Source organism: Dermacentor andersoni, chromosome 1 (assembly GCF_023375885.2).
Source record: "Dermacentor andersoni chromosome 1, qqDerAnde1_hic_scaffold, whole genome shotgun sequence".
Taxonomy (NCBI): domain Eukaryota; kingdom Metazoa; phylum Arthropoda; class Arachnida; order Ixodida; family Ixodidae; genus Dermacentor; species Dermacentor andersoni.
The window spans coordinates 60,216,256-60,461,080 of NC_092814.1; the positions used below are offsets into that span (position 1 = coordinate 60,216,256).

Consider the following 244,825-nt stretch of genomic DNA (forward strand, 5'->3'; position numbering starts at 1 on the left):
TGTAACTGTGCGGGGAAGCATTCCTCGGTGGCTGGCCCCGTCCTCACTTCCCAATTCCCCAATTCCATTGCCCTTAAAAGGCCGATGAGTCATCGCTCTTTTAATAAAGCTGTGCCACATGAGCGCACTGTATATGCAATCCAATTTTAGTCTTTTGGGAAATGGATTTCGACGAACAGACGGAACAAATGACCAATAGCAATTCTTCTTTTTGTGGAATAGGGCAAGAACGATGCCGAAATTCATTAAATGTTGCACAAGGCCTATGGGAAGGATGCCCTGAAGGAAAGAAGTGTGTCCAGTGTTTTAAGGAAGACCATAAGAACGCAAAGGGCGATGCAAGGTCGGGACGCCCCTCCACCTCGTGCGAAGAAGAAAACATCGATAATTTGCGCTTTCTTGGGCTTTGCCACCGAATGACTGTTAAAATGACAGAAAAAACACTTTGGGAAAGTCATCCGCTAACAGAATTTTGAGTGAAAATCTGGAAATTAAAATAAAGCGTTTGCCCCAAGATGGCGTCGAAATTGCTGACTCCTGAAGAAAAGTTTTGATGAAAAAAAATGTTTCATTGATTGAAAAGCTTCAGATGACAGCGATGAATTCTTGCAAAGGCTCTTCATGGGCGACGAAACGTGAATTTACAAATACGACATCGAGCTGAAGTCGCAGAGCAGGGAGTGGAGAAAGAAAGATGAGCCAGTGCAAAAAGAAAGAAAAAAAAAGCATGGAAGAGCATACCAAAAATCACTCATGTTAATCGTACTTCTTTACTGTTATGAAATCGCGCACCAGGAATTTATACTTGAAGGTCAAGTTGCCAATGCAGCCTTCTACGTGGAGGTCCTGAAGCGTCTGAAAGATAGCGCCAGAAGTGCGACCAAATTTGTCAGGAGAAGGGTGGTGGATCCTGCACCACGATAATGCCTCTGCGAACTGTGCATTCATAAGTGCGTGAATTTTTGGCACGCAATTCCATCACTGAGCCCGAACACCCTCCCTACTCAACGGGTTTAGCCCCTGCGGCTTCTTTTCTTTTTTTTTTAACCCGAAATGCAAACTGATGCACCGGGGGCGGCATTTTGGAGATGTCGCGACAATTCATAAGGAAACGACATCGTTGCTGAAGCGGCTATGAGTATTTACAATTGTGTGCTTCCAGCAATGGCAGAAGAGGTATAAATTTTGGGAAATTATCTTTTTAAACGTATACTGCACGAAATTTTGGGACAGACCTCATATGCATAAAAATAAAGTTTAACCGCGCTTAACAATTTACCAGCAAGCCGATGAGTATGGTAAGAAATAAGATGTACACCTTCTTCGGGTACCACCGTACTGTCATCAAATAGAAATCGCCTTTCCTTCCCAAGTCTGTCGCCTGCTACACGAAGCTTCTCCAAACTTTCTGATTTCCTGTCCTGCTAAGTCAATGTTTCCAGCCACACACACAGATCTCTCAGGTTTCCCCCAGGCTTCAGAAAACGGCTAAAGTAGAGTGGGCGTAACTATTTTTTGTGCGGCAAAGCCTGTTTCGCACTCTGCAGGCGGGTTAACGAATCGGTTAACAGATTGCCGGAGCAATGTAATTCATGGGCTCCGACTAAGGTGTGTTAGATCGTACGTGGTCGAAACAGCTGGGTGTGAACGATCATGTGAGCATGTGTGAACGATCGCTTCAGTGAGCAGTGCAAAGTTGAGAAAAACAAAACTGCAGTGGTGGTAATCTGGCTTCACAGTGTGGCAACCCTGCACTCTATTCAATGGAGTCGCAGTTGTCAGGATGGGTTAGGAGGGCTGTCGTCGCCGTTTGCCGCTTCTCGCCGCTTCTTGTGGCGCCCGTAGTATAGCATTACCGACTGTCTCGAGTTCGTCGGGACAGTGCCGACTTTTGAGCAAAAGACCCGAGTCCCGACTTGACCCTGTCGGGACAGCCAAATTCATCAACTTTTGCTTTTGCATACTACTGAACAACAATTAGTAGAGCAGCGCCCACATACACAAAGTAAAATTCCGGTAGAACTCATTTCACGACGAATGTCGACGTTCATGCAGTTAGCACTGAATATCGTAATATACTTCTGGGGCACAGCAGATGAATGCGATTACGTGTAACGCTAATCGCATTAACATCGACAGTCACTAGGACGGGAACAAACAGAGCTTGGACGGGACGAAGTGCGGACGACAGACAAATTCACTGATCAGCGCCTTGGCGGTCGTCGTCACTTCTTCCCGTCCAAGCGCTGTTTGTTCACGTCCTAATGAAGCGCAGAACAGCACACTCCGGCATGTCGACAGCCATCATCTTCTTCGAGCTTCCACTGCACCTTGCGGATGCAAGCAGCGGTGACCTATAGTTTTGCGTCAAGGAGGTTCATTGAAAAGCGGCACACACCCAGTGTTGCATATCCAGCGACCCACATTGGTCCAACGGTTGGTTTCGAACCCGGTTCACTAACACAGCAGTCTGATGCTCTATGCCCATTAGCTCATGGACTACCCAATGACTCAAGCTAGAAAGAAAATGGTTAAGCGTGGACAAATGGATAAACAGACATACCGTAAACTGGGTGAAGTTCCCGAATAATACTAATAGCATTAAAAATTCTTACACTACAATTATTTGTAAGAACAAACGCTATCCAAAAGTGGTGCCGAACATATCATTAGCGAAAGCAGCACTTACGAACGAAAATTGTGAATTTGGCCCCTTATTTCCTTTTGATAATGTATGACCGCTCGGTTACACATTCTTCTCTTTTGTCTTCTGTTGCGCTGTCGTAAACATAAAGGTGGTTTTGTTTTTGTCATGGTTCTAATTCTGTTGTAGGCCGTAACCGTCCACAGTACCTTTTTTTCTGTATTGGTAGTTGTGTTAACCAGGCAACTAAAGCCCCTTTCTTGGTGCAAATCGCGGTATAGTAGAAATAATTTTTTAAAAACTTGTAACATTGTTACACGTACTTCTAGTTCACCAGCCCCCTCCCACACTCCTACTCATTAAGATTGCCTGCCATTGCCCATGTTTTGTCCTGTCCTCCATGGAGTCCCGTCTTCGCTATTTGAGCTTTAAATTTGTCTTTGAAGAAAGCCATACAAGTGCTGTCTTCCTGCAGACGATGTGGCAGAGGCTGCTCAAGCCGCATTCATGGCGCCTGAGGTTTTCGTCAACATAGCTGCCACCGGCGTTCGTAACATGGGATTGCGTGGAGCTTGAACTGCGCTTTCGCGTGTTCCCGCTAAGCTTGTCGCACTTGCCCCAATTTGTACAACTTGTTCAAGGCAGATAGACGGCGTCTCACCTGCAGCAGACACATGCATAGGCCACGTGTGAAGCGGCAAAATTAAGAGAGCCTATAAGAGATGGTGTCAGCCACTGTTGAATGTTCCTTCTTTATATATACAGGGTGTCCCAATATCATGCACTAAAATAAAAAAAAGCTAATGTGAGGCAGCTGGATAGAAGCACGGTAATGTTGTTTGCCGTCGCTTGGAGTTACTCAGATAATTTTTTTGCATTCCGCCTAAATACATAATTATTCCTAATTAATTATTCAACCTCTCAAATATTATAATCAGGTAAAAAGTGTCGCAGCAATTCTCCGTGTATTTGCGGGCTTCACACACACACACACACACACACACACACACACACACACACACACACACACACACACACACACACACACACACACACACATATATATATATATATATATATATATATATATATATATATATATATATATATATATATATATATATATATATATATATATATATATAATTCTTTGCGATCCCATCGAATTTACGGATGACCAGATCTCACTTCAGATTACTGGTGTAATTTAATTTGAAACAGCAAACACGACATCATCATGGTGTACTGACTGAGCAGCGCGAACGACAGTGGTCCTTGAATATGTAGGACAGTTGAGATCTGGACAACTGATCGACAAGAGCCGCACGCACAACTCAAGCGCCTCATTTCATTATTCGAATTTTCTTTGTTATTTGCAACGCTGTACGCAATAGTGTTTAAGTATGCAAAAGTTTGTTCGTGGGCGAAGCCGGCATTGTTTCCGCTGGCTATATGACCCGACTGAGGAAACAGGCCCTGCTTCCAAAGAACGTGCCCAAGATAATAATCTGCAGATTTCGCACGCTGGAAGGCTAAAAAGCAAGTGACTCATGTGGCATGATTTAACGTCCGATACGACGTGCGACATGTCCGAAAAGTGAAGTGAGATGGTATCTGTTGGAACGTATTAAAGAAATTCCCCGACGCGGCGGTTAGTATAGCGACTAGTCGCGTATATATGTCGGATCATACTCCTAATCCTACCGTGTGTATACCCTGCTTAACACTAGACCATGGTTCTTAGCATTTATGAAACTGTCGGCAAGTTGAGACATCCTTTTAGACAATTGAGCACTGAATAAAAAAAACGGAGAAGCATGCTTGTATAGCATGGTATGGCTCCAAAGACCGCACCCGTGACTGCGAAAGACTGCATGAGCGTTCATAGAGCGTCTCATGCGGAAAGGGCGAATAACGCAGAAAGCGACAAGGGGCGCAGGGACACGTGTATTCGAATGATCCCGCTCTTGAATGTCTGACGCCAGCTGTATAAAGTATATAAATTATAAACCTACGCCACATCATTGTGCAACAGCCGTATTTCTTCTTGCTCCTGAAAGGTATGACTGTTAAGCCAACAGAGAGAAGCGTTCTACGACGTCCATTTATAAGCTGCGGGCGTTGCAGTGACTTAGAGTTTGTATTACCTGACGAAGTAAAACCAAAGCCTTGTTCCACTTCGCTTCAACAGTCAAAGCTGTCTAACTTGACGCCTGTTGAACATGACATGACCACTATGACATCGTTCGCCCCTTGGCATCCAAAATTTTGACATTTGTGAGCATTCATCTTCAAAAAACCACTGAAACAAGAAATTCACTAATCCTTCTCGTATTTTATTTCAGACTCGTGTTGTTTAACCTGCGTCAAGACATGACTGCTTACACTCTACTACAGTTTGACGGCTCGCGCACATTGCTTTACGAAGCCGGCGTTTTCCCAAGTATGGTGATCTCGCCTAAACGACATTCAGGTTTGTCGCCTCTCACACGCTAAAAGTGACATCACTCCACCCGCAACTCATAGTTGTATTGCTCGTCTATGTCGGATACTCGCTAGACAACAAGGTATAGCCTGCATCTCTAAGCTATTTTGATAATGATGGAAGGATTTTTATGGCCCAATGACAAGGCGCAGCCAAAGAGCGCCAAGAAAGTCAAAAGCGTTTACCGTGTCGCCAAATACGTCAGCATTAGAACAGCACTTAAGATGATGGCTGTGGAAGACCGCCACCATTTTAAGTGCTGGTGATGACTGCAAAGCAGCTGTCTATATCGAGCTTTGGAACACAATGCAATGTTAAGGCGAGTAGATGGCTTCAAGTCAGTCTTGCGAAGTAGACTCGGGTCGCGTCCCACTTGCGCGCGATCCCAAGTTGCGGTGACAAGTGTGGGCATAACGACGCGGAACTATACGGAGCCTGCAGCTCGTTGTTGCCGCTTTTGCGGCAGGTTTCGCACCAACGGCGAGTGAGCCGGAAAAGCCAACTTCACCGCGAGGTGCTGGGAACTCGCGCGAGAAGTGAAACGAGAGTCGCCGTTGCGTGAACTTGAGAGAGCACCGGAGGAGAAACGCGGCATTGGAGTGGTGCGATGAGGCGCTGCAGGAAAACAGGAGAGCATCGCGAGGGGGTAATACGCCGAGGACCTAATGGTCCGCAGCGCGGCCCATTAGCAATATAATAGTGGCGCGGGGGGGGGGGGGGGGGGGGGGGGGGGGAGCCGTGTCGGGCGCGCTACGTGGTGCGGTTTCTGCAACGCGGCCGCCTTTCCCCGAGACGTGTTCCTCGCGAGGAAGCGGCGGCGGACAAGGATCGGGACGCCGGAAAGCGGAACGCGAGGTCCCGGGAGGAGCCGCCACTTGTTGGGCACCTGCAAGAAGAAGACGGAAGCGGCCTTTGTTTCCGCCGGCCGCGGCGCGTGGGACAAGTCCTTCCGCGCCTTGTCGCCGCCGCCGCTTTTGAAAAGCGACAAGGGCCGCGCGCGGAATGTTCCCAGGTCCGAGTGAAAATGGCCCCAAGCCCGACCCTCCGGGTCGGCCCCCGAGCGTCCCAGATACTGCGCCGCGAGACAAAAGCGCGATTAAAAGCAGCAGGAGTGCGCGATTACGTTTGATCTCGGGAGCTGGCAAATTAACCGCGGGCTCCCGTGCGCGCGCGGAGACAATGGAGGCTCGCTCGCTCATCGGGGCGCGGAGGCCAGCCTTCGCCGCCGGGGAGCACGGGCACTGCGCCGTCAAGGCCGGCGCGAACGAGGCCGCACCAGTGACCTCTGCAACCCCTTGCAACGGTGCTGCCCACGGCGCGGTCAGCCGCCCCGAGGCGGGGCCATTGTTTATAACAGCTGCCTGTCAGATGTGCCACACTCGCGCCGATGCAGGTGCCCGCCGCGCTCACTTCTGCTGTCAAGTGCTCCTCGGCTGCTGCTGCGGCAAATATAGACTTTATGCGCCTCCGTGATGGCCGCTTCTATACGCCGCACACTCCCTATTTCTCGAGAACCGAGAACCTGTAGATCATTCAGCAGTTCAGGTAATGTTTACAGTGTTGATCTCACGATGGATAGGTGTCACTGACACGGCATGTGCGTTGAACGCAGTCAGGACCGAGTCTTAAAGATAACTGCACCGACAGAACAGGCAGTGCCGTTTACAGCCTTGTTACGCTTTTATGATCGGTAAAAGTTAAACAATAGTTTTCACGCATGCACTGAATTTTAAATATCAAAAGTAGGAACCGGGGTTCTAATTTCCAAAGGAGCGCTAGCCATATTAAGAAAAAATAAATAAAAATGAACCTATAAACCTATACACCTATAAACATGCAACCTGAAGTCACCTTGCAAAGCTGATAACGATTACATTGTAACAATCATACACAGTACACAGTACCCCAGGACCCGTAGTTACACGGTACCCTGCAAGTCAGACTTGCAGGGTAATGTGTAATCATGCTTTCGCTTATTTACGTGAATAGCAAATATATTAATCGCTCATAGGTTTCCGTCCCAAGATACGCGGAAGTCAACTTCGACATGCAGGGGAATAAATACCTCCTGAAAGCACACAGACCTCCGACAATTGCTATCTGGAGCGAAAACCGAAAGGACTGTTTTGCGTCCATTCAGTGGTGTGTTCCGCAAGGTCACCGCGGGAAACAAACGGGGGGACCACCCATTGTTTCAGTGCATGGTGCGCGCTGTACCGATGATCACCGAGTTTGTCGATCGTGAGAGTTTTGCCGACGATCTTGAAATGACTTTCAAAAAAGAAAGAGAGAGAAACGGCTGAAACCACAAAGCAGTTTGCGCAAGTTTCCGGCGTTGAGCTCTCAGAAAAAAAAAAGGAAGGGGGGGGGGGGGGGCAGAACCAAATTAGCTGCCACCACCGCACTATGTCTGCTCAGCGAAACAATGACTTTCGCGCCATTTTTCGCGCCCCGTTCGCGACACTGAGAGCGCTGTTTGAGTCAAGGTTGTTTGCAGAGTTAGAAAAGAAAATGCGTAGAAAGGCGCAAGGAGACGAGCTCAGTCGAACGTGCCTTCACGTTCTATATTCTTTTTTTCCGTACGCTCAAACTGAGAAATCCGTTGCATTAGTTCTTTGTATCGTGGTCAGAAGAAAAAAAAAGTACATGTGTAGAAGTAAAGAAAGCGCTAAGTGCGGCGGCGTGTTTCGTTTTCCCGATGAGGCTTTCGTTCACCCTCTTGGCGAACTGCGAGAACTTGGAATGCGGTCACGTGCAAAAAAAAGAAGTGCATATTGTGTGCACGAAATATTTCTTTGTGCTTTACACTGTTGTTAGAATGCCAAGCACTTAAATAGGATGAGTACCTTGTTCAGATGTACGCGTGTATAGAACATGATGGTATGTATCGTGTCGTAATGCTCATTATGATCTGTTACGTTTTGTAGATCTCGAAAACGTAACCGTTTATACTGCACGGAATGGGAAAAGAAGAAAAGAAGAATAAGAGAACAAGAAAAAAAAACGGTAGCGGACCTCATCTTGAGTATCGAGCTGCTGCGTAGACTCGAACGGGTCTCACCATCTATAAGCAAACTAGATGTCCGTACAAAGAAGGCAAAAGGCGATGCGAAATGGTCACGTCTGTGACACACAGTCCACATATTCGAAAAGCGACCTGACTTACGGCGATTCCCACATTGCCACCGTTCGGCATATCCGTAGGCGATTAGAAACTATAAAAACTCGTTACGAATGAAACAAGATGATGCAGACACCGACCGACCGACCGACCGACCGAGCGACCGACCGACCGACCGACCGACCGACCGACCGACCGACCGACTGACTTATTGATTGATTGATTGATTGATTGATTTTAATCTGCTATTGTTATCGAGGAAAGGTATATGTGAAGATGATGTTCTAGTTGTATTTATCAAGACTAAAGACAGTAAACTGCTTCTTAAGAAATGCTTAAGAGGCTCCAAGGCTTGACATAGTCCAAGTGGATGAAGAACGGGTATCTGTTGTACTGCCTCAACCTCTTATGCGCAGGAAAACAGAGCGGACAAGTTCAAAGAATTTCAAACCTGCCAAGTTTAACCCTGAAGAGCCCCCAAGTTGTTCTAGGACACTTCTAGAGTTCTAGCTATAGTCGGATACAACTTTAGAAAAAAGGGGAGGCCCCGCTGGCCCCGCCCAGACGACCGAAGCGCGACAGCCGATTGCCTCCGCGACTAAAATAATCGCGCTAAAAAATAAAACAGACATGGAACAAACAAGCAGGATGTGTGTTTGCAGCGGTGGCCGTGGGATCCTGTTTTCAGGCAAAGCGTAGTGCAGTGTCAGCGATGCTCGCTTCAATGTTTCTTCGCCGGATCATGGCTTGGAATAAACGCACGCGGCACAAATGCCGCATCGTAAGCTCGCAGTAATATTTCCGGCATGATAGACAATCACAAACAGTTTGGGAATTCACTGTGACGAGGCGTTGACGCGCACAGCTGACGCGACTTCGCCCAGTTCGAAGCCCGGGCGGCCATCTTCTCCGACGGCGGGGTCACCGGCCGTCTGGCGCATGACGTCGGTCCAGAGTGCGCGCCCATTGGTGGATGTTCGTGTGCATCCGCCTCGGAGGAGTAAACGCCCCCTTTTTTCTAAGGTTGTATCCGACTATAGGTTCTTCTAGCACTTGTCCCACCTGTTTGCTTTTCATACCCGTGTTTTTCCGCGCTGTGTACTGTGACACAAATCTTAAACAACTGAAAAAATAGTTTTCTGAGCTTTTCTTGTCTTTTTTTTTTTTTTTGCCACAATACATGCAAACCTAGGGCCGAATCCACAAAGTCTTCCGTTCCGAAGTGTTTGTTGCCATTGGCCAGTCGCCTTCGCTAATAATATGTCCTATATCAGGATTGGCCGGAATTTTTTCTTACGAACAGTTTTAGCTTAAGAGCTTTTTGGGAACATTTGCCCTACTTATTTTCCGCGCACGGCAGCATCTAAAAAGACGACGTCGCTCACACGCTGTGGTATCTTTGTGAAACGTCTTTTCAAAAAGCTGGTGTGAGTGTCCCGTTCCTCGTAAAAAGTTCGAACGAAGTTGTGCAAGAACTTAGTGCGCCTTTTGGAAGTGCCATTACTGAGAGAGAGGGGGAGGGATATTGAAGAAAAAGAAGGAGAGGTCAGTCAGAAGAACATGCATCTGGCCTGCTACGCCTCTCCAGGGTTAGGGGAAAGAGCAGGGAGGGAAAATGGCGAAGAATATTGCAAGTGGGAAGTGACAATAAAACAGCACAATGAGATATATATGGACAGCGTCCAATACACGCGGCATATGCAGTGCACTCGCGCAGCACGCAGAAGCGACAGCTTTTCAGATTTCAGTATACTTTGAAAATCTGTATTACTCTTTTACCACTGGTGGGCGTTCGTGAATAAATAGTGAGTATAGAATGAATAGGAAAGCGAGATTTTCAGTACTCGGCAGGCATCTGCTCTGACAATTTCATGACTCCTTTAGAATTTTCCCTTCAGCCAAGAGCCATTAGTCACGGCGGCCACTTCTACACCCAACGGTCTGGCATTTACATTAGTCCTTGCATAGCTCCCGTGTTCTGCGGCCCAAATGCGAATGTTCCAAATGTGTTCGCGAGAAATCTTCTCGTGTGGATTAATCACTACGTCTGCGTGCAGTGGGCGTATAGTGCACATACCGCGGTATTGGACAATATGCATGTAATGCATTGTAGTATAGCTTCGTTACCTGCCGTCTACCTCGCCCTTTTCCCTGTCTCTCCTCTTACCCTGGTGAGGAGCAGCAGGCGATAAGGACGGGTGCTTCCAGCTGATCTCCTCTCCTTTCTCTTCATCAAAACTTCCTTCTCCTTACGTCATTCTCCTCCCATTTTATCCCAATGTTTTATTCTTAGTTCACAGCCGAATCAGCGAAAGTTTGCCTTACCAAATGTTCGTACTTACCGGCACATAAATGACTACTGGCTAAGACAGGATCAAACATTTTTTACTCCTTAGTGGGTAATGAACTGGCAAACTTCACTAGCCTTTCCTGGGGTCTTTAAGTACGCTCACTAAATGCGGTAGAATAATAGCATTCCGTTTCTAGTCCATCTATCTTTCTCTCTTTGTAGACACCTGAGTTAGGTATATAAATCCAGAATTAAATGACTATTATACTACCCCGTAACAGCGCCCATTCCAAGTCGATTAAATTATGCACAAGAAAAAGAAGTACACGTCTGAGCACCAACTTGAACGCAGTTCCGTGACAAGTGTAAGGTGAGTGAGTGAGTGAGTGAGTGAGTGAGTGAGTGAGTGAGTGAGTGAGTGAGTGAGTGAGTGAGTGAGTGAGTGAGTGAGTGAGTGAGTGAGTGAGTGAGTGAGTGAGTGAGTGAGTGAGTGAGTGAGTGAGTGAGCAAACCTTTATTGGGTCCAGCAAAACGCGATGAAACGCGCACCAGGCTAACCCCACGAAGGGACCGACAGGCCTAGCCTGCCGGCCCGATCGCGGGTGCGCTGGACGGCCAGGATTTGGTCTTCAAAGACGGGACTTCGCAGGAGCGCGTCCCACTCTTCCTTGGAGAACTTGGGGCCCAATGACCCGCACTCCCAGAGCATGTGAGAGAAAGTAGCACCTCACCACAGGCCACGCAAGAACAATTCAGGTAAATCTCAGGATATATGCTGTTAAGGGACGCCGGATTTGGGTAGGAGTTAGTTTGCAAGAGTCTGAGCGTGACCGCCTGCGGCCTGCTTAGCTTGGAATGAAGCGGCAGGAAAACCCTTCTCTCTAAGTAAAAGAATTTTGTGATTTCGTTGTGCGTGATAGAAGAGTCTGTGTTCGGGGAGAGAGTCGCCCGATCTGAGGGCAGCGCGGTCGGTATAACGCCACGCGCAGCCTCGTGGGCACACTCGTTGAGGTTCAGAGGAACCCCCTCAATCGACCCGACGTGGGCAGGGAACCAAATGATGGAGTGTATGGAGCTGTCGCCGTGCTTGGCGCCTTTCAGCATTTGCACTGCCTGCTGGCCGGCAGGCAGTTCAAATTTTGGTCTACCCGGTCTTTCTGGAATGCCCTGACGGCCGCTTTGGAATCGCTATACGCCCTGTATTTCCGACCGTCTTGCATGGCGAGTGCAATGCCCACTTGCTCGGCCACCTCGGGGTCCGTCGTCCGGACCGAGGCACAGTTGACGACTTTGCCCAGCCTGTCCACGACGGAAACCGCAAAAGCCTTGCCGTCTCGGTATACGCGGAGGCGTCCACGAAGCTTGCTTCAATCTTGTCCTTGTACATTTGCTTCAGTATATTCGATGCTCTTGCCTTGCGACGACCTGCGTTGTGAACGGGATGAACGTTGCGGGGCAACGGGGCGACGACGATCTTCCCCCCTATTTCTCTGGGAATTAGGGTGTTGTCAGCCAAGTTCTTGGTGGGGGCGAGTCCGATCTCCTCGAGGATACGCCTGCCGGCCGGCGTGGTGGACAGCCGAGTTAGCTGGGCCCGTTCCTGAGCCTCGGCTATCTCCTCCATGGTGTTGTGTATGCCGAGCCGAAGGAGGTCCTCGTTATGCGTTCTGGCCGGCAGCCCGAGGGCTCTCTTGACGAATTTTCTAATGAGGGCATTGAGCTTGTCCCGCTCGGCTCTGAGCCAGTTGTGCATGGCCACCGTGTAGGTGAAGTGACACAGCACAAAGGCGTTGATGAGCCGAAGCAGGTTCTCCTCCTTGAGGTCACGATGGCTGTTCGTGACCCTTCGGACGAGGCGAAAAATTTTGTCGGTTTTCGCAATGATCTTGAGCAACGCAGTGCCGTTGCCGTTGCCGCCACCCGATTCGATGAACATACCTAGGACTCTGATGGTGTCGACCTTGGGTATCGGGTCGCCGCTCCTAGTGAACAGGTGAACGTCACTTTCCGAGATGGGTTTCCAGCCCTTGGGTCTGCCCCCTCTTTCTTTTCTGTAAAGTGGAAGCTCGGATTTGGTCGGGGAGCACCTAAGTCCGGTGGGTATAGCAAGTACTGCTCCGTGACGTCTACGGCTTCTTGCATGGCGCTTTCCACTTGCCCTTCGCTACCGCCGGTGCACCAGATCGTGATGTCGTCGGCGTAGATGGTGTGTTTAATACGTTCAACTTGGGCCAGCTTCCTCGAGAGGCCGACTATGCAGATGTTGAAGAGAGTAGGCGAAATGACCGAGCCTTGCGGCGTGCCCCGTGCGACAGTTAGACGCTGGGTATATGAATTCTGATATCACATCCGTGTACGTGCGATACAAAAATTTAATCACTAAGCAATAATACAAACAAAGAAGAAAAATGTAAGAGCGCATGAATGTAAGTATAAATAGGACGGCATATAAATTACATTGTTACTAACCTTTCTCAGTTTGTTCTCGAGATGCCAGTCTGATTTTCCTAGGTGTCTCAAACTATTTACGACGCGCTGTTTCACTCTTACTTAACTCACTATTGCCCGTTTAGGACACAACATGAGAAACAAACCTGAATAAACTACTTGCACGTCAAACGAAAGCAATCAAGCATATCGCTGGAATTACCTATACACTGCACGTACACATGAGTTATTTCTTCAATATGAGATCATCTCTAATCTGAATCTATCATCATAGGTTATAGGGGCCGGCTACTTCAATTCTGTTGCAAGACTTAAACGTTAAGACTTAAAAGTTAAGGCTTGTTTTAAGAACAAAAAACGCGGAGGAATGGGTAGTCCCTCGTAACAGAACCAATTATGGTGAGCAAACTTGACAGTCTCTCACTCCAGTTCTCATAAATAAATACTGCAGAAGTAAATCCAACGCGCTTACTTTACAACTAACTGAACTTAAGAATCACTTTGTAAACGCTAGTCTGTAGACATCGCGCTTTATCTGCAATTTCTGTTTTCTATCATATTGTTCATTAGAAGTGTATATTAGAAGTGTATTTGTGGAGGAGTTGGGGGGGCTGCTTCATTTTATGATTGAAACTGTGCAGTGTTATGTTTGATTGCATGTATACTGTCGCGCCGAGTTTATGTATGTGGCCAGCACTCAAGGTACAATACTGTAGTATTTTGCCTGTAATCCCCTTACTCTTTGTGTAAGGAATATTTAGGTTATTAATTCATTAATTAACTACTTCATTCATTCCTAAGCTGTCTCACAATTTAAGGAAAGCTGCCAGAAGACATGAAGGTCGTCTAGTTTTTTTCTGCCCCTTGTAAGCATTTCAAAGTGTGCAATTTTTTGAGCGACGAAAAACGGCCAGCGTGTTCCTGTAACTACGAAAAAATATATACGAACTGCATATCAGAAGTAGGACGTGAAACATCTCTAAGCTGTACAAAAGTTTCCAAGGGCAATGTTTCGTCGGCTCCCACGAGCTCTAGGGAGGTTTTTTTTTTTTTTTTCGAATTCAGGCGCAACTCCAAGCCTGAAAAAAATATATATTGGCTGGGGAGGGCTTTGGAGTGAGGACCTTGAGTACGGGAACACCTTGCTCTATACACCTATACTCCGCGCCGCCAAATCATTAATTCGGCGAGCAGTTGATTTCACTTCGAACTCTATTCATGCAGTTACGTCGACTGACGTATGGAGGAGTGCACGGATCAGTCATTCAGTTATGTGGACAGGTTTCCCGATTTTTTTGTCAAACGTTGCGACACTGTCCCAACAGAGCGGCGTCATATACGTTGGCTGACGCCAGCCATCTGTTCATTCGCGCCAACAATGCGAAGGACTGCGCAACGTATTTTCTTTCTTATCTGTTTTCCTACTCAGTGTTCGCTTATTATTACTCATGTAGGGGGAGCAGCCGGCACTTTGGTGAACTTTGCCCCTTGTGCTTCTCTCGCTGAATAAACAACAGCAAAACTCAGTGATGTTTTCGCACCCTCATTTCTAGTCGTGATCCCTTCTACACCATCATTCTCTGCATTTGAGCGGCTGAAATGTCATCACCTACGGCAATGTTTCCGCAACGTGCAGTCCTCTTTCGCGTCAACTGCCGTTTCAATGAAGAGCCACAATCCGCGCGCTCGGACTTGACGGGTTGTGGCTCACTAGCTGCCGTTGCGTCGCCGTCTTCTGAGAGGCATTGCTGCGCGTCTTTCTCTTTTTCTTCATCTTTATTTTTTTTCTCGCAAAAACGGAGGTTTTGTCACAACTTGATGGCAATGGCAGAAGTAAAAGAATAAAAGTCATGAGCCATTCCACTCTGTTAAGGCGGATGACCGGCGAAGCTGTTTAGCACACGGCACAGAGGTGACACAGAATTTTGAACAAATGTACGAATGCATTTATTGTCATAATCTGGGGTCATCGTGACGATAAGTGTGTACACACATTCTCGTATGACCTCTGTTATTAAATACTTCCGTCACGTAAGACAATGAATGGCTCATACCTCCTTAAAGGGACACTAAAGGTTAATATTAAGTCAACGTGGACTGTTGAAATACCATCCCAGAAACCTCGAAACGCTTGTTTCGTGCGAAGAAGAGACTTATTTTAAGAGAAAATGCGTTCTGAAGCGTCCGCGTACCTCTAGCGCAGTTCAAATCGCCCGCCCTCCTATCAAGGAGTGTTGACGTCATGGTCTCATAGTGACGTTGCGCCGTCGGTGAGTAAAACTGCTCCCGCCACCGTGGCTCCCGCAGACGGCGCTACGGCTTTTCTGCACAAAACGCAAACGCGCGGCCAGAAACAGAGCCAAGACAGAGCCGACAGCAGCGCGAAAGCGGAACTATGGTGGCTAGCGGAAGGGAAAGCGCACGACGATAAGCTGGTTCTTTATTTCATGACGCCAACTTCTATGCTCGTTGCAATGGATGACCCTGACAACGACACATTAGCTCGCGATGCTGGGCTCGAGTTCAGCGATTTAAGCACTGATGAACGTCACCTGCTGTTGAGGGCTCGCGCTGCCGGCGTCGTTGCGTACTACTAGGACGACGGCCTGCTTTGAAAGGCACTTCACGCGACTTCAGTAAGTCGGTGTTGAACTCGTAATCCTCTGGACGAAAGTCCAGCGAGCACACTACGTGATTCTTCGGCGCTTTGCCAGCGCGCTGTGGCAGAGGTACGGCACTTAACCACTTCGAACGGAGAGGTTCACTCGTTGACACAGTGATAAGTAACGTTGGATTCGCCGCTGCAACTGCCCTTGGCCAAGTTCCGCGGACCGTTCGCGCATCCAACGACATCACATGGACGTGGCATTCTCGCTGCTTGTTCCAAATGCAAGTTTCGCGAGCCAGCAGGACCACCGCAGCACGACGCGATAAAGAAACAACTGAAACTACAAAGCGCGCGCGGCGCAAAGTCGAGCGCGCAGAGTCGAGCGAAAACGAAACCTTTCGATCACCCATACTACTCAAGGGTAACGTCAAAATGTTATTTTTTTTTTAGTAGAATCGAATAGAAATAGACAAGTAGCATTTTCTTCCGTCTTATAATCTAATGAAATTATCTTTTTAATACAAGTAGTTGAGTACTAGTGAGAAATTATGACGAGGACTGCTTTCGTCATCGGGCTAGTACCGGAATGTCGCTGGGGGGTCTCAAATCGTGTCGTGCATTTACCTCAATTTCTCGGTAACTAAAGCTCTGTTCGCGATTATATGTACGTCTTAGACGTTCTAGAGCATTGCTTTATCGCTTTAACTTGACTTTCTGGTAACCTTTAGTGTCCCTTTAAGCAATAGTTCATACCACCATAAATAAAAATAAATTTAACGCGCCCTCCCCATTACAACGACAGAAGAGAAAGGAAATTCTGCGCTGGAATGATGAGCGGCAACGGAGCCAGCTGTGGAAGAAGACGAAGATGCTCGAGCCATTCATTGCATGATAGTTGTTAATGATAATGATGATGATGATGATGATGATGATGATGATGGTGGTGGTGGTGGTGGTGGTGGTAATAATAATGATAGTCTACTGTTGCCAATGAATGGCTCATACCCTGTCTAGCAATGAGCGGCAACGGAGCAGCAGTGGAAGGAGACGACGATGCTCGAGCCATTGCATGATAGTTGCGGTTAATAATGATTATGATGATGATGATGATGATGATGGGGGTGGTGATGGTGGTTGTGATGATAATAATAATGATAGTCTACTCTTGTCTATGACTGGCTCATACCCCCTCTAGCAATGAGCGGCAACGGAGCCAGCTGTGGAAGAAGACGACGATGTTCGAGCCATTGCATGATAGTTGTTGTTAATAATGATGATGATGATGGTGTTGGTGGTGATGATAATAATAATGATAGTCTACTCTTGTCAATGAATGGCTCATACCCCTTCTAGCAATGAGCGGCAACGGAGCCAGCGGTGGAAGGCGACGACGACGACGAACGCGTGAGCAGTGGCACGAGCGTTCGCGCGGTTGCGCCGAGGGGCGCCAACGAGCTAGCGCGCGGGTTGTTCGCGGACGACGGAAATGCCCCAGCCATATACAGCTTGGCTGTAAAAAATAAAGAAAGTACACCGTTAGACACATTACGACACGTAGTAGCTATATTTCGGAAAAAGAAGACCACGACTCCCAGCGCCTATATGGGTCACGGGCGGTTTAGGCAAAGTATTCAGGCTCCGGTACAGAAATAGGTCCCTTGGTAGTCTTAAGTCTACAAATACGTAAAATCCAATGGTGGCCACACGCACGCGCCATATTATAAGATTTGGGGCAAGCGCTCTCCTTGGGCTTGGAGATAATTCCGAGTAAAATTAGAGAGGCCCCGTGACAGGGTTCCCCGGTTCGTTAGACAAACTCTGCTTCTAACGAAAGGCTCTCCTGCAACGAAAGGGTAGAATAACACATCTTGTTACAGCAACCTAATTTTACCAATCCCTTTCGTCGGCCGTGAATGAGTCAAGGTCGATCGACGTAACGCGATCGACTTGTTACAACGCCGTAGAACTCTCGCTGATAATCTTCCTCTTTGTACCCGCTATTTCATTAAATGGATGCCACTGTTCTCCCACACGGACTGCCTAGTTTGCCTCAATCTGATCGCGAGTTCGCCCGGTGGCACTTTTATTTCTTTCATCCCCGCTCGCTTACGAGAGATCCGCCGCGCATGCCTTCTCTATCGACGTCCCATATCGGCCCCGCGCGCAGGCAGGCCTCCCCAAGGCTACTTCATTCCGGCCATGGCATCGCGGCGGAATTCTCTGAAACAGGCCAGCACTCCGGAATCGCCGAGCCGTGCGAAGAGGAGCCGCGCGGATTAGTCGCCGACGGCAACCAAGCGCGAAACCCTCGTGGCCGCGGGCGCCGCGCGTTGGCCGCGCTCGACGCAAAACTTTCGCTCTCGGCACAGGGAAATTGGGTGGCTTGCGCGGCGGCTCCTGGTACGTTCGCTCTCCCCTGAGCGCGCGGCTGGAAGCTAGACGCGTGCGCTGCCTCCGATATGAACGGCGATCGCGTAATGCAGCCTAATACTGTCGCCGTTACATCGGGATCCGGTAACTCTGCGACTTCCGACGAAATGCGCGTCGGCGCTGCACAGCTCTATCGGCCTCGGTTACTGAGCTTGAAATGCCACTGCCGCTTCATTCCTGTGGCGTGGAGTCATCACAGGCGCAAGCAAGCCGAGTTCATTGAGACTACTTGGTCCTTTGCCAGCAAATATCAGCTCGACACGATCTGCATCTTTTCCGACTGCGTTCAGCCCATGCTATACTTGGCGGAGAGGTACCACAAAACGCCCAGTCATACATAAACGGCCACCAGAATTTGTAATTGGCCGTGCGGCACAGAAGGAAGGAGCAAAGTTAATTGTGGGGGGTGAAGCCCTCTGAATAAAGCCTATAGTTGGTAGTTATTGCCGTTTAATGTGGACGGTGTAAGCACGTTTAAAGGCGTCCGAAACGCGGATAAATAGATGGAGTGCTCAGTATGGCAGGTTATCACCTGGCCCGGCAATGGTGTCGACCTCACGGGGGAAAACCGCTCTTTGTATGTCCGGTTTTACTCGTCTTCAACGCTGTCGCAGTGCACCCTGTATGAGATACTCCTTCGTCACGTCACGTCTGAAGTCGGGGTTCTTTTCCTCTTTAAACAAGTCGGACCAACTGGCCCAAACCTCCCCCCTGTAAAACCTGTATGGGATACTTCACGCATGGAGGATCCAGGGGGGGTGTCCGAATGCCCTGACCCCCGACCCCCTTAAAAATTTTGAGCGCAGCGCCAGCGTACGGCATTTCACAAACTCACAAATTCCTTCATCTCTTCTGCTACTGTTCTTTTGCCGTGAAGAGGCAAGAAAGGTTTAATGACTATTGAGGAGAACCCGCCAGCACATAGAAAACTCGCCGTAAAGAAAACAGATTCGTCTGGCGGCCAGCACAGAAGTGGCATATTTGAGTGCCAATGCTTCTTGTTTGAAAAAGAAATGTGTCATTATAGCGCTCTCTGGGAGTCGAGTAAATTTATTATTATTATTATTCATGCCTAATTTTAATATTTTCCTGAAAGGAGTTGCAGAGGAATTTCAATAACTGAACTTTAAACTATCATATCTGTTTTGCTTGGCATTCTCTTCGTGTGCACATTTTATGCTCTGTTAAAATCTGTATTCGCGAAATTATTATTATTTTTTATGTGTGCGGGCGTGTGTATGTTTGTGTGTGTGTCTGTGGGCGTGCACTGTTTCTTCTGCGCATTGTTTTGCCGAGTGCGCCAGCACCAAGCCCCTCGAGGTTGTTCCTGCGCACTTTAATAAACACATTTCATTGATTGATTGATTGATTGATTGATTGATTGATTGATTGATTGATTGATCCTGCCAACCTTTAAAAGCGGAACTCTGTGGTGAGGCTTATGGTGAGGCCGAATTGGTTCGTCTTATACATTCCTAAATAACGGCCATGTCCTCTGCTATAGAGGTCTCCCTGATAAGAAGCAATACGGGGGAGGATTCCTACACTCTTAGGCAAAGTTACACCCTTTGGGGCGTATCTCTGCCAAACAACAATAATCGTCATCTGCCTTGCTTGCGCTTCCTTTCTTGAAAACACCGCGCCCGCTACTTTCCTGTCGGGAATGCTACGTCACGCTGATAACGCGCATGCCGTTCGTTACTGAGAAGTACCGGGCTCGCCGCGTTAAAGAAAGGAAATGCGGACAAGACAGATGACGATTATTGTTGTTTGGCAAAAGGGTGTAATTTTGCTTAAGAGTGTAATTGATAAGGACATAGCGGGCAACATTGACGAATTCTACAGCATTAATGAGAGGGTAGCAGTAGTCGTAATCAAACTTAACAAGAGGTATATATTAAAGGTAGTACAAGCCTACGCTCCAACATCCAGTCACGACGATGAGGAAGTAGATAAGTTTTATGAAGATGTTAAATTAGCGATGAGAAAAGTGCGAACTCAGCATACTGTAGTAATGGGCGACTTCAATGCAAAAGTGGGGGAAAAGCAGGCGGGTGAACAGGCAATTTGCGAATACGGCGTCGATTCTAGAAACTCTAGAGGAGAGATGCTGGTAGAATTCGCAGAAAAGAATAAGCTGAGAACAAAGAACACCTTTTTCAGGAAACGTAGCAACAGAAAATGGACCTGGAAAAGCCCTAATGGTGAAACAAGAAATGGAATTGATTTCATACTTTCTGCCGATCCCAGCGTAATGCAGGATGTACAAGTGATAGGTAGGGTAAAGCGCAGTGATCATAGGTTAGTGATGGCTAGGATTTACTTCAATTTGAACAGAGAAAGAGTAAAATTGGTCAAGAAGAAACAGGTCAACTTAGAGGCAGTAAGGGTAAAGCAGACAAATTTAGGCTGGTACTTGCAAACAAATATGCAGCCTTAGAACAGAGAGATGATGATGATGACATAGAGGTAATGAATGAAACCGTAACGAGGCTGGCTTCAGAGGCAGCAATTGAAGTGGGAGGCAAGGCACCAAGGCAACCAGTAGGCAAGCTCTCCCAAGTAACAAAGGACCTACTAAAGAAAGGACAAAGAAAGAAAGTCTCGAACTCAAGAGATAAGAAGGATTCGCGGAACTGTCAAAGCTGATCAACAAGGCGAAAATAAATGATATTCGAAATTATAACGTGAGAAAGACTGAAGAAGCCGTAAGGAAATGGACGCAGCCTGAAATCAGTGACAAGGAGACATGGCATAGGACAATCCAAGATGTATGCACTGAAAGATAAGCAGGGTAATATCATCAGCAATCTCGAAGGTATAATAAAAAGCAGCGGAAGAATTCTATACTGACCTGTGCAGTACCCAGAAGACTCAGGAGTACTCCATTCGAAACAATATAATGAACAGGATACAGAAACTCCTCCTATAGAGATGAGGTCAGAAGGGCCTTGCAAGACATGAAACGGGGAAAAGCGGCAGGAGAAGATGGAATAACAGCCAATGTAATCAAAGATGGAGGAGACATAATGCTAGAAAAACTGGCGGCTCTCTATACAAAGTGTCTATCGACTGCAAGGGTTCCAGAAAACTGGAACAATGCAAACATTATACTATTCCACAAAAAGGGAGACGTTAGAGAACTGAAAAAAAATAGGCCCGGGCCATTAGCTTATTCCCAGTATTATATAGAATATTCACCAAAATAATCTCCAATAGAATAAGGCCAACACTGGACTTTAGTCAAACAAGGGAACAGACTGGCTTCAGGAAGGGATACTATACAATGGTTCATATCCATGTCATTAATCAAGTAATTGAGAAATCTGCTGAATACAATCAGCCCCTGCATACGGATTTCATTGATAACGAAAAGGCATTTGATTCAGTAGAGACACCAGCAGCCTTAGAGGCATTACGTAATCAAGGAGTACAGACCGCTTACGTAAATATCTTGGAAAATATCTATAGAGATTCCACAGCCACCTTATTTCTACACAAGAAAAGCAGGAATATACCTATAAAGAAAGGGGTCAGACAAGGAGACACAACCTCTCCAATGCTATTCACTGCGTGCTTGGAAGTATTCAAGCTATTAAACTGGGAAGGTTTAGGAGTAAGGATCGACGGCGAATACCTCAGCAACCTTCGGTTTGCCGATGATTGTTCTATTCAGCAACACTGCAGACGAGTTACAACAAACGATTGAGAACCTTAACAGGGAGAGTGTAAGAGTGTGATTGAAGATTGATATGCAGAAGACAAAGATAATGATGAACCACTGGGCAAGGGAACAAGAGTTCAGAATCGCAAGTCAGCCTCTAGAGCCTGTGAAGGAATACGTTTACCTAGGTCAACTAATCACAGGGAACCCTGAACATGAGAAGGAAATTCACAGAAGAATACAAATTGGTTGGATCGCATACGGCAGACATCGTGAGCTCCTGACTAGAAGCTTACCGTTATCATTGAAAAGGAAGGTATACAATCAGTGCATTTTACCTGTGCCGACATATGAGCCGAGACTTGGAGACTGACAAAGAAGCTTGAGAGCAAGTTAAGGACCGCGCAAAGAGCGATGGAACGAAGAATGCTAGGCATAACTTTAAGAGACAGAAAGAGAGCGATTTGGATCAGAGAGCAAACGGGTATAGACGGTATTTTAATTGACATTAAAAGAAAGAAATGGCGCTGTGCAGGTCATCTAATGCGCAGATTAGATAACCGTTGGAAGATTAGGGTGGCAGAATGGGTACCAAGGGAAGAAATTGCGAAATTTGTATGTGGTAGTTGGAATCGGTTGGCGCAGGACAGGGGTAATTGGAAATCACAGGGAGAGGGCTTCGTCCTGCAGTGGACATAAAATCGGCTGATGATGATGATGATGATTGATTGATTGATTGATTGATTGATTGATTGATTGATTGATTGATTGATTGATTGATTGATTGATTGATTGATTGATTGATTGATTGATTGATTGATTGATTGATTGATTGATTGATTGATTGTGCAAAGATAATAACTCCACCTTGTATGCTTGTATGCTGCTAATTAGACCAAAATCAATACTTTCACTCGCAAAACAGCAAGCATTTCTTTTTATTCTGTAGATCCTGTACCTTTATGTAAAGTCACTGAGATCAGTGACGTCGGTATACTTTTTATTTCGATAGGAATTATATGGACACTTCCAGAAGCATTTCCGTCGTCGGCGTGGCCGTGATGTTCCGTTCAAATTCCAAGTGCGATAACATCGTGGCCGCGCGCTTTATGTTGTAGGTGCGAGTGAAGGCTTGCTAGGCTAAGCCGATCGATGTGACTCGATCTCGCGCGCGCAAGGGAGGAAAGGGGGAGGAGGCGCGCCGGGTGGCGGGGGGTTGGGGTTCTAATTCGACGGAATTTTCGTATGGCGCAGCTGAGAGCAGCTGCACGGGCCCTATCTTGAAAGCGATCTGCAATGGGCACACAGTCTTGCGCCGAGGAGTGCTGGTTTCGTGTGTGCTGTGTTCTCGCCGCTTAGTTCGCGTTGAAGCGAGAGGCAACGCAAAGGTGAATTCACTCGCAGCTGCTGCCGCTCTTCCTCACGCCAGCGTTTTTACAGCGAATGTCCGCGGTCATCGAGTGAGATGTGTTCATGTTTGCATGTGTGCGCGTGACACCTTGCTGGTTAATTTAGTTTAGTTAGTAAGCGAATATATAAAAGTTCATACGGCCGATAAAACTGCTATCCTTACTTGGTATAGCTGTCTAATAATTTGCTATAGCAACCGATGCTTCGCCTTTCGGGCGAATTCTGCGACATCTTTGATACAACCTAACACTTTTCTGCTCACACTAAACGCGTTGCAATGCGCGGTATGCATTCTCTTAGCTCTGTGTGCAGACTATCGAGTGAATGCAATCCCCCTACACCGTTCCGCAAGTTGTACACAACTATCTGTCTTCCTGAACTCGAATACGCGTCGGTCATCTGGAATGACATTTCTAGATCCAACAGTAGCATTATAGATCGGGTCCATGAAATGTTTCGAAGCATTTATCATCCCCGCTTTGCTAACGACGACACTGGACCTTGTTCTTGCACTGTCGGATTATTGTCATTGTCCTTACTTCGCTGGCGATGTAATCGCGCTGACCTTTTGTTTCTTGTTAAACTCCTTCACGGTACCCTCACCCGCCTCGAACTGCTGAGTTGTATCATGTTTCGTATTCCGCGCAATATCACCAGAGAACGCAGACCTTTCCATGTTGCTGCCTGTCATCGCCAACACCCAACCATCCACGGAATACTAAGTCCTTATAATTATTATTTTCATGATCTCGAAGTTTTTCATAACTCGCTGTCATTGTTCTTTTCCGAGCCTTACGTTGTTCTGTCATAGTTTCACACATTGTAAAGCTGCCCTTATCCTCTTTCTGTTGTATTCACCTTGTGCCTTGTTGTATGTACACTCTTCTTTCCGAAATTGTTCTTTTTTTATTTATTGTTCTTTTACTTATATTCCCCTGAAGTTTTTTTTTTTATGTATGCGTGCGTCAGTACTCAGACCTTGTAGTTCTTCCTGGGGACGGTAAAAATGATTTATTATTATTATTGTTGTTGTTGTCGTCGTAGTCGTCATTGTTGTTGTTTTTGTTTTTGTTGTTGTTGTTCGTAAGCACCCGTGGGGTCATCATCATCGTAAAATAATCCCCACCTGAAAGTCGTAACTCTCCTTGAAAAAAGCCTGGATCCGAGCTTGGCCTCCGCTGCGCCTTCGGCCGGCAGTGTGAACCTGTTGGGTCAACGAGACATGGATGACGACAAGTTACAGACGCGGGACGATTATACCGGCTTAACCAACGGGCAGCCTGCGACAACGGGGAAGTGGCAGAAGTGCACGGACAATAACTGAGAGCTCGACACCAGTCTCTAAACCACGACATCTCGTCGGTTAGAATAATCAAGTGAATTGTGTTTCAATTAAGTGCGTGAAACAGATTTAAATGGGCTCCAGTTAAAGGCCTAGACCAACAGCCAAATGTTCCTCAGTTGACGTGGGGACACTACGGGGGCTTCTATATACATCCTTCGTGATATGCGTGACCGCGGGGGACAGGAGGTTCGCGATGGACTCAACCGATGCAGGACTTGCAGATATAAGAACCCATCAACGACTTCGGGAGGAAAATTATCTATTCGAGTTGTCACATGAAATTTGTTACAAGCACCGACGGTACCCGTATACATACATCTGCGCAGGCATGACGAGGTGCAGGGCAGCGAGCCTCCCTCCCTGGCCCCGTGCACTTCGGTACATTCTCGGCCACCTCATTTTGCTCCATACCATGCTAGCTGCAAAGGCTTCAAATATCACAAACTGTCAATTTGTATTACTTGAACAAGTGTGAAGCAGAGCGAGCTGGTTTCACTATTCGACGCTCTGCTTCCCTAAGCCATTTGATACTTGTCACCAGTCTCTTACAGTCAGCTGAGCTGAACTGAATACCAAAAGCAGTGAAGAAAGCTAGCACTCACTCGGCGTTCTAGAACTTATGAAGCAAGAGGAGGAATTGCCCCAGTTTTCCTTACCTGTGCTCACGCGTCTATGATGCTTTCTGTGGCAATTCCAAGTCAAAAACATCGGCGCTAATACCCCGTGGGATTTGTAACTTTCCTCGGCGCGCATCGGATATGATTTTTGAATCGTCGTTGAAGAAGCCTTGTACGGATAAAAAAGCGCTTGACAAGTATATAAACAGAACATTTAGACAGAAGTGCCTGTTCAGTTCACTAGGAACTCAACATTGTCACCAACCGAAAGTGGGCCAGTATTCACAAAAATAATCTTGCAATAGAATTGTTCGTAAGAGCAGATGCCAGCCTATCGTGACGCTCGACGTATTATTGGCGAAGCCGGCTGGCCAATAGCAAAGAGCACTTACTAATTGCGACAGTTGCGAATTCAGCCCCTGGCTTAATTCACACGAGGTATCACAGAGGCTGTGCTCTTCCAGGCCGTCGTCAATCGCCACGGATGGGTGGAGTCGACTGGGCTCGGAAAAGCTGTGTGAAATAGATCCAATTTTGGTCGGAGAAAATGTCCAGTTCTGGACTCTCAATTACGGCTTGCCAGTGATGATGCACGGTGGCCAACTCGATCAAGAAGTCGGGCTTAACTATATGAAATGAAGTGTTTGTAGTAGAGATACGGAACAATTTGCGATTCCACTTGAAACGAAAGAGACATCAAGGGACGAGCTGAAGTTTGCAAAAAACACGGAGGTGCCCCGACGATTTTCTCAGAGAAACGTATACATATCCTCCTAAAGTTTTAGACGACACTTTTGCCATTAATGGCCATCGGACGTGTTGTTCTGGGCTGGGATAATGTAACGATTCAATTTCGACGCTATTCCTTTCCGGGCATCGTCAGTAATCCGAGCGGCGCTCCACCAACATTATCACCGGGATCGGCCGGCCATGAACGGTGATGATGATACGAAAAGAATACAGTCGATCGAACGGAATCGTTAGATTATACGGCCCTCGACGGTTCTCGTCAAATTACAGAAGCTATGCAGCATTTAGCTCGGACGTTACGTGAGAAAGAGACCACCTGGGATATGTTTCAGTACTCGCCATGACTGTAAGTAGTCAGCTTCGCGAAGACAGCACTGAAGTCGAGGACAATGCAAGCTTTGCAAAGAAACCCTTTGCAAATAAGATGGCGAGGCTGAGCAAGTCCGACTAGCTCTAGCCACCCTAGCCCGGTGAAAAGATCGCGCTTGCGCTCAAGAAAATGCAGTCGCGTTTCCTTCTGTGCTTAAATTAAGCCATGTTGTTTTTCTAAGGTTTTCACATGCAAATGTTAAAATGTAGCTATATTTTTTTTGTCGGTGCGAGGGGGTCGTCAAGTGGCAGGGATGCATTCCAACTTGTGCTCGAAGATGTACCAGCACCACCCAGGGCGTCAACACCACAGACGTCAATGGCTCTCCATTTTCCGTGGACGCCTAACAGTTCAGAGCTCGTATTCACAAAAAGTGCTTATTCTAGGATTGTACATGAGAGAAAATTTCAGCAACTTCTGATGCTGTACGTAATTTTACCGAAGGTTACCGGCCAATGCCAAAGAGAACTTGAGAAAGGAAAATCAAGTGAATGTGACCCCTTTTGTACGGCTTCAGCGAGCCTGGTGCGGTGTCTGGAGCAGATGTTCTGCGCACCTTTGTCAAGCGCGTCGTGCTCGCCCATACTATAGTCCTAGACTGCGACTGATTTACAGAGCTTTAGGAGCGCACTCTCTGCACCTAGCGTGTGGCGTCCACTCCAACGACATATTGAAAGAAATGCACAAGAAATCAACCATGTGGCAGGAACAGTTACAACACTGAAATGAAAAGCCTCGTCTGACAAGGCAAGGAAAGGAAAAACAAAAAGAAACAAGAAAGAATGATGGGACGAGAGGTATAAAGAGCTCGAAGCAGTGCCCGGGAAGAACGTCAAGCTTATATAGAAGGCACATTGAATCAGCTTAAAGGGACGAAGACAAAAACATAGACGACAGGACGGCGCGAATCAGAGATAATAGGTGACTGTAAAGAGGGACGAGGCGCATAGTTGAGTATCAAGTGGGAGGTCCGTCCGAAGCGAAGGTTGTTTACAGCGCCTGATTTGACTGGGAATGGTTGCGAATAACCTTGTAAAGAGTTACGGCCTTTATTACGTCCGTAAGGTTCGCTTTATCCTCTTCTGCCCTCAAAAATTTATGTAGCTGTGATAATAAGAAAGCCAGCTGTTCGGCAGCAATTGGTTACAATGTGCGTGTTCTCAAACTTCGGCGCAGGTTCAACACCGTGTAGTCTCAGTTGAGTTGACCTTCACTACAGCATCAACTATACAGGGCGTCCCAGCTATTATGCGCCAAGATTTAAAAATATGCAAATGCCGCGTAGCTGAACAGAACTAAGGTAATGTTGTTTGCCGTCACTTGGAGTTACTCAGATTATTACTCAGACAAACGGATAGACGGACGGACAGACCGAAGACAGACAGGCAAACAGGCAGACAGACACGCACACACACTTGCGGGCAGGCGCGTATATATTGTGTAGACGTCTTTACTCATACGAACAAATAAACTAGGTTTCTAAACACACACACACACACACACACACACACACACGCACACACACACACACACACACACACACACACACGCACGCACACACACACGCACGCACACACGCGCACACACGCACACACACACACACACACGCACGCACGCACGCACACACGCACACACACGCACGCACACGCACACACGCACGCACGCACGCACACACACACACACACACACACACACACGCGCGCGCGCGCACGAAAGGCCGACAAAAGTAGTGGAACAGACAAAAATCTAGTGGAACACATTCCAGGTGTACTGAAATCACAGCGGCTTGTTCACGTGAGGAGTTCAAAATTCTTGCTCAGGCATTTTCTTTTTTCTTAATTCCTTCAAGCCTATTATGCATCCCTTAAGAGTTGACACGAGTTCTGTTCCAAATGTTTTCCCCTGTATTTCGTCTTAACTGCTTCCGCGTTCAGGACCCGCCCTATTTTGTACAGCACTCAGAGTGGGCGCCTAAGGTCAACGCGAACAATCCGGGCCATTCAAAGACACCGCAGAGCGACAGCGGCGTCTGATCCAGCCTACTGTTGTCCCTGACGTCGCCTCACACGAGAGAAGAAAAGGCAGACCTTGACGTAGACGCCAGCTTCTAGTTGACGGTCTCGAGATCAAATGGTGTTTTCGGTGAGCAGCGATTCTGGGCTCCTTAAGTTGCTACTGTCTGGCTGAATCAAGCGAGGGCAGAGCAAGTCCGAGACGACTGCTAAATCAAAAACCACGCAGTGGCTCCCGTTGCCAAGTACACAAGTGCTCAAAACACTTGTACCGCACCCCCCCCCCCCCCCCCCCCGAATAAAAGAAAGAAAAGGAAAGTCACAGCCAGAGCGGGCTTCACCACGCAATACTTGGCCGAAGAAGTCGAGGAAAACAGTTAACATCGCAGTAGGTATACGCTAGTAGAGGATTTTATTTGTTGCTTTTTTTATTTGGTTTATTTATTCCTCGTGCAATCGAGAGGAGACAAGGACTAAATGCCCGACGAAGGTCCCTGCCGTTCGATGTTGGTAACACAAGAACGCTGAACGTAATCAACATAACAAACAAAAACTGCAACACCTCGGCTTACATTTGTCGAAAGCACTTCACTATACAGAGGGTTAAACGTAACTTGAACCAAGGATTTAAAATAAATCGCTAACCGACGCTTGAATGAAACCAGCGACATATGGTTTGCAGTCATGTGGCGCTCCTTAGAATATTTTCTTTATATCCCCCTTAATTATTTAATGAACTAAGATCAATTATGCAAAATTTTTATTACCCACTTCAGGGCCAAATGCGTTTCGTTGCATTGTAGAGGAGAATCAGGAACGACCGATCCGATTTCTCGTGGCAACGTACATGCTACGTGGTGATTTTTTTTTCGGCGTTTAAAGAAAGCCCGCGAAATATGAAATACAATCACGTGACCGCGCTCATGCGCTATCGTATTGCAGCACTCTCAACCGCGCTTCGTACAAAACAACCGTGCGCGCGGACCGTGGCGAAGTGAGAGGGCGCGGCTCTATAGGCATCGGTTTCACAGTGCGTCATCATCTTTGACGGTTAGGCACGCAAGGGACGTGCCGTCGTCCCTGATAAGCGATAGGCTCGGAGCACGGTTGAGAGCGCTGCAATACGATAGCGCACGAGCGCAGTCACGTTGTTTTATTTCATATTTCGCGGGCTTTCTTCAAACGCCGAAAAAATCACCCCGCAGCATGTACTTTGCCACAAAAAAATTAGATCGATTCTTTCTGAACCCCCTCTAAGGCAACAAAATGCATTTGGCCCTAAAAATTTTGAATAACTGATCTCAGTTAACTAATTCAGCGAAATACTAAGAGCGAGTGTGTGTGAGACAACTTCATTGAATTTCCTGCGAATTGATGGCCTGGATTGACAGGTGACAAGGTGACAGGTGACAGGTGATATAAAAAATACTTTGAGGAGTGCCACATGACGGCAAGCCATATGTCGTTGGTGTCACCCAGTTGCGATTAACCACTTTATTATTAAATCCTTAGTTCCAGCTATACGTGAAACACCCTGTATAATATACAAGATGACAATACAAGATCACAGATTTATTTTCAGGCGATAATATGCGCCAAATATCTCGGTTACAAAGCATGTGTTGGTGTATTGTGTAATCTCATATACTCAAACGCTTGCATGTACAAAACGAATCAAAAAAGGAAACCACTGATTATCGCCGTTCCCACAGGACAAAGAAAATTCGGACACTGTTTATACCTACGAAACAAAAGCCCCATATCCAGGGTGTCCCATCTAACTTTAGCCAGAGTTTAAAAATGTGCCGATGCACTCTAAGACGACGTGACGAAATGCATGTCGCTGACTATTGTATCCAGTAAGTCACACAATTTCTTGTATTCTGATTAATTGCATAATTACTCAAGATTAATTAAACAACTTCGGAAGCAACGAAGTTAGGCAAAAAATTCTGATTAGAAAGTTGTAGAGCGCTTTGCAAAACGTCCGATTAGACAGTTTCCAACTTTCTATCTATTAAGCATTAGTGTTTTCCCGCTTACTGCAGATGCCCGCGAAATGCAAAAAAATAAATAAATAAATAAATACCACCTCACATGTCCGCTTGCCACCGTGATTGCAGCGCTACCAAACGCTCCGCGTACAAACGAGCATAGCATTTAGCCAGGTGTGCTGCCGCTGCGTCTGCTTATCGCTATCATGAACCGCCGCGAGGGAAGCACATCGCGGGCGTAAATGGCACAGCCAACGCGTACGTCGCTGCCCTGCCGCCTTTTAGGCGGCAGCACACCCTGCTAGATGCTAAGTTCGTTCGTACGAGAAATGTTTTGGAGCGCTGCAATCACTACGCGCAAGCGAGCATATGTCACGCGGTATTTTTTTTTTCTGTAGTTGGCTTTCTTTTTTTGCAACTCCGCAAAAAGCTGTGCAGAAGGTGCGCCCTTGGTGACTGATGCAATGATCTTTACAGTGCGTTTCTGAATTTTTACAAAAGAAAGTGTAGCACGTACATGCAGTAATGTGCTAGTAATCGCAGCTCCCTTGATGCCCACAGACTAACGGCTTTTTTCTTTGTAACTCTGAAGAAAGCTGTGAAAAGGTGCGCCCTTGGTGACTGATGCAATCATCTTTACAGTGCGTTTCTGAATTTTTACAAAAGAAAGTGTAGCACGTACATGCAGTAATGTGCTAGTAATCGCAGCTCCCTTGATGCCCACAGACTAACGGCTTTTTTCTTTGTAACTCTGAAGAAAGCTGTGCAGAAGGTGCGCCCTTGGTGACTGATGCAATCATCTTTACAGTGCGTTTCTGAATTTTTACCAAAAAAAGTGTAGCAAGTACATGCAGTAATGTGCTAGTAATCGCAGCTCCCTTGATGCCCACAGACTAACCCCACAGACTGACCCCACAGACTACAGTCTGAATATGCTCTAGTCGGTGTGTTCGTCCAGAAGGCGAGGAACCATTAGGGGAAGATGTGGGTCCCAGATTGAATAATTTTAAATCTTTATTCTTTGAGCTATGGGGCTAAAAACTTGTACATGCATGTAATGTTATGTGCTGATTTCGAATATAGATCCATTTTGTTTACCTTCATTGGTTCTAATTTTATGCAAGCTTCCCTTAATTATATTCTGCAAGGATTTGCAAAGTAAGTGTTCCTCATATTTCATTAAATATGGCGTAAATGGCTTCTGTATGATTCAAGAAATGCCGTAAAACCATTCTTATCACTCTACCTAGAACACGAGTTGCGAGGTTTTGAAGTTGAAAGTCGGAATAGAAAAAAAAAAAATTATGCTCTACCTCATATGCTCTGGCAGTGTCCTGCGTTACGGGATACGTCCCTCACCAGCGAACGGGACTGGGACGAGGCCATATCTAGTACGGAACTCAGGCTCCAGTCCATGGCCGTCCAGAGGGCCCGTGAAAGAGCGGAGAGGCTTGGCCTCCCGATTCCGACATGGGAGCAGCCAGCGGCGAGCCGGGGGCCCCAACGGGTCTCCACCGGCTAGTCCCTCAGGACCTCAATAAAAGTTCATTGTCTGTCTGTCTATGGGGTTTTACGTGCCAAAACCACTTTCTGATTATGAGGCACGCTGTAGTGGAGGACTCCGGAAATTTCGACCACCTGGGGTTCTTTAACGTGCACCTAAATCTAAGTACACGGGTGTTTTCGCATTTCACCCCCATCGAAATGCGGCCGCCGTGGCCGGGATTCGATCCCGCGACCTCGTGCTCAGCAACCCAACACCATAGCCACTGAGCAACCATGGCGGGTAAAGTCGGAATTGTACTTTTCTAGTGCTTAGCTTTGAAATATCGTAACTCTTGTTCTAGGTGAGGTAGGGCGATAAAGTTGGTCTTACGGCATTCCTTCAATCATCCAGAAGCCACTGATACCCTGTTTAGCGAAATTGCAGGAACTGATATTTTGCAAATCTTTTGAAAGCATGATTTAAGGGAAGCTCGCATAAAATTAGAAGCAGTGGAGATAAAAAAAACAACAGTGAACTGCATATTCAAGATAAGTACATAACATTACATTTGTGTACAAGATTTCAAGACCATATCTCGAAGAATACTTTATGTTTTTCTAAAACCTCCTTATCCTCTTAGATCAACGAAAGGCGGATGGGTTAAATGTGAAGCTTCAATGGATCCCATCGTGCGTATGCTGTTCAGAAAATTTAGCTGCCGACCGCTCACTGAGGGATCGTGGACGGATCGCCATAATGTAAGCACCGAACCTTTTACTCTAGAAGCACTCAAGGGTTAGCTTATTGCGTAAATCTCTGGTTCAGAGGCACGTCTCATCAATGTGACTGGCTTCAAGACAACCGTGCTTCGTCGCCGAATCGTACTGCATGCTTATTGAATAAAGAGAAAATCAGACATCCACCCGTTCGCAGCAATTGCTACAAAGGAAACCCATACGGTTTCCTCGAAAGAAAAGCCTCATAGTTGAAGAACTCGGACTCGGACGCGGACTCATAGTCCGAGTCCCGGACCAGGACGAATTTTTCTTCAACTATGAGGCTTTTCTTTCGAGGAACCCGTATGGGTTTCCTTTGTAGCAATTGCTGCGAACGGGTGGATGTCTGATTTTCTCTTTATTCATTACTTCTCTCCACCTTGCGGGTTTCCGCAGAACTACTACGTCAATGCATGCTTATTATGTCGTGGGTGACATGTCCCTCTGATGGACTGCTTACTGATAACAATCTTGAAGGAGACGCGCCCGAGATCATATACTCTTTGATAAGAACTGTGCCACTGCATGGTCAGCCGTCTTCGCTAAAGGAACGTTACTTGCGAAAATTTCGCCACTTGCACGGAACTCGGAAAACTTTCGGTGTGCACGCAGTTGCTCCAGAACGCAGTCGTTGCCGCCACTGTTTAAAATTAGATTTTTAAAATTATAACTATTATTTAAAAGCTCGAGAAAGCGGTGCACATTTGCGTTCGTTGAACAATCACGCGCTCGGCTGCGCTGCACGTTACATGAATTATTTTGCCATGTCTGTCGCTTGCACTGCAACGTATCCCGGTGACCGCTGCCACGTTTCGCTGGGGTGGATCTTCCAAACACCCATTTCGACAACGCCACGCAGATTGTCAAAACTGGGCCCGTATTGCCAAAAAGATCTTACGCTAGAATTGACTGTAAGAGCAAATTCCAAGCAATCTCTATGCTGGGCGGCCGGCCCCAACGGCAAATACCACTTTCGAACGAAAAGCTTCATTCACAAGAAAGTTCTTGCGCTAACACTGTTCGTAAGAGCAGATCTCAGCCAATGGTGACGCTGGACATAATTAGTAGCGAATGCGGCCGGCCACTGGCGAAGAGCACTTACGAACAAAAACCATCGTGAATTCGGCCCCTGATCCGGAGTTCAGGACCGAATTCCCAAAGCTTTTGACTAGTGAGAACTGTCCGCCATTGGTTGGCAGCCTTGTTTGGGTGCAAGGTCCCATATTAACAAAAAAAGAACTTCCGCTATAAATGTTCGATAGATTCCAGCCAATCGTCATGCTGGATATATCATTAGTGAAGGCGGCCAGCCAGTGGCGAAACAGCACTCAGGATCGAAAAGCCTTTGAAAATTCGGTTTCGCTGAACATTCCCCCATTTCCCACTACGTAAAAATAAAACCATAATGCCCGCTACGCTATTGCTTGTAGAAAAATTAAATTATGGGGTTTTACGTGCCAAAACACTTTCTGATTATGAGGCACGCCGTAGTGGAGGACTCCGGAAATTAGGACCGCCTTGGGTTAATTCTTTAACGTGCACCTAAATCTAAGTACACGGGAGTTTTCACATTTCGCCTTCATCGAGATGCGGCTGCCGTGGCCGGAATTCAAAACCTTGACCTCGTGCTTAGCAGCCCAACACCATAGCTACAAGCAATCACGACGGGTCATAGCTTTTAGAATGCACACATAATGCAGACTCGTATTTGTGTGAAAACAACGTCAATTAATTACGTCCTTGTACATTACTATAGAGCGTACTTTACTTCGATTGGAGTTGTTAGCGCATTTCTGGCACCTTTAGGAGCATTGGAAACAAGCAGTGTTGTGGCACATTACTGAACTGGTAAAAATTGTGGCGCGATATTTCAAACATGGCACATGTTCACACAGGGGAAACACTACAGAACTATAAGTCGCTTGATTTATAGAAGGGAGAGTGGGTGTCAGTTCGCGGTGAATTACTAATATTGCTCCTGTTGTTTCGCTGTTTAACTTTTGCTCCTGACAATGGCGAACTTCTAAAAAGGAATAGCAAGCGCATACACTGCTAATTAATGCAATATTGATATCAGCTGTGTCCACTCCTTATATATACTTGTATGACGTCACTATTCTTCATTAGCTTCTTTCTTTTCTTTTTTTTTTTTTTTTTTGTCCAGTCATTTACTGATTTCTTTCGTCTTCAGCATCTTGGCTTCGATGTAATCGTCCATGCCGTTACACTGTAAAAATTTATATTTCTTTTTTAATTTACAAATACTGCAGGCAGCAGTGCTGCCCAAGCAGGAGAGGGTTAAAAAAGGTGAGCTCGCAAAGAACGTTCAAAGTTATTAACATTAGTACATTCAACAACACAAGCAGGCAGGCGGTTCCGTTGTTCGATTGCGTAGGGAAAAACATGAATTTTGGAATTGTTCAGTTCTGGCATAATATGGCCTTATTACTTTTGTGTGGTTTAATCTTGATGATCTTTGTGGTGCAGAAAGTAAGTAGGATTCACGTGGCAATCCTGTTTTGTTGTGATAAAGTAAGTACAAGAATTTCAACCTGGCGATCTGACTGCGTAACTGGAGCGGCACTAACCTATGCTGCCTTAGCATATCAGTAAGAGATGAATGTTTTCGATAATCAGATTAGTTGAACTTGGCAGCATGACGTTGGATGCGCTCCACCTCTTCGATGTTTTTAGCATGGTAGGGATCCCACACCACCAGTACTCTAGGACTGGTCGAACCATAGTGCGATATGCTTCAAGTTTTACGCTTGACGGAGACCCTTTTAATTTCCTGCGTAGGTAGCATTATTTCTTAAATGCTTTTGGGCATATATCGTCTATATGCATATTCCATTTAAAATTGGTAGTAATTGTTATTGTAATTGTCCTTGATGCTGTTTTTTAAAAATTAATTTCATCGCCCTTTGTTCGCACCAGTCCGCGAGTTTACATAAATAAGTATTCAGTACTTGCTGGCAACACCCTTACCTCCTTAAGCAGGTTTTCTTGTAGCACTCATAGCACTCTTACCGTTAGTGTCTTATAAAATTTACAGAGGACGACAGCGGAGCTCTAACTAGACGTGCGATGACAAAAGACGTCGTTGAAGAAAACTATATAAATAGTTTATCCGACAGGAGAGTTTCATATATCTCCCTCTGGAATTCTCTTGTCGGATATTTTTCTGTGCGCCCAAGGCTGTCAGAGTGATTACATAGTTTTCAACTACGTCTTTTTTCATGCACGTCTACTTAGAGTTCCGTTGTATATAATTAATATTTTCCCATTAACTTACTTCCAGTATTGTTTAACATAGTCATCAAGATAACTTCCAATAGAATAAGGTGAACACTTGACTTCAGTCAACCAAGAGAACAGGCTGGCTTCAGGAAGGGATACTCTACAATGGATCACATCCATTCATCAATCTGGTAATCAAGAAATCTGCGTAGTACAGTCAACCTCTCTATACCGCTTTCATATTTTATGAAAGGCATTTGATTCAGTAGAGATCCCATCAGTCGTAGAGGCATTACGTAATCAAGAAATACAGGAGGCGCACGTTAATATCTTGGAAAATATTTACAAATGTTCCACAGCTACCTTGTTTCTCCACAAGAAAAGTAGAAAGATACCTATAAAGAAAGGGGTCAGGCAAGGAGACACAATCTCTCCAATGCGATTCACTGCGTGCTTGGAAGAAGTATTCAAGCTATTAAACTTGAAAGGCTTAGAAGTAAGGATCAACGGCGAATATCTCAACAACCTTCGGTTTGCAGATGATATTGTCCTGTCCAGCAACACTGAGGACGAGTTACAACAAATGATTGAGGACTTTAACAGAGAAAGTGTAAGAGTGGAGTTGACGATTAATACGCAGAAGACAAAGATAATGATGAACAGCCTGGCAAGGGAACAAGAGTTCAGGATCGCCAGTCAGCCTTTAGAGTCTGCGAAGGAGTACTTTAACCTAGGTCGATTACTCACAGGGGACCCGGATCATGAGAAGGAAATTTAGAGAAGAATAAAAATAGGCTGGAGTGAATACGGCAGACATTGTCAGATCCTGACTGGAAGCTTACCACTATCATTGAAAATAAAGGTGTACAATCAATGCATTCTACCTGTGCTAACATATGGGGCAGAAACTTGGAGGTTGACAATGGAGCTCGAGAACAAGTTAAGGACCGCGCAAAGAGCGATGGAACGAAGATGTTAGATGTAACGTTAGGAGACAGGAAGAGAGTGGTGTGCATCAGAGAGCAAATAGGGATAGCGTATATTCTAATTGACATATCATAAGAAGCCAACAAACACTGACACCAAGGACAACATAGGGGAAATTACTTGTGCTTAATAAATGAAACGAAGAAACGATAAATTAATGGAAATTAAAGTGGATGAAAAAACAACTTGCCGCAGGTGGGAACCGAACCCACAACCTTCGGTTCCCACCTGCGGCAAGTTGTTTTTTCATCCACTTTAATTTCCATTAATTTATCGTTTCTTCATTTCATTTATTAAGCACAAGTAATTTCCCCTATGTTGTCCTTGGTGTCAGTGTTTGTTGGCTTCTTATGATATGACTAATAAAAGTCGGGCCCCTCGGTTAACCCCCTTTCTTCTCGTTTATTCTAATTGACAGTAAGAAAAAAAAAATAGAGCTGGGCAGGCCATGTAATGCGTAGGTTATATAACCGGTAGACCATTAGGGTTACAGAATATGTGCCAAGAGATGGGAAGCGCAGTCGATGGATGGATGGATGAAAAACTTTATTAGGGTCCTTTAGGGCGCGCACTAGCGCGCAGCGGGCCGCTCCCACGTCGGGACAGAGAGGCCGAGTCTCTCCGCCGCGTCGCGGGCCCGTTGGACAGCCCATAACTGTTCTTCGAGGTTGGGGCTGCGTAGGACCGCATCCCAACGTGAAGAAGTGTTGTTTTCATCGCTGTGTAACGCGGGACATCGCCAGAGCATGTGAGGTAAATTCGCTAAATCATTGCATAGTGCACATGCATTTGTTGTCTGAATTTCGGGGTACACCTGGTGAAGAAGTAGGGGGTTTGGGTAAGCCCCCGTCTGTAGAAGCCTTAGTGTCAAAGCCTGAGGTCTATTGAGTTTGCAATGTGGGAGGGGGTAGATCCTCCGAGCCAAGTAAAAGTGCTTAGTAATTTCGGTGTACGTGGAAGGAGAGTCCCGATTGTCAGTACCCCCAGCGTCACGCTGCCCGGTAGCTACGCGGTTGATGATCCCTCGCGCAGCTCCGTGTGCCGAGCGCAGTCGAGGACGGCGGAAAACTAGGTGGGGTGATGACATTTGGAAATTCGCAGGAGAAAGCTGTAATCGCGGTTGGCGCAGGACAGGGGTAATTGGGGATCGCAGGGAGAGGCCTTCGTCCTGCATTGGACATAAAATAGGCTGATGATGATAATATTCTGACCTCAGTACTGCGTATAACATACTGAAAAATTCCATACGGGCTTGAAGTTACAGAAGTAATTGGAGTTCACAGTTAATATATTGCATGATTATGTTGGACTGTGTCTTGAAAATTTAGATCTGTATAGCGGATCGAAAAGCTGCCGCTTATAGTATGTGTATATATATTCTTCGGCCTCCTAGTCAGCTACACATCTCTGCCACTGAGCCAAGAAACAAAGTGAGTAATCAGTTGGCCGATTTCTGAGTTGCCGTTCTAGACAGCTTCATATTAATGTCGATCCTTTGGATTTTGTTATCATCTGCTGAAGTCTTCAGAGAACGTCGGTACTCTTGCGCTCAGCTCCCAGCGAATCTAAACGCAGTTAATGCATTCGAAGCTGCCAGAGGCTCGTCACTCGCCACAGCAGTACGGAGCCAACGCAACAGGTCCTGGCACAAGTCGACCGCGCGCAGAGCCCGAGGGGGTCTCCTCTTTATTGCGCGGGCTTCTCTGGTGACTGAAAGTGGTCCACAAACCCCCGGACTGAAGGAGCCAAGTTTTCTTAGCGGCACCGTGCTGCCTACGACAGTCCTCGGCTGCGCAGCTTCAAAGCGGTAAACAAGGAGTGTCCGCCGCAGCCACAGGCGGCCGCTTCTCGGAATGGCCGTGAGTGAGCTGAGGCGTGGGACAGCGTGCGCGGGAGGAGCGCAGGGCGGCCGCTCGAGCACGGGGCCCGCGGCCATTTCACGGCGGAGGAGCGGGCAGGGCTGAGCCGCGGTGCACGACGTGTCGGGTTTCCGGGGGCGGCCTGAGATCATGCCTGTTCCTCGCCGGAAAGCCGCGCCTTGGCGGCCGCACACGCTTTTCGGCGTTGGTGTTTCGCTCCCAAAGAACCCTGAAAATGACAGCGCTTTCAAGTTATGGGCTCGTCGGTGCGAGATTGTGCTCCATGCGCAGGCTCTGACCAGGCACTTTCTAGAGACCGATCTGCCCAGGCCGAACGAGCTGTGGGCCCACCAGAACCGCCTGCATGCGATGTCGGGCAGGCGTCAGCCACTCGGGCACTAGATTCGTGCAAGTTTTACTGCGTAAGAGCGATTTGTAGTCGGTCGGCGGCTGTGCGCTGGCGTATACCGTGATCGCAGGAAATGCGATAGCCAAGACTCGCAGTCCATTCACTACCCTTTCTTACGTGATAACGCTTTTTCAAATTCAGTACGTGATTAGTCGACGCCGGCTGCAGCTTACAAGTTGAACTGTTTTAGTGAGTCAGAGCGTGAAGTGAGGTGGCCAACATGAGGCCTGCGATCCGAGCCTCTGGCTCTTGCTCATCGAGCGTCCCCGTTGGCCACCCGGTTGCATGTATTCGTCTAATCCGACCTCGTACGAAAAACATCGCAACGGTTTCTGGCGACCTACAGCGATGGCGGCCCGCATTAAAGAATAAATAAATAAATAAATAAATAAATAAATAAATAAATAAATAAATAAATAACCTGTTCTACGTAGGTGAGTGAGAAAAAAAAAAGTAGTGATGAGGAGTAACCGTGTTACCAGCGTTACTAGACCTTGAAAGACTCGTCCCCTGAAGAGGATGAACTGTTCATCCACCAACAATTAGTCCTGATGAGAGGAACATTTGCTGCTTTCACATACTACACTGGGGACTAAGTGTTGTGGGACTGCGGCCGCTAGGCGCGCTAAGGCCCAATCGCAGTGACATCGTGACCAAGGAAGAGGCGGAGCACAGGATCAGCCGGGGCCAGCAAGCCGGAATTCCGACCCAGGTCAACTCCACAATGTTTACCCCTTCATATGCTCCCCTATACAGATCAACTGTTTAACTTCCAAGGCCAACCCCCACAAGTGTTCCATGGGGGAGTAACTCTACAGCTCCTTTTCTGTTTTGAGGCGATGGGCCGGCCGTAGAGCTCAAGATTGTTTCTATTTCTGTATCCCTCGAATGTATAGCTTGTCACTCAACATAATCAAAACATTCAAAGAAACTTCGAGCAGCTTTCAAGAGGGGGGAGGTATGGGCAGAAAGAGATGCCACAATCTGGATGCACAGTCATTTCGTGCTCAAGAGAGTCTTTCCCATGCCCTACACTGTAAACATATTTGCACCCTTAAGGGTGTAAGGGTGTAAATAAGTTTACAGAGTATACCGCTTTACGATCGAGAGAATTTGAGTATATTCAGTTGTTCGTAGAACATGGTTTCTGAAGAAATTATGATCGTATATTCAATTATGGGGCTCAAGGGCCCAAAGCAACGCAGTGGCGGCCCCGGATTCGTTTTTGCCTCCCGCGGAGACCCACCCAAAGCTCGGTACCAAGCGTCCTTGCATTCGACTCCATCGGAAGCTGCGGCTGGGGATTAAACCCGGGACTCGGGTCAGCTCTGCACCAGTCACTTAACCACCTGGGCGGGACTAATGATTGTAGGTTAACTTTAGCTGAATAACACGATCTTTATGGGTTGTGCTCAGCTACACTGTTGCATTCACAAGGTATTTCGGTGAATAATAATAATAATAATAATAATAATAATAATAGAGTGATGATGACTATTGCCTGCATCATGGTTTGCGTTATATCTGACGCACCGAATAACGGTTCTTACGTTGCTTCAGACTGTTTCGATACCTCTTGAGGCTACAAAAGTTCGAGATAATTATGGAGCTATTTGGCGTGAGATCTCTTCACATGTTTTGGATAGAGACCGTGTTTAAGAAGCAGAACAGATAAACTGACCCCTCGCTGTTGCACTGGACAGTCGCTAAAAGAAAATAAATAATACTCTCATGGAAAATGGATTTGTCTGCGCCTAATTTGACGTTTCGAATAACAGCTATCATGTTCTCTGAAACGCTTTGCGTTCCATCAAAGGTTATATGAAAATTCACGCTAATTGTGACGCCGAAGGTTGACGTGAGCCAGTTTCATTCGCTTGTGGGCGCGTCCGTGTCAGGCAAGTTAATCCCATAGCACACGCAATGGCAGGTTATTAATCATTCATACATACGCGGGTTGATAAAATTGCTGGCGAACATCCAGGTGTGTAAAAGTAACAAAATAATAATTACGAATAATACGCAAGGTCACTTTTCTTGGGATTGTATACGTAAAGTTGAATGCACAGAAGGCAGACACGGGACGTTGTATCAATCCATTATTCTCAGAGAGACACGCGGAATGACGAGATACCTCAAATAAAACCTCATTCTGCCGTGCGAGCTCACTTCCACACCACTGAATTTCATTGGTTAATAGAATTTTGGCTGGCTAGAAGTGGGCGAAACGCGAAGAGTGTTATTTTTCCTTTTCTTTCTTTCTTTTTTATTTTCCAAGGCAGAAAGTTTTCCACTTATAACGTCGAGAAACTTGTTTCATATTGCCGCTGGCTTTAGTAATACGAATGAAGGTCCTCAAAAAGCGCCTTGCTAGTTTTTCCTCGAAGCTGTGTCGCAAATAATGTGAAATAACTTCGTCTTATATGTAACTAACGCTTCTCGCTTGAACTCGCTGGCGAGAGACAAGTTGCCTAAACATTCGTTTTTTTTTTTTTTTTTGGCTGCAGTGGCACGGATGACACGGCGAACACTGCAAGGGACGACGACGCAATACGATATAGCAAGCTTTGAGTAGTCCTTATGTATTGCAGCGCAACAAGTTTTGAAATGATCGTGAATACTTCCCGTAAGCGGTAGGACGGCGTCGGTAAAAGATGTATGTAAATTGCATTAGTATTGAAAACTGAAAATTTTGGAGCGGATTCAGCTTTTGGTTTGTGTGAGCGGCTGTACGAGCCACAATATGTATGTAAATAATTTAATACGTGGTTCTTTAATATTGGCACCAAAAACGGACTAATTAATTATGATCGATTAGTTAATAAACCAACCGCGTGTACACTTCACCGGCTGTATAATGTGTGAGCACGACCAAAGCGACCCATTTCTTGAGCAGGAATAATATGTATACACTGGACAAGCTCCACTGATTGCCTCGCAATGACGAACACACAGGCAACGGCTTAGCAGAATGTGTATCGTACGCTATGTTGAAAATCAATATTTGCTTAAACTTTGCTCGTCGTTGATTTTAACAGTTACAGGATAACGAAAGAGCATTGTACAATTTCGCATCATTGGCTCTAACCTCGTACATTTTCCAACGTTATCAGCCGGGTATTTTAAAAAAAAGCGGCATTAAATTTCTGCACTCGGCGTTAATTGGCCATCTTCGTTGAAAAGAGTTCACGACTCGATGTGGGGGCAACGAGGTGCTCTACGTCACGAACTATCGTAAATAGAAAAACAAGAACAATGAAGCAACACAGAAGAACTGCAGCGACCTCGGCTTGCTGATTGGAATATTTATGGGCTTGGGCTCTAGAAAAGACCCGCCGAGGTTGAGCGTCTCGCGCTCCACGTAACGATCGCAGCGAGGAGAAGCGAGAAATGGATCGAGACATCGCCGGGCCATCGAGTTTTCCTGGTCACTCCTGAGTCATCCTTCTCCACTGGCGATGACAGCACGCTCAGTGTCGGTGCTTCCCGGCAGAAGTGAGAGCGATGCGTGGAGTCCGCGCGACCGACGCATCTGGCAGAGGCGAGCGAGCGCTCGTAGACGTCACCGGCACGCGCCGTCTCCTTGCCCAATGGGAAAAGTTACCAGCCGTGACGTCACGCCGCGACGCGGCTCCCCTGTGGGCCGGGCCGGCCTCCGAGCGAGCGCCGATCGGCGTGCGTCCGGCAGTCGTAGTGAGATCTGGCGCTGGTGGGAGGTCGGTTCGCGCGCTGTCGCCTCGTCAGTGCCGCGGTACTGGTGGGAGGATAACCGCGTCGTGACTGCACCATGCTCAAGCACGTGCATTCGTCCACAACCACCCTGTCTCCGTTCCGCTGCATCAAGCCGCAAGCCAACGATGCGCTGAGCCTCAACAGCAGCGTGAGCTTCGGCAGCGGAGGCGCCGAGCAGCTGTCTTCGCGGTCATCGAGCACGAGCAGCCTGCACGAGGCGCTGCCGCCTAGGAAGGTCAGTTTGCCGCACCCCACTTGGTGTCCAGTGCACGTCATTTTTGCCGTGGTGGTGCGCGAACACACACCGGGATTCCCTGCGGCTTGATAGCTTCGGCGCACGTGCTTTCGGACTGCGTTTGAGCTGTCAGTGCCGAGCGCTCTGGAGGCGCAACGATGCGCCTCCGGGGCAGAATCTCGTGTGCTTTTCTGTTCAACCCCCGTGTGTGTGCATGCTGCAGTTTTCTCATGACGGTCTAGTTCGTACGCTTGCAAGCTCGCATTCGTTTCATATTTTGGTGCAAATGCTGCAGCACAGCTCTCGCCGGTCAGTGTTCCGTCTAAGCACAAAGCAAATAGTGTTCAAAATATCTAAATTAATTCGCATCCGTGCAAGTTTATTTTGTAGCACTCAAAAAGACACGAAGCATGCGCCATCGGTATATTTTCCGAAGGGCAAAAGCGAAGAAATGAAAAGAAGCAGCGGTCTCTCAACCGGCGCTGATGGCAGCAGCAAAGAGCTGCGTGGTTGCTGCTTTCTTTATCTCCGAAAAGGCAGCGTCGACTGACTTCTCCAACTGTCTAGAGCTGCTAGTCTCGCACTGGGAGCCGTGTTTGCTTTGGCGCGATCACCTCCTTTGCTTCTGCCCGTCCCCACAATTCCCCCTAATGTTCGGGAGGGGACGACAGGCAGGCGCCGCGGAGGAGTTTCACCTTTCACGCCGGCGGCTGGGAAGGTTTCCCCAAGCGAGAATGCCTCAGTGGGAGGGGAGGTGGCACTCCAAGGACGGAGGCTGCCACTTGTTGCTTCAACGTTTGTTGCCCTCAGTACGAAATCGCTGTTGGCCCCGTAGTTTCCGTTGGAAAATTTTCTTGAAAGAGTAGGATGCAGCTCTTATCTTGTTTCCGTCGCTTCACGATCGCTGTTTCTTTTTTTGCGATGAAGTGATTGTTCTCGTTTATTACGCTCCGAAGTCTGGAAAGTTGAGTCACTAAATAGACGTCTACCCTAAAATTTTATAACTAAGGCGAACGTGCAGCTTAGTCCATGCCACTTCAAGCATCTGCGAAACGAAAACCTACTCGACCACCATTGTCGAGTGTACGTCGCAGATTCGGTAAACGGGCAACCACATTTGTATCTCTATTCCGCCAAAAGGGTAAAGTAAAACAATTGTAACTTCTTTTCCATTATATTTATTTATTTGGTTTGTTCATTTATTTATTTATTATTACTCCTGACGCTATCGTTTAAGGTAGAGTGTAGTCTATAGCTTAAAGATCAGTCATCGAATACGTAGAGTGGCGCCGTGCGTTTTCACCTGTAGCTCCAGGTCTATTGAATCCTTCCTTCCGAGCTTTGCAAGCTGGCGGTGAGACCTATATCTTCCTGCGAAAAATTGCCACTGTGTCGTTCGCTCATCGCATATCGACGTCTGCAGTCAGATGTGAATTTCCACGACTTGACTAATGGGTTTCCACGTCCGAAAATTCGCTGTTGGAGCGATCGCAAGAAACAAAAACAACACTGGTGTTGTATTCTTGTGTGTACGTAGGCATTCTTCTCTTCTTTTTTTTTTTTTTTTTTTTTTGTAATGGGTGGGTGGGGAGGGGGGGTGTTTTAGTGCTGAATTAATTGAATGTTCAGAAAATTGATCGCGGTTCATACAGAGGACATTCGTAGCTGGCTGGCTTCTTCCAGTGGCACTTCCTTACGCTGGGTGATTGCTAATTCGAGCCATCGTATTTTGTTTTTTTCTCGGGAGGCGCTACAAGTTTCTGTATGGTTATGTTAGCGTGGGTACACTTGTGAGTGCAGCCGAATGCTGGCGCTGCCAGTGCGTCTGACCTCAACGACCTGGTATTGTCAGTGAAGCTGCATCGGACGTGATTACTTGACCCTTGACGAACAAAGACACAGGTACCGGTGGCTCGTGTTTTAATATTATCATGCCACTTCTGCAAGAGTCAGTCCTCCTCCCTTCGCCCACAGACACACACACACACCTGTTTTTCTTTATCCCTGCGTCAATTGTCTCTTGGTTGGCCCCGTTAGGCGAGTGCATAAACATATCCGACAAAGCACAACTTCTTTGTATCAACCTTTGTACTGCAAACTTATCGCCATTGGGTGTCGTCACTGTTCCCCCCCCCAGTGAACCCCGGTGCAGTCTACCATTTTGCCTGGCACGCCGCGGGCGGTTTCGTAGAGGCGGTCCCCGAGCAACTTGATGGCGCTTTCAACACGCTGTTTCCCCGCGGCGTTAAAGTCTTTCACGCTCGGCGGGAGCCGTCCGGATAAAACAAAGCAAAAGGGACAATGAGGATACCCGTCGTTTATTCAGTGAGGGGCTCCGTTCGGCAGCTCAGTTACGCACTTTGCGGCTACCGCGCGCGCGCGACCCCGTTTGTCCGAGGCGTTGCAGTCGTTTGTGTGCATCGGACCGCCCGGCGAACGCGCGTACACATCATTGTGAGCGCACGCGATGCCGGCCCGCTAATGTCTCGCGCGCCTTGTTTTCGCAAACTGTGTTTGCCGGCCAGCCCGCGCGGAAGAGATTGTTTCGAATCATTGAGGATATGGGCTTCCGCGCGCCTTGTGCCGCATTGCCCGCATGCTGGATGGCACGGCTGCCCTTTCGCAACCCCCCTTGCGGAGCTCGCGACGGCGCGCGTTTTATGCAGCGCGGATCGTGTGGTCCGCACGTCCACAAGGCGTGTCTCGGTGGCCCGTTCGCCTGCGACCGTGGGGATGCTATTCAAAAGATCAGATCAACATAACCTTGGACGCGCACGAGACGTTTTGCACAGAAACGAGCATTTCGGGCGATCTGCTCTTTTAGCTTGGCGATGTTAGCGAGAAATACCCGTTAGGGCTAAGGAAATGTCTAGACTGAAGAATACTGTCGGGAGAGATTAAAGCAAAACGATTTTATTAATGTACAGATCAGGAGCCATGCCCTGCTGGAGACCTTCCGTGGCTTGGAGCATAGTTGGGAATGCTGTATGGACGCGTCGATTTCGGCACATTATTTATTTATTTTTATTTATTTCTTTACCTGGAAGGAGAAATTAGATTTAACCTATAGGGGACGAGACCTTGAGGAATGTTTGTATAACTTTAGCACAAACGTCGGTGTTGTGGGATGCCAGTGTAAATTGCCTCGCCGGCCGTTCTTGCTGTGCCTTTGTTGACAGCTAATCGCACGCTGCGTCTATAGTGCAGGGGCAAGAACCCATCACAGCGCGTACTTCCTGTGGATCTCTTGGCACGTGTGTTATCAGCCGCCTTGAAGTCGCCGGTCGCGCCTTTCGGCGCCTCGTTTATCTGTCGTCGCCATGTGCGTGCGGACAGCTCGGGAATAAAAAAGGGAGATAGATAAGGCAACTGCCACCGTCCTGGATGGACGGAGACAGCAGTTATGGTTGCTGAGGTTACGCTCTCTCTCTTCGGGAGACTCCATGAACTTCAGCGGGGCAGCACTAGTAGGAAACTCTAATGCTATTGTGTGCGTATATCAGCGATTCGCAGCTGCGCAATCCTTGAATCGAATCCAGGAGAGAAGATATATTAGGATTGGCTGTTTAAACGACATGGTGAGGTCATTTGCCCGCTGAACATGTAGTCCAAAAGATCATCAGAGGCTGGTCAATGATATGTGCGGGAAACATCTTGTACATATAGGCAAATATTTCGTAACAGGAATTGGTCAGTGTGTATGAAGCGACGGCGAACGAGCAATGAATCGTTATCTTCCAGAAGCGCTTATCGTTTTGCATTCGGCGCATTCAAGCGGCGGACGCTTGTACAAGAGCACGCTATAGCTGTTTCCGTCTCTTAGCGCAACAACGAGAAGTCGGCGGAACTGGTTGCGGGAGGCGCCCGTACGTGCCGGCGTGACTCACGCTTATTTTTTTGCCGGTGTCGCACTTAAATTTCCCCCATGTGCAGATAGCGCGCAATCGCCGTGCTTTGTGCTGGAAGTTCCTGAGAGTTCAGCAAGATGCGGAACTCTGGGTGCATATATATTCTCGGAGCATTAGGCGCGCTAGATCGGTTTTCAAAGAATAGGCGCTGGCCAATCGTGATGGCAAACATACCATATTTGCACGATTCTAGCGCCCACCTTTTCTTTAAAATAAAAAGTGCGTTGATATAGTCGCATGTGCGTTACAATTGTAACTATTTCTATTCACAATCACGAAAAAAACGGATACTTACTTAGAAAAAAAAAAGCTCATTGCAATGTAGCTAGCCATACTGCCATCGAGCGGACGTTGTTCTTTTACCGTTTTACGCCTTGGTTTTCGGTCACCATTTTTCAGTTTGCTGTACGCCTGTCGTAGTACGTGCTTCTGCTCAACCACCTTTTGTGGAGGTAGTCCAGTGGCAGGATGAAAAAAAGAAAAGACGTTTCCTAGTCCCTCAGGACCTCAACAAAAGTTCATTGTCTGTCTGCCTGTCTGTCCATTACCAGGCAGCCTTAAGGGTAAGGTGATTATTCTGAAAGGAGAACAGGGCAACCGGGCAGGGTCGCGTGTGTTAGGCGTTCCCAAGACAAGTGTCCGCAACTGGCGGCGACAAAGGAATTTCTAATGCATTAGCTATAACTGAAGATAACTCTCTGTGGTCGGTAGACAGCGAAAACGAGGTGTCGTCGAACTTCGACAGGGGCTATCCTCCAAGATTCAGCTGTGTGTGGGTCTGTGTGCCTTGGTGAGCTCCATAACATAGTTTCAACACGGTACGCATCGACTCAGGTTTCGTTAGTTGATGTGCCGGGAAGAATCGGTACCAAGTATATATATATATATATATCGACTGTAATATAACTGCACGTTACAATCGGGGGCGCGGTAGAATCGTGCAAATACGTACTTTCGAAGACGTAGTGTGCGCGCTCGAGCGGTTCGTATAAAAACAAGCTTCGGCCATCGCTGTAGTGAGCATAGCTTAGCGAACGCGGCGAGCCAGTGACCGTACAACAAATCTTACGAACAAAAACTTCTGTGAATACGGCTCCTTATTCACCGTAGCGGTGCCCATGGATGCTTGTATTTGGGTTTAATATAATGCACTGAATATTCAAGGGCCAAATTCACAAAGCTTTTCGCTCGTAAAGTACTGTTTGCCATTGGTCGGCCGCCTGCGCTAATAATAATAAGGCCAACGTCACGATTGGCTGATATCTTATACGAACAGTTCTATAGCGCGTGAACTTTGTTTTGGAAATTCGAGCCCAGATGCCCCCTCCCCCGATTTACAGAGCATTTCGTTCGCAAGGAATGTTTTCTTGGTCTGTGCGTACATATATATATATATATATATATATATATATATATATATATATATATATATATATATATATATATATATATTATCGCGACTGACTGGTTCATTTTTACGAAATCGTTCTTGTGTTCGTGCGTATACGAAGGTGTTTGCGAATGCGGACCGTGAGAAGGACACGAAAACATATGACCCATGTAGTTTTCAGGAGCCGGATTCGCAGCGCTTTTCTTTTATATTGCAATTATATACGGACACTCCAGGCGCGTTTCTGCCGTCGCCGTGAGGTTCCGTATGAAGTCCAAGAGCGATAAAATAGTCGTATGCAGTATGTGCGGGTGAAAGCGTGCGAGGGTCGGCGATCGCGGCTCAATCTCGCGCACGCAAGGGAGGAAAGCGGGGGAGAAAGCGCGCTGTCTTCCGTCACGCGCAAGGCTCCGGGGAAGGGGGAGGGGCTGGTGTTCTCCACTGGGCGTCCGCGCCCGCCCGACGGGTACAGAGTCCGCCGTGCACTGTGTTTTCGCGGCTTACTTCGAGTTTATGTGGGAGGAAAGCGCGAAGGTCAGTTTGCTCGCTGCTGCTGCCGCACTTCCTCGCTTCAGGGTTTTGGTAGCGAGTTTCCGCGGTCATCGAGTGAAACGTGTTCATGTTTGCTTGTGCGCGCGTGACACCATACTTGTTAACTTAGTTAGTATTATGTTTACAAGTTTATACGGCCGGTAAATCTACTATACTTGCTTCGTATAGCTGTCCACTAATTTGCTATCGCAATCGATGCTTCGCCTCTCGGGCGAAATTGCGACTTTTTTCTCGTAACTGATCTCGTGCCTCCGGCCGCCTTCGCGAATAATTTGCAAACTTGGCAGAAATCTGCTGTTACGAGCATTTCTAGCGTAAGTAATAACTTCTTTTGTGGATGCGGGCCCACTTCACTACGCCTTTCTAACGCGACCTGCAGCGGTATGACGCGCTCTCAGCAGATCGCCTAATCGGCGGGGAAACGTGTGTCTTTTCCTCGAAATGTGCAACTGTATGATAAACACGTACACAGCACCTATTATGTATACTCTGGGCGCTGTGGAATAAATCGCTGCAGGCGTTGCGGGTAGCTGACGCGTGACGTAGTAACAGTTGCAAGAAAAAAAAAAGAAAAAGTTATATGTTTTACGCACTCAGCGATGCGTTAATCTCCGAGAGCGACGACTCCCTTTCTTCGCAAATGCGCCTTCGACTGTTTTATATCTGAGCGGCGATGCTGTTCCAGTCGACTTCACCGGGCAGAATCAAATAGTTTCTGGGCTCTCCCGCTTCTCGAGATCGCGATCTGCTCTGGGAAAAAAAGAAAAAGGTGTGGGCCCGCGCTGGCGACCCTGAAAGTGGCGCTACTCTGGAAAACGCCCGAGGTGTACACCGGGCGCTGGTTTTAATTGCGACCACTACTGTCCGATCCCCGCGTCACACTATACATATAACGCGTTCACCGACGCGGTGAAGTCCCGAGTACGTACAAACACCTCGGAGGGCATAAAAAAGAAAAAAAAAAGGAAATGTCTCGTGGGAAAAGCCACCGCGAGACGCCTGCGCGGGCGGCCTGAGGGTGGCCGAGCCGGCCCAATTGCGAACGAGCCCTTTTTTTTCACCGCGTCTTGGACGAGTTCCATGTCTCATTCGCTTGTCACTAGCTCGCACGCATGTAGACGCGCAAGGAGATTTGGGCGCAACCAATGCGCAGCCCAGTTGCGGTGCGCGAGCAGCCGCGGCGGCGTTTGTTTGCGGCGACAGCGGGACTTGGAGGCCGTCTTGTCGCGCCGCCCGCGGAGCGCCCCCCCCCCCCCCCCCCCCCTCACTTCTAGTTTCAACTGAAAGCGCCATTTGCGGACCGAGCGTGCCTCACTCATCGAGGAGCCCTTGGAAGCTCCGTGGGCACGACTCGCGGATGAATGCCACCTCGTAATGAGTCGAGGGAATGGGGAAATGTTCTTTCCTTTGATGCTGCGAAGGGCGAACTGAGGTGCATGGTGTAGGCCGCTGCGAAGCCTACGCGTTTTGAATGTAATACCTGTTCGAGGCAGAAGCGGTGAATGGTACAGTGCGTGGGAGGATCGGAGGGCTGACCGCGGTCATTCCTTTCTTGAGCGTAGGAGACGTACGCACCGGTCCTTTTATTTTGTCGCGCCCAAGCTTGTACCTGATTTTACGTTATTTTACTTTCAGAACTGCGGTTAGACCCTTGGTCGCAACTGACATCGTTTACGACGCGCTTGTTGTGGCACCGAGGTTGGCGCTGTAACAACGAACAGCTTTTTCTGACTTCATGCTACGCTAATCATGTCCCGTTTCGAGATGAACTCATGGAAGCGCTCGCATTCGCTGAGAACAGCAAGATATTTGTTGAGCATCTTGTTTCGTTCATAACCGGCGGCTCAAGTATAGAAATTGATACGCTCTGTTCCAGCTTCCGGAGGTCCATAACACGACCTCTCGCGCGGACTGACCTCGTCGCGCTCCTATTACCCCAGGCGTGTTTAATTTGCCCCGAAATTGTGCGCTACGGAAGCTGTCGCTGCGTGTTGTCTCCCGAAACGGCTATCCCTGCTTTGACTGTACCGGTGTATCTCGCGCGTCGCCATAGACATTATGGCTGTGGTACAACTCCGCGGGGCGTGCTTGCCGTGACGAACCTTCGTGAGTGCTGCTGACCAGGCAGGCACACGGACACGCACACATTATCCGACCCGCGGCGCTGAATGTCGTTAGGTGCGCGAGCCGCCTTGTATTATTACTTACTTTATTTACAGTTTTCATTCGCAACAAAGTTCGCGCACCGTACTGCATGGCCTCTGCTTCTTTTCCCTCTGTGCCCTACTTTAACGCATGTCACGGCTGTACAACACACACACACACACACACACACACACACACACACACACACACACACACACACACACACACACACACACATATATATATATATATATATATATATATATATATATATATATATATATATATAATACAACGCGTGGCAGCCTTCCCTTTGAGATATATATGAAAAGAACGCTCAGATTTTTTTACCCCTTCCTAATCTGCGCTTGCCGAGCACTTTATGGTTGTAGCACTTCAAACTCGCTCTACAGCAGTTTCGGAAGTTATCACGTGTGTAAATTCCAGTAGTTGTCCGGGTTTATACGGCCTAAAACTGCGAAATAGAGGTGCTGGTTTGCTCAGCGGGTTGGGACACTCGGCGTTCTTCCCTCTGCATGCGTCTGCCTGACATCACTATTGAACGAGAGGCAGCCAGAAGCCGCATGACCTCGAAGCGGCAGCATGTTTGTCTTCCAGCAGCCTGGATCGACGACAACTGGACGCACCTGTCCGTCGGTCGGCGGGGCAGGGGACCGTTTCATTGCTGCGCGCTAGCGTCGGTGGGCCGCGAGGAGGCGCGGATCCGCAAGAGCAACAGCGCGGGACGGAGCCTGCGGAGATTCTCTCGCTGCGGATCTATTGTGGGATCATTCACGACCGTTGTACTATATTTGTGTTCGCAACTGACCCAGTCTTTGAGTGTTCGAACCTATTTATGCTCTGTTCATGGCGTCGTCGGCGAGGGGACGCAGGACGGTGCACGGTGCATATCACGCTGTGCAGCCTCTCTCTCCCCTTCCCTCCCTCACTTTATCCCTCTCTCTCTCTCTCTCATCTATAGCTGATCCTGGCGCCTTCAGGTGTTTCCGTTCGCGCAGTGTGCGCAGATCATGTTAGCACTAAAAATGGTGTTTACCACACGGGAAAGCCATCAGTTTTGGTAATTGGTTCGCACAGCCATCGCTGCAGGCAAGGCAATGGGTAGAGCTTGTCACAGGCGCGGTGGTTAATTCTTTCCTCCTGCGATCCGTCGCATGACAACAGCGAAAGACGATCTCGCTGCGTTCCTTAATTCGCATTTCTCCGCCATGCTTAGCCGATTCGTTTCGCTTTTGTCTGACCGCCTGGCCAAATATTTTCTCTCGGTCGACGCGCGACTCTGGGTGACGCCTTGGAAGGACGCAGCCCCGCGGTGCACCGCGTCCTCCGCTCTGGTGCGGGGTGGGGGAGTGGAAGGAAGAGGGCAATTTGGGGCCCTTGTGTTTCGTGCCGTCTGCTCGTAATTGAGGCAGCGGCGGCACGCTTGACACTCGGCAAAGAGTGGCCGTGCTCGGCGCTTCTGCACCAGCAGGGGCAGGACATTGGCCCTGGGACGGCGCGCGATACGCGGCCGCCGACAAGAGGAGCGGCCACCCCTCCGGATGAGTTTTTGTTCCTCCTTGATGCTCGCTCGTTTCCCCTCGCCCAAGGCTTTGTCTCTTCCCGGCGTTGTTGATGTGCGCCAGTATATATATATATATATATATATATATATATATATATATATATATATATATATATATATATATATATATATAACGGCGCAATATACTCGCGCTGCGCGTCTTCCTGCCTTCACGCAACTCGGCGTTGCACGGCTCGAACCGACGTCCTGCGTCATGCTTCCTTGCCTCTCTTTTAGCGCCCGTTCTCGTCGTTGCCAGCAACAAGGATTAGTCGCACCCCGTTGACAGGAAGCGAGAGCCGAGTTTCTCATGCGAAAACAACAAAAATAGACTTGTTTTATTTCCTACGGTCAACGCCTTTCTTTCAAACAAGCGGTGCCATATAGTGGGAAGTAGTAAGCCATGAGCTTGCCAATGCTCAGGCGCAGCACTGTATACAAAGGATCCCGTTAGATAGATAGATAGATAGATAGATAGATAGATAGATAGATAGATAGATAGATAGATAGATAGATAGATAGATAGATAGATAGATAGATAGATAGATAGATAGATAGATAGATAGATAGATATACATACATACAGATAGATAGATATATAGATAGATAGATAGATAGATAGATAGATAGATAGATAGATAGATAGATAGATAGATAGATAGATAGATAGATAGATAGATAGATAGATAGATAGATAGATAGATAGATAGATAGATACCCGGGTTTTATGCCAACAGACAAGCTGTGCACAGTTGGTTAGACGTGCTGAGTTTCTGTCGTTAGCTTAGCTTTACTTCAAACGTTCGTTATCCATGTCGTAAATGAGTTTGAGAGGTTTAAAAGAAATCGTTCGCTTTTGGTATTGGTGCCATCGGCAACAACTTAGAGGTTTGCTGTATTAGGCTGTCCATGTTGAAAAAGAGTGCAGTTTATTTGGACCGCGGACATCGAAATTGTATACAGAACCGGCCTGCAAAATTACTGCACATACATTATCTACGTGGATGAATAAGTCTACGTAGCTTGCCATTTACATCATGAATTTTGGTACCGTGGCAGACAGAAGAGTATAGCAAGTGGGGGAGAAGCGACGCTGGTGGTAAAGACTGCCTGCTTTCACGTCATGTGCGAGATCGAACGGGAATGACAAAACCAGGCTGCTTCATGACTATTAATTCATGATTATTACTTCTCTGCTAATTTTTGAACTGCGATTGCGTATCACCTGATGCCGACGTAGTTGTTCTTTGTCATGTATGAATGTATACGTATATATGTATACAGGGTGTTCTTTTTTTTTTTTAGCTGCACCAAATTTTTTTTATTGCTTATGGCAGATAGCACAGTTCTAACCCTTGATCTAAATAGCTCGATGAAGCGGCCATTACTTCTACGAGAAATCAAAATGTTCAATTGAATAATTAACATAATTACGCTAATTAGCTTCTGAATTAGTTTACGCCACATATTTCAATCTAAGAATTATAGCCGCTGAGTTCGTAACGCGTCTTCACTTGGAACGAATTCTCTAGACAGCACCAGTTCCGAGATATTAATTATCAAAGTGTCGATCCAAATGCATCGAGTAATTACTCATCGAGTAATTTAGATAAAGAGTTAGAATTGTGCTACCTGCTATAGGTAATCTTTAAAAAATTTGGTGGAGCTAAAAGCAAACACCCATATCTCTTCCTAAACAACTCGTCGTTTAGGAGAAGATGGCCTCGAAACCGTTGGTCGGGGTCAGTTGTCATTGCACGAGCGGCTATTTGACTTGGCTTGTTTTGAGATGACGACAAGTTCTGTTGACCTGGTGGCAATGAATCTGTGCTGTGTGACCTCTGTAGTCTGGTTCACGTATATAAACAAACGCGGCGAGAGTACACGGACGCGCATGCAGGGCATGAACTGCGTCGCTCTATGAAACTTTCGTGACACTTGAATGACACTGCAGCGTTCAATAATATCGGGACGAAAAAATAAAAAGCCGAAGCGCGAATGCAATGATATCTGATATATTCCTGCGACATTTGCGGCCTTGCATGTATGGAAAACTGCGCTGGCGTGCGTGCATCGCACTCTTGCTTTCCTGCCTCGTTGGCCTTGAAAACAAGTGCATTATGCCATCTCCATCGTGTGCCGAGCTCTGAAGACGTTTGCGTGCGCAGTGCATAATGTAGCGAGAAAGGCTACTCAAAACTGTAGCCCTTGTTTGCCTTTGGCGCAGGCGGGATGTGGTGCATACGAGCAAGTAAGCATGGCGCCTCCTATTATAGAAGTCGTATATAGTTCGTTCATGAAAGCACGCAGGTCTTGCAGGCGTGGCTTGCTCAATGCTGTAGTGTTCTAACGTCTCTTGGCATCTTGGTTCCCGTTCTGTTACGCGCAGTGGACTGACATTAATTTTAGCTAGTGGGAATTGCGTAACGCGCAGCCGTCGTTTGCAGAGCACAAATGATTAAGAAACCGAAACAAAAGCTGATCAACGCGACGCTTATTGCCTCTCCGTGCTTGTCAGCACGCCGTTTGTGCTGAACGACCAGAGTCGTTACGCGCACAACGCGCCGATCACGGGGTGCAGATACGCCGGCGAAGTGTAGCGATTCCGGTGCGTAATTGCCGCCAAGCCGTTAGCGGGCGCTTTCGCGGCCGACGGCGCTACAGCGCGCCTCCCCACCGCCGCCCATTGAGAGCGGAGAGTTGCCTCGTTGCTCTCTGACGGCTGCCGAAGTATGATCGCGGGCACTAGGGGAGGGGAACGCGGAGTGTACTTTCGTCGGCCGCTGCTCCGAGACAAGCGGCGCCGGGAGCGCGTAGTATAGTAGTACAGCGATGCTCGATTATAGGACGATCGTAGCCGGCAGCGCCACGTGGGGTCTCGTCGCGGCAGTGAAGCGCGCGCCTGGCCTGCGAAACGCGATGAGGCTGCTGCATGCACATGGTCGTATCGTTGCCTGTCGCGAAAGGCAGACGCCGCGTCGCCTCGATGACCGAGTTGCGGTGCGACGTCTCCATCGAAGGAGGGTGTGGAACTCTGAGCCGTCGCGCTGTCACCTGGTACGGTTCTGGTCTAGATCGCGCGCGTGTCGCGAAGACGGCCTCCTTCGCCTCGTTTTTAGTGACCGGTCCAGGAAGGACAGATGCACGGCTGTGCGGATTCGAACGCCGGATGTGGGACACGAAAACTACCGAGTCCGGCGTCATCTTTGCCTCCCGCCCCCTCTGGGCACCGTGTGATTGCTGCGGTCGGCAAGATTGAGACGAGCGCCGATTTTCACGTATACGTATACTACACCCGCGCCGCCACGCGCGCGGTTGAGCGGTCCCTCGTGGGCGTTCCCGCGGCCAGTGCGCGTGCAGCGCTCCTTGTATGGGGGACGCGCGAAAGCGCTCGTGATTTGCCTGCATGCCGAGCGAAAAGTGGCGGCCGTGCGCAGCTTGGGTCAGCGGCCCATCGCGCCTTGTTTCCGTCACGACGTGGTCGCCCCCGTCTGACTGCCGTCTACAGCGGCGCGATCGGCAGCGCGCGCTTATATGAGGTCACGCTCGCGGCCGACCTTCGGAGCGGAGAGCCTGATCGGCGGCTACCGCAGCGCAGCTAATGTGCGTACGCACTGGGCGGCAGGCCCTCGCCGTCATTAATTACGGCGGCACCGGTTTTCGTGGCGCGACGCCCGCCAGGAGCTGATCGGCCACCGCTCCTCGTCGGCGAACCCTCCCTTCCTTTCCGCCGGTGTCATCGATCACGCGACCGCAGTGTCGGAACAGGAGGAACGTCCTGCAAGCTGCACACGCACCCTCTTGACAGGTGCATGGTCATGATTTCACCCCCCGAGTTTCCTCTCTGCTGCGTTACGCAATAACGCGATAAGAGCGCGACGGCGAAGACGTCTTGCTGAATCCCGGTCAGTCCTGGAAGTTTAGCACATGTGTTGCCTGTGACAAACGGTTACAAGTGGCTTACAAGTCATTACAAGCACACCTGAGATTGCTTTTGTTAGCACTGCCTCCCCTGAGCCCGCTGCGTGCGCTTGTGGCAATTTGTACGCGAATGTCACTCGGTTATCACGAAAGACAGGAGTAAAGGAGGGAAAGGTAACTGTGGGAATCGACTATGAGCAGCACATTCGAAGTGGAGTCGCACGAAGCGCGGTGCCACTCGCATTTAGCACCCGGCTCGTTAGGGCAATTAAAAGCGTTCACGTGGCATAGATCGCTTTGGTATGCCGTGTAACTATTCATGGAGGACCGCTTGTCCGCGCTTTCCGCGTGCCGGTTCACCAACCACATATATGTGTCAGTTCAGACACGGCTGTCAGCAGTGCGTTTGGTGACGGGACTGCTGGAGGCGACCTCTCAGCAGTTTATTGGCCTGCGGTTAACCACTCAGCGACGCGTGAAAAGCAGAACAAGAAACCCGTCAATGCTTACCACCCGGTCACTTTGGCTGCTCGAGGTAATTAAATGGAAAGAGGAATGTCTTTAAACGGGAGTGCTCGTGTTTTCCTTCGTTGTTGCCTCGCGCGACTGTGCGCTCTCACGGCCCAACGCAGTTATGTTGCAGCCTGATTGCGCAGCCCTCCCGCGTTTCCGCGCTGCACCCCGGGCATGTTTATCACGGGGCGACGAAAATTTCCCATGGCCGGGAGCGGAGGCTGAGGGAGGAGGCCCACTTAATTCTCTTTTCCGATGTTGACTCGGCAGCGCTGCAGCAGACCGGCGTAATCTCCCCTGGACGTCGGTCTAGCCATGGCCGGAGCAATTCCTGTCGCGGGGACCCGTTTCCGCCTGATGCGGCGGTTTCCCGGGCATACCTTCCCTTTTATCGTCTCGTCTATATCAGTTGTACGCGCCCTCTGTTACGGCGGAACCACATTAAGTAGCGCCGCGTTCAGAAAACACGAATAATTTCAATATCGATAACGCCTCAAGGCAACGAGTTTATTGGCAGCATGGGAATGAATATTGCATTGTACTCATCGGCAACGACGTAGCAGTAAAATTACCTTTAACACGTTCAATTGCGTGGCTACTTTTTGTGACGACAATGTTTCGAGCTCAAGGACTTCTTGTGTTTGTGGCAGCCTGTGCCAGCGCATCGACAGCATCAGAATTTACTATTATAGCGCATTTGGGATTTATTTGTCTCGATAGTTCAACATTTCAGTGTACAGTTCAACTTTGCGAAGGACCGCGAGAAGTGATTATATTCAATTGTTCGCGAACTTATGTGGAACACCATCGACGCTGAAAGATAATTTCTCGTGCGTTAAAATGTTATGTCGCGCTTGCGAAACTGCAGAACTGTAACGTTCAGGCTCCAAAGTGTAGCGGGAACGTGAAAGTGTGAAAAGGTGACGATTTATAAGGTCACACGCACACGCCGATGAAAGGAAACCTTTGTCTAAATGCACAGCCCCTTCACAAACGTTCCCAGGTCAACGCTCTCGATAGCAAAGCTACCGGTGGGGCCTGCAGTTCGTCATCCCTGGCGCTGCGATACTGCGGAAGACGAAGGGTTACACGCACATTGCCGCAGGGTTGGAGCGCTTGGAAGATTAACTGCGGTGGCCTGCCGCGCAGTGTAGCCTGGGAGTCTTTGAAACGGACTGCACAGGTTGAAAGCTGCGCATATCCAACAGTAATGGCGGTCATGCATGGCGTCAACTTCAGAAACGACAAGCCGTTTTGAGGAGAGATTCTTTGGAGTGTGTAACTCGGAGGATGATGCTTCATGAAGCGCAGCGCGTAGGAGGGGCGCAGCGCGTCCGTTTCCAGGGTGGAGTGCGCGCTGTAGAAGCCGAACGCTGTGGTCGGGGGAAGCGAGCGAAGGAGATTCACGACCGGAAATGCGCCGTGTAGCTGAATAAAAGAGAGGGGCAAAAAGGGGGGAACGGGAAGGGGGGGGGGGATTGGAGACTCGCGGTGGTCCACCGAGGATCCTCGCTCTTTCTCGAGTGGAGGCAAAAACGCCCGGGGGCCAGGCATCCATGCGTCTCGCGGCGAAAGAGCACGTATGCATTGGTAATGACGCCTCGTGAAAAAAAAAGAGAGAGAGAGAGAGAGAGGAAAAAGAAAAGTGGGGGAAATGCCAAAAGGGAGACGCAACGAGAGGACGCTCTTCGGGCGACGGCGCTCGCGGAAAGAACGATTTCTCGTCCTTGTCGTCGTCTTTCGTCATCACACATAATGTCGCGCGTGGTTTTTCGCGACGTAATTGCGGCAGTGGCATTAGAATGCGGCTGCATTAATTTCACGTATAGAACATCACCACGCGTCTTTCCAGACGTTGAATGAGCGGCGCCGTATAGCGATTGACCTCACTTCACGCATGAACTTCTCCCGAGCTCCGATCAGTGTTTTCCAGTGGTAGAGTTGTATACAACATCTAGGAAGGCCATAAATAGAAAGGAACGACGCACTTGTCGCAATGTTCTTTTTTTTTTTTTTTTTTTGAGTGTTATTGGGCCAGATTATCATTGATCTATTCTTGCGATTCGGTCACGAATTCTTTTATTTACCTTTGGCGTCTGTGTCAGATTAGCGGTAACCACTATGACGCAAATTCACAAACAGAAAGGCCCAAGGGCGTTTTGCCACTTATTGCCTTTGTTTTGCCGAGCGATAGCGCGACAACCAAACGAGTTCTTGCGTCCTCCGTGCGACCCCGTGACCCGCGCGCGGATGCATGCCACCCCTCACTCCCCGATCTCATCGACACGCACACACGTATGCTGAACGAGCGCGTCGGAGCGGCGCCGGTTTGCGGGGCCCGTTTCCCAGGCGGGAGTCTTGAGCACGGTGTTCAAAGGCTTGCACGCAAATGCAGGCAGCAGCTGCTCCCGAAACTGGTTTCCCAATCCCGGCTGCGTCGGCTGCTGTCGCCGGCGAAAGTGACACGCGATTTTCTAAATATTTTTATTGTATTTTTTTGCTTGCTGTCTTCACCCAACTCGGTGCGTCCCGTCCCTCCTCCCTTCGTGTTGCGCGAGTCGCTTGTTTTTGTCCGCTTGTGTTGTTATTTTCGGTAATGGGGTTCCGCCGCCAAGGACGTCGCCCTCCTCCTCTCGTGAGGCGAGCGCCCTCTCCCTCTCCACCTGGCCGATCTCACGGGAACGAACGCCGCGCCCCTCGGAGAGCTCGCCGCCGGCGCGAGCAGGATCTGGGGAGGAAGCTGGCGTATCCGCCTGGCGTCTATGTACGCCGCGCGCTCTTCTCTAATCGCTCCGGTAGTGCAGCGGCTCTCTTCTCCCACCGCTCCTTCTTTCTTTTTTCTTTTCTTCCCTTTCTTCTTCTACCGACACCGTATGGGAGAACACCAGGAATAAAGGCGGCCCATCTCTCATTGAAGGTGCGCCGGCCCCGCACTTTTACCGTCATCTGATCGAGCCGCTAATAGGTCTCACGCTGCTACGCCGGATTGTTTCGTGTGCTCGCGTACCGCGCCAGCCACCCCGAACGCGGGCCCTCCGCGCTTGTTGCGTCACGGGCGCGCCCCTCTGGGAGCGGAATTTTGGGCCAGTGTGTTTGCCGAAGCTATAGTAGGCCACCGGCGCCCGCAGGAGAAAAAGTGTTGCGTTCGACCGAGCCTCCCGGGGCAGCGTGTGCGAGGCTCCATTCATGGGCTCGGGTCTCTTGCGCAGGGGCCGAATGAAATGCGTGGCAGCGGTGGCTTTCTGGTTCGATGGAATCCGGCTGTGGCACTTCGGCCTTTGTCGGGTCGACGTTCGTCTGCGTGTTATGGTTTAACGTCGACACTACGGTGGACAAATTTTATCTAGCTACGCGTTGTTGGTCGTATTCATAAAAGCCACATTTTTTGGCCGCGCTGTAAAGCGCCAATATCATTCATTCAACCTTCGTCATATAAACTGACAAGGACCCATATTCGCAAAAAAATTTTTTTTTTCTAATTTTTACGCTAGAATTGTTCGTAAGCGCAAATTTTCGCTAATCTTGATGCTGGGCGTATTATTAGCGAAGGCAACCGGCGAACGGCAGAGATAACTTATGAGCGAGGAGCTTTCTGGCTGCACTGCCATTACTCAGTGCAGGCAAAATCAATTCATGAATTTGACGTCCAGCTCTGGAACAATTGACTAAATATATAGGACAGGAAGAGGGGGGGGGGGGGGGGGGACTGTTACAGCGAAATCTATCGTCGCTAGCTGCTTGTGTGCGCTTGGCTCGCTCACTATACTATGAATATGTGCGCATTTTTCTATTTCTCCTCTGGGTACTTGTGTGTATGCGCGCAGAACATTAGATTTAGTGTCATGTCCGATGGGACGCGAGTGCGAATATCCAGAGCTCGTGATTAAATATATACGTAAACATGCACTAAGAGTACCTGCCGCTATACTCCTATATACGACGGTGAAAGTGGGACTACAGACATCGACCTTACCTAGCGTATTGAAATAACCAACGGTTTTAAGCGCGAAGCCGAGAAAAATTCCCGAGATATCTCTGGGCATTGCGAGACCTTCGGAGACAGCGGCGGCGGCGGCAGATGGGTCACGAACCGCGCTGTCGGCCGTGCGAGGCAGCGTCGTGACGCTTTCACGGGGAAGCCCCCGACGATTCGCGGCGCGTGGGGACCGTTTGGGACGCTCCTGCCTTCGAATGGAGGACGACCTTGGGCCGCCTTGCTTCTTGCCGCTTTTATTTTTCACGCCGCGGTTATTCCCAGCGGGGCATATATCTTCACCCTCGTCCCCGAGAACTTCCGCGTCCATCTTCCCGCCGATGACTTCCGCGACTTTGCGCGGTTTTCATATTTCGTATACAGTGCCTCAGGCCATCCGTGCTGGCCTGATGGTAATGGTGTGAGGCTTAGCTGCGTTACCCTGTAGAATCCTAACACTGTTAATTAATTCCTGCAATGGTTATGACTTGCGTTGCTACTTTGTCAAGCACAATAGTTGCGCTTACTTTAACGGAACATCTGGGTATTTCAGGAAATTAACGACGCCAAACAGACGCGAACAAAGAATACGTACGACAGGATAGGAGCAATCTGCGTTCCTTCGGATGGGTCGTTCACGAGCAGCGATGGCACATAACTTCCAGCACTCTGTCTCTATCGGACGCAAAGTTGGTGACTCCATGTACCCCTCTACTGTCACGCTCTTTTAGTCTTTTAACTTGTAAGACCTTCTTGTGCATTTATATGGTACACGCCACAAACACCTGACGGTTTTGAGAACGAAATCATATGTGCTGACACGCACATAAACCTGCTACTTGGACACCCCTTTTTAAATATTGCACCTCGTGCTGCAACATGTTAATGAAGTCTGAAAAGAGTCGGCGGCGTCCACGCAGACGACAGCTCCGCGATCTGCCGTCAAAGCAGGTGATTGTCGCAATCATATAGCTTCATTGTTGCACAACATACTGTCGTGCTGCACAGATCCCCCTGCACGTGACTTGCCCTGAATCCACCTGAAATGGATTATGTACGCCCTTCATAGACTATATACGGCCTCCACGACCGCAGTGCGATGTTCCACAGTCTAGTGCGCTATCTGAAAGTCAGAGGACAAGGAGTAAAATGACAGAACATTAACGTCGCGTGTCGGATGACCTCGCTGTTACATTTACGAAACCCCGACGAGTTTATGACGCACCCTTTATGCTTTCTGCACAGCGTTTTTTTTTTTGTGTTGTGCGTGTAGCAAAACTGAATTGGAACTTGTGAGTGGTAATCTTATTAGTGCAGCGACCAACAAAGCGAGACATTTTTCATCGCACAACCGAGGGCAAGGTTGTGCGCACTTCCTCTTGCAGGTGGTGTGCAATTCGTGTCTGTGACGCAATTCTTCGTCACATGCACCACGTCCCCGTTTGCCGAGAATCTGTCGCCGTTCCCTCTTCCCAGGCGCGCATAGCAGCGCGCGTGGAGAGGGGGCGCGACATTTCTAAGCAAATGGAATCGTCTCCGCGCCAGCGACCTCGCTCGCCGTGTTAACCGTCGTCGGCTGCGGAAAGGAAAGAAAGAACGTGTTGCCTTCTTCCGCAAAGTGGCCGCTGAGCAAATCGATTCGCCCCTCGGCGGGGGGACAGCCCGAGAAAGTAGGTTTTCGAAGAGCAGGCCGCGAGAGAGAATATACTGTGATGTGGCGCCGGCGGAAGCCGACGCGAAATCGTCTCGCTTTCGCGCGGCTCCGCCAAAGCGTCGCTCGATGTCCTCTTTATTTTTTGTTTTTCTCTCCCCCACTTCTCCGCCGCCACCACTTTTTTTTATCCGTTTCTTTTGTCCAAGCAGGCCTGACTCGGGTGTGACGTAACGAGAGGAGTGTCAAATGTGTGCTAATATCCCTGCTAGATGGAGGGACGGCTAGTCGTTGACCCGGTCGGCGCGGCTGAATGGTCTCGGCTCGTTCTGGTGCCGTATACACACACGCCGCGGCACTCCCATTGTCGTGCCAGCTTTTTGTCCCTCGGCGCCCACTAATTGGTTGTTTCGGCTACGCGCCGTACCGCACGCGCCCACTCCGCGATCTTGCCGGACGTCTCGCCCTCTGTGCGCGCGCCGCTTGACCCGTGTCTCTGAAAAGGACTCTTCCGGTTCGCCAAGTCAAGTCAGCGTCCCGACTCTTTTTTATTTATTTTTTTCTTCCTCGGGGTATCTGGGTTTCTCCGTAACGACAGAGGAATATCTCGCGGGCTCTGCAAGCTTTGAGACGCAGCGCTAAATTCCTCTGAAGAAATTTCGTTTAAACTGCACTACCAGGGTATGTTCCTTTAGATTTTTCTTGGCTGCTGTATAGTTACCAGTATTGTTTCCCGAAATCTATTCTTATGGACTCCTTGCGCTAAAGCTTTCCTCAGTGAGAGCAACGTCAGAACACAGAGCCTGTAGTGAATGTTATTCAGAGCCAAAATGGGAGGAACCAGATGCACGTTTGTGGTGGCTTCTCTGCGACTACACAATTGGGCTTCTCTATAGAGTGGCTCAGTGAATACAAGAAGAGCGAGTGATGGGAAGGAAGAGGAGGAGGAGGCGGGGCTATCCCACCTCCGCTCCGTGCATTTAAAGTTGAACACACACATTTGTGTATTAGGTACCTAATTCGTACACGCAAAAAAAAAGAAAGAAAGAAAATGCTTTGGTAGCGTCATTAACAACCCAGCGGTAATAGTGGCTTTTCCCGCGCGAAATAGCGCGTTTTCGTTTACGCTCCAGCTCCAACCCTACAGATAAGATGCAATAGATGACACCTATAGGATGCTGCGACGCTGCTGTTCCAAGTTTCTGTCAGCGTCTGTGAGATTGTCGTAACCTTCGAGTGACGTGTGTATATGGGATTGTTCGTCAAATGAGCCCTGTCAGAAGTTTTGCCAAATGGCGACATGTCCAGCCCGCGGCAAATTATCAAATATTTTTTGTGCCACTGATATCGTTGGAAGCGAAGAGGGTTGTCGACAGTCGCTCTATGTGCGTCTATTTGTTCTGCCCTAAACTGGTACGCCCTGCGTTACACCACTCCTATTGTTTCGAAACATGGCAGACAACTTGTATGTATTCACGTGAAACAACAGCTGTTACGCGAAACAATGAAATTTAAGTCGATGCGGTACGAAAGAGACAACATAGTACGTATCTCTCGCTTGTTTCTCGCTTCTATATCCGAGAACCGCTTTTGCGGCCCAGCGTCCTTTCAGTGGAAACTTTCGACCTCACCCCCTCAACAAAATAAATAAATAAAATAAATTCTGCTGTTGTAAAAGCCAAAAGCATGGTCTGATTATGTGCCATGCCATAGTGGCGACTCTGGATTCATTTTGAACACCTCAAATTCCTTTAACGTGCACTTACAACTGAGTTACACGAGTGTTTTGGCATTTCGATCCCACCGAAACGGCTCTCCCACGGCTGGAATCGAACCCGAGACCTCGAGCTCAGCAGCTACCGCGGTGGGTACCTCACACCAAAATATAAGCGCCTCCTACCCTTCGGAAATAAAGCACGCCAGACTGGCTGCTTGCTGGACCAGGCTTCTTTTAAGGCGAACGTCTTGGTGGCTCATGGGTCGAAAAATCCATTGTCCGGCGTTAGGGCACCACAATTCAAGCGAATCAACTCGGAGATATGGGCGAACCGGCCATATCTTCAAGTTGGATGCCAACTGACGTCGTGAAGAGCGATAGTCGAACCCACTACTTTTAGTGGGAGCCGAACCCACGACCTTTGTTGCTAATTAAGGAGAAGTTAATTAGGGCACTCGAACCCACGACCCAACTTGGAGATATGGGCGAACCGGGCATACCTCTCAAGTTGGATTCCAACTGATATCGTGAAGGTCCATCGAGAGTCGAACCCCACTAACTTCGGTGTTAATCAGGGCGAAGTTAATTAAGGTACATTTAATTAAGGTGGAGTTAATTAAGGCACTCGCACCCACTACCTTTGGTGGGCGAAAAACAAGTAATATGAAGTAACGCATTCGAATGGAAATGTCAAGTCAATGAACGTCTCGTGAGCTCGCAGGCTTTCGCCTACATTCTCTTTAGTGTATCCTCAAGTGGATGTCGACTTTTTGTTTCGCCCTTCACAAACAGCCTGCACAGGCTCAACTTAGCGTGCCGGCACGGCGCACGCTCGCAGGAAACGAACCAGTCGCGCGTCCATCCAGCGAGCGCCCTTGTGCGCGCTGTCCGAGGTCGTGGTCGCTCAGGCGCGGCTTTTTCGTGTTCTTCCGTCCGGCGCACCCTCGCTGGTGCGTGCGCCGGGGGTCCTTGTTCTGGGGTCTCCGCAGCAAATTCGGACGCAGTATACTTCCCCTCCGCCGCCAGGCGTCAGCAGCGAGCGGCGTTCTGCAGTGCAGGACTGCCGAAGTGTCGTCTCGCAGCAGCACCCGTTAATAATGCGTCGGTAATGGCTGCGGTGCCGTCAGAAGGACCCAACCTGACGGTTCCGCGCGCCGGCAGGAGCACGCATCGCTGGCGCTGTCCGTCCGTCGGCCATGCCGCGGCGTAGGGTCGTTAGCGGTTATACCGAGGTCGCTGGTGCGGCTGGGGCTCCCACCGCGCCGATGATGGATGGGCATCGCCGAACCACCCGCGGGGGCGTCTCTTGTTCTTGTCCGCGCGACACGCCCCTCGTCTCGTTCTCGTTTTCATCGACGAGTCGGAGGAAGCTGAGCACGCGATGCACTCGCCAGCCTCGGCTTCGAACTGTGCACCACTTTGTTCCGGCACCCCACCCTGAAACCAGTGTGTGCCTACGCGCGCCTGTGTCGCACGCGGCTTCTCTTGGCCTGATTACGCCCCTCGCCGTCCAGTGTGGCCCGGTCGGGCTTGCGGTTTCCCGAAGACTTGCAGACCTCACTTTCACTTTTATATCGCGCGAGGCGTTCGTATCCTGCGAAGCCGGGAAGCCCCGCCAGGACACGACTGCAAGAGTAGCTGAGACGGAGGATATTTAACGATATCCCGGGAGGTTTACGTGGCGGCTCGCCTATATGGCTGCTAGTGATTAAAGCGATCACGTATGGAATCACGCACAGTGCATGTCACGCTGGCGCTACACATACGTAGTCCACGCAACCAAAGCTGTAGAATTACCGTATAATATTTATGGGTAGTTGATGTCAATGTCCCGCAAGAAACTTAGAACCGCCCTCGTAGTTCGTAGCGCTGGACGCGCACGCGGCGCTGCTCCATGGTTCAAGTACGCCTTGTAGCTTAAGGCATGATCTCGGACGGATATTCGAAACGCACATTAGTGCGTCTCTGGAGGATGTAAAGCAGCTGAAAGAGCGGGTCAAGTAATGTATTGGTCCTTCCGTATTGATTGCGTGCATGGCACAGTGCGATCATGCCAGTTGTTTATTGTCACCTTAGCGAGGCAAAAAACGTAGCAAAGTTTCACACTCTCCCCTTCAGTCGGACGACCAGGAGCGGCCTCTTGTGGGAAGAAGAGGAGGAAAACGTTGTCACAGCCGATCGTCAGCATTGGCGTCGGGGAAGGAAAGTGGATGCCGCTTGTTTGGGAGGCTGCACCTATGAAATGAGCCCCGACGTCATTGTCGCTTTGGCTTCGCTTAGTCAGCTGTGACGACTGCCTAGGGCAATGAACTGGAGAGCCAGCTCGTTAGCCAAGGCCTCTCCATGGCGCCCGCTCTGGTGGCCGCGGCACCCCACGGTCAGCATCTTGCACCGTAACGATAGCACGAGACATAGGAAGTCGTTTTTTTTTTTTTCTTCTTTCTTTCTGTCTCTTCAGGGACAGAGATCGCGAGAGAGAGAAAAAGAAAAGCAGTTGTTCGGGTATCGTACCCGGAAATGTAAAACATGCGGCCATCTTTTCAGTCGCACGTGATCTCGATCGGCTTTTGTGCTACTTTTCCAATCGGACAGTTTACGTTGAACGCGCCATTGGAAGGGGGGAGCGGGGACTCGCGACCCCAAGCGTCATTCGATCTATTCCAGTTACATCCAGGTCTCTTTTCAGGAGCAGTAATGGAGACGTTTCATCTGCGGTGCTTGCCACAGAACATTGGCGCTCCGTCAACACCTTTGTTAGATGATAAACACAGCCGTTTAACGAGTATGGGGCTGCTGTCAGCTACACGAATAGATGAGCGAACAGGAGGAAAACTCAACAAACGAGAAGACCAGCGAAATTTGTTGCAGCTACACCGTCGCGCCTCCAGTCGCAGGTCTCGAAAAACGGTGAGCGGGCGCTGGGACGAGTTATCGAACGCTGTGCCATCCATCGCTGTGGGGCAACTGCGCGCCAGGCGTTTTAGCATATATATTTATACGGGCACGATGGGCTGACCCCTGGCATGGGTGTCGCCGCGGCTCTTTTTCCGCGTCCTCTAGCAGCGTGCATCGGCGGTGTCCCTAGTCGTGCGAAACTCGTGATCCGTTGCCGAAACAGCTGCAGCACTGGCGCCGTGCGAAACTCCCCTCTTCCGGCGTCTTCGTGAGCACTCCTCGTCACGCTCTTGATGGCGGCGGCCTTCGTTAGTTCGTGGGCTGCGTATTTCCTCTTTACTTTACGTCCCCCCCCCCCCTCCGCTATTTTTTTATTTATTTCTTCGCTTAGCGATAAAGACCAGTGATGTGGCGAGAAATAAATTATCTTCCGACTAGAAAGGTTTACGTTGAAAACGTCCTAGGAGCAGTCTTTTCTTTTCTATTGGGACGGTAAGGAAAATGTCCCGAGGTCGCGGACGTGACTCCCAGCGGCCGCGCATTCCAGCAGAGGCAGAATGGAAAAACGCGCCCGTGCATGCACTGAGAGTTCGATGCACGTCCGAGGGACAAAGAATTAATCCGGGACCCTGCACTATATACGATGTCTCTCATATAGCTCCCCGGTGTGTCTCATATCAATTGTTAAGAACTTGTTTCGCCGTGCGTGCTGCGTGCTATGCATCTACGATTTCGCGGCTGTTCGATATTCCGTTTTCGAGAAAGAAAAATCTTGCGCGCTCGTGCGCTGGGGCGATCAAGCGGTCATTTACTATACTTTCCATTCTCCGTAGGATGCGTCATATTATGTGGCGCAAGAAGTTATAAACGCTTGGCAAATGTCTATACGTCGGTGAAGATTCCTTGCTCGCTGCGTTGCCAGAACGGCCAGAGCTTATAGCTGCTTTCGTGCAATCGTGTTGGCGTATAAACCTTGAAATCGGTTCCAGAAAGTAAACTTGTTTTTCTTTTCCCAAAGGTCGCGTATTACATGGGCTCGGAGGTGAAATCTCTGCTCATACAAAATGGCGCGAACTTTTGTCTGATTTCCTCCAACCCTGCCTCCTACAGTGTGGTAGTATCGATTAGGAGTTTCTGTATAGAGAGTGCGAATGCATGTATATATACGCTATAGATTCAGATACTGGCTCGACGGCTCGCAGCGGTGCCATCATCCAGGTTGTTCCTGGATGCCGGCCACGACGCGTTCGCGAGACGCGATGCGACCAAGGCCGCGTGTACTACTGCGTTGCGGCGGCCACTGCAACGCGCTTTCGCGGTAATCACGTCTGGCGCGGGCATCGTTTTTACTGGAAATAGCGGCAACAGAGACTCGTCTTTCGCCGCGAAAGCATGAGCAGCCTCCTGTATAGGCGCCAGCGTATGACGTCGCCGGAGCGAGCACAAGCGGTTTGCCACGTAAGTGGGTTTGTCTTATGCTCAGGAATGTTGAGTATATAGCGTTAGCGATAACTCTTGAAACTACTTGAGTATAGTATAGTTTTGCGCCAAGAAAGAAGAAAACGAATCGCACTATCGAGTTGGGTTCCCGGTACGATCCTTTTCTGTGCAAAGAAACAATGAGGAATGAAGGGATATTTTACAAAAAGAGCAAGAAACAAGTATGAAAGCGGGAGTGAAGAAGGTGGTGTCAAATACAGACATCCGTTGTTACTTCAGCTGTTTCTCCGCCTATTATTATTATTATTATTATTATTATTATTATTATTATTATTAGTAGTAGTAGTAGTAGTAGTAGTAGTAGTAGTAGTAGTAGTAGTAGTAGTATTTCTGCAAAGTACCACTCGAATGATCGTCCTTTGGTGATGACGCTCGCATTCGTGTGCGTTTCGCTGTACACCTGAAAATGAGTTCACGCACAGGAAAGAAAGAGAGAGAGGGAGAGAGAAAAATAAGCACTGCTCCGCTCGCGGATGGCAGCGCGCTAGCTTTGTGCGGCACAGACTCGACCGCAGCATTTGACAAGGCCCGCTCCCCGTGCTTGCGTAAGCGACTTCTGTTTGATTTGTGGCGCAAACAAAGGCCGCGCACTAAGTGGGTCATGTGCGGTCGCCCTGGTGTTGTCCGCTGCTGGAAAGAAAACCTTCGGGCTCGCTTATTTATTACTGAAGAGCGCGCACTGCTCTAAAGCGGGCAGCAAACAAAGGGGCAGACCGTCCGCTGGCGTCGGCCCGTCCGTTTCCACTGCTGGAGCGAGTGACACGCGCACAAAGGACGCCGCTGGCCGCTACAACGTTCTCTGTGTGTTTTACGCGCTGGTTTTTCGGGGAGTTATACATCGTGTATATGTCGACGAACGCTGATCGCCCGACATTGTCACTAAATGTCGTCGAACTGGTGTGCTGAACAGTCTAGCATTGTACTATACGGCAGTACATAGGTTTAGCTGACAAATGACCGTTGCTTCTACTGACCGACGTCTTCGGATGCGTTCCGCGACATTGGCAACACTTTACAGCGCCGCAGTTATAATCATTATTTGCGCACATTAGTCCGTTGCTTATACGACAGACCAGCGATTTTTTTTCTTTTCTTGCATGTTGCTAATACGCACATTTAGAGACGGCTCGCGCTTCCAGCCACGTCAAGCTTGCAAGCTCGCAGTATTTACCCGATCGGGTGTGCTGTCGTAGTTTTCACTCTTATTTTTGTTGATAAATATTTGTACATTTGAAATATTTTATTATTCGTGCGCGGGCGCAACGACATAGCGAAGCAAGCAGGTATATGGCAACAGTTCTATAACGGGAACCCCCAAGTTGCGGGTTCGAAGCGCGCCACCATAACATCGGTTGAGAACGCCAAACCAACCACCACCGCTGCACGGCAGGTTCGAACGGTAGCGGCGACCTTTCTGCTCAAGCCGTCGAAGTTCAAAGCGGTTCGCCACAGCTCTCACCCGCCGCGACGAGCCGTAACACGTGCCAACTAAGAAAGCCGTGCGTTCGGTCCCCCCCCCTTCCTTTCTTTTTTCCTCAGCCCGGCGCCTAGCTCCGGCAAAAGACTGGGGTCGCGCGGGCCAGAGAAGCATCCCCGTCGGCTGGCCCCTGCAAACAACAACTGCACGCATGGCTGCGACGCAGCAGGTGCCCACCCTCGGCCGATCCGACAATGGGGCGTATTCCCTGCTCGTTCTGGAATGCGGTGGGGAGGGGGGCAGGCCCACGCGCAGAAAGGGAGCCGGCGGCCAGCGGCCACATCGCGGGGCGAAGCGGGCTCGGCCCGAGTTCCCGAGGCGGCCTATTTGAAAAAGCGCCGCGTGGCACTCTGGGATGGATCGCGACTCTTCTCCCCGCTGCCGCCCTCCCAACCCCGGGGTCTTCCGCGCTCCAACGGTCCGAGTCTTCGGTGGGCTCCCGCTCGCCTTCCCTACCGCCGCCATCACCGGCATCTACTGGATCCCAGGCCCGTTTTGAGCGGCAATGCGTGATAGTAAAGATAGCTGCTCTGAGAAACGACAGATAACGTCGTCCTTCCTCCTTTTTCTCCCGAGGGGAGGGGGCAGACAGCTGCACCGGGACTCGGCGATATCGCCAGATGGCTATCTTTATTGACCCGGCATGTTTCTTGCCTACCACTTTTTCGCCGAAAATGTGCTGTGCTCGTCAATGAAGCGACAAGCTTGGAACTGCGCTATATACTGACATCGAGGGGGGGGGGGGGGGGGGGGTGGGGGGGGGGTTTACAGGCGACGGGCGGAGAGGCGTGGTTGCGTCAAACTCGGATTTCGCCGAATCTTGAAGCTTTCCATTTTGAAAGCCATTCACCCGCGTGTAATCTGCGCACCTTCCGTCGTACAGCGCTCGCAAGCGCAGTCCAAGAAGAGGTTCCATTAGCGACGCTCGCTTACGCCCGTCTGCGGCATTTTTCTGTCCTGTTTTCAAGCATATATGAAGCGATTTTCCTCGACAGCGGTGACTCCTTGTTAATTCGTATGTCCGAGTGTTCCACGTGGCGTAATTATGCAGGAAGTACGACGAAGACGCGGCGTAATTCTGGAACCGCTTGGCTACACGGATCTCGAAGGTTGATCTATAAAGAAAAAGAAAAGCAGGCTTACATACCTCTGCATTTTTACTAGGCGCGCGTATAGCCCTGAAAATTGATCTGGTTTGTACGTTCTTAAACTGCGAGCGACCGCCTCGAAAGAAAGCAATGAATACAAGTAGACGCGGGAAGGCGCTGCAACTAACTGCCGACGTTGTTAGCTCGCCACCAGCTCGTTAGCCAAGGACGTTGGCGCCCGCGGCATCTCACGACCAGCATCTTGTCCCACAGCGATAACGCGGGCCTTGGGAAGCCGTTTCTTTCCGCATTATTTTTTTCCGGCGATCGAGAGAGAGAGAGAGAGAAAAAGGGTAAAGATGCAGTATCGTCCCCGGAAATACAAGGACTCTCGGTGAGCTGCTGGAAGCAGCCGGCGTTCCGCAGCGTTGGAAACGGAGGCAGTTGAGACATCTTCCGTGGTGAAAGCCAAGGCCGCTGCTTGTAAGCAAGTTGTCGAGCAGGCAAGGAACAGACGCAGGTGCGTCGGCCTATAAAAACGGGCGTTGCTCGGCGCTGGCAGTCCTACTGGTCGTCGCGCCCTTTGTCCTTTTATTCGCTCTTATAATGCTGCTGCGCTTCGTTCACCGAGAAGCTGGAATCTGTATACTTTGCGAAAGAGCTGCGCTAGGTGCGTCAGTGGCCGCCCGGCCTGTTCGTTCAAATCGGCTTCCTCGCCGTTGCGCGTTCGGGGTTACGTGTGTTCGGTAACGCGAAGAAAGCGCAGCGAAACGATCGGTACGGCGCTATAGGGACTGGAAGCACCGCCATTTCTCATCCGGCATTCGCCCGTGAAAACGGAGAAGTATCTCTCTCGGATCGGGCGCTGTTCCTTTCCGCCGTGCTGCGTCGGGGTTGGAGAAGCGCGCGTGTCAGTGATGGATTCGACTCTTTGCCGGCCGCGAGCGTCGTCCTGCCTGAAATCGCGGTGTCCTCCGCGTCGCGATCGTCGGAGCGGGATTCCGGCCCCTCCTCGCGTCGCCCGCGCACCGCGGCGGCGGCGCGTCGGGTTCCATGCTGATCAGGGAGACGGGGGCCCTTTCCGTGGGAAACACGCCCTGGGAAAGCGGGTCCTCGGATAAGTGCGACGTGTCGCTATGCCGGCGGCGCCTGCGGTGCCGGCCGTGCGAACAGGTGTCCGACAACCGCCGACGGTGGCAGCGGCCTCTCCCGCGGCGCGCCCGCCGCGCGCCCGCCGCTCATTCGCCGATTGCTGATGCACCCCTTTCCAAGATTGGGAATGCCCGGGAGATTTTTGCCCCCAAAGCTGCTCGCTCGCGACATGCACGATTTATGCAATATGCTTTTTTTTTTTTTTGAGTGCGTTGGCATTTTACGAGTGTCAAAGTGGAAAACAGTGCATGGAGAGAGAGAGAGAGAGTAACTGACGGTAATCTGCTCCGAACCACCATCAATTGCACTTCGCTCCTCTAAAAGGCAGAACGTGTGTCGGATGAGCTCCTGAAAAAACACTTTGGAATGTGATTAACGCGGCTTAAATCATGCATGCAGGACTTCAAAGAGGTGCGACGTAATGCCAACGCATTTCTATTGAATTTACCGCTGAATTCCCACTGAATTTCTTTTTCCGCATTGATTTGTCATATGCCTACCTGGTTGTCGACCGCTCTTTCAAGGTGGTGTTTGACCACTCGTCCCCCATCCGGACCTAAATTGTCGCGTTGTGCCCTGGCCTGAACTGCTCACGAACCCCCCCCCCCCCCCCGCCGCCCCCCTTTCCCGGTACTCTCGGACCACCTTGTTGTATAATTACGGAGACAGAATAGCGAGCTTTGGAAATAGCGTAAGCAAGCAGCTTAATGTACATCAACCCCCCCCCCCCCCCCCCCCCCCATATTCACAAAAATCTCTTACGCCAGAACTGTTCCTAACAGCAAATCCCTGCCACTCCGTTTGCTGCGAACATTACTGTATTGGCGAACTGTAACTGCCAATGGCAAAGACACTTACGAACGAAGAGCTTTGCGACTGTGGCCCCTGAGACACTGCGCAATGCGCAAAACATTTAGCTCGGCTTCGGTTTTCTTTTCTTTATTGTTAATCCAAACGGCGAGTATGTGTGTGTGTGGGGGGGGGGGGTAGTATATAATGCATAAGCGAATTCTAGGTCCGCTACTTCTAAAGAAGGAAAGAAAGGAAACATTCTCGTCACACGAGTTAGTTGATCATCGACCCTCACGAAACGCGTTATCATGGATAGCTGCACCCGGCCTGTCTGCTCCGAGTATGAAACCATTTCGACAATTCCTGTCCCCCGTAAAATTTACATGGCTATAAACGTTAACGGAGTTCGGAAAAGAAAAACTAAAACAAAGCTTTGCTTTAAAAACGCAGACCTCCCTCATCCTAGGCACGCAAAACCACCTCCCTTTATTTACCTCGTCGAGCTTTTCTGTCCGCGAACTATACGCAGCGCACCTCTCAACGACGGGCTACTCCTGCGGTATTTTTCGTTGATCGGGCGCCTTGCATCTGTACGCCGACAGCAACTTAGCGCACTCGTCTACAGGCACGGTCCGATTCTGAGCGCAGCCAAGTTTCGTCGTGGCTGGACTCGTTTTTTGTTTGTGCGTGTTATTTGGAGGCCAGCGCCGCTTAGGATTACATGCAGCCGCGCTGCCCAGTCGCCCGTGAGAACGAGCGCGCGGCGGTCGCCAGATAAAGCGACGCGCAAGTAACCCTGCTCCTCCCGGACCGCGCGCGGCACCCGAAATCTCTCGTCTCGTTCCTCCTCCCCATCCTCCGCCTCCTGTTTTTTTTTCTTTCTTTCTTTTTTCGAGCCACTTAATTTCCAGCTGCCTCCCTTCGCTGTCCGTGTTACCGCACGACGTTGCGGGGTCCTTGCAAGGCCACCGGGCCGTGCGTCCTGAACTAGCGCGACTCCCCGCCACGTGCGACAGGCAGCCATGGCCGCGAACGTGTTCGAGGTGCATGCGGCTCGCAGACAGCGCCTCGTTGCCGCGCCTGAATCCCGTGTGTCGAGATTACTCAAGGGCCATTGTTTCGCGTGCCCCCCCCCCCCCCCCCCCCCCCCCGCCGAGATTTGTTTTCCAGCCCCCTCCCCTGAAGGGAGGAGGCAGAAAGAACGCATGACCAAGCCGCCGCAGTCTGCTTTTTACCAGGACACGTTAGCGCGTGCGTGTTGTTTGCATCTTCCTCTCGAGTGTGTCCCGAGATAGCCTTTACGGATCACCTGGCGTGTCCCGTGCGAGAAATTGGAGCGTACGCCCGTCGCCCCGTCATCACCACGTCCTCCCCCCCCCCCCCCCCCCCCAACCCCTGCTGGCGAGTTAGCGAACATGCGTCTCACGTCACGCGTTGCATGGCCTCGTTCCTCTGTGGACGTCGTCACCGCGTGTAGAATTCGCGAACTTGTGCCGCGACCGCGCCGAAGGAACGCGACACGCGCACACACGCACACTCAGCAAGAAAGTAGGTTCTGGAAAGTTTTGGTTTACCCTGGGTGCGATCTTGTACGCGTTCCAAAATAGAACGGAGGCGGTTCGTTCCACCGAGCCAAATACGATTCGCCAATTTGAACCGTGCCGAACGCCATGACGTCAATTGTGACGTGATATCTGCTGTCAATCATTCCGTGTCGTCTGCTATCGGACGAACGGAACGGAACATACCGCCTATTTCGTGGCGTAAAGAACGAACCGCCTCCGTTCTATTTTGGAACGCGTACAAGATCGCACCCCCTATCTCCAACGAAGCTGAAAACAATTGCGTCCGATGGGCGTGATTATTTCTTTTTTTTTTCTTCTTAGTTTCGAGGCTCTGAGACTCCTGGTTGTATTTCAGTTTCCAACGAAATTAGCGAGTTGATATAAGCTTATTTCATATTCATTTTAGTGCCATAAACAAAGAGTGCTACGCCTCCCTCACTTACTCTTTGTTCATGGCTTTTATTGTTCCGGTGACTACATTCATTTGAAAAGAAATAAACCAAGACTGCTTATCATGAATTGTCAGCACACAATGTGTTGCCAGTGGCCGGAAGGAAAGAACACCGCGCTTTCTTTGTGTTGAGTCAGGGCTGCCCTACTGAGATACTATGGATTTTGGAACAATGTTGAAGTAAATAAATAAAGAATTACTTTCTCTTTCCTCCTCCTTCCGCTTGTTTCCATTTCAAGTCCTCAAAATTGCATTTCCTTGTCGTGGACATTTCCGCCGCCGAAGGCTCCTCGTCTATGCTTTGTTCTCCTCCGTCACCTAACGACACTTTAATCGCGTTCATTTGTTATGCGATCATTGCAGTATATAGAGGCACTTTTATGCGCGTCAGCCCTAACGACTGGGAATGACTGGAGTGCTCAGGCGGCTAACGTCCTATTGTCTTCGTATAACTTCAAGCGTGGCAATCTTGTCACGGATATGGGCGGGAATTCCAAGGGGCGCGCACTTTTTTTATTCCTCTTTTCTTTTCCACGTTTACCTGCGCCGAACACTTCGGTTCCAAAACAGCAGGGCCCGCATCGTCGCCTGCAGATCGCTCGAAAGAATGCCGAGCCGCCGCCTCGGTGTCAAACCCATTGTTCGCCGGCTCACAGGCGGCTTCATCATTTTGGGGGAGGCAATAAATTTATCGCCGCCGTGCGTGCGTACACACACCAGCGGCGGCGGGCCCCAAACGGTGCGTTGCGTGCGGAGGGCGCCTTTACGTAGGCGCCGAAGCAGCCGTGCGCTCAGGGAGATCGCACTTTTTGGCCAGGAATGCGGCTCCTCTTGTTGCCGGCTGACCGCGGCCGGCCTTCGAGGGAGCCGCCAACGGGGGAAGCGGCGAGGGGTTCCTGTGCTGCGCGCGGGGTTCGCCGCCGAGGAGACGGGGCGACTCTATCGCCGCCGCCGCCTCACGAACTCGCCAAGTTCGTGCTCGTCGCGTGCGGGACTGGGCAACATCGCTGTCGCTAGCGGTTGAGTCGAGTGCAGCGCGCCGAGAGCCGAAAGAAAGCCGCAGAGGAGGAAAGGCGGTTTTGTGGGGAGAGGTGTGAGCGAGAACGCAGGGTGGAGACGAGAAAATTACACGTATTACGGCTGTCCGTTCGAATTCCAGGCCAGTTGATCCGCCTGCGTGCTGCTGCTGCTGCTAGCGGCGGAGTCGAGAAATGCGTCGGAAGGTGGGGGAGTGAAGTTGGGGCGCCGGATGTCCCTTTGCGTCTCGAGAAGAGAAACACGCTTGAATGGGAGTAGCGCGCTTCGTGGCGACGCTGGTATTCTTTACGGAGCTACCGAAAGAAAACGTCTCGCGAGGGAATCCGTAAACGGCAATGAACCTTGGTGGCTACTGTGGAATGCGCCCTCCGTCGGCGCGATAGCTCTCTCGTATACCTTGTCCAGCCGGGGCTGCGTGCCGTGCGCTGAAGCCGACCGGCGCGGCTGTTTGAGGATCGCTACTTGCCCGAAACCGTTACTTCTAAATCCCCACGGTAATTATTGGCGGGAAGTGACTATGTTTTCCGTATCTGCTTGTAGTAGAAGGCATTGACGCTTCAGGTGATAAAATGTGGATTGCGAGAGAAATGTTCTCTTTCTTCTTTTCTTTTTTCGTGGTCAGAAAGTTTTGCTTACCCAGTCCTTTGTGTCTTGTCTCTTATTGTTTCCAAGAAGCACTGCGCGAGTCGCTAGATGCGCCTGTTAACAGCCGCTGCGGTGCGCTAGTGAACTTGGGCGTTTTCCTCGCGGCCGCCTTTCCACACGGCGGCGGCCCTTTGCCGCTTATAGCTCACCAGGCATCGTTCTATGTACACACGCGCCACGCGTGGTTAGGCGCTTTGGCTATTGTCTTTGGCAGCCCGTTTTCTCCTCGCGCGCGCTGTTTCCTTTCGAGGCAAAAACAATCGACTGCGAAAAAGACGAGCGCGGCGCCGTGGCCGCGCTGGATCCCTTTCAACGGCCGCCATTTCTATTTAGCTTGAAGAGTTGGACCGACTGGGCTGTTTTTTGTCGCCCGGAATCACTTTCCGGCTTTTCAACGTGGTCTCCTCGGGCCGCGGAATGTGGGTCAAACAGTGGTGTGTTCGGCGCGCGAGTTTTTCGACTGGTCCAACGAGCCTCATGTCCCGTCGCCTATAAATACGGACACATGTCGCATGCGCCACGTCATTGCTGCCCGAGGCCGACGGAGGAAAGGCGCACGCTGGAGTGCTAAGGGTCCGCCGGCGGCTCGCCGAAAGCCGTCTCGTATTTATAGCGGAGAGCGCTCGTGCGAACATCTGCAACGCATCGCTGGGGCGTCGAGCGCGCCGAGGGGCCTCCGGAGTCGACGAGAGGGGAGCACGCGACAATGGGACGTCGCTGACGAAGAGCGGCCGTCTTGTATACGACGAGCGGTGGTCCCTGGCTCCGAGGAGGGCCTCCTTGCGCGTGGCGCATGTCGGGCGCAGATGGTGCGACGAGATGGCCCGCGGCTGTGGCCCGGCCGGCTGCGACCAATTGCTCGCCGGAGGCAAGGCTGCGCAGCGCGGCCCGCGTTAATTAGGCCGCCGCGGGAAGCTCGCGCGCCGCTTCTGCGATTGCCGTCGCGAAGGCGAGCGCCGATCTTGGCGTTCTCTCCGATCCAGGGAGCAGCGCACTCCTCTCGCACTCCGTTGGCTCCATTTCGGAGGACGTGTGACACTTTCTGACAGCAGCCATTGTCTAACGACACGGCCTTGTCGCGAAGATGGCTCGGAAAGGAAAGAAAGAAAAAAAAAAGAATTCCGAATGCTCTCCTTGACATCTCACTAGAGGGCTTGGCTTGCGCGTTCTTTTGCGTCAGTGACGAGACGAACGTGACCTTCCCAGCGCTCTTCTACAGACGTTTCAAAATGCGTCCACGGCGCGCAGATGCACGCTAAAATGTCATTTGTTTTAGCATATTAGGATCGTCAGCATTCCGTACGAGCTTCAACAGATTGGCAATGTTCTAAAGAACACAAAATTGGCCATTACTTATAGCGAAATTGGCGCTCGTGTCAATGTACGGACGTCACACGAATTCGCAGTCTATACTTGAGTTCATGAGTTCAGCGAGAGCACTTTATTTCTGCGCACGCACACACACACACACACACACACACACACACACACACACACACACACACACACACACACACACACACACACACACACACACACACACACACACACACACACACACACACACACACACACACACACACGCACGCACGCACGCACGCACACACGCACACACACACACACACACAACACACACACGAGCGTGTTTTGGTGAAACAAAACAGCCAGCCGTTGCTTCCTTCGTATGAGGACGCCTATAGTGACGAATTACTTATGATGATACCTGAAGTACTGGCCAAAGCGTTAAATCGTTTCGCGAATAGAAAGATGCATGAGATAAAATAATTGCATACAGCAATTGGGAGAATGCTTTTGCTGCCTGTCTAGAATGATTGATTAAGTTAAACTTACCAAATCCACACGGGGGCTATAGGAGACGCCGTATAGCCGAGGGTCATGGGATCACTGTCACCACCTGGGGGTTATTTAACGAGGCGCGGCACACGATGTTCGCGCGTTCCACCCAACCAGAATTTGGCCGCCGCAGCTGAGAACCGAACCCGCGACCTCGTGCTCAGCAGCAGAACGCCATAGCCACTGCGGCAAGACCTCTTCGTTCAGTAGACACACGTGAAATGCAGAAGTGCTCTCATTATGCTGTATAAACCGCTGGAACAAACTAACTTGCTGAAATTCGGTGCAGTTGAAAGCGGGAGAAAAAAAAATGTCATTCCAGTGGCTCTGGAAAGTTCGTTCTGTTATTGTCAATTTTTTTTATCCTCGTTTTTCCGCAAAAATATTTAAAAATCTCAAAATATCAAGAAAAATGAGCATTAAGTTCACAATCTATAGCTCTACGGCAAAAACATATCCGTAATTCTGTAAAGTGCACTTGGTAGAGTGTTGAAAACGTTCAATATGAGCAAGTCTGTTTTCAGCTTACCTGAATCTGTTTACCGGAGACTTCTGTTTCCCTCGGTTGCGTAAGCTTTGGTAATTTTTCTATGCACCCACCCACAGAGAGAGAGAGATGAGAGAGGCCGTATTTAAAAGAAATTAAAGAAATTTAAAAGAAATAATCTTTATATACGATTAACAAAATTGAGAAATCTATTTTTTGTTGAGCTACAGAGCTAAAACGTGACGTTGCTTTTCCTGATGTCTTTCTTGTTCGTTTGTTTTCTTTTGCAGTAATCGGTTAGTTTTGCAAAAAAAAGATTGCGGATCGCGGCCTAAGTGGAGCGCTTTATCAGGATAGTTCCTAGGATTTCTCTATTTCTACTTCAGGTGAAAAACGCTTAATTTCACTCTGTTCAGCCGGTTGCCTCGCGAGATGCTTTGTGCGTTTCGTGTGCGCTCGAATCGGGGAGTGTCCGAGCCAATGAGCTTCCTCTACGCGCGCGGTGCCGTGTCGTGCATTGCACTCGAGATATCACGTCCGCCCTCCGCGCCACAACGAAAACACCCGGCTGCTCACTCAGACGCGCTTCGACGTTGCCGGGGTAATCCCTCGAAATGCGCGGCCCAAACGTATACCGGCTGCTCCAAATCAGCGGAAGGGGGCTCCTCGCGGGCCAACCGCCCTTGGATCCGAATCGAGACCTACTGACGAAAACAGGAAAGCTAGCTTGATTGAAAAAATAGCCGGCCGGGGAATACCGAGCTGGCGGTGGGGATCGCTGGCGCTGACGCATTGGGGGCTGCAATGCGGGCCTGCCCCCCTTGAGTCGCTGCAGGCGGCCGTCCAAGGCTGCGAGCTATTCGTCTTCATTGGGGCCTCGCCGGCGGCTGCCTGTTCGTGGAGACGCCGACTGGCATCGCGGGGGAGCGCGCCGAGGCCGACCCAGTTCGCGCGCACAACCGTATAGCGACGCCGCTGGACCCTGACGGCGTCATGAAACGTGTCAGATGTTGAATAGCTTAACTTGAGAACTTCGCTGTTACATCTGCAAACATTTGACTCATTCTGAAATCGCCCTGCAGTTTTGCGCATGTACGAGACAAGCTTGCAGTATACACATCGTTTGACGTGGTTGTAGCATCGAGAAAAAAGTTGGATGCGAGAATGTAAGAAATAAAATTAAAGTAAAAGAAAAATGCAACAGTTGTAAGCGTAAAACCCCGTGAAATTAAAGGGTAGTTGTTTGTTACATTTGTTCCCATGACAAGTGATCTCGCATTCCTGTGACTTCGCCATAGACCGTTTTCCCTACTTTATATTTGTATAAGAAGAAAGGAAGTAAAATAAGAGGTGAAAGGCAGAGAGGGTAGTTAACCAGATCAACTGTCTGGTTGGCTAAGTTCAGCACTGAAGTGCTCTTAGAAGGAGACCGCATAACTGTTCAAGCTTCTTTCAGCACAGCGCAGATACGTACTGCCATTCGGGATGAACTGCTCAAATGTTTATCGCGCGCTGATCCGTATACGTGTCTGTGAGAGGACAGATGTCCGGGAGCCAGACTGCTGGACGGAAATGTCTTTTGTTTACATAAGGGCGCACTCTAGATCCCGGGCGCGCGCCTGTGTTTACGCTTCCACTCTTGTGTTTCCCTGCGCGTTTCGACGCGTGCAATCCCAGACGCGGTTTCGACGACTCCGGCTGAGGACCTCCGTCGTCGCAGACACGGCGCACGCGGTTGTCGTCGTCGCGTATGGCACCCGCTTGTGCACTGGAAAGCATGTCGCTCGTCTCTGTGGGTCCAGCTGGACGCCGCGCCACTGTGTGGCAGTCGAAGCGTGTGTGGCTCGTAGGCGCTATCGCTTGAGTGCCGTTGACGCGCTGCGCTCTCGCAAAATCCCGCGCGGGACCCCAGACTCGGAAACGGGGTGATAGCGGGCGCCGCAGGCGGCAGCTGTGCGCCTACTTTACGGAGGGGAGGGTGGGTCGCGATACGCGGCTGTCTTGGAACATCCATCTGTTGAGGCGCGCAAGGCCGTGTCCTGCGATGAGCTTCTATGGTGCAGCAGATATCTTATCTTAGAACAAGGCGTGTGTGCATGGCGAAACCGGTCCTGCCTCGATCTTTTGTTTTTTTCTTCCCCACAGTGCTTGTTTTTGAGAGAAAGTTCTGCTCGTAGCCGAAAAAGCACTGTCACAAAACGTATGTATACTTACATAGAGAAGACGCCGGGATTAACGAGGAACCAGGCGGCGCGTGAAGAGAGACACAGAAATAAAGGAAAAGGGCACTGAGCTTAACCAGGAGGTAATAGTCTGGTTTGCTGCCCTGCAAGGCTGCGAGTGAAGGGGACTTATGGGGGGGGGGGGATTTATTGATGGAGATTTAACGTCCAAACGCAGCACAGGTGCTATGGGAGGCGCCGTAGCAAAGGGCTCCGGATTAATTCGGACCAAAGCACGATGCACGGGGTCGACGATAAGAGGTAAATAAGAGAGAGCACGTCGTCACTGTGGGTATATAAGAACAACACTAGGACGAAACTCAAACATGCCAAAGTGCTGTATAGACGCACAGGGCAGATTGTTTGTATAGAAGGCGCACCGCACCGCCCTCCGTTTTTCCAATCGGTGAAGGATCTTTTCTGATGCCTGTGTTTTGTTGCACAGTGACCAACACAAGCCGGTTACATCTCACCGAGTGTTATGTTCAAGCTCGATAGGAGTGGTGCATCGCCGTGCCCGTCGATGGTGTCGTGGTGACGTGCTGCATTGTGCTCTCGTATTGTGTTATACATGTGTGACATGCCAGTTTGCAAGCGTGATGTAGTCTGTTTTGGTCTCGTATAGTCCCTTGCTCGCTCGTCCGTCGACGTGCGTGACTTTTTCTGGGGGGAGAGGAAAAGATGACTGTCTTTCGCGCTACACATTCGTTTTCTGTTTCCTCAACAGAGGTCGCCTATCCGATCCGGAGAAGATGAGCTGGTGAGTCGCTCGTCCTTTAGTCACTCTTATTTTGCCGTCGCAGTTGCGAAAGGAAAGGAAAGGTGTATATATATATATATATATATATATATATATATATATATATATATATATATATATATATATATATATATATATATAATTTCAGAGAGCAAGATGAAATTGCATCATCCTCTGTGGTATTGAAGCCAAATTTCGGGTGTACGAAAAGTTTCAAAAAGTTTCAATTTGTTGTAAACTTTCTCAAAGCCAACGCTGCTCGTGCAAGTTAAAGTTTGTGTGAATCAATCTTAGTCTTCTCGTTTTAATCTTAGCACGAGCAGTGTAGATTGTTTGACCATTTGTATCTCATTTGTTTTCCTGACGATTTAATTAGTGCTGCACTCGAGTCAGCATCAGTTTCTCTCAGACGTGACCATTTGGCTGGCATAATCATCAAATGCTAATAGCGCAGTTATGTCGCGTTCCTATTACCGCGCGCATACGTGACAGGTGAAGCCAAACGATAAGTAGAGCATGAAGAACACAACGCACTCGGAATGTGATGTCGCCTAACGAAAGGAAGCGCCCAACTGTTGCGATGCATCCGCATCTCGCATATAAATACGGCAGGCGCCGACGGACAGACGTCCACCGCGGGCGGTCCCGACATTCCTGGAATCTTGGCACTGACTCAGCTGCGCAGGTTTCGCGCCGCCATTGTTTCCATCGCTGCCCCTGGCCGCGAGTTTTCGTTTGCACCGTGTTTATTTCCAGTCTCGGAAGAAGAATTCTCGGGAGGGCGACTTGCGTCAAGCTAGCAATCACCGATGCGTGTCGACGACAGTCGCGGGATGACAAAGACGATGACGAACGTGCGAAAGATGAAACCTTGCGCGGTGGGGGCTGGCGGAGCAGTGAGCGCGCGGCGGTCCCTTGCATAACGAACCGTTGGCCCAAGCGCTCGATCGAGGGCATTGTTCCCCCCACACAGCGCGCACCCCGGAGACCTTGTGGCGACTCGCGCGCACCTCTTTAACGATCGTTTTGCGCGCGAGTGTCTTTATTGTTTTTTTCTTCTTCTTCTTGGGCTGCGAGGCCTCCGCGTCGAGAGCCCGAAGACGAGTCGTCACCCAGCGTTGCGCATTACACGGCCTAGGCGTTTTGGCAGCAATGATGCACCAGCTTGAGCGGCACCGTCAGTGTGTCGCCCGCGACTGGACGCACGTGCCTATGCGCTGCTTGTGTTGCGCATACTGGTTATGCGAGCGGCGGCCCCTTGAGCAACGCGCCAGTTGGTGGTTGAAAAAAACCTGCAGCAGCCGCGCAGATTTCACTGCGCGTAACCGCTTGACCCGACTCAACTTTTACTGTCGTTTTATTTATTTATTATCCCTCCGATTTTACCGGGGAAACGGAAGAATCTTTCGGAAATGTAGATCGCAGTTAGGACGCCACATGGAGCGTCACTGTACAGCCTGAAATTTGGCAGTCATCCCAATTCCGCATGCGGGGAACGCACGAGTGCACTGAGCGGACGAAATATGTCTTTCTGGCTGAGGCCATTTCAAAAGCAGAAAGAGAAGCAGCAGCAGCAAGCCCCATATATAGCAGTCCCGATTGATGCCAAGTTTTCATCAAGGCATTAACTTTTACGGATATTGAGACTTGTACATGTCCTCCATGCACATATAAGCAGGGGAGCGGACTGTCTAGTATTATCGATAATTTGGGGCTCTAAGTAAACACGAAGGATAAAAATTAAATTATGGGGTTTTACGTGCCAAAACCACTTTCTGATTATGAGGCACGCCGTAGTGGGGGACTCCGGAAATTTTGACCACCTGGGGATCTTTAACGTGCACCTAAATCTAAGTACACGGGTGTTTTCGCATTTCGCCCCCATCGAAATGCGGCCGCCGTGGCCGGGATTCGATCCCGCGACCTCGTGCACAGCAGCCTAACACCATAGCCACTGAGCAACCACGGCGGGTTTAACACGAAGGATAGACGTACGCGCAGCATTTAGTGCCGCACCGAGTATTTCTGCTCTTCGCGGGCGGCGTGTTTGTCCTGGCGGCTTTCCTTAGCAAGCTCGTCGTGTTGGACAGTGCCACCTTGTGATGCGCAGATACCTTTGCTTAAGTTCACATTACTTTTTACAAAGTTGCTGATAGGCACACTCGGATGTTGAGGCGCCGCTTACTTGTCCGCATGATCTCGATGCTCGATACGGCGACCACCAGTATGTTCGACAGAAATTGGGAGTCGCTGGAAGCTTTCCCGAAAACAAATTTTCGTCAGCTCCAGTCTCCTGTCCGTTACTCAACAGTCGGGTCTATGTAAATGCAATAAGGCGCTGATTAAAAAGCGCCAGGGGCTAAATTCACAAAGCGTCACTTTCGTAAGTAAAATTTGCAATTGGCCGACCGCCTTCTCTGATATTTCCAGCATCAGGATTGATTGGACTTAGGAAGAATTCTAGCGTAGGATGTTTTTGTAAATACGGGCCCGGATTAGTAGGAGGGACTTGCTCTTTGTTAGCGCGAGAGCACAAGGATAGCAAACAGAACACATTTCTGGTTCACCTCCCAGCCTCTCTTCTTTTTCTGTCATGGAGAAGTGTTTCTGCAAAAAGCCTGAACTACGTGATCTTCGCATTCGAGCTAATATCATACTTCTTAAACTGTTATCCCTGTCTGGCAAAAAATAACGCAACTATGTATATGTGAAACCTGCGCAGAGGTCTATAACAACGACTCTCGCGCGCAAGTGCGTGACAGCCCTCGTCCGCTGGCAAGAGGGTTTATTTTAATGAAGCCTCGCAGTTAGCCCATTTTTCAACTTCGAGTCGAAGAAGCGCTCTTTGAAAGTTACTGCGTTCGCAAAGTAATCCGAGCGAAAGAGTATTCACAATAGGTTCTTGCGCCAAAACTTTTCGCGAGAGAAAATTCCAGCCAAACGTGGTGTTGGACATATTATTATAGCGAAGGCGGCGGCGCCGGCAGTGGCGAACAACACTCACGAACGAAAAGCTTTAAGAACTCGACCCCTGTTACCGATGGGGGGAAATACGGACGACCACGTTGCGTTCTGAAACGGCGATGAAACGTATTGCTTCGGCGCTGTTGTGTTGTGACGAGGATGCGCCGACACCGCATCCTTGATGTGAAGCGCTTGTGTCTTCGTCGCAAGAGAGATCACTTTCTACCTGTCGGGTCTCTCTCCCTTTTCTTATTTTTCTACTTTGATTCAGTCGTTTAGAAAGAGCCGTAGCACGAAAAAAGAAAGAAAGAAAAGAAGAATGAAAGAAAGACCTAAGGCTTTCAAGCAAATCTGGATTTAGTCTTGCGGTCCTGATAACGAAGAGCCAGGTCCCCAAGCGCCGACTTTGTCGACGAGCAGAGCTCGTAGCGATTACTAATGACCGTCTTAATTGCCAACGGGTGCGCATGCGATGCCGTTTGGCGCAGCGCGTTCGTGATCGGAGAGCGAGCCCTCTAAATCTCTCCCTCGGCGACCGTCGCCGCTGGGTCAATATCGTTACCGATGCAGCCCCGCCGCGTACGCTATGTACGTACGCGCGTCCCGAGCGGTCGATGAGGAAGGAGAAAGCGAAACGCGCCCACGTGTTGGGGAAGACGCCAAAGCGCGCCCTCGACTTCTCCGCGCGGCGCGTGAGCTTTCTCCGCGCTCCTCGACTGCTCCGAATTTGCGTCTTTCTCTGTTTCTCGCCCTCTCTTTCTTTTTCTTTCTTTCTCTTTTTTGACAAAGCCTCAGCTGAGACTGCCACCTTCGAGGGGGGAGATGCGACGACAAAAATAAATCGGCTCGCTTTCGCACATAACTGGAGGCGGCCATCAGATGGATTGCGTTTCTTCGCCTATTCTATTCCCCCCCCCCCTCTCTCTCGCGCGCTCACGCGCAAGGTTAACGCGCCTCGCGCATGACGCAGTCTCCTCGGCCAACTTCGCAGCCGTGTTCCTGGTCGCGCCGTTGCTTTGTTGCCAGCGGCGGCGCCCGGAGAGCGGGCCCAAAAAGTGGCCATGAAAAAAAGATCCGCAGAGCGACGAAATTCATTGCGGGCGTCTGCGGTCGGCGTGGGCGCCCGTTTGTTTCCCCGTGTTGCGGTGCCGTTTCGCCCCAAAATACACGCCACGATTCTCCTATTACGCCGTCGAGCGGCACCGAAAAAAAAGAAAAAGGAAATCTGCGAGGCGAAGTGCGGGCACATGGTTGCCCGTCCAATTCTGTCGCTGAGTGCCTTCGCGCAGGTCGTCGCCGCGCTGCTCTCAGGTTCGCGCGAAATTTTGAGAACCCGGAAACAGATGCGTGGGGGATTGGGGGGGGGGGGGGGGGGGGGGGTATTTGGGAGTAACTTCTCGAGTGCACTTGAAAAGCCACCGAAGGGTGGACCGACCCTTCGAAAGACCCTTGAATTCTGCTGAGCAGGGATAACATAACGACTCTGTTCCAATGCTGTTCCTTTTCGCGCTTTATCAGCGCGTGTCCGGGCTCGGCTCAAGCCTACGCGTTATCACCGGGACCGACGGATCGTGAACAGTAGAATCCTTACATTACTATACCCGCCCCTGAAGCTCGTGTTTTGTAAGGAATCTTTTCCACCGATACATTTCTTATCCTTCCTGCCGAGTGGCTGATTCCGGCGATAGCGCGGGGCTGCGGCTTCGAGTGTGCCAATGACGAAAGGGCGAGAAAAAAATGGAAAGTGAGATGAATCGTTACAAAACATTGCCTTAACTGATCATCGTGGCGTCAGGGCGTCCTGCGCGCTCCGGTGCATGCAAAACGGACGCAGCGCCATAGTTTTCACAAAACTTGTCCTCGGTATAAATGCGGGTATGGGCCACTGCAGACTCCATCCATTGTGCCATACATCCAAGCATATGGGAAGCGCCCTGCGATTTTACTAAAAGTTCAATTTACGTGCTTGAGCTACCGCGGCGCCATTTTCCTACCCACTTTCTTATTTATCTATGTTTCCTAGTAGAACCCTGGGAGTGTTAGCCAGCGCCGCCACTCACAGACCGAAATGCGAAGGTTGTGGGTTCGGTCTCCACCTGCGGCAAGTCCTTTTTTCATCCACTTTCATTTCCATTAATTTATCGTTTCTTTATTTCATTTATTAAGCACATGTAATTTCCCCTATGTTGTCCTTGGTGTCAGCGTTTGTTGGCTTCTTAAGATGTGACTAATAAAAAAATCGGGCCCCTCGGTGAATCCCCTTCCTTCTGGTTTATATATATATATATATATATATATATATATAACAAAACGTTAAGAATCTTGACTATGCGCAGATTTTTTTTTTTCGCAGTATATATACCGATACTAAAAAGCGCCAAGCTATCACACTGTTTTCTATCGCGCTTTCTTTTTTTCGGCCGTTTATTGTGTGAGCGCATCAGGAGCCCCGCAAAGCCATTCTCCGCGAAGCCGGGCGATCGGGCAGACGGCGCCTCGCGGGGCCGTGCGTGGCGTTCGGGAGAGGCGGCACGGGAAAGGGACCCCCTGCACCGCGACAGGGCGAAGAAGGAGCCGCCTCTGTTCTGGCGAACTTGGCCCCGTCGCGCAGACGTTTCTGGTCGACCTCGCGCAGCTGTGAGAGGAGCCTTTTGTTTCAGCTGCTCCACTTCTGCAGGCGGCGCGATTTCTGTTATCCAGGACGCGCCGCGGGCTCGTTCAACGCCGCTTAAGTGGCCCAGAATTACGAGCCACCCCCTGCTGGACCTGGAGGCGAAGCCTTTCTTCTTTAGAGCTCGTCGCCTGTCCTGGCGTGTAACCTCTTAGCCTGAGCTGAGGCGAGAAACAACACCGCAGGAGTAACACCGAGGCTAATCGCGGTCGCCGAGCGAGGTAATTATTGCTCCGCTTCCAGGTGCTGGTGTGTAAACTCTCAGTCGACTCGAGATTGTCGTGTACGATGGCACCTGACCACTGTGTCTTTCGCAGAACCGAGACCGCTGAAGAATCGCCGTGGAGGTTCGCGCGTGCATCCACTCCGTGCACCCCATCTTACCGGCTCGCTGCCCCCTTTCGTGCGGTGTAATCTTTACTACCGAAGCTCTTGAATGTTTTGAGCGCATAATATTGAGTGCGCTATCGCCGGGTGTTTGCAGCTCACCTTGAACAGCTATCAAAATCGTACAATCTCGGCGCCGCCGATGGAGGCAAGAGGCAAGGCAAGAGCCACACTAGCAGCCCCTGTAAATTAACATGGTTCGGTTTGGAACGGTGTCGTTCATTTTGTTACACGTATATTTCTTTCTTTTTTATACATATATGATTGGCGCGGTCCTTCTTCCTTTTCCAGTTTAGCTATAGTGGAGAAAAATGTCTCGATAATTTCACAATCTGTATTATTTGTTTATTTATTTATTTATTAAACCCTATCGGGGGTCATTACAGAGAGGGCAGGAAAATAGCAGTATGAAAAAGCACAGCTAAAGAAACACTAATCAAAACAAAACAGTCAATGCATCAAAAAGAAGCATCGCATTCGTGGAAATACGTCCACAGCGTGTTCGAAAGCACGGACATCATCTGAAGCAACGACAGACCTGGCCAAGCTTTCTGAATTCGGCCCATGGTTCGCAAAGCTTTCGTTTTTAAGTGATCGACGTCATCGGTCGGTCCCCGTCACTAATAATACGTCCAGCATCATGAGTGGCTCGAATTTGCTCTGTATACGAACAGTTCTTGGGTATGAGAGGTTTTAGTGAATAGGGACCACGGTGTGTTGCCTACTCCCGCGTGTGGCCTTGTACTTAGCCACTGAGTAGATGACCGGCGATAATTTTTCTGGTCGTATACACCCCAGCGAGTCTCTTCAGTCAGCTAAACAGCGACCAGCCACCGGAATCGGCATCTCCTTCCCAGTGGGTGAAAATAGGAGCGCAGTTTTATAAGCAGCACGTGTCCTGTGCCGCGCATTCGCTGCGGCTTGAGCAACGGTGGCTTGCGCCGCGTGAGCACAACGCCACACCGGCAGCAACCCTTGCCGCGGCCCAGAATGGGAGCCCGCGTCGACCGAGTCACGCCTCGCGCTCCACGGCGCGTCTCATTCGAGCCGGGATGCGCAGATTCGGCAACCGCTCGAGTCGGTGGCGTTGCCGGGGCCGCTTCCTCGTGAGGGCGCTCATCGAATCTAATCGGCGATGGCGTTCAGGAGCCCGGAAGCAGCGTCTTCATTGAAAGTGCGGCCGGAGTGGCCGCGACCTCGCGCCGATGGCGGAGCCTCAATGACCCTGATCTCTGGACCGGAGAAGCCCGGTAGCGGGCCGCCAACGGCGCCGGCCCAGGCTCGCCGTGGTCCTCTCGAGGAACCCCATAGAAAGTTGCGCCGGGCGCAACAGGCGCAACAAAAGACGCTGCTCCGCAGTGCGCCTTGGATGCGAGCCCGTCCTTTCCCGGAGGCGCATCGCGGAGATACGTTGCTCGGCCAATTGGTCTCGTTGAGCGTGACCCAGCGTCGGCTTCCTAGTGCCGGGCTGCGCGCCGGCGCAGCGGTGGGCCCTTCCGGCCGTGACTGCGAGTTCAATGGGTGACGAGAATGATTGACGAATGACGCGCGGCCCGCATGCAAAAGCAGCCAACCAAGTGCAGTCTCCGAAAGCTGCGCGCCCCTTATTCGGGCCGACGTGTGCGGCGCAGCTGCAGGCGACGATGAGCTCCGCCTGCGGCTGGTGCGCCGCGATGTGGACACGGATGTTTGTTGCTCGAATGGCAGCGACCCGCCGAGCGGTCCATTATAAGCCAGGAAACGGCGCGACGGAAATGCAGTTTGGTGTGCGGGTCCATCTCCTTACAGGCAGATTTTTTCGTTTTTCGCAGTCGGCGCTCGCCAACAGCAGGCGCCCGATTGACGCGCACCCGTGCAGTGCTCGTAGGCCTCTCTTTATGGCTTTGGTTACTTCGAGCTTGATCTTTTGCAGGCGCCTTGGGAGTCGCGACACGGGTCATAAATAAGGCCAAAACTGTGCAAAGACTAATTTTCGTTTGAAAAGTTCAGATAGATATCTGGATATTGACAATGTCATTCCGCAGCTGCAGCGGAGATTCGTCGCTCCCTCGCACACCGATCATACGAGGAATTACGCGTACAAGATCTTCACTCACTCGTTTGTGCAGATGCCAGTCGTTCCGAGGCATGCTAAATACTCGCGAAGAAAGCCAGGAGCAGCCTGCCTGTAAGCATCGCGTGAGTTGCGCGTACGTGCATGCTGGTAGAAACGCGGGTCATCTAGGCGGTCATGTAGGCTCCCTACGGTCATCCTTCGCAAGCCTCCACCTGCCGCCCGTCTGGTAGCGGGCACCTGCTACTGAAGACGTCGTTGCGGGTGCCCTGCAAACCATAGTTACCAGGACCTAAGAGCAACCCGGCGCACCTGGCGGCGACGACAGCGTCGGCGCGCGCCACATTTTATTATTGTCATTTCTTCTGATTGTCATGTTTTTCTTTCATTAACGTGCTGCGCGCCTGCTGGTCGCGACGGCAAGTTAGAAAGGCTTAGAAGTTCCGCCAGCCGCCTGTAGTCATTGCGGTAATTCACTCTTAATTGCGCAGCCGGCCGCGCGCGCAGTGTACAATGGGAGATTTGAAGCCCTCGGAAGCAATCCGCGCAGCCTTGCGAAACTCGCCGTACGCTGCTCCGTCGCGTGTGCATTCAGTACACGCGCAGACCTGCAGCGCGGCTGTTTTTCTTTTTAATATAATTGTTCTCTCTCTCTCTCTCTCTCTCTCTCTATCGCGCACACACACACACACAGACGCCGGGAATGAGGATGCATGCGCAATCCGTAAAAAAATCAATGAAAATAAAATAAATGTAGAAAGAAAACTATGAATCCGAGAGAAACGTTGTTTTCTCTGCCGGTTTGTATTGGCAGCGAGTCAAAGCAGTCTCTTTTGTCTTTCTTGGGTTTGGAAGACACCGCCGCGCGAATCTGGCCCGGCGCGTTGCGCGCAGCATACTCGTTTGCCGTGGCGAGCGGCCACGGGAGGTTGCATCCTTGCGCCCCTCGGACGCCCTTGGAACAGGAACTGGCGCTGCTGCGTGGGCGTAGCGCGGCGCCGCGGATCCTGCTCGCGTGCCCCGATGACAGGCCGCGGCAGGGAAAGTGGCGGCGGCTGCGGCCTGCACGCGTTTCACGCGCCCCGAGCTCGCGATCAGCATGCACCGCGGCAGCTGCGCGTAGTTCTTACGGCAGCGCCGGACCGCCTCCCGCGACGCGCGCCGAAGCGCCGCTTCACTCATTCCGGTTGTAAGCCTCCGCCCACTGTGCCTAACGCAGTGATGGGACGCTTGCAGTTGGCGGCATTTGGGGCGATGCTCCTGCGTCCTCCCTCGGTGCACGTCATGGAGCGAGTGGGGGAAAAAAAAAGGAGTGCGACACTTACGATTTCTGTTGCGTGCAGTATTCTAATGGCGCGCGATATTTATTTAGTCCTTCACGTCGCCTTCGGGCGGCTGCCTTGTTCACAGCTGAACTGCTGTGGATTCCGCAAGTAAATCTCCTGGGCCCGATAAAAAAAAAATCTTCTGACGCCAGAACATTTTGTGAACGCAGCTTCCAGTCAGTTGGGGTGTTTCATGCTTTAGAGGAGGCAGCGGGCCAACCTTTGTAATTTCGTCCTGAGGTGAACTGTGCGCTTCATTATTTATGCTCACATACAAGGGTGCAAACTAGATGGGGCCCAAAGTATGCGGTTAACGTGTGTATGTTAAATTGAAAGAGATCTATAAGAACCACGCAAGGAACGATGGAAGGAACATGATATATGTAACGTTAGAGGCAGCAGGATGGAGTAAGGGCGCAAAACAAGTGCGATATTCTGGATGAGATTAAGCGGCGGAAGTGAGCGTGGAATAGATAGTACGCGAAATAGATAGCCGGTGGTCTATTGGAACAACTGGTGCGAAGGAAGGGGAAACGGAGTAGAAGGCGATGAGAAAGAGATGGAATGGTGAGATTTCTGGTTTATGGCTGGACGATATGTTTCATGCGAGCTCGGTCGACGTGTTGGACAAACGCAACTTGAGAAGTCTGCAATCGGCTTGTGCTCCGCAGTGGTCTTAATTAGGCTGACGAAGATTGTGATGCATGTGTATCTTGGCCCAAGGTGTAGGCTAGGAAATTCCATCATTGAGTTGCGTAGGAAGGGAAATTGTCCTCATCCCCCTCCCCTACCCCTCTTTAAATTTTTTTCCTCTTTACTCTTTCTTTCTGTCTTTGTTTCTTTTTGTTTTGTTTTTACGTGGGGGCCACTGCGTCGCGAAGCCCAGCTTTGGTTACGGACAGCGCGCGCTGGCCCCTTGAATCGCACAGCTCTACGGGTGACGGTACGGAAACGAGGATGGCGCCTGGGAATGCTCTCACGCGAAGCGCGTAAAACTCTCCCTGACGCCTTCCGGCGGAGGGTGAGGCAGTTCCGCTGGCATTATTAAAACCCTTGGTCGGCGCTGAGCGTTACGGATGTCAAACCGAGAGCCCCTTTTATTTCGGGCGCGATCGGGCGGATGTCAGCCGCGGACCGTCCGACGATGCGAGGGCGAGAGCGGGTCGACTGCTGCGTGGATTTCCGGTGGAAATTCGCCAAGGTCCACCCATTGTCTGGCCGGCCCGCACGTGCACGCGGAGAGGGCAGGCTTGGATCTTTGAATGCCGGAAGCCCGACCGGCTTCCGGCCGGCGGCTGTGCACAGAACCGTGGCGCGTGGCTGGAGCTCCGGAACCGCGCGATCGCACCGCGCCGACGCACGCTTGCGTCCGACGAGCAATGATGACGGCGATGCGCGTCGCTGAGGTCGCTTGGCCCTTCGCAGCCAACGTTATAAATATAGCCTATACGTGAGAGGTGCCTTGGTGGTGCTCGGTTGTCGACAAGGAACGGTACTATGTCTTGCCGTGGATGTCCTGGATTTCCACGTGGATCTTTCGCTCATGGGAGTCAATGCTTCACTCTAAAATGGTGTTTATTACAAGTCCATGAAGTCTTGTCTCTATGTGGCATCATTTTATCGACATTGTTAATCACGTCTTGTGAGAATTACGTCGTGAGTGAAATCGGTGTGACTTGCGAAATGAACGCGCTAACTGGAGGATGAAAAGAGAGAGAGAGAGAGAATGCTCATCACTTGATCACAGCGTAAAACAGTTTTGTTAACACTTAGGAACGCGATCTTTCGGGGCACGCCAGAGTCTGGAGAACAAGGAATGTAGCTATGCCTGCCTATCGCCGTAGAGCTTCTAAACATCGTCTTTACGTCTGCAGTCAAACCAGTGCATGGCTGTGTTAGGTGTTAGGCCGGTTCTCTTGCGCTCCCAACTTGGAGATGACACAGTGGGCATGACACAGTGTTGAGCGAGGAAAACCAGAATGCAGAACTAGTTACTGCATTGAATTCTGATCTTCCCGCGTGGCTATTGCGTATGTGGGCTTGTGTTTACGCTACTCGATCTGAAACTATTGTTAGAAGTGCCCGCGCAATGGATATTTTTGCAAAATGTAGTTTATATCGTTACATAATGCACTTTTCTTTTGGCAGCACACTGTAAAAATGTTTACATCCTTAAGGGTGTTTTCTTGTCGCACTGGTAACAACCTTACCGTTACGACCTTACAAAAATTTAAAGACGACAACGGAGCTCTAACTAGACGTACAACGACAAAAGACGTAATTCAGAACTACGTAATCACTCTGGCAGCCTTGGGCACACAAAAATATCGGACAAAATAATTTCACAGGGAGAGATATGAAACTCTCCTGTCGGATATTTCTGTGCGCCCAAGGTTGTCAGAATGATTACATAGTTTTCAACTACGTCTTGTGTCATCGCACGTCTAGTTAGAGCTTCGTTGTCGTCCTCTATAAATTTTGCAAAGCCCTAACGGTAAGGATGTTACCAGTGCGACAACAAAACACCCTGAAGGGTGCAAACATTTTTACAGCGCCCATGCGCATTTTCAACCCCCATATCTGAAACACTGATGAGCAGTTCTTCGCCATTTCTAAATCGCGACTGCACTCGCATTTGGGTCCCCTGATTGGCGGCGCCCCAACGAGGCGACGTGCTGGCCCAGATAGTGCTGCTCGCCGCTCGAGGCACCTCTCGGGTCGAGGAGGCTGCAGTATACCCGCGGCGCCGTTGTGGAGTGAGTAATGTGTCCATGGGTCCTCAGGTATACACGGAGTGCGTAAGCGCTGACGCACGCGCCTTTGCCTCTGCGCGGCTACAATCCGGCTCATTGTGGCCGCTATTGTAGAAGTCTTCACAAGACCAGCTACACCTCTTAGCGTGTTTCTCTTCTCTCGCTGGCGTGCCAGCGCGAGCGCTTTAATGATAGCGCTCGTACAATGGGCAGTCGTGTTGCGTGCGGTTGGGGGCGTTCGACGTGAGAGTCCTCATTGGGGATCGTCATAAACTTGGCCTTGCGCCCGCATTTGGCTCTCGCGCCTTCTTTCTGCGCTTGTCCGCCTTTGTTGCTGCTTCTCAAGCTCTTCTTGTCGCCGAGTTCTCCTTTTCTTATTCCGTCTTTTCTGCAACCCAGGAAAAGAAGTGAGAAGCAGCTCACGCTGTCTTGTTTGGCGGCGCGCGAATATATTAGCGCGCTCGGCAATTCGGCACTCTTACTGCGGGCGAAACGTGGATGGTGTTCCGAGCCGCCAACGACCGCATTCAATCCCGTAGCAAGTGCGACACCACGGAACAATGGTGTCACATCGCGAGCAGTTAAGTGACACGAAGGACTCCCGACAGCGAAGTGGAGCGGCAAGGGCGACTCGCCTTGTTATGAGCCGGGATTGTCTTTGTACGTGCCTCGCATGCATGTTCAGCGCAGTTGGTCAGCTGCAAAGTGAACGCAGTATGCCTGTCTCTGCGATGCACAAACTCCTCTGCGTCCTCGGCAAGTGCGTGCTGTCGTAACCCGGTAGTTCAAATATACATACGCGCCGTTTCAGATTGCCCTTCCTCTGGTTCGGCTTTCTTTCGTCCTGGCCCGGCCACACCAGCCGCTCAGCTCCGGACCGGTTGTTTAGCATATGCGCGGTGAAACAGCCCCCTTTGACGCCGCGTTGAGCCACTTCTGTCCGGTGCGTGCGTGATGTCGACCGGCTGTATTATTGCCATTGATAGGTTACGAGGAACTGCCTACCAAAGGAATTTAGCAGCTTCCTTCGTGACAGCTTTGCGCCCTGCATGCTGACATCTTGTACACACTTGTGCTCGACAGCTGGCGCATAATACACGTGGCCGCTCTTCATCGCTGCGTGGGAAACAGCGCGCTCGGCTCGTTTGCGGCGCTCGCTCGCACCGCGGGCTTCTCGCGTGTAACGCCGCGGTCTTCTGCGGTGTTGCAGGGCCCCGGCGAGCCTGGCGTGCAGCCCTTTGCGACGTTCTTTATTGACCACAGCGGGCAGTGATCCAAGCCCGCGTGCTCGCGCGCGTGTTCTCATTCACGCGACAACGAGGAACTTGGCTTGAGAATTGGCACTGCGGCGACCACCCGGCGCTGCATAGTGCTGTTCCATTCTGCATGCATACACTACGCAGTTTGCGTGCAGCCGCCGCGTAATTTCGAGTCTGGCTCGGGCGGCGTCCTGCTCGACCCACATCGAACTGCGGCGCCAGAAGAGCCGCAAGGCGGGACCACGAGCTTCGCCCTTGACACGAGCCGCAGGGGGCGCAGTCGCTGCAGCCGCGCTACGCGCACGCTGAATCGGTGCCCTTCATCCGGCGCCAGGCCGGGGTTCGGAACCTGCCCTTCGTGTTTGGAGTCTCGGTTCCCCCGACCGTGAAGCGTTCTTGGGCTGGGCCGCATTTCTGCGGTGTTTACACTGCACGCGCAGGGCGCCGCACTTTCGTTATGTATTCGAGCGCACGTCCAGCCCCTGCAGTTCCGGGGCGAGGGGGTGGGAGTGGCTCGCCGCTCGGCCCGTGCATTCCTCGGCCCCGTCCATCTGGGAAGGTTACGTTAGCACAGCCGGGCGACCGAGGGTCACGTTTGCGTGTGGCACTTGTGATCAATCGCTGTTTGGCGCCCCGCGCGCCCTCTCGTGCTGAAGGCACGAGCAGCCGCTACTGTTACTTGCGCAGCTGCGAATTCCCTTTTCTTTATTTATTCTTGCTCTTTGTTCTGCGCGCGAGTCTGTGTACATCTATCTCCATGTGTGTGCGTTCGGACGCGCTGCGTGCACGTGTGCGCGTGCTTTTCGCTCCACTTGGTGTCGTTAATATTATGCTCCAAGTAGGAGCATTCCTTTCGCGTCTCGCACTGTGCAATACGCTAAACTGCTGTACTTTTCACTGACATTTCACTGACATTTCACTGACGCTGTGCTTTTCACTGACAGTTGTAAGAGCATTTACTGTGCAGTCATCGCAGCTCTCTGATTTACGTTATGCTTTTCGTGCGCTCATTCACTTGACCATTCACAACAAGAATGAGCCCGGCAAACGGCCCACGCTAATTGCCTTTGTATACGGCGGAAACAAGGCTCACTCCGCAGAAGGTCCGTTTGGGCGGTAAAGGGCCGCGATTTCACGCACAACAGTGACCGCGCGCTGGCGAACTCCGTGGGCGCATGAATCGTGGCGGGGAATGTCGAACGAGCCGCTGCAACGTGGTTCCCTCACGGCGGCCAGCCAGCTGCGCAGTCCGCCCAAGCTACTCGCTACGCAACGCCCAGCAGCGTTTTCTCCTCCTCAACGAGGGGCGTGCGGGCGTGTGCTCTTCTTGCGCGGCCACGTATATCGGACGGATCCCGGCGTGGGCCGTGCCGTTTCTGGCGCCGTGTCGCGGTCGGGTCCGCTTATCGGCCGAAACCCAGCGTGGTCATGTGCGCGCCGTTTCCGTCCACGCAGCGGCCCTGCCGCCGGCGACCGCGGGGCGATCGGGCCGCGCGATTCGGTTTCCTGGGCACGCGATGGTTCGATGCTATGTTGGGCCCCGCGGGGGAAGCGTCGGAGAGAGAGAGCTCGCCTGCGGCCACGGCGTCGCAATTCCGGCCCTGCGGTCGGCGCGCCGCGGTGCGTGCCGCTGTGTAGCGGGGCTCACCCACGCCGTTGTTTTCTGTGCCAGGGGTGTCCGCTGCACGCGCGGCTCCCACGCTGGCTTCCCTTTTGTTTACTCGTTTGCCCTCAGCCAGTGCGCCACGGAGTGCGACGCCCGTCACGCTACGGCCGGACGGTCGTGCGGGGATGTCTCTGCCGGGGTATCGTAGTGCGCGGCGTGCCACCTGTCCTTGTTGGGCAATGCATGCGCGATACCATGGTGGGCGTTGAGGGCGTGCTGATTTCACAGAGTCTCTTCAGGGGCAGTTCCCTGAAACGAGTCGTTCTGTTCGCTGTGCGGTATACTGCGTGGCCATTTACGGATGCCGCGCAAGTCTGTGCCAACGCCAGGTGTTCTCCGTTTCCGCTTGTGAACCGCAACGGGCGGAACTAGTAGAGCGTGGGTTTGTGTCCAGTTGAAGATACTTGAATCCGGCAATCTCTACCGCCGATAATGCTTTTCTTTTTCTCTCCTATATAGCCCTCTCATAAGACAGTGTATCGTGTCACCATATGTCTAACGTCGGTGCTATATATATATATATATTAAAGATAAGGAGAAAGAAGTAGTATGAGCAAATGAGTAATAACATGGCGTTCTCGCTGTGCTTTATGTATACTCTCTTAACCAAATGTATACCCTTTGTGTTGTATCTTGCCACACAACGATAATCGTCATCTGTCTTGCTTGCGTTTCGTTTCTTGAACACGCTGCGCTCGCTACTTTCCTGTCGAGGATGTTCTGTCATGCTGATAACGCTCAAAGCCGCTCGTGACTTAGAAGTACCGGGCTCGCAGCGTTAAAGAAAGGAAATATTCTCCCTTTTTACGCAAATTTGTTTCCTTTGCCAAGTGACAAGGAGTAGCCGGTGCCACCATAAAGGCGCCAACCTCTCCTAATATTCATTTCAATAAAAAAAAGAAGGAAATGCCGACAAGACAGATGAGGATTATTGTTGTGTGGCAAGATACGACCCAAAGGGCGCAATTTTGGTTTAAGAGTGGACATGAAGCAATCGGAGGGGACGAAAGGTTTTGAAACAGAGGGTGGCAGCGAAAGATCCGGCTGCAATAACCCCTCGCTGACATGCCGCATCAGATGTGCAGTCCGTTGCCTCAAGTGAGACGTCACGTGTGCAATACACCTTCATGCATCTCCTGGCGACAGCGATAACGGCAAACGGGCCAGGCATGCGTGCACGTTGAGGCGGTGGTCAATTCACCGAAGTGGCGATGCCGGTTTTCTTTGATGTATCCGGTGCGTTGGCTGAGCTTATCTCGAACGATCAGTCGCGGTTTGAAACTTCGCCAGCCATTGCGGCCTCGGCCTATAGGGAATGTCATCTCATGCAGCGCGTGAATCTGACATTACGCAAGTGATGCCGGTTACATCAGGTCCCTTCGAGTAAATATTCTCGCTAGGTCTTCTGCACGAGATATATCGTTCAATGGAACGAATTGGGAACAACGCAAATCTTGCTGCCCTTTAGTACATTCTCCCCCAGAAATTAAATCGCGAAACACGTCGCATACATTTTCATTCAAGGGCTTGAGTCCTCTATTATCTTCCTTCCCTTTCTGTCTTCCTTGTATATATATATATATATATATATATATATATATATATATATATATATATATATATATATATATATATATGCCGTAACTCAACGTTACCAATTTCCGTCCGTGCGATACACGTTCAAAGGAGCTCTGGATACTTCCGCGCGGGATAAGAGAGGGAGCGGACCCATTGTTGACGCCGGAGGTTGGGCTCCGAGTTTTATGGTGGGAAAGCACACGACGGGCGCAGCCATAGCGGAACGGGCTCCACCCGTGAGCCCTTTCTCACGGTGTGTAGCTGTACTCGCGTCTTGACGACGCACCTCAACTGCACACGTCCCGGACCGCAGAGCAAATTCAACGTGCGACTTTCCGAGTTGGGCCTCCGTTACAGCACCAGACTGTCATCTACACATATAGGAAAAATAATCCGGTTGTGATTTCTTAAAGTCTGAATCGTCGAGGCCATTTCATTAGTTGCGAAATGCATGGGCACATTAACAGCTTGGACTGAGCGCTCTTTCTTTCATTTATTCAGAGCAATTGCGGTCTAGCCTGTGGCATCAGTCACTGCTACAATCGGTATGAAAGACGGGAGTGCGTTTTACCAAGAGCATTCACCTTCTTTTCAGAGAACGGCCTCTCGCAGTTTAGGAGAATTGCGTTCTCGTTCTTCCTGAGCACATTTTTAGAACGAATTCGCATACTTCGTTAAGTCGTGGCGATCTTCGTTGAAGCCTGCGAGCCAGCTATAGAATGTGCTGTCGCTTTCAGGTTTGAGCGTCTCGTGGATGGCCGCTCGGCAGTAGCACGTATGCAAGGAGGTACTGATATATAAGTTTCCCCACGTAGTGGCAAAGCGTCCGAGCCCCGACTCATCTTGACCGCGGCGCCAAATATAGAGAGCTGCAGTGCGGCATTGGATTCGGCGGCCAGGACGCGATAAGCGCGACACTGCACCATTCACCGCGGGCGCCGCATGGCGGCCGTGTCCGGCGTCGCTGGGAACTGGCGCCGCAGCCCCGGTTTCCCCCCCTTTAAACAGTTTAAAGGGAGCGCAGGAAACGAACCGCCTGAAAGGAGAGCAGCTTCCTGCCCGGAAGTTCTCCGCATGTACGCCAGCTGCATACGGCGGGGAGGAACGGCGCTCCTCAATGGGGGAGAAAAAAAAAGCGGGCTGCCGCTCCCTCCGTTCCGAGGCCGAGCCGCGGCCCTGCGTCTTCACTGACAGCTGGGCACAGGTGCCACCAGCGCGGCTAGACCGCCGTGACGCGCACTCTCGGGTCCTGGGGGATCGGTTAATTGGAGGCTCTATAATTAGATCATCCGCTAGGGGGCACACCCGTGCACACCACATGTGGGTCGTGTGCCGCGGCTCTTCCCCGCAAACGGGAACAGGAACGGCAACTTTTCTTTTACGCAATGCGTCCTGAAGTTCGTGCATAGCTGAGGCAGCACAAAAAGTAGCACTCGCGCGGCGTCCCGAATGTCCCGATTTGCCAGCTTCCACAACGCTGCTGGACATAAGCCCCCCCCCCCCCCCCCCCCCCCATACCGATATAACTTTTTGTTTATTCGTATACGGGCTATTCATCTCGCAGGTAATGACTGGTATACGGCTGAAAAAGCGTGAATCGACGACCGAAACGATGGTTCACGCATGGAGGTGCATACAAAAACATTCGAATTACAAGGCAAAATTAAAGTGCTACTTGTAAACTACAACACCGATAAGAATAATCAACGTAGAACCGAAGCGCAAATGAAACACACACACACACACACACACACACACACACACACACACACACACACACACACACACACACACACACACACACACACGCACACACACACACACACACACACACACACACACACACACACACACACACACACACACACACGCACACGCACGCACGCACGCACACACACACACACACACACGCACGCGCGCACACACACACATTGCGTCTAGTCTGTCGAACAGGTATCCGATGTATGTACCTTAGTTGTCGTGCAGTGCCAGCAAATCTGGTATCCCCTGCGTCTCTAGTGCTGAAGCCGGAAGTATATAGGCTGCTTATGAGTGAGATAACCGAGAACGCAAAGAACGCACGTTTGCTTAGTGGGTACTGCTATGATTGTTCCTTCTTTGATTTAGTTCACATGACCCCATTTGTTTGTTCGGCATTCCTCAGGTACAGTATAGAGAACGAAAGATTACGACAGCCCCAGACCTCGCGTGAAGCAGGCTTATTAGCATATGTCCGTCGGTGCTTCCTCCTCAACTGGAAAGACAACGAGAGTAGCTAGCAGTGCCGGCCTTGCATGATTTGTTTACTTTATCATCATACCACATGTACCCGGGGACGCTTTTCTGGGTTGCTGCAGTAGACGAGAAGTACGGTGCAGGAATAATAGAAAATTTAAATTTTCAGTGAACGCAAAGGCGCCAGAACCGACAGGGCTTTAGAAATGTTCCCACAGGCTTTGGCTTATGTATACCAGTGAGGGCGCTGATTAAACAACAGATCGTACTTCGTCTTTTGTACCTTTCAGGGTGCACGGCTGCTAAAAAGAAATCTGAGAGACGAAACCGCTGACGGTATAGTATACGTATATGCCGCGCGGGAAGGAAAAAGAAAAAGGAGAAAATAAACTGGAATTAAGGCGCGTATTTCCCGTTCCACATGCGCTTTTGTCTGACGCTGCTGCGATTCATTCACCGATTACGGCGCCCGGTGGCGCGAGATCGTACTTTCAGGTAATTAAGCGTAAGATAGAGTTGCTCTACTTTTTATTCCTTTCCCGCTCGCGCGCTTCACATTCCGGCGCGAGAGTATACGTCGCCGTGGCAGAACACACACAGGGGGTCGGTAAAATCTAGCCTGCTGAATGCGTGCGCATTTCTGGCGCGGGGCGTGGAGATATCGCTGCCCCATTTCTCTTTTCTTAATTTTTTCCCCCAAAGTTTGTATTTCCGAGCATTCCGGCGGGCGCGCTCGAATGTCTCCACCCGAGGCAGTGCGCGACTGCGCCCCTGGAATCTCCCTGGCGAGACTCGTGCGTCGAGGTGATGCTTTTTTCTATTCAATCGCTCTCGGAGGGAGTTCGTGTAACCGTATTATTTATACCAGATTCCACGGGAGAAACGTAAGCAATGAAGCGAAGCGGCAGGCGCTCGCAGGTATTAGTCAAGTAGGGATTTCTGCCGTTTAACCTCGATCCGGTGATATCTTCAAACTTGACAGAAAACTTTGTCTACATAGATTGGCACATGCGAGTCCTAATAAAGGCGCGTGAGAATTTATTTATTTATTTATTTATTTATTTATTTATTTATTTATTTGCACTATATAGCTATGCTCAGCGAAACATTTCTCACGGGAAGCGTCCATGATCAATTATAATGCCTCGCGATTCGCTATCCCAACAAATGGAACCGCTCAAATGCGCTCAGGTGGCCTCTTCTACACATTTCTTTTTTATTCTTTTCACGCTTGAGCACGAACTTTGAATGATGGAAAAGCGAGTGAAACGCGGATATTCCGCAGAAAAGGGGGAGTCGCAGCAGCAGTCGGAGTTGCGCGCTGCAGGTTGGGCGACACGTTTCGGTGCACCACCACCACGTGCGGTGAAGACGGTGCGCGTTGCGCCACGTGCGCCGTTCGCACCACGCGTCGCTTGCTTTTGCGGAATGGAAGATGCCGCGGCGGGGGCATCTCCCAAGACGCACCATCTGTCGCCGCCGGTGCTGGTCGCGGCGCGAGCGACCTGTCCTCCTCGCCCGCCTTGAGGGAGGCCCGAGAACATCCGGTGGCTGCACCAAGAGGGGAGCGGCAGATGCACGCGCGGCGGTCGCCATCTTTAAAGGTCCGCCTTACCGTTCCGGGACCCGGCTTTGTGCTCGCCAGCTGCTTGCCGGGTCCCATGGCGCGCCGCACCTCGGGGCGCTGACGCAGCGGAGGCCCAGACCGAGACGCCCATGTCCGCGGCCGCTGCTCGCATGATCCGAACTTCCAGGAAACTTGTTTTCGCTTTCCCAAACATTACCGCCGCTTCAAGAGAAGTGCATCTTGGCCTGTAGTTGGTATGCTCGCCAAAGGACATATTTGCCGCTGTAGAGGTCGCGCACGCGAACACAACACCTTGTCGTCACCGCCTCGTCGTCAGTGTTTGTCCTGCTTCACTCTCCGTGGACGTCCTCTTGGTTGCAGTTGTGTCCCTCGTCGGTGTCACTGATATTCTTGTTTGCTCCTTTCTGTTGTGAACTGCCTGCCGCGGAGAAACCGGCCACTATATGAGATTGGACAAGTGGTCCGCCGACAATTCCTTTCTCCTGACGGTTTTCTTTGTTTTTCTTGCTGTCGATTCATGATGTGATGTTATCATGAGTCCGCTTGTTTTCATTGTAAATGAACGCTGTAGCCGGAAACGCGCAGCAAAAGGCGTTGCCGTTCTGCGATTGTAATTGTGCTCTTCGTTCCTTGAATAAACAGTTCCCGAAGTGCATCTCGCTATAATTGCAGCTTACGTAAATTGTGCCTGTTCTGAGTAGTATAGATTTACGCAGCTCCTCGAACCCACTCGAGAACCGTTTCTTGGACACGAAATGTAACACAGCTACCATATGAAAGATACTGAGTTGCTTCAGTTCTGTCTCAATCAGTCAGGAGGCCTGCTGAGACGGCTTGTTATATATGTGTGTTCTGCTCATCTTTCGTTCGTGGCGTAAATGCAACTCGCTAAAGTAACACGCGCTTCAGTGTTTGCATGGTGCCGCGAGCAGTATACCATCGTCGCTCGAGCTTCATTCCCATGAAGTCGCGCTAGACGCTTACGCGCATACATCGTGTAGCAAGGCAGTAAGCCCGGCATAGTAGCGGGTTCATTGCACCGGCTGATCTGCTCAGCGGTGGCGAAGGGCGCAGCCTCTGCGCTGGGAATGGAGCGGTCGCCTTTTGCAGCTCGTAAATAGTGCTGTTGTCTCTCGGAACGCGCCTCGAGATGCTAGGCGTATAGAGTTGCGCGACTCAAGCTGAGACGACGAGTGATAAGTACACTGACGATCTGCCTCCGGCTAAGCGTTCTGTGAAACATTTTTGTCGGAACGGAAAGGAAATGGTATAGAGCGCCTCTGCTCTCCATGTCGTCTGATTTAAGTCGCCCTGGCTTTCTGAGCATCACACTGTAGTACGAAATTAAGCGGCTGTCGAGCAAATTGTGTAGGCGATTGGACAATTTGCGCTGCGTGGTATAGCCCTGCCGCACTGAACTCGTGGTCACTGGTTCGCAATACAATGGGGGCGTACACTTAAGTGCACGGTTAAGAACCCCATGTCGTCCAACTTTATCCAGAGTCCCGTAACTACGGCATGCGTCATAATCAGATCGTGGTTTTGTAAGGCACATAAAACCGTGGAATTTCATTTTAAATAAATTGGAGAATTGTTCACACAGCATCTTCGGGCTTTCGGTGCCGTGGATGACGTCATGTAACTCTCTGGTCTTACTTAGGTCTTACAAACGCCATGCATGGATCGGACAGCGCAAATGGAGACCAGAAAGCCGAAGAAGGAAACTGCGACACGAGCGCTTTATGCGCAGTCGGCAACGAAACAAAACGCAATAAATCTGAGCGCGCGTCCTTCAGTGCATATACTCGCGCTGCTTGCTCCGTGACGTTTCGGAGCACGCCATCAGACACTGGCAGAATGCGCTGAAAGCTGCACGCTGTCACGTTTTGTCGGTTGCCCGCTGTACGTGGTGCTTGTACACTGTCCAACGCGTCGTCTGCTGAATGCAGTGGCGAGAGGTGGTGAGAGAGAACGAAGAGGCCGGCCCAGCTAGCCAAAGGTAATATGTAGACGCGTTTCTTTGAAACGCGTCCTGTGTCTCGTTGCTCGCGACTGGCATTAAAAGTGGCGCTTGGGAAACGAGTCATCTGCTTGCGACAACAGGCGCGTCCTTGCGACGAAGGGTTAAAGAGCACCAAGGTCGGCCTTTCTTGAACGGCTGGAGTGGGAGAGGGGGGGAGGAGCGCGAGGAGAGGACATCTCTCCACCGGACCTGCGACGTCCGTGACGTCGGGAGTGCAGAGCCCGCGGAGGATTATCATGGCGTCACGGCTGAGCGCGTGCGGTGCAATTACAAAAGCTCGCAACAAAGGGAAGAAGCGTCGTCGTCCTCTGGCTGGGACTGGCGAGAGCGCGCGCATGCCAACGGCCAGTTTGGGGGGGGGGGGGGCTTTCCGACGGAGCCGAGCGGCGACGAGCCCTCGGCACCTGTGTAACGTCGCCGTCGCAACGCCGCTCTTTTGTCGTTGGCGGCACGAATAATCGCCGCCGTCGGACTTTAGCCCCCCCCCCCCTCTCTCGCCGCCGTCTTTCTGTCTTCAACGGTCGTCTCGGACACGGTGTGCCTTAATGCGCTCCAGCGACGGCGCTCGGAGCCTGCGGTCGCGTATCGTCAGCGCCGCGGCTGCCTGGAATGCGGCAATTATTTCTGTCCTTAATGAAAAATTTGCGTGCTAGCGTGCTTGCATGCGTGTCCTAACCGCGTGCGCTGGCGTGGCAGTCACGATGGGTCTTTTTTGCTTCTCACGTAACGTTTCCTTAAATGTGCCCTTTTCTCCCCCCTTCTTGTTGCGCTCATGTTCGCTAATCGTGTGATATACTGTTGCGAGCTGGATACGTCTACTCAACGTCGTGTTGAAAGGTAGGACCAGTGCAGTTGGAATACTGCTCCTGCAGCTACAGAAAATAACGCATAATACGGGGATGAAAGTTTATAAACCGAGCCTATAATCGGGCTGTGTTTGCGTGAGGTGGAGAGAGGAGGCAGATAGAGCATGCACTAATATCGCCTCGAAACATGCCAGGCAAAGTTGGTTCACGAAAGTCGTTTTCTGATCCCTTGAAGCGCTTGGTTGCCTCTGACACATGGCAGCTGGAGTTTCTCTGGAAGGTGCACGCCACGGGGTTCACGGGATCGTTCACCACCACCACCGTGTGCGCGACCCCCTCCTCCTTGTGAGCAGCCGCTTCCGTCGCCCTTTCGCGGAGGCGTCTCAAAAAAGGCCGGCGAGAGGGCATTCCGTCGCTCGACGTGCTCCCAGGAACCGCGAGCAGGCCGGGGAATTCCTCCGCACGGCTCATTAGCGGCCGTGGCTTGGGACAATGGTCGCCGTGGATGCACGCTTTCCCGGAGGAACGGGGGCCCGACGTGTCGTCGTCGCCGACCCTATCTGGAGCCCCGATCTGGCGCCGTTTGCGAAGACGCGGAAGCCGCGGACGACTGACCGGCGCTCGTCCACCGCGCACCATTGTAGGCTCGTCTTGTCGCGGAGCGACAGTCGCGCTTTGCAAATGCGCGATTGTCTTCGTTAGCTGGTGCGGCAAGAACAGGTCATCGAGAACGTGTCTTATGAATTTGCAAGTGCCGCCGACGGCGACCCACATTGCGGGCACGCGCCGCCGCCTGCATGGGGCGGCACGGCCTCCGCTGTGTCTATATTGGACGTTGGCAGTCGGTGCGTAGCCGGAGGCTGGACGCGCGCGGTCGCCCGAGCCCGACGGGATCGACGCGCACAGTCGAACGAGCGGCGCGCGCTGCTCTCGAAAAGCCGCTTCGAAATTTCACAACCTCCGGGCACGATCCATTCGCCCATCGGGAGAAGCACAGTGCGCTCTTCGCTGGTGCCCTTTGTAAGTGGCGCGGCCGGTCATTATGCAGTGGCGTTACATAATGTCGCGGCTTAACCAAGGCGCCACAAAAGCTGCTCCGCAGTGCTTACGCCGCCGCGAGGACTGCGCGGTCTGTTCTCGTCGGTGCGCATCGTAACAATTTCTCACACGTAATGAATGCGTCGGCCCTGTTCTCGCTGAAGGGGTCGCCAGCGAAAGTTTTCAGTGTTTCAAAACGCCGCTTCTACGCGCTAAGTAGCCCGGACCGTTTTCGCCTCTCTGTTTTGTGCGCGAACGAGAAGTATCGTTTGGCTTTTACAGAGCTCGTGTGCAGTATATGCGAGCAACGCGGATTGAGAGAAAGCCGCAAGCTGGCCAATTGTTGCAGCACGGGGCTTGGTACAGCACATTAGAAGACTGACAGAATGCAGCGCCTCCCATGGCTGGCTGTTGATTCATGATTGTGGCTACGTGATGAAACGCGTGAAACATTTTGAACAAAACATTTCGTGCCATTCATTTCTTTCTTTTTTATCAATGTACAACGGTCTCGATTTCGAGCAGGAATTCTTACTTCATACCCGAAGTTCGTGCTAAAGTGTCATGCCACATTGCGTAATGTACACAAGAACGTGAATCCATTTCGAAATATGTGTATCCGTTTCATTCGGCGACCTGCCATTTACAACCTCCAAAATGAGCGGTTAAAGCATTGCCGTACGCACGAGACTGCTGAAGACGCGTAGACAGCTATAGCTTCTGCTATCACTGACCGTGGTTTTCCATTCACTGAGTCACGCTTTGTTCCGTAGACAATACGATTTTTGCGCGTACCGTCCATGGCTGTGTAGCAAGGAGCGAGACTAGTGCTGTCGTGGCGTGGTGGAGGCCGCGTGTATACTTTCACTTGCGGCTGCGTCTTCCTGCTCTTTCGAGGAGAACTGTATAGGAAGGTCGTCAAGCAGGGACTCCTCGATCGATTTAGGCCCGGGAGGGAGGGGGGCAAGCCCACATCCGCTAAGGCGTTTCTCCTCAGAAAACACGACCGGGGGCAACGCTTCCTTGACGGCGGGGGCTTCGCTCGCAGCCAGCCGACGCTGCCGTGGGGGGCGGCGCACTCCGCGAGCGGCCCATCGCTGAAAGATTCATCTCCAGCGGGTGCGTCCGCCTCGAAGCAGTGGGTGCGGTATTCTGCGCGGACCAGCGGAACGCGCACGGCCGCCGCCGAGATGCGTATGCGCGCTTTCGTTCGCTCCTTCGAATGCCGACCGCGCGCGGATTCCCCATTTCCGCCTATTGTCCCTCTAGTTTCCACATATATCTAAATGTTTCATTTCGCAAATCTCTCTGCGACGCGCACTACTTGCGCTGCAACTCTTCTACAGTCGACGTTCGGGGGCGTGGTGCCTTTCTTTCGTCCCACTGTGCGCTGGTTGGAACTGCTGGTGGCACGTATACTGCTGAACGAATATCCGCCGCTATTCACCGAACGCCGCGCACTAACGTATAGGCGGTATCGTCCGCGTGGCAGTGCATGTTTTCTATGACCATACGTAATCATGTGAATGCAAAGGTTCTTTTATTTTCTCGTCGCAACGCACTCTTCAGTGTCTTCAGCTTTTACGGATGCAAAAGTGCCGTGCTTCGTGCGGGTCTTCTGCGCTAAAGACGCGCGAAGGCGGGCGGCGGAAAGTCTGCCTAAACGTCCAACTCCTTTCATCCTTCTATTCAACGCACCTCAAACCTGCTCTTGTGCGCTGCGTTCGAGGAAAACCCGTGTCTCTCCGTCATAATATCTGCGCGCGCACTTTTCATTACGAGCCACATGCTGTTGCATTAGTCCGAGCACTGCAAAGAGCGGGCGTCACACCGCGGTGACTACACTTGCGTGCGAGCCGCGGAGAAGAGCGTCTCTGGTTGGCTGATTCCTTAACTTCACGCGGTGGAACAGTGGCTGCTGTCTCTCCACGCGCAAGCTGGAGAGCGGGTCGCCGCCGCGCGTCCTTGTGCCGTCGGTCTGGACACGGACCACGGCGTCTGGTCCGTGCTCGCACGCCTGTTCACCCGTTCGCTGTCCGGAAGCGACTGGCGTGCGAAGGGCTCCCCCCGACGCAGCTGTGGCGCGTCTCCCCGCGTCGATGGTGCGCGCCCTTCCGTGACCACCACAGCCAAAGTGCCGCGAGCGATGGGACGCCCGGACTCTATAGCGCCCCGGCCAGTCGTGGAAACTCCGTGCTCGCGTGTTTTGCCCCGGCCCCTTCGTTCGAGTGCGGCTCGCCCTTCGCGTTTATTTGCGGCGCCGCGCGCGAGCTTGTGGCGTCAGACTTCACCCTTGGCTGAGAACAGGCAGCTGTTCTCGGAGGCATGCGCGACTGTTGCTTCACAAGGGCAAGCACAGTGACCAAGTTCAAGGTTGCGATATTGCGCTGACTGCGAGGCGGTGTATAAATATCCAAGGTCGTTCACTTTTAATGGAAACAGCTGAGTACTACCAGCGTTTCTTCTACATCACTAAAAGTGACCGATATGGCGCTTTAGGAAGATGTCTACCTGCAGGCCATCCTTGATAATTTAACTTGCTACGAGCGCTTGATCTTGAAGAGTAATAAGGTGTTTCCTCTAAAATCGAACAACACCTTGTACATAGCCCGCAGCCGCTTTTGCACACACGCCGGGATTACGCTCACAGACACGCTTAATTACACATGCTTGGTCTCTCTATACACGTCATTAGGGATTAAAAAAATGATGTCCTGCGCGAATAAAACCAGTCTTATGCTGTTACTCTGAAAGCGGACATTTGAAGGAAAGAAGAAACAAGAATTAAAAAAATAAACAAGAAGCGATCGCCTTGGCCCGCCTTATTCTGCTTACTTTGCTGGAAGTAACTATATATATACGCGAATGCTAGATCGCCAGAAACGCGATACTTTCTCAACGCGCTCTACAAGTTCCTAACACCTGAGTTCTTTTGTCCATTAATTCGAAATTGGTTCATTTCTTTCAGTTCACAAATAACTAGGCCAACAAAAAAGATACTGATGCTACAGGCTGCAGGTAGCATTACTATACATTCCGGTCGAGCCAGCTTCCCGTTACTTTTTCAATCATATGTGGACGTATTGGGATAATTTATACAAAACAACGGGTGTTCACTCGCATCGTTACGATCACAGTGAATTATACCAAAAGCGGTGAAAAGCTGCCCTTTTGGCCTGTTCTATAATAATAATAATAATAATAATAATAATAATAATAATAATAATAATAATAACCTCTAGCAGTGCTGTGGAAAACGTAAAGAGAGCTCCATGCGGTGCTCATGACGTGTGAATACTTCCCGCGACAGTCACTACACTATTGACGTAAAACTCTTCTGACGACGCAAACAGGCTCAGCATATAGTGGGTCGCTTGCTAAAACCGCATGTAACAAAAACATGTAATACTATTATCGTTTATATCTTTGCAACCGTACTATACCCACGCGGCTAACTTTAACATTGCTGTGTAGAGAAAATAAGCTATTACGCGATCGTGCATGGGTTGCGTGCACAGGTGGCGCCCTTGTCGCGCCGCGCATGACGCAATAGGGGCTGAATTTCGCCTTTTTATCCTCTCGCTCGGCGTTCAAAGGCACAACTCTGCAGTACGTTTGTCGATCCGAGCAGGATCGCGTTTGAGAGAGCTCAGTCGGCCATAGTATATAGGTATAATCCATCGAACTCAAACGTGTGCTCATCAGGAAAGGCTTACAATTAACTGTGCATTAGTTGCAGAAATTTGACGGTTGCTCGGGTATGGCGCCTCCGCGTTCGACACATAGGATTCAGAAAGGGCCTGGACAGACTCGGGCAGCAAGACAAAGGGATGCCGGTTCGCGCCCACCACCTTTGATCACGTACTCCGGGCCCACTATATACGAATAGGGAACGAGCAATATTGCAAGATAAGGCCGTAGTACCCCCACTAGCTGTATCATATATAAGTTAAGCGCGTAAGCTTTGTAATGCGCGAACAAATATCCACTTGCGTATTTGGTGACGTCATTTCTGTACCCTATAGTGCCCCATACGTGCACTCAGCAGCACGCACAAGACGTTTCACGTACCCCACTGCGGCTGCGTCCCCGACACAGCCTACCCGATAATTTTATTTATATCGGGACCGTTTACTTGCCGACGCATTGTAGTAGCCAGGCAATAAAGACGAGCATGCCTGAAAGTCCTGATACATCGGTCAGGAACGTCCTTTCTTTTGTTCACATACTTGTGCGAAGGTTGGTAATATACCACGACTTATGTCAGAGCTTTTTCGCTGTACAAAAGACAGTGCATTTTCTTCGAAATTTTCATAGAGGTGCAATATTTTGTGGTTTTGTAATTCAGTTCATCGGCCTGCTTCGAAATGTTGGAGGTGCAATACTCTATTGTTTTGTAGTTGTGTTCATCGGCCCGCGTGCCAGTCTGTAACAGGAGAAAAATGCTTCTTTCAGGATATGTAGCCTTTATAAGGCTACATGCCATGTAGGCTAGGTATATATACAGGAAATGTCTACATACCTAGCCTGTATATTCGAGCTCCTGTCACCAGGAGCACAAGTACGCTGTTCGCAGGAGCAGATGATGCACAAAGAAAACTTGAAGACAATTAAAAAAAAAAGCCCATAGTGATGACGTCGATATCGTCGCGCAGTCGGTTAACTGTCATTTGTAGAGCCTAGAGTGCACTATAGAGTGAGACCACTACAGCTTTAAGCATTACCGCTTGCGCCGAATCACGAAATCAGGCCGACTTCTAGAGTGCGACAGAACGCAACGGACTGGATGTATTGGCGTTTCATTGTTGCCCATGGCCCTCTGTGACGTCCTCCGTTGTGCTCTCCTTGTATGCGCAGACAATGGTGAAGGTGTATGCGCGCGTACTGTGCGCTGACATGGAGTACAAGACGCTGTGCATCGACGCGAACGCCTCCAGCTCCGACGTGGTGCGCCTGCTGCTGAGCAAGTTCAAGATGAAGCACCGGGACCCGAATCTCTTCTACCTCACCATGGAGGTGTGGGTGCGCAAAACTGGCATCCCCATCCGAACTATCATGGTTTTGGACGACGAGGCGCGGCCTGTGGAGCTCCAGTCGTGCCATCCGAAGGGCGATTCCAAGTAAGTGCTCGTTGGAGTATCTGCCAAGACGTGCCGCATACCGCGTATTACGCACGAGAATGGCGAGGACACCCATTGAACTGATTACGCCATAGATGAAATTTACTGTAGAGTAGCATTCGCTTGGCTTATTCTACTGGTCTTAGTTAAAGTACAATTGCTTGCACAATTGCGCATGGTTACGCAGCGTTTGAGCGTGCAATGTGTCACACTCACTTTCGGATTTGCGCAGCCATGACAGCCCGACGTTGAAGGCTTAGGCTTGCCAAGGGATTATAGTTAATCTCCATGAGGACAGTGCCATAAAGCCCTGTTTCATTCTTTCAGTGCTTTCTTCTCCGACTATAATAATGAAGCACTGCGAAATTTTGAGCACATACACTACTGAATGTGTGCTGATACTTTGTTCCTACTAGTGTCTCGATTAATGGCGTAAACCCATTCAGAATATAGGGGGCTACTCTTCTGCTGAAAGGTCGCTTTATGCGGACTGACATAAGACACCAAACGAACTACCATGCCAGTCGTTGCAAGGGCCGGCTTAGTCGCGCTTTGTTGCGAAAAAAAAAATTATATAGGTTCGTAAGCGTGACTGATTGTTGTTTCAAGATTGAAAAAAAAAGAAAAGACTGTAGTGGCGAATTTGAATGCCAGAATGCAGTCGAGTCACTATTGCAGTTCCCCCAAATGGCGTAGGAGATCAAAAGAGTCAGTTGAATCATATTTAACATAACCACCGTTAAGTTGGCAGCAATGCTGATGTGCAGCATTGAAAATATTTCAAAGTTGTTGCTGACTATTGTGTGCCTGCGTTTTATGCATTCAAAACAATTCCTGGTTGCCTCTCTTTCTTCCTTTAAACCTGTTTCAGATTTCTCCTTCAGATGAGACGAGGAGGTCTGGTCAAAGTTTACGACAGCTGTTTAATGGCAGGTGTAAGTATCTCCTTATACTTATTTTCTGACGCGAAGGTAACGTGATCCGTGTTGGTGTAACGTTTTTCGCAAAAATGAAGACGATTCAGCGCGTGGCGTTTTAAGTATAGGTATGCTAGCGCTCAAACTGGATCGAGTATCTTGAGATAGCAATAAATTTAAGCGTGACGCAAGCCGATAAGGGCAGGACGACGTGTTGATGCCGCCGTCATGAGCCGCAAGCGCGGGCGCTGTTTGGCGGTATAACCAGTTAATGACCTAATCGTTATTCTTGCGACCGATTTGTAAGCATCAAAAACGGTCGCATCTACGCGATCGGAGTCTCACAAGGGCGTTAACATCGTGTCACGTACCACGCGCTGCGTGTTTCGTTTCGAAGGCGCCTCTAAGGAGCGAAACGAAACTAAAATGACGCATGTGTCGTACGTGTAGCGTGTTTCGTGTTTCGGCTGCTAGCCTTATATGAGACGCCGTGTGTTTTAAACTTCGTTAAAAACGCAAACGCGCGTCTCGTGTTGCGCGTGCGTCGGCAGCGCGTGGCGAAGGGCGCACGCCTGGCCGACTCATTTCCCATTTCCCCATGGTGCAATGGACCCATTTGTTTTGTTTATCTATGTTAAGAGTTCTACTCCACTTGGGGCGCTAATACAAAGAGTCATCTTGTTATTAGACTGATGCGACAGGCGTATAGGTAACGGCACAAGGTAGATAGAGAAGTTTTGAGGAAGAGAGAAAAGAAAGATTGAGGATATGTATACAAAAAGGCTAGAATGAAAAGCGTGTATAGCATACCGATTAACTCAAGCAGGCTAGGTGACTATTTGTGACCGCCCCGTTTAAAAGGAGGTGCAAATAAATCACCATCATCTAGGGTGGCTCAATAGCCGGGCTTGTTATCGAGGCACCCCAAAGCCATCTTTAGAACATTGTCCTTGCTTGCGATGCGCTGTGGAAGGACGTATGCAAAATTAAGTTTCGTTTACCCAAATTACCAACGTATGACACGTCGGTAGGTCAACCTTGTGCGCTTCAGCATTGGCCGGTATATATCTACACGATGTAGAGCGTGCTTAAATTGGGCACGCACAATGTTTGAAATTTATTATCTTATTTGTCCGGAAATGCTGTAAGAACAGCTTTACAAAACGTACCTCTTCTTCATTGGCACCTCTGTGAGTGAGCATATCATATACACATGGATCTGCTGCACTTCAAATGCATGCACACATGTGGTGTCACAAGTCGGGGTACTGGGAAGGTGACCTCTTTCTGGCCACTGCACACCATCCAAGCCCCTTGTCCGTTTCAACGAATACTTCTGCTGCCCTTATTGTATAGTTTAGTCGCTAAGACAAACTTTGGTCAAAATTAGTTTTGTTCCATCTTAGTTTGTTATTCAGAATACCAATTTTATGTAGAATTGGACGAACGCGTTTCTTGAACATGGTGCATGTGAATGTGTCTGCATGTGTGAGGGTTCTCATGAAGTTGTTTTCTCTCTCGTTCACTTCCCACCTGCCTTAGTCTCTGTACAAGAGCCTGCTGGTATCAGAACGGACAACAGCGGAAGAAGTGGTTCAGCTTGTCCTTCACTGCTACAACTCCAGTGACCGAGGATCCAAGTACTCTCTGTACGAAGTGTGCCCCATAAAAAATTGTAAGCATTCGACGATTTTACCTTACTTGTCGGCCAGCGTGCTTCAGCGTTCTTTCCTTCTTCTTTTTCTTCCTTTTTTTTGAATTTCGCATATCACGCTCGGCACTGTTCTGCATAGACATGTCCGAATAAATTTATTTTCGGAAAATACGGAACTTTTGCGGCTTTTGAAGGAACCTTTGCGATCGCATGGGCTCTGTGGTGGGTTCACCTTTAGTTTGTCACATCACTTAAGACATTAATCAAATTTTACAGAGAAGCGCTGTTAAGGGGAGCTCCACAACCGTTTTGGTGCGGCGGCGAAGGCCGGTGTGTGACGGCGTGAGCGGTATCAACTGTTAACCAATGAACAGCCAGAGTCACGAATTTTTGCTTTGAAAATTATTATTGCGATAGTAACTATATGGACACTCTAGTCGAATTTCCGTCGTCGGCGTCGGTGTCGCCGTGAGGTGCAGTAAAAACCCAAAAGCGATAAGATCGCGGCCGCGTGCCGTCTGCTGCATGTGCGAGGGAAAGCATGCGAGGGTGAGTCGAGAAGGATGGCGGTGGTGCGGCGGCGTCTTCTAGCGTGCGCAGCGGAGGAAGGCAGGGAGCCGCGGCCGGAGTGGAGCGGATACTCGCTCTACCCTGCCGTGCGCGCGCTAGGAGGTAAAGGCAAGGGGGGCAAGGTAGAGCGAGTATCTGCTCCACTCCGGCCGCGGCTGCGCATGGCATGGCTGAGTGCAGCCGTGCGCCTCTTACCTTGGAGGTAATCTGCGCTGGGTTCTAAGGCTCGCCAACCCGAGATAGCTGATGGCGTCGTGTGCGCTAGTGTTCTCGCGCGATTGGTTCGCGTTGAAGCGAGAGACAGCACAAAGGCGAATTCGCTCGCCGCTGCTACCGCTCTTCACGCCAGCGTTCTGATAGCGAGTGTCCACGGTCATCGAGAAAGATGGGTTTATGTTTCCCTGTGCGCGTGTGACACCGTGCTTGTTAATTTAGTTCGTAAGCGAATGTTTACAGCACTTTATACAGCTAATAAAACTACTAACCTTACTGCATATAGCTGTCCAATAATTTGCTATCGCAATCAGTGCTTCGCCTTTCGGACGAAACTGCGACTTTATCAGTTATTATAAAGTAAAGGTTGCCTTACGCAAACTTCCACTGGAATAGACTACTTATTTGTGCGGTGTTTAGCCAGTATTTTTTTTTTCTCAAGTCGCGTTTACTGGTTGGAGGTCAGCTTGGAGTTTTCGTATGGCTGCGGCGGTGAAATCTACCGGATTGGTGCTGCAACGCAGCTTTTCTGCTGCGTTCGAGCATGGTCGTGGCTGGCTGTTCTTTGTGACAACTCCGACGAGGGCTGCGTAGTGAAATCTGACAGCGTGGTGGTACGACGGAGCCTGTGTAGCAGCCGCCACTAGAACAGTCAGCCACGACCACGGTCGGAACACAACAGTAACGCAGCCCTGCAGCAGACAGCTGATATTTACGAAGGGCGTGAGCAGTTGCTTATACAGCTTCGCCCCTGGCTTTGATGTATCAGACTGACATACTCTTGCGAATAATTTTTTATTGACAAATTCTGAGACCACGATACTTGTACAAACTGTACGGGGTCACCCCCCTTAAGTACAATACTTTCCGTAAATCGTAAAACATCTGTTATGTTAAGCACGCAGCGGCAAATGCACTTTCATTAAAATAATTGCTTTCTCTCCTTCCTTCTTACAATCCTAATTGCCTTTGCTGAGCAGCGAGATGGTGCTGGATAGGCCTTAAGTCTTGGAGCGAAGATGAGGACGTTCTTATGCAATGTCAAAGTCCCCCGACTGTGTAGGTCTGTTTGTGCTGCGTAAAGCCCCTCAAACTTAGTAAAGTACTTGGGAGCAAGATCTCCTCCTTTGCTCCCCCCTCGTCTCCTTCCTTTCGCACTCTCTTCTGAATGGTGGCACTGCCAACTTCGTTGACGGCGAAACAAACGATTTGTCGCTTTTAACTACCAGTAATCTGCACATCACCAATGTTGTATTGTTAAATATTGTATTGCCACTAAAAGTCCATAATTGCGTACATCAGCAGCTAAGCATAATTAGTGTAATCAGACACTCTTTAAGAATTTACCTGCACTGCCAACGTATATATGTGCTTCAATTTGTGACCTCCAAATTATATCACTTTACATTGAAGGAACATGTCATATTGTATTATTCAAGTCATGTGATATCAAGCACTTTTGTTTATTCTCCTCACTTGTGCTTTTCTTATATGTGCTGAATCAAATTTATGTGTCTATTTAAATGCAGATGAAAGAGCGCTCCATTCTAATGAGCTGCCCCTGAGGATCCAACAGAGCTGGCCATCTCCAGAGCATTTTGCCTTCCACCTCAGAAGGAATCAGGAGGGCACACATCAAAAACGCCAGGTTAGTTCCACCGTTATTTTCAAGCCGTATGACAGAAACCAACATAGTTTATTTTCTTACTTTTTGTTACACTGCATGTGAAGCCTTTTTTTGGACTTATTTCATGGCTACTAATAATCACAACAATTAGAAAAAGAGAGAGATTGAAACGAAGGACAAGTATTCAATTACAAATACTCATAGAGAGACTGCAACTGCACCTGCTTTATGACTGTGACAAAAGCCACGTCACTTTTTTCTTCCTCCATTTTGCGACTTACATTTTCTTGGCATGCTTATAACACTTCAGCATTCGCAGTCATAAAACCAGATCTTGCTGTTCTGTTGGAAGTAAATCTCTAACTTTCTTATGATACATGTATATGTTATTTCTTGGCAAATTTTATCTGTATATAATGTATGTTGAAATAGAGAATGGATAAATGAGAAGGGACGGCTTCAGGAAACTACCATCTACATTTCACTGGTCTTATTTAATAAAAATATGTGTAAATGTCTTTGTTTGGATTCATTGCAGCTACCTTGGACATGCCAAACAGACATGACTGGTCATCTCAACTTCCGCCTGAACGTCTCAAGGAACGAGTTAAGTCCAGCAGCTATTCATTCACCCACATTGAAGCCATCGTACAACAATTACGAGAACTGCTTTTACATCTGAAATGCAGTAGTGTGATGTGTGGTTATGAAAAAAAATGCACGCTCCTTCAATTCGGTGCCCTACATAAGATGTGTGCAAGCAGCAAATGTCCAATCATGTGCTTTTTCACCAAATGTGTGCTTGGCCAGCATTGTTGATCTTGTTGAAAGAGGCACAAGAAATTGTTTCATGTAGTCTATGGCACCTGTTCACAAGTCCAAAAGCCATGACAGACATTATTTCTGTACCAATGTGTGTCCATCATGCTGCAGAAAGAGCATTGGATATTCTCATTTTCCACACCTTTAACAAGTGCACATGCTCTGAGGTGCCAGATTTTCATACCGATATCTATGTGTAGGCACAAGGGCTGTCTCACATATAAATTGGTTTTCAAACTTAAACTCCGCTTCCTGAATATGTTTAGTGACAGAAGGGGACCGCTATTGTCTGAAAGGATGTAGCGGTATTCTTCATCTGAGCAATGCAGCTTTATTTTGCATTGAACAGCTTGAAATGTAGATGTGTGCAATTAATTCCCTGACAGCATGGTCTGCTGTTTAAAGGATATGTTCATTTTGCTTGTATAATATCATTGACCAAAGACATGCGCAAAGCATTCTGGTAAAAGGTTACATTCAACGATTCACTGGCACATTGCTCAGTGTAGCACTGAAAAGAATTGTCATTTGAACTTTTACGAATTTTTATTAACAAGTTGTACATAGGAGTCTTCCTGCTACAACATGGTCACATTGACATATATGCCAGTGAATGATGCATCCATAGAAATATTTGCTCACTGTTGCCAGAGCATTTATATAGTTTTTATCACATTCATGTAATATATCACACAGTGTCTTGATTGCTTTGTAGATAAATGAAAATTGCAAATAAGGGCTACACATTACTCAACCCACAGGTCATCATGTATGTCATCAGCGCCTAACATACTAGTCATGCAAGAAAGCGATAATAATGAAGGCTCGACACAGTGTGAAATTTCAACACTTTGTAACATGCTGTTGTATTCGCTTTCCAATAGTTTTTGTTCCAACAGATGCCAGAATGTGGCTCTCAAAAAAGATTTGGATATGTGTATTCCGTTTTGCTGTGGTCGTTCAGTTGCAGATTTTGTGTGATTGCAAGCTACATTTGTCAAACCTTTAATACAGAACCTGAAAACATTAAAAACAAGGAATTAGAAGGCTGTGTGCTTTCGTACAGATCAGCTTTTAATGCAAAGTAGTTGTGTGTTCTACTTTCCTTTTCTCATTTTTATTTGGCATGGTCATTGGCAGAGCACACAAAAAAAAAATGAAGCCCATGACAATTTCCTGTGTAAATTGGCATCCCAAGTACTGACATGGCAATGCTTCACTGGTCAGTGCTTCATTTGATGGCATTACTTTCCCCTCCCTAAACAAGTAGCAAACTCAGAAACTTTACCACATTTTTTCTCACCACAAAGTCTCCAAAGCTATGTACTTGACAGTGCAAAATGGGACACCTTTTTCATAATTTTTATGGATGATAACTGCCATGGCACTCTCCATCCAGTGGGGGTGAAGAGCAATGTGCCATCATCAACATAACCAGCACAGCTTCACTGTAAAATGTATGACTGAATTGGTACTTCTGCACATGCATGCAGCTTTCATGTTAATTGGCTATGAAGCTCAAGACAACTATTCCGGTGTTACTCATATTCATTTTCGCTACCCCTGTGAGTTTGAAGCCAAAAGTACACTAAGCATGGTTCAATTATTGAGTAGTCAGACCTCACTCAAGCCTGAGAATATGGGCATACTGGCCCTTCGAACTTTTCCCTCTTGCATATCACTGCAGTTTGGCCACACAAAACTTGCCTGCTTAATTTTGGCTCAGTTTGCATATTTTGTTGCAGCAGTTGTCTGCCTATTCACTGTTAAAAAAGAATGCACCTCTCCAGATAAGACACAGGAAGAACAAAGGTGCAGCCTCCGATATTTATAGGGTATCTCCATACGTGTGCAGGGTCGATTGGTGTGCACTATGTTCACACTTGAGTGATGGACCTCCTGGCACTGTGCCTCAACTATGAGAGAAAAAAAATCCTTTTATTGCATGTGACCGATTGAAATAGCATGTGCAGCCACTCTATGGCGTCACAGTCTCTCATGTGGTGTACTGCCTGCTACCAGAAAGATTTGTAATCTGCTCGAAGTGGCCTGTGCATGTGTGGACGATACGCAATACCATGAATATTGCTGTGTATTGTGTTTACATTTCACATGCAAGGATGCCATATCGGTGACCTTTACAGCACTTTGAAGAGCCACTTCTCGATGTTGTCCTGCAATCGCAGCAGCCATGTCACATGTTATCAGGACAATGTTCTTCGTATTTGCCACCTTAAAATCCAGCCCTGTACTCAGGGGCCAAAGTGGTCTTGATTTGTTTGTTGCATTGATGGCATTTTGGTATTGACTGTGTTTTCAGTGTCGTTACACGAACCTTACTCATCTGATGCTGTACAGGACAGGAATGTGAAGTATGAAGTTGAATATATATTGCAATGTTCTATTTAATTCTATTTTTGAGGCACATTACAATGACCAAAGCAGAGTATAGACTATTTTATTTCTGTACATACATATTATTGTAAAATACAGCAACAATAAAATTATTGTTTCTATGAAACTTGTATGACTTCTGTTTTCTGTACTCATGTGCTACATTTAAATGAAAACTAATGCTAGATCAAAGAAAGCTTCAGAAGTTTGTATTATATTTAAGTGTAAAATAAAAAGCAGAGTATGCATAAATTTTGTTCAAGTTGTAGGGCACAGAAAGAGATCACAGGGATCTGTGGAAATCTGGTAAGTTCCTGCAGAATATAGCATTTCATTGCTTGAAGAAGTGAAATGACTAAGCAAAGCTTACTCTCATTTTTTTAAATGTCACCCGCATTAATTTTTGTTACCAATTTCAATCGCTGTCGCTTGTTTCAATATTCCTAGGCATGCTCTGTTACAGTCGGTTGGAATTCCCAGAGCTAGAAAATAGGCAAACCCGTACTCGAGCGTTCATCCGCATAGAAGATTGAAATTTGGATGAGCTGGTATTTCTTCGTAGTGAAACAATTGCCGTCCGGGTTCCTGTGCGCCGTCTCACAATGTAGTCACCAACCAGTGGTATTGATCGTGCTAAGAGCCTCTAGCTTTCCCATGCACCGGGGAAAAAAAAAGGAGAACCATTCGGCTTCCTTGATGCTGAGGGCCATCCTAACCTGCAGGTAGCGTTACCAAAAGCAGCCGAGCGCCTAACGCTTTCCACGGCGCCCGCTCGCATCTCGGGCTAATGATACCACCTTACGGAGGCGACTGAGAGGAGATGGAGGAACAGAACGAGGACATGGCTGGACACGTAGAGCGACAGCACAGAGGACCTTATTCCTTCCACCAGAGCCTGCAGGCATAGTCGGCAGGTGGCATCACGAATGCCGTCACACCAAAGGCCCCTCCAGACGTTTCCGCGGCCATGGCACATGGATGGTAGGGCTTAGTCGCATCAAGCCGATAGCTTCGTTTTTGTACACAGGTATACAAACTCGTTAATTTATGCTGGAAATCCTACCCGACAAGGTTCCTTATTAGCGTCATGCCTTTGGTGACTGCGGTTTTGGCAGTCGGTGATGCCCGTATTACATATACTTACAGCGCCATAGGCCTGGATTGCTGGCGACAGGTCATGCACCCCAGCTCCGTCTTAAACATCGAAGAAGACCCGCCGTGGTTGCTCGGTGGCTATGGTGTTGGGCTGCTGAGCACGAGGTCGCGGGATCGAATCCCGGCCACGGCGGCCGCATTTCCATGGGGGCGATATGCGAAAACACCCGTGTACATAGATTTAGGTGCACGTTAAAGAACCTTAGGTGGTCGAAATTTCCGGAGTCCTCCACTACGGCGTGCCTCATAATCAGAAACTGGTTTTGGCACGGAAAACCCCATAATTTTTTTTAAAACATCGAGGAAGGAAATAAACACGGTCCTAAAGCATTTTCTAAACGATTCTGCACAGGACCACAACTTTGCTAGAAGAGGGAACTCCAAGTACTGCAAGTTTTATTGAAATAAAGAGCAACAACTGCACGGCACACCACGCTGTCATATCTTGATTTCACCAGCCGAGAGAGGAAGGGGAACAGTTATCATCTTTGCCTATGCCTCCGCCCTGTTGTCAGACTAAACTTCGCACGCAACAGCCGGGTCACATCAGGGAGGAGCTGTGCGCCGATCTTCCAAGTTACAATTCTTCCAAGTGAGAGTTTGTAGAAACACGACTGCCTCTAACTTTTGAATACAAACATACACACTGCAGTCAATGAAAATTTAATTATTCAATTTTAGTTAATTGGGCTGCTGACAGCAATAATTATCATCTCACTTTGTGTCCCCCTGGCTATATACCTTATTTGCACAGGTGGCCTTCACGTGCCTCCCAGTGCCTAACTTTAAGAGAACCATAAAGCTTATAATTTTGAACAGCCGATAGAATGGGACACTGCACCAGGAGCACAAATATTCAAATCTCTACAGTCACTGTAGCGCAGTCCTAAAGCATGGTCAAGTGGATTAGAAGGACTGGAAGTCGGGCGAGTTGGTAGGAATTCATGTTTCTACTGCGCGAAGAAAAACGGGTGCAACGGAAGATTGAAGCACACAACACATGCGCAGTTATTCGCAGTTTATTCTGGAAGGTGCTACAAATAAACACTTGACCGAGGTACGCGTTTCTTCATAAATATTTTTCGGCGGAACGAATGGGAAAAAATGGCATGTGTGACAAAATATTTTCCATACGTCGGCATTCAATGTATCGTGCTGCACAGATACAAAAACTGATATGCGAGTGCTATTGACGGTTGGCTTATGCATTCTTCTTTTAGTTTTCTAATACAAAACGTTTCCGCTATCCCACGCTTCAGTTGTTCCCTTACCCTTGTGAGGGTCCGAGCGCTGGGAAACCTTGAGGTGCATCCGCACTCTCGGCAGTGTACCGCCAGGTGTGACATAGGTGCGTTTTACAGCGAAAGCTATATATGATTGACCTTCCGTAGTTTTTTCGGCATCCGGCAACAGAACCGGACTTAGCGATTCCTAACAAACCCATATGGGTGCAGTGCGGCGGCGCAGATGTCAAAGGCGGAACAGATTAGAACGCTCGCCGTGAACAATAGCGTGACTTCAAGGTTATCCCAGTATATAAGCAGGAGAGGTATCGGCGCTAAAAACAGCTGCGTTATCGGTGGGGAGGAGACATATGGTTCGTACACCCGAAGAACAACATGCGTACGAGGAGCGCCGGAGGGAACTGCAACGAGAATGTAAACGGCGCCGGCGCGAAACGACCACCGACAAAGAACTTTCCCGCGATGCTGAACGAAAACGACAATCGCGAACCCGGGCACCTCCGAACGAGCAACTACGGCAGACTCGCAAAAAATCACAACCATTCCACTCTGTGAGGATGGAATGGCAGCGAAAGCACTTTGCTTTTCGTTTGAGAGTTTTGACTATCGCCAGCTTTCGCTGCCATTCCATCTTCACAAAGCGGAATGGTTGTCAATTTTTCAGGGACAGTTCATGTTCTAGAAGGCATGTCTTGACGCACCTTCCACATTACCCTACGCAAGATTTTCGGCACGACAAGGGTACCTGGTAAACGATACCAAATACGGTAACGATAACGGCACGACCAGGGTATCTGCATTACAAGAAACGTAGGAACAAGTGTGCTTCACTGGCATACGCCTTGACGTGCGGAATAAGTATTTCCGCTCCTTTGTCCTACCTGCGTGCAGGCTTTTGAAAGTTTTTCGGAGACGAGAGTGCAGTTTACACTCCGTATCGCTAGCCTACATTCTTTTGTCCATGCGATAATGGGTGCACCTCTGGAAAGTTGCTTTTCCCTAGCCTGATAATCTGCTCAGAGAACGTCCCCTACAGTCTTGTTATTATCAGCGTTTGTAACATACTAATAGCAAGCGTCAAGGTTAATAAGTTGCGCAAACCATCGAACAACACACGAAAAAGATCGCTTACATTATGTGCACCTGTTATTACAGGGGCTAAATGATATAGCCTTGCGGTACGGGCTGCAAACTGTATTTTCGGCCCCAGAAAAACTTTCAAAAGCCTGCACCCAGGCGTGAAAAAGGGGCGAAACTGCTTCTTCCGCACGTCAAGGTGTATGCCAAGTGAAGCACGCTTATGTTCTTCCGTTCCTTGTAATGCAGGCATAGCTTGACGGATACCCTTGTCCTGCCGGAAATATTACGTGTGGCAAAGTATAACGTGCGTCAATGCCTCCGAGAACATCAACTGTCCCTGAAAAACGCAGCTCTGTCCCAAATTGCTGTACATTTTCCGAGAGTGCGGATGCACCCCCAACGTTTTAGGGAGCACGGACCCTAACAAGAAGAGAACAATTGAACTGCAAGATAACAGAAGCGTTTTATATTAGAGAATTAGAAAGAATCCATAAGCCAACCGTCAATAGCCCTCACAGATTAGGAGTTTCCGTGACTCTGTAGCACGGTATCTTGACTGCCGATACATGAAAAATATTGTTTTTTGACGTATAGTAATTTCTTGTTAGCCCGTCCCTTCCGCCTTAGATATGATGGTGCATGTACCTTTGTCAAATATTTGTTTGTAGCAACTTTCAAAATAAAACAGTGTGAATCTGAGCATGTGGTGTGTGCTTACTCCGTTGTCCCCGTTTTCTTTTTCGCGCAGTAAAAACATGGTCAAGTGGACAGGACCTGGTCTTTCCGGGGACAAACGCACGTCTTTTTTATTGAACTAAAAGGGTCACTTGATACTGTAAGAGTTGGGGTCGGGCATGAATAAGTGGTACCTGGCCCATGCCGTCGTCCGACTCATCCACACTAAGGACGTTGTTGAAGGGAGGGGCTTGTTCTCATCGAAAACGAGTAATATGCGATTTATTTACAAAATCTACATGAAAGGTGGAGAACGTTACATTTCATCAGTCTAGCATGACTGAAAAAGAAAGCACACCGAACAGCCGGAAACGGCTGCTCAAAAACCCTCTGTCCTCCCTAGATCCCTAGGTGAGGGAAAACTACCGTTCAACCTGCGTCCAATGGGAGCGTCCAAGTCATCGTAGTCGACCAGCCTTTGAGGGGGAGGATTCACACACTCACTTCCGAACTTTGGTTTCACTGAACACACCGAGGTGAGAGGGTTCTCGTAGACGGGTTGATACGCTTGACCCAAGCAGGCGCCTCTTGATGTCAGAGCTGACCGCGCAGTTAGACGCCGCGTCGGTCCGTTGACTGTGACGATTTCTGGGGCCCGTGAGAAAGCACCGCAAAACACCCTTTTCGAGGAGTTCCCTTGCTCCAAGTAGACCGTGAAGGCGAACGAACTAACTAACAATACTCGGTCCACCGAACGTGGCTAGACTTGCCGGCACCGTTGGGCTGTTGAGGCGGCGCATTGTTGTCCTTACAAAGCGAATCGCCGCAGCGGGCTGGGAAGGGTTCGGAGGTCGCTTCTCCGAAGATCGCCAGCGCCCTCAGGCCGATTGTAACAGTGCCAATGGACGAAGTCAGCTACTACTTCGTGCAGGCATATTAAAGTTATTATTGTGATAGAAATTATATTGAAACTCCAGGTGCATCTCTACCGTCGTCTTCACCGTCGTCGTGATGTTCTGTATAAAGTCCAAGGGCGATAACATCGTCGCTGCGCGCAGCATACTGTATGTGCGAGTGAAAGCGTGCGAGGGTGAGCCGACGATGACGGCTCAATCAGGCGCGCAAGGGAGGAAAGCGAGGAGGAAGCATGCCGTCTTCCGTCGCGCGCAAAGGCACCAGGAAGGGAGGCGAGGGAGAAGGGACGTTCTACTCCGGCGGCTGCTGCGTAATCTGCGGTCGCGCGGGCCCTATCTTGAAAGCAATCTGCAGTGGGGGCAGAGTGCACCGAGTGCTGATAGCTTCGTGGGCACTGTGTTTTCGCCACTTCTCCTTTAAGCGAGAGGCAGCACGAAGGTCAATTCGCTCGCTTCTGCTGCCGCGCTTCCTAATTCCATGCGTTCTGACAGCGAGTTTCCGCGGTCACCGAGTGAGATGAATTCATGTTAGCGTGTGCGCAAGTGATACTATGCTTGTTAATTTAGTTAGTAAGCGAATGTGCGCAAGTTTATACGGCCGATAATCTACTATCCTTACTAGCTGTCTACCAATTTGCTATCACAATCGATGCTCCGTCTTTCGGGCGAAACTGCAACTTTTTCTGTTCAAATGTGTTCTAAGAGTATCATAGTAGTATCATGGCGTATCATATCATTGTGTCGTAGTTGACCAGGGACGTATTATGAAAACAGTACGTGCCGACTAAGAAAAGGAAGGTGTTCTTTTTCGTTCTGTACCCATAGCCATGCTTACGGTGTGCCGGCCACCCCTAGTTCACATGGTCTCTCCCGTGCATCTGAATCTAGCCGGCAAGCCATCTGGGCGGCGTCACGCATTGCGCGCTGTATTACTTACAATAAAATTGCTGTTAAATAGAGAAGTTCGTTTCTTTTACCTCTCTTGAGTCAGTGAGGTGCCCTTGCACAAGCACCACTCGACACAAATGAGTGCGCATATTCTTTCTTTATTCTGTATTCAGACATATCTCCGCCTAGCCCGAAAGCGTTACAGCATGGGGGTTACAAAAATGAAAAGAATACATCTTGATTCACACTGCACACCTGTTCACATGACAGTCGATTCCACTAAGCGATAGTTTTAACAAAAAGAATTGGCATACAGGCTCGTCCTAGCCCGGCATTCTCTAATTTTGCACTGGTGGTCAGTGCGTGCCGATATATAGTTTGGCGGTTTTAAGTACAGTCGTGCTCATAAATTTGGAGACCATGCGAGCCCTTGGCCGTGTAAATGGCCGTGTGCATGCGCGCGCCGTCTAGCGGCTCGATGCCTGCTGTCGAGAGTGTCGCAGCGCGCTGCGCGTCCATCCTATCTCGCTGGCCTGCTCGTTCCCTTGCTGCGCACCCGCGAGCGCGCCGTTCACAGGAATTTACGACTGCCGCCGCCAGTAGTGTTGTTCGCGAAACAGCGGCGCGGCATCTTCGATCACCTTGGTCCGATCTCGGCGCGGTTGTCGATGCGCTCAATCTCGGTGCCGTTTTCGACGGTCTCGACGCGCTCTCTTCAGTTGCTGCAACGTCACAAAGTGGTAGTATGCAAAATTTGTGAGAACGGGTGTGAGAGTGCAGCCAAACAGCAGGCGGTGAACCATTCGTGCCATGCGAAGCCGGTCTCGTAGCGAGCGGATTACCGCTCGAACTTCACATCTCTAGTCGCGTTCTGCTCATAGCAGACGACGTGCTCGTAATAAAAATGATGGACAAGAACCTGTCGTCATTTTGACGTCACCAAAAACAACGACAACATCCCCGGACGTTTGTCGTCCGGGGAGTTCACTGCTTGCCGATTGGCAGCTCTCTCCCTCCCTTGTCAGAAATTTTACACACTGCAACTTTGTGACGTTGCAGCAGCTGGACACAACGCGAAACGAACAAAGATTTCCGATCGCGCCCCTGGTGGCAACGAACGCAAATTACGATAATCCATGGAGGAAGGAAACTGAGGAGAGGCCCTACCCCCTCCGCGCGCCAGGAGAAAAGTGTGGAGGAAGTGACGTAGTAGGTTCTCCTCTTTTTTGCTGATTTTTTATACCTCTGCCGTAGCGGCCACGCCTTTCGGGCCTTGATGGCGGCTCTGTTTTGGTTCTGTGCGCTCACACGTGTTGCTCCATAGGTTTCGTACCGTGGCAAAGGCGCCGTGCGGGCAGGTTTGCGTTGGTCTCCGTGTTTTGTTGCGCTGCGTTATCTGGACCGTGCTCTCCCGGATGTTGCTGTGGCCAGGTGGGACAGGAGGAACTAAAGTTCGTGAAATGAACGCGCATGCAACGCTGTACGCAATGTACCGCGCCACGGCAACGGACGAAGGAATATCCGCGGGAAATTTTGCCCTCTTTGGCGGTATCATGCTAACGTGCTAACGATTGTTTAGTATTGCTGCGGAGCGCGCGGGCCCTAGCAGCACGGTTGCGCGCAGCGCGGCGTGGTTTCGCGAGAAATGTAAACGAGAGGAGAGCTGGCCCGATAGGCGGAGAAACGCCATGAGCAACGCCAACTTCCAGCTTCACTTTAGCTTCACAAAGAGTGACGTCAGGGCCTCTCCTGAGTTTCCTTCCTCCGTGTGCCTGCGCGCCGGTGCGCAGCGAGCGAGCACGCAGGCCAGCGAGATAGGATGGACGCGCATGCGCACTACGATACTCTCGACAGCAGGCACCGACCCGCCAGACGGCGCGCGCATGCACGCCGCCACGGGCTCGCATGGTCTCCAAATTTATGAACGCGACTGTACATTTCCCTATCAATTCCAGTTTTGTTATGATAGAGAGATAATTTAATTGAAAGAAGGCAGAGAGGTCGGCCTGAGCTAAGGCGCTCTAGCCTGCTACTCTGCACAGGGGGAGGGAGAACGGGGACATAAACGTGTGATGAGGGATGATGATGACATAGCAAGAGGGATGCGCAAAGGTGAAAACAAGTTCAACACTCTGATGATAAACATTCACAAATGTCATCCATGAAGCCACTATCAGGTTTCGTATCAAGTCTGTAGTCACCAATTCAAGTGAACTTAAAAATAGAGACGCTAGGACGAAGCTGGTGTGTGGGCCTCCCCTGCGTGAACAGCACCAGCGCCAAACAAAATCTTTATAGCATATAAAGAGCTGCGATAAGCGGCTCTAGCACGGCGAGCACTTGTAGGGCACTTTAGCGGCCGGAGTCTCGAGACCACCGAGAATCACGCGCATTGACTCTACTAGGTGCATCAGCATTTTTTGTACTCTCCTTCTCATTGTGTTCATCTCCTTGCTTGCCCGTAGTGTCACGGTTTCATTGGCCCTATAATTCTTGGCTTCATGGCGCAGAGGACCACTAGTGCCCGCTGGCATGACCGTGGGCCTAGAGGGAAGCAAAGGCCATTGCGTGTCTGTATCAGCCGGTGGAGGTGAATGTTTGCCGCGTGCTCTCGTCGACCTTGAATTATCAGTAGACGCCGTTACCGTCCTCGATGCACGCACAGGCAGAGGTGGTCGTGGTACCTGTGCCAAGCTAGGTAGTTCTCCTGAAATGGTTTTGTGATCTTCTGTCGCGAGCGTTGGTCACTTTGGCGAACAGATTGAGCAGCCTCTTTACGTGAAGATTGGCCTCTTGTCATGTTTCGAAGAATACGAACCTCTTGTTTCATCTTCGGGCATTCCTTCGAAGTCGCTTCGTGAGAGCCAGTACAGTTGGGACATTTAAATGAGGACGCCTTACAGTCGGTGGTATCATGCTCTCCGCCGCAACGCGAGCAGGTGGCTTTGCTTCTACAAACAGCGCTCACGTGTCCTATCTTGTGACATTACCGGCACTGAATAGGCCTCGGAACGAATGGTCGTACTCGGTGTATAACGTAGCCCACTTTGACAGACGCTGGTAATGTCGAAGAAGCAAATATTAACTTGATACATCGGGAGTGCTCCAAGCAGTGAATCTCAAGAATGCGCACCGATGACCTCAAAAGACTCTTGAGGTCCGCATGCTCGATTTCAAGCTCCCCGTCGGAAATCACTCCAGCTGTTGTCTCCTTCCCGTAAGTAATAAAGGAGCGGACGGGGATTGCGCTTAACTGTGGAATGGTCTTTAACTTCTCAAGTATTGCGGAATTTGGCACATCTATTGTCAGGATGTTCTTGCGAGCGTTTATCCTGATCTCGTTAATTTGCCCAGGGGCCACACTTTCAAAATATTCGGTTAGAAACTGCCTGCTGAGGGAGTTCATTGCTGTGTGACGTCGAGAGCGGCACTTAAGAAACCATGAAGGATTCTTGCTCACTCTGATGCGATGAAGTCGCCTCAGTGGACATACGGCGAATCGTCTTCACACGGCGGCCCATGACTACGGTGTACTCGCTGTCAGAGTCCATGGCTTCTGGCGTTGGGCTCTCCCAGGAAGCGAGCTGGTCCGAGCTTCCAAAGGCACGTCGTCCAAAAATGGGCGATGAAGTAGACGACTGACCTTGTTCAGGTGGTCGTGGGAACATCTTCTTGCTCATCCTTGATGAAATGACTATCACGAAAATGGCAAGAACGTAAAAAAATGCATAACAGCGAGAGGCCCAGAGCACCAGTGAGCTCTGGGCACTTTCTCTTTCTGCTATGATAGATTTCATACAGAAGCTTTAGCCGCAGTTTCTTTCGGCGAGACGATAGGGATTCCAAGTTGAGCTCTTTTTTCATTGCTGTGCAACTGTACTTCCTCCCGTACCTACCCGAGACGAACCTGGCTGCTCTGTGTTGTATTTTTTCTAGTTTATTTATAAGACATATCTGTGACGGGTCCCAAAGGGTACAAGCATGTTCCAAAATAGGTCGTATACAAGTTAGGTACGCCGTGCTTCTAAGGTTAGAATTTGCACATTTTAAATTTCTTTGAATGTAATTCAAAGCAACTGCCGCTTTGCCAACCACGTAGTCCACATGTTCCCGCCAAGAGCAGTCGCCCGACAGCATCATGCCCAAATATTTAGTCGTGAATTTCATACTTAAAATATTCATTATGCAGTAGCTGGCATCGATTACATTTTTCTTCTTAGTAAACCGCATATGGACGCACTTCCCCGTATTCAAATTCATTTTCCACTTAGAGCACCATTCGCAAATACGTTCTAGGTCGGCCTGCAGTTTGAGAACATCATGTTCATTATCAATGTTTCTATACACAATACAGTAATCCGCGAAGAGCCGCATGTTAGAGTCGATACCTAAGTTAATGTCATTAATATATATAAGAAAAAGAAGAGGCCCCAGAACAGATCCTTGCGGGACGCCTTATGTGACCTCAAGATAATCTGAATTAGTACCATTCAGGACAACACGTTGACGGTGACTTGACAAATAGCTTTTTATCTAGCTAAAAACACTAGAATCTATATTTAACATTCGAAGTTTATGAAGTAGGAAAGAATGGCAAACAGTATCAAATGTTTTGCGGAAGTCCAGAAATATGCAGTCTATTTGCCCATCCAAATCAACTACAGACGCTAGGTCATCATAAAATTCAATCAGTTGTGTCGTAGATGAAAACCCCTTGCGAAATCCGTGTTGTCTGTTCGTAAGCAACGCGTTGTCCATTAGATGTTTCATGATAGTCTTATATATTATGTATTCCATGATCTTGCACGAAATCGAAGTAAGTGAGATAGATCTATAATTAGTAACTTCTTTTTGAGAGCCTCCTTTGTGAACTGGGACTACATTTGCTATTTTCCAGTCCTGTGGCATCTGACCAGTAGTTAATGACTTGTGAAAAATTAAGTAAAGGTAAAGCGAGACTGCGTGAGCACGCTGTTTTAAAATTATTGGAGAGATACCATCAGGACCGATATCCTTACTTTCATCAAGGTTCTTTAGCAAAGATTAAGTGCCGCTAACGCTAATTAAGTTTGATTGGTTGCATAAGAGGAACGTTGCTATTGGATGATTGTGGGCTGCATGCAGATTGAGAAAGAAAGACTGATTGGAAGTATCTGTTTAGGCGTGTCACCTTTTCTGCATCGTCAGACAGAGTGCGTTCATTGTAAATAATTTCATTTATTCCAACAGGATCAGACCCACATCCCTTCAAATATTGCCAAAATGGTTTAGGATTTGTTTTCATTTTGTCATTTAATCGTTTAAGATACTGTTGTTTTGCTTTTTTCAACAGGCCTTTGTATTCGCCTGTTAATTCTTGTAGACTTTTAAAACACGTGTGTGTTTTTGTTCTTTTATATCTTCGAAACACATGCCTTGGTTTTTTTAACTAGCCTCAATACACGAAAGGTGATCCATGGTTTTTTACGCTTTTGGAGTCTAGCCGATTCAATACCTGGTATGAACTTCTCTGTAAGGTCAAACAGCTTTTTTCTAAATGTTCTCCACAAATATTCTACTTCGTGATCCTCCTGCAAGGCATTCAAAAACAGGAAGAAAATGAAGAAGTTTATCAGAAATTGATGAATAATCGCCCCTTTTGCAAAGAAGAAAACTCTTCTACTGATGCACCTTTTCGTGCGCTGTACTTTCGTTTTAATCCCTGCAACCACAACCCGATGATCACTATTACCTGGAATGATATCAACATTACCAACTAAATTTGGTGAATTACGAAGGAGAAGCTCTAGGGTACTATTAATTCGAGTGGGTTCGAGGACATACTAAAAAAAACTATCAACCAGGTTTCTCGTTTCTAGATTAGCCCGGTTTGCATTCATTAACTCTCATGTGCCGTTTTCCCACTTTAGGTCTGGCAAGTTAAAATCACCCACAAGCAATATTATTTGGCCAGATGCCCCCGAAACGATATCGTACAGCATTTCCATAACACGGAAATCCGTGCTTGGTGATCGATAAAACGCTCCAGTGACAAAAGAAAGATTGTTAGCCAGTGTAACTGTGCACCAAACCGACTCGACCGAGTCATAACCGATGTTCAGCATCGAAGACGAAAAGGACGAATGAACTCATAGAAAAACACCACCGCCATGACCCGGCCCGTCGTTGCGATAAGCAGTATAGCTGTAGGGGAACACCTCGCTATCAGTGATGGATGGGTTAAGCCAGGATTCAGTACCAAACACTATATCTGCCATTATTGACTCAACCAATCCAGCAAACTCATCTATCTTGTTGACTATAATACGGCAATTTACCGCCGCAATAACTAAATCACGATAAACACTGCAAATATCATTTGTATGACACCGTTTTGACAGGGCAGCAACTTCTTCATTCTCATCGTTCCATGTAAACGCTCTGCCATTTATGATCAGTTTATCGGCCTTCAACTTAACTTGGTTTTTCTTATCCGCCTTCTTTACTTTTCCGTATTCCCAAGGTTTCTTTCGCACTGCTCGAGTTTCAAATGAAAAGTCCTGCTCTACACTGTAAGAGGAGCCCTTAAACTTGCTTACATTTTTCAAAACGGCCATTTTTTCTTTATCGGATGAAAAATTTGCATTTATGGGTCTTTTCTTCCGTTCATAAAAGCGACCAACCCGATGTTCCCTTTGAACCGACTGCAGTTCGATTCCCAAATTAGTAGCGCAGATACCCTTAACCAAGGCTTCAGCTTGTTCCCACGTTTCGGATCGATCACTGTCATCTATCCAGTAAAACACTAGGTTCAATCTACGGCTTCTGTTTTCAAGGTCTACATTTTTCTTTTGCAAAATTCTTACTTGATGACTTAGATCCCTAATTACAGCTGTTTGTTCTTGTACTAGCTTCATAACGTTACCTATCTGGTCTTGGGTGTTGTCAAGCTTGCTGTCCATTTCAGCCATTTTGGCATCATGACTAGTTATCCTGGCATCAATGTTATTTAACTTATTTATAATAGTATCCTGTAATTTCTTCAAGAATCCATTTCGCCTTTATGAAAAGGCCCAGGGCTCAATGTCGCCGGAAAGTAGCAAGAGCAGAACGAGCCATAATACTCAGTTCACAACGAAACGAAAACGTCTATTACGTCTAGTGCACTGTACTCGCGCTGTACGTGCAACACTCGCCCGCGTGGGAGGAGCCGGCAACGCCATGACTGCTTTAGAAGTTTCAATTAGGTGAACAGTACTAACCTGCAGAAACAACAGTGGCGTGAGGTGCATGTCCGCAAGCGTGCCAGCTCTAAATCCCACGAAGCCAAGGTGACGCGCAGCTATATAAGCTAGTCCCGGGTCACGTGGTTCACAACGCTCGACGAGCCTGCCATCGACGTCATGGTCGAAGAAACCGTCCCCGTGAGCCCTGCAGCGTTCTTCGTACAGAGATGAGTTTGCGTCGATTGTCGATATGTGCCATGATGGGTCAAAAGACTGCTCGGGGTAGCACGGATTAACCGCACGCCCACCAAGCGGTCGATGTGCGATCACCGCCCAGGAAGCATGCACCGAAAACCTGCAGAAACAACAGTGGCGTGAGCTGCCTGTCGGCAAGCGTGCCGGCTCTAAAGCGTGCGCCTGGTTGCGTGATCGTGGCATATTCGCGACCACTGCAAGCTTGATGCCCGTGTGCCAGGTAAACAATGCTTAGAAAATCGTACCGCGAACATTTTAGGAGCACGAAAGCTAGCAAAACGCGTTTCCTCGGAGCTTCGCTAGTTACCTGGGTTGGGATTAATAAAGGGAATATGAGACATCCACCCAAACGTAGCAATTGCTACAAAAGGAACCCAGACGGATTCCTCGAAAGAAAAGCCGTTGCAGTTGAAGAAAAATTCGTCCTCGTCCGGGACTCGAACCCAGGACCACCGCCTTTCCGGAGCAGCCGCTGTACATCTGAGCTAACCATTACTGCTCCCCACCTTGCGGGTTTCTGCAGAACTATTACGTCAAACTGGACTGGGATGCACGCCGCATGGTACAAGGGGAGACCTCTGATTGTTGTCACCTGATTGATACCTTAATAGAGTTCAAGACTAGACATACAATATTAACACGTTGCAAGTATGTTACGTATCGACAATGAGCAAAGGAAAAATCAGACATCCACCTACACTGCCTTTGCTTCGTGTTGTCGACAAATTCGACTTCGCCCTGCCCTCTGGTAGCCGCCTGGCTAGCTCAGATGGTAGAGCGGCTGCCCCGGAAAGGCGGTGGTCCCGGGTTCGAGTCCCGGACCAGGACGAATTTTTCTTCAACTCTGAGGCTTTTCTTTAGAGGAACCCGTTCGGGTTTCCTTTGTAGCAGTTGCTACGAATAGGTGGATGTCTAATTTTTCCTTTGCTCATTTTTCCTTTTTCCTTTGCTCATTACTTCTCTCCACCTTGCGGGTTTCCACAGAACTACTACGTCAAGCGTATCGACAATGTTCGGATTTGACTCGCCATATATGTTGAACGCGGGCAGAGCTGTGGAAACGCCTCTAGGCCCGTCGCCGTTCGGTATCGCGGCTATATCGAAGCTCAAAGCTTAGTAACGACATGCTAAGTTTCCCAATCCCAAAAACTTGTTGACACCTCTCAGGAAAATGCGAAAACTTGCCACTCATTGTCAACAGCACGTTGGCCATGCCCCCTCCAGCGCGATCCCACATTCCAGCATGGCGCCGTAGGATAGACGACGCTGTGATCGCAAAATGGCGGCGCTCTCAAATTTTCGCCGTCGTCATCGCCATCGCCGAGATGTTCCGTGAAAAGTCCAAGCGCGATAAGATCATATCGCGCCCCACGGCGCCGTATGCTGTAGCTACGAAGGAAAGCTTGAGAGGGTGAGCTAAGAGTAGTGGCTTGATGCGCGTTATCTTCCCGCTCGCTTGTGCGCGCGAAAGGCGGTGGGGTTGGGGGAATCGCGCAGGCTAAGGGGAGGGGGAAGGAAGGCAGGGGAGTGGGCGTAGCGCGGCGGTTGCTGCGCGTGGCGCGGATGAGCGCGGCCGCGTGCGCCCTATCTTGGAGGTAATCTGCGGAGGGTACAAAGTTTACGCGAGTCGAGATGGCTTCGTGTACGCTGTGTTCTCGCGCGCATAGATTTGGAGGTCGCGTAATCTCAAGTTTCAGAGGTACGTTGAAGCTAGAGGCAGCGTTCGCTAGCAGATCTGTTCGTATTTAGACGGTCGATAAAGCTGCTACAACTTTCCTACGTGTAGCTGTCTAATAATTTGCTATCGCTATCGATGTTTCGCCTTTCGGGCGAAACTGCGACTTCTTTTTATGGGGCCCCTGGGAGGTGGGGACCCGGGGCTGACCCTTTAGCCCATAGGTTAATTCGGCCCTGCACACGCGGGTGCATTGGCTGCAGGCCCTTCTCTCCGGCTTCGCTTCCTACCAGGACGATCCAGAACCGAGACAACTGTTCGTTGTCGATTTTCTTGGTGCAGGTATTGCAATCTCTTTTGCTCGCGGGATCGAAATGACCGTCAGTGCCGCCCCTGACGATAGAGTGACGCAAAGGAAACCATCGAGCCCGTTCTTTGCTGTTATCGCTACAGCCACAGAGGTGGTGCTCGAGACTGCACTAGCACCTCTAGACGACCGGCCGCTTTCAGACCACACGATCCTGGAATTCGCACCATATTGACACGTGTACTTATCTGGCGACCACGTTTCGCCACCTAACAAATGTAATCGCACAGCGCGGGACGCGCTTGCATGTATCCGAAGTTTCTGGAATGTTATCGATGCTTCTACCCGGCTGTCTGTTGTCGCCGAACGTTGTGTTATCTGATTTCATCGTGTGACGCGAATGGTGTAGAACATTGTGGAAGGCGCGCGGGTCCGAACGATTAGTCTGGAACATTCGACGCCTGCTGTATAAAAGCCGACGCGCTTGCCTCGCTGATCAGATTTCCGACGATCGCCGACTGTGTTCGCCGCTTTCGTTGTGCTATAAGTGTAGCCTGTTTTGTGGGCACAAGTTCGCCCAATAAAAGTTACTTTTCTCGTTCACAGTATTGCTACTGTGTTCTTCTACGTCACCACCACGTGACATCTGGTGGAGGTGCTTGTGCGTTCATGTACCGAACGCCCCCGCAAAACCGCGATCCAAGCCCGAAGCCCGAGGACAAAACCAACGTCGCCCAAGACCAGCGTGCTAGCCGCAGACTTCAAGGACTGCCCCCAGAGCACGGACTTCTACCTGAGTCGACAAAGAAGATCGTGGTCAAAACAACCCCAATGGCTGCCCCAGCGTCCCCCGTTATCCTACAACAACCTCGGGACCCACCAACCTTCCATGGAGCAGCGACTGAAGACCCGGAATCATGGCTGGAGACCTACGAACGCATCGCGACGTTCAACAACTGGGACTCCGACGACAAGCTGCGGCATGTCTACTTCGCTTTAGAAGACGCCGCCAGAACTTGGTTTGAGAACAGGGAATCGACCTTGACAACGTGGGACCTGTTCCGTAGCGGCTTCCTGCGCACCTTTACAAGCGTCGTGCGCAAGGAAAGGGCTGAAGCTATGCTGGACGCCCGAGTGCAGCTACCAAACGAGAACGTTACCATCTTTACGGAAGAAATGAGCCGCCTATTCCGCCACGCCGACCCGGAAAAGAAAGTCCGGCTACTGATGCGTGGTGTAAAGGAGGAGCTTTTCGCCGGTATGGTACGAAGCCCACCGAAGACCGTCGACGAGTTTCTTCGCGAGGCCACTAGCATCGAGAAGACACTCGAGATGCGCAACCGGCAATTCGACCGCCGCACCAACTCTACAAACTATGCCGGCGTTCAATCGCTGGCCTCCGACGACCTGCGCAAGGCTATCAGGGCAGTCGTACGAGAGGAGCTCCAGAAGATCTTCCCGTCGTCGCAGCCTCAAGTGGCCTCGATCGCTGACATCGTCAAAGATGAGGTTCAGCGGTCGCTTGGGGTTCCGGAGGTGCAACCTCAATTACCGCAACCCCAGCCAGAAGCGATGACCTACGCCGCCGTCGCACGCCGTCAAGGTCCTCCTCCGCGACCGCGACAGCGCCCTGTAACGCCGCAATTCCGTCGACCACCCCCGCCGCCAGCACGCCCACCCGTCGCCCAGCGCAGCTACCCGAGGAAGACAGACGTATGGCGCGCTCCTGACCACCGCCCGCTCTGCTACCACTGCGGGGAAGCGGGTCACGTCTACCGACGATGTCCATACCGGGAAATGGGACTGCGAGGTTTCGCCGTCAACGCTCCGCGCCCGCAGCAAGGTGAACGCCCTCGCGATATCGCTGACTACCTCGCGGCTACTCAGTGGAGTTCTCGACGACCGTCGCGTTCACCATCACCAGGCCGCTACCTGTCGCCGCAGCGCCGACCATACACTGGCCCAGCTCGGGGCCGGTCAGCAAGCCCATATCCGGAAAACTAAAAGCAGCAACCGATGGAGGTGCGGTTGCTGTCCGTCGAACTGACGAAGACCCTCCGCCGCCGACGAAGACGCCGAAGAAACTACCTCGACAACATAACGACACGCCGCCGTCCCGACGAAGTCTGGAAAGAAAGAATGCGACGACGAAAGACGACCTGACGACGTCACATACCAGCCACAGGTCAACGCGACGCAGCCGTGATCCGACGCCAAGACCTAACTGCAACGCCAGACAAAGAACCACCGACCTCGAGGTGCTTCTGGACGGCCACGCAGTTACCGCCTTAGTGGACACAGGGGCTGATTACTCCGTAATGAGTGGACACATCGCCGCCCAGTTGAAGAAAGTTAAGACCGCATGGGAAGGCCCTCAAATTCGGACCGCTGGAGGACACCTCATCACGCCGACTGGAATCTGCACGGCAAGAATAACCATTCATGACCGGACTTATCCTGCCACCTTCGTTATCCTGCAACAGTGTTCACGAGACGTCATTCTCGGCATGGACTTCCTGAACCAACACGGCGCAATCATCGACCTGAAGTCGCAGTCAGTAACGCTGTCGGAAGATCAAGCGATACCGTCGGAGAGCCCTCGTAGTCACCACGCCTTGAGTGTGCTCGAAGATCAAGTGAGCATCCCGCCTCGCTGCAGCATCGTTATTTCGGTCGGCACCGAAACACCCGCTGACGTAGAAGGCGTCATCGAAGGCGACCAACATCTACTGCTCGACCGTGAAATTTGCGTCGCAAGAGGGATCGCTCGACTCCACGGAGGAAACACGAAAGTGTTGCTGACAAACTTCAGCAAGGAGTTCAAGCACATCAACAAGGGCACGACGATCGCATACATCGAGGAAATTCAGGAAACCAGCGATGCCTTTGTCCTCTCGGATTCTGTTGCATCTACCCCGACGACCGTAGTTCCCGAGCCAGAGTTCGACATAAATCCAAGTCTCCCTGTGATTAAGCAGCAACAGCTCAGAAGTCTGCTTCGACGATACAAAGACTGCTTTTCGACGTCATCGAGGATTCGACAAACACCAGTCGCAAAGCATCGCATAATAACCGAAGAGTGCGCTCGACCACTACGCCAGAGCCCTTACCGAGTTTCGACGCGAGAACGCGAAGCTATAAGACAACAAGTCGACGAAATGCTGCGCGACGACATCATCCAGCCGTCGAAAAGCCCGTGGGCCTCTCCTGTAGTCCTGGTAAAGAAAAAGGACGGAACCCTACGCTTCTGCGTCGATTATCGTCGACTGAACAAGATCACGAAGAAGGATGTGTACCCCCTTCCACGGATAGACGACGCATTGGATCGGCTCTGCAACGCTAAATACTTCTCGTCGATGGACCTCAAGTCTGGCTACTGGCAAATAGAAGTCGACGAGAGAGATCGCGAAAAGACTGCCTTCATCACGCCAGACGGCCTCTACGAGTTCAAGGTCATGCCATTCGGACTGTGCTCGGCGCCTGCAACGTTTCAGCGCGTCATGGACACGGTGTTAGCCGGACTGAAGTGGCAGACGTGCCTTGTTTACCTGGATGACGTCGTTGTCTTCGCCGGAAATTTCGACGATCACCTTAGGCGGCTCTCGACAGTGTTAGAAGCCATCAAGTTATCAGGGCTCACTCTGAAGCCGGAAAAGTGCCGTTTCGCTTACGATGAGCTTTTGTTCCTAGGCCACGTGATCAGCAAATCAGGAGTACGCCCCGACCCACAGAAGACGGCTGCCATCGCAAAGTTCCCGCAGCCAACCGACAAGAAGGCAGTGCGCAGATTCCTTGGCATGTGTGCCTACTATAGGCGCTTTGTCAAGGACTTTTCACGCATCGCTGAGCCGCTGACAAAGCTAACTAAATGTGACGTCGAGTTCAAGTGGGGAAACGCCGCAGGCCGGCGCATTTCAAGAACTCAAACGACACATGCAGTCGCCGCCCGTACTTGCGCACTTCGACGAGCACGCCGATACCGAAATACACACTGACGCCAGTAGCCTAGGCCTCGGTGCCGTCCTAGTCCAGAGAAAAGATGGACATGAACACGTGATAGCTTACGCTAGCCGGTCGTTGTCAAAAGCGGAAGGCAATTATTCTACAACCGAAAAGGAATGCCTCGCCATCGTTTGGGCTACAGCGAAATTTCGCCCTTACCTCTATGGCAGGCCATGCAAAGTGGTCAGCGACCATCACGCGTTGTGTTGGCTAGCTAACTTAAAGGACCCTTCAGGACGGCTGGCGCGGTGGAGCCTCAGACTACAAGAATACCACATCACTGTAACATACAAGTCCGGAAGAAAACACTCAGATGCCGATTGCCTATCCCGCGCCCCCATTGACCCACCGCCGCAAGATGACGAGGATGACGACGCCTTCCTTGGCATAATAAGCGCGGAAGACTTCGCCGAACAACAACGAGGGGACCCGGAGCTAAAAGCCCTAGTCAAGTATTTGGAAGGGCACACCGACGTTGTCCCTAGGGCATTTAAGCGTGGATTATCTTCGTTCACGCTTCAAAACAACCTACTCGTGAAGAAGAACTTCTCACCAGTCCGCGCCAGCTACCTCCTTCTTGTACCGTCAGCGCTGCGTCCAGAGATACTGCACGCCCTACACGACGATCCAACCGCTGGGCACCTCGGATTCTCCCGTACGCTGTCGAGAATACAGGAAAGGTATTACTGGCCGCGTCTGACCGCCGACGTCGCCCGTTACGTCAAGACATGCCGAGATTGTCAACGACGCAAGACACCACCGACAAGGCCAGCTGGATTACTACAGCCGATCGAACCTCCTCGCCGACCATTCCAGCAGATTGGGATGGATTTGTTGGGGCCGTTTCCGATGTCAACATCCGGGAATAAGTGGATCGTCGTGGCGACGGACTATCTCACCCGCTTTGCTGAAACTAAAGCTCTACCAAAAGGCAGCGCAGCCGAAGTGGCGAAATTTTTCGTCGAAAACATCCTGCTGCGACATGGTGCCCCAGAAGTCCTCATCACCGACAGAGGAACGGCTTTTACAGCAGAGCTCACCCAAGCCATTCTGCAGTACAGCCAGACAAGCCACAGGAGGACAACTGCCTACCATCCGCAGACGAATGGTCTCACGGAGCGCCTGAACAAGACCCTCGCCGACATGCTAGCAATGTACGTCGACGTCGAACACAAGACGTGGGACGCGGTCCTGCCGTACGTAACCTTTGCGTACAACACGGCGGTGCAAGAAACAACACAGATCACGCCGTTCAAGCTGGTCTACGGCAGGAACCCGACGACGACGCTTGACGCCATGCTGCCGCACGTAACTGACGAAGAGAATGTTGACGTCGCTAGCTATCTCCAGCGCGCCGAAGAAGCCCGACAGCTCGCCCGCCTGCGAATCAAGAGCCAGCAGAGGACCGACAGCCGACACTACAACCTCCGACGACGCTTCGTCGAGTACCAGCCTGGCGACCGTGTTTGGGTCTGGACCCCGATACGCCGACGAGGACTCAGTGAGAAGCTACTCCGACGCTATTTCGGACCCTACAAGGTCATCCGACGTATTGGCGCTCTGGATTATGAGGTCATGCCAGACGGCATTTCGCATTCACAGCGGCGCCGCGCACGATCTGAAGTGGTCCACGTGGTGCGCCTTAAACCCTTTTACGGACGCTGACGAACTTCGTCATTTTTGTTCTTTTCTTTGCTACGAGTGCTTTTGTTTATTAACTTCGTTTGTTTGCAGCATCGGGTCGATGCTTTTTAAGAGGGGGGTATTGACACGTGTACTTATCTGGCGACCACGTTTCGCCACCTAACAAATGTAATCGCACAGCGCGGGACGCGCTTGCATGTATCAGAAGTTTCTGGAATGTTATCGATGCTTCTACCCGGCTGTCTGTTGTCGCCGAACGTTGTGTTATCTGATTTCATCGTGTGACGCGAATGGTGTAGAACATTGTGGAAGGCGCGCGGGTCCGAACGATTAGTCTGGAACATTCGACGCCTGCTGTATAAAAGCCGACGCGCTTGCCTCGCTGATCAGATTTCCGACGATCGCCGACTGTGTTCGCCGCTTTCGTTGTGCTATAAGTGTAGCCTGTTTTGTGGGCACAAGTTCGCCCAATAAAAGTTACTTTTCTCGTTCACAGTATTGCTACTGTGTTCTTCTACGTCACCACCACGTGACAATATTACTACCACGATGGAGGTATTACTGAGCTTCCTATACCGAAGCGAGTTAAGTGACTGCAATACTCCCGCACTTCCTCCCGCGAATGTGCTTCCCTTTTCCAGTTTTCTTTCCATCTTTTTGTCTCCTCATACCTCTCCCAGTCCCACAGTGTAGGGTAGCAACTCGGAAGAACCTTGAAATGAGATAATTCACCAGGAAAAATACGCGTGAAAGCCGAAACCGACAGAGTACAACTAAATGGTCGTGCTTATAGCGCGACGTTCAAACGTCGGTTACTGTGCTGTCATGTCATATCTCTCCACACAGCATTTGACCGTAGTTGCATAATCTTTAAATTGCTCCGTCCGTAAAAGCATACCGCGCTACGACTGTGGCGTTTTCGTATATCGCGAGTAGCTTGTACGCAACGTAACAGAAAAATGGGACAGCATCGGAAGGCCATGCCTTCTCGTGAGAGACACCTCGTATATATAGTATATTTACAACTCGCAGCGCATATGAATGACGGAAAGGCGTGCAAATGTACTATCAGCAGCCGAAACCAACGTAAAAAAAAAAAGAAATAAGAAGCGTTGCTTGATTAGCAACGTAGCGTGACAGCAAACGCATAGAAATCACAGAACCGAATATGACCTGCAACTGCGATTTCCGTCGCATGCGACAGAAATCGCACTTCCGGTGCGATGAAAATCGCATCATGTGAACCAGGCCTAATGCGAACGCATTAACAAACCATAGTGTACACTTTCTTTATTTTTATTACTTCAGGGCACTAGTAGCAATTCAGAAACTGAAACCGGTCAATGCTCGAGGCATGTCCATATACGAGACATGTATATCGGCAAGTACTACATTTAGAAGAAACCTTGAAACTGCCAAATTAAGTTTCTAAGGTAGAGATGTCAGGACTCGAAAAAACAACATTTTGAAAAAATATTTTTCCGGTATTTTTTTAGGGCATAAAAAGTTAAAAAAGAAGAGAAGACTAACGGTTCATATTTACTCCGAATGCATCGATTTAAATGATGCAAGAGTTACGTTGGTGTCACATTGTGAGTAAAACGTTCAGACGATATATTCTTTCACCAGTTTGTGCAACATTTTTGATGACGTGTTGGTCCTATAGGTGTATTACCCGCTTCCGTGTAGTAACACTTGCACTTGATGGACAAAGCCGTCCCGTTCACTCCTCTTTCGTCGTCCTGTTTTCGCGCTCTGTTTCCCATACGAAGTGAATTTTCGAGCTTGCGACACAGGTCCAAGGCGTAGCGTTTGCGGCACGGTCTTCGACTGTATATCGACTCCAGAATCAGCAAGAGGACAAAAACGGGTGGATCCTACTGCAGGTTGTCTCACACGTTTCGAGGCCCAAGCACTGGCTCCTCGCGCGTATATTCCAAACTACACAGTGCTGTGCTGAACCTCCATCGTTTGTTGCTCTCTCTCTCTCTCTCTCTCTCTCTCTCTCTCTCTCTCTTAAAAAACCGAACCTCGATATGCGTCACTTGGACACAGGGTCCGACCTTTTACAGATGAAATACAAGAGGAAGGATAGTCCTGGTAGCACTCTCATTCATAGTGATCAAGAAAAACCAGCCTTGAAAGCCACATACGTCGGGTATACCTTGCCGAGAGTCTGTCAACGAACGCCTGAGTCCGTACGCAGTACAGAATTTGCCGTTGTCTTAACCTAGTGCCGATGTACACCTGAACCGAGAGGCTGGTAATTAAGTGTAGCATTTTTTATTAGCTACTATGCGCTTGTGTTTATTGGCGTCAAACTAAGCGAACCATCCTACAACAGTTCCATCCGATTGTCAGTGTGGCGGCACAAAAGCGCACCCCCTCCCTCCGTTGTATTTCTTAAATTAATCCTCCAGTAGCTTTTCTCTGCAAAGGAACAGCTTGATTTGGCTGTCTAATTCTAAACACCAAAGCCTCCACAAAATTTATTTTTCCTTGGCTCTATATTTCAGTACAAGCATTTATGCTGTTGTCATATTTCAACGTGGTTAGCTGTCTGGCTGCACAACTCGAACTGCCGCAGTTCTAAAGAAAGAATTTGGAGGTGTTACATCTGACAAATAAATTCATTCCCTAGATCTTATGTCAGGTGGAGAATTTTGACTCTGAACTAAAGTGAAATGTTAAGCAGTATTAGTACATTGGGCTTTGCAATAGCAAAAAAACCCTGAGATGTAAGGCAAGAAAGTCGAAACGATATCCGGGTTGCAATGCTGTCTGGAGTTCCCCGAACTGGGAAGTCAAGACGTCATACAATTAGAAAGCGTTGGAATTGATATATATTTAACTGTTTTTCAAGAACGACTACTGTCTACACTACATTTCAAATAAACCAAGGTATTGTGCACTTATCTCGCAGCAAAACGCCTCAAATACGAAATAAAATTTGAAATTTTTGACGTCACATTTACGGGATGCCTCTAAGACATCGAAGAAAACTTCGGAAAAGAAAGTTTGATTCTGATTTCTCCAATAATTTAGCAAAATTTTTCTCAGAGAGTTTGAATAGCAAGTTTTGGGTGAATGCTTTACCATTATTAATTAACTGGTTTCAAGCGGGTTGCAGAAGAGAATCTACCTATGACTACTGCTCTTGCACTGTACCGCCCGTACGTCTAAGGTCGCCCACACGTTCCCTCAATAGTTTTCGTCATGGTGAACCCGCATCATGTAATTGACCGCGTGACATCCGCAGTCCGAAAAAATAAACTTCCAGAAGTGAGAAGACCGTATACACCAGACACCCCTCGTTAATAGAGTAAAAGAGTGCAGCTTTCATGATCGGTAGATGAGAATTCCGAGAACAACCAAGATCTCCCAGCGAATAAAAATAATGTTATTCGTATAAAATGTTCATATCTTGCCATAAGTTTTGAAAAACCTCTCCTTGCATGTTGCATACAACCTCACTTGCTCTTACTTTTACTTCCGTGTGCTCAGAAAGGTTAGGATATTTTTCCAGACTCTCCAAAATTTCCGGAAAAAAACTGCATTTTTCAGGATTTTCTCACGCTGTCAAAATTTCCGGAAATTTTACATCTCTATTCAAAGGGAAGGGGAGGGTGTGGGGGGAGGTGGATGACCATTGTTACTGTTAATTTCCCGAAAAACACTTCCTTTAGAATCGGGGATAAAGCTACAGGGAACGCCATTATATTTTGGGGCACATCTGTAGACTTGGAGCAGGGATTCTGAGGCTGCTCAGTGCACAGTAAAGTTTTTGCACCTTGAAAATAAAAGTGTTAGCCATGGGACATACCAAAAGCGCGTCCAAGGGTGTAAAAAAAATTTAACGCAACCGTACGGGTGCTTTTTGAGTGCTTTTTGTGTTCAAGGGTGTTTTAGCTAACAACCTTACTATTAATGGTGCAATATATTTACTGTGCAGGTCTTGGTCACCGCTGGTTATTGACATCTAACCGGTTCGAGATTGCGAGGTCCTTGCGCAATATGGTATATCCGTCCTCGACCGCTCCTATATGTGTGCAATCTCCTGAATCACTGCTAGCACATGAGAATTCCTCGTAAGGCCAGAAGCGGGCTGTGGCGTGCAAGTCGAACTGGGGGCTTGGGCTTCTCGCGAATGCACGACGATGGGCAGACTCCTTCGCCTTCCCGCCCCCATGACTGCATATTTGACCCTTGCTTACCTAATTTATGCCTGTCTACATAGGCGCACGCAGGAATTTTTTATTAGGGGGACCAAACTAAATTGCAGTGCCCCCCACCAGCCCACCAGTATGCCACCACCTGCCCCCCTCCCCCTTCAAATTTTCAAAGCGGGCACAGTGTCAAATCCAACAAAGCAACAGCTAGCTCACGACATTGATTGACTGATTGAAAACATATTTATTTGCTGAATATTCGTAGAGCTCGTAGGTGAGCCGCCTAGTCCGGTAGTCCACTGGTTATTGCTGCTGCGCTGGCCCTCCCCACCAGACAGTGTGGGCATTGCGGAGAGTATAGTACAGGGTACCACTGGTGTAACTTAGATGGCGTTGGGTATGCATTGGTTTGTCTCCTAAGTCTCCTAAGGGTGTTCTATTCTAACTTATTGGGGGATTTATGTGGTGTTGGGTACTCCTTCCTAGCTGTTCTCTATGGTGCGAGATTGTCAGCATACACTGCTAAAACAGTTAGGTCGCAGCACCCTTCAAGGTCATTAGGGGGAGACGCCCGGTACAGAAGAGCCCGGGCATGCCTGTGAGCGGCTTCGTTTCCTCCTGGTAGTTCCAGGTGACCGGGAAACCAGATGACTGAGGCTTGGCTGGGTAGATGCTTAATCAGCAATGACAACCCTGACCTGTGAATTAATCCATTATTGAAGTTGCGACAGGCGTTCTGGGAATCAGTGAGCACATCGGGGTTGGGGTTAGATACTATAGCTAATGCAACAGCTGCTTCCTCTGCGTGAGTGGGGTTGGATGTTTTCATCGAGACGCAGTTCACCATCGATCCTGAAGGCGTTGAGACCACGATAGTCATAACTCAATTCTTTGGTCCTGCGGCGTCCGCGTGAAGGGTGTTAGGTTGCTCGTCCCATTTCTTCTGCAGGGCTTCCCCTCTTGCTTTTCTCCTTTCGATGTCATAGGCGGGATGCATGTTCCGCGGAATGGGGTACGCATTGATGCGTCGCCTAACATCACGTGGTACCTCTTCCCTTTGGTCTATCGTATAGGGCAGATTAATATGGATCTTTTCGAGCAGATCTCTACCTGGTTTTGTGAGTGCGAGCCTATTGAGTTGTGAGAGGCATTGTGCTTCCCACCACTCTTTGAGAGTATTATGTACTCCTAGAGCCATGAGCTTTGCCGTTGGCGTGGAGTTGGTAGCCCCAGTGCCGTTTTGTAGACTTTCCTGATCAGTGTCTCCAACTTTTCAATTTCCGACTTGGAGAGGTTAAGCAATGCCGTTCCGTTCATTATCCGAGAGATCACGAAAGCTTGCACTAGGTGGATGGCGTCCCTTTCCATCATGCCATGGTGCTTATTTCTGGTACGATGTATCATCCGGAGGATTTGCTCGGTGAATGTTGTAAGCTTCTTCATAGTGGTGGTGTTCTGTCGCCCCTGCGGGATATAGCCAAGATTTCTTTCAGAAGAGCGGCCACGTAAGTAATGTTTCAATAAAAAAATACTGATACCGCGCTTCTGGAGCGATAATCGTCATCCTTGCTTCGTTGCGATAGGATTGGCATTTTACGGAAAAAAAAATGAATTGTCGAATGAATTTGTCGAAAGTGCGAATTCCTCGGGGCAGTCTAACCATTTTTCTAACCTAAAAAAAAGTTTGACTAAAGCCTCATTACTTTACAGGTCCCTAATGGTTCACCATCTATAAGTTGAAAAAAATATATTCCGGTATTTTATGAGCAAGAACAACGGTATCATTATAAGTCACACCGTATAGTGAGGGACTCCGGATTAATTGTGACCACACAGGGTGTTTAACGTGCACCTCAGTTTACTACACGAGCGTTTTATCGCGACAGCAATTGTATGGACGTTCGAGCCGCCGCCGTTGTCCTGCTGACCAGTGGACTACGCACGCACGGAGGTTTAGGGAGTTACTAGAGACGCAAAGTGTGTTTGGCTGCAAAAACGGCCAATACATGAAGTGGACGCACCGTCAACGCCATATACGCTCAATCACCTCACAGTGTTCTGCCTTCCGCTGTTGGTATGAGCGTTGTGCACATGCTAGCGTTTCTAGTGGGTTTCTGTGTGTATTGTTAGTGGTGCTCCGTCCCATGAAAAAGAATTCTCATTCCTGTGCACGAAAATTCCCTATTTGCGACACCTTTTGATCCCTGCATTATTCTAAAATATCACCGCCCAAGCACGCCGTACAGACAGTTAATCCGCGAAGCTCAAACGTACCGCCCCGGTGTTCTTCACTGGGTTAATCTGACGGTTCATTGTACGACGGCTTGATAGGCTGCCGGATTCTCGGTACGCAGTTTGCTGCTTGCGCTCGGCTGCACGAGCCTGTTCTTGTGCCCGGGCTGCAGCATCGGCACGGCGTAGACGAGTTCGTTCTTGGTTCTACTCGCGGCGTTGCTGATCTAAAGCTGCCTGCTCCTGAAGAGTACGTATTACGCGTGGCCTACCCATTTCCGAGCTGGAGAGAAACTGCTGTGCACGCGCTCGGCTGCTACGGAGAGCGCGACGTTGTTACTGGCGCAGCTAATCCGACACCACCTATATACAGCACAAGGCCTTCCCTTTCACCCTGATACATGACGTCATGTTACCTGGCCAGACTGCTATAAAATCTAATGGAGATGCTCCCGAGTAGGCAACAGTGGTTTTGACGTCACCGCTTTCATCCCGCCAACCTTGTCAATGGAAATTTCGGGTCAGATAGCGTGACGTCACGGTTCGGAGTGAACTGGCCTTGTGCTGTTATAAGCGGTGTTGGCCTAATCGCGCGCTTATCTTTCTCTCTTCTTTTGTTTTTCGTTTCGCGCATGCGCATGGGGTTGCGCCGGAGGATTTTTCGGCGTACAGGCGACCGACGCACGGACGGACCGACGGACGAATCCGCAAATCATATACATCATCATCTTCTTCTTCTTCTTCTTCTCCTCTTCTTCTTCTTCTTTTATGTCCACTGCAGGACGAAGGCCTCTCCCTGCGATCTCCAATTACCCCTGTCCTGCGCCAACCAATTCCAACTATTACCCACGAATATCCTAATTTCACCGCACCACCTAGCCTTCTGCCGTCCTCTACTGCGCTTCCCTTCTCTTGCTACCCACTCTATAACCCTAATGGTCCAACGTTACCTAACCTGCGCATTAGATGACCTGCCCAGCGCCATTTTTTCCTCTTAATGTCAATTAGAATATTGGCTATACCCGTTTGCTTTTGAATCCAAACCGCTCTCTTTCTGTCTCTTAACGTTATGCCTAGCATTCATCGTTCCATCTCTCTTTGTGCAGCCCTTAACTTGTTCTCAAGCTTCTTTGTCAGTCTCCAAATCTCTGCCCCATATGTCAGCACCGGTAAAATGCCCTGATTGTATACCTTCCTTTTCAATGATAATGGTAAGCTTCCAGTCAGGAGCTGACAATGGCTGCCGTATGCGATCCAACTCATTTTTATTCTTCAATGAATTTCCTTCTCATGATCAGGGTTCCCTGTGATTAATTGACGTAGGTACTCCTTCACAGACTCTAGAGACTGACTGGCGATCCTGAACTCTTGTTCCATTGCCCGGTTATTCATCATTATCTTTGTCTTCTGCATATTAATCTTCAAACCCACTCTTACACTCTCTCTGTTGACGTCCTCAATCCCTTGTTGTAACTCGTCAGCAGTGTTGCGGAATAGAACAATGTCATCGGCAAACCGAAGGTTGCTGAGATATTCGCCGTCGATCCTTACTCCTAATCCTTCCCAGTTTAATAGCTGGAATACTTCTTTCAAGCCCGCAGTGAATAGCATTGAAGAGATTGTGTCTCCTTGTCAGACCTATTTCCTTATAGGTATCTTCCTATTCTTCTTGTGTAGAATTAAGGTAGCTGTGGAATCTCTGTACATATTTTCCAAGATATTTACGTAAGCGGTCTGCATTCCTTGATTACGTAATGCCTCTATGACTGTTGGTACTTCTACTGAATCAAATGCCTTTTCGTAATCTATGAAAGCCATATAGAGAGGCTGATATTACTCTGCGGATTTCTCAATTACCTGATTGATGACATGGATGTGATCAATTGTAGAGTATCCCTTCCTGAAACCTGCCTGTTCCCTTGGTTGACTTAAGTCCAGTGTTGCCCTTATTCTATTGGAGATTATCTTGGTGAATATTTTATATAATACTGGGAGTAAGCTAAGGAGAGAACTTACCTAACATATGTCTTTGATGTCACCTAGTAGCGTAAGAGCCCTCTACAATTCCAGTGGATAATAAAAGCCATTTTGAAACTGAAAGGTAAAAATTGGCGTTAAAAGTCAATGAGAATAAGAAAGATGTTAGATGACACAGATCTAGAGAAAGCTAATATAAAGGAGCGATAACCTTTCATATAGGAGGTTATATAATATAAAGGAGCGATAACCTTTAGGTTACCGCTTTCTTATTTAACGTGGTTATTGGGACTTTGTTTAACGTGGTTATTTGGACACCGCGGTTTTCGGGCGGACCTCCATCGCTCTCCACGAGGCGCTAGAGGGCCGAGGGTTGGGCGCCGAGACACGTGTTTCGGGTCTTGGGATTCATTTAATTTTAGGGCCCTGCGGGTCTAGTGTCTGCAGGGCCTGTGAAGAGGATGGAGCAGCATTGGCTGCTTCCACCATGGGGGCGGGAGGGGTCACTGCGGGACCACTGTGCTTGGGCTGGGAGGACTCCTGAGGCCTCTGTGACGCCCCCCCCCCCCCCCCCGTCACATTTGCAAAACTTCCTCGCGAAAGGTATGACACTCGCTTGCGTGCTTCAACGAACGCGATTTTTTCTTTAACAGTTAGTGCAATTACTTCTTTTTCTTTTTTCCAGCAAGGGCAAGACCGCGAGTAAGCAGGATGGTCTCCTTTGCAGTTAACGCAATGTGGGGAAGAAGTGCAATGGTCAGATTGATCATCGTTTGAGCTGCATTTAGTACAGGCTGTTTGTACTCGGCATGCATGTGAATCATGTCCAAAACTTTGGCATTTGAAACATCGTCTGGGGTTAGGGATATATGGTCTGACAATTACTTTTACATAACCTGCGTCCAGCGAGGTAGGCATTGCGTTTGTTCCAAAGGTGAGTATAACGTGCTTTGTCGGGATTTCTTGGTCATTTCTTTCTTGAGTTTGTCAGATTTCTTGGACAATTCTTTGTACTTTGACAACGTTTCGTTCCTGTAAACCTTCCAGAAGTTCCTCATCGCTCAAGCCAAGAAAGTCCTCCTCTGATATCACCCCCCTGCTTGTATTTAGTGTTCTGTGGGCTCAAATTGTCAGTGTCGCGTCGCCAATACTGGTAAGTTCCGAGCGCTTTTGTGCTTGATATTTGTCATTTAGTTCTAGGAGGAGGTCACCGTTATAGACATTTCTTTAGGCTTTGTATGTCGGTCCGATTTTGTCTTTCAGACACTTGGCTACCAGTAATGGAGAGAGCTTTCTTACTGGTATGTTGTTTTCACTGTGGACTACATAGTACTTGGGAAATGATGGAACGTTACTCCGAAAGGAGAAATGGAACGGTGCTTCGGTGTGGCATCTTTTCAGACGCCGATTATAGACAACAGAATTTGCGCTGCCACAATAAAATGTGTATGTTTGGCAACAGCGCCGACCGCCCACCACGGAGCCCAACGAGGGGACGCGGCAGAGCTTGTGTACAAGTCTGCACGACGCCAGTCGTACGCCGTCACTGTAGCCAAATATGGGGTACCGAAGGTAGGATAGCCACACAGGGTTAACCCTTGCTGCCAAGGATAAAGGAAGTAAATGGAAGAGACAATACAGGAAAGGCCAAAAAGAGAGAGATAGACGAAAATTTTAGGAGAGAGACAGGAAAAGGCGACCGCAGTTTTCCTCCCGCGGAGGGACAGTCTGGAGGTGCCGTCCGCGTGAAGCAGAGGCCAAAGTGGTGTGTTGCCTCCGCCAGGGCGCCTTAAAAGTCCGAACACCCGGCATCGGTTCAATCCCCAGGATCCCCCTTTCTCCAGACACGGCTAAGCCGCGGACGACTACACGTGGGAGGATCCAACCCTCATGTGCTCGGGTACGTGGTGTCGCAACACACCAAAGGCCTGCTCACGCAGACGCCCCCGCTGGGAGTAGCAGGCTAGAGCGCGTTAGCTCAGGCCGACCTCTCTGCCTTCTTTCAGATAATTTATGTGCCTCTTCCTTCGACTTTCCCGCTGCTGCTGCTGCTGTTGCTGCTGCTGTCTGGCACACCGTGTCGAAGGGTGGTTCAGAGCGTGTGTATACATGACAAAAGCGAGGCAGAGGGGAAAGGCGACGCGAGGAACACGTTTGGATCCCACCGCGTCTAATGTGCTCAATGTTCTCTGCAGCTCCCTGGGCGTCACCACATTAGCCTATTGACAGCTGTCATTATTCATGACCCCCCTAAAAAGCACTGCAGAAACTGCAGCGCTTACCTTTCTACTAACGTGCGAGTCCAGAGGGGACGTAGAGAGGAGGCGGAGAAGAGGCAGTTCCCATATAAGGGATGAAGGGGAAAAGGTGACGTGAGAAGGCAAGGAAAGGATACTGCGGTTGCGGGGAAACTGGATAAACTTCAGCTCAAGGTACGTTTCTGTTACTGCTGAAAAATAAACGCCATGCAAATATGGCAAGCGGACAACTTACCCAGGACGTGCAGAAGCAGAACCGCACTAATTAAAGCGCACGCAGGGTCCAGGCGACACTACGGAAGCGACCACATGTCAAATCAACACCCCTGTGCCCGCCGTGGTAGCTGTGCGGCAATGGCATTGCTCGGGGTCACGGGTTTGATCCCTACCGCGGCAGCCGCATTTCAACGGGGGCGAAATAGACAACGCACCTGCATTTAGATTTTGGGACGCGTTAAAGAACACCACGGTGTCAAAATTAATCCGGAGTCCGCCACCACGGCGTGCCTCATAATCCGATTGTGATTTTGGCACGTACAGCCCTATAATCCAATTCAAGTTTAATACTTCTGCCACGATGCGATGTGCCATGTGAGGCAACGACAATGCTCAACCCTCTCAGAGGTTATGAAATATGGCGCACAACAACGCCTCAGGCAAGCCCCTCTTCCTGTGTGTCCTGTGTAGTACGCAGACAAACAGAAGTCGTGCTCGCAAGGTAACGTTTAACGTGTTAGACTAAACGTTGAAAAAATTAAGTTTTCGCTGTCAATATCACCGCTAATTATCGTCAATCAAAGCAACCAGCACAGAAAGCTTCGTTTACATCGATTCCCACAGTGCGTGGAATCTGCATAACTTTTTTTTTACCCTTTCGCCATAGCAGGGTAATATCATCAGCAATCTCAAAGATATTGTAAAAGCGGTAGAAGAAGTGTACTGGCTCGTACTGACCTGTACAGTAACCAAAGCAGCCACGATACCTCCATTCGAAGTTGTAATGAACAGGTTACAGAGGCTACTTCTATAACTAGCGATGAAGTTAGAAGGGCCTTGCAAGACATGAAACGGCAGGAGAAGATGGACTACCAGTCGATTTAATCAAAGATGGAGGAGACATAATGCTTGAAAAACTAGTGGCCCTTTATACGAACTGTCTATCGACTTCAAGGGTCCCAGAGAACCGGAAGAATGCTAACATTATACTAATCCACAAAAAGGAAGACGTTAAGGAATTGAAAAATTATAGTCTCATTAGCTTACTTCCAGTATTATATAAAATATTCACCAAGATAATCTCCAATAGACTAAGGGCAACACTGGACTTTAGTCAACCAAGGGAACAGGCAGGTTTGAGGAAGGGACGCTCTACAATGGATCACATCCATGTCATCAATCAGGTAATCGAGAAATACGCAGAGTACAACCAGCCTCTATATATGGCTTTCTTAGATTACGAAAAGGCATTTTATTCAGTAGGGATACCAGCAGTCATAGAGGCATTACGTAATCAAGGAGTACAGGACGCTTACGTAAATACCTTGGAAAGTATCTACAGAGATTCCACAGCTACCCTAATTCTCCACAAGAAAAGTAGGAAAATACCTGTAAAGAGAGGGGTCAGACAAGGAGGGTCAGACAACGTCGGACAATCTCTCCAATGCTATTCACTGCGTGCTTGGAAGAAGTATTCAAGCTATTAAACTGGGAAGGCTTAGGAGTAAGGGTCAACGGCGAATATCTCAGCAACCTTCGATTTGCAGATGACATTGTCCCGAGGATGAGTTACAACAAATGATTGAGGGCCTTAACAGAGAGAGTATAAGAGTGGGGTTGAAGATTTTAAACTCAAAGAATTGTTACTTCGGTGAGCGCCAGACTCTCGTGCTCGGTTTTCTCGTCGACAAAGATGGTATTCGACCTGACCCTGAGAACATTGCTGCAGTGCGCGAGTTTAGACAAACGAAGACAGCGAAAGACCTCCCTAGTTTCCTTGGTCTGTGTTCGTACTTCCGCCGGTTTATTAAGAACTTCGCCCAACTTGCTCACCCATTCACGTGCCTCCTTCACAAAGACAATCCCTACCAGTGGCGTAGCCAGAAATTTCGTTCGGAAGGGGGGGGGGGCTCACGTTCCAGCTCGGCCTCCTTCTTATAGAATTTGTCGAAACATCAAATACATGAAATAATAACTGCATTGCCGTTACTAAACATGCTGCAAACGAATTCTTGAACGCCACGCAATGTCAAGACAAGTAAAATATGTATTTTTTCATAAAAGAATATACTCGTATGTCTCAAAAATTGGGCCCGAAATAACTGACATATAGCTTCCATGTTTTCTCTCTATTTAATAAGTAAAGAAAACATCCCACGAACCTTAGAACTATAACAGATTGAAACCAGCAAAGCAGTGCATGCCGCTGATATGAAAAATGTAAAGGCCATGAAATGAACAAGTTGAGGACAAATATTTTAACGAAACTTTGTCATTCAAGAACCTTGTTTACATTTTTGTACATATGCAACGGCCAGGGAAGAATCTCAGTGATGCTGTCCTTTGTTCAAATGTATTGTCACCAATATTGTCAATGCTAGTGTATTGTAATTGCACCGATGTTACAGTCGCAACAGAGAGCACATATAAAAAGCCGTTATGCAAATTATACGAGGGCGAGTCAAATGAAAATGTGCGAATGCGAATACATGGCAAACGGGATACCTTTATATTTAAATGTAGTCTCCATGAGCATTTAGACATTAGTCCCACTGACTAACGAGTCGTATGATTCCCGTCTCATAAAACTCCTTGGTTTGCTGCTTCAAAAAAATCTGTAACTGACTCTTTCACGTCATCGTCCGACACGAATCTGGTTCCCTTGAGCTGTTTCTTCAATTGCCCCAAAATATAGAAGTCGCAAGGCGACAGGTCTGGACTGTATGGCGAATGTTGCAGCGTTTCCCACTTGAACTTTGCCAGTTTTGAATTAACCACATCAGCGACGTCGGGACCGCCATTGTCGTGGAGCAAGATGACGCCATTCGTCAATTTTCCACTTCGTTTGTTCTTGATTGCGACACGCAGCCGATCCGGCGTTCCAGAATATCGGAAACAATTGATAGTCTCTCCAGGTTTAGTAAATTCGATCAATGATGGCACCTGACGATCGAAAAAGAAAAGTCAACAACACCTTTCCGGCAGAAATGACGGCCTTTGCTTTCTTTGGGGCTGGTGAATTCAAATGTTTCCACTGTAAGCTTTGCCATCGTGTTTCAGGCTCGTAGTAGTGACACCATGCTTCGTCCCCGGTCACAACTGCAGACAAAAAGTCGTCACCCTCATTGTGCTACCGGATTAAATGAGTCAAGGCAGCGCCGAACCTCTCCGTCTTCTGGCGGTGGTTTAACATCTTGGGCATTCATTGCGCACACAAGAGCCGATAACGGAGGTGTTCATGAATTATGGTGTGACGCGAACCGTGACTGATGTTCACACGCCCTACCAATTCATCGGTGCTTATCCTCCGTTCTTCTCTAATCAGCTCATCATCCTTTGCAATTGTGTTGGGGCTGATTGCATGGTGGCTTTGGCCCGGTCTTGTATCGTCTTTGCGTCTTTCACGTCCTTCTTTTAACCATTTGCTCCAACGCTTCACAGTGTCCAATAAAATGCAATCTTCAACGTACACGACCGCCATACGGCGACTAATTTCTTTTTGGGAAACAGCTTTAGCTGTCAAAGACCTCACGACACCACGCTGTTCAACTTTTAGAGTGTCCATTATGTCACGCAACCATGTTCAACCCAGTGTATGAGAGCATTAAAGAACATTTATTACCCGCCGTGGTTGTTCAGTGGCTATGGTGTTGAGCTGCTGAGCACGAGGTTGCGGGATCGAATCCCGGCCACGGCGGCCACATTTCGATGGAGGCGAAATGCGAAAACGCCCGTGTACTTAGATTTAGGTGCACGTTAAAGAACCCCAGGTGGTCAAAATTTCCGGAGTCCTCCACTACGGCGTGCCTCATAATCAGAAAGTGGTTTTGGCACGTAAAGCCCCATAATTTAAGTTAATTTTTTAAGAACATTTATCCTCACACCTGCATGTTACTTGTAAATGAGAGATGCCTGTGTGCTACGCGCATGTCTCGCAGATAAGGAAAAGAACCATTATTGATCCGGGTTGGTTGGCTCACTTTCATTTGACTCGCCTTCGTACATTACAAATGCGATGATACAATGGGATATACAAATTCGAAGATACAGCTTGATAAAGGTAAAAAAAGTGTCACTGGAAACAAAGTTCACTGCACGTATACACAAAACCTCGCAACAAGATATTTAAATATACGTATACCTCTCCAATAAATCTACATATCTAAGAAAAAGTCAATGTATATAATGCGACAAACAAGGCAAATAAACATATTGCGCAACCACAGATTCAGAAATCACAGCACCCCATCCTTCCACCCTCCCCGTCCCGATGTATCGCGCGCGACGGAAGACGGCGCTCTTCCTGCCCGCTTTTCTCCCTTGCGCACACAATACTGAGCCACCATCGTCGGCTCACCCATGCCACCCCCACCAGCCTACGCTTTCACTTGCACATACAACACGCGGCGCGTGGTCACAATGTTATCGCTGTTACGTTTCGCCTACAACGCGCGGTAATGCCGGCGCGGATGCAACGGACGCCGGGGCTTCGTTCAAAGCGGCGGACATTTTGGCCCGTTCGACGCCGCCGCAACGCCTCCCCGCCAAGCGTGTCCAAGCGTGTTTCAGTGCCACGTGTCTTCGTGTGTGCGTGTGTGTGTGTGTGCCCACGCTTGTCAAAGCGCGGCAGCCGGGGAGCGGAGCTCCCCAAGTGAGGAGCCAGCAGGTCTGTCCGTCGGCGGGTTGGCGATGCGTCACTACACTCGGCTCAACATGTCTCTCGGCTCGACCGTGCGCGCCGTCGTGGGCTCATGCTCCGCCGTGTCGTGGGCTCATCCCGTGACCTTCCTTCTGGCCCGCGACGCCGAGAGTATAAGAGCAGCTGCCCCCGGACGCCAGGAGAGAGGCTCCGATTTCTTCTGTTGAGTTACGTGCTCTCCCGTCTCTCCACTTCGGTCGACCTGACCGGCCGCTCTTTTGCTATGTTAGAATAAACAAGTTGTTCTGTTACCAGTCTTCTCTTGCTTTGCCGGGACCTTCGGATGCTTCCAGTGCCCCAGGCCGCCAGGCCAACGCTACCCTTGGGGCTTGCGACCCATTGGCAATAACGGGCGTCAGCACCGAGACCCCAACAGCTGGTTGCCAGCGGTGAGATCGCGACAACGGAGGCCAGCAGCGAAGAGATGCGGTTGAATGTATGCTGAGCAGCACAACGACCATCCGGGAGCAGTGCAACGAGCCCTGTGTGATGACTGGTTGCCTGCAGCGGAACGACTGCGCTGAATTCTTGGCTGCGAGGTTTGGTGAGTGCGGGACTTTCTTTTTCTGAGTTTTGCCAGGCTTTTGTTAGTGTCAGAAACAGAGCTGGTAATTGTGGTTGTCGTTGCTGCCGGGTTAGTTTGCGGCAAGACAATAGTAAGCAGTAGAGAAAGCAGCATTCAGAGCAGCCATGGATTTGAAGTCGTTGCGCAAACCGAAATTGCTGGAGCTTGCAAGAGAGTTGGGTCTGGATGTCTCAGACAAACTCAGAAAACCAGAACTGCTAAGGGCTATTTTTGAGTTAGAAGCTGAGGATGACGAGCTGTCGGAATGCCTTGAGACCATTGAGGAGAGGGAGACGGCAAAAAGACAGGAGCGTGAACTTAAAGAACAGAAAGAGAAAGATGAGCGCGAACGTAAAGAACAGATAGAACGAGAGCAACAAGAGAAAGAAAGAGAGCGCGACCGTCAACACGCTTTGGAAATGAAGCGTCTCGAGTTAGAGATGGAACGCGCTCGTAATGGAAGTCAGGCACACGGTGCAGGAGAACGAGTATTGTTCAAAATGACTGACCTGATGCGGCCGTTTAAGCTTGGAGAGGACATTGGTTTGTTCCTGGTTAACTTTGAGCGAACGTGCGAGAAGCAGGGGTTCTCTCGGGAAACGTGGCCACAGCGCTTGCTCACTTTGCTACCCGGCGAAGCGGCCGACGTAGTCACTCGCTTGGAGAGAGAGGAGGCAGAGGATTTCGACAAAGTGAAATCGAGTCTGCTAAAAAAGTACCGGCTGTCAGCGGAGGCGTTCCGTCGGAAGTTTCGGGAAAACGAGAAAGGCAGAAGTGAGTCATATACAGAGTTTGCGTACAGGCTTATGTCAAACATGCAGGAGTGGCTCAAAGAAGAGAAAGCGTTTGGTGACCACGAGAAAGTTCTGCAGTGTTTCGGGCTAGAACAGTTTTATAGTCGGTTACCTGAGAACGTGCGGTACTGGGTCTTGGATAGGCCAGACGTTAGTACGGTGGCTAGAGCCGCTGAGTTAGCCGAGGAGTTTGTGACGCGTCGGGCTCGCGGAGCTAAGGACGGTCAAAAGGGTGAATTTGGCTCCAAGTTTGAGAGGCCGAAGTTCACACCCATGAGAGCAAAGGGGGATACACGTAATTCGGATGCAAGTGAAAGCAGTCCGACCGAACGTACGGAGACGGCGGCAACCGAAGCCGAACGCAGAAAGCGGTTCGAGACGAGGCAAGCGCGCGTTTGTTATACGTGCCAGAAGCCGGGTCACTTTTCGGCGCAGTGTCCAGAAACAAAAACAAAAGTCGTGTTTTTGTCTTTATGTAGCACTGACGAGAACATGAAGCTTCTCGAGCCCTACATGCGAGACCTCCTCGTGAACGGGAAAGAGTGCCGAGTGCTTCGCGATTCCGCAGCTACAATGGATGTAGTTCACCCCTCTTACGTAGAACCCGATATGTTCACGGGCGAGTGCGCATGGATCAAGCAAGCAGTGGAAGCTCATAGCGTGTGTCTGCCGGTAGCAAAAGTGCTTATTGAAGGACCTTTCGGAGCACTTGAGACGGAGGCCGCAGTGTCATCTATGCTGCCCCCCCAGTACCCGTACTTATTTTCGAACAGGTCCGATCACCTCCTGCGCGAGAAGGGGCTTTTGTTTGGTGAGGCTAGCGTTCAGGCCTTAACCAGATCGAAGGTTCGGGAGCTCGCTGCAAAGGCGGTAGTTGCGGGGCCGACGTTGTTGAACGATGAGAAAGGGTCAGAGGCGCAGCAAGCTGATATTCAGAGCACGCCCGAACTGAATAAAATTGAGCCTGTAGCGTTAAAGGCACCAGATACTGGAGAGGAAAATCCCGATGCGGGAAAGTTAGAAGAGCTTCCGGTCGAGCTTCCGGGACTAGGCTCAGTGACGAACAGGAAAGACACCGATCAAGTCATTAGTGACTTAATAAGTAAAGCATCGCTGTCGCCTGAGCAGAAAACCGAACTACACCAGCTCTTACAAGAGTTTCAAGGTCTGTTCTCTGAGAGGCCTGGTAGGACTTCTGTCCTTACTCATGACATAGAACTTACCTCCCCAGAGCCAGTACGATCCAAGGCGTACCGGGTGTCACCCCGCCAGAGCGATATTATGGAGGCTGAGGTAAAGAAAATGCTACAGCTCGGTGTTATTGAGGCGGGTGAGAGTGATTATACCTCCCCTTTGATTTTAGTTGAGGTACCGGGCAAGGAACCTCGTCCTTGCGTCGACTACCGCAGGCTTAATTCCATCACTAAGGATCAAATTTATCCGATCCCTAACATCGAGGAGCGCCTTGAGAGAGTGAGTAGCGCTCAGTTTATTTCCACCCTAGATCTTGTCAGGGGTTATTGGCAGGTTCCACTTACAGGAGAGGCTAGTAGGTATGCGGCGTTCATTTCACCAATGGGGACATTCCGTCCTAAAGTTTTGAGTTTTGGTTTGAAGAACGCGCCATACTGCTTTTCAAGCCTCATGGACAAAGTGTTGCGGGGACAGCAAGAATTCGCTTTACCGTATCTAGACGATGTAGCGATATTCTCCGCATCCTGGCCTGAGCATATGGCGCACTTGCGGGCAGTGCTAACCCGCCTGCGCGATGCGGGCTTGACAGTCAAGGCTCCCAAGTGCCAGTTAGCACAGGCCGAGGTTGTCTACCTCGGACACGTGATTGGTCGGGGTCGTCGCCGCCCCTCTGAAATAAAGGTGGCCGCTGTGCGAGACTTCCCGCAACCGCGCACGAAGACCGATATTCGGTCGTTCTTAGGTGTCGCCGGCTACTATCAGAGGTACATCCCCAGGTACTCTGATATCGCGTCTCCCCTAACGGATGCTCTAAGAAAGACAGAGCCGCAAACAGTCGTCTGGGATGAGACAAAGGAAAGAGCTTTTAGCGCCCTAAAGAGCGCCCTAACAAGCCAGCCTGTGCTACGATCGCCCGACTACACGAAAGGGTTCGTTGTTCAGTGTGATGCTAGTGAGCGAGGCATGGGCGTTGTACTGTGCCAACGGGAAAATGGAGAAGTAGAACACCCCGTCCTGTATGCTAGTCGTAAGCTGACGAGTCGTGAGCAGGCGTATAGCGCCACCGAGAAAGAGTGTGCGTGTATCGTGTGGGCCGTTCAGAAATTGTCATGTTACCTAGCTGGCTCGAGGTTTATCATTGAGACGGATCACTGCCCTCTCCAATGGCTGCAGACCATCTCTCCCAAAAATGGCCGCCTCCTGCGCTGGAGCCTCGCTTTGCAACAATATTCCTTTGAGGTGCGTTACAAAAAGGGGAGTCTCAACGGTAACGCCGATGGCTTAAGTCGAAGCCCCTAACGTGGGAATCAGCCTCAAAATTGCTTGTTACTGATGTTTTTCTTCCTGAGGCAGGATTTTTAACTTATTGCTTTTGTGTAGTGTTTCAAAGTGATGATGTGCTTTCTAGTGCAATTTTCCGATTTGTGGACGCGTTCTGAGTGCTGCTAAACTACTGTAAGGAACTAGGCAGCAGTATAAAAGGGGAAAGAGCCTGGCAGGGCTTAGTGAGGGTTGTGCCGTGCTTACTGACTGAGCGGTTGACTTTCGGCGTAGTTCTAACGCTTGCCGGAAACGAGAACAAAAATGTCAACTCTCCCGAAGTCACTTTGCAGTGTCCTGTGTGAACCTGAACGTGAGAACGAGGCCTTCTCTGTGCGCTGCGCTCAAGAAACGCCAAAGGACGCCCGACTTCGGTTATGAGCATCATCGAGCAACATCCCTCCGGACAGCGGATGCAGTCCCCTGACCATCGGGATCTCCTTCCCCCGGCGGGGCGGTCTGTTACGTTTCGCCTACAACGCGCGGTAATGCCGGCGCGGATGCAACGGACGCCGGGGCTTCGTTCAAAGCGGCGGACATTTTGGCCCGTTCGACGCCGCCGCAACGCCTCCCCGCCAAGCGTGTCCAAGCGTGTTTCAGTGCCACGTGTCTTCGTGTGTGCGTGTGTGTGTGTGTGCCCACGCTTGTCAAAGCGCGGCAGCCGGGGAGCGGAGCTCCCCAAGTGAGGAGCCAGCAGGTCTGTCCGTCGGCGGGTTGGCGATGCGTCACTACACTCGGCTCAACATGTCTCTCGGCTCGACCGTGCGCGCCGTCGTGGGCTCATGCTCCGCCGTGTCGTGGGCTCATCCCGTGACCTTCCTTCTGGCCCGCGACGCCGAGAGTATAAGAGCAGCTGCCCCCGGACGCCAGGAGAGAGGCTCCGATTTCTTCTGTTGAGTTACGTGCTCTCCCGTCTCTCCACTTCGGTCGACCTGACCGGCCGCTCTTTTGCTATGTTAGAATAAACAAGTTGTTCTGTTACCAGTCTTCTCTTGCTTTGCCGGGACCTTCGGATGCTTCCAGTGCCCCAGGCCGCCAGGCCAACGCTACCCTTGGGGCTTGCGACCCATTGGCAATAACGGGCGTCAGCACCGAGACCCCAACATCGCCCTTGGACTTTATGCGGAACGTGAGGGCGACGGCGATGGCAGTAATGCGCCTGGAGTGTCCATATAATTGCTGCCGCAATAATATAATAAGAGTATCCGGCAACTGTAGCGTCCCATGGCCCATTACTTTCCGCAAAAGAAGAAGTAACGAAATCGAACTTTCACCATGTGACAATTTGCTGCCCCGCAACAATGTCTTTTCTTTTCTTTTGTGGGGCGGGGTCACGGAAATGAAAAAAAAAACGCAAAGGAAAGTATGTTGGCCACAATCGAATATCTACTTTGGGCACCTAATGTGGTTACCGAAACAATATCGAAGAAAACGTGAGACGCTTGGTCCACAAAGAACCATACGCATACTGCTCGTTACCCTACACCGGCGAGACAAAATTTTCCAGAGAGGTTGCGCATAACCGAACACGTTGCAATCCGTCGAGTCCCCGCAGCAGGATTGCCAGGTCATCGGAAGAAAAAGTAAGCGAAAAATTCCGAAATGTAGCCAAAAAGTCGCCAACTGCGGCAAAAGCTTTAATTGCTAGCCTAAAATCTAGCCATGGTGGGACAAAGGAACATTTGCCTATATTTAACGCGAAAATAAAGAACAGGCGAGAAAGACCTGTAGTTTCCTGCTGCGCTGATGACAAACAAAAATAACAGAACAAAACGGTAGTTATCACATAATATTGTATCTGTAACTTAACATAATGTCTGACCAACTGATGTTCTTCGATAATTCCTGCCGCACACTTGCGTGCTTTCTCATAGCCGAACTGGTATCGCCAGTATCAGTAGAATAACCTTGCTGAACGCGGTCCTTGCGCAGATGGTTATATTAACTCTATGCCACTATGACTTCATTTTAAACGTTCCCGTGCGAACTGTATGACGTCACACACGTTCTCCGCTCCCTGGTACGCAGTCGCATAGTCAGATAGACATTGCCACCTGTAATGTCATGGCTGCGATGACGTATTTTTGGTTGTTGCAGTCATATCTGACGCGAAGAACCATGGTCTTCGAGATTCTCTATAGAGGTCATCGTTGTTGGGGTGATATTAGGACACCACCTATTGCTTCCGTCCTTCGGAGGACGCAAAAGCATTGCCTATAAGATTGGTTAATTCTTTTTACTTGGGGAGAGCTGCTTGGGCCTCTTCAATTATCCGTCAGTGAGACTGTCCGAGACGTTGATTTCAGCCAATGAGCGTTGCATATGATGCATCTCGGGCAGTCCTGGGGAGCCCAGGGTGACAAGTCGAAGAGGCCTACCGAACATGTGGTGGCTATAATATATTTTCAGTTGCTGAATTTGCTTCCGGAGCTTGCAAGACACAAAAGCGTGGCCTTGAAGATCTCACGTTTGGGGTTGTTGCTTAAAGGAGGCCGTCGGGGGGAGTGTGATTCGGCCACTACCTATACCAATTACCGCCTCCAAAAGGAGTCATAAAGTAGCCAAGTCCCTAAAAACGATTTTCGCTTGCCAGGAGCTTCTAAAAGTAGCCAATTTGGCGAGAAATCGCCAAATCTGTTAACCCTGCCCACAGCGATGACGGTGAGCGACCATGCATTGTTTCTTTTTCTCGTCTGCTAGCCAGAAAGCGTCCAAAACATTGCCAGGCGAAAATCCACTCGGGCAGAGAAAAACGAACGCGCATCGAAGTGCGCCGCGTGATGGTCGGAGGAACACGAGAAAAACGCATGCGCTCTGGCGGGCTCCGGCAGCCCGTGGGTAAGGAGAACAAAAAAAAAAAAAATGTCGATCTTAGCAGCCGAGAAGCGATGAAAAAAAATTGAAGAGGCTCTAGTGTCCTCGCGAATAAAAGTAAAAGTAGAAAAATAAATATGAATGTAGTTACTTTCGCTGGCTTTAGTGTCTTGACATTGGTTTTTTTTTTTTGGCACAGGTGAAAAAAAAATGGTGATATTTTCTGTGACATGACGGCAAAAACGAACCACCACAAAGCTTTGTTTCATTGGATCTTGCTGCGTGCTTTGTCAACTTGTCTGATAGTGTGTTGATTTGGTTTGTCTCGTCGTATGGTCCGATGTGCTACCTTAGAAAAGTCAATGCACCTTTGGCGTCAAACGTTTATAACAATGTTAAACCCACAATGTTCCGGAATTGAAAATCTAAAGCATGACTTTGGAAATATCAATGCACCTTTCGCACCAAAAGTTTATGAGAATGTTATACCGATAAAGTGCCAGAATTAAGATCCATGCGTTCCGTAGATGCCGCGGCCTCCACGAGATGCCGCGACGAGCCCGCTCGCTATCAAAACGCCCCAGGAAACTGTGCTCAGATGGGGCTCCTTGGCGTTATGTGACTTATGTACATGGCATTATGTACATGGCGTTATGTACATGGGCGTTGCCGCGAAATCCAGCCCGATTTCGCAGTGTTCGCGCTGAAATGTCTTTTCGAACGTGAAAAGGACATTCTAGACAAAATCTAGAATGATTTCCAGCGCCGGGGGTTGTTTTGGTCGGCGGTGCATGACAGTACGAAAAGATTTCGGGGGGGGGGGGGGTCTGAAGCCCCATAAGCACCCCCCCCCCCTGGCTACGCCCCTGATTCCTACGTATGGACTACAGGGTGCGAGGACGCGTTCCGTCAGCTCAGGCACGTACCCAGTGGGGTGCCCGAGGGGGCCCGCCCCCCACCCCCCGCCCCCAGAATTAAGCGGCATACCTCCCCGCCCTCCCCGCCCGCACCACCACTCTTCACACACATTCCTAAAGCGCTGACAAATCAATCTATTCGGCAGTAAACATTTTGATGCCTTTTACAGCGAGAGCTGTATATGACTAACATTACATAGTTTTTTCGTCATACGTCCACAGAACAAATCATCATGTGGGCCGATCCTGGTGATAGTGCAAAAAGGGTCCAAGCTCAATGGCACATACCCCTGTGGGCTCGGGAACCTGTAACGTGCCTTTCGAAATCTTCGGGATGGGCCCACATATGGGGAGTGCTTAACGCCCGCTTCACCTCCACCGCGTGTCGGCCCGGCATTGCACTATACCTTTGGATGGGCCCACGTATGTGGAGCGCTCAACGCCTGCTTCACCTCCGCCGCGGGTGGGCCCAGTATTGCACTAACTTAGGGATCGGCTCACGTATGGGGAGTGCTTAACGCCTGCTTCACCTCCACCGCGTGTCGGCCCGGCATTGCACTACCTTTGGATGGAGCCACGTATGCGGAGCGCTCAACGCCTGCTTCACCTCCGCCGCGGGTGGGCCCAGTATTGCACTATCTTAGGGATCGGCCCACGTATGGGGAGTGCTTAACGCCTGCTTCACCTCCACCGCGTGTCGGCCCGGCATTGCACTACCTTTGGATGGAGCCACGTATGCGGAGCGCTCAACGCCTGCTTCACCTCCGCCGCGGGTGGGCCCAGTATTGCACTAACTTAGGGATCGGCTCACGTATGGGGAGTGCTTAACGCCTGCTTCACCTCCACCGCGTGTCGGTCCGGCATTGCACTACCTTTGGATGGAGCCAGGTATGCGGAGCGCTCAACGCCTGCTTCACCTCCGCCGCGGGTCGGCCCGACGGTAGTGCAATGCCGGGCCGACCCGCGGCGGAGGTGAACCAGGCGTTGAACGCTCCGCATATACGTGGGTGAAGCACTTTGCTTTTCATTTGAGAGCTTTGACTGTCGTCAGCTCTCGCTGCCATTCCATCTTCACAGAGTGGAATGCTTGTCAATGTTTTCACTCCTTTTAGATGGCGGTAGTTATCGGCATCTCCTGGGGCATGAAGGCCAGTTTTCTCATCGATTCGGTGCCCGCGCGATTAACTCGAGATGAGTTCAGTTGTCACCATCTATTCAACGATCACGCGCATCGCTGTTGCTTCCTTTTTTGTTTAGACTGATCCAGGGACCAGGAAAGTGATTCGGTTTCTAGTAAGCTGGTCTGTATGCTCGTGGAACGAGTTGCGGCCGGAGAAAACGCCAGGTGCGTTAAACTTTCCCTTTTGCTTCATTATTTGCTCGAGCGACGGCTCGCCGCGGCGCTGGCAGATCCTCGAAAGCATATACCCGCGATATGGGTTAGATAAGGTGGAAAATAAAATAATGCCAAACAGCGTCCATCATCAGACCCTGGAATAACCGGTAAAACCATAAAGAATATGATTGTCACCCGTTACCTCGTCGGGCTTTTCCCTAATTGTACAGCACTTTTCTTGAAAAATTGGCAACTGGAAATAAGTGTCGCAAAGAGTTGAGAAATTAAGCGATCTACTATGGGAGAGAGCCAAGGAAACAGCCAAACAGGAAGGAAAAGCGAAAATTAACAAATTTAACTGTTGTTTGTGAAAATATTTATGGATCAACATCTCTTTATTTAAAAAGGCAGTATAGAAAAGGCCGCCGGAAGTGGAGAATAATTCCGTGTGTTTTGAATCACGCTTCCACAGTTATCAGTGGAGCCACCTGACGTAGTCAGTTCTCTGTTGTGCTAATGTGAGTGTTTTTATACCTTCCCCGGTGGGCGCAGTATGTCTAGAACTGCAGCGTCCTGCGCTCTACGCGGTTGTACGGGAGTGGTGACCACACATCGTTACGCAACTTCTCAAATAGCAACACGGGTCGGGTTTGGCACTTTAATTGGTGGAGCAGTAAACGAGGGATCCAAAATAACTGTGATTGTTCCGAAAACATATATATTTCTCTATAATTCTTCCAGGGCTAATTCAGAAAACACTACTAGAAATCTTTATTTTTTACTTTCGCTTGTTTACTTGTTCTTGGCAGCGTTCTTCCTGCGCTTCTGTCATGCGCGAGTCCATTTGATGTGCTTCCTTGTTTGCCAAGTAAAGGAGTGGTGTATCTCACAGGTGTACCTGTGAGGTACACCTTATTTCAATTCTCTTTTGCGGATTTACGCGTCTTTATTGTCAATGGTGGGCATTATTCACATTAGTGCTAGTAAAGCTACCTCCCCCCCCCTCATTTGCATAGGAAGAGTTACATTGGGTTGCCCCCCCCCCCCCCCTCCGAAAAAAAAAAAATCCTGCGTACGTGCCTGCGTCAGCTGAAGTATCTACTAACTTCTGGGCCTGCCTTGCGCCATTTCGATCCCGACACCATGACTGGGCTACACACTGACGCTAGCGGTGTGGGCGTTGGCGCCGTCCTCGTTCAACTCCATATGGGCGCCAGCACGTCGTTGCGTACGCAAGTCGGACAGTGCAGACGAGAGCGGAGCGAGGTCACACTGTCACCGAATTGGAATGCCTGGCAGTATAGTCTTCGCCATCCTGAAGTTTCGGCCATAGTTGTACGGTCGTCATTTCAAGATAGTGATGGATCATCATTCCCTTTGCTGGCTTGTTGGACAGCAGGGAATGACGGCTGGCACGTTGGGCGTGACGCCTTCAAGAATATACCTTTTCTGTTGGCTACAGGAGCGGTCGGTGTCACACCGATGCAGACTGCTTGTCTCGTCTCCCCTCGCCAAACTCCACCGCTAACGATGACGACTTCGACGACTATGTTGCCAGCATTACTGAGTTTCCTGACCTCAGCACCTTTAAATGTGAACAACGTCGTGATCCTACACTCATACCCCTCTTGGATGCTGCCCACACGTCGGGTCACACAACGCCCTTCACGCTGTGTGACGGCCTGCGTTGCGAAAAGAATTACTCTGCCGAAAGCGCTTCCTTGCTCCTAGTCGTTCCCGAACGCCTACGCACTGCTATTCTTCGCGACATGCATGATGACATCACATCTGGTCACCTAGGCTTTACTCGCACGCATCATCGATTACGCCAGCGCTTTTATTGGCCGAAGCTGTGGAAGAGCACAAGATAGTTCGTTGCAAGTTCAGGTTGCCAATGTCATAAAAAGCCGGCGGCGCCTCCTGCAGGCGTTTTGCAACCAGTGAAACCACCTACCTTACCATTTGAAAAAGTTGGTATCGATTTGCTCGGACCCCTTCCCAATCGCTCTACCGGCCGTCGCTGGATTATTGTGTGCGTCGAGTACTTGACACGCTATACTGCGACTGCGGCGTTACCTCTACTACCGCCACCGATGTGTCGTGCATTCTGCTTCATTCTGTCATCCTGCATCACGGCCTCACGTGTTGTTATAAGAGGCCGTGGACGGCTATTCACCACTGACGTTGTTGAAGAACTGCTGCGTCTTTGCGGTTCTACTTATCGCCATTCAACGCCGTACCACTCACAAACAAATGGCCTCACCGAACGCACGAATCATACGCTTACCAACATGTTGTCCCTGTATGTCTCAGCTGATCACAGGAATTGGGATGCTGTGTTGTCCATTGTCACGTACGCACACAATACAGCCAAGCACGAAGTAACCGGGTATGCGCCTTTCTATCTGTTGTACACCCGCAGTCCCCAAACGTTCTTGGACACAATTTTGCCATTGACACTGAACGAAGACACATCCATTCCGCAGACATTGTGTCGTGCTGGAGAAGTGCGTCGGCTAGGTCGTTTAAGAACGCTGCCTTCGCAAATTTCAACCAATTGAGGCACGCTATGACGCCCGGCATATACATGTCACTTTCGCTTCTGGCGATCGTGTGTTTGCGTGGACACCTCTACGGAAGAAAGGCTTGTATCGCAAGTTCATCTCAACGTACAGCGGTCCATTCGTGATACTCAGCCGATTAAGTGACGTCATCTACGTCATCGCAAAAGTGACCGCCAATAATCGCCGGTCGAGGAAGACTCAAGTGGTTCATGTGGCCCGCCTGAGGCACTACCCTCATAGGGTTCCCGAATCAAGAACTACCAATTATGTGGTTCCCTAACTCGCTCGGCGAGCTTCGTCTGTACCGGAAGAAGATGTTACGCTGCGCGGCGGAAGCGAAGAGGAGATAGAAGAACTGCGCGCGGCGCAGAAAATGCCCGTTTGCCTGCGATCGCGTCTCAAGGTCCCCTCGATAATCTTGTAAATAAATCCATCTCATCCGTAACAATATGTAAAAGACAAAGACAATTATCAATAGCCAGGCAAGGGAACAAGAGTTCAGGATCGTCAGTCAGCCTCTAGAGTCTGTGAAAGAGTATCCTAGGTCAATTACTCATAGGGAGCCCTGATCATGAGAAGGAAATTCACAGAAAAATAAAAAATGGGTTGGAGCGCATTCGGCAGACATTGTCGGATCCTGACTGGAAGGTTACCATTATCATTAAAAAGAAAAGGGTACAATCAATGCATTCTACCGGTCCTGTCATATATGGGGCGGAAACTTCGAGGTTAATAAAGAAGCTCAAGAACAAGTTAAGGACTGCACAATGAGCGATGGAAGGAAAGAAATGTTAGGCGTAACGTTAAGAGACAGGAAGAGAGCGGTGTGGATCAGAGAGCAAACAGGGATGACCGATATTCTAATTGACATTAAGAGAAAGAAATGGAGCTGGGCAGGTCATGTAATGCATAGGTTAGATAACCGGCGGACCATTAGGGTTACAGAATGGGTGCCAAGAGAAGGGAAGCACAGTCGAGGACGGCAGAAGACTAGATGGGGTGATGAAATTAAGAAATTCGCAGGTGCTAGCTGGAATCGGTTCTCGCAGGACAGGGGTAATTGGAGAACGCAGGGAGAGGCCTTCTTCCTGCAGTGGACATAAAATAGGATAAAGGTGATGATGATGATGATGAATAAGGTGTTTATGTTTTCTCTTCCCCAGCTTAAACTAACGTGGATGAAAACACAGGACCCAGCGTGAGAAGCCTGCCTTGGTTGTAAATGTTCTGAGCTCAGTGCCCCTTCTCAGTAGAACCTACCTCTGCACAGTGTCCGACAGTTTTATCCGCGTTGCCAATGCGTGGCGCCATTATGTGTGTGTCTGTCGGCTCTTATAAGGAGACGATAGTGAATATTCGCTGCAAGGACGATAGCGAAGTGCTGGTGTGACCATGTGTCAAAGAGGAAGGTGAGCTAATCTTCCGAGAATATAAGATTAGAGAGTTTTAGAATAGGGGCCCCAAACGTTTTGGGGCCCCAAAGAAATAGCGTCGAAGCCACTGCGCATGCGCGAGACGCAAACTGCGTTTGGGTTTTGCGTTGGGAACGCTATTTCACCGATTTAGCGGGAGCTCAAATAGCGTTCCCAAAAGCTTTGCGTCAACAAACATGGCGGCACCCATCGAAGCGACGGCGCTAACCTAGCACAAAACTGGGTTCGATTCGCGGTAATGCGTGAAGTTCGCAAGCTAGGAGAAGTGACTGCAGTTATCGCTTTCTCTCAACTAGCGTATGTTATGAAGATTGATTCATTAGATGCCGCTGATTCCGAATTCGAGTGTGGATTTTATGGCTCGTAGGCCTAACACGGCTAAGCTTGGCTGGTGAAGGCCCGTAAAGTTGGTTTTGTTGCTCCAAACTAAGCACAAATAATTGTTTGCTGCTTGAAGAATAACCTCTAAATTGTAATTAAACGCGAATACACGCAAGTCAAAATTACTATTCATATCTTAAGATGGGATATTTTATTTAATTATTTTTAATCGTTTTTCTTGGACGCCGTAGTGGCGCTGTCAGCGCAAGACGCTACCTGCAAACGCAAAGCCCTATTCTAAAACTCTTCACTCCTGCGTGCCCCAACGCTAACACCCGCAAAGCTCTTTGGGGCCCCAAAATATTGGGGCCCCTATTCTAAAACTCTCTATTATCTTACTCACGGATGTTTCGGGCTGTTTCAGACTCCGCGCTGTATTATACGCATTGAGAAGTTGTCTTCGTGCACGGTGCATTCGCGATGTATTTCGCTGCATTTTTTCTAGATTTTCAATGGAATGAAGCTCGTACATTGGCGTTTAGTTTTAGGCAAGGGCATATACGCAGCCAGTAAGTGCGAAGTCAGGCGATGGGCGGAGTCACGCTTTTCGTCTGCTGATGCCGAACACGACGCGGTGTCTGCTCTGATTGGCCACAGCGAGCCAAGTGCCGCCAATGCAGCACACGACGTCGTAGCCTCTGCCCGACACTCTTCTCATCTACAGGAGCCCATAGAATAAGGAGCCTGCACGAAGTGTACGTAAAAAAAAAAAAAAAAAAAAAAAAGCCCTACTATAGAGGCTAGAAAGTTTCTCTTTCTAGCCTCTATAGCCCTACTGTTTCATACTGTGAATGTGCCGCCATCTATCAAAACTGGTAGAAAAAAACGTGCCTAACACAGTGTTGCTAGGATGTGTTTGCTAGTACCACCATGCATGGAGTTTCCTACGCCACCCACCACCCCCGCCACCACTGACTACTGGGGTGCGTAAGCTTCTCGACGCCACTAGCGGTTATCCCAGTATGTGCTGGTCGCGATGTAAACCGTGAACACTTCTTCACGAACTGCGCTTCCTTTCGTTGTATTGTGGAATGCCATATCCGTGGTTATGCGCTCTTCCCAGCGATTACCGGAACTGTACTACGGTTTCTGCAAGAGTGGTAGAATTTGACGACGATTGACTTCGGCCACTACTCTTCACTGGGAAAACAATGGTGATGAAATAATCACTGACGGCACTATGGACCGCCGTGTTTCGTGTTGCATGTTATACGATCGTCTGAGTCACCGGAAAGAACGATGCAAAACTGAAAAGTCTCGTTATTTTTAGACCGCAGTGGTTTTTTTGCGATGTAAGCAAGCTAGCGCAAAGCGCGCGGTTCCTCAGCGCCATCATCTGGCTTGCAGCATCTCTTTGTACTACGAAAACGCGGTCATGGAAACCCGCGTATTCATAAACATCGATGTTGAGCCGTTTTGTACAAAACTTATTTTTCCCGTTGGTGTCCCAGCAGCTGGCTATGTTCGGATTATTTTTGGAGATTTTGCTAAAACTTGCTCGAAGTACAGAGTTGCGAATGATGGTGCAGCCAATTGTGAAAGTGACGGTGCGACAGCTGTCAATGACAAAGTATTCGTACGATCACCATCTGTTGACGGGGAACCTTTATGCACATTAAAGACGGCAGCTTTGCCCGATGACTTGAATGACGATTGCGTTGCGGCGGAGGAGCCGGAGGAACCGAAGGAAGTCTGCGAGGAGCTTGCACCTCAGGTACCTGATCCGGAGGAGCCGAATGAACTCTCAGAAGCCCAGTCGCATGCCGTGTCAGCAAATGAGCTTTCCAGTGACCGGCGGAAACAAAAGAATCCTATGAAAATACGGTTAAGGACCGTACCTCTTTCACCGTTACCCGATGCCACACGAAGGTCGAGCCGCACACGCAATGCAGCTACCGTTCGTTACGTAAGCAGTAGTTCAGATGATGATTTTAATCGTGACAGTGGGGACTCGGATTGGAGCGGGTCTGATGAATCGTTCGAAAAAGCTCCAAAACTCAAACGGACTAGGAGGGCCTCGGCACCAGTAAGACGGGTGTCAACTGTTGGGAGAAAAGCGACGTCATCAAGAAAATCGTTGCCGGCCAAGAAAGTATCAACACCTGCAAAAAAATCGTCCGCGCCTATGCGGAAATCTACAGCTCCGTTAAAAAAGGCCGCTGCTGTTGCAAAGGTTTCAAGTCTTGTGACAGAGACCCCAACACCCAAAATTGCACCTTTAAACATAAAGGCACTGAAACAACAGTCTAAGGAGAGGCAGGCCCTGAAAGCAAGCATCAAAGCAAAATCAGATGAAACGTTTACATGCGAGGAATGTGGTCAAACCTTCAGTTCAAGGCTAAAGTATAAAAAGCATTCATGGACACACAAGCCAAAGAGTGAGCATCCACACAGATGTGATGTGTGTGACAAGCTCTTTGCAACCGCATTCACACTTGAGCGACATCAGGCTGCTCACTGCAAAGGCATGCCTAACTGCTGTGAAAAATGCAGAAAAGGATTTGCAACCCCAGAGGATTTGGCCAAACATGAAGAGACTCACAAGGACTATAGATGTGAATGTTGCTCCCAGCTCTACTTGAGCTATCGAGGGCTTCGAAAACATTACACACAGTTTCACAAAAACGAGATGTTACAGAAACAGCAAAGCAGTGGCACTGCAAGGGAAGATGGGGCGACAGGCAAGGGCGAGGCTGAAAATGGTGCTGGTCAGAAGGAACACAAGTGTGTTACATGTGACCTTGGGTGTGACAGTGAGGACACATTAGCAGCGCACTATATGGAATCTCATCCAGATCAGCAAGTCTTTCCCTGTGAAACTTGCCGCAAGGTGTTCACAGACCGTGACATGCTTCAGACACATTTGCGCAAGCACATGCAGATTAAAACTGGAGAAAACTCAAGTGAGCAGACTTATCTTTGTAACATCTGTGACAAGGAGCTGAAGTCCCTGTCAACTCTTCGTGTTCATGTACAGTCTCACAACAAGGTTAGTACTGACATCCAAGTTCTTTCTTGCAGTTATCTTTTCTTGCTTGCCATGCTTATGCTGTGTACTGGCATGAGTAAAATTAATTACTTGTATTTGCTTAGATGTCTTCACAAATGAATGATGTTATTTCAAGGTAAAACAAAGCATTTGCATAATGGGGCACAACCAGAGATGTAAATGCTAAAATAAATAGAAATTGTTTTTGTAACAAAAGAACAAAACTCGAAATTTTTTGATACACTGTTTATCCCCAACGTATTTCTTGTGGCAGTTGTTTTGAAAAGTATCAAAAACATATACGTGACTGCCCAAGATTTTTAAGCAAAAAAGCTGAAAATTATTGCCCTTGTAGCAAACTTCTATACCCGAACTGAAAAGTGCAGTCTGTGTGCAGCTACCACACTGCACTTCGCAATTCCAGACTGCATATAAAGATGCTATGAGATTTTACTTTTTGATGCCCACTGTGCTGTTTAATTTGCACAATTAATTGTGCCTTACTGAAACACTGGCTAATCTTCATCAATGTCATTATCATACAGCAACTTTCACGCATTTGCGTATGACTGCTGCATGATAATATTTCAGAGATTCTAAGACTGCTTACTCTGTAGTCAAACATAGGCAGACATTGCTGTGTGTTATGTGCTGTGTTATAGACTATGTTTGCTGTTTTTTCATGCTTTTGTTCAGAGGTGTTATAACTTATCAGATATCTACAAGCAGTGCATCCTAAACGTGGAGACAGCTTCAAATGATGTATAGCTCTTTATTATTGGTATTGCTTTGGCCACTGATGGTTACCCTTGACACCAATGACCATTTTTTGCATGTAAAATAGGACAAACATTTTGCTAAATTAACTTTATTCTTATTGTCATCTACTACAGTTCAGTGCATAAGTTTTCTCACATTCAGAAAAATGAATGTGGGATTTTTACAACTAATTTATTTTTGTCTAAAGCTTCAAAATGTTTTGAAGAAACAAGTCATTTTTCCAGGCATGTAAGATTTCCCGAAATTTTGCATCATTACATCTACTTGAACAGGCTTCTTAAATAATTGAAGTCCAAGGAAGTCCTTCTTTTCAGTAATACAAATGAGGAATGTCATTGTCAGTATTTGGCACAAGGCACATGTGTTTGTGTATCAAGAAAAGTTGATCTTGTGCGTGTAATGTAGGGTTTCTGCAATGGTGAGGTAATTAGAGGGATGGTTCTTAGGCACCATGCATGTCACCCTGGCAAATTGTAAACCTAGCGGAATGGGAAGACAAGTGTGAAACCCTTCAGAACTAAGGATGAATTGTGGCCTGCTTGCTTACCGGATATGTTGTGCAGGTAATGCATTGTCGAACCATCCTCACAAAGCAAACAGCCATCATAGAACTTACAGCCATATCATCTGCCATGTGCAGCTATCATGGCCAAGTATAAAGAGCACTGCAGATATCAGCACTCCAATAACTGACAGTGTGCACAGATATAAAGCGACAGCATTGCAGATGCTTTCTGCTTGGTTGCATCGCATGTCACTTTTCACTACATGCACTGGTTTTTAATTTCGGTAATGAAATATAATAACTGTAACCAGAGAAAACAATGAACAGAGGGAAGCCTCACCTGCCTGTGATCCTTGTAACTAAGGTAGAAAGCCTTTCCGACTCTTCTAAGCAAGGGTTTTTTGTTGCTGGTTCCAGCTAAGGAACATGAAATGCCTAGTACTTTCTTGGGTGCTGACAAAGAAATTGCAAAGTTGTTGCAGCCCACTACAATTTTACTATGATACAGTAAGCTCTGCATATTGATTTTGTATATTGAACATATTTATAAAGTTTAACACTTCTCTGTGTAAAGGCAGAAAAACATTTGCTATATCAACAAAAAAAAAAGGCATGCAATATTTTGAATACACACTATTGCCAGTGTACTAGGAGTTATTTTTTTCTGAATATAGTGCAGCTGCAGACTATATGCCTGTTTTTGTAATGCAACCACAATGAGCCGATAAAATGCCCTATGACTACCGTAGCAAGAAATAGTGCCACTGCAACTACTGGGTGAACTGTCATTGAACAACAATGTTGACTATGAGAAAGCTCTGTTATACCCTACTTTGCTTGCTCATTCTTAGAGCAAGGGATATTTGGCTAATAAGAAGCCTTCGTCAACCAGACCATACTTTGTCATCCAAATGTTTCTAATTTGGACTTATCTGAATTGTGGGATATGTTTAAACATTTTTGTACTTTTTTCTACAAGTATAACAATAGTTGACTGGAGTATGTGCTTGCACATAGTACAGTGAGCTGCCATGGCCATTATATTAGTTGCTAACATAAACTGAATGCATTTTTATATTCTGGAAATGGAAACCAGCATTCCATGAGAGGATTAGAAGCAGAGTGTCAAATTGACTTTTGTTCTGGCTCAGTTAGGATGGTTCAGGTCCCATTTAACTCTGTAGTGAAAAGGAAAAAGAAGGTTGAAACCAGGTTTAACTTGTTTTTAGGTTCGTTTGCATAACCTAACAATAATTACAGGAAAACAACATAAATTTATTTTGCACAAAACTCGACAATGCTCCTGCTCCTGAACTGCACAGAAAGACTGAAAAAAGAAGTACACATTCTATTCTTCAGGCCACGAGTAGTTAAAAAAATTATACTGTGGATGCACGTCGCAAGCACTGTGTCACTTCTATTGCACCTACTTCACTTCACATACCAGTTCGATAAAAATTGACCACTCAGCTAAGAAGTGCTTTTTTATTTCAGTAGTTATACAGTGTTTGTCAGAAAAGTTCCAGGACTATATTAACTTACAAACTAAAGACTCTAGGTCTTTTCAAAGTAGTCCTCTCTGCTATTTATGCACAGCTGCCACCATTTCTGGATGTCATAGAACCAACTAGAAAAAGCTTCATCCAGGACACTTTTGAGGGCATTAGCCACAGCAGCTTATATTGCTATATCTTCATCACACTTCACTTTCAGAGGCAATTCCATGAGGGGGAAAAAAAGGTAATCGCACGGCGACAGGTAGGGTGAATATGGGGGATGTGGCAGAACACGGATATGGTGTTTGGCTAGGCCTTCCTGGAATAATACAGCAGTGTGGGGCCTCGAGTTGCCATGCAACAAGTACCGCTGTCCAGACAATGATAAATCAGGCCGCCACCAACGAATCGCTTCACAAAAGAAAAGCATTTTAGCATGCCAATGTAGAAGTTTTGTTTTATTTCTTGTGCTTCAGGCAGATGGGAATTCATGGTGCACCAAGCCTCTGGCATCAAAAATGGGATCAACATTGTTTTAATGCGATAGTATTAAGGAGCCCATGTCACAGAAAATCCGGTGTCGGTGTCAGACGTTCCGGCAAAAAGATTTTTGAACCACACATACCCAGGCCCTCCATGTGATGCAAGAAATTTACTGAATTAATTGAATTTCTCAAGCTAAAATACGTGGAAAAATCGTAAGCTATAACTTACACACAACCTACAGACATGATAGCTCTCGTATTGTAATTTGACTGTACAAGAAAACATAATTCTGTTACGCGAAAATTCGAAGAAACCCCTTTTCCAGCGTTTCTACAATTCACAGACCAGCCACCGCGTCTGCCATTTGCGCGCACTGGCGTGCGGGTGGGTCTTTTGGGGGCCATGCAGTGGCACGCCTGGTTCCTTGCAATACCTGCAGCTGGCGCTTGCCTCCGCCGCATCCCCCACCCCCTCCCCATGTGAGGCCCCATTTCTACCACAAAACCCACCTTCATGCACAGTGTTCGCAGCCAGCGTTTCCCACTAAACATTACCGTTACATACATTCCAGTTGCCGGGAAGTGTGAGAAGCAGTCAGGGACCTTTGAATGCTATCGCGTTCCACTGTTAAAGGCAAAGCTTAAGCACCCTCCAAATTTTTTTTTTCAAAGGTTGTCGCTTAGCTTATTTAAAGAAAAGTGAGCAGTGACCTTGTCATTTAGTGCTTCGTCGCTTCATTTGAGGGTTGTACTGGTAGCACTAACTTTCATCTCCAGTAGTGATGTTAAACTAAATATGCAATCACTTTTGGCCCTTTCCAAAAAAAAAGTTCAGCAGCAATTGTTCGTCTGGTTTCTATCTGTTTGTCTGTCAGTATTCGAGAGACGATTGTTGCAGTCAGTTTCTGTTTCCCTGTATCATTGCAAAAGATCTAGTGACATACATCCCTGTTCGATTTCAGATCTTCTGATATCATTTGCACAGCAACATGGTGATTTTCATGCAGTAATTGCGTCACACATTTCATATTCGCCGCAGTGTATGACATTGATGAGTGGCTGATTCTGGAGTCATCTTGGATCGAATTCTGGCCCTCCCAAAACCTTTGGTGCCATTCAAAGACACAGCTTCTCGATGATGCTCCATCACCATATACGTGACGAGTCATGTTCCATGTCTCTTTAGGGGATTTCAATCATTTGCCTAGCCTAATGCAGAACTTGATGCCAACTTTTTGCTTTGAATTTGCATTCCTAATGTCACCTGTTAATGTGGAAGCCCTTCCAAGGCTATGTCTGCTCTGAACACAAGCAAAGTGACTCAATAACACCTATTTCTTGTGTTTTAATATCATAGAAAAAGAAATAAAAAGCCAGTCCTGGAAATTTTATGTCAAAGGGTAATATAGGTCTTCCACCAGAGAGCTATATGATGGTCACTAATTTCAAGCACTCATATGAGTGTATTATATATTGTGAAAGAAGGTAAGGTGTTAACGTTACCTGTGGTAAGGTAACACATAGGCGGTATCTTCCCTGGTTCTCTTCTCTTGTGTCCATGTCTGCACACCCACACCTTCATTCACGATGAATCCCTACCAACCATAGCTCTACTTTCCATGGTTCTAAGTGTATTATACTATCATGCCTGCCTCTTATGCACCATGTTGAAAACCATGATAACAGTGCGACCGCATCTAAATTGACAGCAAACTCGTGTGCATTTACAAATGAGGTATCATGGTTGAGCACTAAGTGCAGGCGATGCATGGATGAAAATCTTCAGAGAAGGGCAGAGATAAGATAAAACGGTTCCAGTCTGTTTTTATTCCAAATCTGCTGTTTGCCCTCTGGATAAGTGAAAATGGCTCGGGTCCAGTCCTGGACCCGAGCAGATACATGAACGTCTAGAAGTTTGAGCCAAGCAGATGGTACTTTTTATTTCGATAGCAATTATATGGACACTTCAGGCGAATTTCCATCGTCATTGTCGCTGTGATGTTCCGTATAAAGTCCAAGTGCGATAACATCGCCGCCACGCGGCGTATGCTGTAGGTGCGAGTGAAGGCGTGCAAGGGTAAGCTGATTAATAGTGGTTTGATCTAGCACGCACAAGGGAGGAAGCGCGCCGTCTTCCGTTGCACGTGAGGCACCAAGTGAGGGGGGTCTACTCCGGCGGCGGCTGCTGCATGTGGCGCGGCCGTGCGAGCCCTACTTTGAAAGCGACCTGCGATGGGGGCAGAGTGCACCGAGTGCTGATAGCTTTGTGTACGCTGTGTTCTTGTCGCTTAGTTTGCATTTGCATAAAGTGAGAGGCAGCACGAACGTCAATTCGCTGGCTGCTGCAGCACTTCCTCACGCCAGCATTTTGACAGCGACTGTCCACAATGATCGAGTGAGATGTGTTCATGTTTGCTTGTGCGTGCATGATACCATGCTTGTTAAATTAGTTCGTAACTTGTAAGCGAATGCTTACAAGTTTATATGGCCAATAAAACCATTATGCTTACATCGTATAGCTGCCTAATAATTTGCTGTCTGGTGTTGGGTTGCTAAGCACGAGGTCGAGGGATCAAATCCCGGCCACGGCGGCCGCATTTCGATGGGGGCAAAATGCGAAAGCACCCTTGTACTTAGATTTAGGTGTACGTTAAAGATCCCCAGGTGGTATAAATTTCCGGAGTCCCCCACTACAGCGTGCCTCATAATCAGAAAGTGGTTTTGGCTCCTAAAACCCCACAATGTTTAATTTGCTATCAAATCAATGCTTTGCCTTTAGGGCAAAACTCCAACTTTTTTAGAAAATTTGAGCATTCTGATGTGTCACCATGATAAAAAAAATATGTGGGCCATGGGATGCAGATCTAGAGCATGCAGACCTGCTAACCTCAAAATTTAAGTAGTACAATCATGGCCAAACCATAATACATTTTGTTGGAAAATACCAAAAAGTTTGGTTACTCACAATGTTGACTAGGGGTGTGAAAATAGTGATTTTTGAGACCTAATTGAATACAAATACTTTTCAAATAATGAAAAGCCATTTTTGCAACTAATGTAAAATGATTATTTAAATCCTTAAAGTCAGCAAGTTTCTATCATGACAGTACGCTATGAAGCACTGTTTATTAAAAGCACAAATGGATCATTAGGAACAAACAAGCAGCTTCTTTGCATGCACAGAACTCTTCAGGGAGTGTCAATTATCTCTGCATAGCTGATAAAGTATGGCTCCCTAAGCAACATAGCCTTCTCTTCTATTCGCAAGTTCCATAGACTGTCACGCCACCCCGAAGCCATTGGCAAATTTGTTTTCAAAGAGTATCGGAGTAACCGCAGCCAGCGCGGCAATAGCACATTTTCTTGCTTTCGTCACTGTCGCCAGTAGGCTTGATTATCTGTTTTTACGCATCGTTTGTGCAAAATGAAATTCAAAAGCAATCACATGTGCTGCATGCTGCAAAGCACCAAGATAGTTCTGGCAAGTGAACCGAGTCTCCAATCGTTCCCCAAAGATGTGGCAAAGAAGAAAGAATGGGTTGTCAAGTTGCGAATTGGCAAGGCGGGGGCACACCAGTGATGAAAGGGTGCGGTGCGCATTTCATCGGCAGTGACTTTTTCTGAAGCCACGTGGGATAAAACGAAAGTTCTTTGCTTATGTGCATTCTTTTATTTGTTTTTCTACGGAGAATTGGTGCGTTAGTTAGAAGAAATAGAGCTTGCGACAGTGTATTGCAGCAGCGCGAACGACGGCGTGGCTTTGATCCCGAGTATATGTAGTACGTGGGCGAGCGTCGGAACTATTTGCTCAGGTTTCACATGCATTAACTCATGGTGTGTGGTTGCTGCGGTGTCTCGTTTCGCCAGAAATGCAAGTTCTCGCTGCATCCGGGGGTCCTCTGCGCGGCCAAGCTCGAGCTGTGCACTTCTGGCCGGCACAACGAGAACACCTGGGCATTGAACATAAAAACTGACATGTTTGTAGCACTTTGTCGCAGCTCTAGAGGAATGCTACAGTAGATCTACATGGGCGGGCGTAGTAAGTGTTTGACCGTGTTTCGCCGGCAGCAACCGACAGTGGGGTCACCGTTGTATCGTCCCGCCAGAAACGCATGTGTTTACATTCTGGGCTGTACCCCGTGTGCCAATGTGTAGCCAGGCTTTGTGGCTACAGTGGCCCCGAAAACAAGATTGGTAGAGCATAAAGCACAGGCACCGAATTCGCGACGTGAGCACAAGCTTCTGACGTGACTCCTTGTCAGCCAAACGATAATACAACTGTACCAGCGAAAAATAAAACAACTGGCATGTCTTTCTTTAGATCTGCATGCGCTAGCATAGTGACATACAAAAAAGACGTCTGAAAAATCACAGTTGTGATAACCTTAGTGACATCTTTCCTTTAATTATCAAATATAAATATCTCCTCATAACAACCCAATCCGTGAAAGGAGCTCGAAAACATCACAGAACACTAAAATTACTCTTTGTCGCAAAACGGCAATGCGCGAAAGGCAGGCTTTGTGGGCCATCGCAATTAGCACAAAGAAAAAGATCAAAGACAAGCTAACGTTCCTTGATAGAACCTTCGCTGTCATAAATTCTAGCTTGTGCAGCTTCTGCCGGGTGTGTGACGTCTGCAGGCAAAGCCCTTCCACAGCGACACAGGATGCGCTGCAGGCCCTCACGCCGCAGCAAGCAATGCTATTGGTGTTGAAGACCTCCTCCCCTTCAATGAGGCACACTCTCCGCGTTTCTGAGGCGTCTATGTGGCGCATGATGTCACTTAGCGACGGTGATTGCGAAAAAGGTAGAGCCATCTTGAAACGCTAAGCCAAGTATGAGCTGACTTGAAGGACGCACATGTGCTCGGGGGTTCCTATACTCTTTGTGGACGCCATATTGAGCCACTTTGCGCGCCACCTATAGGCGACGGAACTTGCGAATACAATTTCTCGTGTTTTGTGCCTGTAATCTTCCCACAGGGAAGAAATTAACCATACTATTGCTCCAGTTTTATGTTTTTGGAGCACAGTTGAAGGTTTTGTACTGAAGGCAGTGGGCATGGTGCTGTTGAAAAAGAAGACGATGACGAGAACCACTTGCTCGCCCGTTTCGCTATAACACCGACTTGTTTCGGCCTACCGCTGCAAACCTAGAACTAGTGCTGCTAGGCGAATACCCCCGTTGTATTTGGTGGAGGCGCTGAGTTTCTCTTTGACATCCTGGAACTCTGCAGTCGGATGCTGCCACTAGCTACTGAAATGGATGATCTGGGACCGTCCAGGCTGCTGCTCCCATGCCCCCGGCGATCGTCTGCTCTGGCGACAACCGGTAGTGTGATCCTGCTATATTTAGCGGCACAGATGACCACGGCGTGGAAGACTGGCTCGCCGAATATGACCATGTAATTGCCTATAATAAATGGGACGACCGCGCCAAGCTCGCTAATGTGATCTTTTACTTGACTGACGTGGCAAACCTATGGTTCTGCAAGTATGAATCCGATCTTACCACTTGGTCGGCTTTCACGACAACTTTTGCAGATGTCTTCGGCCATCCCGCCATTCGCCGTCTTCATGCTGAGCAGCGCTTGCGTGGTCGAGCTCAACGCCAGGACAAGAACTTCGCCAGTTACATTGAAGACATACTCTCGCTCTGCAAACGCGTCAACTCATCTATGGACAAAGCTGACAAGATCAAGCATGTCTTGAAAGGCATCCATGACCACGCTTTCCTGATGCTCATTGTGAAGAGTCCCAGATGCTTGCTGAGGTCATACAGCTCTGTCAGCAGTATGACGAGCTGCGCAAGCAGCATGTGCCTCAACACACGCTGCTCAGCAGGACACCGTGGATCTATTTCCCTTGGATTTCAGCCGCGACGCTGCCGACATCTCTGCTTTAATGCCGGAGATAAAGCAGTTCATCCGCCAGGAAGTCGCACGCCAACTCTCTCTGGCGACTAGCACACCCGTGCCGTCCACAACCTTGGCTCCATTGCTTCGTCACGTAATTCAGACGCAAGTTGCTGCGGCGCTGCCACCTGCCCCTCCTCCGCATCCTGTTGCTGGACCGCTAACTTACGCTGACGCTGTCGCCCGGCCATACGCTCCTCCGGCGCCTGACACTTGCCGGGCCACCGGAACCTTCTATGTGCCGCCGCCAGCTTCACATCCGATTCTCATCCCTTACTCGGCCGCTGGAGCCCCGTCATCAACCCCTGGCGAACACTTGGTAACCGGCCAATATGATGCCATTTTCCAGGCCACCTAGCACGATTTTGTTTCCGTCGCAGCTTCCGTTTGCCTCACAGCCCCGCCTCAAGCTACATGCTTGCTCGACTTCTGCATCATGTCTCATCTAATCTTCCTCCGGACTCGTCTTACAGTCGTCACCCCTTCGATTCACGCCGGTCGCCTTCCCCATGTGGCCGATCCATTTCCCCAATGGTTCACCAATCCAGCCCAGCCCGAGAGGAAAACCAACAGTTGCAGTTCCAGAGGCAAGAACTGCGTTTACATCGAACATTTCGAAGCCTCATTCTTCCCCGACGAACGAAATTGAACTGTCCATAGACGGCGTCATCGTACACACACTTATTGACACCGGAGCCACTGTTTCTATTATTAGTGAGAAGCTTTGCCGCAATTTGAACAAAGCAACCACTTCACTTACCCCTCTTTCTCTGCGTACGGCAACCTTGTATCCCATTCAGCCTTCAGCATCGTGCACAGCCCGGGTCGTCATTTAAAGCATTATGTACGTTATCGAATTTGTCATCCGATCTCGTTCCTCGCATGACGTTACTCTTGGATGGAATTTCCTGTCAGTCAAGCTCTTGTCGACTGCACTCGTGCCGAACTTACATTATCAGTGCCGTGATTTGATCCTGACGACCACTTTCTCCTTAAGTTGTTGCCGTCCCTGACATCTGCAACGCACCTTTCTCGGCCACTCTGGTCCCTGTGTCATGTAACTCTGCTGCGAATTCATCTGTTCTGTTTACGCCGTCGGCAACTTGTGCGCGCCGCCAGAGCTTTCTGCTTCTGTTTGCTGTCGTCACTTTTTGCGGCGGTTTTACTGCCCTTTATGTGTGCAATCCATCCGCCTCCCATTATCCTTACTCCGCGGCGAGTGCCTGGGTGCCTCTGAAGCTTTTGATTGCGTTCTCCCAGCTACCATGTTTGGTCATACGGCATCACTTCCGATTTGTGCCGTCACTCCTCCTGCTGCGACCAATGCCCCTTTAGACGTCTTCACTCATGCCGTCGATGCAGAACTCACACCTGCTGAGCACACAGAAATTATCAAGCTCCTCCAGCGTTTTCGTGCCTCATTTGACATTGACCAACCATCCTTGGGCCGAGCGTCCGCAGTCATTCACCGTATTGTGTGACAGCCGCTGAACGCCGAATCATCGACCAGCAGGTTGACGACATGCTGGAGCATGGCATCATCCAGCCCTCTAACAGTCCCTGGGCATCTCCAGTTGTCCACGTTAAAAAAAAGATGGCTTCGTAAAGTGCTGCGTGGACTATTGCCACCTTAACCAAATAATGTGCAAAGATGTCTATCCTCTGCCGTGCATTGATGATGCCTTGGACAGTCTACAGGGAGTGCAATTCTTTTCCTCGCTGGATCTGCGCTCCAGGTAGTGGCAAGTGCCAATGGCAGAAGCCGATTGCCAGAAGACAGCCTTTGTAACACGTGGTGGGCTATATGAATTTACCATCATGCCGTTCGGCCTCTGAAACACGCCTGCCACTTTCATACGAATCATGGACACCATTCTTCGAGGGCTGAAGTGGAAAACGGGCCTCGGTTGTTTGGACGACCTTATGTTTTTTTCCCACCAACTTTCCGTCGCACCTCAGCCGCCCCAAGCAAGTCCTTGCATGCCTTTCCACTGCAGGACTACAACTAAATTTGAAGAAATGCCACATTGGCGCTCGCATGCTTACTATTCTCGGCCATGTAGTTTCAAAAGACAGTATCCTCTCACATCCTAGGAAACTTAGCGCCATATCCGAGTTCCCTAAACCAACCACCATCAAAGTGCTTCGCAGCTTCATTGGCCTATGCTCATATTTTCGACGCTTCGTCCGTAACTTTGCCTCTATTATCGCCCCCTTGACGCAGCTTCTCACCAGCAGTTCTGACCTATCGGCCTGGTCCCCGGTATGTGACGACACATTCCAAGAACTGCGATGCTTTCTCACCTAGCCTCCAGTACTGCGACACTTCAATCCCTCTGCTCCAACTGAGATCCACACGGACGCTAGTGATGCCGGGCTCGGCACTGTTCTTGCACAACGCAAGGATGGCTTCGAAGAGCATGTTGTCGCGTATGCCAGCCGCACCCTTATCAAAGCCGAGGCGAACTACTCGGTTACTGAGAAGGAATGTCTTGCCATCATTTGGGCTATCAGAAAATTTCATCTTTGTGTGTATGGGCGTCCATTTGACATCGTCACTGACCATCATGCCCTATGCTGGTTATCTTCACTAAAAGATCAACCGGTCGGCTGGCTCATTGGGCATTGCGCTTACAAGAGTACGACATCCGCATTGTTTATCGCTCAGACCACAAGCATTCAGACGCAGATGCTCTATTCTGGTCACCCCTGCCTTGTGGTCCTGTCCACTCATCTATTTCTCTCTGCAGTGCCTTTGCCCTCAACATTTCCGGCACGCCATCAGAGCAGTGTAAAGACCCATGGATCTCTTCACTTATTGACTTCCTGTCTAGCCAGCGCCTCTCGGATGCTCTGTTGCCAAGCCGCGCACTTCATCATTCGAGATAACCTGCTGTACCACTACAACTACGACTCCAGTGGCCGCAAATGGTTGCTCGTTATACCCCGACACCTCCGCTCCGACATCTTCGCCACGTTCCATGACGACCCACAATGTGGCCACACTGGTGTATTAAAGACATACTCTTGCCTCCAGCTTCGGTACTACCGGTGCGATATGTACCGTTTCATTCGCCAGTATGTGCGGTCATGCCACATATGCCAACGACACAAGATGCCACCTCAACGTGCCGCTGGCTCCTTGCAACCTTTATCATGTCCCGCGCGAGCGTTCAACCGTGGCGGCATTGACCTATACAGTCCGCTTCCCAGCACTTCAAGCGGCAACCGCTGGGTTATTGTTGCTACCGACCACCTCATGCGGTACGCTGAAACTTCAGCCCTAGTATCTGCCACAGTAAAAGACGTGGCCAGTTCTATCTTTCAAAACCTGATTTTACGCCATGGAGTACCTTGAGAATTACTGAGCGACCGCGGTCGCGTTTTCCTCTCTGACGTCATTTCAGCATTACTAAAGGAGTGTCGTATCATCCACCGCACTACCACAGCATATCATCCTCAAACTAATAGGGTGACAGAGCGTTTTAACCGCACCCTTGGGGACACATTAGCCATGTATGTTTCATCTGACCACTCGAATTGGGATCGCATTCTGCCTTTCATCATGTACGCTTACAATACTGCCATGCAAAGCACCACTGGGTTCTCCCCTTTTTTTCTCCTTTACGGACATTAACCTTCATGCACTTTGGACACCATTCTACCTTGCCGGCCAGATGCTTCGGAGTGGACGACTGTTTCTCGAGTGGCTGCATACGCTGAAGAATGTCACCAGCTTGCTCATTCATTCACATCCCAGGACCAGTGGCACCAAAACCATCACCACGATTCATCCACTACAGCTACGTGCTTTGCTCCTGGCTCGCTGGTATGGTTGTGGGTGCCCTCTACTACTCCAGGCCTTTCCTCCAAGCTGCTCTCCAAGTACCACGGTCCTTATCGGGTACTGAAACAAACATCTGCGGTAAACTACCTTATCAAGCCAATGGAAGCGTCTTCCGACCAGCATCGTCACGGCCAGGAAATTGTCCACGTCTCCCGTCTCAAGGAGTGCCATGACCCCCCTGTGTTCTTCTGTCCTTAGGTTGCCAGAATGGCTACTCTTTCGGTGGGGAGTGATTGTACTGAAGGCACTGGGCAGTGGGCATGGTGCTGGTGAAAAAGAAGACTACGACGAGAAGCGCGTGCTTGCCCGTTTCGCTATAGCACCGACTTGTTTCGGCCTACCACTGCAAACCTAGAACTAGTGCTGCTAGGCGAACATCCCTGTTGTTTTAAATATTGAAAAAATATTTGTGTTATTCAAAAGTTTTGAATGTGTTAATGTTGACTATTAATTAAAGATAACACTCTTTGTTGTACTGGTTGTCCTAGCTAACGTTAGCCAAGCTTAAAAGAAAAATGAAAAAATGGTACAATATATGGTTATGTGACCTGTGCAGATTTTATATACTAATTACTTGACTAATTAGAAAAAGATAATAGACAAATTAAACAAACAGCTTGGCTTACGTTAGCTGGGACACCCTGTGTAGTGATGTTCTACATTTGCACCTAGAATTACCTGCAACACAAACGAAAATAGGAAATTTACTAATAAAATATTCAAGTAACAGGGGCATAACTCTTGATTGCCATTGTACTTTGAATCTGTGGAGTGAATGGCAGTGATGCGAGTAGATTGTCTGAAAAACTAGGCTCTGAAAAGATCAGTTGGTGACTGTGTTTTCCTTTTTCTGAAGTCAGTTTTGCTCTTAACTGGGTGCAAAAGCAAGAAGAATTTTGGTGTCATTGTGACAATTGCAAGCAAGAACGTAAAATTTGACAGGTATGTGCCTATATGTTAGAGGTTGTCAGCTCTGCATAAAACGTTTTCAGAAGATGAAACTGAGTTTCCCATGAAAATTCCTCAAAACCACTTTTGAAATATTTGCTTTTAAAGGAGTACTGATGTGGCATTTTCAACTTCTTATGCTAAATGTCCAAACCCTCTCAACCCTAAAAAAATATCTTAGCAAGCATCAGAGCACATTAAATGATTTACTATAGTATTGTTTCTACAAAGCTGTCTCAGTTTTGGTACATGTAAATTGATAGATGCATCATGCCATGATACGTCACTGGGTTGTGTCGTTTCTGCAATTGCAGTGGCTACCCGATACAAGCGCATCATAAGAAATGCATGTAGCACTCTTTATTGTTTTGACGAGCAACACCATCTTATGTAGCCTTATTGCTGTACAAAGCAAATATTGGTCTGTTTCATGACGTCATAAAGTCAATAATACCAGGTCCGGCATTTTAAGGCCAACTTCAAATTATCAGCCTTATTATTATTTGTAGTTTGTTATAGTGGTTCATTCAATATTGGTTTCAATAAAGTACAAGGGAATAAACCCAACAATAAAAAAGGGGATCCTTTCTGAGCCATGTAGCTTATGTAGCTGTAGCTTAGCAGTAGCAGATGTAGCCATGTAGCTTATGTGCAAGTGGCATAAGTTGAATTTTAGATGCTGGCATTTGGCCATTTTGGTATGATATGGATTTTCTAAGTCTCTTAGCTTTAAAAACGTTTTTGCATGAATCGTTGTATTCTGCTGTGTGATTAAAACCAATTGTGCCTAAAACTGTTCTTGAATTAGGACAAGGCAACATTGCAAAACATCAGTGCTGACTAGCGAGCTCACTGAGAAACCATCAATCATTATTTGTCTTTGTAGAGTCCTTTAGCAGTGTCTGGTCATTTAATAAAGTAGCCTATAGTGTTATTACATCATGTGACTCATTAAGATACTGTTGACAAAAATAACACATGCACACAGAACAAGGTTTTTTGAACTCATGTCTAAAAGACTGCTCTTTTGACGAAAGTTTTTTGTGCCCCCACTGTATAATCCGAAAATTTCATTTTCTTTACTTTTGTTTATATCAGAAATTTAAGGGGGCCCTGAAACACTCTTTTCTTGAAACCTCAACAACATATTGAAATGAGTATAGTGCCTTAAGGAATATAGTGCCAAATGAATTTTTGGAAAGGGCCTTATATGAATGGAGATATAAAGAGTGCAATATTTGCTTTCCCCCTTCTCCTTCAACTCATTGGTTCCTCTCTGGATGGTGTGCTAACAATGCTCTGCCTATTGCTCCTTTATTTTTCAACTTTTTGCAGTGTGCTTATGCAAGTAATCTTGCAAGGCAAGCTTTTTCAAGGTAACCATGAAATGTCATTTGCAGACACTGGTCAAGGCAGCAGGAGAGTGAGGAGGGCACTTTGCCTCCTTGCATCATTGCTACTAATGGCTACTACTAAGAAATCCTTTAATAATTCGTGTGGTAGAGGCCTGCCAAATGGTGCTTTACAAATTTCAGTAACCATTTCCGATGAGGCTCAGTGAGGGGCACTTTCAGCCTTATGCTCATAGTCCTTGTTGCAAAGATTTATTCGTAATGAGCTTTGTAATAACATGCAAACAGTGATGAACTAAGTGATGTTTTTCACTCCTGCTTTCTCATTAGCCATAAAATTTTAGTGCATGTGTGCAGTCCTGCATAATTGATAATTTGCTAAAAACGGGATGTTGGTGTCCCTGAAATATTCTTTTTCAATAAAAAGCCTTTGTCCACAGGCCAAGTTCAACATTGACCTTCAAAAAAGAGAATAGGGAACACCACATGGCCTGCATGCTTTTTAGCAACTTGAGGTCGCTGCCTGTTAGAACCATGTGAAGTTGGAAAAACAGACATCCTACATGCAGTTAAAGGAAGTAACTGCAGAGTTTTGCACTGTAGCTAGTTTTGTGGAGTAGCCTGTTTGCAGACATGCTGAGAGCTGAAAGAACCCATGACAGCTACTGCTCTAAAAGGTGACCTGTTCCTGTGATTACTGATGGGCTTCATGAAGCAAGGAGGAAGAAGCCCTGTCACATGTTCCCGTGTTGCATAAGTGCTACACTACGTCGCAGAATTATTTTGCCAATATTTAGTCACTTTTGTAGCACTTTGACATGCAAGCAGTGCAGTGTTCATAAGCAGAACCCTTAGCATGTGGTTTTGATTTTACATAATTATTTCATTTTTTTCTGGCACAGGTCCGGTCATTCAAGTGCGATATTTGCCAAGAAAAATACACTACAGCAAGTAACCTACGCAAGCATCGCAAAATACATAACACAACACGCATGTACAAATGCCCCCATTGCCCAAAGGAGTTCACGACGAATAACTACAAGTTGAAGCACATCAAGCGTGTGCACACAAGAGATTTCCAATATGGCTGCAGGTTTGTTGTACAGTTATTGTTGTTACTTTTTGTGTTGTGTAAGCCACTTATTGTAAGAGCAGGTTGGAAAGATAATGCATGCTGCATGTTCCTCAATATCCATGTATGCATGTTTTAAGCTTTTCTAATGTTTTTTATTAAACGGTAGTCACTTCTTTTTTCCCACAGTGAGTGCTAGTCTAGTACAACAACCTGGTCTGTTTGTACTTTTGTCAATAGAATTCTACTGTTTTAACATGTGGATTTGAGCTGCTGTAACTGCAAAAAGCATCACTATAAACTATGTTTACATGTTATATTACTCAGCAATGAACATGGGTAATTTTATAGCTGTGACATTAAACATTGTGCTGAGATTAGTAGCAGAGACTACAGAAAGATTGCCTTTTAAATGTCCAGTTAGGCCTTTTTTAATGGGGTAGCAGAGAACTTGTGCCCTTCCGTAGTACTAAGATAATTATGTCTTACTGCTGCAAGTGAGTAGCCTCTCCTGAAGGTCACTTTAGCTTCACACGGTGATTAAGAATCAGTTTGTTCACTTCAGCAAAATAAAGCAAAATTTAAATGTTTTCAATTGCATTTGTAATTTACTTCAAGCACATGGCAGCATGAGACCACAGAGCTCTTCTGTTTCATTAGCAACCCTATTTGGGAATCATCCCTCCTTCACAAGAGTACATTGCGGTAGTTGTAAAAAGCTTTGCACAGGCAAGCACTATGCACGCAGACCATGGAAAAACTTTGCTGCCTCTTATGGTGTCATGTTTCAGTATGTGCAGCATTTCAATTTCAGGCTGTTGCTTAAGCTGTCATCTGAAAAGCCTGCATTGACTTGGGTCAATGGTAGTGATTTAAGTTTTTAGGGAAGACATACTGGTGAGCAGGAAGCTGAGTTGTAAAGCTTCACATTTCTGTGACTCCTTACTTTACCTGTCCAAAAATTTTCCCAGGGGCACATCTCTTGGACAGTGTCTTAGAACCACTATAGCATGCACGAAAATATTTCTGCTAGGAACCCGCCATGGTTGCTCAGTGGCTATGGTGTTGGGCTCCTGAGCACTAGGTCGCGGGATCGAATCCCGGCCACGGCGGCCGCATTTTGATGGGGGCAAAATGCGAAAACACCTGTGTACTTAGATTTAGGTGCACGTTAAAGAACCCCAGGTGGTAGAAATTTCCAGAGTCCTCCACTATGGTGTGCTTCATAATCAGAAAGTGGTTTTGGCACGTAAAACCCCATAATTTTCTTTTCTTTTTCTGGTAGGAGTGCAGTGAGCAAATACATTGACATAAAGAGCTTATTTTTTGTTGCTTCACTGTTTTTTGTTTTTTTAGCCATTGCCCAAAGAAGTTCCTGGAGAAAAAACGATTCCAACAACACATGGTACTCATGCATGCCAGTATGCTCACTGAAGACGACTATGCAACTATGACGCTGGTAAAAAAGTTGCACTGTAGCCTGTGTTCCTACGTGACATACAGCAGCAAGAGCTTCAGGCAACATGAAGTTACCCACACTGGAAAGTATCCTCATACATGCAGTGAATGCAACAAAGGCTTCACATTCCGGTTCGAACTGACCAAACACGTGCGGTGTGTTCACCAAGCCCAATTCTTCCGCTGCGAGAGCTGCAAGCGTACTTTTACAGCCGAGGAAACCTACAAGGTAAGCCAAAGATGCAGTGCACTTTAATTGAAACAAGTAGTATCTCCTTGAGGTACAAAGCCCTTTGTGCACTTTTCTGTCATTCCACCATGTAACATTAACATTTTGATGTTGCAACTAATATGAAGTTTATGCTTCCTTGTCTTTAACACTAGTGTCATGCTCCATCTCAGCATGTATCCTTTTAACAGTCATCGTAGATCTCTACTGCTGTGATACAAATCCACCGCTGAGTTAAGTAAATGCAGTTGCTCCCCTGACTAATTGGAAAGAGGAACAAGCTAGCAAGCCGCATTGCTACTTTTAATCGGTCATCAGATTTTTTAGCATGTTAGTAGTGTGCTGTTCCAGAACATTACATATTTGCATGACATCATATCGTCAACTGTTATATATTTGTGCATGCTCTGCATTGCTTATGGTATCTGCAATACTCTATCATATAGGAGATATAAGACTGTATCATTAGTGCTATACGTGTGTCATGTCTTTAGTGGAATTCTCTGCTTGATCACTTCTGTATTAGCCCTAGGCTTAGCTTGCACTCAGAAATTATCCACCTCTTCTCTGTTCTTTTGTGAGTCTTACATATGTTTTCGTACTGTGCAGATACACAAGGAGCACCATGATCGTGGGCTTGGTTTCACATGTACCGAATGTGGAAACATGTACGAGACTCAGGGTCACTATGAGCAGCACATGCAGGCACATTCCAGTGACCTGCCTTACGAGTGCCCCACTTGCAATAAGCGCTTTGCCTTGACACGATCACTAAACCTTCATCGCCTGTCACATGACAAACAGAGGACACCCCGGCCACGGCCTTACAGTGGCAACCGTAGTTGGGAGTATTACTGTGAACTTTGCAATGTCTTTTACAAATACGGCTCTAGCCTGGTGGCCCATCGTGTGTGTGTGCATGGAAATGGCCCCACTACTACTTGTCCTTATTGTGATAAGAAATTTAACAGCCGGCTGACGCTGTCAATGCACATACGCATGCACACTCGGGAACGCCCCATGCGCTGTAGCTATTGTGGGAAAACCTTCCGTGTCTGGAACAGCCTCAAACGACATGTTGTCACAAGTCACACGAAGGACTTCAAGCTTTTCTGTCCACTATGCAACAAAGGGTTCGTCTCGAGGTCCTACCTAAAGGTGCATCTTAAGAGTGCACACAAAGCTGTAATGTCAGGCCCTGGTAAGCGGAAGCGGTTGCCTGATGGCCCCACAGCAGCACAGCATCCTCCTGCACGCACGACGACAGTACAAAAGCCGCCTGTCATCATACCCATGCCCGCTAAACTTGATCGCTCCACCCTCGTGCCACAGGCCAGGAGGCCACGCCACCACACTGCAAAAGCAGCTGCTGTGTCCACTGTCCCTGTGGCCACCCAACTTCCTCTGGTGCCCCCGCCGACACAGGTGGATGCCTCACAGCGACCACAGCCACAACGGCCACAACAGCTTCCAGTAGAACGACCTGAGCTGCAACAGCAGGCACAATTGCAGCAGCTGCACTTGCAGCAGCTACAGCTGCAGCCATCACAGATGCACCCACAGCACCTACAGCCACCCCGGCAGCACGCACAGCAGCAACGGGATCTCTTTGAAATGCAACAAATCCCACACTTGGAAACAGACACTTACTCACTCATGTTATTGTGAAAACTTTTCATTTTCCCATCACTCGCCTGCAATTTCTTGGGCAGGACTGTTGCTCTTGTGGACTGCTATCAGGAGTGCTGTGTGCTTTGTGCATGAATCATACTGGGTTGAGGATGGAAGTGAAGTATAGTTCACAGGCTTATGCAAGTAAATTTCTCACCTGAGCTGCGCTGCACCTTTTTCGGAAAGAAGTAATGCTGAAATGTCACTTTGTTGAGATGTAGAATACATTGGAAAAGGTGTTACCCACCAAGGATTTAATGGGTATTTGCAACAATGAGACACTCAAGTGAACCATTTCTCTGTGTTCTCAACTTTAGCACTTGCTAAGCCTTTTCAGTTTTGGACTCTTCATGCAAATCGCTGAAAGTACCATTAGAATGTCTGACCATAGCAGGTGTTAACTATATCTATCATCACTAAATGTTTCCACTTGTAGAAGTTTTTATGCAAAGCATACACCTACTTGTAGTTTATTTTTATCATCCATAGGAAAAGTAACATTTACAAGCAACAAGTGCTCCTCCGATTCAAAAGTTAGCTTCCTGATATATACTATGTTTTTATTTTCGTAGCCATAGCAAGCATTATATAACATTAAAATGTGAGAAACTCAATGTGGCATTACGAAGTGCATGTTTTTCTTTTCTTACAGAAGTATCATTATAAGATAGCATAGTGTTTGTCACTTATTTAGCTTTCGTTTATTAGAGAGATCAAGATGAAATATATTTAGTTTATGTCTTGTATGTTTATTGCTATAACAGCATGAAAGCATCTAAAAATCAGCCCAGTGTTTTTAACCTTACTTTTGTGTGTTCTTGTGGAACCTTTCGATTTTAACATGATAGCGTTAAGGTCCCCGTGTCGATGTTTAGAAAAAGTTTATTTCAACAAAAGACTATACAAACACTTTGAGTGGCAATGATGGCATCCACCAGGACGATAACATATACAAAGTACAAAGCCCCATGTCGCAGAAAATCCTGTGTTGGTGGTTTTCTGCATCAGAAAAGAATCATCCCAAACCACAACCATGCAGGCCCTCCCCTCCGTGTGACACATAGGTGTTACTGAATTGAATTTATCAAAGTAAAATGAGCCATAAAATTTGTAAAATCCGACTTGCACACAACCAACAGACATGATGGCGTCTGACTGTAATTTGAATACACGCAAAAATAATTTGCATATGCGAGAAAACAATTCTGTTATGCAAAAACTCAAACACAAACTCCCTTCTTTTGCTTACGGGGGTGTGAGCCATTGCTTTGCCCTTCACTGCTGGCGGGATCGGCCCACCATTGTTTTCTATTGGGCCCTGTGTCGCGGAATATCCCATGTCAGTGTTGCGATAAACAGGGCCCAATAACACTATCGCGTTCCACTCCTAAAGGCAAAGCTTAAGCGTCCTCCCAAGTTATTTGGGCTTGCATTGCCTTCAGTCACTTCATCAGTCTTCACCCTAGTGATTCATGAAAATACACCTTTGGTTCACGCCTTCTACACTAACTTTTTTGTGAATTTATGATCATTGAACGCAGTAAGAAAAATTGCAAAGCATATGTGTATTTTACTGTGAAAGTTTAATTTTGACATTGCTAATTGTTTAGCCATTCATATTGCTGGAGGGATTAAATGAAATGCATTGCAGTCCACTTATAAAGATAGCACTTATAATAACAGGTTGTAGCAGTGGGCTTTGTCTGCAATTAATTGTATAGTGAAGCTCTGTAAAATTAGTCTGTGTACATACTTCAATGATTGAATTGTCTGATACCCTCCATGCCTTTATAAGTAGACTGCTATGTGAATGTTGTTCATATGTACTTTGGCAAGTCTGTAACATGCTTTATTTAATATGCTTGCTTCTACGTCTGACTTGGAACCAAGCACTGTAATATGTGAAATGGCATGAAGTGTAATGCACAGGCTTTCCAAAAAACCTGAAGTCGCAAGCTAGCATTTGCTATGAACATTTTTGTAAAAATCATCAGTTCAATACTCACAGTAACAACGCACGAGCAGTGAACATAGTGGGCTGTTAAAGGCAGGCTGGACTTTGGATCACAGTAGGATTGCATTACAGCTCAAGTGTTGTGCTAAGCATAATTATGTATGACTGTGCTTTTTACAGTTCAGCATGCTTGTTACTTATTGCATTAGTCCTTTACCTCAAAAGGAAGTGTCCATTTTTGTGGCCATGTACGACTGTTTTAAGTTATTCTTTGTGTTTATGTGTCGCTGTGTCCTCATTTTCTTGGTTTCATGTGCTTACTGCCCTAAATATCACTATGGAAATAAGCACTGCAAGCAGGGAGGTCAGTGTAAATGTTTCCTGAATGCATTGCTTTGCTGCAAATGAACCAGTTTTATCACTTTTGTCCTGAGGTGTTCAAGCAAATTGTATGAAATATACACTTCATTGCGAGACATATTTCCCTTGAAATGAAAGCCTAAATTTGTGACACCTTTTTTGTAACATGATCTTGGATTGTAGCACGAAGTGACACGGACAGAGACTAGAAGCAGACAGGACGAGTTACTGTACCAACTCGCCCAACTTTCTATCCTTTTGCATTACATCTTTTTTGTAACACGTAAGCTTTAAACCTGGCTACACATTCGGCACATGTCACTGAGCTGTCAACATCCTATCACCTTCGTAGCAAACATAAGCAACAATTCTCACAATCCTCAAATTCTTGTTGGTGTAGAGTTTCTCCCGAGTCAGCTTGCAACAATTCCACTTGTAGGGACAGAAACACCAAGCAAGAAAAACTGTCCGCCACAGATGATATTGTGGTATGATCTGCAAAGAGAATACTGTCTAGGTTAGAAGCTGCAGAGTGCTGATATGATGATAATCAGCACTTGTGTGCCTTAACTCTAGAAATCGAAGATGAGCAGGAATATATGCCACATTAACACAAACTGGCATTGTGCTGAATCTGTCAGTCTAACTGTGGTGCAAGCTGTTGGACGTATGACAAACGGTGTGCCCACGGAATCCCAAGCACAAAAGTTCATATCTATAATTGTCATCAACCTCCGGTTGGGTAACCTTCCTGGAATTTAGCTTGCAAAACTGAAGTGCAATAGGCAATTCCTCTTGGCAAAATTAGGGAGAAAAATCGGGGGAACCCAGGACCTCAATTTATTATAAACTAAACAAATTGATTAGATAACAGAGGAAAACATCATTGTTGGCCTTACTTTTTTTGTCTCCGCAATATGTAATCAGTGATTACGTGAACTGCCAAAACATTTGATGCACATTGGTCTCCGTGAAATAATAGCCTCCTGTATTTTAGCAAAGCCTGCCCAGTCACTTCTTAGTGCATGGGAGTATGGAGGCAGGAAGTCTTTTTATTATGATAGCAATTATAAGGACACTTCAGGCGCATTTACCGTCGTCGTCGTCGCCCTGATGGCCCGTATAAAGTCCGGGTGCGATAACATCGCGGCCGCGCGCCGTATCCTGTATGTGCGAGTGAAAGCGTACGATATTTAGCCGACAATGGCGGCTCAATCGCGCGCGCAAGGGAGGAAAGCGGGAAGGAAGCGCGCCGTCTCCCGTCGCGAGCAAGGCACCGGGGGGGGGGTATTTCCAATTGCTAGTAGGTACAGTGGGGCGTGGCACTTGCGGAGACGACGGACGTTTGCGCGAGTAAGAGCGGGTGCGAGAGAGGAAATTGGGAGTTTTGCTCCTTGAAAACACGACTCTGCCTAGGTATACGGAGGAGTTTCTTGGCGCGCGTTGTGTGCACTTGTCCCTAGGCGTGCCGGCAGAAGTCGCGGGGCACGGCATCGCAAGTTGGCGGCTTGACGCAATTATATTTATTCGATCATGTTTTTACTAATGAAAACGTGTCATTATTTCGCATTATTGGCGGCGCCTCCAGGACATCAAAGCTAGAAGCCTGACTGGTCCGCGGGTTGGGGCTCGCAGAGGCCCCAACCCACGGTCCGCCCTGCTTCCAGCTTTGATCCCACCACTACGGCTTGGGTGCCCCGGAGATCCTGCGCCGCCTGCTTTAGTATAACCTCAGGTGCTCTCCTGAGGCCTCCGTTTGCAGGTTACATGTGCCCTCCTGGAGCAGTGCTTCTAAAAAATCCGATCTATCGTCGCGAAGAAAAAAGCGACCCGCGACTTGTACAACACCAGTGAGGAAGATTGCCCCTTCAGACAGCGATTACCAAGCGGCGTCCGCGCCCACTGCTTCACCGCGCGGGCAGCCAGCGGCGGAGCGTATAAACCAACTCAACCGCACTTCGCAATGCCGGCATGTACGTCTAGGGGACAAACGAATACAACGCGCTCTTAGAAACCTCTCTAGTGCCTAGGCTGAGTCATACATTCAAGGAGCAACAGCCCCCAGATATTCTCGCGCCTGCGTAGAAACGTCTAGCGCCGTCAAAAGCGCCACGTCCCGCTGTACCAACTAGCAATTGTAAAAACGCCACCGGGGGGGGGGGTGTCGTTCTACTCTGGCGGCGGCTGCGTATGGCGCGGGCCCTATCTTGAAAGAGATCTGCGATGGGAATAAAGTCCCTTGATAATTTGAAAGTAGCGACACTTTTTGAACTCTGCCGCCGCCGCGCGACCTCCTCGCTTCCTCCTCGCCCCTTGCGCGTTCCCCCGCGACAACCAGTTTTGCCCCCGTTTTTCTGCTCGACGATTGGTCTCCCTGCCGTTGCCCTTGGAAACGCGTGGATCTTGAGTTTTGCTTGTTTTTCGTTCGCGCCATTTTCCTCCTGAGCACGGCTGGCTCGGCGGTTTAGCTCGCCGTCGCGAACGTAGTACGCTGTGTTTCCTGCTGTATGTGCTAGCGCTATGCCGGGCTGTTGCGCATATAACTGCAGCAAGAAGCCTGAAGATGGTTATGCCGTTTTTATGATACCACAAGGAAAGCGTGACGGCTTGCACAGGAAGCAGTGGCTGCATGACATTGGCCGAAAGAACTTTGTTCCGACAAAGAACAGCGTTATTTGCGAGCTGAGGCGTCTTATAGCTCGTAGCAAAGCATCCCGTAATGCTGCATTTTTTTTCATTCTTCCGGCCTGCTCACCAGCGTTTTTGTTGCGGTTGTCCTCAGTATGTTTAATATTGTGGGGCGGCTCCATCACCTCGCACGTCGCTAATCGTTATTCAGTCGGAAGTGCAGCATCTGGTTTGCACCCTGAAACAGTTAGTGGCAAGTATAGGCAGGTTGCGAACGTAGTTCCCGCGCCTACAAGGGCGCCCCTCGCGGCGGCGCGCGCGGAACCGGCAGGATACGACCGGCCCGCATGCGTTCGGAAAGCCTGTCTGCGCTCTGTTTCGCGCGTAGCTGTTGCCTTTTCTGGGCAATGGCGAAGTGCAGCACGAGCTGGTGCGTAGTGGGCTGCAACAGCACGTACACCAACTCACGAGGAACAAAGTTTTACAGGTTTCCAAGCCGACCGTATGAAGCAGAACGGCGTCAACACTGGATAGCGCTCCTCCAACGGCATAAGCTGTTTTATGTTCCGGCGTTATGCCAAGCGCGTTAACGCTGAATTCTTTGCTTTTAGAGCAATGATGGCAGCAACGGGACACCTGCAGTGCGTACCAGGATGTGCAGCAAACAAAGTAGTTTGTTCCCACACTGTACCGCAGTAAAACAGTGGAACTCTTTCCCAATCTTCTCCCATTCAAAGAGCGCTATAGGGCTTGCTGAGAGATTTGAGGAGGGGTTGCAGCTCTTTGAGCTGGAATACATTCTTCTGCGCCCAGCATATCAACTAAGGGGCAGTTGAGATCAAAATTTTTGACGGCGTGGTTTATTGGAACCTCCTTTGCACGCACTGGAAAATCGCAACATAAAAGTATCGCACTTCCAGTAACTTGGGCGAAAATATTTTAACACAACTAATCTAATCTAACACAACTGGTAAGCTCCTCCCCTTCTTTTGTGTTTGGGGAGAGCAACGTTAGAATGCTTCGGGTAGGTCTTACGAGTCGTTCGTACGCCCCACGTTCTTGGATGAGATGTTTTGGATTCGTATTTGCCGTCCTGTATGTACAGGGAAACTACCGCGGCGTCCTTGCACTTCCCTGCGATGCCAGCACGGCAATCGCAGCTCCCCGCTAGGATTTGTCTGCTGTCGCCGATCTTCAAGAATCAATGTCGCCTATAATTTCATGCGTCCACACCGTAGATTATATAACGAAGTAACTTACGCTGAGCTTCACGCATCTCGCTGGTGCGTTATTTTTCGTTTGCGGAATACACCTAGCTGTCACTTCCGATCAGTGCGAGTTCAACACTTCCCTCACGTCATAGACGTGCCCCACTTCAATTAGACGACTTCCTTTCTGTAAATTCTTTTCACGGAAAAAGCTGTGGAGATCTTGTAATTAACGAAACCCGGCTAAAATTAATATCGGCACGCTGTTTCGCGCCATCGCTACCGTTTGACAGGGCGCCAAACACGCAGCGCGGGCTGCTGACGCCGTGAGTCATCCTACCGCATTCGCGCAACTATTCGTCAGATGGCGCTAGGGGTCGGAAAGACAGGGCGCCGCCTAGCACTTGCAACGTGCCCATACCCGTGGTATTGCAGGTATGATGAGCGTTAGCTAGTCAACGTTGAGTTTTTTCTTTTCAAGTTTTAAGGCGAAAGCCTTTAGATCTCTGTTTCAAGGTAGCGTTGTAAACTGGAAGTATCACGTGACCCAAGGAAGGCCAGAGTTGACCCAAAGCATGTCCACCGCTGTATAAAAGAATGATGACCCAAGTTAATGAATCATTAGTGATTGACATAAGGTGGATTAGGGAGGCTTAAGGTTGATTAGAGAGTATTAAAGAAGAATAAGGTGGATTAGAGTGCATTAAGAAGGATTAAGATGAATGAATAAAGATTAAGGTGGGTGGAGGTGGATTAAGGTGAAGGGTTGATGAAAGGGTATTAGGACCGATTAGGGTGCATGAACAAGAATTAGGGAGGATTAAGGTCGATTAATGTGGATTACGGTGAATTAGGGTTGATAAAGGAGGATTAAGACAAATTAAGGTGGATTAGGGACCATGGAGGTGGATTAGTGTGTATTAAGGTAGGTTGGGACTATTAAGCAGTATTAAGTTAGATTAAGGTGCATGAGTAAGGATTAAGGGGGATTATGATGGATTAGGGTTGATAAAGGAGGTTTAAGACCGTATAGGGTAGGTTAAGGTGCATCAGGGGCAATGTAGGTTGTATTAAGGTGGATTAGGGTGGACAGGTGAATTACGGTTCATTGGAGTATTAAGACCGATTAGTCTACCATAATCCTCCTAATGCACATTAATCCACCGAATCCACATTCATCGACCTTAATCCTACTTCATTCGCTTTAATCCGCCATAATCCACTAAAGTGCTCCTTAATGCACCCCAATCCACCTTCATCGACCTTAATCTACTCTAACCCTCCTTAATGCAATTTAGTGCTCCTTATTCAACCCTATGCTTCCGCATTCACTTTAATCCACCATAATCGTCCTTAATCCACATCTACCTTAAACCACCCCAATCCTCCTTCGTTCACTTTAATTCACCCTAGCCTTGGCCCTCACCATAATCCTCCTTAATGCACCTTCATCGACTTTAATCAACCTTAACGCTCCTTAATACACCCGAATTCATCTTAATCCAATCACTAATCAATCATTGCTTTGCTAATCATTACTCATCTATGCGTGGCTGCACATGATTTGGTTCGCTTCCCGCCTTCCTTCGGTCACGTGATATTTTCTGTAGCTCACAACGGGACCTTGAAACAGAGGTCTAAGGCTTTCGCTTAATAAGCCACACACAAAGGGATGTGTCACAAGCAATACTAGATCAGACGCACGGAGTAATGCATCTGATCATGTGGCAGAAAAATTGTCTGCAGTATAGAACTCTCCTCAAAGCTCCGTTTACATCGGTATACCCCGTTCATACGGCTTTAAGAAAAAACCAACCTCCTCAAACGTTGCTTCCAGCATTATCGATGCTGTTATTAGCATTTCTCAAAATTTTCAACTCCACTGGGACGCGCAACTGGCCCAAAATAACACGCCTCCAAGAATCCTGCGGCCCGTCCGCGGGAGCCCAGGAGGAAAAGCGTGCCGTGCGCAGCCGGCGGGCGAGGAGAATCGAGGAGGAAAGCGCCGTGAGGAGCAGTGTGTCGCTACTTTCAAATTATCAAGGGGTTTTAGATGGGAAGAGTCCGCCTAGTGCTGGTAGCTTCGTGTGCGCTGTTTTCGCTGCTTAGTTCGCGTTGAAGTGGGTGGCAGCTCGAAGGTCATTTCGCTCCCTGCTGCTGCCGCGCTTCCTCATGACAGCGTTTTGACAGCAAGTGTCCACGGTCATCAAGTGTTATGTTTGCCTGGGCGCGCTGACACCATGCTTGTTAATTTAGTAAGCGAATGTTTGCAAGTTTATACGGCCGATAGAACTGCTATTCTTGCTTCGTATAGCTGTCTACTAATTCGCTATCGCAATCGATGCTTCGACTCTGGCGAAACCGCGACTTATTTTTTTCTTCCTGCATGCGCAGGAGCCAGTGGTTCACTGGTGGCGGGATCACATCATTTCATGCTTCTTGCTTAGGGAATAACTTTCACCGGTAGATCACACGGAGGGGAAAAGAAGCTATTTGATTTCTGAAGAAACTAAAGGTTACCACAGAAGCTGCGAGCTTCGATGAATTTTTTATCGCTGACGGAGGCATGCAGGGTTGTCGCGTCACTGAAGCATGAAGTTTAGCCACAAGAAGCTCACGCATTCATGGTAAGGGTTGTAACAGCGCAACCAAGACAAGGACAACATAAGGAATAAAACGACGACACAGCGCTGACTCTCAACTGATTTTTATTGAAGATATATCTAACATATATATAGGAGCCATTTGATAACCATGACATGCGCAAGATACAGATATGCGTCGAGGCAACTGTGACAAACTGACACATAATCAAAACTGACATAGGTAATGCAGTTCCTTGTCATAAAGAGTGATAGACGGTTCACTGATACACGCTTCGTCCCTAATCTTTATATTGTGAGCTTCGGCGATTTCCCTTGTCAATTGGCTTGCGTGTTTAAAAATGACACTAGTTTTTTTTATTTATTTATTTATTTTTTATTCAGGGCGACAACCGCACGACTTGCAATGCTCCGAGAGATGAAGTGGCGCAACCCCTTGATAGCTCATGCTCCCGAAGTCGAACATTCACACATCGCTTCGTTTGTCCCACGTACTCTCGACCACAAGATAATGGTATGGCATACACAACCTGCTTAGCACAATTGATGTATCTGTTCACATGTTTGACTGTGCATTTTCCCTTCACTTGCTTTTCCTTCAGCAAATTATCAAGTAACGGGCATATGCGACCTATCTTATGTTTCGCAGAAAAACGAACATCAATGTTGTATCTTGAACCAACGTTCTTAAGCCCGTGCGCTAGCTTGTGTACATACGGTACAACTGCGTTTTTTTTTTCTTTTTTCTTCTAATTTAGTTTGAATATCTTGGTCATTTATGCTCTTGACGCCGCGAACCATACTTTCACTCACAGATGAAATGATCGCTTCGGGGTAACCAGCGTCCAGTAAACGAGTTACCTGATCGGAAAAAGCAGCCTTCGTCATATGAAAACACGACTTTTTTAATGCTGCATTCAGGATAGACTTCGCTATAGCCCGCTTCACTAGTTTGGTATGACCGGATTTATAGTTCAAAATGGGCTTAACCGACCTGGGACCATATTTCCAGCACACATGATTTTTACCAAACATTATTCTCAGGTCAAGAAACTGCAGTTGATGGTCCTTAGGGACTTCGAAAGTAAAATCGAGGCCCATGCCGTGCTGCCTGAATAACGTTAAAATTTCATCAATACCTTCGGCGTGAATGTCTCTGGTAAAAAATATAACGAAATCATCAACATAGCGAAAAACTCTATTGGAAAGTTTAGCAAGGTGGCCCTCTAATTGCCTATCAATATAACCTAGAAAAATGTCACTAATGATAGGAGCTACGCACGAGCCAATGCATACCCCCGATTTTTGTATATACAGACCCCCTTTCCATGAAACAAAGGTAGATCTCAAGTAAAAGGAAAGGAGTTCAAGAAAGGCTTCTACTGAGATACCGCAACCATTGATGAAGGCTTGTTCGTCATTGTCTTGCACTATGCAGTCATTAACACATTTCGTAACCTGGCCATGTGGAAGGGAGTAATATAGGTTTTCTACATCTACGCTGAAGGCACACCGAATGTTCATCGAACTGTCTTCCAGGTACTTGCACACACTATCTGAATTGGCTATCCGGAAAGGATCAACTATTTTCAAGCTCCCAAGATTCCTTTGCAGAGATCGCGACACACATAACTGCCAGCTGTCCTTTTCCGAGACTATGGTCCGGAACGGCATGTCATCCTTGTGCGATTTCACCGTAAAGAAAACTTGTAGCTCCAGAGTTTTTGCTTTCTTTACGCTGGCCGCTAATCGTTGCAAATTCATTGCTTCCAACAAGGTTAGTGCTTGCTGCTTGACTTTCGCAGCCTTAACCTTTACACCTTTGAAATTTTTCCCAATTGCATCCTCAGACTTTTGTGAATAAACATCAGAATTCATGACAACGAAATATGCCCTTCTTTGTCTGCTACTAACACATGTAACTTCTTCTGACACAGAACGTGAACTAAGGGCCTAAGCACGTCCTTGCCACCCCTCCCTCTTCCTGTCCTAGTAATGGCATCTACACACTCCGAAACACACCTTGAACGTTCGTCCTCTTTGGCACACCTTGAGACCAACCTTGCTGTGGCGACCTTCTCAAAGGGGTTCAGGTGAGGTTCGATGCAGTACTTCGGGCCGAGACCCAAAACCCGCTTGTGTTCCTCTGGAATAGGCATGGTGCTCAGGTTAAGCACATGGCCCTGAACATGTTGTCCTGTTTTCTTCACCTGGAGCGTTGGTCGAACCGTGCGCCAAAGGAATTCACTGGTGGAATCAGCTATGTTGCACCACTGCCCATATTGGCGTGAAGGTGGGGAACTCCGCAGAGGATTTGCACACGCGATTCGAAGTAAGTCCTTAAGAATTCTTACCTGTTGCCACCACTCGGACTTGAGAATTTTGCACAACCTTCGTGAATGTCCAACGGAAGGCTGGAGCCACCCGCACAACAGCTGCACATCGGCTGGGCAGATTCCTTGTCTGACGTGCCAAGACGCAACTCTGGCCCTACATACGCACACGGCTATCATGGCTGCTAAGCAGGCTGGGTCCTGAAGGTTTGAGTTGACACAAAGAAAAGAGCCCTGAGTACTAGAAATATACTGCATCAGAACGGCAAGTTGGGCCAGTTGGTTGGATTTTGGCTTCTAGCGCTAAGTGAAACATGGACACAGAAAGGAGCAGACAGGACGAGCGCTGACTCTCAACTTGTTGAGTTGAGAGTTAGCGCTCGTCCTGTCTGCTCCTTTCTGTGTCCGTGTTTCACTTCGCGCTAGAAGCCAAAATCATGTTACCGTACCAACTCGCCCAACTGTCTATCCTTTTGCAGTTGTTTGGGATTCTGTTGTCCTTGTCTTGGTTGCGCTGTTACAACCCTTACCATGAATCCCAACCAACTGGCCCAACTTGCCGTTTTGATGAGCTCACGCATGTAGAATGCGTTAAGGAGTCGTTAAAAAGTCGCATTTTCGCCCGAAAGGCGAAGCATCGATTGCGATAGCAAATTAGTAGACAGCTATACGAAGTAAGGTTAGTAGTCTTATCGGTTATAAACTTAGAAACATTCGCTTACTAACTGAATTAACAAGCACGGTGTCAGCGCGCCCAGGCAAACACATAACACTTGATGACCGCGGACACCTGCTGTCAAAACGCTGACGTGAGCAAGCACTGCAGCACCAGCGAGCGAAGTGACCTCCGTGCCGTCTATCGCTTCAACGCAAACAGCGGCGAGAACACAGTACGCACAAAGGTATGAACCGGCTGCAGACCGCTTTCAAGATACGGCGCGCGCGACCGCGCGCCGCCGCGCCAAGTCAGAACCACATAGACTAGGTGGTTCTGGCCAAGTACGCTGTTGCTGACGGAGTAGAAACCGCTCTCCCCTTCCACCCGCGCTGCCTCCCTATTTTCCTCCCTTTCGCGCACGATTGAGCCGCGATCTTAAGTTCCCCGTGCGCCCGGTTGCGAAATACGCAATTGGTGCCAGAGCCGAACGCTGCCCTCCCTCCCTCCCATCACCCACGGCGTGACCCACGGCCTTTCGCGCGACGGAAGACGGCCCGTTTGCTCTGTGCTTTCTTCGCTTGCGCGCGCCAATGGTGAGTCGCGATCGTCGGCTCCGCTAGCATGCTTTCACTAGCACATACGGCGCGTCAACGGTGTTATCGCCCTTGGACTTTATACGGAACATCACGCCGACGGCAAAAACGCGCCTGGGGTGTCCATATACTGACTAGCGCAATAATATAATACGGGTTTGACGCGTCAGAACATTTATGTGTTTGCCTGAAGGAACGCCAGTCTAAAGTTATGGCAAGTGCATGTCGACATGGCTCAAAGGGCGTCGATCTCTAGTAGCGGACGGTGGCGCCATCTGTTGCGTCGTTTTGACCGTAGTGGTGACAAATGGCGCCACAGTTCCGTTGCAGTAGGCCTCTCTGGTTTCCGCCTCTTTTCGTTGTCTTCAACTTTTTTTTTTACTCTGATTGGCGGTCGATAGGTCGCGTGCTTTGAAATTTGTGCCGGGAAGCTGAATTTTTGCAAAACACAATTTTGCTCTTTAGTCAAGATGACACGTGACGTGGAGCTGCAAATTATATATACTAATACTTTTTAGATTGCAGCTTTTAGGCGCCCGCTCCTACGTATGGCGTCGGCGTCCCTCGGCGTAACCAAGCGAACGAGCACAGCGAAGGACGAAAGACGGCGGTAGCGAAGAGAGCGCGAGGAGGAGCCTGGCGAGAGCGTGAAGTGTAGAGCAGTGCAGGACGGGCTCTGCGGCGACGACCGCTACGAGATGGCGCCAGAGTAGCGCGCCGTCGTCTTATGGCATACGGTGAGCGCGTCCACTGATACCATATATGGAAACAATGTGCTGCATGAGCAGCGCTTGGTTTGGTCTGTGCGGCGGCTGCTTTGAATCGCACCCATGTGATGCCTCGCGATCTCCTGATGAGCGAGGCAGTCACGCCACACCGCTCCGTTTGGAATGTGCTATACGAGACATTGTCCGCGCCAGCCAATATATCGTGAAATGAAAACACGCATAGAGCTGCGCTTAAATTTCGCGTTAGGGTGTATCGTAATCGTCGCTGATCTTTTTCTGTTCCTTAGCAGCTATATTGCGACTTTAGCGTTTCAAAAATAAAGCGAACGGTAGCATGCGGAAGCCCGTGCAATGCTCCATAGCATCTGCGATATCGCGAATATGTGGTGGCAGTCAGCTTGCTGATTGGATGAAGGGATGTCCCGTGAGGAGCGTTAAAGGGACCCTGCAACGATTTTGACGATTTTCTACAAACATACTGAGTCGTTAGAGTAGGTCCTTCTGATCATTAATTGACACATCTAAGTGCTCCGCGTAAAGCGTGTAATTTATTATAAGGTTTTAAAAACGCACATCGCTGCCGATCGCAGCACGCTGCTCGGCGGAATTTTAAGCCGCCCCTACCCATATGACGGAAATCACCCATATGACGTCAGTGGGGCGAGCTATCCGATTGGCTGACCAGGGCGCGTGATCGATAATTTTTCCAACTTTATGGTAAACAAATGATCTTCGTAATAGTTGGAATGTTAGTTAATTTGTTTTTATAAAAAGAAAGTAACATACAGGGAAGGCACAAGAACAATCTTTCAGTACACTTAAGCATTTCCGGCACACAGCAAGAGTCGTCTGCTTGTGTTACAACGTACTCCATTTTGACAAGAGCTCCGCGGTCAGAGTCGGTCTCAGTCTTTTCGCGAGCACTATGATTCGACTTTGTTGCCTTGTGGACTGAAAACCTAGCGACTGGCAATATGTCAAGCTGCGACATCGTGTCCCTCTACATGGCAGCATACGAGCGAACTGGCTGCTGCGCATCGGACTGCCGCTATCCGATCGACGCCAGGATTTGCGCGTTTGTGGCTGTCACTTTACACCGGAAGATTACTAACGCAATAGCGTTTGGCGACTCCGGTATTAGGGCAAACGCAAGCGCAAGGGGACAGGGTCTGGCCGCCTGACTGTGCCGGGATGAGGCATGAGATGAGCAGAAGGGCAAATGTGAATGGCCTGCACGGTGCAGCCACCTGGTGGCACAGAGCTTAACCATACACAGTAGCAGCAACAAAGTGTATTCTTCTTTGCTGCTGGTGTGCATTTTTCGCAGGAGTGTAATCATCAACACGTTGTTTTTATAAATGTTTAGAATGTTTTACACTTGGTTAGAGCGATATTAGCGCTTTCTTTGACTGGTTAAGCGCTGCGCCAACAAGTGTCTGGACCGTGCTGACCGATCAGGCTGCTCACGTACGTCTACGCTAAGGTTCCTTCATCCGCTTTAGTTTATGCCTCCAGTCATTTGCCGAAATGACCAGCTTGCCTGTGGTTACCGGAATACCGGACACGTTCGGCGCTACGACAGAATGCTCGCAACGCACGCTACTTCGATAGCTCTTGGTCGACGGCCAAGCGGCTAGCGGAGAGGTCTCGCGCGGGAGGGGGCGTGCTCCAAAACAACCGGAAGTGGACAATGTGATGTCGCATCATGACGCAGTACCAGTGAAGGCGGAGCTTAGCGCCGCTCGCTCGGCGAGCGAGTTGAGGAGGAAAAGCATGGCTAGGGAGGAGGGTAACTTCTAATCGCTTGTAGCTCCATTAATACGTAACGCTTCACTTAAATTGTGGTGCGAATGTTCTAGTTAAGCTGTACCCTACGCGCCTACAAAATTTGTCGCTGACATTGCGCAGGGTCGCCATCGCAAAAATTTTCCGTTATAATTTGTGGTGCGACGAGCCGTGCCAATTATGGTATTGAGCATCCATATGCAATGGCGGCCGAGATGCAAGCGTATAGCTGCATTTTCCCCGTCGTTTGGGCCCATGAAAAGCTTTTGTTCATAACGTGTGCTCATACCATTTGGATCGCTCTCGGGTGGTGCTGGCATGTGTTTTAGCCATCATTTTAAAAAAGACGAATTAATTCGAAATATTGGTTGAACATTACAAACCTTCGACTTATTTGCAATTTTCACTACTGCGTTCGTATTGTAATCAAGATTTAATGACTTTTCACATCATCACAGGTAATGAAAACGGCGACTTTTTAAAATTAAATGTACGCAGTGCGGCGCCTTGAAGTTTCCTCACGCGGTGCGAGTATGCAGCGAAATGAACAAGAGATGGCAGCGCCGGCGCTCGCATCGGGCAAGCGGCTGCCTGTGGTGCTCGCAACGCTATCGGTGATACTTGGGGCGCTGTTCTCAACACGAATGGCCGCCATTATCCGCCATGTTTACTCTCTGATTGGCTGTCGAGAGGTCACGTGCTTTGAAATTTGTGCCGGGAAACGTAAAGCCCCTACATCCACGCGTCACCGCCGACCAGCTGGTTAAGTACCGCCAACCTGCCCTACTCTTCCACGCTCCTCTCCCACTCACCCCCTCAGCTTCCGGCGTCAAGCGGAACTTACGTAGCTTCAGCTTCCTGTTCCGAGTGGAAGTGACCCTATGTTTTTTAGCGTTGTTTACTTTCGCGTCTACGGAGAGGCTTTAATTGCACCAGCTGCGGTTGAAACTGTTAATGCGATTCCATCCAAGAACCACCGCCTACTGTAATCGGCGATCTGGTCGTGTTCGCTGCTTCGCGTCAACCTGCGACAAGTTGTGCCACGAGAGACAACGTACAGTGGAATGTAGTGCCTGGGTGCTTGGAGACCGCTCCCGTTTTTCGTGCATTTGGAAAACAGCGACCGCAAACTACTACTTCAGCGGAATACAACAGCTTGTCCCCTTTGAATTCTTCTTGTTTTGAAGCATACATCCCCTCCAGCCAGCACGTATGGAGGGACTTTAGTGAAGGAGTTCGCGACGCCAATTTGTACGGCAGACGCATAGAGTTTATGCTGTTGATTCTGAGGTTGAACTTGTCTCGTACGGCACATCGAAGGTAACGAACGTCCCAAGTGCGTGCACTGCGTGAAGAACTGCAATGACGTGAAGCTATGAAATATAACAAGTTCAAATTTGCGTGGAGGGCATTCAGTGACATGGTGAAAACAAGTGTGCTTTTCTTGTGCGATATGAGTGGAGGTGTGCAGTGAATTGGTGCGTGCGCGCGTGTTGTAACGCGTGCAAAGGTGTACGGCGAGTTGTGTTAGTGTTGTGACGCGAGCAGATGTGTACGGCGAATTGTGTTCGTGTGTTGTGCCCCAGCCCATGGCTCTCCGCACTTTGTCAGAGAAAGGGGACGACAGGCAAAGCGTGCGGGCGCAGCGTACGCAAACAAGCACGTAGATGCACACGAATGACGCTTGGTGGAATGGCTAGAGCGAGCAACTCAAATTAGCATCGGTTGCTAAGCACGGGCGTCTCACCATCGTCTGCAATCACAGTGGAAATTCTCGCAGCGCAACTCCAGGAAGCGTAAACGCCAGAACCGGAAATCTTAAAACCGGACATGCCGGAACCGGAAATGCCGGAAGCGGAAATGCCGGAACCGGATTTGGTGTGAGGGGAAAAGGCGGTTGTCGCTACTTAAGAAGGCGGCGGTGGCGCGTGGATGGAGGGGCTTTAGGGAAACGGAAGTTCTACAAAATGCAATTTTGCGTTTTCATCAAGATGACGAAACGTGACGTGGAGCTTCAAATTTTATAGACTAATACATTTTTTAGCCCTTGGTAGTTATATTGCGATGTTAGCGCTTCAAAAAGAATGTGAGCGGTAACGTACAGAAGCCAGTGCAATGCATCTGCAATTTCGCGAATATGTGGTGGCAATCCAAGGTATGCGCCATGCCAGCTTGCTGATTGGCTGAAGGAATTTCGCGTGAGGAGCGTCACAGGAAGGGCTGTTTCGTAAACGTCATTTTGACGATGGTTGACGTTGCGCTGGACCGCCATTGCCGAGATTTTCCGCCATAATTTGTGGTGCGACGAGCCGCGCGAATTATGCTAATGAGCAGCCATATGCAATAGCAGCCGAGAGGAATGCGTATCGCCACATTTTCCCCGTCGTTTGGCGCCATGAAAATCTTTTGTTCATAAAGCGTGCTCATAGTATTTGCATCGCTCTCGGGGGGTGTTGGCATTTGTGTTTGGGGCCATCATTTTTTAAAAGAACGCATTTATACGGAATAATATTGCTTGAACATAGCAAACTTCCTGCAACGTTGATCCCTTTTCGCTGCTGCATTTCTATTGTAATCAACATTAATGCCTTTTCGCGCAATCAAAAATTATGACAACGGCGTCTTTCTAATTTATAAAAAGAAATGTACGCAAGGCGGCGCCTTGAAGTTTCCTCCCGCGGTGCGAGTAACCAGCGAAGTGAACAAGAGATGGCAGCGCCGGCGCTTGTGTTGCGCAAGTGGATATCTCTGGCGTGCGCAACGTTATCGGTGATATTCGGCCGTTTCTCAGCCAGCCGAGTCGGGCTGAGTCACTTGCATTTCACGAGGTAGCGATAACGTGGCCTAGAACGTGCGCGCATTACCACTGGTAGGTCGCGTACGTTGTCTCAAGCAAGAAAACAAGCGCGTTGGCGCCAACATGCGATGACTCATTCTATTTTCCGGGGACACGCATCCTAGCTATTGAAGCAGACGACGGAAGCGAGAAGCGTTTTCGACGGAATAATCATATGCTTTGAGATAGCTGCTTTATTTTTACTGCGGAGGAAAACTGTTTGCTTTACTGATAACGCTACATTCAGTGCCTTCATTTCAGTTTCTTAGGCGAAACGTCAAGTTGGCGTCACGTTACGTAAGCAAAACTGGGCCACCAGCGCCATTTTGTTTGCGTCGCGCCTACGTCACGCACCGAAGAAAATGGCGGAATGTCCAGAATAGCGCCCGTGATCTTCCGGCAGACCGCCGCTCGTTGATTGGTTCACCTCACGCCTCCCGGTTCCACTCTTTCTCCGAGTGACGTAATCCAGACGTAACAGCCAGACCGAACCGGTTCCAAAGCGAACCGCTACAGAATACGGCCTGGTACGTGCATCGTGCAAACTCCTGGTAGCAGACGACATAACGCTACGCTCTGCCAACTCATTTACGCTTGCAATACGGCCAGTCGGCTGAGAATTAAAATGAATGCACCGCACTTGCCGTATATTTAATTTGTTTAATTAACAAGCAGAAACATCCTGCATTCCTCGATTAGCTTGTCATATGATGACGTACACTTCGGAGGCGACACCCTCTCGTATATTGGTCGCCATAGACTTTCATACAATAATTATTGTATCGAACTCTATGATGGTCGCGTCCTCCCCTTCTTCCATTCCGGCTTGGGAGTGGCCCATTTAGTGACGTACGCAGCGAAGTGAACGGTTCGTTTTCCGAACCGTTATAAGATTAGGCCCTAGATTATTTTCATTCCGCCTAATTATATTAGTCTTAATTAATCAACTTCGCAAATATTATAATTCGATGAAAAGTGTCACTAAGACAATTGTAGAGCAACATGAAAAACTGACGCTACAGTTTTTTGTTGCTCGATACGTGCTACATAAAAGTGTTTTTCCAATCGTGAGAGAAGACACAAATTTGTGTGTATCGAAATCCGATACGAAAGTGATCGAAACGAACGCAACCGTCTGAGAATAAGTCCCTCGGAGGTGGCGGGTGCAAATGATGGACGAGCCAAGATGGCTTCATGTGCGCCGTATTCCCGAACCTTGTTTTGGAGACGCCTTGAAGCGAGGCAGCGCGAAACGTTAGCTCCCCGTTGTATGCCGGCGCTCATAACACCAGGGGAGGTATTTTGTAAGAGTTCACCTAGCGGACATGTCCATTTTGTCTGCTACTAAAGTGCAGATTGGCTGTGGCGCGTTGCTGCTGTGGACGCACAGCCAAGCCTAGCCAATCAGAACTTCAACGGCAGGTGAAATGGACATGTCCACTAGGTGCACTCTTGCAGAATACCTCCCCAGCGTTGTGACGGCATGTTTGCAGTCATCGAGTGGGATCTGCTCATGTTTCCTGCTGCGCGCAACACCATGCTTAATTTCATTAGTAAGCGAATGTTTACTGCAATTTATATGCATGATAAAATCACAAACTTTACTTCGTGTAGTTGTCCAATGCTTTGCTAAAATCACGGATTTTTGTAACATTAGCTATCACTATCAATGATTCACTTTTTGGGCAAAACTGACTTTTTCTTTCCTCCATGACAAACCGGACGCAAACAATAAAAGTAAAGACTACTTGGACAGCAAGGGGCCTCGTATCGGGGCACAAGGCGGCTCACAGCTCCTTATTAATGCTGTCTTAGCTTGCTCAGAAATTTGCTTTCACTAATCATTTTAGGCTAAAACTGAATTCTGTACCCTAGATATAATAGTGGCACCATTAGTCACGACCATTTGAGATAATGTCTCCATTTTTCGCACTCCCACTGTCAGAAATGTGGCCCACTTCGAATTGTGTCAGCACAGCAAACAGGACAGAAAAAAAAAAGAAAAGGGGAAAAATCTCCCCCTTTGTTATGCTGACACATAATAGAAATGGAGTACCAACTTGCCCAAGGAGCCATATTGTTGAGCCACTTTCTTATTGTCTTGAATGTATGCACAGGTCCTAACCAGCCCAGAAGGCTGCTGCTATAAGCTCCGTTCTGATAATGCATAAGTATGCTCCAAGTCCACAGTATGCAAAGTGCTTATTTGTTCCTAATGCTCCATTTGTTTATGAGTAAACCATGACTTATAATATGAAGTGTAATGGCATAAACATTCCAACATTACGTATATAGGGATGTGAGCATCATTTAAATGAACAGTGAAAAAAAAAATCACTATTTGGTTATATTCAATTCATATTCATTTCAGCCTTAAAAGTTACTATTTGTACACCCTTACTATTCTGTGTAGTCTCAAATCATAAAATGAAAAAGGCAGAACAATTCATTACACTGTGATGTGGACAAGGATGCAGAGACCAAAACAGATCAATGGGTAGCCACAGTCTGTAGTTGGCTTATGCTGTGTTTGTATTTTCACGGCTGTGACCTAGGCATAGATTGGCAGTATGACTCTTTATGAACAAATACACTGATAAACAGTGCACATAGATGCACCTCAAGGTCATCAGTTTGCCCCCCCCCCCCAACTGTTTCTCGGGAAATGGGGGGGGGGGGGGGCAAAAGTGCCAACTGCCCGACAGCCAGAGGTACTTGTTTCGGTTTCATTTTTGGCCCACAATTATGAATTGAAGAGATTTAACTGTTTATCTCAAAGCAACACAAAGGGTCACAGATACTGTAGTGGGGGGTTAAGAGTATTCTGATCAACACAAATTCTTTAATGTGCACCAAAAGCACAGCACACCAGCATTTTTGCATTCCATTCTCATCTAAATGTGGCCGCAGGAGCCAAGAAATCCGAGATGTTGCTTAGCAGCGAAATGCCACATCTAGGGCGCTATTCTGGACATTCCGCCATTTTCTTCGGTGCGTGACGTAGGCGCGACGCAAACAAAATGGCGCTGGTGGCCCAGTTTTGCTTACGTAACGTGACGCCAACTTGACGTTTCGCCTATAAAACTGAAATGAAGGCACTGAATGTAGCTTTATCAGTAAAGCAAAACAGTTTTCCTCCGCAGTAAAAATAAAGCAGCTATCTCAAAGCATATGATTATTCGGTCGAAAACGCTTCTCGCTTCCGTCGTCTGCTGCGTACAAGACGTCGTCTGCTTCAATAGCTAGGATGCGTGTCCCCGGAAAATGAAATGAGTCATCGCATGTTGGCGCCAACTCGCTTGTTTTCTTGCTTGAGACAACATACACGACCTACCAGTGGTGATGCGCGCACATTCTAGGCCACGTTATCGCTATCTTGTGAAACGCAAGTGACTCAGCCCGACTCGGCTGGCTGAGAAACGGCCGAATATCACCGATAGCGTTGCGCGCCAGAGATATCCACTAGCGCGACGCAAGCGCCGGCGCTGCCATCTCTTGTTCATTTCGCTGGTTACTCGCACCGCGGGAGGAAACTTCAAGGCGCCGCCTTGCGTACATTTCTTTTTATAAATTAGAAAGAGCCCGTTGTCATAGCTTTTGATTGCGCAAAAGGGCATTATCTTGATTACAATACAAATGAAGAGGTGAAAAGTGGACAACATTGACGAAAGTTTGCTATGTTCAACCAATATTATTTCGTATAAACGCGTTCTTTTAAAAAATGATGGCCCCAAACACAAATGCCAACACCACCCGAGAGCGATGCAAATACTATGAGCACGCGTTATGAACAAAAAATTTTCGTGGCGCCAAACGACGGAGAAAATGTGGCGATACGAATTCCTCTCGGCTTCCATTGCATATGGCTGCTCATTAGCATAATTCGCGCGGCTCGTCGCAGCAAAAATTATGGCGGAAAATCTCAGCAATGGCGGCCCAGCGCAACGTCAGGCATCGTCAAAATGACGCTTACGAAACAGCCCTTCCTGTGACGCACCTCACCAGATATTCCTTCAGCCAATCAGCAAGTTGGCATGGCGCATATCTTGAATCGCCACCACATATTCGTGCAATTGCACATGCATTGCACTGGTTGTGCATGCTACCGCTCACATTCTTTTTGAAGCGCTAACATCGCAATATAGCTGCCAAGGACCCAAAAAATGTATTAGTCCATAAAATTTGCAGCTCCACGTCACGTTTCGTCATCTTGATGAAAACGCAAAATTGCATTTTGCAATACTTCCGCTTCCCGGCACAAGTTTTAAAGCACGTGACCTCTCGACAGCCAATCAGAGAGTAAACATGGCGGATAATGGCGGCCGTGCAGCCGCCATGCTATGGTGGCTAGAAGGGGACCACCATAGCCATGCGTGTCCAGAATAGCGCCCCTACTAAGCTAAAGTGGCGGTTGTTTGGTTTTGGAATCTTACAAAAAAAATAATAATAATAAAGATAGCCACGGCCTGTCTCTTGCATTAATTAATTGTCCCACACAGAGACGAGCATTTAAGGAGCAATGACAAGAGGAGGAGTAGGTGCCCAAATGCAACACTGTCTAATGTGCTACAAGCGTGTTAAAAAAAGTGAAGATAGATGCTTCAGAGGTTGCTGGAGGTGACTGTGTGTGGTGATGCTGCACCTTTTATTTTGTCCTTTTTGACAGTATTTACACCAGGGAAATTTCTGGAATGACTGTCATCTCCCATTACAGTTCACATAGAATACTGGATTTTCTTGGTGTACGTAAAACATTCCTTGCATATATGGTATGAAAACACATTTGTAAACAGTGAATCTTGCTTAAATATTTCTTAAAATTGAAATATTTTATGGCTGCTATAATAATGCTGCCGCGACATTAACTCTTCGCAGCAATTAAGCAGCACATGTTACGATGGAGTAGGCGATCCTGTTAGGCGATTGGCCACGGCCTTCTGGTGTTGAGAGATCAGGCAGTGGCCGAGACCCTATGTCCATAATTATCTATGAACTTCGTTCTCGACACCTTTTACGCACGCCCCCCCTCCACCTCGTACCATCACCCCACTCGCCTTCTTAAAATCATTTTCCGTTAACCACTGTCGCACTCTTAAATATTCACTGGGTTGTTGAATGGTGCGGCGGCCCCTAACATTCCTACATATCTATTTCTGCGTGGACTTTAAGGCCGTTCACCTACCTGCCCTCCCACCTGTTTGTAGTGGCGGCAACTTAGCTTCCCTGGCCCAGTACTCCCGTCCTCTATATATTTTGCCATGCGGAAACCAGTGTTCTGTAGGTCTTCTTGTCTCATTTTCTGCACCGTTTTTTCTTAACAGCATGTAGAAACTAGCCTAACAGCAAGCTCTTCCCAAGTTTATTAACGTAATGAAAGTCGGACAAGGGAAAGAAAAAAAATGGCTGTGGCTTAGCTAAGGTTAAGCCCAGGATGCGAAGCATACTAGCCTTTATTTTAGTTGTTGAACCACTGTTTAGCCTGGTGAACTGCTGTTGCTTGGCTATATTTGGTTCGGCTAGCAGAAGAAACAACTCATGCGTTACTCTGCTTCGCCTTCAAGTTACGTGAACGCGAGTGTTTCTTCTTATCTCTAGAACATCATTTCTGTACTGATCGTGCATTGGTCCTCTTTGGAGACTTTAATTGTGTATGTAACGCGCAAGATCGTACATCACTGAAGCTGAGACATGATCCAAGTAGTGATGCGTTGCAACGCCTAATATGTGATTATCAGCTTGTGGACATTGGGGAAAATGAAAAGGCGGGATGTCGGTATACGCACTTCCAGGGTACCTCGCATGCAAGGCTTGACCGAATTTACGTTTCACTTAGCGCGCTACCTCTTATTCATGGTTACACTGTGCATCCTATATTCTTTAGTGACCATTGCCTAGTCTCAGCATCTTTTGGCAGCCGTCGGTACCACAGTCGGCGTATGTGCTGGGAGCTGTGGAAGTTTAATAACCAGTTACTTTCGCGTGAGTGTTTCATAAATCGCATTACTGAGCTTATAGCTCATGTGTCTTGCCGCAAGGATTTGCCACTCTTTGCTTTGTGGGAATTATTCAAACAGGAAGCTAAAATGATAGCTATCGAAGAATCATCAATATTAGCCTTTGAAAAAAAGAATAATTACAAAGCATTGTGTAGACTTTTGAGTGAATTGCATGAGCTTGAATGCATACATCCGGGTCAATATATTGATGATATTCATAAGGTCAAGGCACAGTTACAAACTTTGAACGCAGAAAAATACAGAGGTGCACTAGTGCGGGCGCGAGAGCAGCGTTTCCTGGAAGAACAGCCTTGCAGTAGGGCACTTGGTGATGAGCGCCGACACGCGCTGTCTAAACAAATACTAGAGATAGAGTATGGTGGAATGATTGTTAACGAGCCTACTCTAATAACTAAAGCATTTTTTGAACATTATCAAAAACTATTCCGAGACCATATGCCATTGGATACAGATGCTGCCAAAAAAATTGTATCGTTGCTGCCCCAGTTAAATCAGGATGAGTACGATTATACAAACGAAAACATTGATATCAATGAGGTAACTTCATGCATCGATTCGTTAATGAAGGGCAAAACGCCCGGCCCGGATGGCCTTACTGCCGAATTTTATCAGTGTTTTCGTTCCCTCTTATCGCCATTATTACTTCAGGTGTACCGAGAGGCCTTGGAAGTAGGGTACCTAACCGCCACAATGTACGAAGGACACACAGTCCTTATAGCCAAAAGCGATGATGAAGAGAAATTGCAAAAAGTTGACGGATATCGGCCTATCTCCTTATGCAATGTGGATTATAAAATCTTTGCTAAGGTATTAGCTAACCGTTTGCAAGCTGTAGTAAGATCTGTGGTCGGTGATCATCAAACATGTGGCATCAGGGGGCGGTCCATTCAGACGAACATTCATGTTGCGAGATCGGTGCTAGAGTGTGTAGCTGAGGGGATTGGACAGGTGGCAATGGTACAGCTAGATCTGGCTAAGGCGTTCGACAGGGTGAATCACTCATTCCTGTTTACTTTACTAGAGCATATAAATATCGGATCTCTGCTCCTTAGAGGTGTCAAGATATGTTATGCTAATGGCTCAACGCGGCTTATAGTAAATGGCTCTCTCTCCGATCCGATTAGGCTTTTATCATCAGTACGACAAGGATGCCCCTTGTCACCGCTTCTGTTCTGCTTGTATTTAGAGCCACTTTGTATGGGCATCCTTAAAGAACAAAATTTCCAAGGGTTTAAATTACTGTCTAATGAGGTTCGGGTTCTTGCGTATGCAGACGACGTGGCCTTTTTCTGTACCGATAAAAAGAGCGTAAAGACTGCTCTTGCAATTACAGAAGAATTTTGTGCTGCTTCTGGTGCAAGCGTTAACTTTGAAAAAAGTTCAGGTTTTTGGTTTGGTTTATGGGCCACAATGCCATCACATTACGCAGGAATTCAATGGAAAGAAGATCTGCGTTATTTAGGTGTGCCTCTCTCACAGTATAGAAATAGCAACGCTCATTGGTCGGGGGAAGTTGGCAAAATTCAACGTAAAGTGAATTCATGGCGAGGGCGGAATTTGTCAGTGTTCTTTCTTGCTGAAGTGTGTAACATTTTCTTAGCTTCCCGTCTTATGTATGTGCTCCAAGTACTGCACTGCTCAAGACTTCGCCTTCAGGCACTGCATCGCGTATTTGCAACATTCATTTGGAGTTCGAGCTGTGAATGGATGCGGCGCGACAATCTGTTTCTCCCCCTTGAACGTGGTGGTCTAGAATTAGTACACCTCTTCGTCAGGCAAATTGTTTCTCGCCTGTTTTTCTTTCGAGACAGTGACCATCCGTTCTTGCGTGAAATGTTGCAACTGCGTTTAGTTCATTATGTTCCTAACATAGTAGTGTCATCAAATGTCAAAGATGTCCCACAGGCTCCTTGGGGCTTTCTCAAGGAGGTTGTTGACACATTTCTTTTCTTGAAAGTTAGATTCAGCCTTGAGTACGTGTTCACAGCGAGTCGAAAAGAAATTTCTGCGGCACTGGTTGACTCTATTTTCCCAGATCCTTTGTATCGTGCACCTTATTTAAACCGACCTTATCAGGATGTACTTAAACGCGTCCGAAAAATGTGTGTGCCTCCTGGAGTAAAAACATTTTTCTTTAAATTACATTCAGAAACACTCCCTGTTAAAACTTGGTTGAATTCGAGGGGTTGCTTTGTGCCGTGGTCAACAAACTGTCGGCTCTGTCCACGTGCCGAAACCATAGATCACTGTTTCATAGACTGTAGGGACGCTGTATTTTTTTGGGACATTCTCCAACGGACGCTTAAAAAGGACATTGACATGACTCCATACTCAATTAGGTTTCTACCGTTTAAGGTTACAGGTGGTCCTCCCTATGACATGTTCATTGTACTTGGTTTATACAGCCTGTGGAGAAGTAGACTCTGTGATCGCCATGCCGAAAGCCCGCGAACTACAAAATCCTTCTTTCGCGAAAGTGCTGCGTATGTAAGAAGTGTGTACGCTGTGCAGGAACCTCCGCCAGACTGGATGCACTTGTTGGATGCATGTGTGTGTTTGCCTGAGTTTTAAGTGTGTAGTTGTGTCCGCTTTGTTATACACCTTCAGTTTTCTTTTCCATGTAATAAATAAAAAAAAAAAAAAAGTACTCGTGGCTCAGTGGTAGCGTCTCAGTCTCACACTCCGGAGACCCTGGTTCGATTCCCACCCAGCCCATCTTGCAAGAGTTGAGCCACAGCCACCTAGAAAAAGCACAGCTGCTTATATACCGCCGCGAGCGACGGCGCGAGTTGGAGCCCCGTTTCTCCTCTGGCGTGACGTCACGGTGTCACGTGGTATTGAAGGCGACACCGCCGCGCCTGAGGAGCTGGGTTGAGCTCTCGTAATATGCTTCGCATAAAAGAAAAAAAAAAAAAGGTGTGCGTGTGCTTATGCATTTCGCAGACAAGCAAGTCGCAATATTTTCGGAATGCTTTCCTTCCGCGCAGCGTGGTTGACGGTTCGATCAAGCACCAGAATTGAGAAGCTCTTTGACGACACAAACGCCTGGTGGGGAGCAACAATGCCTCCCAAGTTTTATGCACTTGCTCGTCCCATCTTTAATTGTGTGTGGAATGTTTAGCACTGATCCCCTCCTCAGCAGTTATGGTTAGCACGATTTGGGAGGCGCGCCATGAGTGGCGTCGCAATATTCTGCGCATGGGAGATGGGGATTGCCCACTCCCATCAGACTGTAACTAGCACTCACCTTGTTTTTACATTCAAGCTTTCCCTTTCATCCATCCCGCTCTTTCGAAGCCCACCTCCTGAAACATTCAGCTCCGTGGAAAAGGAAGGGGAGGTAGGGTCCCCCCCCCCCTGCCTGACCATGCCAATGGTCCCAAAAGAGCTTCACTGGACAAAGACTGTATTCACGTGCCACCACCACTTCTGCTGAGTAGTGCCAGAGTCCTTCTATGCCTCTGGTAACACCAAACTCTGATGTGCACAGCTGTTTCCCGACTCTTCACTCACACCAATTCCACTTCCACAATTCAGCTTCTTAATCCACAATTCATTAATCCCGCTTCAGAGATTTTCAGTTCCTGAATTCTTGCTTGTGTGCTCACTCCTATATGCAGCAGTAGCAGGTGGCAGTGACATTGCTTCTGCTCGGAACCAGAAGCTGCGACAGTGTGCTTGACATCGGACGCTGAGGGGATGAGGGGAGACGAGTGCAGAGGAGCAGTAGGTTGGCGGTACTTTACCCGGTCGGCGAAAACATGTATAGAGCGGCCTTACACTGGACAGCTATTGCCTTGCTGCCCAGTGGGGAAAAGTTGCAGCAAAACTTCTGTATCACTGATTTAATGCAGACGGCAAAATAATGAGCACTCTTTAAGTTAAGAAAACATTTCAATTTCGAAGGCTTCAGAACTCCATTGACTGATCTGAAAAAGAAAGAACCATGAACTTTCAAGGTGTAGGCAAAATGGCGAATTTTCAAAATTCTGAAGGCTGCTTTGCAAAGCTTCAGTCTAGCTAAAAACTCATCTGCAAGCTATGTTTCTATCCAAGTGCAAAGTGCCCAGGTGAAAATTAAGGCATTCATTTAAATTGGCATTTGTCATTCTCCTGCACATATCCTTAGAATGATATAGCAAGTATATTTGCTAATTTCAGGAGCTCTTTCACCACCCTTGTGCATAACCTTTGAACAGCCAATAACGGGCTTAAAGAGTGCGATGGGTGAGAAAACGCCTCATAGATATGGCGTCGTTCCCCTTTCATTAATAAATATGTAAACTGTATCTGTATCTACAGGTTAGATTACAGCTCTGCAGGGTAGCCGACTTAGACATTTGCAATTCATCAGCTGCTTTCAAGGAGGCTTTTGTTTTCAGATACTGCACACAGATCCTTCCTATGATAACATCCCTATTTTGACATACTTGTTCCAAACTTCAGTTAAAGGTTTAGTAAAGAGAATTTCAATTTTCGGTGTATGTTGTATACCATATTAATTTATAGGTCACTAATGTGCCATCCTCATCGGGCCTCCAACTCCAACTATGAAATGCAAAAAGAAGACTGCTGGCCATTTCATTGGCATGAACCCCTGTGAGCCATGAGTCATTAACATGCAAGTAGTAGGTTGATTAAAAAATTTAATTATGCGGTTTTACGTGCCAAAACCACTTTGATTATGAGGCACGCCGTAGTGGAGAACTCCGGAAATATCGACCACCTGGGGTTCTTTAACGTGCACCTAAATCTAAGTACACGGGTGTTTTCGCATTTCACCCCCATCGAAATGCAGCCGTCGTGGCCGGGATTCGATCCCACGACCTCGTGCTCAGCAGCCCAACACCATAGCCACTGAGCAACCACGGCGAGTAAGTAGTAGGTTGATACAGTCATTGTGCCAACATTCAGTTCAACTGTTTCATTCCGCTTTCATAGAAAGCATACTTACACTGTATTTGTATCTATGAAGCTTTATAAAAAAAAAGAAATTCAGCTAGCTTCTGCACCAATACACTGATCAACAACTTTATGCGAGAATTGGTCTTGGACGATGCACGCGCTAAATGCACTGACTGCACCTTTTATTTGGAACATGTGCTTGTCCAATTCCAGCCAAACACTCAGGCTCAGGTACAGTTTTCGGTTTGGACCAACATGCTGGAATAATTTCTTTTCATAAGCGTTTTATTTACACGAGTTTTCATTTTCCTGGATTAGTTGCAACATACTTTTAGCAGGGGCAGAAACAATATAATTTATTAATGTGGCAGAAAAATTAACATAGCCCATTGGTCTGGCAGTCCATGGCATCCTATGCATCTGTAAGGCCTCTTAAGAAAAATGAATGCTAGGGGTGTGCGAACATTTGAACAATGAATAGAATATTTCCCTATTTCAACCGGTCCTTGAATAATCACAGTTGCTATTTGTAAATTCAATTGTTCTTTTCATTCTACAAATGAACTGTACATCATTAAATGTAAACATGAACAAAAAGAAAGAGCAACTTTAATAATAATCCCATCCATAGTGTACATAAAAAGTACGATAGTAGAACATGCAACATCACACCAGGAAGGAGCTAGACCCTTTCAGCTTAAATTGTGATCATTTGCGCACAAATTTAGTTCAGATAATGCAATTTATTCAGGAGTTGGTATTGTTTGGTACCATTTACAGCTGCAGCACATGTTCTCTTCAGATCTGAATACGCTTTGCTGCAACATTACGTGACATATTAGTGGCACCATCTGCTGCAACCATTCCAACAAAAGAGTCACCTTTCTTCAATTTGTTGTCACTGCAGACCATGCGTACATTCAATTTGACCTCGGCAGTATACACTAGGGCTGGGCGATTAATCAGTTAACCTTCTGATTAATTGATCAATGCTTTAATCATGGAATATTTTATCACAATTAATCGGTTGAGGTCACAGGAGCAAAATCTGGCAAGCATTGGCACTGAGCCGGTGGAGGGAAAAAAATTTGGAGGATGCTTAAGGTTTGCCTTTGAGAGCGGAATGCGATAGCATTCGAAGATCCCCAACTGCTTCTCATGCTTCCCGGCAACTGCAGCTTATGTAACCGTAATGTTTACCGGGAAACACTGGTGGCGAACGCTACGCACGTAGGTGAGCTTTCTGGTAGAAACATGACCTCTTGCATGGGCCGCGATGCGGTGGAGGTGAGCACCATCTGGAGGTGTTGCAAGGAACCGGGCACACCACTCCGTGGCCTCCGAGATTTGCGTGCGGCAGTGCGCGCAAACCTCGGACGCCGTGGCCGGTCTACGTATAGTAGAAACGTCGGAAAAGGGGTTTGTGTTTGAGTTTCTGCGTAACAGAATTATGTTTTCTCACATATTCAAATTACAATCCAATGTTATGATTCTGTAGGTTTTAAGTTGTACTTTACAATTTTTCTGACGTATTTTACTTTGAGAAATTTAATTATTTCAGTAACTTCGTTGCACTACACGGAGGGTCTGCGTGGTTAGGTAGGTATGGTTGCGTTAGCATGGTTTGGAATAATTTTTGCCAAAACGAAGGTCAACACTGGACACGAGACGCCAACGCCGGATTTTCTGCGACACAGGGCCCTTAACACTGTTGCATTAATAGTCTCTGCAACACTCGCAAAGCGTAGGCTTTGAATAAAGGTCCAGTGGCATGCTAAGAAGGCTTGAGCATTCTGTGATGAGACTGCCAGAGAATGTTAACATGCTACCTTGCCTCTGCAGGTAGACTTAGACGTGATATTAAAGGCAACTGCTGTTAATTTGTGGAGCAATTTCTTTAAAGCGAAGCTGTTTTTGCAGATCGTTCTGGACTTTCCTGACCACGACTGGGTGCTGCTGCTTTTGCCAAATAGCTCACACGCAGGACTGCACTAACATCTTTACTACCCATACAGGTGTCCTGGCTGCTGGCCTTGTTCTCTATGAAATTACTCAATAATAAAACAAATGATACCTAAATGTCCTCACTGCAACAAATACAGGTCATCAAGAGTACAATTCCTTCAACAGAGAAAATCTTTCCCTGCCTACTTTCCTAGGGTTTGGCTCATCTGCTTGGTCGGTCTTCTGCCTTAGAGTAAAGTGCAGTTTACTGTTGCACTATCTCCAGCATTGGCCCGCTCTAGTTGGTGTGCTGACCTTGGATACAGTGTCATAGCAAAGTGGGTTAATCCTGGAGACAGTATAATGCACGACCATGTGGTGGTCTCTGCGTCTTGCTGTTCTCATTGGCAGGCAGGAAATTGCTATGGTGTAATACGCTCTGCAGAAAATAATCAGTTCAATCACATTTCTTTAACCGCTTCAGGGAAGCTTCGCTTCTTAAGTTCCAACATATGGGTTGAATCTGCGCAATTTCTTTTTTTAAGTTTATGTACATAATTCGCCCACTTTTCATTTTTAACCCACCTATATAAATAACTGCGAATAATCAACAAACTAATTATATATATATATACACATATACATACACATACATATAAAACTTATTTGTCAGGAAAAGATTTTAACGATGAGTGGTCGGAGCCCCCCAGTCCAGGCCCCTCCCAGTGGTCTCTGCCGCCTGCCTGACCTGGCTAATTAAGGACTTTTGTCCTGCCAAGTTGGAACGGGTGAGTTGTGCCTCCCACTGCTCCATTGTGTGATTGCTATTTGGCCTATGAGGGCGCTTAGTGCATTCCCAGGTTACATGTATTAGGGTAAGTATGCTACCGCACCAAGGGCAGCTAGCGAGTGGGATACATGGCGTTTAACAATTTCAGAAGGGGGAATACCCCAGTCTGCATGTTGTGCCAATCGGTAGCCTCTTCCCGGCTAAGTTGTGGGTGAGGCGGTGGGTATTTTCTGCGGACTTCGCACTGATGAGCAAGGATGCCTTTGGCATTTAAATTGATGGGATTTTGGGAGGAATAGTGCGAGTGGTTAGGGTTAGAAGAGGACGCTGTCGCTCGGTTGGTACACTCTCGAGCTGACGCACTAGCCTGTTTGTTCCCTGGTACCCTCGCGTGTCCCAGGTACCAGAGTAGGCGATGACGGTCGTTGAAAGATTTGGGAATTATTGCGAAGCTAGCCGCAGTCACGTGCCCCTTAAGAAACATGTGACATGCCTCCTGGGAGTCGGTGACCACGACCGAGTCCCTTTGCGAACGCTCTGCGTGAGCGAAGGTGATCACCACTGCTAACATTTCGGCAGAGGTGAGGGACCCCGCCGTGGCCGACGCAGTTATTTGCTGCTGGCAGATAGTGTTTACCATTGCCATGGCGTACCTCTTTTGGTAGCGCTGCCCGGTCGCCTCTGCATACGCAGCTGCGTCTGTGTAATACGTATAGTAGTACCTAGGATTATTAGAGTTCATCGACTGAATATGTTGTGCGCATGCTTTGCGCCTTTCCTTGTTGTACTCAGGATGCATGTTCTTGGGAATCGGAGCTACTGTAATTTTGGATCTCACCGAAGGAGGGAGAGGTACCGCCTGTTTGGCGAGATAAATGGGGTATGCTGGAATATTGAGTTGAGCTGATATTGCCCTACCAGTTTTTGTGAAGCTGAGGCGTTCCCTCTGTTGCATCAGAGTGGCCTGCCCGAGTTCATCTAAAGTATTATGTACTGCCAAAGCTAGCATGCGCTCCGTGGAGGTACATTTAGGCAGGCCCAGGGCCGCTTTGAAAGCAGTTCGAATTATCGTGTTGGCCTGCTTTTCCGCTTCCCTGTTGAGAATTAGGTTAGGCAAGCCATATGTGATTCGACTAATTACTACGGCCTGTATGAGCCTCAGGGTATCGTCTTCTCGCATGCCCACCTTTCGATACGTCACTCGATGTATTAGGATTCTAATCAATTGGGCTAAATTTTTTAATCAATTACCAGTCCTAGTATACACATATGGTAACTGGCCCACAAGATCGCCATTTAAACTTCTAATAAATTATGACCATGTATGTATTGAAATTGAGTTGGGCAGGCCATGCAATATGTTGGGTAGATAACCGATGCTGTATTAGAGTTACAGTGTAGCTGCTGGACAAGGAAAGCACAGTCGAGGATGGCAGAGAATTAGGTGGTGTGATGAAACTAAGAAATTTGCAGGCATAAGATGGGGTCAGCTAGTGCAAGACAGGGGTAACTGGAGAGGCCTTCATCCTGTAGCGGACATAAATAAACTGATGATGTTGATGCTTAAAGGAGTCCTCAGTGTGCATACAATGTCTTTTTCTAATGCTCAGTTTGCATTTAATAAACCATTATTTATAATATGCACTACAATACCAAACTTGATAATGCTGTGAATACTAGGTGAACATTGTTTTATATGAATAGAAAAGGCGGTTCATTAGTTAAAAACTATTTGTTATTTGCTTCCACCACTATTTGATTTGGTGTCAAAAATTGCAATTCACACACCCCTAGCAATTCCCCACAACTGATCCATCTCCTTTGTGCACCTGTCAAGACAACTATCATCAGAATACACAGATGCACTGTGATTATCTTATCGTATACAGTATCCTGCTGTATTCAATCTGATACGAGTTCAATAAATCTTGAATGGAGCTCGATGAAAAAAAAAGTACAAATCAAAGTGCATGGTAGGTCATGTAACCAAGCAGAGCTGACTTCGAGTAGTTCACTGAAGTATGCTTACTGGGGAGCATGCACGAGATGTGCACAAGACAGCACCTCAGAGGTGTATCTGTTTGCCCTAACAATTGAAGTGGCAGCTTCTCTATAATAGGGGCTTTTGTTTTTAGCCATAGATGAAGATGGTTGCAGCTTGCACACTGCAATTAATGAGAAGGCCACACATGAAAGAAAGTAGGTGCTTACCTATTTTCTTAATGACATCTGCTTCTGCAAGACAAATCTTGTCCACAAAGCGTTGAAACAATGAAACACTACATGCAAGGCCAGTCTTCTTGTATTCTTGAACAGCTGGATTGCCAACATCCATGGCCTCACCCCCTTTGTGCTGGGCATCATACTCATCAATCTCATTGGAGAGTTGGCTGCATAGGAAGCATGCAGGAAAGAAAATATTGCACCAATTTTCTATTGGGTCTAACAATCTGAATACAAGGGGGCAACTGAAGGACAAGTGAAAAACTAATGTCTACACAGGCTATTTCTATATTACACTTTAATACTTTCATTTCTGCATGAGATAACATCCAGAACAGAGGTGCACATCATGCATTACAGGCATGATATGCCTTGCATGTAAAGGAATAGAAGACTGAACCTCAGTTTGGTGGCCTGACAGCAGTATCAGTCGTCCAATCAACGACAGCAGTATCAATTTGTGTACGCAGCAAACATGCTCTTTGACTTTCTTTGCTTTATTCATCATTGAGAAAAGCTGGTATGCAGCGTTTTTATGTATAAAAATACCAAAGCAGTTAATTAATCAATAAGGGCAAAGAAACACCTCTGAAATTCTTAATGGGTGCCAAGCAAGTAGGAAGCATGCATAAAAGAAAACTGCAGAATGAAATGTCTTTGTGGTTGTGTAAGTGATTAATTCATGCTGGGTGGCAGAAATAATAGTTTAAACGAGGCTCTGCAACACCCATCATTGACATAAGTGTTTGCCTGTCCCATCACAATTCCTCTCCTTTCAACATTGCAAATGCACTCATTAGGTTTGGCGACACCTGAGGTGTCAGTGATACCCAATCAGCTGTGAGCAGTTATACTGTGTATTACTTCATTCCTTTTCACTGGTCAGCCAGTCATCCTTGTCTAATTTAGCTGTTGGCGCTAATCCGTTTTCATTGCCGTCATATGCGCAAGAGCAGTGGTGAAACAGGTCATAGCATTTTGTGGTTGCTGGCAAAGCGCTTCAAGTACTAGCTGATTTCGTACAGCACTCATTGCTGTATGCGAGTGTATATTTGTAAAGAAGAACAATTCCTTTGTTAATAGAATACTGATACTAGACTTTTGACTTGACATTTTTTTTCTTGAAGTGAATATCAAAGCACCAAGGCACTCTAAACAGTTTCATATAATATGCGTTTCTATGAACCAGCTTCAGTTCTGGGACCGAGGAGGTGTATGTCTTGACGTCATGATACATCGGCTCGCTCTGTTCCTGCAATTGCTGCAGCTGCCACACAAGAATGCACCCAAAGGAATGCGTGCAGCACTCATCTATTTTTTGATGAACGCGATCATACCTTGCCTCATTGCTACATGACGCCAGAAAACTTGCTCTGCATTATGATAACATTAATGGCACCAGGTGCAGCATTTTGAGACCAACTTTAGTATCGAATTAAAATATATTTCCTAACTGTCATACAGCCAAACCTCAAATATAACGAAGTTGCACTTGCACCGAAAAACTTCGTTAAATCACAAATTTTGTTTAATCAAGGTTTTACGGTTTCAGAATTAACAACACCCTCACAAATTCCTAGAGCATTAATGGTGGATAGTACCTTGTCAGCAAGCACTTATAAACAAATGGCAAGGAGGTCGGGCCATAAGAGCACAGTTATGAGCACCAGCGCATGCTGTGCAGATCGCACAGAGACTGATGCATCGATGTGGCTCATAGCGTTCAAGAATTGCGAGTGTTGCGTTGCACGGCACCGTAAATCTTGGACACCATAGCTTGATCACGTTACCATGCGTCCACTCCCTCCCCATCTCCCTTGCACAGAAGGAATAGCCAGCTCTTGTGTTTCTCCAAGCACTGCGAGCTGCAGCACGCCCCATGGCCTCCAGAATTTGTTTACGGATGTGACAAATGGTGCAGCTATGTTTCCTGCCCACCGTGTCCGCTTTGATGGCGTTTTTACCGCTCAAAATTTTCATGCGGAAGGACATGTAAAAAACTTTTACCTTGGCCGGCATTTTCATAGCTTTTTGCTAGATTTACTAGCCATACATGCTCCCAAGTACATGCTTGAAATGGCCGAAAACTTCGGTAAATTGAAACCGTGTCACAAAATTACTTCGCTAAATTGCGGGGGAAAAAAATTAAACGGTTTTTTAATGCAACTAAGATCGGGAAATGAAAATAGTTCCGTTACATCGCGAATTTCGCTAAATCAAGGTTGGTTATATTTAGGTTTGACTGTAGTTGCGAAGTGTCTTCCTTCTGTGTGCAGCAAGCATGCAGTAGTTTCTACAACTTCCAAAATATGTCATTACTCCCTTAATGCTGGCATTCAGCGACGAGCATTGCACTAAGTCAGTAATTTTATCAGAGGATTAATGATGATATACAGGGTTTGATGGCAGAAGGGCCAGGTATGGGCAAAGGGTGCCAAGAAATGGTGCTAAGCAGTCGATGGATCAATGAATTGTGATGGGTAGATGTAACGTGGCTGTAAAGAGGCCTAAAATCAATCACTTTATAAGTGCATAAAACATATACAATATATACATATAGTATAAACATATACATGTTGTAGTTTTAACTATGACAGTGGCTGGCTGTAGCGAGATGTTGCTATGTACATAGATAACATATAGTAACGTAATGATAAATTAAAAACATACTATCGGGAATAATCTTTAAGTAGCACTACTGCCTCACCAGGACCTCATCAGAGAATTGCGGAGATCCACCAGCTTGTTAACGAAATACCGATCAGCTGAGCAATTGCCAAGAAAATGAGAGTAGAAGTATTTCATAATGATCCCCCCCCCCCCCCCCATTTCATGCTCCGTTCTTATAATTTGCTGTGCCTGCCGAGTGGCCGAGCAGCATAGCTCTAGATCAATGACAGAGTGAAAAGAATGGAAAACAGAATGGATCATCATAATACAGTCTAATGACCAGAAAAGCTCCTTGATTGAGCAAGCACAGGAGTTTATCGTGGCTGTGGTTAGGCAGAGCAGCACATACCAAAGCACCCTTCCTTCCACAAACTGCAACCCACGCGCACCGCTTTGTGTTTAATTCCGGCATAATACTACATGACCCTCAGCCATGGCATAGTGTGTTGTATGCACAGTGCAAAAGAGTGTGGGAGTGAGTGGTTGAGTGTGCGTGTGACTGCTGCTTTGGTGTGTTGCCAGAGTTTGGGAATGCTACATCAGAAAAGCTACTAGCAGTGTTGTGTGCCACCAGACTTCAATCTAATCGGCACTAAACAATCAGTAAATCTTCATTAGGACCTAAAAAAAAAAGGTTGGTTCACCAAAATGAGACTATGAATGCATGAGTTTAAAAGAGAATTTGATGGGCAATTATGATTAGTTCGTTACAACCTTTGACTGTATTCAAAATTATGCTCACATTATAAATGCAGCAAGCTCAACCACAAGATTTAGCTCTGCAGGAAATCCAACCTCGCAACAGACAGAGGCATGACGAGGAGGAATGAGAGCTAAGGTGTAGTAGCTGCAGTATTACAGTAAGAAAGCTTATTTAGAAACTTGAAATTCAACGGCTTGATCCACTAGTGATGCACATTGATGCAACTTCACTACACAAACGTAGCCATCCTGATGCTTGCGGATTTGCCACTCAGAGCAGGGCACCATGCTTGTCAGATGTTTCAGTATAGAGCGATGGGTGATCCACTACCGTACCACATTGCATGCCTTGCAACATGGTAACAACTTGTTGATTGTGCCATGCTGGAAGGCTCTATTCTAAGCCAACAAATGCAGTTTCTTCATTCAATGTTAGCTTGCATTATTACCATAAATGTCCCCCTTCCGCCACCGTATTTCTCGACCTAAATAAAGAGATAATCAAATTGAAATAGAAGGCCTGGACTGGCTTAATTGCTGGCTTAATCTATGCTTTCCGAGAGAAATGCTCCATTATCAAGCTCACCTGACAGTTGGCACCGCAAAAGGGTCAAATGCAGTGACATTTGTGATGTCTATGGGCACACAAACTCGACCAGTCTTAGGATGCACGGAGAATGGCGCTTTCAACAGATGCTGAGTGCCTTTCGTAACAGCCACATCAAGCCTTGGGTAGCATAGTTCAAGCATTACTTCTTCCAAAATAAACTGATATTTAGTATTCTGAAATGGATGAAAGCGTGGAAATAGGAGTAAGAAATGTGGCAGATTCCAATATCTGGCTGTTATATAGCAGTTAAAGGGACCCTGAAACGATTTTGATGATTTTCTACAAACGTACTGAGTCTTTAGAGTAGGTCTTTCTGATCATTAATTGACGCATCTAAGTGCTCTGCGTAAAGCGTGCAATTTATTATAAGGATTTAAAGATGTACATTGCTGCCAATCGCAGCACACTGCTAGGCGGAATCTTCAGCCGCCCCTATCCATATGACGTAAATCACCCAATTGACGTCAATAGGGCGAGCTATCCGAATGGCTGCCCAGGGTGCGTCATCGATAATTTTTCCACCTTTATGGTGAACAAATAATGTTCGTAATAGTCGGAATGTTAGTTAATTTGTTTCTATAAAAAGAAAGTAACAGAAAGAGAATGCACAAGAACAATTTCTCACTACACTTAAAGCGTCGTCTGCTTGTGTTACAACGTGCTCCATTTCGACGAGAGCTCCGCAGTCAGAGTCAGCCTCAATCTTTTCGCGAGCACTATGATTCGACTTTGTTGTGTTGTGGACTGCAAACGTAGCGACTGGCAATATGTCAAGCTACGACATTGTGTCCCTCTGCAAGGCAGCAGACGAGCGAACTGGCTGCAGCGCATCGGGCTGCTGCTATCCGATCGGCGCCAGGATTTGCGCGTTTGCGGCCGTCACTTTACACCGGAAGATTACTATACTAACGCAATAGCGTTTCGCATGTCCGGTATTAGGGACCATGTCACTTCGCGGGATGAGCAGAAGCACAAATGTGAATGGTCTGCACGGTGCAGCCACCTGGTGGCACAGAGCTAAACCACACACAGTAGCAGTAACGAAATGTATTCTTCTTTGATGCTGGTGCAAATTTTTCACAGGAGTGTAATCGTTAACACGTTTTTGTAAACATTTAGAATGTTTCACATTTGGTTAGAGCAATATTAGCTCTTCGTTTGGCTGGTTAAGCTCTGCACCAACGGGTGGCTGGACCGTGGAGACCGATCAGGCAGCTCAAGTACGTCTACGCTAAAGTTCCTTCATCAGCTTGAGTTTATGCCTCCACCGTTTCATCGAAACGCCCAGCTTGCCTGCGGTTACCGGGATACCAGACACGTTCGGCGCTGCGACAGAATGCTCGCAACGCACACTGCTTCGATAGCTCTCACTCGGAGTCACCTGCCAAGCAGCTGGCATGAAAGTTTGGAGAGGCTTCGCGCGCGCGTGCTCCTAGAGAACCGGAAGTCGACGACACGACGTGCCATTGTGACGCAGAGCCAGTGAAGGTGGAGCTTAGCCCCGATCACTCGGCGAACGAGTTGAGAAAATGCATGACTATGGAGGAGGGTAACTTGTAATCGTCCGTAGCTCTCTTAATACGAGACATTTCACACAAATTGTGGTGCGAATGATCAACTTTAGCTGTAACCGTTGTCCGAACCGTTTCAGGGACCCTTCAATTGTGGAATCAGACCTATGAAGCAAAGGAAGTACCTTCTGCTTTTCAACTATGGCCACAAAAGCTTCCCAGCGCTTCTCGGATGATGTTTGTGACAAAACACTCTTTTCGATGACGTCCTTAAAAGCTGGAGAGTATGTCAAGGTTGATTTCCACAGTGTGCGCCACTTGCATGACACAAAAATGTTCTTAAATTTGCAGCCTAACAAGAGAGCTGAAACCTAATATGATAAATCCCCACAAATGAAAAAACAGCAGTAATGAGAAAAACTACGACTATACTCTGCATAACCTCTGACGGGTTATGTTGGCCATATACAACACTTGTAAAGGCTCCATTCCAAATATTCAACTTGCCTGCTATAGCACATGATGTTGGACATTTTACCAAACAATGCTGCCTGCATCTGGTTTGAGACTGAACATTAACAAAAAAAGATGTCTGTTTTCGGCCATTTGGAAAGCATTAAAAGTACTAACACCATGGTAAGTTGTTGCCACATAAAACCTTACAGATTTACAATACTGCTGACAATATGGCTGGAGAGCACATGTCACCACGCATTAGGTGTTTACCACATGCGATGTATGTGCATCTTGTGTATTGTTTGCATCTTGATGCACTGCTAGATGATTTCATTGTGGCTCCTGGAAGGCTGACCGAGACTGAGTTTCGTGGTAACTCCCAGATGCTACTTGTTTTGTGTGCACATGCACACGGTTGGGCTAGCTTGAAAAACAGGTGAACACATATCTGATTTCCCCCCCATAAATTTCAGATGACAATATAACTTTGTAATAGATGTGGTGATAGCGTAAGATGAAATAAAGACGTGCGCATTGCTTCTGTAGCTTTGGCTGCAGCTACTGAAAGTTGCCACTGACAAGAAAACGGAAAAGGATGCCGTTGAGAAAAGGACAAAGAGCAACGAACTTGGTTATAATGATACGATGACATTGCTGCATGTAAATAAATGCAGTGCAATAAGCAACAAGTTGTACAAGAGTTCACAGTCAGCAGTACTTTCTCAAGGGCAGCCTCTAATAGCACAGGAAAGGTAAGGTTGTCATCTACCCAATTAGCATGAAGCTACAGAGGAAACCCGAATAGGTTTTTCGGAAAAAAAACTTAACATACGAAGAAAAATTTGTCCCGGTTTGAGGATCGAGCCCAAGCCCAATACTTTTGTGGTGGAGGAAGGTTAATGAAAAGGCTGTTTCACATGCAGCGACTGGGGCAAAAAATATCATTGCTGCCATGCACGTCGCCGAGCAATTTTTGCTGTGAGCTTTCTCACACATCAGCGATGGTGCGACTTCCATCGACGTGATGCCGAAGGTTGCCCCCTGCTCTGAACATATTCACCCCTCTATTAGCAGAATAAAACAACATGGAAACTGTTCATGTGTTTGATTTTGTAATTTAGTATTTAAAAATAGAATATGTAGCATGCTTTGTGATCTTTCATAGAATTGTGCCACTACAACTGCATCGTTGGTGACTACGGAGACACCGCACATCATGAAATAGACTATGGCAGAAAAGCCCCTACTTCCACGGTGTTTGCTGTTGGCCTGCCCAAAATCACGCCGATCGCTATGACTTGACGGTACCCAGTTGTGGAGAGTTGTGACGAAAATCACTGTGTCGCTGACTGAAAATCGCGGCATGTGAAACAGCCTAAAGGGAAAATTGTCATCCACCCAAATACAGCACAAAGCTCCAAACAATTTTCCTTTCATAAGCCTACTCCTACCTTGCAGACTCCTGCAGTACAAATTTGCCATATTCAAGATCTCTACGTTTCAATTTCTTGACTAATTTGGCCTCACTCCGAGATTTGCGATCCTCCTGGTAAGCTCAGATAGTAGAGTGACTGCCCTGGAAAGGTGCTGGTCTTGGGTTCAATCCCCGGACCAGGATGAATTTTTCTAGTGCAAAGCTTTCTTTCCAAGAAACTCGTGTGGGTTTCCTTTGTAGCTTTGTGCTACAGTTGGGTGGATGAGAATTTACCCTTTCATAAAATTTCTTCCACAGGACTGATTTGGCGAGAGCACAGCATACCATGTAGCGTCCTCTACACTGCTAGGTCATCGTGAAATAGAAAGCAGCTGCTGATGTAAAAAAAAAGGCAGCTTGCCTGCGAGTTCAAACCTTTTCTTTTTATAGCACTGCCGAGCCAGTGCAGCAGAGATGGCCTTATTTTGATGCCATTACATCAAGTATGATTGCTCTCATTGAAAGAGACTGGTTTGTTCAAGGGATTCAATGCCTGCATCTCAGTCCTTCAGTGAACAGTTTGCAATGAGAATTTAAGGCAGCATACTCATCTACTACTTTCCATTAAACAGCCTTTTTGCCTCTTCAAAGCAAAGTTATAAAATTATTTCATTGTCCTCCCCATGTCACTTGCCCAACTTTACATGAACATGCTGAACTTAACATTTATTAACAGCAAAAGAGAGAGAGAGAGATCCCGATAAATTATGCCATTAAATAAAGTGTGCAGCTCGCAGCATTTTAGAAATAGGCATGAAGAGTACCTCATCAGACCCCATTAGAAATTTTAGTTGTACATTCGAAGTTTAGGGCACTTTCCAGGCAGCAATGTACTGCAATAATTTTTAAAAAGGGTTCAGTAGTTTTGGAGATCGAAAGAAACGACATGTTGCAAGGCAATGGTGCTAGGAGATGAGCTATACACTCTCCGTAGCAGAGGTTCTCTCCCATTGTGCTGAGCACAATCTATAATCAACACTCATCCGCCTTCTAAATCGAAACAGAAGGTCCATGTGACAATGTCACAGGTGCTGCTCCTTTTTTCCTCCATCTCTATTTTTCTTTGCTGCACGCCGCACTTGTAACGATGACCCACTTCTAAGGGCAGTTCTGTGAGCTCCGTGTTTCATGGGGTTGCCTGTGTTAATTGCAGTGCTGCTGGCTAGTTGTGTGCTGCAGGCAGCTACCATAATCTGGTGGGTGAGAGCTATGATACGTGGTCTAAGTAATGCACTTGTTTGCTATGTCTACATCTGGCAAGGGGCTCTTTAAAATCAAGCCTGACATATATTGATATACAAGACATTATATAGATAAATGTTGGCCATTTCCTTATAGCAAAACATGACACTCTGAATCAAAAAGTCAAAGTCAGAGTGCAGCAGTTGCTCAGAAAAGCAATTAGCTGGTACACAAGTGCACTGCTGCCATACGAGTCTATGAATATCTCTAAAATAAATTCCGTAAAAGCAACACATTAGGTGCACAACATACATACATAGACTATCTTACCTAATACATACTAGTGAGAAGGATAAAAAAATACCCGTCCATTTCCATCATGCTGCAGCTTAGATTGTGCATTTAGCCCATGAAAGCTGACCATGCAAGCATAAGAACATTGTTCTACACAAATTTTACATAACTACCATGCAATTGTCTTACTGCCCAACAAATCCAGAAAATGTAAAAGGATACAGCTATCAGAGGAGGCGCTAACCAGATCATGCCAAAACTTGTCACCCTCAAGCAACTTTTGGTTCTGGAGGGCAATCGCTGGAAAGTAGTCCTTTACAATCTTTAATGTTTCCCTGAAATAAATGTAGACACACACCACATACATAACACATGAAACCACTGCCTTTGCATGCAGCATCTTACCTCACACTTGGATGAATACTTTTGAACAAAGATACTTTCTTGGAGCTCTGAGCTTGTGACTGTAAGAAAAAAGTTGCATAAAAGAGCACCGCAAACAATACATATCAGAGCATAAGACTGCAACATACATATTAAGCAGATATAAGAGATCCCGTTAAGCATCTAGACACTGCTATGATTAAGGCCCACATTATGAATTCATCTAACTCATAAAAAGAAATAGATATTATTACGAACTCCTCTTGAATATTCCACTACCAAATGCAACAGCAGTCACAACAAATTACTCTAACGGGGTGCCGAGATGTGCAGCCACTGTCTCACTCCGAGCTGTGTCACAACGAACAAAAACGCATGCATCTCGGCAAGAACTACCAGGAGGCAAGACACTGCTAAAAGGCAAAATGCACGATGTGGCTTGCCTGCTGCTACCATAATTTTATTTTCAGTAACCACTCTGGTGCTGAAAACTAGGTCCAGAGTGCTGTCAGGGCCCACCTAAGGTGTCTCTGAGGGCCAACGAGGCTATATCAGTCAGTGTAATTGCATTACGAAAGGCTATAAAAGGATCACTAAGTGACAGACACTTACTTACAGGACTTGGCCATCACATTAAGCATTCAAAATGTCCTTTTCCTGTTCAAAACAAACACTGCTGCCAATCATAGGCAAACGACTCAAGTGAAACACCATAAGTGAAACGCCAGAGAGAATTGTCATTGTCATCTCAATAGAAATCCACCGCAAGGAGGTTTTGTATTGCTTTGTTTTTATTTGTTTTGCAAGAAGGTTTCATTTCCCACGCTCAAGCACCTTAGTGACATGGAAGGCAACAAAATTAAGAGGAAACAGCATGCACGCACATGTACATACACACACAAAGAAAAACAGAATTCAGCAATTCGGGCGGCTGTGACCTTATTCACTGCAAATGCAGCAGGCTCTTACAGTGGACACTGCCATCTTCTAAAGGATGTCTTTGCAATGCAGACATAATTTTCTGCTACAGCGTAGCCTACTGGGACCATCTAAATACTACAGGCCCAGACACTACAACTCAGAGTTTGTGTGAGGTGCAAAACCAGGCACAAATTATACTAATGGAGTTTTTCACTGGTCGATCTGGAGCGGCCGCCGAAATCCTCGAGCGAGCGCTCGGGTTTCACAAATCCGAATCGGCCAGCGGAGCGCAAAAACGCTCCGCGGTGGATCACGCAGGAAGTCTGCGTACACGTCGCACGAACCGGTTCCGAAAACCATGCCTCACTTCCGTTCTGTACGTTTCCACGGCAACCAAGCTCGCCGTCCCCCGTGTGTAATTTGACTGTGGCAGTCGCATAGTCCGTCATTTCCATGTCACGCCCGCAAGGATTGTGCATGGACAACGTGCATAGAAGGCTTCGTACAGCACCTGCGTCACTTCGTAATCGCTGTTCCGAGCTCTCATCGCTAAACGTGAGCGCTGCAGCAGCACCAAACGCATCCATTTTGCGAAGCAACACAATGTTGTGCGTACCAACCTAAATCTAGGTGGTGTTGACTAACCACGGTACCAACCGGGTACCGATTTCGCTTGAAGTCGGAAGTGACGCAAGCTATTTCCGCCCGAATCCGCGCCTCGGCGGCGGAGCAAGTGAGAGCGATCCGGCGCGGAGCGAGTTGATTCGAAACGACCAGTGGAACGCGCGAACCCACTCCAGATCGACCAGTGAAATTCGGATTCGTTGCTGCGGAGCAAGAAATCCTGCTCCGAATCGACCAGTGAAAACCGCCATAAGTGCCAGAGCTGCACAATAGCGCAGTGGTTAGCGAGTCATGCTTCCAACTGCACATTGCTGCAGGGGTGCAAGTTTTAATCCCAGCGGCAGTGGTGGTGGGCAAGTCTTTGTCGCAGTGAACAACACCATCTTATGAAGAACAACTTCTTTACAATGCACATGTCAACCTCAACCACTTCGCAATAGTGCAGTGGTTAGTGGGCCCATCTACCAACTGCACATTGTTGCAGGGACATGAGTGTGATTGTGGGCACTTTTATTTATTAACTTTTTTTTACTCAATGTCAAGGGTGAAGCTGAGAATGATTAGGTGGCCTGACGCTGCCGTCGGCAATGTAATGGAAAGGACAGACACAGCAAACCTTGTTTCGAGGTTTAAGCTGCTGTCGAAGAAAAATTAGACAGTATTAGTTTAGCGTAACAGTGGGCTTTAGCAGGATTGAAATGCACATGTGCACAATGCTTAACAAGCCATAGTTTTTAGCATTTGCACGCTATCTAGATTTAACATTACCACCTATGTGTGGTTTACATACAAATATGGCGGCAATCCCGGCCACCTGCTTCGAAGTTGATTTGGCATTGCTTTTGTAGAATTCCCTTCATTCGTAGCAAATGAATGTGTAAACGGCTTTAGCTTAGTTTCAGGCCACTTCGATCACAGAGTATTATGAATAACCTTGCAGATATTTCGAGATCGCTTGTTTTGAGCATGTCAAGGCCCAACGAGAGGAACTTCCGGGATGGTTGCACTACCTATTGGCGAAGTCGACAAATGGACGTGGTGGCATATGGCCTCTAAGATCAGGGGATCTCGGAGGCCATGGACAAAAGGCTTGTACTGATTTCGCTCCGGATAGGCAGACATGGAAGATTCAAATACAATGCGCTCCCAGCTGTCGTTGCGCTCCCTCTTACAGTTTTCGGACGCGTATGCAAGGCTTGGCAAATAGATAAAATTACTTTTGTGGACTTTGTATGCGAAATTTAAAGCATACTTAAACAGCGTCTGGCACGGAAAGTATGCTGCCACACTATACTAAAACTCGCTTCCTGCAAAGTTTGTTTGTGGAACGGTAATGCTATTTCCCTTAACGTTAAACTAAAGCTGTCTATTAAATGCAGCTTATGCGGTAATATTCTCTGAATGCAATGTGGGTAGAATAACCTTTTCTTTCTATTTTTAAAAAGCTGTTGTTCGCACCAGTAAGTAGTGGTCATGCAATGCAATGTGTGTCACAGACTTTTAATGCTGCTACAAATGTGAATAGCATATTTCGCTACAGTGCTGTAATTGCACCAGAGAATGAAGTCTAGCGCTCCCAGTGACAGATGCTGTACATGATGCTGACCTAATAGTGGGTCCGAGCACTAGGCACAGCCTGCGCCTCAGCTTTGCTTGTAACATACAGAAGGACTACTGGTGAACCTAATCATGAAGTTAATGACTGGTTTATCCATGTTACTTTATTCATAAATGTAGAAATGGCTTTAGCCACCACCAGGAGGCCGTGAAGAATTTTGCATTGATGAAACAAAGAAAGCTCGCTTTAACAAACATTTTGGCTGCAAGTACTACTTCGTCGAGGTTTAGCTATACCAACCGTTTCTTTGTTTTTAGTTTGAAAAAAAAGGGGGGGGGAGGCTACATGGGGCATATAGAGCAATTTCGTCAGTTCAGGCCATTTTGAGCTGACAAGCACAGTACATACAATGTGCGCTAACAATCGCACCTGCTAACTATTACACCCATACGCACCGCAGAAACAGCTTAAATGACAAACCAAACACCATTTGGCATTCTCCTCGCGGCTGCCCTGCTTCCAGCCGGAGAATCAACATATATTGTGCAAGTGCACGTACGCACATGGCAATGCTGCGACATCGCTCATAGTGACATGCGACTTCGAGAACTATTCAAAGCAACATCAGTTATTTGTTTAATCTGTGGCTTCAATAGACTAATTAAAGTTACAGAAATAATGAAACATACAAACCAAATGTCAACGTCTTTTCGTTTTACTTCGTACCGTAGCAAGAAATATGTACTTCCGTTTTGGCACGTGCACAAAGAACTAAACTATCCCATTTTCTACCCTGTTACAGCACTGCGATCATGCTCTTTCATCCTCTCATGCCTGCCTCATGGCTTATGATTGTGGCATCGATCAGATGGTCTTGTGCAGAGCGTGCAAAATTGTCTGCTGTACGAAACGAGCCAAATGCAACTGCTCGTGCTTGCGCGAGACCCTCACCGGATGTGCGCCACTCAGCAAAAATGCGAGATGGAAAAAAAAAATTAATAAATAAAAGAAGGAAAGAAAGATGAGAGGGTCGCGTGATGTATTCGCCAGGCGATCCTCCAGCTCCGGTATGGGAGAACGTAGGGAAGGAATACTGCTAGAGGAGGCTAGATGGGGCAAGAGGAGAGAGTGTCTATGTTGGCCATGATGCTCGCGCCCAGAAATCATAGGTTTGTGCCACTTCAAATATTTCTATCTCTGCTATTTATGAAATAATTTGAAAAATTGGTGCAGAACACTCCTTAGAAGGCACGTAACAACTTCCTGTGTATAACCAAAATTTTCTATGTGACCTGGTGAGGCACCTTTAAGAGGCACGCATTAATGGCATGACAAATCGCAATGTCCAGGTGGCTAATTAAAAAGGTTCACTAATTTACGTTTTAATTATTTACTTTAGGAGACACATTCCTATTGCAAAATTGTAGCCAAGGAACAGTAAAGTCACATGGTGAACAGAAATCCTACGAATGGCACCACTTTTGAGATATTTGCTCTTAAAATCTTAAATATGCACATTTTAAAGCTGGATATCTCTAAAGTGGTGAATTACAATTTATTCTAAGCAACCATGATTTTATTACTGCTTGGCTTCAATTTAACATTTGTAATATGTGCCATAAAGTGAATAAGTTCATTAGCAAATCTTTTTAATTAGCCACATGGACAACACAATCTTTACAGAGCTGTATGTGGCTAGCCAATTCGTACGTCCGTCTGTCGCCTGTACACCGAAAACTCCGGCGCAAACCCATGCGCATGCGCGAAAAAGAAAAAAGAGAGAAGAGAGAGAAAGAAAGAGGCGTGCGATTGGATGCGCCAGTAGTTACATCATTGCTCTCCGCCGCAGGCAAGCACACGCACAGCAGCTTCTCTCTGGCTCCGAAATCGCTAGGCCACACATCATATGTATTCCTGAGGAGCAGGCAGCTTTCGATCAGCAACACTGTGAGCAGAACCAGGAATGAGTTCGTCTACACCGTGCCAATGCTGCAGCCCAGGCACAAGAGCAGGCTCATGCAGCCGAGTGCAAGAAGCAACAGCATACCGAGGATCTGGCAGCCTACCAAGCCATCATCTAATGAGCCGTTGGGATTAACCCAGTGACAAACACCGGGGCCGCACGTTTTGGCTTAGCTGGTTAACCATCTGTACGGAGTGCTTGGGCAGTGATTTTTTTTATAGACGCTATTACTAGAGATGAACCTGGATAGGCAGCATAGTGTCATCTGTCAAAAAAGAACTTTTTTTAGTCCGTCCAAACTAAAACAGAGAGAGAGGTTGTATAGTGAGCCAATCAGCAGCTAAAGTATAGGGCAAACAATAAACAGAAAATTGGTAGTACCAAGAGAAATAATGACAGTTTATTAAGCCTTTCATAACTTGCTTCTTGGAGAGTACCTTAGTAACTTGCGCTTCGCTGATGAGTAACTCAGGGGACCAATTGCAATGCATGCTCACTGACCTGGACAGGCAAAGCAGAAAGGTGGGTCTAAAAATTATACTGCAGAAAACTAAAGTAATGTTTAACAGTCTCGGAAGAGAACAGCAGTTTACGATAGGTAGCGAGGCACTGGAAGTGGTAAAGGAATACATCTACTTAGGACAGGTAGCGACCGCGGATCCGGATCATGAGACTGAAATAATCAGAAGAATAAGAATGGGCTGGGGTGCGTTAAAAATACAAAAGAATTACGCACCTGTACCAAACTGCCTCTGCTTATGGTGCATAAGCTGAGGCAGATTGTTATAGGTGTGCAATGCTCCTACACTTTACAGTGCAGCAGAGCATTAGCATGCTACATTCAGTTACATACCATAGCATCATTTGACATTTCAAAGGGCAGCAAGTGTAGTGCCCTGTAAGTTTCTGGCTACTAATACAACTTCATTAAATAAAAGTTTTAGTATTTCATTTACAAAGCTTACTGGATATCTCACTGTAATAATGTAGGGCAATACAGACCTTTAAGAGACTAATATAATTGGCAATGGCTGCCCGTGCTGCTGCTCGAAGTCTCCTTGCTCTTGCATCACACACCCAGCAATGCACTCCACGGCGCCCCGAGTAGACCCACAGAATGTGCTTGAAACCAAAATCCTCTGCAACAATAAAGTACACAACCACAAAGCAAAGGTATAAGTTGGTTCAGCAGTTTTTATAGACGTCATAATCTCAAGTTTATCTGATGATGCCAGTGCACGTTTTACTCCTAGCAGAGCAATGCATAGCCACACAGGCGCAAGGCTCCCAACTATCCACTTCGTACAGTGCAGCGTCTGGCTTGCACTAGAAATGACAGTGCTGCTGCTTCTGCATGTGCCGACACCTGGTTGGCAGGTGGCATTTTAGCAACCTCCACTCCATTGCTTAGGCAAGCGCCTACAGATTGTTTTCTGCAGCTTTTGACGTACTGCGAAGGGAAGCCGCATGCTTGCACTGTGGCCGCACTTCCCACTGGCTACAGGAAGCAGTCATCTGGGCTGGCATTGCCATGATAGCTGAAGTAATTAACATTCATTTCACAACCAACAGTTTTCGAAATAGACATTGCCAGTAGCATAAGTAAACTTTCAGAACAGAGGTGCAATTACCTAGCTCTGAACAGTTCAATAATATGTCAGGTTCTCACCTTGCTTTCTACATCTGGGGGACCTAATGTAGAAACAATTTTACTTAGCAACTGAACACTGCCGTAACAAGCATGTTTAGTCATCTGCAATTCTCTAATACATTTGCAGAAAATTTATAACATTACTCATACACTTAAGTGCATCACGAATAGCCTTTTTAATTTATCCTTTTAAAATTTTCACATGTGCTTCAAAATAAAGTTTCAGTAAAAATTTGCACCGCTAACTACAAAAGAGGCAGACTTTGCCTTTGTTCCCACCAGTCCTGCTACGCACTTGTTTGACAGAAAATGTCTCAGTAAAATCAATAAAAGCGGCCACGTTACAATGGATACATTCATAAAATACCTCTTAATACCCTGTCCAAAATCTTCATGGCTAAAGTCATGAAGGCCCAGCAACTTCTGCATATTTCAGCCCCTTGGCAGCACGTTCGCACGTCGTCGTAATCTGTCATATCGATGTCGAACACTAGTTCCCTTTCAATTGGTCCAAACGAAGGCTCGTGGTGGTTCTTCGGCTGCAAAGAGAAACGTGGAGTAGATAAGAATTCTATGCAACTCTTATCGAAACGAGTATTCGCATGCGAAACCTGTGCAAACAAGAGCTTACATTGTAATTGTAGACAGCGCCAATATCAATCTTGTGCGGGCGTTTATCCTTCAATGCCCTTTGCAGTTCTTGCATGCTTGAAAAGGACTGAAACCTGATGTAAACATCGTCTCTCAAAGTGAAGGATATTTCGCGGTTTGCACCCCTTGACTTGTCTGCAGAACAAATGAAACAATTAAATAAAGCAACAATTTGAAGAGAGTAAACATGAAGTAAGCAGCAGTAAGACGCCTTACCAGCGTACGTTATCCACTTGTAAAACGTGTCCATAGGAAACAACTTTCCATAGTACAACGGCAAGAAATCATCGAGCAGTTCCGGATTGTAGGCGCCACTCATAGGTGCCATGGCAGTTTTTACACCGAGACAAAATCTGTTAACTCCGCAGGATAAGGCGCTTTGACCAGTAGCTTTGAGTGAGAAGCAGCTATGAATGTAACACAACCACGGTGAGCACTTTACAATATAGAGTTCTTGCCCAGCTTCACATCCATGGGAGCATCTGGCGCATCTCCCGCCAGAAATTCGCGCGCGTAAAAAAGTTCTTGGAGAGCGTACTAGATTGGGGGAGTGGATTCAACAAGGGCTCCGCGCTGAGGCATTTTTTATTGAAAATCCAGATGGCGCCACCGTCGCCTCATCCTGAGCGTCACGATCGCGCGCGCCGGAGGCACCTATGGGCACCGGCCGGCAGCGTCGGAACGTGCCGAACAGCAGCACGGTCGCACGGTCGCTCTCGAACGCAGCGTTGCAGTTGCGTTCGAGCGTTACCGTGCCTGGAGCAGCCGGAGCCATGCAATCAGATGGATCGCGTTTGTATTTCCTTTTTAAACCTTATGTGCGTGTTTTCACTGTGTCGTGACGGAACGCAATTCAGACATTATGTGAACAGTGAGTGGCGCGACGATGAAAAATACTGTGGCGGCGCTGCGATCGAAGTGGCTTGGGCCGCATCAAGGTCGCGCCGTTGGTAAATGCTGGGGATACTTCTCGGAAGGGTCATTTGTACTGCTTCGCGCGCTGGTATATGCGTTCAGACCGCTCAAATGGTGTTTATAATTGCATAAGACATGTATTTATGCATTTGGAACAGATGCCTTTCTTCCTCTTCTTTATTTAATTTTTTTAATGCCATTAAGTTATTGCGCGTGCATTGCGGCCGCGGTGTCGGCTTTTATTTTACTATTGGATTGTACGGTTCCCTTTGGAGAACAAATATTTTTCTTCTTCTTCAAGCAGCATGTATCTCTCATGTGTGTTTTGCGCATATAGTTTTCCATCAGTAGGTCTTGCGAAACGCAGACGAAAAAATACATGCAAACTTCCTGTTTGCCGGTTCAAACAAATAAAACATAACTGCGCCCCATCCGGCACCCTGTACTCAGATTTACGGGAAGTATTCTTGTAGAAAAAAAAAACTGCAGTGCAACATTCCTTTCACGTTTCCGTCTTCCTAGCGTAACAGAATGAGGAGTAATTGGTACGGGTTCCTTTATTGCGGTCGGACCTCGTGCGCGGGAAAGTTTTTGGCAGCCATTATATATGCTAATCTTTGGCCGGTAAGCCGTGTGAAGTTTTTTGTCTTGCCCATGCTTTAAAAAAAAAAAAGAAGAAAAGGCGGCGTGGTAGCCTAATTAGTGGCTACATAGTGGATATATGGCGTTGCGCTGCTAAACTCGAGCTCACAGGTTCGAACAAGGTCGCGGAATATGATAGAAACGAAATATGGAAAAAACGGTCTTGTACTTCTGTTTAGGTGCATGTTAAATAACCCCAGGTGGTGAGAACTGAACGGGGTGCCTCATAATCATATCGCCAGACGTACGTAAAACGCCAGAATTTGTTTCATAATAAAAAAAGAAAGTATGCGTCCTTCGGTTTTTTTCTAGGGGTGTAAACGAAAGAAATTATTCTCGAGTCTGATTTCTGAGAAAAACATGTTACGGTTATGTTATACTTCATACATAAATGCAATGCCGTTCCCAACTGTACGTCCGCTCAACTAAGCAGCTTCTGTATTATAAATGGCTGCTTTCAGTTATTCGGTGCAATGTCATATAAAGACAATAACGAAGCAATTAAAGGAACGGCATGCCTCACATACACGTAGA

The 244,825-nt window shown here is 48.3% G+C and overlaps 3 protein-coding genes and 2 long non-coding RNA genes across 7 annotated transcripts; 3 read left to right on the forward strand and 2 right to left on the reverse strand.

Annotated features, from left to right (window-relative positions):
- Nucleotides 1–42,613: 42,613 nt before the first annotated feature.
- Nucleotides 42,614–119,983, forward strand: rau (RA domain-containing protein rau). Of its 2 annotated transcripts, XM_050193579.3 has the most exons (7): nt 42,614–42,912; nt 82,161–82,193; nt 111,397–111,659; nt 112,531–112,594; nt 114,119–114,251; nt 116,543–116,661; nt 117,179–119,983. In XM_050193579.3, exons 1-7 carry the CDS (start codon nt 42,733–42,735, stop codon nt 117,320–117,322), a joined length of 936 nt encoding a protein of 311 aa, XP_050049536.1. In that variant the 5' UTR covers nt 42,614–42,732; the 3' UTR covers nt 117,323–119,983. The 2 variants fall into 2 exon arrangements, with proteins under 2 accessions (XP_050049536.1, XP_050049538.1); XM_050193581.3 differs by lacking the exon at nt 82,161–82,193.
- On the reverse strand, nt 117,990–170,201 carry LOC129380487 (uncharacterized). 2 transcript variants are annotated; one of them, XR_011891540.1, is made up of 3 exons: nt 170,113–170,201; nt 149,318–149,395; nt 117,990–118,479 (listed from the first exon to the last, which is right to left on the reverse strand). It is a non-coding gene; the product is annotated as an uncharacterized lncRNA (long non-coding RNA). The 2 variants fall into 2 exon arrangements; XR_008608558.1 differs by lacking the exon at nt 117,990–118,479 and adding an exon at nt 145,294–146,533.
- Nucleotides 170,202–171,139: 938 nt separating this feature from the next.
- Nucleotides 171,140–194,985, forward strand: LOC126545638 (uncharacterized). Its single transcript, XM_050193567.3, has 4 exons — nt 171,140–172,758; nt 188,991–189,181; nt 190,517–190,847; nt 191,457–194,985. Exons 1-4 carry the CDS (start codon nt 171,145–171,147, stop codon nt 192,513–192,515), a joined length of 3,195 nt encoding a protein of 1,064 aa, XP_050049524.1. The 5' UTR covers nt 171,140–171,144; the 3' UTR covers nt 192,516–194,985.
- Nucleotides 194,986–210,582: 15,597 nt separating this feature from the next.
- On the forward strand, nt 210,583–223,223 carry LOC140214799 (uncharacterized). Its single transcript, XR_011891774.1, has 2 exons — nt 210,583–210,731; nt 223,047–223,223. It is a non-coding gene; the product is annotated as an uncharacterized lncRNA (long non-coding RNA).
- On the reverse strand, nt 220,052–243,294 carry Prim1 (DNA primase small subunit). The gene is made up of 10 exons (XM_050193574.3): nt 242,951–243,294; nt 242,715–242,869; nt 242,451–242,622; nt 241,435–241,571; nt 235,388–235,446; nt 235,205–235,317; nt 231,762–231,853; nt 230,042–230,238; nt 226,072–226,250; nt 220,052–220,150 (listed from the first exon to the last, which is right to left on the reverse strand). The coding sequence occupies exons 1-10, from the start codon at nt 243,060–243,062 to the stop codon at nt 220,131–220,133; spliced, it is 1,236 nt and encodes a 411-aa protein (XP_050049531.1). The 5' UTR covers nt 243,063–243,294; the 3' UTR covers nt 220,052–220,130.
- Between the last annotated feature and the right edge of the window lie 1,531 nt (nt 243,295–244,825).

Bases quoted from the DNA above. Each gene is read 5' to 3' on its own strand.
- LOC126545638 (XM_050193567.3), top strand. From the start codon at position 171,145: ATGGAAACCCGCGTATTCATAAACATCGATGTTGAGCCGTTTTGTACA. The intron at 172,759-188,990 runs GTTAGTACTGAC...TTTCTGGCACAG, and splicing joins ATGTACAGTCTCACAACAAG to GTCCGGTCATTCAAGTGCGA. The intron at 189,182-190,516 runs GTTTGTTGTACA...TTGTTTTTTTAG, and splicing joins GATTTCCAATATGGCTGCAG to CCATTGCCCAAAGAAGTTCC.
- Prim1 (XM_050193574.3), bottom strand. From the start codon at position 243,062: ATGGCACCTATGAGTGGCGCCTACAATCCGGAACTGCTCGATGATTTC. The intron at 242,623-242,714 runs GTAAGCTCTTGT...TTCTCTTTGCAG, and splicing joins GCGCTGTCTACAATTACAAT to CCGAAGAACCACCACGAGCC. The intron at 230,239-231,761 runs GTACTTCCTTTG...CATCCATTTCAG, and splicing joins CCATAGTTGAAAAGCAGAAG to AATACTAAATATCAGTTTAT.
- rau (XM_050193579.3), top strand. From the start codon at position 42,733: ATGCTCAAGCACGTGCATTCGTCCACAACCACCCTGTCTCCGTTCCGC. The intron at 82,194-111,396 runs GTGAGTCGCTCG...TTGTATGCGCAG, and splicing joins GATCCGGAGAAGATGAGCTG to ACAATGGTGAAGGTGTATGC. The intron at 116,662-117,178 runs GTTAGTTCCACC...GATTCATTGCAG, and splicing joins GCACACATCAAAAACGCCAG to CTACCTTGGACATGCCAAAC.